Source organism: Metarhizium album (genome assembly GCF_000804445.1).
Source record: "Metarhizium album ARSEF 1941 chromosome Unknown scaffold_18, whole genome shotgun sequence".
In the NCBI taxonomy this organism is placed as follows: domain Eukaryota; kingdom Fungi; phylum Ascomycota; class Sordariomycetes; order Hypocreales; family Clavicipitaceae; genus Metarhizium; species Metarhizium album.
Window position 1 is genome coordinate 4,626 of NW_024467592.1, and position 237,381 is coordinate 242,006.

The window sequence follows — 237,381 nt, forward strand, 5'->3', positions numbered from 1 at the left end:
TACAGTAGGTCTGTTTCTTAGGAAGTAAGTTAAATTAAGTATTACTAAGTAATAATATAAGTATTATAATAAGGCTATTAAGAGTATAACTCTTAATAGTAAAACTATTACTTAAATTAATTAATAAAGAACTAGACTATTTACTATAGTAAAATACTTTCTTCTTAAGTACTTATCTATCTCTTTATTATAAACTAAATTAACTAGCTTATTTATTAATCTCTTTAAGCCTTAATTAAATAGCTTAAGGTTTAATTAGTTTAATTCTCCTTAGTTAATATATTTAAATATTAACCTCTTTAATTACTTTCTAAGTTATATAGCTAGTTATATGCCTCTGCCTTCTTCTTGTGCCTATAGGTTATGCCTGTCCTTACCAGTGCGGTCCCGTCCCGTGTCTCGTGCAGTAACGTTCGTAACACTATAGTTGTTTCTCTTGTTTTTGTATGTGTTTTTGTAGTGGGCAGTATCTGCCGCTGACAGCTAAACTACTTTATAGAAGGAAATAGCTATTAGAGTTATTTAAGCTATAAGCTATACTTAATTAAGTAGCTTTACTATAGAATTTACTTATAAATAACTCTTCTTCTCTTTAACTAAATAGAGAGGAAATTAAGCCTTTATAACTATACTTCTTAATATATACTATAATATATAACTTTATACTATACTATAAGTTACTTCTATTATATATTAAGAATCTCTATTATTTATTGCTTAGTAATTAACTAGATTACTTAAGTCTTCTTTTATTATACCTAAAGAGTCCCTCAATCGGCCAACACTGTGACCCACTTGTTACGAACGTCACCAAACGCGGGAAGGACTGGGCTGCACTAGGGAAGGCACAGCTATGACAAGGGAGAACTAAGACGTTACGTGCCGGGTCACGTAATCACAAAGTGATCGATGAATTACCTATTAATTACTATAAGCTAAGTAATTGTTAGATTACTTATTAATTGCTATAAGTTAGGGATTAATAGATAGATAAATAATTAAGGTAATTATTAGTCTATAATAGAGAGATAGATAAGTACTTAAGGAGGAGGTATTCTGCTGTAGTAGATAGTTTAGTTCTCTATTAATTAATCTAAGCAATAGTTTTACTATTAAGAGTTATACTCTTAATAGCCTTATTATAATACTTATATTATTACTTAGTAATACTTAATTTAACTTACTTTCTAAGAAATAGACTTACTATAACTTAGAACTTAAGCTACTATTATATTTTAATTAATTCTATACCTTAAACTACAAGCAGTAACCTTTACAATATTAATAGCAAGCGGAAATACTACTAACCCTGCCCAAGCTATTATGCAGATAGAACAATAAATTATAGATCTTACTGCGTAGATTTAAGCTATACAATTTAAATAGAAAGGAGCACTTACTCTCCTTAAATTTCCTAAACCTAAACTATTTAATAGAATTAAGGGAAATATATACACCTTTCTTACCTAGGCAAAAGCTTACCTCTAAGTTAATACTACTATTGCTAACCCTGCGGCAAAGATACTTTACATTAGAAATCTTCTCACTAGAAAAGCTATAGAATAGTAGGAGCTAACTCTTAGGGACTACCTTAACAATAATCCACCTAAGAACAAAACTGCTTAGATTTTTAACTGCTATATAAATTTTAAAAAGGAACTTAAGACAGCCTTTAGAGACTCTAATAAGGTCCAGACAGTAATATGCAAAATTAAAACTCTTAGACAGATAGAATCCGCTTAGCACTTTATTAGAGAATTTCAACGCATTTTAGCATCTCTTAACTAGGATAACAATAGTATAATAGAGCTACTCTATAACGCTCTACATAAAGACGTAAAGGATAAAGTCGCAAAAGAAGACTAACCTAGCTCTTTTAACAAATTTACTAGCAAGATTATTAAAATCAACAATTAACTCTATGCTAGACAACTTAAACGTAGAGGAAGAAGCGCAGGAAATCGCGCAAGTCTACTACAGAAATATTAGCTAAATACTAGACGCTGTCGTTATAGATCTACAGCTTATAGAACACACCTAGGCCTAATAGAACTTAACGCTGCAAATAAGGAAAAGGGGAAGACTTATTATAATTATAGCAAGACTAGACACTTTGCAAATAAGTGCTAAAGCCCTAAGAAGCTATAGAAGCTAGTTCCTAAAGATAGAAAGCTCTATGCCGCAAATTAAGAATACTTGCCTATATAAAACTTAAGTATAGCAAGCAATAAAAGAAACTATATAATAGCAAACTATACTAGTTTAGATAAAGATTAGGAATTTAGAACCTAACTAGTACTTAACGACATTTAGAAACACTAGACGCTATTACTAAGGAGCGAACCTTTACTAGAACTAATCTATAAAGAGTATATTTATCTAACTAAGAAAGATAAACTTAAAATTAAATATAGACTTCTTAATTAAACCTTCTGTTATAATAACAACTGCTACACACACTTTAGCAGCAAGTAAGGTAGTAGATAGTTTCCACAAAAACAAAAAGAGAAAAGAAGAACTACTCTTATAATACAACTTAAATTATAAAGAACTAACTTAAAGATATTAAACAGAAAATTATACTGTGCTATAGACAATATATACACTACTTAAACTATGCTCTTATAATGCAAGGAAGACAGAAACTATATAACTGCAAGCAACTTGCTTAGCCTAAGTTTAATTAATATAGATAGTAGATTAAGTAATTACTAAGAAAGCTCTAACAAACTGTTAGAAGATAATTAATAAAGATAGCAGCTAATATAGCGCGCTAAACAATATAAAGGAGGAATTAATAAATTAGGAAACAATAATTATTATTGCAATTAAGACTAATTCCTTAATAGAGATCTAATAGGTCTCTATATACTGCAAATATTAGCAGCACAGCACACTTTATAATTAATATAATAATAATAGAAAGAAAGATCTAGGCAATAATTAATAGCAGAGCTTAAGGAAATTTTATCTTGCTTAATCTTATTAACAAATTATAATTGCCTTAAACACTTAAAGACAAGCCCTACTAACTTATAACTATAGAAGGGACTGCAGTAAAGTATAGCTAAGAAGTAGTTAACATAGAAATTGCAAATCTCCCTATTAATATATAAAGCACAAAACACTAGGTTATATTAGATATTATAGTAATCTTAAAACATAATGTTATATTAGGAATACCCTAGTTGCAAGCAAGCAATCTACAAGTTAATTAGAGAACTAGCTAACTTTAATAGGATTTACTAGGATGTAGTTATAAAATAGAGAGCAGCCTATAAAAGGCACCTTATTTAAACTATAATAAGCCTCTAGAAATATATATAATTGCTAGAGAGCTAAAAGCTAATATAATAGAGATTCCTAAGAAATACTTACAGTACAGCAAGCTGTTTAGCAGAGAGCTAGAAATAGAACTACTAGAGTATATATGCTAGAACTATAAGATTAAAGTCTAGCCTAGTACTAAACTAACGTTCAGCAGAATTTATCTGCAGAACTCTAAGCAAGACTAAGCGCTTAAGAAGTATCTAGAGAATATATTACAAAAGAAATATATATAACTATTAAAGTCCCTAGCAGAATACCTAATTCTATAGGTACTAAAGAAGAATAGAAAACTATAACTATATATTAATTACTAATACTTAAACAAGATTATAATTAAAGATTAATACTTATTACTGCTTATAACAGAAATATAAGATAAAGTTAGAAAAGCTAAATAGTTTACTACTCTTAACTTAAAAGAAGCCTATAATTTTATATAAATAAAGAAAGGCTATAAATAGATAACAGCATTTAGAACTAGCAGAGAACACTATAAATATTTAGTAATGCCTTTTAGGCTTACTAACGCACTAGCAACCTTTTAAAGAATAATTAATATAATACTATAGAAACAACTAGGAGTATTTATAGTTATATATCTTAACAATATCCTTATTTATTTAAATACTCTTAAGAAATACAAACAATATATACATAAGATACTATAAACTCTATAAGACAATAAACTCTTAGTTAAAGCATTAAAATGCTAGTTTTACTAGAATACTATATACTTTCTAGAATATATACTTATATATAGTAAGATATAAATAAGTCTAGATAAAATTAAAACTATTAAGGAATAGCTAATACTAATAAACCTAAAAGAAGTTAGAGGATTTATAGTATTTATAAACTTTTACTAGAAATTCCTAAGTAGATATAGAGATATATTATAACTTCTTACAAACTTAATAAAGAAAGAAATTAGATTTTAATAGACTAATAAAGAAGCTAAAGCATTCTAGAAAATAAAAGAGTTAGTTATATTAGAACCTATGCTAAAAGCACTTAATTAGAACAAACCTTATAAGCTTAAAACAAACGCCTTAGACTTTACACTAAGCGGACAGCTTAGACAATAAGACAACTAAAAAAGATTACATCTAGTTATATTCTTCTTAAAGAAACTCTACAGACTAGAATTAAATTATAGAATTTACAATAAAGAACTTATAGCTATTATTAAGTGCTTTAAAGAATAGAGACATTATCTTATAGAAGTAAAGCATTAAATTAAGGTCTATACTAATTACAAGAATCTTATATTATTCTTAACTATAAAGGATCTAAATAAATAACAAATTAAATAGTATAAAACCCTTATAGATTATAACTTTAAGATTATATACTATAAAGAATCTAAAAACAGAAGAGCAGACGCACTTAGCTAAAGAGAGAATTTAAAATCAGAAGAGTAAGTAAGTAATGCACTCTTACTATACGCTACTAAGAATAGAAACTTTATATTAAGCACCTAAGAAGTTAGCATAATATAGCAAGTTAAGCTAGACAAAATATAAATATAGAAGATCGCATTATGCATTAAGAATAACAGCTACTTAGATAATTAGGAAACAAAAACGCATTTATCTAAGAAAGGAGAGACTTTCTTATACAATAAACGCTAGTATATTTCTAGTATACTTTAAGAGCAGCTTATTAAAGAGATATATAAACACCTACTATATAGATATTAAAGTGTAGAGAAGACACTTAATAGATTAAGAAGATTATATAATTTCCTAGAAAGCAGAAAAATAGTGCAAGAAGTTATTAGAAAATGTAATATATACAATAAAGCAAAATCAGCGCAATACGCACTATATAGAGAATTACAACTAATATTACTACTAGATAGAGTATAGCAAACTGTTATAATAGACTTTATTGTTAAACTACTAAAGTCAAAAGAACTAATAATAGAAGTAGCTTATAATAGCATTCTAGTTATTATAGACAAACTTATAAAGTATGCTTACTATATTTCTTATATAGAATTAAGTAACACTAAAGACTTAGCATATATATTCTTTAAAATAGTTATTATATAATACAAATTACTAATAAAGCTTATATTAAATTAAGACAAATTATTCACGTTAAACTTTTAGAAATACCTTATAGAAACTATAAGAGTTAAATAGAGCTTATTAATAGCATTCTACCTACAATTAGACAGACAAATAGAAATACTAAACTAAATACTTAAATAATACCTATAAAGCTATATAAACTACTAATAGAATAATTAGGTAGAATAGCTACTACTAGCATAATAGGCTTACAATAGCTCTAAGATTAATAACATAAAGATGTTACTATTTAGGGCAAATTACAGATATAACTCTATTATTAAAACATATACAGCACGCAGTGTGCACACACTAGCAGCTATAGTGCATGCAGTAAAGATTATAGAAACGCAGAAATACTTACAATAGAAATAGATATTTTTGCAGAACTAAATAAAGCACTATGCAGACAAAAAGAGATTGCTAGCGCTAATCTTAGAGGAGAGACATAAAGCATACCTTATTTGCAAAAACATTAAAATAAAACAACCTAGCAACAAACTTAACTAGAAGAAAATTAGACTATTCCTTATTAAACAGAAAATATTAGAAACTAACTATAAATTATTATTGCTAGATAGAATAAGAATCTATTTAATATTTTATATATTATTGCTAGAGAAAGCACTAGATAAATTTATAATTACTATAAATATTACAACAGAAAATAACAGCAAATATAAAGTTAAATAAATACTTAGAGCTAAAGAAGATAAAAAGAATTATCATTATCTTATTAAATAAAAGAAATATTTAAACTTAGAAAACACATAGAAACTAGCTAACAACCTTACAAACTACTTAATATTGCTTTAATAGTTTTAGTCCTAAGAAGCGCATTCTAATTAATTGCCTAAGTACTACCTAACAACTTAATATTAAACTTAGCATTTAAGAAATAAACTAACGTAGAATCTAAATTATCTAAAGAAGTAGAAAGAACACTAGTATTCTTTTAAAACTATTTAGCTTCCTTATGCTCTATACATTCTAACTCTTTAATATTACTAATACTATATGCAACTATATATATTATTTTCTTAAACTACAATTTCTTTTATTTTTAAAGACAGAGAACCTTCTCTTCTGCCTCTTCTAGCTTATGCTCTAACTTAATATATTAAGACGCAATATTTTGCAACTAAGCAGGAAACACTCCCTAAATGTTACACTATAATAAGTTTAAATAAACATACTCTATATATTAAGAGGAGTTAGAAGGAGAAACTTAACATTTAAGAATACTATAGCTCTCGCAAGCAGAATAAAACAGTATAGTTAGAAGAAAAGAACTCGCAAGAATAGCCGCTAGAAGATTGTTGCAATAAAGAACTAATGCCTTAGAAGCCTTTAACTTTTGCTTAACAATATAATTAGCAGGCATAATAGCACATAATAATAGAAGAAGAAAGTTACCCTAGGACCTTAGACAGCCTGCTTTAATAGCCTTAAGGACAAGACTAATAGAGGAGGGGCATAATATTACAAACGTTACTAAACGCAGGAAGGACTAGGCCGCACTAGGGAAGGCACAGCTATAACAAGGGAGAACTAAGACGTTACATACTAAGTTACATAATTACAAAGTAATTAATAAATTACCTATTAATTACTGTAAGCTAAGTAATTATTAAATTACTTATTAATTGCTATAAGTTAGGGATTAATAGATAGACAAATAATTAAGGTAATTATTAGTTTACAATAGAGAGATAGATAAGTACTTAAGAAGAAGGTATTCTGCTGTAGTAGATAGTTTAGTTCTCTATTAATTAATCTAAGCAATAGTTTTACTATTAAGAGTTATACTCTTAACAGCCTTATTAATACTGCTTAATAGCTACTCTTAATAGCTACTCTATAGCGTTTAACCTAACTTACTTCCTAAGAAATAGACCTACTGTGTCTTAGAACCTAAGCCACTGTTACACCACTGTCTACTCTGCTTAGAACACCCACCTTAATATATATATAGGGTTTTTAGGCGCTAGTTTAATGCTATTTTAGTAGCTGCCATACTATTATAGATAGCTGTTATGCTGTTGTGTTAAGTTAAATTAAGAGTGAGTGTGCCCCACAGGCCTCTAAACGCTTAGGCGAGCATTAGGTCTCTGACTTTATCGTGTTGGACTTTGTCGGCGGAAAATCGCCAGGTCAACTGCACTACGCAAAAGTGGAACGCGCTCCAGCAATTAGAGACGCAAATTGACCTTTTATACTGCGCAATTACACACACAGTTGCATGCACCCTTTTTTTTTTTCTGCTGACAGACTTGACTCATGAAGCCTAGTAGGCGCATTGATACTGTGAAGGCAAAGAGTTTAGAGTAAACCAGGCCCCTTAATATAAAGATCCAAGCAGACTACAGAGTATTGTCATTAAATATACCTAACTAAACACCAGCACCACAACCTGTTATGGTAGACCTGACTCATTATATATAGTGCAGTCAATGCAATAGACGAAGCAATAGACGAAGTCACTGCTTTTTAGACTTTATCGTGTTGGACTTGACTCGTTACACACTTCTTGTAGCTATGACATTAATTCCTGGTCTCATGGGTGGATAAAATCTGTGAATATATAAGTCGAAGCTAATGATCGGAGTTTTGAGAATGGCAGCCTCGCGCTATAGTCCAACACACCATTCATCATCAGCTATGCGTTGGGAAATCGTCAAGGCAGCAACCCTCGTTGCGCTAATTGAATCAACCGCAGCCGCACCGTCGGCCGATAAGAAGGCTGAGCTGAACATTGTCAAAACCACCAAAGAGAATGGAATCACCATAGACTGGGTCACTCGCGAGTCCCAGGGTAAAGTTTTCACGCCCCCCTTAGAACCGCACGCGGGAGCGGACAAGGAGAAATTTGGACGAAATGTTACCCTCGGCCTTGGAGCACAGGGTCCTGACGGAACCGTTCCAATTGTGCGAGTCGAAAACAATGTTCCAATGAAGCAACCAGCTCCTCTTTACCGAGACGACAACTTCAACGCGACTGAGCTTCATGCTCGTGCTGTTAGTGTCCGCGGCAAGCATTGGTACGCCCATTCTTCCTCATATGATTGGAACCTCGGCGGCGGCGCCTACATCTCTACCCACAGACCGTTTGTCAAGCAAGACGGAGACCAGTCCCTTTTGCAAATTGCTGCCATGTACGTGGAATTCGACCACTCTAATAACACAGTTAAATGGCAACAGACGGTCGAAGCTGGCTGGAGATACTATCCTGCTGCGGACAAGGGAGGACCTGTTCTATTTACTTACTATACCACTGATGGATATGAGACAGGTGTCGACGAAAATTACGAGAGGGGATGGTTCCAGTACGACAAGGAAATCTCCCCAGGCATGCCCATCGCTGCCTTCTCCGTCCAAGGAGGGAGACAGGAGGAAATCGAACTCAGATACAGGCTTCACAACGGTTGCTGGTGGCTCTACACCATGGGTCGTTATATTGGTTGTTACCCTGCCTCACTATTCGCTCTCGAAGGCGTAAATCCAAGAAACACGCTGGCCACTAGATCAAGCAATTTCTCATTTCACGGAGAGGTTTACAGCATTGACGGGCTGCCTACAGCCACTGAAATGGGCAGTGGCCGTCCGGCCAGGGATGGTTGGAAATACGCCGCGTACATGAGGGACATGAAGTGGATTGATATCAACGGCCAGGAGCATGATTGGGATGGCTACTCTTGGGCAGATGATGATGCTGGTTATTCGATTGAAACCGAATTCCTATCGGGCACGGCGGGCTGGAATAGCTATATGTTTCTGGGAGGTCGAGGAACTGGTAGAGGGAGAGTTTACTAGGAGTCAAGTTCGGGAGTCGCGAAGTTGCGTTGAGGTACGGAGTAATGTCAGCCCATCCGTCCCCTGTACGGAGTACCTACCGCATATACTCGAACATACCAGCCTTATTTTTTATTTTCGTGCACTGAAGTGGTGTCCCAAGCCACCCGGGATATCGGCTGGTCATTGGTGGTGGGTTTCTACAGCCGCCACGGCGATCAGCTGCTGTCTGCTGCTACCCGCCTCCTTATTTCAAACTCGAATTCTGGTCTTGGCGTGCTCGGTCGGCACTCTCGCTCGCGGAGTTTGGTGACGGACGAAAGACGGAGCACGAGGACCGGTATTGATTGTTCGGATTTGGTGCCAGTGCAGACCAATATTGCATTGCGCTCCCGCGGACAGCAAACCGGCAGCATGCTAGACTCCTGGACCTGAACGGCAGACTGGCAGGATGCTCCACCGAACCTTCCCAGTCTGACCACGGCCCCGGCCCGCGTACTCTCTTCCGCCCCACCCCCTCTCTCCGCGTTGCCTGCCTGCCGTCCGCCAGAGTTCCAAAGTGCAGCTTCCAAAATTTTCATCTCTCTCGCTCAATTGGCCGCCGGCTCTTTCCCATCTGCCGGCGACCTTGGCGGCATGGAGCATGGACTGCGGAACAGAGCCTTCGCAAATTTCTCGCTTCTGTCCCAGATGCCAGATGCCAGATGCCAGATGCCAGATGCCAGATGCCAGATGCCCATCAATTGGGCAATCACGGAGTCCTGCCTGCTGTTGTATACCGTCGCTTCGATGTTGGCTCCTTCCTTTCTGTACGACTAATGACAGCCTGCAAGGGACCCCAGGCCATGTTGTGAGCCACGCTCATCAGCCGAACATTGAAATACGGAGACATCACATCATTCGGGTTCCTGGTTGGCAGCGACACGAGACGGGCGACCCTGACGCCGGCGCCATCATCTGGTCTTGTTAGGATAACTCACTAGTTACTTCGTAGTTCTACGGAGTAGTCGTAATTTCATCATTGCGCGGTAGCTCCTTTCCTTCTCATATCATTCCCGTCATTCTCATCATTCTCATCGCTCTTTTTTAGGTCCCAGGCTGGCCTGCCCTCTTGTCATCACTGGCGTTCGAATCCGCGAGATCGAGACTGGACGTTGTGCCGCCGTGGTACTCCGTACTGCGTACTGTTTCTGATCATCCCCCCCCCCCGTCACCTCTCATGGCGGCACAGCAGCGACACTGGGGCCATCTCCCTGCTTCGCACGGTTCGCAGGGGCCGAGGGACGACGAGTACGACGAGTGCACGCACACGTACCCGACGCATGAGCACCGCCGCTCGCTTGATGCCCAACCTCCGCGCTGGTCCAGGTCGAATCGTGCTTCAGTCAACACCGATGCGCTTACAGAGTCCACCTTCAGCCCCCACTCGCCCACGGCTTCGAGCTTTGTTGGAGCGGCCCAAGGCCTGGCTCCTAGACCGCCTTCTTATCAGCGCCAAGATTTCGTAGCTAACGGTGCCCTGGGTGTCGGCGTGGGCATGGTTGCGGGTGCTGACACTGTTGGCAACGACGTAAATATTACTGTTGCTGATGCTACTATTCCACAAGAACCTGTCTTGCACATGTCTGAAGAAACGTTCTGCAGACCCCATCGACAGTCTTCAGAACAATACCGAGAGCCATCCTTCGAATCAGCTCCTCGGTCACCTCAGCCTTCTCTCACTGCGCCCGAGTATCCTCGACGCCCGCCTGTAAGCCATCATCAGCCGTATGCGACTTCAGAACCCTCTTACATCAGGTTCAAATCCAACCCGGACCAAGTCTTGCCGACCTCTTTACAACCGCAGCCTTTGTCATCAGGCTGGTTTGCTCGTGTGGACGACGGCATGGAGCCCGAAGGTCACTACACGACTCGCGGCGAAGAACATCCAGACGACCCAAGGTATCATATACACGATGTGACTGGCGGCAGAAGCGTCGTTGCGCCATCCATGGCGCCTCGAGATGTTGCTGCGGGAGGATCTCGAAGACCGTCCGTCACTGTGCCGTCGGAGCGCCGCAAGAAGTTTGCAAACGACCATTCGCCCCTCCAACGGCTTGAGCTGACGCTCGATAGCATGACCAAGGAGGAAAAGAGAGCCAGAGTCCAAGCCGCGGAGCAGCGAGCTAGGGAACGTGCCGCAAAACGAGCTGCTGATGCCTCCACAGCCCAATCGACTGAATCACACGCTCGCCGAATACCCATTGACACGCCGAGCGATTCTCCAGAAGCCACTGCACCAAATGTCACAGCAAGCAAGCTTCAAATGGACCCCGCGGAAACTGGAGCTCGAGGGCAACCATACCCGCAACATCAGCTTCTAGTTGCCAGGGGCCATCGTAGCGAAACTGGAGATCTGAATCGTGCCGTTGGTCCGCCACCACCAACCCACGTGCCCAAGCAACAGGAAGATGGAGAGCCAAGGGCTGGGCTATCAAGACAAAATCTGAGCTTCAGTGAGCGCGCTTCGCGGAATGAGAAAGATCACACGGCTGAGCAAACAAGTCCGGTCAGACAAACAACGGCTTTCTTCAGCGGTGGCGTGAGCAGTGGAATGAATGTTACAAGGAATGGAAGTAACAGGTTACGCAAAGACCCTCCCGCGGATCAATGGACCTCATTCAGGCCAAGTAAGGCGAGGGAAGTGCCTGACTCTGCTATTACTCAACCTAGTCCAGCTCAAGCAAATGGAGCAGCTAGCAGGCTCCCTCGTGCGGTTAGAGACAAAGCACTGCCTCCCGTTCTAACAGCACAAGAGCATCTTCAAGGACTACAACGTCGAGCAACTGAACCCATCTATGGAGAGGAGTGTAGACCTGACGAAGCGTATGTTCTCCATGCGGGCCGCGGGAACGCCAATATCAGTACTATGCAAAACCTCGGTCCCGAGTATCAAGATCCAGACGTCGCCGGAAAGCGCCCTGAACGGCAAGACAAGGACCATTCTGTCGAGAGCCTCCCCGAACGTCGAGTTTCGAACATGGTTTTCAAGGACCCGGAAAACTTGCGTCCCGGCGAAGGGCTGTATCAGCCGCCAGTGTGGCTGAATGAGTATCAAAATGCAACTGTTGGGTTTCTCGGTGGGACCTTACTGGACCTCGCAGAAGTTCACGAAGCCCTCGGCGACAAGAATAAGGCTTGGTGGGAGAACACTGGTGGCCGCAAAAATAATGCCTACTCATCCAGGCCACGGAAAGCCGAAGCGTTCGACGGCGAGTATGATGATACAAACGGTAAGCGAGTCTAAAACAGCAAGTCTCTACCGACGATGTGTGCTCATTCGTTTCAGCCCCAACTCGGTTCAAGCCACCCTTGTATCTTAAATGCGGACCCCTTTTGAGATATTGCGGAATTCGTCAGGAGAAGGTACCCCCGCGATCTCAGAACAGTGCTGTGTCAGACCGCGAGATCTGGAGAGGGAGCGTCATGATCGTGACACAAGATTCAGAGTCGTCCTACGACATTGCACCTATGCTTCGCCTGTTTGTACAGGAGATTCAACTTCTACCCCCTCCGCCACTCCAAGTGAATGGAGACTTACCACCTGAATACGTGGATCCGATTGCGGGACACCCCAAGCTCGGTCGTAGAGGAGAAACTCTCTACGTACGCCCGGTGGAGCATCTTGAAGAAGCCAGAGACCTGTCTTATATGGAAACAGATGAAGGCCTGTACGAAAAGACACGCAGTCCGCCCGATATGCCCCCTCCAAATTGCGCAATTGAATTACCTCAATCCTTCGCTGGTCGCCAAAAGCGCATTCAGAATGATGGCGAAAAGCTTCAAAAGTACAAGGATGTGAGAGGATTTCGTCTTCACGCAGAGCGAGGCTGCACCTTTTGGAGGTTTAACATCGAAGTTGAACTGCGAGAGAAACAGCAACGCATCGCCTATCGTATCAACCGTGGCCCTTGTATGGCGTTCTGGGTGCCGTCTCGGGGACAAGCTATGAATATCATGTTCCATAGCTGCAACGGATTTAGTGCCAGTGTCAACCCTGACGACCTTAGCGGCCCTGATCCTATGTGGCGTGATGTTCTGAACACGCACCAGTCGCAGCCATTCCATGTCATGATTGGAGGCGGAGACCAAATTTACAATGACTCTATTGCTCATGAATGCAGCCTGTTGCGTGAGTGGCTTGAGATCCGGCATCCGCAGCAGAAACACGGGGCTGCATTCACTGCGAGCATGCAGGATGAAATGGAAGAATTCTATCTACAGCGCTATTGCGTGTGGTTCTCTCAGGGTCTTTTCGGCCTGGCAGCATCACAGATTCCCATGGTCAACATGTATGATGACCACGACATCTTCGACGGATATGGTTCTTATCCTGACAATTACATGAGATCACCGGTATTTGCCGGCCTGGGAGCGGTTGCTTTCAAGTACTACATGCTCTTCCAGCACCAAAGCGTTCTGACTGAGACAGAAAACACAGAACCCAGCTGGATTCTTGGTCAAGAACCTGGACCGTACATCAAGGAGCTGAGTCGTAGTGTTTATGTTTCCATGGGAGGCAAAGCTGCCCTGCTTGCAGTAGACTGCCGCACCGAGAGAACAGAGTATGATGTGGTTAATAGTCAGACATGGGAGAAGATCATTAACAGAATGTATGCCGAGGTACGACGTGGCCACGTCGAGCATTTACTAGTGTTGTTGGGCGTCCCAATCGCATATCCCAGGATGGTCTGGTTGGAAAATATGTGAGTGCTTTATTTTATTTCCTGGAATAAAGTTCTTCTTTGCCCGGTCTTGACTGACACTGTGTCAAGTTTAACCTCCAGGTTGATGGATCCCGTGAAGGCTCTTGGTCGAACTGGCATGTTTGGCAAAGTCCTCAATAATATCGATGGTGGTGTGGAGGTCTTGGACGACTTGAATAACCACTGGACTGCCAAGAACCATAAACACGAGAGAAGCATAATTATGGAGGATCTGCAGGATCTAGCGATTGATAAATCATTGCGAATCACGATTCTAAGGTAAAGATTCCTTTTGCAACGAACACCACCAGAAAGTATGACAATCTGACGTTCACTGTAGTGGTGATGTTCACTTGGCTGCGGTTGGTCAGTTCTACTCGAACTCGAAGCTCGGCTTGCCAAAGCACAAGGACCCAAGGTACATGATCAACGTTGTATCGTCAGCTATTGCAAATGCTCCGCCCTCGGATTTGCTGGCAGATTTACTCAACAAGCGAAACAAGGTTCATCATTTCGACAGGCAAACGGAGGAAGGCATGGCCCCTCTATTCCACCATGGTGTAGATGGGAAACCTCGAAACAACAAGCACCTTCTGCCACACAGAAACTGGTGTTCTATTCGTCCCTGGTCGCCTGGCAGAACGCCGCCCCCGACGCCACCATTGTCGTCCTATGATAGGAGCCCAAGCCCACCGAATAGCAACGGCGGCGGAGGCCTGTTTCGCCGACTCTCTTTGGGGAGCAGAACTCGATCGGTGTCAAATCGATTGGACGGATCGCGTACTTCAGTTCGGGGTGACAGACCCCCTGTCTCTGGAGGCGTGAGTGGTTTATTCCGCAGTTTGTCGCGGAGAAACTCGACTGATGGTCCTCGGCCGATAAAGCTCACCCGCACCATGTCGCTTGGAAGCGGCGAGAGCAAGAAGAAGGGGCTCTTCAGCCACGGTCGACGTGGGAGCAAAAGGCGGCCTGATGATGGGGGCATCAACGGACAATGGGGTGGTGAAAGCGAGGACGGGGACGGCTACTTCGTCGACAGCCACCCTTCTCATGCTGTCCAACCATCAGGGCTGCGCGGCGGTGGTACATATGAACACTCGGAGTTCTCAGATGAGGATGAGCTGCATTTTACAGCTGAACTTCCGCAGCATTCCCGGACTGTCGGGGGCCAGCCGGCAGAGACGACCAGGCGCGATGACGGGTCGGATGCTATGATGCGGCCATTCCATCGCACGCCAACGGGGCTGTCGGTGAAGCAGATGCGCAAAGCCGAGAAGTTCATCGTTGACCTTGAGGGCGGCCTCGACATATGTCTGAATGTGGAGGTTAATCCCAAGGACCCAACGGGTATTACCGTACCGTACCGACTGTTGGTGCCTCGATTGCAGTATGAGTATAACCCAGCAGATGATGAGCTGCAACAGCCTACCGAGGAGCTACGGCAGCCGACGGGCTTGAAGAGGTTTTTGAGCCTTCGTAAGAGGCCCGAGAGGCCCAAGCTGCAACAACAAGACGAGGAAGACGGCGGGGGAAGCGAAGGCAAGGACAATGATGATGATGTGAGCGATGAAAGCTCCGACGTCCCGCCAAGGCGGTAAGCGCCGATTTTCAAGAGAAGGGAAGATGAGCATGGCGGTAACTTGTGATGTGCATCACTCATATACGAAGTGTGACGGCATGGATGATATTGGAATAGGTGCAATATGAACTACAGAGAATTGGGCGGCATACGATGCAGTAGGGGCACAGCAGGACGTTTTTTTTTTTTTTTTGGAACTGTCGGGAACTGTTGAGGGAGTCGAAAAACAGATATTGGATCAAGGGCATAAAGAAAAGTCGTATTTGTGGGAGGGATGTCGGCTGGTTGTGCATCATGGGCCATGGCTCGGGTGACATGCATGAGACAGCTTTGGACGGTAAGTACTCCGTACCTTGGTGTGTGCCGGCCCCCACAGACTTGGTCAAGATGGTCGTCCACTTGAGCAGTCGACACGTGTATTTCAACATAGTCTTGGTGAACTGAACACTGGAGCCACGGCAGACAGACTGTACGGAGTAGCAGCAAACATAAGTAGGCAATGGTTGAGGCGTAGATGATATTTGACGCCGAATTGAAGGATTCAAGTGAAGTACTAGGCACCTAGTAAGTCTGGTTAGACCTTGGCTAAGCCACTTACTAGCCCCGGCGGTTGTGTGTCCCGCGCTCATCGCTGGCTGCTCCTTCCCTCTGTCCAGCGTCCAACGTCCAACCAGCAGCCAGCATCTGAGACTAGTTGACATGTAACAAAAAGTCTCCGTCCTCGAATCAGTTTCACGCCTTCTTTCCCTTTGTCATTTTTCCTTACAACGGGCAGATTTGACGGCTTTTTTGTGTTCATTTTCGTTCCATTTTGTTTAATTTATTGGCGACGACCTTCACTCGTTTCTACTCCACTGCCTACGTCTTATGTGACTCGCACATAAACAACTCCGTCCGGTCTACTACTCTTCTCTGTCCTTGTGCATCGGATCGTGAAAGGCCTAGCCAGCTCGGCTCAACTCTGACTCGCAAACGACAAAAAACTAAAGACAGCCCACCGAGTGGCTCACGCCAAGCTCCCTGCCCACCCCTTGAACATCTCGTCCCGCTGCTCGAGGCCCATTTACTTTGCCGTCTGCAACTTTCCATTCACAACGGCTTGACAGTCGCCACCCAGCTTGTTTGGCGAAGAAGTAATGGCGTCAGTATGTTCAGCCGTCTAGCCATGCTCAAACCCGTGAAGGAAGGGCGTCCGCGCGTCTTATCCCAGGTCATCCTCGCCTGGATATGCGGCCCAGGGAGTCGCATGCTCACGACAGCCACCCTGCGTGTCGCGCATCTGATGAGGGTTAATTTAACCCCAAGGCGTCTCCTGAGCTTTCCGCATTTTTTGTTCCTGTTTTGGATGGTGATTTTGCTCTGGGGCGAAAGATGGGTGTTCGACTCCAAGGTCACAAGGTGCGATTGGGAGAACTGGGAGAAATGGGTACGTTGCCATGTTGCATAAATGAAATATCACGTCTTGTTCGGTGGATCATGCTGATGCATCATGATGCAGCCCAAAGAAGCAAATCCTCATCATCTCATTCTCATCGCCGACCCCCAACTTATCGACGCCCATTCGTATCCCGGTCGACCCTGGCCTCTATCGTCCCTGACTGTACTGGTGACAGATAACTATATGCGACGAGGATATACTTCGTTACAGCGCCAATTAAAGCCCGACAGTGTCTTCTTCCTCGGCGATCTGTTCGACGGCGGCCGAGAGTGGAAGACGCGGCGCGGCGACACGTTTGTCGATCCAAAATGGGGTGTTGAGCGGTCTGCCACCGAGAAGAAGTGGGTGAGGGCGTGGCATCGCAAATATGGTGAAGACTATTGGATCCGGGAGTATCAGAGATTCTGCGACATCTTCGTCGGCCCATTTAACGAGGGAAGCAGTGTTCCCGGGCCATACCAGAGGGGTAAGAAACTGGTTGCCAGCTTACCCGGAAATCACGATCTCGGCTTTGGTGCTCAAATTCAGGTGCCTGTTCGTGACAGGTTCAGTGCCTTCTTCGGCGAAACCAATCGCGTGGATGTGGTGGGAAACCATACTATTGTGTCGGTAGACACGGTATCCCTGAGTGCCGATACCTCACGGTACAAGGATGAACATGACTTGAAGCCCATCTACGGGCCAGTCCATGAATTTCTGGACCAAGTTCAGGCAAGCAAGCGAAAGGCCGCTCAACAAGAGTTGGCCGTTTGGCATGGAGTGGACCGAGGGTTGAAGCTACGACACGAGGTCGAGGATATCAACGAGGCAGATTTATCACGCTCGCCAATGGACCCGGGAGAGGGTGCGCCTGACTTTCCTACGATTCTACTCAGTCATGTCCCCCTTTACCGAGACCCTGGCACGCCTTGCGGTCCCAACCGCGAACACTGGCCACCGAGCAAGTCGACGATGAAAAAGGATGGATCTGTCGATCCCGCCGCCCGCGATGAGCGCAATGCCATCAGCGTCAGTGGCGGCTACCAGTATCAGAACGTTTTGAACGACGAAGATTCAGTCCGGCTGATCAAGAAGATTGGCAATGTCGTACACGCGTTTTCAGGTGATGACCACGACTACTGCGAGCTGGTGCACTCTGCTGCTCAAGAAAACGTGCCCGAGATTACCGTCAAGAGTATCAGCATGGCCATGGGGGTGCCAACGCCAGGATTCGTCATGGTCAGTCTGTTCAACCCCGTCGACGCCCACGGCAAACCTATCCCCAACTCGCCCGAGAAGACAATTCAAACCCATCTCTGCTTGCTTCCGAATCAATACCACACGTACATCAAGTACATTACTTTTGTTATCATTTCCCTCGCTCTACTATTTACCCGAGCGATTCTTGTTCCTGTCCTCCACCTCACCCCATTTGCCCTCGAACCTGAGACTCACGCAGCTCCCGCGCTCCCCATGTACAAGGACAAGGTGAAGACGGAATCACCTGAGTACGGCGCTCTCCGCTCGTCAGTGGTGGCGACATCCGGCGCTAGGAGCCAGGCAGACGGCGGCAACGCAAGATGGACACCCAAGAGGAGTAAACCCCGTCAACAATGGGGGTGGGGCAGTGAGAATGGAGGCCCTCGCATTACACTCGAAGACCATTTCTACGACGGCGGCAAAGCCAACAGGGGAAGGAGGAAGTTGCGCATACTAGCAAGGGAGCTGTGGACGACGTCATGGCGCTTGGCGTGGTTGACGGTGTTATACTGGGCATACCTGGCATGGAAGGGCTAGAACGACTGGGTTGTCACGGCGGCACCGTGTACTATAGACGTAGCTGTGTTTGTTACTCATTGGATGGTATATTCAGAGCTTCGGCATAGATGCGCACTGTGAGCGCATGTCTTGCGTCGACCCTTTGCACATAAGCGCCCGAGCACTCGACAGTACCCGCACCCTGTCACGGTCCTCGCCTTGCCTCTTTGTGTGCCGTTTCCCAAATTCAGTTCCCCGATGCCGTCCCCCACGGCCTGACGATGCCGCGCTTGTCGTCACCTCCTCCGGGTGATGCCTAGCCTCTCCTCGCGCGCTCTCCTCCCCACGGCGGCGGGGCTCTCTTGCACGCCCTCCATTTGAGCTTGTGACTGCGCGTACGACTGTGCTTCGACGCGCGCCTGTTGCGCCGCGGCGAGGGCCTCGTTTGCGCGCCGGTCTTCGTAGGCGGCGACGTCCTCGGCGGTGATGTGGAGGGTTGTAGGGGGCCGGCGGAGCATGGTGGCCGCGAGGGCGGATTTCGTTCTCGGGATGGAGATGGTGGTGCGGTGTGAAGTTGCTCGCTTGGAGGGGGGGGTGCAGACGTGACGCGCTGTAGAGTGATGGACGGTTCGTGATGGACAGTGGAAGTGTTTGTTGTTGTTGGAGGTGGCATCCGTGGTTGCTCTGGAGTCTGGAGGGAGGCAGCGTGTGCATGCGGGCGGGGCGGGGCCTGCAGGCTGCAGCGGCGTCCCGGGTCGTGCCGAGTGGATGGACGGGGACGGGGACGGATTCTCGTCTACATACTCCATGACACACGCCCACGCTCCTGATACTCGGTGCAACCTGTCGAGGGTCCGGTATCGCAGACTGACATCACGCACCGCGCTGCCGCGTGCACCGCTCATGGGCAACGACGGCATTAGTCGCCGCCCGCGGCCATCCATCTCAAAAGCGCCGCAATGTCCTGCTTCATACTGACGCTCAAGTCGGCCGACTCGGCTACCTGCTCGGACACGCAGTCTCTCTCGCCGTCGCCTACCACCAGCGGGGCCGACCTCAGCCTGAACGGCTGCCCCTGGGCGTCTCGCAAGGTGTAGTGCTTGGGCGAGCCCTCCTCTGGCGTCCACTTCCTCGGCGGCGCATGGCTTCGGAAGAAGCGAATGGGCTCTGTGAACGTGTCGCCGTCCTCGGGACGGGCGGGGACGGGCGCCTCCGCGTCCCCGTTGACGGTGGATGGGGATGTAGATACGACGCTGCGGGAGGAGAGGCTCAACGGCGAGGCCGTGCCGTCCGGGATGAGTTCGCCGTGCGTCTCGAAGCCAAAGGTCAAGAACCAGGCTGTCATGTCATCAGCCAGGTCGTTCTCATCATCGTCGTACGAGACCGTTTGCGAGCCGTCCCCGCCTGAGACGCCCTGGATAGCTATCTGGTAGGCGCTGCTGTCGATCGTGTCGTCCGTCTCCTCGTCCGAGTGGACATGTGGATCTGCGATCTGGCAGGCAATGCGACCGTGCGTGAACGAAGCGTTCGCGGCAGACAGCTGCGTGCCGGGGACATGGATGAAGTCGCCGCTGTCTTGAGATGGGAGGCTGTGGTCCACGCTCGGCCGGCTAACCGGCTCCTCGGGCTCGTCGCCGGATTCGGACTCGACCTCTGGTATAGTCGGAAGTCGTGCCTTGGTGTTTGTGAAGACGAATCTCTGCGGGTTCTTGGGAGGGGGCTGCAAGTCGCAAACGTTGGTTGTAGGAATAACCATGTCGCTGTTGCTCCGCGGTCGCTGTAGAGCAGCTTGTTGCGTCGGCGTGCTGGGCATGGAAAAGTCTGCATGGATTACAGCTTCGTCGAGGGGCAATACTGAAGGCTTTCCCGCTTTGATGTTGCTCTTGGTACTCCTGGTGGAACTTGTTGTTGTTGTCTCTTGCGACCCGTTACTATCAGACGAATCACTAGAGTCTCGCCCCTTCAGCGCCTCCTGTTGCTGGCCCTTATTGAGGATCTTGGCTCGAGTCTGCTCAGTCTTGTCCGAGGACGGCATCTCCTGGGCTTGCGCGCGCTTGAGGCGCGTGCCAGAGAAGAACTGAGCAACGCCGTTTGACACCGCCCATCTTGCCGGCTTGCTCGGCTGCGAAGCACGGGACGGGAGGGCTTTTTTCAGTTCCTTTTTCAGCACATTCATGGTCTGCGTCTTGGGGCATGAGGGAAGGGGCTTGTCTGTAGATGATTTGGGGCTCTTGGAGAGAGCAGGTCGGTCACCTGTGATATCCTCTCGCTCTTGGTGATGGTGAGTAGTGGTTTGAGGAATGAAGCTGGCTGGCACCTCTGGGCCCTTTGCCATTTGCCCTGACGCGTGTGGCAAATCAAGAAGCCACGACGTCAAAACCGCATCGTCCATCGTCTTGTGAACTGCTTGGAAAGCGTCTGCGGTCTCCTTTATCATGAGCTGCACTGACTGCGTCCAGGCGTCATGATAGCCCAGCGAGGGAGTCACAACCAGACGCTCCGGGCGGCTCTCCAGCATCACAGCGGCGGCAGAGTCAGACAATGGGGAAAGGGGCCGCTCAGAGGGCTCTCGGCTTTTGTCCATGTTTTGTTCATATTGTCCGGCGATACGCTGTGAACTTCGTCTCACTCGCCCTCGACTCTGTCCCGGCGGCGGCGGCTCGGACCAACGTGTGTTGGCGACGGAGCCTGCATCCAAGGAGCGCATACCAACTACATCATGACGGGGTCGCCCATCATCAGCATGGGCTGGTCTCGCTGGCCAGGCTTTGGGGACTCCGGACTTGACGGGAGGGAGCGGAGACGAGGCTCGGACGTTGTCATCATCGCTCCGGATCACCACGGGAGAGACGGATCGCTGCCGCCTGGTACTTGGCAGCCACAACGGTGACGGTGAGGATTTGTTCGGGCCCATTCGGTGCGAGAGATTCTCGTCAAGTGAATGAGCTCTTCGGTGATGTAGTCGAGAGGGAGACGAACTAAACGGCGAGCTTGATGACGCACGTCCCGCTGTGCCAACCGCCAGGCTCTCCATGTTGCTGTGACGGGCCTGCTGCTTGTGTGGCCGGAAACAACCAACAAAACCACAGACAGCACCACAGGATATTGGTGCTGTTATTTAAAAGAGGACTGGGCGCACAAACAGCCCAAGTGCCAGAGCATCAACGTATGCCAACCGTTTGACTGAAGAGTTGGCGACAAAGGGTCATATGACATGGTGAGACGGCTCCAGTGTCAAAGGGAACAAAACGACGACAGCACAGCAAATCGGTCAGATAGTCGAGGCGCAAAACACTTGATACTGGTTCGGACGGCCCCTGGAGATGGACAAAACAGTCAAGACAAAGAATGATTCCACCGCAGTGCACAGCGAGTGGGCAATGCTCCCGGTAAGGGAGCGACTCCAACCAAGCCAACAGTGGCTTATAAGAGAATGGCAACCTTCTCAGATTTCAGGTTGGTGGTGTTACGCCAAACATGGGGTTCCCAACCCACACCTGGCCGCAAACAGGCAGGTGTCCGAGTTGTTCTGACGAAAGGTGAATTGTTTCCCTTGTTCTGACTTGCGTCGTAGTGCTGAACTAAGACTGGTTCCATTGTGGCTGCGGCCCAGCCCAGGTGAAGCCAATGCGCAACCCGGCCGGACCCCAGCTCGCAGGATGCCGGGGTTGGGGTTGCTGGCTGGTGCTTTCTCTCAAGAGAGCCTCGAATTTGTCCGTAGAGCGGGCTCCAGCGCTGACTGTTTCTCGTGGATCTTGTTGCGTTCGTTCAATCGATTCACCATGTGCCCGAGGTGAAAGCCTGCAACCGGCGACAAAGTCCCGCTCACAACGCCTCTGAAGTCTGCCACCCTACTCTTCGTTCGCTCGCTACTCATCGGCGGGTATCCGAGATCCTTCCCAGTGCCATTTTGGTCATTGACGAAAACCAGCGGCGAGTCAGATGGGTACTTGTTGTGTTAGTAGTCAGAAAGCCACGCATTACGAGAGGTTTACGGCATGCTACTGCCGTGACACAATGTGAGGGGGTGTCTGAAGACACGGGAAGAGGCACGATACAGCTGAGAAGCGAGGTGTTCCGCGGCGTCATTGGTTAGTGTGACGGCGCAAACGTCCAGCGAGCGACACAAGCCCAACGCGTGGTGATGGACAGATGCTTGTATGCAGACCGGCAATGGGCCCCTCTAGTTGGGCCAGAGGACAAGAAGAACACGCTGACGAGCCAATACGCCAATACCGAGACTCTCACACATAGCGGCGAGTCACCGGATACCTCTCCAGGCCGCGACGACGACCTCGTGGTCCACGGGTGGCGTCCGCTCCCCTTTCCGGCACGACGCCAAACCACCGGACAGGTTCAGGCGCACACGCCGCTCAGTGATCCCTTCGTCGTTTGTGGCAGGAGAAAGAGACGAAGTTCTACCTTGCACTTCACTTGGCGCTGGCACTCGCGCGCTCCTGAAGCAGAGGCGGCAAAAGCACGTGCAACATTTCGTCGCCTCGCCCAGCAGGCGCCACGGTCAAGTCGTAATGACCTCGGGCGAGGTTGAACACAACCTATGTCGCGATCAGCCGTGTGTCTTTTTTTTTTTATATATAGTATGTATCTGGCCTAGAATATCAACGTACTCCGCCTGGGGTGGGAGTACGGGCGTGACGCACCTGTCCAGGAATCCGCATGGACGCATCACGCCGCTTTTGTGAGAGGTCGAATCCATCACATCCAGCATTCACCTCTCGGATCCCCTCATTCAGCCCCGACTCTCCAGATTCCAGCTTGACCTAGTGGCATCTTGCGGCGTTTCAGAAGAGGCAAGTGCCAGGCATCTTGTGCAAACTCACTGCCAGCACTGGGGTCGCGGACTTGACGTCTTTGAGGACCCGTGACAGGGGGCCCGCAATTCAGGCACTGTATCCTGATGGTGTAGAAGAGAAATGTGACCAATGGCCCCGATGTCGATGAAATGGACGCAAGGCATCTGAAGATGTGGATTTGGACGGGGAGGAGCAACAACATCCCAAGTGTCAAGATGCAACAACAGCGTGTGGGTGGGCAGGCCGGAGTGGCAGGCGAATGTGGGGCGGGAACCGCTGAGGAGCAAATGTGAGTGGTGGGATCATCAGGCAGCCTCTCTTGACATGCTGGTTGTAGCTTGTACGGAGTCACGGGGTGAATAGGCCTCTTGTTCTTACGAGCTCGATGGAACAACAGCCAGCAAAAATTTGGCCCTTTCCTTTCATACAAACATTCCAAGCCTCCTTCGCCGCCACCACGTAAACCGATAAGTTAATCATGGTCACCCGTTGACTGCCATGGCCACCGCTGGCAACTCGTCACACTTGGCGGTTGGCACCCAATCGAACTGATCCTGTGCAGCCATGATGTCGTGGCTTACTATGCACATTCGGGCACAGGCCTCATGACAATGCCGAACTCCGGATTTCGAACGGGACGGGCCCCAAGGCACGGCGGCTCGGTCCCTGCCTGCAGCGCGATCCCGATGGCGTTGGCCAACATAGACCCGACCTCGATAGACCCCATTCGCACTCGATCCGGCTCCGGCAGTGTCCACTCGAAAGAGAAAATTGTTGCTTCATTGCGATTGATTACTTTACTGAGCGCCTGGTATGCCAAAAAGAGGTTGGTTGTTCTCCCTGTAAACTCCAAAAGCGCCTCGAGCTCTGCATCTCCTCCATCCCCACGCAGGCCCAATGAGGAGGACCTCTCGGCCGTAGCACTGCATCATCTGCATCGTCTTTCCCCAGATGCGACTGAAACCCAGGCCCAGAGCACTGGACCGCCGGATGCGATGCCGAGAATAGCAGCTCGCCCTCCTCCCCCTCCCCGGCAAACGCCTCACTGACTCCAAGGCCCATGGTCTGTGTGGCGCACCTTTTATAACAAAAATAGCACAGAGTATGCAAAAAATGGGTGTGTTTCTGTCTCTGTATCCGCGAATAGAAACGGCTCCCGGGGGCCCCAAGAAAAGGAAAGCCAATGTTTCGGAGCTGCCCCTTTTGTTGGCAAGCGCACACGTTTATCGCTCTTCAACTTCCGTCGATGCCAATGCCTCGCCCCCTTCCCATTACAGAATCTCATTGGCCTCTCGCATCTTTCTCGGTGTTCCGGTCCGAAGAAACGACGAAGCCGCGTGCTTCGGAAATGGCAAGATTTCCCCGCCGAGCAGCGTCTCGCAATCATCCTCTGTCTTGTTGTCCGGGTGCCTCGTGCAGCTGCAGCTGCAGCATGATGCGAAAAACCTGCCAATCGACGCCATCACCAAGCCGGGAAACGCGGCAACAGCCCTCAGACGTCGGCCCTGGCTGCTGCTGCTGCTGCTGCTGGCCTTTTCGTCTTGTAGTCTGACTGCCTGGGAGGAGAGCATGGTAGCAGCCTCAGGTAGGTGAGTTGACGGTGGACGGTGGGCGTGTCTGTCGACAAGACGTCGTCTGTACTTTTTCGCTTCGGCACCTGGCAAAGTAGCGAGCGACCTGCTGGTTGAAGCGATCCAGAGCCAGGACCAAGGGTGCAGGAGCACTTTTTTAAATGCATTGCACGAGATTGCGTCGTCGCCCTCGCGCGCCTCCCTTTTACACGGCTGCATTCTGGCCTCCATTCCAGCGTGGCAGAGCCATCCATGCCACGCCGCACGACGGCATGCCATCAAGTCGCGGCAAACCGTGCCCCGTCTCAAAACTGCATTGCGTGGCGCCGCTCGCATGAATCAAGCCACTTTCCGAGTCCAGGGAATTGAGCTGGCTGTCGCATTCTTCTGCTCGACCGGCGACCCTACCGCGTTTGCATGACGCCACCGCGGGCGCGCCCTGCGATGGATGACCTCACGTCTACAGAGCATCAGCTCAGCGCTCGCCCGCACCGCGCATGTCTTTGGCAGTTGCAGTTTCACTTTCCTAGCCACGGGCGCTCACGAGGATGCTTGCACCTGCTTCCCTGCCCGTCTAGGCTACGTGGCCCATTTGTCGGCCAGGCGACTCATGTGCAGGTGCAGGCGGGCAAGGAAAAGGCTGCCACCAGACCATTGATCAATGCTGGCAATCTCGGCAAAACACCCAGGGCAGGGTAGGGATCGCACAATGATCCAAATACATACGAACATCGGACAAGGCCATTGTCGGATTCTTTGCCGAGAAAGAAACAGCCTTTAATGCAGAGGCGGCACTTACACCAAGACAAGTGATAGACGGGCAAACCTACACGAGACAAGCGTCGGTCCGTACACACAATGAACAAATATACGAGTTGGAATAGACACACACGCACACACACACATCCATCCATCAGTCTCTGGCTGTATCATGACACAGGTTCTGCTTGCTTTCTCCACTTTGATAAATAGAGTCTGAGCTCCGAGGCGAACCCCATCAACCCTGCGGAGGAGTCGTTCAAATGTCTCTAATTTTCTTCAAACCCAATACCTGTCTCGCCCTCGCCCTCGCCCTCGTCCTCATCCTCCTTGTCGTATATGACAAATGGAACGAACCGAAAATCCAGAAAACTTCGCTTCCCGCCTTCCATCTCCACCATGAACTGAAGACTCAAAACGCCTTGAGCGTCACCTCGGAGGCTGACTTTGTTCGCGATGCGCATGGCCTCGGTTGAATTTCTGATCAAGTCGAACTTGTATGTCTGAGCCCAGCGGTCGGTAATTGTGAACGTCTCCAGGAGGTCTCTGCCCCTAGCAAAATCCACGGCTGAACTTCCCAAGTCGCCACTGCCCGCAAGTGACAAAAAGGGCGACACCTTGGACGCGATGATAGCAAGCTTTTCGGGGGCTATGGGAGATACTTCTGCCAAAGAATCCAGTAAAGACCGTGATGGCATGATTATTTTGAACGCCACCTCCTCCCGATTGAATGGAATATCGTCTGGCAATTCCGGTACATACGTCGTCAATCCAGCCGTCGTCTTCACTCCCGCTTCTTCGATTGTGACCTGAAATGCATCTCCTGCTTCGCCGTAGAGTAATGTACAGGTGCCAGATATTCCCAGCGCTTGATTACTGAATGCGTCTGGCCTGTAATTTCTGAGGTTACTCCGATATGGGTCTTGCTCTGCCTTCTGTGCCCGAGTCGCAACATCCACAGCCCCAAAGATTTGAAGGACCTCAAGAAATGACGCCAATGAGATTTGGAAATTGGGCAGATCGGCTGCTTCTTCCTCGTTGGTCTGAGGTAGATTGAGGCTATACGCTGAAAACAATGCTTTGTCGAGAAAGGCAACGCCTATATTTGACAGTTAGCCATGTGACAATCAGGCGGCCCTAAATCTGCTGATATAAGAGGTACCTTGCATTACCCTCGAATGGTCAGCAGCAAATCGAATGCCTTCCTCAGTGATCTGGACATGGACTCTCGGAGAAAAGTTAATACACCGAAGCAGCTGATACAACGGTCTTGTAGAGGTAGCCACAGCCCGGAAGATTGGGGTCCCCTCAGGCGCCATGGTCGTTCATGGGCAAAGATACTGGTCGTTGCGGGCGATGAATACGAATCGTGTGAAACTTTTTCTCTTTCTAGAATAACAAAAAAAGAAATAACGTAAAAGAAAAAAAAACTCAGATCAGTTTGTTCAGCGGGCTTTCTACGCCTCTTCTGCCCTTCCTCTTCCAATAAAAGTACAGTAGAGGCCGGCCGGTTCGTCAATCAATCGACAGTGAGGGTTTTTCCGGGGCGTTTCTTCTCAAAGATACACTCCAACTGCACAGAACATGTATACAACTCCGAAGCTGCAGATTTATGTGAGCGTCGAAGAGAGAGCTCGTAACTGTAGATGTATACATACGCGAGTGCCAGAGAAGCTGGAATTCCGAGTGTCGTGAGGTTAATGAGAGACCGGTCTGTATGCTGGTTAGCACCATGAAACGACGGACGAGGGAGATTATAGACATACTCAAGGCAAATACACCAGTGATAGCCAATCCCAACAGCATCAGGATGAATGCAACGAGAAACTGGCTGTCTTTGCCGACGGTGGGAAGGAATGGACTGCCAGCAGCAGCTTGCCAAACCTCATGCAATGAGGAATCCATGTGCCAGGTGTCTCAAGTCGGAGCAGTGTATTCCGAAGCAGCTTGAGTGCGTCGAATCGGTAGTGCCCGCGCGTTGTCGCTGGCACAATGGTTGATGATGGGGGTTGGACGCAAACTGCGATGCGTCGAATAGGTTCACGAGTACAAGCTGTCCTGACATCGACATCGTGTCCATACTTCAAATAGGCTTAGCGTAGCGGAGCTCGCCTTGGAACTCGAGTGCCTACGTAAGCAGTGCACGGACCAGGAATGACCATTATTTGTGAGCGGTCTCCACAGTGATTGAGCCCTCACAACGCATTTCTACATCAGTATCGCCAGCGGTGGAATATCAGCGTCTTGACGCCCGTCGTTTCCATCATGGGAGACATGGTCAAGGAGGAAAATGGTGAGCTGGAAGCCTTCGAGTGCTTTCATTTTGGGTGATATCTTGAACTAACAACTCTGGAGGCTCGAAGCGCAAGGCTTCAGAAGACCCCGCCTCGCCGTCTGCATCGAAACGAGTTAAGCACGACGAGCCTGTCGACGCAACCGAGGGAAAGAAGCCCCTACCCATGAAACCAATTCCCTTTCCTGAGAAGGTGAACTTGAAGCCTCTGTTTCAGCTTTCAAACGTTCGATCCGCATCAGCTAACCGCGGTCATGTCAGCCTGCTGTTGTCGAAGAGCGCAATGGCGAGATCGAATTCCGAGTCGTGAACAACGATAACGAGCGCGAGTCCCTCATCATCCTTACCGGGCTGAAATGCATATTTCAAAAACAACTCCCCAAGATGCCAAAAGACTACATTGCACGTCTAGTATACGATCGTACCCACTTGTCGATCGCCATAGTCAAGAACCCATTAGAGGTCGTTGGCGGAATTACGTACCGACCATTCAAGGGTAGACAATTTGCAGAGATTGTGTTTTGCGCTATTAGCTCCGACCAACAAGTCAAGGGGTACGGCGCACATCTAATGTCCCATCTGAAGGACTACGTCAAAGCAACGAGCGACGTCATGCACTTCCTAACTTATGCCGATAACTACGCCATTGGGTACTTCAAGAAACAGGGATTCACCAAGGAAATCACTCTTGATAAGAGCGTCTGGATGGGATATATCAAGGACTACGAAGGAGGCACCATTATGCAGTGCTCCATGCTGCCCCGGATTCGATACCTCGAAATGGGCCGCATGCTTCTCAAACAGAAGGAGTGCGTGCAGGCCAAAATACGCGCCTACTCGCGATCACACACTGTCCATGCACCACCGAAGGAGTGGAGGAACGGGGTCAAGGAAATCAACCCTCTGGATATCCCTGCCATTCGCGCTTCCGGCTGGTCCCCCGACATGGACGAACTGGCTCGCCAGCCCCGGCACGGCCCCAACTACAACCAACTCCTCCATCTGCTCAACGACCTCCAAAACCACCAGTCTGCGTGGCCGTTCCTCGTTCCCGTCAACCGTGACGACGTAGCCGACTACTACGAGGTCATCAAGGAGCCCATGGACCTCAGCACCATGGAGAACAAGCTCGAGGCGGACCAATACGCCACCCCAGAAGACTTCACCAGAGACGCCAAGCTGATATTTGACAACTGCCGCAAGTACAATAACGAAAACACGCCGTACGCCAAGTCAGCGAACAAGCTTGAGAAGTACATGTGGCAGCAGATCAAGGCCATCCCGGAGTGGTCGCACCTTGAGCCGGAGAAATAGAATTCTGCCCCTGCCTCAAGGCGCAAGGTCCGCTCAGCAACATCGTCCCGAAAGGAGGATGACGGTGCAGCAGAGCCTGCGAACCTGCCGTAAAGACTTGGTGTGGAACTTGCGAATTATCGATTAGCGCGGCGTCGGGGGTAGGTCTGGCCTTGGTGTTTCAACAAGAATGGCGGTTGCTTCGTAAATTGGATGAGAATGGGTACCCAGGCACCATTTAGTCGATAATATAAGCGCTGTCATCCAACCGTGCCCATGTGCCACCCATGTGTTTGCACCGCATCATGGTTAGTATCCGGCGGAACGCATCCAGCTTCAACCGATTACCCAATCCCTTGCCGTGACCATGAAGCAGAACCCACGCACGGACAAGAAAAGTAGAAAAAACATTCTTGTATTCTGACCCATATGATACATGAAAAGACTTTCAACGCCACAGCAATCTTTGTCGCTTTATCGACAGGCAAAACAAAACAAAAAACCCACACTGAATCGCAACAACAGAACCACTCAAGCAAACCAACGTCGAGTCTCCTCTATTAGATGCGTTGTCATCAAGATACAACGGCGTGATGCGGAAAGCTTCGCAAAAGACACTGTGACCATCTAAACAGACATGCTTCATCTCTGAATGGTTGACTGGTATCTCGACAAGTCGAAAGGCAAAATAAAGAAACGAGAAGGGCACATCGTCAAATTCATAAATGTAGCATGTCCGTTTTCTACCCATTTTATCAAACGTAGGCCCTTTTTTTTTTGAACTTCCCTTTTGACTGAGCTTCGTATTGTCTTGTATTCTTCAACTTATATCTAGAATGCATTCTGTGTATTCGGAAGACGAATTGTCGCGCGACTTGCTCGGGGGAGAGAGGAGCGAGGTGCCGTTTCTGCAGCACTAGCGCGGGATCTTCGAGATTCCGCGCGGAGGCTAGAGAGTTCGGCTTCAATAGTTCGGAGGACAATGGGGTGCAGGACTTCGGGGATCTCAGACCATTGGCCGAGTCGGGCAGCGGCGAGCATGCGTGTCGGGATGAGGGCGGCGGGAATGGCGGACGTGGTGGGTGCTCTGCGCATCATGTGCTCCGTCATTTGCTCGGTGAGAAGGGCCAGCTCTCCCGAGTCAATGGCGTTCTTGAACCACTGCTCCCACTCTTCGTCGAGGACGACGGATGTGTCTCCGGCCTCGCGGCGGGTTGCGCGGTCACGAAGCCGCTCGTTCAGGTGCACGCCGACGCTCTCAAACTCGCCATTACTTTCATCTTCCCGATTGGCGTCGTCTTCATGGTCCAGCACGCCGAGGTTGCGGGTCGACGCGGCGATTTGCTCCTGCGAGGATCCGGCCAGTGTGGTGCGCGAGGTCTCGGGCAGCTCGACCTCTGGCGGCGGTGCCCAGTCGGATACCTCGTCCGCGGTTGTGTCTCTAATGGCGACTCCCTGTTCCGTCTCGAATTTTTCCTTTGCCCACTTCGTGCCCTCCCATTTGGTAAGGCGGCAGATTTCACCTTTGGTAAGGCGCAGGACGTCAAAGGCTCGGAAGAGGCGTCTGTGGCACGGCCATCGGCAGAGGCGAATTTTATGGGTTGGGTGAGTGTAGTCGAGGCCGGGATATTTGGCCTCCTGGGTTTCGAGGTGTCCGTAAAAGGCATGCGTCTCCTGGCGGACTTCGGGGATGAGACTGCGCTGCAGAAACGCCTGGAAATTCTGCGGATCGCTGGCTTTGGGCCTGGGGAAGAGCTGTTCGTGCACCAAGTCTTCGACTGGGCGGCCCTTCATGGTGTCTGTTTGCGACTGGATTGATTGCTGAGGGTAAATTCCTGGTATGTTTTATGCGGTGTGTGTGGTTTCCAGCGACGACGTCGAAGAAGGGGCGGCGGTTGGCTTTCCTAATGATGGTGGCGCAAGGAATATGCTGTCAGCGAAAGAGAAATGACGACGAGGCCGGGGCTCGCTCACCTGGCTTTGACAAGCAAGGTTTTCGAGGCGAAGAAGGCGGGAGAGGCTAAGATGGCAGGATGAGACCGACAAAGCCAGCGCCGTTGCCTCGACAAAAACCAAAACTGGTGCGCCTCTGTGTACCACCGGTGGCTGCGGGCACAAGCAAAGCGAAAGGCGCATCCGCACGCTGCTCGAGTTGGAAGACTGAAGCCTTTGATACAGCAGCGGAGGAAGACGAGCAAGACGGCGGTCGTGGGTCAGGGTCAGGGGAAGGGGAAGGAGAGTGAGTGGTTCGCCTCGGTCAAGGAGAGACGTTGGGTTCGGTCGGTGCCTTGTCACAGAGTCGGCGCCAGTCAACGGGCCGGGCTGCTGTCGACGAGTTGCTTGTGGTACCGCACAAAAGGCCGGGAGCGAAGACGACCATGTCTAGATGTTGCCCAGACGTTGCCGGATGTTGCCAGATGCTGTCCACTTGAGCAGATAAGGCACTTGGGTAAACGTAACGTGCCGCCCCACAGCTTCGCCAGCCCCCCCAAGATCGCCACAGCTTTAAAAAGAGGCCATGATGACAGTTGGATGACCATTCAATGTGCTGGAGAGCAAACTGATTATGCTTATTTTTATTTGAAATACTTTCGCAACACTTGTTGTCGTGATATCGACATTTACACTACAACCCCAACTCTGGTCGGTGCTTCCAGTGGGGCCACCCTTGCATGTCTGAAAACGTCCGGTGGAGCTGCGGATTTGCAACGCCTCGTTCTCCCACAATGTCTGTCGTCCAGACCTGAGTTCGCGGTGGCGTAAATAGGTAAGCGTTTAGCATTCAACCTAACTATTATTCCCGAAAAGGGGATTTCATGTCCCTGGCCGGGTAACCTGCAATGCAGCTTAGCGGGCAGCTGCGTCTCCGCAAGTTGAGAGCACCAATTAGACGCGGCAAAATTCCTTCACGAGCGGCAAGATGCTAGCTTCATACAGGGTCATGGTTGGAGTGTTGACAACCTGACTACAAACTGGCCCGAGCAAAATCTCTCCTTCAGTCGGCTGACCTTGGGCAACTGCCACTTGGACTATCCACGGCCGGCTCCAACACCCAGTACAAGTTTGACGTTTCCAGAATCTCAGAGCCGACAGCCCGTCTCTTCATCCGCAGCCGCAATGCTGCGCCTGGTTCAGGTCGGTCGCAGGCCATTTTTCCTGGGTGTCGTTCGCCTTGCTCCGCGATTTCACGCTGGTCAATCTTCAAAAACGCCAACTCTGGCAAAAATGACAAAAGGACTCAAGGACTCGATGGCGTTGGGTGGTTCAGTCTACGGCGTGGAACCGGAACGCTTCAGATTGGCGTCGAGTTTGTGGAGAACTAAGCCAGTAAGCTCAGCATCGACGACTTTGAGTTATTTAACGTCGTTGGAAAAGAAGTTTCGGAAAAGTTACACCAGTAAGGAAAATGGATACAAATCGCATCTACGCCCTACAAACGACACGGAAAGCCAAAACCATTTCCCGCTCCGAGGTGACCCATACCCTTGCTGAACGATCTGTTTTATTGTCCCTCTCAAGTTTACTTTCCGGTCCCCAGAGAAGCTTTACTTTATTTCAGCTTTTACAAACAGCAGGGAATTAGTCCATCACCTTACAATGAATAGAAATTTGATACAAGTTGCGCCCGTTTCTATACAGCCGAGCTTGTCTACACGCTAGAGCGTCTTCATGGCTTGAATGGAATCTGTCAAGATCTAAAGCCAGAGAACATCCTCCTTGACTACCAAGGCCATTTTGCACTTTGCGACTTTAGTCTGTAAGCTCGAGATGAGAGACGAAGATCGTACTGATACATTCTGCGGCGCACCTAGATATCTCGCACCGGAACTTTACTCGGCCGTGGCCATAACAGACCTGTGGATCGGTGGACGCTTGAGATGCTGCGTGACTGAACAGGCTGGCTGACATGGTCGGCCAATGCCCTCGACACTACCAACTTCGACCCCGAGTTCACGGCACAAGCACCTCGAGATTCCTACGTTGAGGGTCCTGGCCTCTGCCAGACCTTGCAGGATCAGTTTGCTGGTTCTAGTTATGACCGCCCTGTCGCCGGACCAAACGACGTAGGGGGGAGTATCAATGCATGGCGCTGAGGGTCGACGATAAACACTGATAGTGCCTACAAACGTTGGCAGAAGAAATAAATGTTCGGAGTGGGCCAGGACATGGCCGCAACGCGCAGGAGCAGGTGATGTCTTTTCATGTCAGTACGCACCTAGAACACAGGGCTTCATAGTACAATCTTCAGGGAACAAGCTGTTTGTGCGGAGAAGGCGATGTGCGATGTGCGGGAAGGCCTATGTGATGCCGTCGTCATTTAGATCATCAGGATTGGATAAGCGTGTAGAGTCGATTCGACGTGACCAGATCACCGACGTCGCGGACCTCTTCATTTCTCTGAAAACTCTCACGAGCAAGAGGCTGTTGGGGAAGTCGACCACGCCTCTATTGCCTCATAGCAAGTACGATTTGGCCAGTGGGCTAGCTTCTGCGAATCAGTCAAGTCAACCGTGGTGTTCCACGCCGTACCCAACGAGTCAATCAGCTCGTTGTTGTGACGTCAACCCGCGACGAGTGGCCCCGGTTTGACCAAAATATCGCCAAGTTTCAAGTCTCAACAGTGCGTGCGGCGGCGATCTGTTTCCTGGACTTGGCACCGCCCTGCATCGACGGGTCCAGGGTGTTTGCGTGCTTCGACTTGCCTCGCATCTCGGAGAGTTTTCTGCCGTGATTAGCGGCAATTGTCCGAGTCGTGCCCCTGGTGAGGACAACCTCTTGAGAGTACGGCGTGCGTACCCGTCGAGACTCGGCGACACGTTGGCTGACTCGCGGGCTCGACTGGATGACGCAACAGGCAGCCGTGATTAACCGGACCGTCTGGTCACTTCGATGAGCAATGGTCGGGCCGTTTGCACTCTCGCAATGATTCGAGTCTCACAGTACGCATGATTATCTGGCGTCCTTGTCGCAGGATAATGCTCGTGGCTCCATCGAGTCGAATAGAACCACTGGACTCGGAGACCGTCCTGACCGAGCAACTCGCAATCTACGTCATCGCCATGATGGAAGAAGATTCCCAGGCTCGCTGGCAGCTGTGTCAAGTATATATGGAGTTGTAATCGCGGGTATTTGGTATCGTCGACATTGTACCGTCGACAATTCTACTCACCAACTTCTCTGTCTATCGAGTCTTTGCTAGGCCAGAACCAAGCATCAGCCCCCAACAATGAATCTCCCCGTTGCCTTTGCCGCTTTGCTTGTTGGACTGGCTGCGGCTCAGCCGCTGGCCGTCCGTGATCCACAGGACTTTGGCGATCTGGCTGAAGCAAATCCTGGCTTCCTGCCTTCTGGCGATGTTGAAAGCAACGTCCTGGACGCTGACTTTGCCCAGCCGGCTCCTTCGGGCCAGAGCCTCAACGGCATCCTGGATCCTGACTTTGCTCAACCGGCTCCTGCGGATGAGAGCTCCGGCAACGTCCTGGACGCTGACTTTGCCCAGCCGGTTCCTTCGGACCAGAGCCCTGGCGGCGTCCAGCCGGCTCCTTCACGCAAGCGCCCCGGCGGCGTCCTGGATCCTGAATTTGCTCAGCCGGCCCCTTCACGCAATCGTCCCGGCAGCATCCTAGATGCCGAATCCGCTCAAGCGGTTCCGCCCTCGGACCAACTCCCAAACAGTCAAGGCTTCACCCAAACAGCCTGCGACAACATTCGCAAAAATTATAGCCAGAAATTCGCCGAGTCCAATTTCGACGTATGTGTCCTCGTCCTCGTGGAAGCGCAGTGGCTAACTAGTTTCACAGTGCCAGTTTACCTAGTCTTGTTCATTAGCCTGGGAGGAATGCAGAGGGCGCGAGACTCCGAATCTTGTCACGGTCTCATTCGCACCTGGATGGACGGGAACTGGGCATCCGCTCTGAGGGCCATGTAATGTCGATGCTTGTCCTGTACTTTTGATCCTCACACCGCTGCACGCATCTACTGTCGCTACCAGACGAGTTTGTCAACGAAAAAAGGGCAGAATGGCCGTTCTTCGCACCGTCGCGTGCAGTTTGACGAGCCGACTCTTGCCTTGATATGTCGCCCTTGATGTGCCTTGGCTTCCTTTCCTCGTGTCCCTTTGTGTTTTGGGCGTGCTGAACCTGCACGTGTCCTGTCAAGTCGCCAGTCGAGTGTAGGCTGTCGTCTGTCTCCCTCCCCCTTGGCGTACTCTGCAGTCGACAAGAGTGTTCCTAATGAAGCAATTCGTAGGTCCACATCCACACTACCTACCCTGGTGGGATGGTACACAGTGTTTTCATGTACGGACTACGGAGTATACCTCATCCGCTTGCTTACACACGCCCGACTTGCCCGACGCTCTTCAACCACCGCCATCGAATTCTCCAACCGCCCATCGCGGCCGCAGCCTTCATCCCAGCGCCGACCAGTCAGTCCTGGTTTGGCCCTTCTCTCATGCCGCCCTAGAGTCCCTGCCGTGCAGCTATGAGCCCACGTATTCAGCCGTGCAGATGATAAGAGCATTCATGTTTTTCTGCAAAGCAACAGCTCAACTCGTGTAAATATCTCCACGCGTACGCATCTCCATCGTATGGAGATGCCACTGGCGCCGTCTTGCTTGATATCACGTTATTGAGACTAGATACTTGGGAGCTGATGGGTCTATTGTGCTACGAGAGTTGGCTAGCTCATGCTGGGCCATGCCGTGCTATACACCCATCGATTTCATAAACGTGGCATGAGGTGTCGTGAACATCATGAGTGCGTTCCGCACATCCTGTGGACGTGATCCGTTGCGGCAGCGTAAAAAAAATAATCTTCATCCATCACCTCACGGTTCCAGTGTCGTGTTCTTGGCACGGCGTAGTGGGCAGCATCCCGACCTTTTCACCCGACATTCATTCAGCTATACGCGGGTTCAGGATGCGTACGCCTGGCCGCCATTGCCGCCGCGGGGCCCGTGAAATCCTCTTCTGGAGAGATCCGTCTCTCCCACTTCCTTCTCTCGTCTCTCAGGCGATCCCTGTCTCTATCTCGGTCCCTATCGCGAGGGTCCCATTCTGGTGGGTCTCGCTTTCTATCAATGTCGGCATGGCTGCTTGTCCTTCGCTGTGTCTCCGGTCGTCGCAAGTAGACCTTGTCTCTCCTCAAATCTACGTCCCTGTCTTCTTCCCAGTCGCGGTCGTGGTGACGGAGCCGGCCCCTTTGATGTCGCTCCCGGTCTCGTTCTCTTTCTCTCTCGCGCTCCTCGCGCGGTCTTCGCCTCCTCCGACCATCGCTTTCTATCACCGCATTGTCTTCAGACTCATCTGTGTCCATGTCGGAATAGCTTCGACTCAAGCGTGAAGAGTGAACCTGCTCCCGACTCCTCCTCATTCGAATAGATTCCGTCCCGGAATTTTGTCTCGAGCCGGACCGCGGACGGTCGGAGGTGAGGCCGTTGGGGAGAATACTGCTGACCGTCTCCGTGAACCTATCGCGAAGGGAGCCCAATGGGCTTGGTCCGGTGCGTCTCTTTGCTTCGTCTGGTCGACCGTCCGGCCGGAGCGGGCGGAGGTTGCTGGACCCATTGGCGGATCCCTGCGACTGTGAAGAAGCGCCCGCACGTACAAATCTGCGGACCGACGGAGGGGGTGGGGGACTTGGGTGACGACGTCGCTTCTCTCGAGGATCCCCAACCGGCTCGTCGTCTGATGGATCAGCCATCTCGTGTCTTGGGTGGCTATGCCTCCTGCCGGCACCTGATTTTTTCATGTTGGCATCAAAATATGTCGGCGAATACCCCCTTGTCAACGGGGGTTCTGTGTCAGGTTGGCCAGAGCCATAGTCGGAAAAGCTCCTCCTTCTCCTTTCTCTATCATCCGGCGGCGTGTCACCGCGACGTGGCCTGTCTGGAGACCGTTCTGGCTCGCGTTGAGTGGCGTATCGGCGTGGTACGTGAGAATACGACATGGGCCGCCCATAATAATCTCCATCACTTGGCCTCGATCGCGGTGAAGAGGTGGACGAGAAGGGCTCCTGGAAGTGGGCGTAAGTGAACTTTGGAGGGGGAGGCTGCTCGTTTGCAGGCGATGGCTTCGGCGTCGCCCCATCATCGTTAGAGGCTGCCATCCACAACTTGTCTGCGCAACTTTTGTGCCATCGATCGATGTCTTGGTCAGCTCTCTCGGGGAAGCAAGTCCAAGGTAAATCGACGGGAAAATCTGCACCGGTTTCGGGGTGTTTCAGGTTCCACCTCTTGACGGCGAATTGTAGAAACGGAACATGCTCCTCAGGTCCAAGCAAAATTTCCAACGACTCCCATCTGGAAAACCCGCGGTAGGTAAGGGCTGGTATTGATGGGGGATCGAAGTCATTCCCCGTAGGTTGGAGGCTGTGCTGGCAGCCAGTAATCTGCCACAGGTAGGAGATAGTTGAGTGAGGTGTGTCCACGAAGAGAGCTTGACGTGGCGAAGAAGGTTAGCATGGACCAATTTCTCGGGCGAGCAGGCAAGGTGTTTCTGGCCTGCCGCTGAAGGCAACGCACCATCATAGTCGCCGCCAACAGCCTTGTAAAAGGCAGCCAGCTTACTTGGTGTGAGATGGTTGTCCGTTTTCTCGCCAATCTCCAGCATCTACAACAGCCTGTGTCAGCTTGCAGGTCTTGTGACGTCAAATCCAGCTCGACGGCAGACTTGTTGGGAGCAAAAGCAGCGTTGCATGGTGCCTTACGACGTGACGGGCAATAGCCCTCAACAGGGCATCGAGTTGCTTTGTAGGGCCCTTATTCTTCTCAAACATGTAAGCATACTGAACCGCCGAGTCGGGCGACGCATCAGAGGAAGGCGACGTCATGGCAAGCCGGCGCGCCGCTCACATGCAACGTAACTGTTTTATCGAGACGAGGGTAGAGGATTCGTGGGGGCAACGGAAGATATGCAGCTGGTGAAGGCTGGAAATGATGGACTGGTCGTGGGAGCGGGACAGTACATTCGGAACAGAGCGACGAGAGAGGCGGTGGCAGGCCAGATGACGATGCACAAAGGCTGCCGCAGACAAAGGACTGATAGGATAGGGTCAAGAATGGTCTGGACGGCTGAACGTCGTCGTGATGCGGCGGCGGCGGGCGCAATCGTCTGGCCAAGTGGTGTCCGCTCTGGTCTGGTCTGATGTTGTACTGATGTATGATGTGATTGGAGATTTTGACCGGTCTTGGTCGCTTGCTTAGACGCAGCCTAACAGCATGCAAAAGTCACACCGTCAGTCAAGGACACAAGACTGGCTGAAAGCGTGCCGTGTGCGCAGAGGGCATAGGGATTCGATTCGATGCGGAATGTCAACTAGGCTTCTCCGCAACGCTGATGCCCAATGTGGCCTGACGGGGCCATGATGATCTGGGATGAGAGATTGACGAGTGATGAATGGCTCCAGATGTCGTCCATAATGCCGCAATGACAAGCAGCCGAGAGTGGGCGGTGGGCGGCGGGCGGCGGGCGGTGAGCAGGCAGTAAGCAGGCAGCGAAAACACCAGACCCGATACAACACATCGAAGCATCTGAGGGCGCCCATGTCATCTATCTGTCCCCTCTGTCTGCATCGTCGCTTCCGTCGTCTCCTTGGTGCTCTCATGGCCCAGGGTTAGGTGCCCTTCCAGGTGCCTCATGCGCTGGTGGGCTGACAAGCGCCATCATCTGCGTCATCCATGTCCCGTGTCGGTCCCGTGTCGGTCGACGGTGAATCGGTAATGCACCGAATTGGCCTAGCGGCACGGGAAAAGACCACCATCGCCACGATACTCCGTACAAATCAGCGCCGAGCGGTCAAGACCAATCAGTTGACCAGACCATACCGCAGCCAGTCGCCCATGGATAACTTCAGTGGCGTGGCCGCCTCGGTCTTTTAGGCCAACCACCGCGTGCAATACTTCTGGATGGTTACTTGGATGTAGAAACATGTCAGTCATTGTGCCGGATTCCACAGTTACATACTGGGAAACAGCTGTCGCTGAGGATCCGCATCTCACCAACGAGCATTTCCATGCCCGACTGCGGCCTGCCTCTTGTTTCCGGACAGCACGCCTCACAGATCGCGCACGGGTGCCTGCTCCCTACTTGGTCAAGCCTTTATTGAATAGGGCAGAATGCTATGTCAGGAGATGCGCAAGGTCACTGCAAGCACAAACAAACGGCACCAAACGGATCCTCGCGGAAACATGTCTAGGGTAGGCAACCGCCCGGAACGTGCGTCGGACACCATGTGAAGCTCCGGCTCCCGTCATCGGCTGCAAGCTTCTCTGATCCACAGCCGCACACAGCTGCATTCGCCGTTGGTCACGGCTTCTTCAGTCTTCGGCATCCGTCATCCAGCGTCCTGGTAATTATAGCCGCATCCTAAATGTCGCTTCACCTCTATTCACCCACGAGCTAACGGCAAAAATCTCACGCAGCACTCCCGACATCTCTCTGCTTTCCTTTCTCTCCCCTTTGCCCGCAAATCGCGGTCCCCCGTCCACGTCGGCATCGCCAATCTCGGCAGTCAAACCACCACCATGGACCTACTCCGAACGGCTATACAACCCATCACTCACAACCTCCCCCCTCCCATCCGCGACCTCGGCGTCTCCATCATCGGCGACCAGTGCTATAAAGCCCTTCTCCTCGACGTCGACCTCGAAAACACAGAGTGTCTCAAGCTCGCCGTGTCCAAGGGCCTTGGCATCGGCATCATCGCCGCCTCCTCCATCGTCAAGGTGCCCCAGATCCTCAAGCTCGTCAGCTCCAAGTCCGCAGAGGGCGTTTCCTTCCTGTCGTACCTCCTTGAGACGACCGCGTACCTCATCACCCTCGCCTACAATGTCCGCAACGGCTTCCCCTTCAGCACCTTTGGCGAGACGGCGCTGATTCTGGGCCAAAACGTCATCATCTCCGTCCTGGTGCTGAACTATAGCGGGAGGGCAAGCATGGCCGCCGTCTTGGTTGCCGCCTTGGCTGGCAGTGTTGCGGCCTTGTTCGCCGAGAATGTGCTGGATATGAAGGCCCTCAGTTATTTGCAGGCCGGCGCAGGTGTCCTCGGTGTTGCAAGCAAGGTCCCCCAGATCTTGGCCATTTGGCACGAGGGCGGTACCGGCCAGCTCAGCGCCTTTGCTGTATGTACCTGCCCGCCCCGTTGCTCTCCTCATGCTTTCTTGTCCGTCTGCTCAACCGCTGATGCGCTTCAGGTCTTCAACTACCTCGCTGGATCTCTTTCGCGAATCTTCACTACCCTCCAGGAGGTAGACGACAAGCTGATTCTCTATGGCTTCATCTCTGGCTTTGCCCTGAACCTCGTTCTGGCTTTGCAAATGATGTACTACTGGAACGCGCCCTCGCCAAAGGCCAAGGGCAAGCGAAAGGCGGCGCCCATTGAGGCCAAGCCAAAGGCTAGTTCAACAGGAACTCCTAAAAGGGGGCCGACTACTCGCCGTCGTGGTTAGCCTCTCTAGTTGCTATTTTATACCGTCAATTTTTTTAAAATTACGTCTGGTGCAATGATTTCACCAGTATAATATAATGTACAATCTCACTGTGGTCATTCCACTGCTGGGCGGAAGCATTGCTGCTACGTACATTGTAGCGGCTGGCCATTTCGAGCCATTCTTCCCGTGTCAATGCACGCAATGGGATACGACCGCATAAGCCCAATTCTGTCGGCGGCGAATAAACCCACAAATAAATTTCACGCCTGCCCATCCATCATTGATGTAACCTGCACCCATTTGCTCGACACCCTGATTGTCCCATTCCCATTCCAAAACGCCAAAGCTAACCCATAAATCAAGGAGATGAGGGCCGTTTCCCAAATGCTGACGCCACCCCAATCTGGACTCGCTTGCTTTTTTAAAACACCATCTTTAGCACAACGTTACTTCCATGTTGGACCAGCCAACGCTGTCGAATGCCTTCCGGCCCGCACACCGGAGACAGCGCTTCTCCTCGCCCAGATTGCTCACGGAGCAGCTGAAGCAGACGTGCCTCCCGCAGGCGCCACAAGCCGAATTCCGCGCCGTGGCATCATCCGCATCCACGTAATGGCTGTTGCCGCTGGTCCCAAGGCCGGCGTCACAGTCCTCGCAGCTCGACGGTGCAAGGGCGGGCTGCTGAACCGTCGATTCAATGACCGGTGTGGGCGCGGAACTGATGCTCCAGAAGCGATGGAGAGACTGCTGCCTCCTTTCCTGAGGTGCAGGTCCTGTCTGGGGCGACGGATGACGGCCGGCTACTTGGGCAGTCGGCGCGTGTTGCTGCTGGGCGGAGTAGAGTAAATTCAATGTATGCTCTGCGGTGCGTTGGTAAGCGGATTGGACTGTGCTACGACAACGGACGGTTACGTACGGTGGACGACTTCCTCCGACGGCCTGTTGTCCCTGAATCGTTTATAGGTCCGGCTGTTCAGGTGGGCGGTTGGCAAGTCGTGAAAGAGATGGGGGTCGACGTCGCGTGTGGAGTTGCTGGGTGGCGAGCTGAAGATTGAGGAGGATGAGGAGGATGAGGAGGGTGATGAGCAGAGTTCGGAGTCGGACCGCTTGCGCTTGAGTGTCATGGTGACGGGACGTAGGATGAGAGGACAGCGGATTGCTGAATTGGTTGTTAGAAAGAGTTGTCTGGTCCACGAGGTGTGATAACTTGGACGCGGTCGAGGCTGCAAGTTCCAAGTTCGCGTTGGCGCGTTAAATGGACACATGTGGGGCAGTCCGAGCTAATCACATGCAACGGAGCAGTTCAGGGTTGGGGTTGACGGACCATGAAACCCATGTCACTACCCCGTACTCCGAATGTCAGTCAGCCTCTGCTGACCGCCTTCTCCATTCTCCACAGGGCCTCTTCCAACCCGCCTTTGGCTGGCACCGCCCAACCTCAGATCTCTTCCTCCCGGCGGCCTCGATACTAAGTTTTACCATGATATAATGATGAGGTGGGCTGTGCATGGCCCTACACTGCTGCTCGACTCAAATCGACACCTCCCGAGCCCGTTGCCTGACACGCCGGCGACCGAAATTCTTCGGTGGCAACCTCCACCCCGGGCGTCGAGAGTAAATCATAAACCATACGGGAGCCGCGCAAGAGTCAATTTCGCCTCAACCACCTCCCTGATACGAGCGGTCAGAATGCCCGCGGAGGAAGTTTATTTCGCGCCACGATTCCAAGTGATTCATGGACCGATTGACAAGCTCTCCAGCTGGCCCGACGACTGACGACATTGAACGCGATTGACATCGTTGGCCTCGACAGAGACACACCACATGCGACGCAACATATAAAAGCTCCTCGCTCTCACCATGGACGTGTGCAGGGATTTTATCGGTTTTCGAATCTCGCACACCGGAAGGCTGTCTCGGCTGCTTTACTCACATCTCTCTGCAGACTGATCGATTTACCCAAGGTCGATACTGATTTGACCCTACTTGCTGCCCATTCGCAATGCTCTTCAACGTTTTCCTCTCTGCCGCCACCGTCGCCGTGGCGTTCGCCGCGCCTCCCTTGCAGAATCGTGACGGCACCAAAGTCCCGACGGTTAAAGCAGCCTCTGCAAAATGCGGCAACGGCCAGGTAATTTCTTGCTGTAATGGCGGCCTGGCTCTCGTGGGCGGAAACTGCAGCCCTATCCCGCTGCTTTGTAAGCGTCATTTAGTAAACTCTTCCCATTTGTGATGGACGACTTTAGTAACAATCCAACACAGCTCTCCTTCCAATTTCCACGGCTTGCAATAACCAGGTTGCTTGCTGCACTGGCGACCAGGCCGTAAGATGATGACTACATATGTAGACCAGGACACTCTTAACTTTGCTAATATAACGCCTAGGGCCTTGTTAACCTTCAATGCACTCTCATCTCACTGTAAATCTCTGGGTGTGTCAAATAAGGCCTCATACCCTACAAGTCTACAGATAAACAAGGACGGGCGTGTTGCCATCTTCGCCCTCGGTCTCTTCATTGGCAGTGGAATGCTACCACTCAGCTCACAGGCTGCTGCTGGCGGCAGGTTATCGAAAAGCAAAACGTCATCATCGGTAGTACACGGACACGCCGATTTCCCTGCTCTTTAGATTATCTTTAGCTTTTAATAGGTGCTGCAGTTATAGACTTGGTCCCTGCCACGTGGCCGGCGCCCCTGCCTCGTTTCCGAAACGAGTTGAACGCAGTGTCTCTGCTTCGTGAGCCAGTCGCCATGCACTTCCTGCCTTTGGCAAGTGGCTGCCGTAGACTGTCGACCTTTTTGCCCTGCCTTGGCTTCCTCAGGACACGGGAACAACTGGCAAGCCAGGTTGCTCATCCATCAAACCGTGTTCTTCAAGTACACTGGGGCATCCACCGCACGTCGTGTTCCTCCGCAACACGCTTCAATTAGACCGAGACCCTCGTGTCGCCGGGCATCAAAGGCCGAAGCGAGTGTCAGGATGAAGCGTATAATGACGGGCGCCGCACGCGTCGACGTCTATTGTTGGGTTACGGGTGGTTGCGTCCGCTTGCACCCTCGTAGAGATTGTCGCCGACATCGCATCCGCCCACCACTGTAGCACAAACTCACACATATTGTTCCCTCTGCCTTGGGTTGTCCAGACATCATCGTCGTCATAGCCATAGTAACGATCAAGTGAATAATCGTCAATCCTTTCATACCAAGGGACTCTCCTCCTGCCGTGCCCATAGTTACTCCATCCCGAGTAGGAGCTGCGGCCCAGGAAAATATAAGACGCATCGGTTAGTGGCAAGCTTAAAGCGAAGGCGATTCGAAACACAAACCAGGTACGGTCGCATACCTCTGTTGGGGTCGATACCGAGTTGATCAACAACGTTGACATAGCCTTCGTTCGACACGCTTCCACTCGTAACCAATTTCGAAACGGGCTTCAGAACCGCCTTCCCACCTGCTGCGGCAAAAGGGGCAAGGCAAGTATCGTTGTTCCTCTTGGTCCCGGCCCACCTCTCGAAGCACACCTGATGGATATTTTGTCCACACGCTGCCCTACACCAGACGATGGACTCGGGGCTTTTGGTGTCAAATGCGCAGAAGCAAATGGGGCAGTCGCCCTCGACATCCTTGCGCTTGCCGCTCTCAGAGGACTTTGCAGGGCCGACCGACGGCGCATTTGCAAAGATGGGGCCGCAGCTCGCCGCTCAGGTTGAAGCACCCTGGGAAGAATCTGGCAAATAGTCAGTACCGCCGTGATACAGTCCCCCAACAATGCTGGTGTGTTTCAGCCATACATAAGTAACGTGTTTGCATTGGATCTCCTTCAAAGCATTGGGGGCAGTCGCATGTTGGCTGCTGCTTAATGTAAACAGTATAGATATTGCCAGTGGAACCTGTCGTCTTGAATGTTTCCTCGGGACACTCTTCTGTTCCGCGTCGAGTTCTTTCAAAACCGTCAAGGCAGAAAATGTTAGACCGAGCACTTTTTGTATTCGCCATCTATTGCTATGCAGTAAATCGCAGATCCCATTCTTGTTGAACCTAATCAGCTTCAGGTTCTCCTCCACTCCATCTTTTTGCCCTCACGTCCGACTCCAGGAAATGAGAATAATAAAAGTCGCACTTCAACACCGCCAGGGGGGGGGGCAATAGCTGAATTTTAAATCAAATATCCACGACAGAGACAACTGTCCTTTCCCGTCCGAGATGCGCCGTCCATTAACCACCCCTATATGTATCCAAGGACGAAAGAAACTTGAAGAAAGACATGGTGCGACAAAATGTCCACATGTTAAACTAAGGTACAGGCCGCCGTGACTTGTCAAATGCTCAAACTGTAAGGTATGGCAAAATGTATGTGACAATACGGCGGGATTTCAAGAAGATGTTAGAAAAGACATAATAAATTAGACCCGAGGGAAAAGAAATAGTGAAAGATTAGTGGCGCGAGATCGTCGCGTCTCTTCCACACGGGTTCAGGGTCATCATATAGCTTCAGTACCACGTGGCTAACGTAAGCCGTGTAAGAGGTCGTCGATGTATTCGTCACAGGTCGTGGCGGCCAACCATCTCGCGTAGCAATAAATTGGTCACTTTAGCAATACGAGCTGGCAGAAAGCCCAATAGACGGACTTCTGTAAACAAATGTTGCTGCAGGCTACACTGAGCGTTGCGCCGTTCTTTCGGTCTTACTGCTGTCGAGGGTCACGAGGGGGTTGAAATTGTTGATTCCGTGCTTGCTGCTGAGCCATTAACCAAGCAGCGCTGCCGGTCTGCTGTACGAGTTGCTCGGCTGGGAGCTTGACGTCTTGTCGACGACTGGGCACAGTGCGGCTGGTGCTTGCTGATGATGAGCTCGGGGCGCCAGGAACAAGATCGGTGACGGCCTGTGCAATTGAAGCCACCACGTAGCCGCGAAGTTCCTTGTCCTCGCGTTGGTCTTCCTTTTCGAGACGAAAGCGTTCGTCCTTGTTCATGTTGCCTCGGCGAATGTTCTTGATCTCTTGTGCGATGTAAAGCATAACCTCCTCGGGGCAACGGTTGCGCTCCGCGGCGTACTCGTTGTTTCGGACATATCGTCGTGTCACGTCGGTCGCTCCATCGATAGAGAAGGCGATGCAGTATGACATTTTCTTGCCCCATCCTTCCGTGTAAAGACGAGGGCTATCCCAAGCCTCCTCACACGCATCGACATGGATCCATCTTCGCTGATGTTCTGAGTAGACCTCGGTCCACACATGGTCCTCAGCGTTCCATACCCACCTAACTCTGCCACCTACGGCGCGGCAAAGCATGCTAAAGCAGTTCGCCCATTCACCAACGCGCCCTCGTCTGGTCTGAAGAAGTCGCCACACGTCACCATACCGAGGAAATCGCTCGTAGGCCCCGCAGTTCTGAGCAGAGCATCGGTACAGTTCTACACGAAGCGCACCGCAAGCGCTTTCCTCGGGGGTGGGGGCTGTCATGCCCTGCGCAATAGTTGGGGACAGGCATACTGGGCAAGGAGGATTGTTGACCCAAGTGAAGAACGACCGCTTGAACCATCTAAAAATTCACACAAAGTTAGTCAACTGGTCGGGGTACTGGTAGATGTGAGCTTCTTGGCATACCGGAGGAGTGCACGAATTACACAATCCTGATATCCCCATTCCGGTCGACGACCGTCACCCATACTCTCTGCTTCAGCTTGCAGAACTTGGCACTCCTCTTCGGCCTCGCTGTAGATTCGATCGAGAGGAATAGTTTGCAGAGCCTCATCCAGCAAGCCTGGATTCTCGTACTTTGTCGGAGTCAGCGATAAGCTGATCATAAGGTTTCGGAACTTTTGCGAGTCTCGATCTCCTGCGGCTGGTGCTGTTGGGATTTTGGGGAGGTGGCGGATACACGAGTACGCCGGAGGCGTTGATGGAGTTTCAATGCCGCGAGTAGTTGCAGGCGTATTGTCGGCGAGCGAGGCATGGGAATTCAGGTTAGCGTTAGAGGCACGCCCTGATAAACCGGGGGATTGACGCCGCGGTGAATGACTTCGAGTGCAAGAGCGCAAGTCATTCATGCGCTTATCCCTCAAAAGGCCCTCAAACTTGAGGCGGAGATCGCGTGCCCATTCCTCTCCATATTGGCCATCCGAGGACGACGAAGCGTTGGGACTTAATGGGCTGCCTCTACCCTCCATGGCGGAAAAGCTGCAGCTCGGCGTGATCACCGCCGCCAAGTCGTCAATGAGGATGTCGTTGAGGACAATTGTGTTGTGTGTTGCGGAGGGACAAGTCGTTCCGGGGTAGATGGGAGCGGAAAATCAAGGTCAAAACGAGATGTGCGAGGAAGAGATGAGACGTCGGTAAAGAGTGTTGTCGCAACTAGGCAAGCAAAGTGTAGACGTGGTCGTGGTCGTCGTCGTCGTCGTCGTCAGCTGAATGGATTCGTGGACCTCGCAAGTCGCCACTTAGCAGCGAAACCACCCTGGACGCACCAGAGAGGGCCGATATATGATCGCGACGGCGACAAAGTCCACGCAATCAATCCGGATAGCCAAAACAATGGATCGAATCCTGTACAAAACCGAGGATGCGAATCTGCGGCCACAAAGACAATGCAGTCCTTGTGAAGTGAGTGTACGGTCGATACGCAGCCGTTAGGTGGCGACGCTGAGGAAGTCAACCCAGGCGAAGACTGGATGGGGGAGACCACGGAAGTGGACAGAGGGACCGAAGACAGGGAGGGCGAAAAAGGAAAAGAGCCAGTCGACCACTTGGCTCGACGTGGATTCAATGTCTCGGGCGGCGGGTTTGCGTCGTCGTCGTCGTCCCTCATTTTTCGTCGAGGCCCTCACAGGCGGTTTACGCGTCAGCCTGTGTGTCATGGCCAATGAAAGGCTGTCTCATGCCTCGTTGTGGAGATGAGCCGGGAGTGATGGGTGCTGCCCAGGAGGAGAATTGACCATCGAAGTACCGGTACCTGTGGGAGCCGCGCAGACGGTCTCGCCCACAGCATCACCCGCGCGCAAAAATTGAATTGTCCATGATCTTGCTAGGTACAGTGCGGAGAACGGAGTGTCCAGCTGCCAGTTGCAGCAGCGGATGGTACACAGCCGCGTACTTAAGTAGCTGTGATGATGCCTTTGATTAAAAACTGTGCGCACATAGCTACCGTTCAAGTTCCTGGCTACTTGAGTACTTTGAGGGTATACGTCTGTACGTTTCGTCGGCGTCAAATGCGCGCTGCACGGTGCACGATTCCCATCGTAAATGAAGGCGACCAGTGATTACGACACTATCTCCTACCATTTTGGTAGAGCATCCGGCGCAGGTACCTGTACCTTGGCGAGGCTTGAACCTCCCCACCTGCCTGGCAGGGGTCCAAGAGGCGATGACGAGGCACGCAACCCGCGTGCTTGCTCCAACGAGAACTGTTGACGACCCGGCTTTCAGAAGGACTCTCCTCCGCGCGGAATCCTGGGTGCGGAAGCACTGACCAATCACGACAGGTCACCACGGGGAAAGCGGCCCAGAGACACTCCAGGCCAGGCCTACGATGCAGCAAGACAGCCAAGATGGTGCCAAGTACAATAAGTTACTTAAGGAGACAGGAGACTCCAAGGAGACGCGCTTTTATTTTTGTACATGTTCGGTCTCATGGGAACTAGACAAGAAAAATTCGAAGGCGGCATGGCATGCCTTTCGACTGACAAACAGGGGGCATCATCTTGGTTGACGCCTCACTAGCCTCATGCAGCTGTGGCGCATGCTCCATCACACTTTCAACCTCCGCGCTTGCTGAACTCAACTCCGTAGAGTTAATTGTGTGCGTGGTCTTTACTCGTTTTTGCCTTCCTACTTACACTGCATCACTACCTCATGGTGGCAGAGAAACACCTGTCATAGTATTAACCAATGCTGTGACGCCTCACTCATACCAACCGGGGGAGAGTCAATGCGGCCCACTGCCGCTCCAGCTTCTCCTTTTCTCTCTAACCTTCTCTCTTCGCCGCCGCACGATCTCTTTTTTGCTGTCAAGGACATCATGACTTACGCCGACACGGAATACAGATGATGAGCGAAAGTCGAGTCTTCTTGAACCTGGTGTCTTTGTTCTCCAACCCTGCTCTGGAGCCAGTCATCCCGATAAGGTTTACGCGGCATAAAGCACACGCATTGGCTTGAAGCTCGGGGACGCGCGTCATCTTGCCAGTACGGAGTAGTCTGCGTCAAATCCAGAGCTCCACTCCATCTCGCGACCACGGACACCGCCTGACGTTGAAATTCTACACAAATCAGGACTCGGTTGAATAAAACTGTTCACCTGGAGCCGTCTCTTGGACCGTAGCATGGACATGTGCCAAAGTACGGACCGTAGCGAAGACCTATATTGGCCGTCGACATCACCAGGGTTTAAGGTTGTTTTGGGCTCTTCTTGATACCGACGGTCATGCAACCGCATCCAGGGCTCAGTCGATCCAGTCAGTGCCAAATCCCCCTTCGGCTTGCCCAACACTCGTCACCATCTACGACGCAGGACGCAGGACGGCGCAGAACAACGCTGCCGATTCTCCCCTGCTGATCTCTTTACAATGCCCTCCAAGCCGTCCGCTAGCCTTGGAATCGACAGCCTACGTGAATCCCTCAGAAACAACGTTGGAACTTGCACGGTGGGTCGGTGTAATGCCTGAGCCTACCTGCGCCAAGTTCTATCATACCAGCTCTACCGTCCTAAACCGCAGAAAAGCATGAGCCCGTCTGGAGAGCCATCACGATACGTCCTTGTCTCCGTTCGCAGTTCTATAAGTTTATTGAAACTACCCAAACGTCACACGTCTTTCATCTGATATACACCTGCCTCACCAATATCCACATCAGCTTGCATGCAACCACGAGTCCCCACAGCCCTTTCTCTATTAAACCGAGGACGTGTCCCACGCATTATATGGGATCCCTACAAGCACCCAATTGACTCGGAAAAATGATCGTGACAGGCGTCAAAGACACTAAGCGTATGGGCCGCGCGAAGCGTATGGGCCACGCGTAGCATATCCACGAATTACTAGTAAAGAAACCGCATATGACCAAGTGCATTTTTCTTCCAAGACCGCCTCACTGGCAGGTGAGAGGCTCCCAAGGAACACCAGAGTTGGTGGTTTCCAAAACAAGCAACGACGATTTCTCGCGTGGCCACCACCTGTCAGACACCATACCGAGCAGCCGCGGATTGCAAAAGGGAAAAAAACAGATGCTGTATGTCCTGTATGATAAATCACTATGGTATTCTACCCTTAATGGAACCATCTTTTACATCTTCCCAATAGATACAAAACGTAGCTAGCTGTACAGGCTACAGACTTCAGACGTCATCTACTTTGCACCCCTCTTGCAGGAACAAAGATATCTCGCCAAGCCTGCAAGCTCCGCTCTCAGTCGTCATCCAATACGTAAATCGCCAAGTACAGCCCCTTCTGGTACAGCATCGGGCGATGTAGGCTACTCGTCCGCGTCGACGCCGTTCACGAGAGTAGCTCGATGTTGCGAAAGAGACCCGTTTCATGGATACCGACTGGGACGCCTCCCATCGAACCAAACATCAAAATTGCGGTGTAAATTAGTTCGTCCGATCCCATTCTTCCTCCGCAAAGTACCTCTCGGGCAGTTCCATGTCCCAAGTAGGTCTCTCAATCAAAGCAACCTCTAGGTTCTGGCCGGGCGTGTCTATAGGCACCACACCGAGAATAGGGCGATACTTGTATGTTATCCACCACTTCTTGGGTTCGTCTGTGGTTGATGCCATGGTTCGAAGAGCAGTCTTGCTGCTGGTCGTGGTGGAGCAAAGCTTAGACGATTCACCATCGGCATCCGCCATGTCGACATCGCTGTCACTGTCATCAACTTCAGGTGCTTCAACCACATCGACATCTTCCCACTCTTCGTCGGCGCCGTGCTTTCGAACTTGATGCGGGGCGAGGTTCTCCCGTTCCATTTTGCCGCCAGCACCAGTGGTACGACCAACTCTCTTGCGCTTCGTTCCATGCGTGAGCTGCGAAACATTCCCCTCAACTTCGGGGGACCTATGAAGGTCCTGTCCCATATCAAGCATGAGCAAGAATGACACGCCGTACAGCCACATCCGTGAACCCTGCCATAAGACACCCTTTGGCAAATCCAAAAGGTCTCGAACTGGTCCGGGCAAGGCCTTACGAGGGTGCCGACGGGACCATGGGCTGAGCGCGCCGTGACGAGGATTGAAGGCAAAGATGTTCCATGATGAGGTTACCGCGGCCAGGATGTAATCATCGACTCCGTAGGCTTTGGCTTCAGCTTCTGGAGACAGTTTCGATTCAGGCACGTAGTCCGAGAAGGAAAAAACAACCGGTGACGATGGTAGTTTGGGTAATAGCTTCGCATTGGGGTTGCGAACCCACTGGTTTTGCGAGTCAGTGACGACTTCATCCTCTGCATCAGATGTGTCATTGTCAGAGGAGGCAGATGCCGCGTCATCAGGTGTCTCCATTTCTTCACCGGTCGACAAACTCTGCTCGTGGCTGCGCAATACCCATGTGTCAATGTATCCAGCCAAATCAGCCACTGCAACCATTTTCGAGTCAGCACTGAACGTGATTTGCGTAATGCTCCGGTCGTAGTTGCCCAGACCGCCGTTCAGGATGTATCTTGGAATCTGGCGGCGAAGTCGTGAAAGCCGCTGAAGCCTGACAGGGGCTCGCATAGTTTCTGTAGAAGTATGTTCGGTTTGGATCTCAGCCATGAGAATCCGGGATCCTTCTTGGACTGCGAGCAACCACCGCCCATCGGGAGAGAGTCTGACTTGTGTGGCACCGAGCCGTGAAAGCTTGACTGGCAGTTCAATGCTCGACATCTTCACGTCTGAGGGCTTGGTAGGCTCTTCATGGTCAAGCCTGAAAGCTTTAACGTCGGTGGCAGTAGACACAAAGAGTAAGGTGCCCTCCGGGTTGATTGAGGCCGAAGCAATATTTGAATCTCCCTTGACAACGATAGTCTTGAGCAGTTTCCGATTCTGGTTGACATCAACAAATTCCTCTCCAGAGTCCAGCAAATCGGCAGCTGACTTGCGCAAGACCCAAATATGAACCTCCCTCTCCCACCAGCTGGCGATAAATCGTACTCTCGGTGCGCTGGTGATTGGCGGTTGTTGTGGCAGGTTGCTCATCATCCTGTGGTTTTCTCGACCCATTTCTTTCAACGGGACAACCATCAAGCTTGCGTCGGGGCCTGCTACCATGTTAGTCGACTTCGCCTTCTGAAAAGGGATCACTATCTCTCCTACCTCCTGAAACCACAACGCTAATGCGTCCGTGTTCAAAAGCGGCCATTGCTTTGACATCATGGTCGTGGTAGCGCCGACCCCAAACCTTGCTCCATCGCTGACCAGCACCAGAATTCTGCTTGTAGAGCATTGTCCTGCGGTCCATGCCTCCGCTCATGATGGCGGTTCCGTCTGCGCTTGTGGCAAGACTGAGAACATCTGATTTGTGGCTCTGAATTCTTTGTGACTGAGTATACGTCTTCCCGTCCCAAATGCATATCTGGCCTGTTGAGTCGCCAGAGACAATGTTGCCATTTGGCAGGCATTTGACAGACCAAACAATGATATCCTTGGAGCCACCGAGGAGATCCGACCCTAGCGTCATTCTTCGCAGCATATGACCCCTTGTAATGTCGTAGGCCCTAATAGTGCTGTCGGAGCATCCAACAATGACGACTTTGCGGGATTGGAAGGTGATGCTGACCATCTGAGCCTTTTTGGTGGGCGATTTGACGAGGACTCGCTGGAATCTCAGATCGTCGTCTTCGAGGGAGTACATGACCAGCTCTCCATCAATGGTTCCGGCAATGAGCTTGTTGGAATGTTGGGTCACCTGTACACCGCCAGCAATCTGAGGTTTGTCGCCTTGAATTTGCGCAGCGATGCACCAAATATCACCATGCTGGCCGCTGGCATGTCGCCTTGGTTTGCCCTTTTCGAGATCCCATTCTGTAACTGTAGATGTGTAGCCAATGCTGAAGAGGCGTGACTTTCCAAAGACAGTACGACCCTCGCCTAGATCCTGATCGGGCTCATTTACCCAGACCAATCCATCAACGCTCCTATCCTTTCCGCCTCGAATAACGAGCTCCTGGAGCCAGGTCCCGCTGGAGGGATTCCATATTTCAATGTCGCCGTTGGCACGTCCGATGGCTAGCCTCGCTACAGCGTTCTGCTTGGCTGATCTCGTCTTGGGATGCGAGAAGGCGACAGCGTTAATGGCGGAGGGCCGATACGGCACGAACCGACATCGATGCACGTCCATTGCGTCGGCTCGTTTATGGCTCGTCCGATGCACACAAAGTTCGTAAAGTCGATGGCCGAGCACAGCAGATTCCAAGCCACGATTCCCGACCGCCGAAGAATGTAGAGTGCTATGTTTCGGGGTGTTTGGGCTGGGAGTTGTCTGGCTGGTGTTCCACCGACGAGGCAGAAAAATAAAAAAGGATGCAGCCTCGCCTGATTTTTTTTTTTCCCTTGGCCTGTACAACCAAAACGGCGATTTAAGGTGTGGTCAGTGCGCGAAATGCCCCTCCACCCCACCATGTCCTCTGTCTTTGGCTTCTGGCCTTTGCTCAAGCACTTCATCTCTTTTCTAGACTCATTTTTGCTTGGTCATCTCCGAGCTTCAGTGCGGTAAGTACGACTTCTGCTCTATCCCACGGAGAGTCTGTCCTCCTATTTGCCGCTTGATTTCAACCTCAACGCATTTAATGTTTTTTTCTACATCCGTCCCGGTCGACGGCGGCACAATTCGTATTGGCGTGTCATTAACTTGCTTGTTTGGTCAGCGACGAACTACGAACACGGCCTACACGAAACATACCTCCGGTTCCGAGTGTCATCGAGTCGTCAGCAGCTGCGGCCTAGATTCTCCCACTCTACTACTCTTCCCCATGTTGTCGGAAAGTCCTTTCATAGTCTTCTAGTTGCGGCGTGCTCTGCGCTCGAGACACACAAGCATGGATTTTAACAGTTCCTCGCCCTTCCCCGAGGGCGCCATCTCATTTCTCGACACCGATTTGTACAAGTTGACAATGCAATGTGCCGTCTTCAAGTTTTTCAAAGACATACCTGTGACATATGCCCTCACCAACCGTACGCCAGACAAGAAGCTTTCAAGAGTTGCCTTTAAATGGCTTGACGAACAAATCCGAAGTATGTGCGAAACTTCGCAACCCGCAATCAACCATGCTAAAAATAGTCAATAGAGCTTGGAAACATTTCACTATCCAATGGAGAATATCAATTTCTACAAACACACTGCAAGTACTTAACCGATGACTATCTCAATTATCTGCGCGATTTTCAACTGCGACCCAGAGAGCAAGTTGCCGTTACCTTCACAACGTTTGGCGCAGACACAGGTGCCGACTCAGACATTGGTGATATTGATATCAAGATTCAAGGAACATGGTCCGACACTATCCTGTACGAGATTCCCATCCTGGCCTTGACATCCGAAGCATATTTTCGATTTATGGATACCGACTGGAACTACGACGGCCAGGAAGAACTTGCTTTTAACAAAGGCATGCAACTCTTGAAAGCCGGTTGCGTAACTTCAGAATTCGGAACTCGAAGGAGACGTGACTATCACACCCAGGCCTTGGTGTTTCGCGGATTGGTCAAGGCATCCAAGGTTGCTGCGGAGAAGGGCTTCCCTGGTAAGCTGTCTGGGACTTCCAACGTACACTTGGCCATGAGATTCGGTATTCCTCCTGTAGGAACCGTTGCCCACGAATGGTTTATGGGTACAGCCGCCATCTTCAATGACTACAAAAAAGCCACAGAACTAGCACTTCGCCACTGGGTCGCCTGTTTCGGCTCTAATCTAGCCATTGCCTTGACAGACACATTCGGCACCTCTGAGTTTCTCAAGTCCTTTAGCCTCCCCGTGCAGACAGTTGAAGGCGGTATATCGAGTGATTGTTTCAAGAATGAAGACGGCTCTACAAAGACCTATGCCGAGTTATTCACCGGTGTGCGACAAGATTCCGGCGATCCCGCAGAATATGCTAAATTGATGCGGAAGTATTACGACCAACAGGGCATCAAAGAAAGAAAGGTTATTGTGTTCTCGGACTCACTCAACATCGAACGCTGCTTGGAGTACAAGGAGGTTTCAGAGGCGCTTGGGTTCCAGCCGACATTTGGAGTTGGCACATTTCTAACCAACGACTTCACCCACATAAAGACTGGAACCAAGTCGGTGCCTCTGAATATTGTTATCAAGCTTAGCTCGGCAGCAGGACGACCCGCCATCAAGATTAGGTTCGTGTCACTACGCTCAGCATCAGAAAAATATTTCAGTTGGCTCATTGACATTAGCGATAATGTTGGCAAAAATACCGGCGACAAGGACCTCGTTGAAAAGGTTAAAAGAGAGCTCGGATACGTGGAGCGCGACTGGAAAGAGGGCGACGAGACCGCACGATGGGGTAAAGGATAAAAAGCGCAAGCATAGGCGACCAAATTACTAGAGCAGGTGGCGGCATTTTGACGGATTTGAATGTTTGATGAAATAGAATCGATCAGTCCCAGTCTTAGATAGGTTTTCAATCTACTGTGCGGTGGATATAGGCCATTGCGGATTTTCATGGCAAATTGGGGAGAAGGGCAGGGCCGCTGATGCCGCCAGTGAAGGCTATCCAAATTGTTACAGATACAGAACATTTGAAGTCACTCGAACCGATATTTGATGCAGATCGTTGTCCTGGCTACATTGTCTGGACAAGGTAAGTGCTGCCCGTCTTAGAGTTTGACTTCTTGCCAAAAATGCCATAGGGAAGTAGCAGATCGAATGCGCACACGTTCCCTGGACCTCGACAGCCAACATTTCTTTGAACGTCCACCTCTCAAGCACTTTCGATCCCATCAGTCGTCAAACCCAACCGATAACCCCTCCTTTTTTGGACGTCTTTTTGGAATCAATTTTGGAACTGTTTGTCTTGGAGCGTATTCTTTCCCAATTCGTGGCATCTAACTTCAAGCATTTTCCAGCCCTTTTTCCGGGAAAATGTCCGCCTCATTCTGCTCAAACATGCTGAAAGACTGGAGGAGGAGCCTCTCTCTTCCGCAAAATAGACGCACGCTGGCTTGCACTGTTGTAATATTCTTCGGATCACTCATAGTCGGAACTGTCCACGTTGTCACAGCGCCTGTCCCACCAAGAAAACAGGCATTGGATGCTCGACAGTTTCAGCTCGGAAGCATACTAGGTGCAAATGCGCTTCAGGTAAGAGATTGGAATCGTTTGATAGTACGACGTTCGACTTACTTATGTAGGCCATGAGACCAAGCAATATGAAAGAAGGGACCCATACCACCGAATCACAGCGGAATATTGATGCCAAGATCTCCAAACACCCTGCATCATTGTCCTCATCAGTTGCAATCCCAACTCAAAAATCCGCAGCTGGGAGCAACGTTCGACTAGATGATATCATGGATGTGGAGGCTGTCCTCCCGCTTCCTGCATTCGACTTTCTTGTGGCGCTGACCCAGGTCTTCAAACCACTGATAAACGCCTCTCGGGTCTCGATTAAATCGGCTTCAGAGGAAAGTACGTGGTCTCTGGCAGCCAGCCCATCGCTCAGCAAGTCACCACTGAAGCGTGATACTCCAACCGGCACAGGTTCAGCCTCGACCTTTGATGGTTTTGAAGCAGGCGGGTTATCGTCAGCGTCATCCCCACCAGGAGTTCAACACATTGTGTCTTTATCCAAGAAAATTGAAGAGCTGGGAAGACGCGAACTTGATCTCAATAATGCAGAGTCAGCTCTGGCCCTCTCCTTGCTCAGTACTGTGTCCGGTTTGGTTGCGAATATTGCTGGAATCAATATGGAACGCGCTGTAACGTTGACCGACGCTATGCTAGCTGTGCTTCCAGTAGACCCTCAGGCAATTGCCTCTGCTGTTTTCGACGTGGCAGAACAGGCGTCTGCTTCAATTGAAGCTGCTATCCCCTTCATCCTTCCAGCCGTCGGAAAAGCCTTGGGTAGCCCCGAAGAAGGACTAGTTTCAAAGGGTAATCCAGAAAACCTGAACGGCACATGCAAAGACATTATCGCACAAGGATCAATGGTCATCAATAGGATTACAACGTCCACAATACTAATCAAAGCCCCCATCATGCAAGACGTTTTGAAGCAGGTTCTTGATGTTGTATACTTGGTGGCAAATCATTTGGATCAAATTCTATGCGCCATTGACCGAGATGTCGCAGGTTTACAGCTGGATACTCTCGTTGCATGCGACTCAGATACCATTGCGTCTGCTTGGGCGAACATTTTGACGTTCAATCCAACATCGTCGACGGTTGCTTGCTCTTCACTAGCAACCGAAGCACGGAGCATTATACCCACCGCGAACTCTAAAGCTTATGACAGGCTATCTGAAATAGTGCCTGGCCCTTATTCAATCTCGCCCGCTTCCAGTTCAGATGAAGCCGTTCCAACTCGGTGTTCAACTTCACCGGAATTACCTGTGGCAGGCCAAAGTGTTGGCTGTACCGCAGGGACATCCTCAAGCTCACACACAACCTCTGGTCTGATGCCTTGTCCAACTTCGGTGCTTACCTCGACGCCAGGGCTCGGCCCTACGTCACTACCTTGTCCAGAGAGCGGTTTTCGATGCAACGAGTGCCTCGATGGATGGTTTTGTCCACCGGTAGAAACTCCTGCTCAAGTAGTACCCTGTGGATTAGGATGGCCGTGTTTTCACTGCGAAGACGGATACTTCTGCTCCTCAACTGCCGCCTTGGATCCAACAGCATACGTTCCGGATAGCTCGAGTGTTTCATTACCTCGAACAAGTACCGAGGCAGTGGAAACCAACAGCCCAGCGTTGCCTCCAGCTCCTGGATCTAGTTACGATTTTGGCGTCGCGGTTCCTGGCTGGACATATTTAGGATGCTTTCAGGATGCAATCTCGCGCATTCTTGTAGGATCCAAACCTTTAGACTATTTGCGGGGTCCAATGTCCAACTATACATGTATCAACCACTGCGCGGCCAACAACTACTCCTTTGCTGGTACTGAGCATGGATTCGAATGTTGGTGTGGTCAGTCTATCCGAGACGATGCCATTCGACTCCCTAAAAGCTCTTGCAGTGTGCCATGTCAAGGCTCAGAAAACGAGTTTTGCGGTGGATCTTGGGTGATTTCTGTGTTCAGATGCTCGGAATTTGACGCTCAGCCTGGCGTAGAGGGCCGTAACTCATCGACATCAATTCAATTGCCGGGGTCATCGCCGACGGTCAGTGAGGCACGGTCATATCAACAAACCTCACAATCTGCAGAGTCAGTGACAAGTAATAATTCGCTGCCGTACGCCAGCGAGAGTGAAAGCAGGCGAAGATCGTCTTCGGCGCAGCAGGGCCCAGTCGCCAAACTACTGGCAAACGCAAGACATTCTCAATAGACTGACGGAGCTTTTACGGAGTACGGAGTAGCATAGTTGGCCATGGATTTGAGACGTTGGCGACAAATTTGTACGCAGCTCCATTTACTTGTCGTAGGGGTTCACGAAAAGTAGGGATATCAGCCGGGGGTAGGCATGGCCGACATAGGTTCTTTCTTTTTGCTTTTTGGGGCGTTTTATTTCGTTTCTGCAGGTTATGGCTATAATAAGCACATGCGGTCTCTTACGAATCGGGACGTGGAGCACACTGATACATGAATACATGCCATTGTCGTTCAAATGCTGGGCTCAGGGTGATAGAATGAATGATTCGCACAGACGTCTGTTTTGTCTGGCTGGCAAGACAAGTAAGTGGTCTGCGACCGTGATGGACTCGTCTCACTCGACATGACAGAGGATGTCTCGGACGGATTGAGCTGTCAAGCCAAGAGAAAACCACAGCGGCAAATCAATCTCCGGAGCCCTCCGTACCTGGGTACCTCTTTCGTGCATAAGTACTTTAGTGAGGTTGGTGAAGACTGGGTATCGTTGTCCTCAGGCACTCAAGCCAAGCCCTGGTCCAGGGCCTCTCTCCCCATGGGTTCGTTTGTAAAGTACGGAGTACGGCGTGAAGCACGGAGTAGAGTGCACCAACGGCCGGGGTTGGGACAGGCGCGGGCGGGCTGAAGACCAGGCAAGGTCAACTGGTTGGCTGCACTTCTCGTCGTAGTTGGTCTTTGTCAGCTCCAAACTTCAAAATATCACGGCACGCGGAGTGTTGGTTTGGTCGGTGGCTGGTTGGGATGAACGATTTTGACGGCTGAGTGCATCGCCAGAGGTGAAGGTGAATGGTGGTCACAGCTCAAAGCCAATCGGAGCGATGGAGAGGGAGAGTAAACTTGGACGTACGTACTCACTCCGCGGCGGCAGAGTTGACGGTTGCATTGCGGAGTCGCCTAGAGCGAATGCTGACGGCACGCCGTTTGGATCTGCATCCGCATCCGCATCATCGATCCCTGCTGTGTAACGCTATTGTACCGGCGCCAGGTGCTAAGGACAGGGAAAGGGCAGAGGTGCCATGTGGACTTTCTGGCTGGGTTTGCACCTCGTCGCTTGGCGATTGGCCAGGCGGGTCGGGGGCCCCCGCGGATCCGAAAGCGGCTACGTCCCCACTTGATTGCTACGGCAGCAGCCAGGCAAGGACGGCAGGGAAAAGAAACACATGGCTGGGTTGGGTGGTGATATACACACTACGGAGTACACACGCACCGGTTCGACACGGAGGGGCTGGTTGGCAATCTCGTTGCAGGCCATGATTTCTCTTGCTCCGTGTCCACTGTCTTCCCGGGCATTGGAGATGCATGGCGTAGACGAGACCGGCAGGAACACACGGAGACTGGGGCCAAGTAGTCATGCCGGGCTCCTCAGCTTCCTGCGACTTTACATTTCTGGTGGCCGGTGGAGTGAATGGTCAAGTGCCGGGCTTCGTTGGAACCTCGACGAGGGGCGGCTCGTCCTGCGACCCTACCCTGTAGCATCTGAAACGAGCAGGCGTCTAAGCGTTTGTGAAGAGGCTGAAGTTGATGAACTGTGTTTGTTTCTTGGCGAATAGAGTTGCTGCGCCTGGAGTGTGCTCACGTGTGCTTGGCTACCTGGTCCGTCTAGATTGGATTGTGCATTCGTTAGATTCCTCTGCGCTGCGTCGATTGCCGAGGGTTCGTGGCAATCCCAACTGGGCACATGGGGAGCTGAAGATGCTGGCTCGATTGTGCGACTTTGACAAGGTTGGTGAGGGAGAATAGCGGACCTTTGAGCCGGTCGCTCAAAGCATATGATGGCATATGATACTGTTTGTGCGGAGGATCAAATCAATGTGGTCCTGGGGTGCGTGATTGCGCGCGTCTTGATTATTCATGGCGAACCGCAGTTGGGCCAAGTGTCCGGAGTAATGTCGGTTAGCTGGCTGTACGACGGTTGGGCCGACGACTTCATATCCATCCATGTCAACGACAACGTACGCAACGGCCGAGGTCGCGACAGAACCGCCGCGACAGCCTCCCGTCCCCTCTCAACAAAGGGAAACCGCCACATCGTGGTCAGGATTAGCCGTCGTGTGTCGTGTTGTCGAGACGCCACCCGCCATTCACTGGCGGGAATACGGTGGGAAGGAGAGGAGGGCGGAAGCGAGACCCTCGGATTTGTAAAAGGCAAAACTCAGATTCTAGATCCCCCACTGCTTTCGAAATCGAGATGAGCCATTTTTGTCTCGGCTCAAAGGAGCAGTTTCCTAAACCGACCTGGCTGTTGTGGTCTTGTCCGCGTTGGTGTCGACCCCAGACGCCACCATCGGCTTTGGCGGTGGGCTGTCTGAGACCCTGATGCGGCGGATTCTCGGCGATGACGGAAAGGAAAAAAAAAAAGGACACAGAACGACACCTATAATCCGATGCGATGGCTCGAGTCCGCGTACACAAGCGAAATAAAAGCTGCAATTTGATCTTGTCGCCAACACCATCACGGCGCCTGAGACATGTTCTCACTGCTTAGATTGAGCGTCTTGGTGGTTGTGATTTTCTTTTTCCCTTTCCCCTTTCCTTTTGGCTGGCTCGCCGTTTTGGCGAGTGACGGTTTTTGTCAACAGTACGGAGTACGGAGTAGTAGTAGTTTCATGTCCTGTGTTACCATGGTGGCCACCATTGGACTCGCCGACGGACGTTTATCCCGCTCAAGAGGTTGCATTCGGATCGACCCCGCCTCGAGATGGCGAGCAATTGCGCGGTCTTGGTGTTGCATGGCCGCGATCGACAAACGTCCTCAACAACGACGTCATGGTGTTCTCTGTCCAGACGCTGACTACCCCGACCTGCCCGGCCAACGAAACTTGGACTTTGTGTGTAGGAAACGCGGTGGCAGGTGTTTTTGTGGGGTTTTCGGCGTCGTCTACCGGTTCTCCGCATTGACTTGTTCCCCGGAAACATGCTAGTGACCCTGGCCTCGCTCGAGCGGATGGCGTTTTGGGACGGACTCTTTGTTTAACGTCGTGGACTAGAGGATACTAGTGTGGACGAGCGAAAGTCAGTCGCCATGGTTGTAAGAGTCCAGCCAGCCTGCTGTGACAGGGAATCCAGTCTGTGCGGAGACGACTACGCCGAGTCGCTCCAGACAAAACTAGCTCGGCCGTCCCTCACATGAGCGTGGAGCTGCGACTCCCAGCATGGGGTAAGTGAGTTAACTAGGTAAGTTACTGGGTACACTGTACAGGAAGGATACACATCTCCACTGTTAGTACAGATGAGCAGCGGGCCACGGCTAGGCGAACCCGCAGAATGATCCTCCGGGAGCTGTCAGACGACTTGGCAGGTTTAGTGGTCCAACCATCTGGATGTGACGATACACGGTCTGGTTCGAGGATGTCATCGCCAAGATGCTCGTTGGCAACGGCATTTGGCCTCGATGGCATCGCCGACAGATTGTCTGCCATGGCCCACGGGGCAGTGTGGTGTGCCAAGTCGTGTGGTGTGTGGTGGCTGCCAACGACGTTTAACCTTTGGCCATGTTGCTGCGCCCGGCATGTGTGCCTGTCCTGCAATCAATTAATTAGAGGTACTCCGACCCCCACAACACCACCGTACTGGTTTCACATCCCGCGTCGCAGCGTGCTGCCTCGACAGAGTTCAATGTTGTATCAGCTTAGCTCGACTTGAAGTTTACATCACAGATGATGCAGTTGAGGTGCCAACTAGTCAAAGCCCGAATCATGCAGAGGCCGTATACAACGCCGCCTCCAAATCTAGTTGAAGAGGGTGCGGCTACATACAGTAGCGTGGACGCCACAACACACCCGAACCTTTCCAGCTTTTGTCGGCAAACACACGAGGCTGTAAGTATTCAAGGTGCGAGTGAGGAGGCCCAGTTGTTTTCAACGGAAGTAGACTGAGCGTCAATGGAGGAAGAGTTCGAATCCAGAGCTCCGCACAAAAGCCCGGTGATTTCCCACCTACGCTTGCGGCCAAACGATGGGCGTTCTGACGTGGCCATGACCTGACCTAACCTATGCTGCGGAAGCTGATACGGCCGTTTGAGGTTCAATGCGAGGCTTTGCCTCTTGTCCCGAGTCGCAGATCCGCCCGCCACCAAGTAGGGAGAATCACAGCCAAACGGAAAAAACGACAATCAACACCTCGGCCGATTACAAAGGAAGCTTTCGAAATGCTGGTTGTTGTAGGATTGGCCACCACTCGATCTGGGGCGCCTTGCAGATGTTGTCCCAGCTGACGATGTTGCAATGGCAGGGATATTGGAGCCAACGCCGAGGACACTTCACGTGGCGTATTAGATATTCCCAATGGATTGTGCAGCACTCCGGTAGTTACCAGGTGAATACTCCGTCTGGTACCCGGAACCTTTGGGATAGCATGTTTGTCCTCCTCCCCTCTTCAGTTGGGGGTTGTAACATGCGGTCAGAACGCCGAGAGCAGAGCTGTGCCGCAACGTCTCGCCCCGTCGGCGATATGGCGGATTTTCGGGCGACGAGTCTGCGCGCGCATGAGAGGCACCGAGGAGTACTCCCGTAGTTGACAGGTATGGCGTTGAACAAGGGACCGGTAGTAGTAATATGTCATCGATCGATATAATACATGGCAGGCCCAAGCATGCTCTGCCAAGCATGTGCCAAGCGCTGCGAGAAAACGTTGGAAATTGTTTATGCACCACATGTGGCCATGGTGGCGCCATTGTGACGGCGGCAGTCGGGTTTGGCGCTGGTCTACGGAGCACCGAGTCTGTACGGAGTACTCGGTAGTCAATGAATGGGCAGGCAGGCCGAGGACTCTCTTGCGCTGCCGTTCAATGCTCCGAAGGCGTTGGTGACGGATGCCCTGGACGTGGACGGCTCGATTGTGCGAGAAAACAGCCAACGGGGGGGGCTGGTTGGTGATGCCGTCCCGACTCCTCCGCGACACGACCGCTGCCCGCTGCCCGCTGCTCGCTGCCCCCTTGACCGCGAGTCGACTGCTTGCTCCTCCGAGGTGCCGGGCCTGTTCAGAGTGGGTTCTAACTTTTGACAAACGAAATTTGCTGGTCTGGGTCTTGGAGCGGGGAGAATTGATGATTGACACCGTACGGCTCAATAACGGCAAGCAAGACCATGACGACGAGTCCATGACACGGCCAGACAGACTTGTCTCATTGCTGCTTACTCGAGCAGCTTAGACCAGCGGACTGGCAACGGTCCAGTGGCACGTAGAGACAGGCCGACCGATACGCGAGGCCAGGGCCGGGTACTGCTACTTGGAGCTAGTCGTAGTACTCGTACTGGCGGTACTTCGCACGACAACGAGGACAACTTGGCAAGTACGGAGAACGCGCTGCTCCGCAACTTTTTTACCTCCAACTTTCAAAGACGAAGAAAGCCCCGGCCGGGTGGCAACCAACATGCCTTTCGCCCAGGCCGGGCCTAGATTCTGACGACCAGGAAGACGATGGCCACCCGCTGCGACGTCGACAGGGGATGCCTGGCATTTCAAGGGAGCCTTGAGCAGTTGCACTCCAAACAAACCAGTCGACCGTTCTGCTAGCTCTGTTCCGCCCCAATCCTGACAGCTCCCCGCTCGTCCCAGTCCGTGAAGGTACCTAGGAACTCGAGTACGTACGTATGTGTAAATGTACTTACCAAGTAGGTACTCAAGTAGGACGATGATTGATGGGTGTGCTCACCAGCGGGCCCACTAGTTGCCGTGAGCTTCCCTGGAGCCGGGCAGGCAGGGGGTCCATGGTTCATGGCTATACGAAGCATGCACTATGAGTACATGGCTGCGTCTGAGCATTCCGGGCTTGAGTACTTGGGCTTGGCTACGTGAGTGCCTGAGTGCCCAGGTACTTGAGTACCTAGACTCGATAACATACTTCTTAAGTAAGTAAACTTCACCTAGCTCTGGCTGGCCCCTCCACTTCGTACCGGCCAATGCAGTCCCGCGTCGCATGTCCTTGTCCACGGCCTCCGCCATGCTCCAGGTCTGTCGTCTTTGAGAACGAACGAAGGAACCATGATTGTATCAGACGCTCACACCACGTGGACCCTGAGCCGTGGTAGCTCATGTCGAGCAATTGCACCCTCCTCGGCACGACCGTTCCTTCGTTAACTAGCCTGCTTATCGTCAGTGAGTGAGCTTATAAAAGCGTGACCCTCCCCTCCCTCCCCGCCTCTGCCGCCTCTGCGCCTGGTGTCTTTATACTTTGAGCTCTTCAGCCTGTCGTCAGGTGGCAGTTCTCTACCTATCCAGAAGAAACCTCGCTACCCAGGCTGACTAGTTGATCAGCGTCTCTCGCACAGCAATGGCCACCGAGAACATACACCCCCCAGCTACTTCCATCGAGAAGGACCCGAACGGTGTCAATGGCGTTCAGCAACGCCACCACCATGATATCTCGCAGGTGAACTCTGGCTATGCCGCGGCAACAGGAGGCTCACTGAACCCTGGGCTGTGGAAGCCTTACGAGCACCGCAAATTCGCCAACCCAGCGCCGCTCGGGCTCTCCGCCTTCGCCCTGACTACTTTCGTGCTCTCCGCCATTAATACCCACACTCGCGGCGTCAAGGAGCCCAATATTGTCGTTCCCTTGGCCTTTGGTTACGGCGGCCTGGTCCAGCTGCTCGCGGGCATGTGGTGAGTTTGGTGCTGGTGTACTCGAAGATGAAAACTGGCTTGTTCAAGTCTGACCAACTGTGCCAGGGAGATTGCCTGTGGTAATACTTTTGGCGCCACTGCCCTGTCCTCTTACGGTGGCTTCTGGATTTCGTATGCCATCCTGTTGACGCCCAACTGGGGAATCACCGCGCCTGCCGGGCCGTACGAGGGAAATGTTTCCAGTCCACTGGGATTTTTCTTGACCGGCTGGTTCATCTTTACCACGATACTCCTTCTCTGCACCCTCAGATCGACCGTCATGTTCTTCCTGCTCTTCTTTACTCTTGATCTGGCCTTCCTGTTCCTTGCTTGCGAGCAGTACGCCAATGACATGGGTAACGCCGCCGCCGCCGTCGCCCTGCAGAAGACTGGCGGCGTGTTCGGCTTCCTCGCCGCCTTTCTTGCCTGGTACTGTGCTCTGGCTGGCATGCAAGACAGCAGGTTTGTTCCCGTCCTATCACGGCCGAGACCGACGACAGAAGAAGGTTACACCCTGTACTGACTACCGCGTAGCAACTCCTTCTTCCAGGTCCCCGTCTTTCACTTCCCCTGGTCTGACAAGGCTCGCGAGGATCGCCAGAAGACGGACCGTGAACAGGCTTGAGAGCGCCACCCTCGTTTTGCGACTCGTTTTCAACGCAGCAGTCGACGTAGGAAGAAAAATGATACCACGTGGGATGGAAACGTATTTGTTGGGACATTGCTTTTTGGGCCGCGGCGCCTGGGTCTCGTTTGACATGGTGTATATGGCAGCGATGTACAAGTCTGTTTTGCGCTTCCCTGGCGAATGGCTGCTTTCTGCGTGCGACGGTCTTTGGAGCTATGTTAATGATGCCCGCCTGCAATGCCGTACTACGGCTTACTTTGACACGGCAGCTTTGAGTGCGCTTTGGAACATCAACAGGGGTTGATCAAGTAGACATTGCTGAATACCCCAGAATATATCTTGCCAACAGAGATTACACCAGTCCAAAAGTGAAAGCTCCGCTCTAAAGGGAGGATTATCTCGGGGTACAAATATGTGCGTGCGACACATCTCCAACTAGCACCGTCGTCTCTAGAGGGAGATTGTTCCAGCCCGCGTGCTGAGATCCAGGTGTGTTTGGTGTTTTCATGGCTGGCCAGCTGGGAGCACCGCTGTCGTTCGTCCGGCAGCATGACCATTCCAGATAGTTTCCCACCTACTCCATACTTAGGTTACAGATGCTGTCACGGGCTCGAATATTTTGGTCAGAGTCCAGAAACGACCGAGGCATCGCAATGTCCGCTCTGATTTGTGGAGCCGCCACCACCACCACCACGGGAATAGTTGAGTGGGGCGTGTCCCTATTTCCGGGGCCGCTCCACCACGGAGTAAACGCGCATCAACGAGATGCTCATCCTGCATAAACGCTGGTGCTGTGGAAATTCAATAAGTTGTTTTCTATTGACCTTTTTTTTTGGGCCAAGATGCAAGCAGGAGTCTCTTCTAGCTGCATTACCTGCGGCTGCAAGGCTGAGATTGACCCGATCAAGATGACCAGCCACGCAATACCACAAAGTTCCCTCTTTATGTCGTCGATTTCTGTCGCTACTCCGTACTGAAGTACTCCAGAGGCCGGCGGGGGATACATGACTGCCGAATCTGGTGTGACACATGATGTAAAATAAACGCACACACACACACTTGTAAATGCGGGCACCAACAAGGCTGTGAAATTGATATTTCTACGCGTGGTTTGTCCATCCGAATTCTTACTGGCGTCTACGGAGTATGCACAATTGTTATGCGTGTTTAGCCGCCCCTATTTACGGCCCATAGTTATCTCCGTCATACACCCCGAAGTGGCGGTTTAAAAGAAGTGGTTCCGCTACAGCTTCCAGCGGCGGATTCAAATGGCTGATAAAAACCAGCTGCATCGCCCTCTGAAGCGCCTAGCCATGTGGTTTTAGCTCTTCTTCCTCTCCTTTGGGCTGGGCGCAGTGTGTCGTGCCCGCTCCTGGTTCCTCGTCGTATTTGCCCAGCTTTCTTGCGACGACAACGAAGGCGTGTGTCGCTGATATAAGCGGACAACAGAGCGGAATCGTGGTTCGCCATGGACCTGGCCGACCAGTCGCCGGCTAAGCAACTGCCTCTTGACCGAGACGTTTCGGCACGACGGACTGATGACTACGAGCCGCGAGGGATTTCGAATACAGAGATGCACAACTCGCCATTGTCAACAGGTGGGCGGAACAACGCCGACGCTTCACACGCCTCGCCACCGCCACCGAATGGAGGCTATGGATGGGTTTGCACAGCCTGCGTGGCTCTCGTCAATGCCCATACTTGGGGCCTGAACTCCAGCTATGGCGTCTTCCTCGCCCATTTTCTGGCAAACGACACGTTCCCAGGGGCCACTCCGCTGCAGTATGCCTTTGTGGGCTCACTGAGCATCAGCTGTGCGCTCTTGATCTCTCCAGTGGCAACAATATGTGTGCGGGAATTCGGAACCAAGCCAACAATGTTTGCCGGTGCTATTATGGAGGCCGCAAGTCTTGCCTGTGCCGGCTTAGCGAGCAAGATCTGGCATCTCTTCCTGACGCAAGGTCTTCTCTTCAGTCTCGGCATGGGATTCTTGTTCATACCATCAGTTGCAATAGTGCCCCAGTGGTTCACCACGAAGCGATCTCTAGCCAATGGAATTTCCGCCTGTGGCTCTGGTCTGGGGGGCCTACTATACTCGCTCGCTGCTGGTGCTATGATCCGGAGTGTGGGCCTAGGCTGGGCGTTTCGGATCCTCGGGATGTTGGCATTTGTCGTCAACACGAGTTGCATCTTGCTCATCGAGGACCGGAACGACATCATTGGATCGAGCCAATCGGCATTCGATACGGCGCTCCTCAAACGACCGGAATTTTTGCTGCTTCTCGGGTTCGGCTGGTTCAGTATGCTTGGTTACGTCGTGCTCATCTTTAGCCTGGCCAACTACGCGAACAACATCGGACTTGACAGCTCGCAAGCTGCGCTCATTTCTGCATTCTTCAACCTCGGTCAAGGAGTCGGCCGTCCCTTTGTGGGGTACTTCAGTGATCGAACTGGACGCATCAACATGTCCGGCTTCATGACATTTCTGACTGGCGTGTTTGCGCTGGTTATCTGGGTCAACGCCAAACAATACGGCGTGCTGATCTTCTTTGCCATCGTCTGCGGCGCTGTCGCTGGTACCTTCTGGACCACTGTTGGCCCAGTGACGGCCGAAGTGGTTGGTTTGAGGAACGTCCCTTCGGCGCTGTGCTTGACTTGGCTCGTCATCTCGCTGCCTTGCCTGTTTAGCGAGCCCATTGCTCTTCAAATCGTCCAAAACACGGGGACATATCTCGGAACACAGTTGTTCACCGGCTTGATGTATGTTGCTGCAGCAGTCGTTCTCGTTGCAGTCAGAAGCTGGAAGATCGGCGAAGTAGAAGAGATCGCCAAGATGCTCGATGAGTCTCCCGATAACATTGACCGAGTCAAGATTGAGAACAACGAACAGCTGTGTCGAGAAGGCAGAAAAGCGGGCAGGAAGAAAATTCTGACCGGAATTTGTCGACTGGGAAAGGTTTAAACGAAAACATGGCGATAGATGTAATGCCAACTTATATGCTATGCGACAGCATCGCGTCTGCAGGAAACTTCCAGAGTTAATTGCATTGGCAGCAGGTATACCTGCAAGGTTGTACAAAGGTTCAAGTATGTAAAGAAGAAGCACTGGTTTTATCATTTCCATACGGCGGCATTGCGTTGAATCAAATTCAAAGTAGAGCGAGTAGTCATGTGTCAACCAACGATAGTAGATATTTTATGTTTGACGTTGACAAAAGCCCTGGGCACGTGCGGGCACGTGAATTGGCGCTTAAAAATTGGCAGACGCCGCTGCCGCTGCCGCGCCACCAACGCGCTCCTCCAGACGTCACCCCGCCCGAAAAGATCACGTCCTCGATCAACGATACTGGTGCGAACAGCATTTCGCGATTGCTCAGAGACATGCCCGCTTTACTATCAAGCCCCGAAAATGTGGCTGTTAGAAAGCAAAGATGCGTTCGACGGTACGCTGATGTGGGCTAATTGCTGCATACTGGCCCAACTGACTGTTTCGCAGGACGACGCTTGTGGCTCCGTCCTGGGAAGACGTATCTGTTCGGACGGACGGCATCTGAACGTACGTTCTCCCGCTACTCGGCTCTTATTACTGGGATCCTGACATTTGGTTGAATCAGCCGGGCAGCTGGCAATATCCCACACAACTATTTCGCGCAAGCACTTGACGATTACCGTGGAAACAGTCACCGCCGGCGTCGCACAACATTTGACTGGTCGGTCGAAGCTGACGGTCGAGGATTTGGGCACAAAGATGGGTACAATTGTCAATGGCCGGAAAATACGGGGCGAAAAGTACGCTGCTGCTTCAGCGGAGCTCGAGATCACAATGGGCAAATGCCCTAGCAAGTTCAGGTATGATAGGGAGTCAGATGCTGTTGGCCTCCCACAACGCTCATGGTAATACAGGATAACTTGGTTCCCGGTGGTCTTTACTTTCTCGTTTACGAGTAAAGAGCTACAAACAGATCCGCTTACTACTCTACGAGAACGATTTGAGCAACTCGACGTCAAGCTTTTGACAGATTATAGTATCGAACACACAACCCACGTAGTGTCCAGGAAACGCAATACAGCAAAAGGACTTCAAGCCCTCATCAACGGGAAATACATTGTGACTGAAACCTTTTTGGAGGCCGTAACGCAAGCCGCACAAATAAACGACGCTTGCGAGCCCAGCTCTTTGGAGCAAGAGTTTGACAGATGTTGGCCAGCTGCAATCCAGCACTTGCCACCGCGTGGAGGGGAGCCCGTACAGCATCCAGACTCGATTTATGAACCAGACTCCGACCGAAGAGACGTTTTCGAAGGTTATACCTTCATCTTCTACGACAAGACGCAGTACAACAATCTCATGGCTCCAATCACAAACGGCGGCGGTAAGGCTGTCTTCCAAGTCATCACACCCGGTGAGACTCACACAGACGAATTTGTGCGGCATGTGAAACAAGTTGCGGGAGAAAAGGGCCTCGGCTCCTTTGAGGATGGAAGCGAAGGTAAGGGTGCTGTTGTTGTGAGGTTTTTGCCAGCCAAAGGTGAATACGTCGAGTGGTACACAGAATTCATTACCGCCGTATCACTACGGCTCGACCACAGACCCATAGAACAAAACGAGTTCTTGGAGGCCATTTTGACCAAAGACGCCACCAAACTACGGCGACCGTTGGAGGTTGAGTCAGCACCAGCTAGTCAGGCAGCAGAAAACAATGACATTGGACCTTCTTCGACGGCCGATACTAGCGGCATGCAGCCACAGCCGCCTGCTGAAGAACAACCACAACCAACAAGGACTCGGACTAGGAGGCCAGTAAAGCGACGTTTTGCGGGATTTGACCATGATGCCGATATTGACATGGACGACCCAATTACGGCTTCCTTACCTCGCGACTCTGGACTGGGTCAGATGCAAGGAGAGGACGCGGGCGGACTGTTCGTTTCGCAGGAGCCCGACTTGGCCGGGTCGCAACCGCCTCTTGGCGTGGATGATAGTCAGGCGAGGAAGAGAAGAGCCTCAATCGAAGATGACCTCATGGACGGTGTGGCACCGGCAGCAGCTAGATTCAAGCGACAACGGATAGAAAGAGGCCAAGACTTTGCTCCGCCTTCGCCTTCACCGGACCCACAGCCTCCCGCAGCCCCAGCGAAGAAGAGAAAGGAAGAGCTCGACGTTCTTGCCATGGCTGCACGTCACCGTGAAGAGGAAGAGGCCCGAGCTCGTGCTGAGCGTGAAGACCTGGCCAATTTGCCCGAGGGCATTGACCTTGCTGAGATACGCCGTCTGAACATAGTGGAGGAGATGGAGATTCGCATACCGGCCCGAGAAGCCAGAACCAGAGAAAAAGACGTTGCCGATGGCCGTTGGAATCCGAAGTGGAATGGGGTGAAAAATTTCAAGAAGTTCCGTTCACGAGGCGAAGCGACTGGCAGACAGCCCGTCAGAGCCATCGTTACTTTACAAGAGGTCAAGAATAAGGAGTTCGGCATAGGGGATAATTATTGGCTAGAAGATGAGGGCGTTGAGCGGACGAGGTCGCTCACCGTGGTGCGCTCCGCTCATGGTACGCAAAACTCGAAAGCCTCCGCACCAGAGGCGTCGCCTCGATACCGCGCCACGCATGTTGTCGTTTCGGAGAGTGAAGAGGAAGACGACGCACACAACAGTGCACGGAGCGGAAATCGGAGAGGCCCTGCCGGAACAAGCAGCACGAAGATCACGGCCACACAGTCGCAAATCACATCGACTGGGCCATCCGGACAGGCGAGAGCAACGCAGGAGAAGCGGTCTGCAGTGGAGCCGCTGTCGGGCCAGCGGGCCAAAAGGCCACGACCAGCTTTACGAGCCATCGAAGTTGCCGATAGTGACGATAGCGAGGATGAACTGAAGTTCAGATTTGGCAAGCGGCGATAGTTGTGGCCCATACTGGGGCACATGCGATGCTCGGATTTTGTGTACTCTAATATTTTCCAGCCCAGGGGTATCTACTCTCTAAAGAACCATACAAGTGTGTTGTGGCGGGTCTATCCCGAGCCAGACAGTAAAGGCCGTATCAAAGTTGAAAGCGAACAATGTTCAGCACCGAGTTGCAAGTCTAGTCCATCTCGTCCATCTCACTCCCCTGCGAACCAGCCTCTGGTTCTTCCACCAGCAATCCAACCAAGCACGCGGCCAGCATGGTTTCGTAATTGACCCAGGGGTGGATCTCACCGAACAGCTTGGTGCCATCTCTGGCGGCTCCCTTCATCAATTCCTCCACACCACCAGGATGGAACTTGGCATATGGCGTCACGTTGTACACTTTGCCGTTCAACGCCATCCAAGCATCCTTGCCCTTGCGGCCCGTCTGCTTCTTCAACAAGGACGGCGTCACGCGGAGATATGGCGTTGAGGGCTCGACGCCGCGCAGGTCAGCATCAGGCCCGGATATACGCGCCCAGTCCAGCGGCGAACGGCCCGGGTCAAGCATTACTTTGCGGCTAGGTTTTTGAGGCTTGGTCGAGTGCGTCGGCGGGGGTGCGAGACCGGCGCCGGGAACAGATAGCCCTGCCGCTCCACGATTTGGAACGGGGCCGCGAGCACGCTGGGCCGAGTTGGGAGCCGGAAATTGGGGCAGCGTCGGGATGCGTCGTGCGGACATGCGTCCCGGCAGGGGGGGATACGGCGGGCGGTTCGGATGATAGCGAGAAGCCGGGTACTGGGCTGGATGGAGTGGCTGCCGCTGCCTTTGGCGTCGTTGACCCCTCGGGCTCGTTATCCGTGGGCGTGAGAGCATGGATGAGGGGCGGCGGCGGCGGCGGAGGCACGGCGGCGGCGTCTTTCAACGGCTTGGGGTCTGGCGGCGACGGTTCCCTTGCGCGACTGTCGACGGAGGAGAGCGATTTCTCGGTGCAGAGGCCGTGTCCCTGCGTCCTCGGTGCCGTGTCATCCGGCGTGCGCTTTTGTCTTGTTGGAGAGACGGCGATTGCCCCTCCGAAGCCGCGGATTCGGAGGAGCCTGTGCGCCAGCCAGTTTGGCGGTCGGATAATCACGTAGACGACGGAAGTGACTAAAAGGGAGATGGCGAGGAGACCCATGGTCGTGGTCGTGAGGGACGGTCGATGGGACGGATGAGACGAGACGGAGTTGAGGAGTCCACCACTGGCAAGGCAAACCAGCAAGTAACTATGTAACTTGAGTAGCGGCCACGGGCGGAGGCGCGGCTCAGCCACACACGTTTGGAGCGAGCACCTGCCCCGCGTGCTCCAAGTGCCAGCGGCGGGGCGGGGCGGCGGCGGGGACAGCTGCAACATCATGTATGTACTCGAACGTGTTGATAAAGACGACAGAGGTCGTAAACCCTCGTTATTTTCTCCCATCAATCTACTCCTAGGCCGCAATCATCTTCGGCCCAGCATCCATGGCCCGATGCACATCCTAAGTCTCGTTCCTCCCGGCCCAAACGCCTTCGTTCTCCGGCTGGGCATCAAAGACCGAACTGTGGAGGTGGCTCGAGGCGCGTGTACAAACAAATCCCCAGACGATGTACTCGGTCCGCAGCAGCATGTTTCGTTTTGCAGTGTTTTTGAAGTGAAACATTCAAGCGCACGCGACGGACGGGGAAGCCTGCCAACACTACGTCTCGAAACGTGCAAAGCAGGGGGAAGTGGTTGTGAGCTGCTAATTACTCCGTAATGTGACGGTAAATCCTTTTCCGGCCACGATCCCCATGGCCCCATGGCATGGCGTCTTGTTGTTTTGGCCCCTAGTTCCCAGGTAAAGCTACTCCGTAATGAAAATAAATCTGACTGCGTTGTCACGAAAGTTTATGCATCATGTCAGTTATTGAGCTGCATGCGGCCAGCGGCATGCAGGGTCGCCGAGCTTTTTTCCCTCCTTCTTTTCTCTTCTTCTTTCCTGAGCTTGCTTTCTGACCTCTGTCACATCCTCATCCTCCTCACGCTCATGTGCGCGCCCCGCCAAGCTGATGCGCCCCTTGTTATTATTATTATGAGCATTTCCATCTGCCGTCTCGACATATGACGGAGGGGACGGACCCGTCTTCTCTTCCAACCCGCCAGATGCGTCCGAGTCACTCACTGCTGTGCAGTTGCGCTTGAACTCTGACAGGCCAGGAAATGCGACGCCTCGACCGTGCTCCTGGCTGTCAAACCCAAACCCGAACCGAGACCAAAACCAAACCTGCCGCGCGTCCCAAGCCGCCGCGACCGTCGACATGTTCCATTGCCCGCAACACAGCGACGGCTCGCCGGATTGTCTCTGCCCCTTCCGGTTCCTCGCCGCCACCCCGCCCGGCTCTGACTTGGAAGCCCAGGCCTGCAGGTGGCGCGCGCGCACCCACGCAGCCGCACCAGCCACTGTTGTCGCACCACTGTGCCCGCCCCCGGCTCTCCGCTGGCGGGCTGCGCTTGCGTGCGCCGAATGCTGCTGCCGTCATCGCTAGCGCTGCTGCTAGTCCTGCCACCGCCGGTGCGTCCCGCGCGTCGTTGCCCTCGTCCTCCCAACTCCAGAAACAACATGTCGTTCCGCTGGCCGTCAAGACGCGCTCTCCTCTAGCGAGCCTCGCCAATATGCCTCCTGGCGAGAGGCCTCGACAGCCCCAGCTGAGTGCTGCTGCGGCAAGATCTGTCAACCGAACCCCTCTGACTCCCAAGATTGCCGCCAAGGGACCTCCTGTGACCCCTCTGGCCAGACGACCTCCCTCTTCGACGCCCACGCTTGCTGCTTCTCACAACCCGCGAGACGATGTTTCCACTCCTGTGGTCGCCTTTCTGGCCCAGAACATAACCCCTCGCTCCGGCCCCAGGCAAAGTCGTGTCGACAGTGCTAATTCCACCCCGAGCGGCACCCCGAACCCGGAGAGGACGAGCGACGGCTTTGAAAACAACAACACCAACACCACCGCCGCCTCCAGGCTTGCACCGGGCGTATCCCCCCCCGCGAATGACCTCCCTAGACAGGCAGCATCTCAGTTGGATCCTGCCAGTGATGCCAACGACTCCAGCAAGTTCTTTTATGCCAGCGACGCCAGATCCATCCAGCAGGGAGGCTCGCAAAGACCGCTGTCCGTTCCGCAAAAGCCCGCCAACACCTTCTTCTATGCCAATGGGACCACGGCCGATGGATGCCGCAACGTTAGCCCGCCTTCCAACGCTACGCCCATTCTCCCCCCAAGTTCCAATCCCGAGCCTGCCGCAACCAAGTTCTTCTACGCGAACGGGACCCCTGGCATGTCCTCCAGGCCCGGTATGCTGCAGTCCACCTCGGCTTCTGCCGCATCCTCGTTTTCTCGAATAACTCCCTCACGACCACCTACGAGTAACTGCGGCTCTACCTTTAGCGTTCCGCCGGCCCAGCGGCCAGCGTCACCAGTCAAGGCAGTATCAACACCCGTGACACAAACCTTGAAAAACAATGTCGCCTCGCCGCCTTCTCCAAAACGGAATTCTCTCGTCGCGTCATCCTCGCCGTCGTTGACGCAGCAAATGTCTTCTGTTTCCCAGAAAAGAGTAAGCATCGACACAGCCCCAAAGGAGACGGGCGGGCACAGGAGAGCAGGAAGCATGCCTGGGTTCGAGCCCCTGACAGTTGCCCGCTTCAATTTGTCCCCGAATCCATCCGAGTCCGCTTCAGCGTCCCCACCGTTGAGCCCAGGCTTCTCACAGCCTGCCATGACGATGGCTTCTCTTCTGCAAATCGCCGACGACCTACAAGACGACGCCGAACCCGGACAAGGGGACGCTCGGTCTGATGTGCCTCCTCCAGCACCCCAGAGCCCTACCAAGTCTGCAAATCTCAGCGGCTCTGTCAGCGAACTCGTAGCCAATGCCCGCCGCGAACGCAAGGTGCAGGACCTGGAGATTACCAATGCGTCTCTGGAAGCCATCAACAGGACACTGGAGCGGCAGCTTCGCAAGCAAAGCGCCGAGTTGCGACGGTACCGCCGGCTTTCTAGGTCGGGTGCCTTCTCGGCGGCATCTAGCCGAGTAACTTCTTTAGCTCTAACCGAGCCACCCACGGACATGTCTGATGTTGATGAAGAGGACGAGACGGAGCTGGAAGAGGATGCAGACTCGTTTGATGAATCCGACCTGTCGAGCAATGACACCGTGGACACAGAAGACATCATGTCATCCAGTGCGAAGCTGGATGCCCGACGAAGACGAGACGAGAAGCGGCTTCAGCTGGACCTAACCAAGCACCAAGAACTGCTTGTTGACAGTCAGAGGATGAACCAAAGCTTGAAACGATGCCTCGGCTTTACCGAGACACTGATCAGAGAGGGCCAAAAGGCGCTCCAGTATCACGTTCGAGTGTCTGACATTCAACTCGGAGGACGGGTGTTGGCCCCATCAGATGACTGAGGAAGACGTCTCGTATCAGGAGGAAGATACCATACAAGGTGACAACCTCGTCCTGGAGCCGCCATGGCCGAAGAGTTCCCAGGATCGGGACAGCGGGATAGAGCTTCCAACGGACGGTGGCTAACATGCTCCTCATTCACCACGTATCACGACCAGACTGACGTGCGCAATGGACGCTTGCAGTCAATTTCAACCCGGACCATCGCCGCTCACCGAATACCTTCATTGCACATTTTATTTTCAACTATACCGTTCAGAGCCGTGTTTTTGCAAATATCCCACTGCGCGCAAACGGTCGCAGCAGACACCAGGAACCAAAAATTGGGCAAGGGCATACACGAAGCACATCGTAAAGACCGGGTATCTCGGCGTCTCGAGAACTGTCGCGTCCTCACATTTCCAACTCTTGATGCACGCACTTTTTACCCTACAAACCCCACGCACGTATGTATGCACGCATGCACGCAGTCCGTGCCGAAACAGGGAATTTCAATCCATGGAGCCTCGTTATTTCAGCTTTCGACGTCATTTTTGCTCACCGATACCCCCGCTCGCCAATTACTGCGATGCGTCCACATGCCCGTGGAAGCTGGATTTACATCAATCGTTGTCTAAATTGTTCTCTTTTTTGCCTCCCTTTTCCTTTGTCGCCCCCAAGTTTTATCGTGCAGAAACACCAGATACCCCAGATGGATTGACAGCGTAGGGACAGGGAGGCGCCATGTGGTCCGTGACAGGGCAGCATTGTGCACCTCTTGCCTTTTTTTTTTTTTTTTATTTGGGATAGAATTGAATTTGGGGCTTGATGTACCCTAGAAGGGGGCGATCTAGCAGGCAGGATAGGTGGTCAATTGATAATTCGACAAGAGTCCGTCTCGTGCCTGTTTCTTCTTCTTTCCAAAAAGTACGCGGCAAGACCGCATGGAGCTCCGAAACAAAACAGCGTCGAAAGAAAGATGGGAGGTTGCATATTAGATGACTCCTTTGCCCGTCTTGGTCCAAACACCCCCCGCATTGCAAGTCGGTCTATGTAGATGCTCTGCCGGCCTATTCGCAACAAGTGCTTCACACATGTCCATCACCCAGATTACACTCTAACTGGTATCTACCTGGCCCCTGGAGTCCCCATGGCGGTCCTCAAACCCACGGTCCCCTCACGACACTGAATGGCTTTACGACTTTGCTTGCGCCTTGGGGACATTCGGCGCGTCGCCGGCAACTTCCTCCGCCTGGCGGTGCTGTCTGCTCTTCTTGTCCTTTTTCCGCTTCTCCTCATCCTTGTCCTTCTTGATGGCGGCCTCGGCCACGAGCTGCTCGAAGACGAGGTAGTCGCCTTCTTCCTCGGGGGATCTCTGGGCCTGCAGCGCACGACGCGTGGTCAGACAGACTTGGCTCTTTTGAGGGTGCCCGGCCCGGCGGCAAACGCGTCCGCGGGAAAGGGCGGGACGCGGAGAGGAAAGGCAAAGCAGGACATACCTTGAGGAAGACGTCTCCGATGAGGACGAGCGCCTGCGCACGTTCCAGCCGCTTGGGAAGAGGCACCTTCTTGTTGTACAGCACGCCGTCGCAGACCTCGCGCAGGACGCTCTGGATCTCAAACTTGCTGCCGCGCCACGCGGCGGTGAGGATCTTGCCCGTGACGTGGCGCTCGTACTCGACGCGCTTCTCGTCGGTCCAGTCGTCGCCGCCCTTGGCCTCCAGCTTGGCCATGTCCTCGACGGATTGCTTCGCGTCGAGGGCGCTGCTGATCGTGTTCCAGGTGTCCTTTACCAGGGTGCCCTTGTCCTTGAGGCGGCTGAAGAAGCCGCCGATGCCGAGGAACTTCTGGCTGCGCAGGAGCCCTGATGCCTTGGTGACGTACGTATGGCCGATGGCGTGGAGGATGTCGATGCCGAACGATTCCATCTTGAGGTTCTCCACCTCGAGGCGCATCTTCTCCTGGAACGCCCTGGTGACGTCGTCGCCCTTGTCCGTCTCGGTCCACACGCTCACGCGGTCGAGCAGCTTTTCTACCAGTGTGTCGACTCGTTTCTGGCGGATGGCGGCGCGCTCCCGTTCGTAGGCGGCCAGCTGCTCGCGCTGTTCCTTGGTGAGGCCCCCCTTCTTCTTCTCTTTTTGGCGGAGTTCTTCTTCGGCGGCCTGGATGGACGCTTCGTCGTGGGGTCGGTCGGTGAGGGCCGGTCGGATGGGTATTTGCGTTCGGTTGCGTGAAGACGAGGACGGTGCGGGAGAGGTGGCATCGGATCGAGGGGGGAGCGCAGGCCCGGCTCCGGCTCCGGCTCCGGCCGCGGCCGCGGCAGGGGAAGCGCCGGACTTTTCGTCCTCGACGACGACGGCTGGCGGAGGAGGAGGAGGAGCGGCAGCGTTGGGAGCACCCTGGGCTTGGGCTTGGGCTTGGGCGGCGGCCTCCCTCTCCGCGAATTCCTGTGCGCTCTGCTTCTTGGCCTCGTCGGTGCCGGGAAATTCAACGTTGGCGGCGGCCTCTTGCTGCTCCTCGTCCTCGGCCATGGTGATGTCCATGGTGGCGGTGAGGTCCTTCATCAGGCTGATCTCGCCGATCCAGTCCACAAAGGCCTCGCCGCCAAAGATGGACGTGAAGAACTCGGCTGGGTCAGTGAAGCCTTCCTGCGGCTTCGCATGGTCCTTGCCGAACTTGTCGTATGCCTTGCGGAGATCTGCATCGGAGAGAACTTGGTACGCTTCGCCTATCTCTTGGAACTTTGCGTGGGCGGCGGGATCGTTGGGATTCTTGTCTGCGGCGGGTCAGTGGTCGGCTGCGATACGGTTGGGGCGCGAGGACCGGAGCAGAGCAGAGTCGAGGACTTGGGCGTGTCTCTCGTGGTACGTATGCGTACATGCGCACATGCACAGCACCGGGAGGGCGGCCTTACCCGGATGGTGAACAATGGCCAGCTTGCGATAGGCCTTTTTGATCTGAAGCTCAGTGGCGGCAGGCTGCACGCCCAGGATATCGTAGTAGGCGGTGTCGACAACCATGACGGGCGAAGGGGGCCGGGACGTCGCCGACTGCCCGAGTGTGAAGAGAAATGGAGGAGGCGGCGTACGCAGCGTCCCGGTGGTAGGGGCCGTGGGAATACAAGGAAAAGCAGAGGGCTCTCTGGCCTGACGACGAAGTTTTAGCCCAGGAGGCGAGATGACGAACACACTGCGGTTCGTAGGTGCTGCACATGTGCAGTGCACATGGGGTTTCTTGGCGTCCGCTGCAAAGGCAAAGGGGGCCCGACGCCACGAAGGCTGCTACGTAATGGCGGGGCGCTGCCCCAGTTTTATTTTATCTTTTAATTTTATTTTTTAATCTTCTTCTTTTCCTTTTCCAGCTCGAATCAGCCTGCAGCCTGCAGCCTGCAACCTGCAGCCTGCAGACGAGGGAGCGGCCCGACGTGTCTTGGGCGGGCCAGCAGGCTACTAGTTTCATCACTGAGGTGTGTGTCTCATGTGATGAATGACAACTTGACATCAACCGTCGTGCCATCTGCAAGCACGCATTTAAGAAGCCATCACGAGCAGTGCGTAGATGCGAGGCCCAGCACCACCACCCACCAGGGAGACCGACGGAGCCCTCCTCGTACCATCTCAGCTGCTCATCGTCGCGTTCCGCTCCTCCCGACCCGACTTGGCGTGGCGGGATTCGTATCGCGGCCGGGTATACGGAGTATGTGGTGTTTTGACGAGACCGAAACCAGCAAAGGAACGCGCAAGGCGTCGACCGATGCTTCCATTGTCGTTGACTTTGCAGCAACTTTACAGCCCGGACGAGGACGTCCAAATAAGCTCAACGGCGATCCGCATTCACAACATGTGCAGGAGTCCGTCACGAGACTTGTGTGTGCTGAGGCGCTTTCACGTCAACCCGTCAAGCTCCAACGGGTGACGCCACAAAATGCTCTGACAGTTTGGGCATTATCACGGCTGGTCAGTCTCAGGCTGTGGATGCGTACGACCTTTCGCGTGACGCACAGCCAGGCTGGACGCCACGTTGGTGCGTGCCAAGGGCGCACCGACTTCATCACCCCAATTACCGAGGGCACGAAGTCACTGTTTGCGCCCGTTGTTAGCGCTTACTTGGCCTCTGGAGCAGTCGACGAGCGCGCGCCGGCCGACGGATGCTTGGCGACTTGGCCATACTATTGGTGGTGGCGCCAGCACATGGCCACAGCGGCTGAAGGGCCTCGCACCAGCAGTTGACCATTGACCCTCGTCTCGTCCCCGTGGACTCCCCACCCCGGTACCCTTAAGTACCTGGGCACCTAACCTGGTACGCAGGTACGTTCCATCATTGCTTTGTACTTGGGTTAGTTGGTTGCTAGTCACGGTGCTCCCTCTCTCATCTCCTCAATTTTCGCAACCGCCAAGGAGAATTAACCCCCTCGTTCGCTCGCCTCGTTGGCCGACTCCATGTCGTCTGTGACATTTGAGGCTTGTCTCGAGGCGGCCGGCTTTGTGCGCCTCCCTCCTCTGGCGTCCTTTTCTGATCTCCCGGGCTGAAGGCTCGTTGATGAATAAATACCTTGATCTCCTCCTCCGCCCCTTCGACCAACTGGCGCCCTCGACCATCATCCTCTCGAGCTCGCCATCGAGGTCCGGCCGTCAGTCCAAGCCGTCGCCATAGTTTGAGGTGCTGCCGAGCTTCTGCTGCAGCCTTGCAGCTCTACGCTCGCCGTCATGTCGGCTGCCGTCTCGTCCATCGTCTCGGCCGCTGCCACGACGCTGTCTTCGCCCGCAGCGACTTCCACCACCCGCGCATCGAGTCAAGGTGGCATCATCGATGGAGCAAACCCCACGAAATACAACCCCAAGGACCCCATCATTCTATTTATTGTCCAGGTCCGTCTCTGCGATGCGCATGTCCCCCCCGCATACTCTGTGCTCTGGCCGAGCGCCCCAAACCCAGCAGCTCGACCCACCATGACTGACCTGGCCGCAGGCGGTGCTGATCGTCAGTGTCTGTCACATCCTGCATTGGCCCTTGTCCAAGATTCGACAACCCCGTGTCATTGCTGAGGTCGTTGGCGGAATTCTCCTCGGTCCCTCGGTCATGGGACGTGTTCCTGGCTTCCGACAAACCATCTTTCCCGACGCCTCATTACCCAACCTTTCCACTGTCGCAAACCTGGGCTTGATCTTGTACTTGTTCCTCATTGGACTCGAGACCGATGTGCGATTCTTGATCAGCAATTGGCGAGTCGCAACTTCTGTTGCTGTCGCCGGCCTGGCTATTCCTTTTGGCGTTGGCTGTGCCTTGGCATACGGCGTATATCGGGCATTTCATGATGACCAGGGCTTGGTCCCCATCAAATTTGAAGTCTACATGCTCTTCATCGGTATTGCAGTTGCCATCACGGTAGGTGCACCTTGATGGTTACGTATTCACGTGCCCCCCCTTTTTTCCCCCCTTTCTTCGCTTCACTGACCGTGTGCTGACCGTGTGCGTCGCCCTCAAGGCTTTCCCGGTCCTGTGTCGTATCTTGACGGAGCTCAAGCTTCTTGATACCAACGTCGGCGTCATCACCCTCTCGGCTGGTGTTGCAAATGATGTTGTCGGTGAGCTTTGCCCATCATCTGCCTGCCCCCCCAGTTTGTGAGCTAACTCCAATGGACAGGGTGGATTCTCCTTGCCCTGTGTGTGGCGCTTGTCAACGCTGGTTCAGGTCTCAATTCCCTTTGGATCTTGCTCACAGCCTCTGGGTTCATGCTTCTCCTTCTCATCGTCGTGAAACCGGCTCTGTTCTGGCTGCTGCGCCGCAATGGAAGCCTCGAGCATGGCCCATCGCAGAGCATCATCTCGCTCATTCTGCTGATTGCCCTTGCATCCGCCTTTTTTACTGGCATCATTGGTATTCACCCCATTTTCGGAGGCTTCATGACCGGACTTGTCATTCCTCGCCAAGATCGATTCAACATTCGTGTTACCGAGAAGCTTGAGGATCTTATTGGTGCCTTGTTCTTGCCCCTTTACTTCACCCTCTCCGGGCTGAATACGAATTTAGGACTGCTTGATTCCGGAGCGGCCTGGGGATATGTCTTCGCCACCACATTTGCCGCATTCTTTTCCAAAATCATCGGCGCCTCCCTGGCAGCTCGATTTAGTGGACTAGTTTGGAGGGAATCCTTCACCATTGGTGTGCTCATGAGTTGCAAGGGTCTTGTTGAACTCATTGTGCTGGTCCGTCTTGCTTTCCAAACTAGACGGCTTACAATCATATGCTGAGACTGACATGTGGTGTGTAGAATATTGGATTACAAGCCAACATTTTGAGCACCAGAACATTCACCATCTTCGTCGTCATGGCTCTTCTCACCACGTTTGCCACAACGCCCATAGTATCCGTGCTGTACCCGCCTTGGTACCAGCGCAAGATTGCCGCATGGAGACGGGGAGAGATCGACTGGGACAGTGGTGCGCCCGTTTCCTCCGCATCCAGCTCCGAAGGCTCCAAGGGTGAAGGCGGCCCAGGCCTTGAGAGAGTCAGCCGCCTACTGGTCTACCTCCGTCTCGACAACATGCCTTCTCTGCTGCGTCTTCTTTCCATGTTTGGCGACCCCTCGACACCAAGCCACACCGCTGCACCGTCAGATACGGGAACCGACGGAATTCGTGACGCTCCTACTACATCCGTCCCCCGGGACAAGGCTGTCTGGGCCCATGGTATCCGACTCCTTCAGCTCACTGATCGTGACTCCTCGGTCATGACAGTGGCCCAAGTTGACGATTATAGCCGTCACGACCCTGTAGTCAACACTTTCCGGACCGTGGGACAGCTGCACAACCTCTCGGCATCCGGTGAAGTCGCCATCATGCCCGAAACCCGATTCGCAGAGGCTCTCATCGCCAAGTCTTACAAGATGGCCTCGGATCTTCTCCTTGTTCCTTGGACCGAAACCGGGGACATGAGCGATTCACAAATTGTATCATCTACCAGTATCAACGACAAGATCAGTTCCTCGTACGGATCATTTGTGAAGTCGGTATTAGAATCACACGACCGCAACGTGGCCGTCTTTTTCTCCCGCAGCGACCCCGTCGCTGTAGACAAAGCTAAGAGCGAAGAGCGTGCCAGACTCATGCGCCAGTGCTCATCTGGCGCATTGAAGGAAGATTTACAGGTTGCTCCGGGATCCAACGAACCATATCACATATTCCTCGTCTACTTGGGCGATGAAGACGACAGGCTCGCTCTCCGTCTTGTCATTCAGTTGTGCGAGAAGTCCAAGGCAACAGCCACTATTCTCCGCGCCCGTTCCTCGGTAGGAGCGTCCAACGCAGTCGGGGACGCTCTGTTCGAAGGAGTCCTGTCTCAATTACCCGAGTCGGTGGCATCTCGAGTAAGTTTCAGGACAGAAGCGGGTTCATCTAGCGTCGAAGAGCTCCTCCAGTACGCAACGGCAGAAACCAAATCCGGCGTTGCCGAGTCCAAAGCTGGTCCGAAGCTGGTCGTCCTTGGCCGCAGGGTGACCGCCCGGCTGGACGAGGGTAAGCTGACGCACAGATCGAGAGAGGATCTGGTGCTTTGCTTGGGGAGTCTTGCAGGAAACTTTGTCGCAGGAGGCGTGAGGGCCGATTTGTTGGTTGTGCAAGCCAAGGCTGCCGAGAATACGTCGTAACGATCTGTGACATGTTCGCATTGCATCTTTTGACATATGTATGTACACTGAGTTGGATCCTGTCAGAAGATGGGCCAATGTCAGCACGGTATTCTCGTGTCCCTCGAATGAGGAAATAACTCGCCGTGCAGCAAATCGTAAAACTGCTCCAGGACATGCCATGTGCCGCCCCACGACCTAGCAGCGTCATCAAAGTTGGGGTCTTGGCATGTTCCAAGCTCGATCCCAAGGGTGGTCGGTGCCCGTGCTTGTCAATCCGTCTTTCAATCTCACCGCGAGGATGCGATTGCGTGGGTCAAAAGCTGTCTCATTAAATGAGTGATTTTCTATACATGGTATCTACGATAATGCTGGATGCTGGCGCCACCCCTCCATACGACGGTCCTTGCTCGGTCGTGCCCGTGTCACATCAAGATACGAAACGTAAATTGGTCAGGATGCTCTGGCACACATGTTAATCCATTAGGTGCCCCATAGAACACGGAATACAGATCCAATTTTCGTCCAAAAAAAAAAAAATAGACTGCATGAAGCTGTTCGTTGCCCGCAAGGCTCAATCAAAAAGTCTAGATGGGCTTGTCACCGTTGGGGCCGTGAGTATCGTTGGGGGCACGACTGGCGTGGGTGGCGGCGTAGTCGTCCTCACCGCAGAGCTCTTCGAGAGTCTTGCGAGCAGTCTCGGGAATGAGGAGGGTGGTAAAGCAGCCGAGCAACATGAAGAGGGCGTAAATCTCCAAGACGTGGTCCATCCAGTTTTGGCCATTGTGCGTCTTCAAGGTAGAAATGGCGCCCTGTCCGATAATGGAACCAACCTTTCCAGAGGCGGCAGAGATGCCGTGGGAGGTGGAACGGTATCGGGTGGGGAAAACCTCACCGGGAACGATGAAGGTCGTGGCGTTGGGGCCTGGCCAGATGTCAGTCTTCCTGCCGGGGGGCCAGAGTCAAAAACAAGAGATGAATTCGGCTCACCAAAGTTGAAGAAGAACTGAGCGAGAACGTAAATAGCCAGTAAGCCGCTTGAGGAGATGCTGTTGTAAGCAAAACCCATGACAATGAACAGAATGGTGAGGATGATGAAGCCTCCGAGCTGGATAGTCTTGCGGCCAAGAGTGTCGATGGTGGCAACAGAAACCCAGTATCCGGGAACAGCACCGGCCAAAACAATAATCAGATTACCAATGGCGGTGTTGTACAGAAACTGGTAGACGTTGGCGACGGACTTGCCGCTGGTGGCGAAACCAATGGTCTGGAGAATCTGGGCATTGTTCAATGAGAGACCGCAGAAGGCGACATCGAGACAGAACCAAGAGCCAGCCGTTCCGAGCAGGAGAAGCAAGTTCTTGGGCTTGGCGTAGTGGCGTCCGAAGTCACTCCAGCTGGCCTTGGGGACCTCGAGGCTGTCTTTGGCCTGCTGGGCCATGTGGGCGCGAGCGACCTCATCAGGCGCGCCCTCATGCTTTCCGGTCATGTAAGCCTTGACGTCGTCGTCGGCCTTTTCAACATCGCGGGCGACATCGAAGGTATAACGAGGGGTTTCAGGAATGGTGAGACGGACTGTCGAAGGCGAGTGGTGAGCTTGGTACCACGGGTAGCGGAGGCTTGTTTTCCACACGGACTCACAGTAAAGGGCAACACAGGCAGGGACGGCACCGAAGCCGATCAGGGTACGCCACATCTTGTCAACGGCAACCCGACAGTCGCCAGTGCAGTGCGCCTTGTCTCTGGCGCTCGACAGGGAGCCCTTGAAGCCAAGGGTAACAAAGAGCATAACAAAGGCAGCGCAAAGCTGGCCGAGACCCTGCATCGCAAACACAGCAGCCATCATGGCACCCCTCCACTTGGTGGTAGCGAACCTAGGCTATTGAATTAACTGCCTTGATCATTTATGAGGGTTCGCTTGCGCCGCAATAGGGGGGCCACATACTCGGAGGTGATGATGGAAGAAAGAGGATAATCACCACCAATGCCAATGCCCATGATGACACGCCAGAAAATGACGAGACCAATGATATCACATGCAGGAGAGCCAGAGGTCAGAGCCTGACCAATTGTAGCAAATATAATGACGATGAGTTCCAGACCGTACATCTTCTTTCGACCGACTATGTCGGCCAACATTCCGAAGCCAAGCTGCCCGGCGACAGTACCAGCAGAGGTAGCCAGCTTGATGGCGTTGTCAGAGCTGGTAGGCATAGCTCCGACACCTGGAAAGTAGACGATTCCCAACATGGTGGTCAAGAGAGAGGCCGTGAAGATGTCGTAGGAGTCGGTGAAGAAACCGACACCGGCGACAACAAAGGAACGGACGTGGTACCAGCCGAAAGGGGCTCTGTCGACCTCGGCTAGAGCAAGACGACGACGCTCGTTGAGATCGGAGACGTGCAAGAAATCATTGTGAAAGTTGTGGTAGGCACTATTGCCTCCAGACGTCTTGGCTACAACTGCCGCACGGTTACGGGAAATTATGGCCACGTAGCCGTCACAACGTTTGATGTGCAGGAAGGGAATGCGCGAAGCCAGCCACGATGCTATACGTTTCCACTCGTTTTTGATCAGGCGAGGCCCGGGAGAATGATGAGTTTCTGGCAAGAAAAGAAGAAGAACAGATTCAGTACTTGGCAGAGGACAGGCAAGGGATGGACATGGCTTGCGAGCCAGCGGAGCTCACAAGTTATACCGAGATGTGAAGTCATCCTTTGAACACGGACGGAGGATGGACGTGTTGACTAGTAAATGTTGGGCCAAGACGACCGCTTGGCGAGAGCACATGGGTTGGCTCGGTGGACGAAAGTTGCGACGCCATGTCAATCGATAACCTGTCGTTGTCCAGGCCGGCCACTGCATCAAACGCCTCGACTTGACCGAGCACGACGAGTCGATGGAATGGTGCTTCGGCCTCGACCGCTTATTATTCCGTCTGGGTGGACGGAGTTTACGCGATGACGTTGGACGTTGAACCAACCAGAGAGCGGGGCTCAACCACGTTCTCACGCACCGCCAGGCGACGGCTTGGCGATTGGCCCCAGGGAGGTGTTGTCAGTCGAAATGGCGTGCTGTCATAGCCATACCCGGTACAGACGTAGCCGTAGAGTTTGCGCCTGGGGGTGGAGGAGATGGATGAGGATCAAGATGAAGATGGGGGTGACGCGGCGTCGGTGCTGGGGCCGTGGGAAAAAGTTGCCGTCTTGGCGCTGTGTGCTTTTGCAGGCGCACGACGATTCCAATTAGGCGGCCGAAGGCAGGCCGGGCAGAGGTGCCGGATCCCAATCCACGGTGCAGTACTCCCCAACGTGAGTGCTTACCTCATGGTCCGGTAATCTGAAGTGTAAATACTAACGACGAACGTGACGATCAAATTCGTCTCTTGGCTGCCGTTTTCTCCTTTCTCGGCAAGAGGCGCGCACAGAAGGGCGGGTGGACCCTGGGCTGTCTGCCAATCAGCTGGCTGTCAGCTTGGAACCTGCGTCTCTCGTTGCATTCTGCCACCGAGCACCAAAGAGTCAAATCAAGACTGGTGGTGGCCGACAACCTCACTGCTCACTGCTTCACTGAGGCTCAGCTTGATGGACGTGCCTGGTCTCAGGTTGTGTCGCGTGGGAAGCCGATCTACCCGAGCAGTCACTCACTCCCGCGGCCACCTGCATCTGAGACATGACTGAGTCTGATCTTTTTTCCTTCTACAAACCTCCCGAGGCCTGCTTATTCCCGAGCCCGGCCGCGTCGTCGACATGTCCTCCACCACGGCGGTGCCAACTCCCGCGAACCCATCAGTTGCAGCAAACAACGCCAGCAACCGCGATCATCTCCCCCTCCCCCCATTGACCTTTAGCGTCGTCACCAGGGAAGTCGACAAACAAGACGCCATGAGGCTCGTCGCCGACAGCATTGCCCAGCAGCGGCAAACCGCCTCCCTGGCCATCATCTTCCATCCCGCATGCTTCGCGGGCTTGGCTGCAGCCTGCGCAGCCGTCTACCGGCACAATGCACGCGGCGACTTTGGCACCGCGCTCGTCACGCTCTGCGGGCTCGTGCTCGCCTACCTGGCGGGCGTGCGGCTCCTGACCGCAGACTACATCCGTCTCGCCGAAGGCCTCAGGTGGAAGGAATGGATCGCCGGCCCCGACGGCAGGGAGGACCATGTCCTCGCTGCCCGGTTCGGCGACGAACTCATTGCCACTGCCGTCCTGCGGCTTGTCGCGGCGGCCGGTCCGAACAAGAAGACGAGGCCGTCCTCGCTCCGGCGCGGCGGTAGCGGAGTCATCCGCGCCTGGACCACCAAGTATAGATGTCGGGGCAAGGGCGTCGGAGGGGACATGCTGCGTCTTGCCATCCTGACGACCCGGAGCATATGCGGCGAGGGTGCGCAGGTGACGTTTGACCCGGATCACGCGAATAGCGCCCGTCCCCTTCACAACATGTTCAACCGACCCTTTGTCAGGCGGGACGAGAGAGCAAAGGAGGCGTTGGCTCATGCGCTGGAAGCTTGCGATCGGGGACAAAGCAGTTTTCAGATGGAGTAGTCTTCAAGTTGTGTCGCCTACTTCATTTCATGCCCAGTCAGCTACGTCTGTCCACGACCACTGCCTTGATTCGAACAGCACGTGCCATCTGTAATCTTTAAGTCATCAGCGGGATACGTGTCCATCACTCGCATTCCATCTTTCCTCTCATCCTCCAGAACAGACCGCCCTACAGGTCAGCCTTCTCCGCCTCCTCCTTGCCCTTGGCCTCCCTCAGCGCCCTCGGAGCAAACAGCTCCCTCGGCCGCCCCGCAGCATCGCAGCTCGAAAACCTCCACCGCGGGCCGTGTCTCATCCCGACCAGATTCACCAAGCTCCACCTCACGACGGCGGGTATGCGCGGCCAATTCCTCCACACGCCGCCCTCGAACGTCCGGTCCGTGTTCAAGAGGAAAAACGGCACCACGTCCACGTACCCCGCCTTGGTGACGGTGCTCTTCCCCCACGCCCGGAGCATGTCGCCTGCCAGGGCGCCCCTGAGAGACTGCCGCGCCGGGGCATTCTCGTGCGCCGACATGTCCGCCATGACGGCGACCTCGTTGTGCAGATGCGCCGACAAGTCGGCCGCAAACGAGTCCATCACCCCCCGGAGAGCGGAGGCGTCGTAGGTCGCGGCGTCGGTGCCGTTGAGGAGCGCCTGGAAGGCAGCCAGGCCGGGGAGCAAAGATCCTGGCCAAGGTCAATCCGCAGGGACACGTCGTGTTTCGACAAGCGCAAGCAAGGGGGAAGGGAGGCTGCGTACCGTGCTCCTGCTTCGTGTTGGCCCACACGCCGTCGTCCCTCAGTATCTCGACAACGTCCGGAAACAGCCTGGCCTCCTCGTCGTCGTGGTGCGACACCAGGAACTTGTGCCAGGTGAGGGCGTAGGCGGCAAAGTCGGACACGTCGCCGGCGCGGACGTGCGGCGCCTGCAGATAGATGGAGTTGTAGCCGCGGATGAGGGCGTTGTGCAGGAGCGCCATGTGCGTGGCCGCCGTGGTGAAGAGGTCGTCCTGACGCGAGGCCGTTCACGTCAGTCGCGCTGGGCTCGGCTCGGCCCGGCCTCGGCCCCCTCGCCCGCCCGCCCGCCCGCCGGCGAGCTTGCCGCTCAGAAGGAAAACGAACCTTTTGACGCAGCGTCCACGGCGTGTCGACGAGCTTCAGCGGCCCGTCGGCCCACTCGCCCGCCGGCGGTGCGCCCGTGTCGTGGAAAAACGGCGACCGGCGTGAAAACAGGTTCGCGCCGAGGAAGGCGTAGAATACTACCGCTGTGAACCCGGCCGACCACATGGTTGGGGAAGACGACGGGCAACTCTTCACGCCTTGTCGAGAGGAAGGGAGCTGGCTGCGTCGGCAGATGCAGCGTGGAGGCTCGCCCTGGCCCGAGTACCGAGTGCCGAGCACCGAGTACCGGTGTTCGGCTAATAGGGGACTTGCGATTGGCGCTTGCCCCGGATCTGCGCCTGGGAGGGGCGCCCTCCAGTGGTTCAAATAAGCCTGCAGGGCGTTCCCAGTATTGACATCAGAGTTTGAGCTCAGAAAAACGCTTGATTGGGCCGGGGTCAAAAGCTAGTACTAGTATTTCGTCATGACAGGTCGACCAAGGTACGTATGTATGTAAGCAACTCAGACCCTGAAAGTTTAAGCCTGGAGCGACACAGACATGGCGACGGGGGGTTTAGAGCCAATAAGAGACGACTTTTCTCAGAGAGCATTAGGGACAAGGAGGTACTTTCACTTTCTGATAAAATCTCCCATCAAGACAAGTCACTACTTACTTGCCTGTCATTAGACCTACATTTGTCGTTTCCAACTCGTCAGTCTGTGTCTCGGCTTGAGTAATGTTCCCGGCTTACAACGAAATCTGTGTCGGATCGTGTTTTGCAGTCTCAAGGAAATTGTTTCACCGAAGCAACCGATACGAATAAATGCATTGCTGTAATTTTCCACATCTGCCTCTAGTGTACTCACGCAGCTCTGACACTCCTTACGCTTTCACCAAATCCCGTCGCAAGTCTATGTAAACGCCACGTAGTGCTTTTTTAAAAAAAAAAATGGGAAGCAGACCGCTCGGCACACGTGTCCAACTTGGCATCTGGTTACTATGCAAATGCACCCACAACGGCCATCAGAAGAGAACCAGCAACCACGGCCAGATACGCCTGAAGGCGCTTCTTTCCCTTGAGAATGCGATAGCTCTTCTCTGTCAAGAAATCCTCCGCCAGCAGCTGCACCAGGCCAGCGTATAACAGGAGTCCCGACGAGATGGCGTTCATGAATCCCACCACCAAAAGGCCGCCCATGGACGCAGGGTCGTACATCTTGTGGACAATGAGACCGATAGCCTGGCCAAGGGGGGTTGTGATGCCGTAAGCCAAAACCATGAGCCAGGGTCGGATCGAGTTCTTGGAAAACGGTATGGCGGCAATGCGGCCGCCCAGGGCAAGACCTTCAAAGGACTGGTGGAAGCTGATGGCGATGAGGAAGACGACAAATGCCGGCCCTGTGGCCACAGAAATAGCCATGCCGATAAAAACGCTGTGAAACAAAATGCCGGCCTCAAGCAAAAGACACTGCAGAAGCTGTCGCCTCATCTCCTCCGGTGATTTCGGGTGCAGGGTCGGATCCGAGGCGTCCGTCCGCGGCGCTCCGGGCTTCGTCAGCGAGGCAAACGCCCCGTTGCCATTGTGACTGTGATTGACGGGTGCAGGGTCCAGCTCATCCACGTCGAGTTCCAAATCGGAATCTCCTTCATTGAAACCGTCTTCTGCAGATGCGCGTCGGTGAGTGGCTGTCGTGGGCGTGGATTCGGGCACCGGCGACACGCCGGCCACAAGGCCCTGCGTAGCCTCAGCGTCGTCCCGGGCTGAAAGATCCTGCGGTCTGTGACTTTTCGTCCGTCCCCCGGCTAGGCCATGGTGGTCGTGAAGCGGTATCTCTTGAAACTCGCCGCTGCCATCGCTTTCGTCGCCGTCGAAATAGTCGTGCGCGTGGGTGTGCGAATGGCCAGCACCGCGTGCTGTCAGGTAGGATTCGACGCCGACAACCATGATGGCCGATGCCATGGCCACGAAGCCAGGGAGTGGCGTATAACCTTGGCTGAAGAAGTAGGGCAGGCACGGATCGGTCAAAGATTCGAACGCCATGGGCAACAGATGCACAAATGCCGTAGCGAGCAGTACTCCGGTTCCGACATGTTGGCAGTAGAATATAATGGTTTTCTGTCGTTTGCCCGTCGTTGCGCGTCGTGATATCAATGGAAATCCACACGCTTTGGCACCATCCATCAGGTCAGTCATTCATTCAAAACTCTTCCACTTCATGACGGTCCGGACTCATACCTAGTGTGCTCAGCACCAAGATCAACAGCAACGCAAAGATGTGCGCCACAGTGTCATACCACCCAGATTCCTTGCCACCGCAGGCCGGTCTCACGCCGTCTTCTTTGCGTCGTTGCAGCTCCGCGAGCAGCAGGTTCGTGGGGATCGTTGACCATTGCCGATCTAAAGAGGCAGCACGTTAGTCTGGGGCGAGTTCGGAATCTGTATGTGGTTCGGGCGGATTAAATCAGATCCTGTGAGCTCACCGCCAGTGGCAGCTTCAGTACCATCGCCCATTGTGCCAAAGCCGATATGGTCGCTGAACTGACTACTACTTCTCCGTCGCGGATCTGCAGTTCATCTCATGGCGTATCGAGGAAACAGAGGAAGCGGCAAAGGAGGAGGGCGTGGAAGCTCAACTTGGGGAGGCCAGGTGCACTATTCTCATTCATTGTTTGACTACTGCTAAAGTTTCCCCGTACCGAGCACGACTACGGGAGGCTGAGCAGGGAGTACTTGAACCCCCATTGTATTAAGCAGAGTGCAAGGGGCAACCTGCCAGCCGGGTGCGGCCTGTCAACCCTGTCAGGTGGCCTGGCAGCACACGGGCGGTGCTTCCAAGTTCTAGCGGGGACCCGCCGCGCGTAATCGTCGGGGATTCCAGTCATGCATAAAGTACTTAGGTACTTGTGCGTGTCCTCGTCCACGTCCACGTCCACTTGAGCAAGCCCAAGTTACGGAGTGCTCCGTATTTTATTAAATGAGCAAGTTTTTCCCATGCTGTGCCACACCAAGAGCGTTGCCATCAATGATCAATAATGTGCCACAGACCACACACTCATCAATGCCAGCCGACCTGTTCGTTCCGCTCAAGCTAGCCCGGTATGAATTAACTACTCCGTAGCAGTACTCGTACAAGTGACAGATCCTTCGAGCGACCAGGAAGCCGATGAGCCGATTGTGGAAACACGCCATCTCACACCCACGGGATGGCAGGATCTTTACCGTACTGGACCATGATAGGGACCAAACCTCCCGCCGGCCGGCCTGAAATTGCCGCGTAGACCATTGGGCTGTAGCCAACAGCAAACCGTCATGCAATGCGAAGCAAGGCCCCCGTTTTCAACGCCCGAATAAAGCCAGCCAACCAACCAACCAACATCCAACATGACTCGGGGGCAATGGTGAAAGCGAGGGGCACGTGAGTAAACTTTTTTTATCATTAACTTCATAAAGCTTTCCGACAACTGGTATCTTTACAAATCTCCCCGGCGCGCCCTCCGATTATCGACCAACTCGAATAACACCAGCAGCCATGAGCTTCTGGATCTTCGACCGGACACCCGGATTCTTCATGTGTTCCTGGAGAGCCATGGGATTGGATTGAGCCTGCTGCAGGATGGACTGCATGACGGGGTCCTGCATGATGCCCATGATCTATTCCAAAACGTCAGCATGACCAACACAAATCACAGAGATAACGTAGGGATACGAGGAGGGACTGGCTTCAGGTGCTTACATCAGGGTCCTTCATCAACCTCTCGCGAGTCTGCTCTTCAGTCTCGTTATCCCGGGCAGAATACATGGCGCTCAGTGCCTTCTGCTGCTGCTGCTCGATTTCACGCGCATGGGCATTGTTGTGGTACTCCTGGTCGACCTGCATAGCTTCAGTGCAAGCATCCACGCAGTCCGAGTACTTGCGCATGCCGAAGAAGGCCTGCGCCTTGCGGATATATGCTCGGATGAACTTGGGGTCCTTCTTGATGGCCATGTTGCAGTCATCCACGGCACTAGGAAACTCGAACAACTTGACAAAAGCCGCGGCTCGGTTGCTGTACCCCCGAGCATCGTCGGGGGCACGCTTAATCATCTCCGTGTACGCTTGGACAGCCCCAGGAAAGTCATTCTGCTTAAATTTTTTGTTGCCCTCCTCACGAGCCTCCTCAGCTAGAGCCGGGTCGATGTATGCTTTCTTTTCAGCCTCAATCTTTGCTCTTTCCGCAGCCCGCAGCTTATTCAAAACGTCGGGGGCTCGGTGCTCAGTCAAGGATTTGCCGTAGTACTCAATAGCGCGGGCCATGTCGCCCTTTTTCTCGTAAGCAGAACCGATACGGGCGTAGCTCTTGGCGATGAGTTTGTATTCGGCATAGACGGCGCGGCCCTCCTCAACGGCCTTGGTGCAGGTTTCAATGCACTTGTCGTAGTCACCCTTTTCAAAGTAGGCAGCACCCAGGTTGTTGAGGTACGTGATATCCTGGAAGATGTCCCAAGCCTTGGAGTAGTGCTCAATGGCTTCGTCAAACTTGCGTTTCTTGTAGTTTTCGGTGCCGAGAGACTTTTCCTTTTCAGCCTCCTCCTTTCTCTTCTTCTTCTCAAGCGCCTCCTCGTCGAGCTCCTCGGGCTCGGGTTCAGGTTCGGGGGCCTTGGCGGGCTCAGGCTTCTTCGGCTCCGGAGCATCGGGCATGTTGGTATCTCCTCGGGGTTCCGTATCACGCACGTCCATATCGACTCCCATCAAAACGCCGAGGACCTGGATCATTCTGGGGTCACTGAAAAGATCCTGGGGGTTGCCAGGGTTCTTCTGCATCTGCTGCAACTTGGCCATGAAGGAAGGGTCGGCGAGAAACCCACTGGTCTTGGGGTTTTTGGCAAGCTTTTGAATGAGGTTTGGGTCGTTGAACATCTGTCCGAGGCCTCCGGTAGGATCTGCTCCAAAACCACCGGCTCCGCCTGACGAGCAACAAGTCAGTCGCGGTCCCGCAGACAACCAGAGGTGGATGCGCGAGTTTGTTGCACATACCTGCTTCATTTTGCATAGCCTTCTCCACGGAAGCCAAACCACTCTTCAGCTGAGCATTGCTGCCATCTAGCTTCAGACCCTCGCTGTAGGCATCGTTGGCGCCGAGGAGATCGCCCTTTCCATGCAGTGCGGCACCTTTTCGGCCCCAGCCCTTGGCCCAGTCAGGTTTGATTTGGGTGGTTTTCTCGGCGTCGGCCAAAGCATTGTCCCATTCTTTTTTGGATGCGTAGGCAGCAGATCGGTTGCTGTACAAGATGTGGTTCTCAGGTTGGAGTGCAATGGCTTGTGTGAACTTGTCTCTTTGGTGGCACAAAGTGAGTCAGCCTTGATCACCGAAAAATCTCTACGATGGAGGAATACAACAAGCAGGCTGGTTTGGGGGCTATGAGGTAGTACATACATGGCGTCGTCAAAGTTCTTTTCGGCAATGGCCTTGTTGCCGAGAGCTTTAAGCTCGTCTGCGGAAGCCATGATATGATGTGCTGGGAAAAAAATTCGCTTCAATTGAAGATGAGATGCTGGATTTCTGCAGAGCCAACAGTTCCGACCAGTCCTCGAAACAGTCAGATGTGTCGATGGTTGGTTGAAGGACAGAGTTGGCAGTCGAGATTGTAGTTGCTGGTGTGGGGAATAGTCAGTAGAAAACGATCGAAGAGTTCAGCCACGTTCAACAGCCAGCTTCACAGCCTTCTAGCTGTTTCGATGGCGGGCCATGAGCTGCCTGGCCCATTGGCTGGCACTGTCAGTCAACAGCTGGTGTGGGGAGCCCAGATTGGGGCGACGACACGCTGTGGCACGCGGGTACACGGGTGGCACATGGTCTAGAATCCGTGCGAGATGTCATAACGTCAAGTGCTAAGTTAGGTACTTAAGTACTTGGGTAACTTAAGTACTGTTAAGCAACTCAGGTACCTCGCTACCTTGTAAAGTTCCCGATAACCTACCCTGAAGCCTGCAAGATGGGAAGCCAGCTGGCCGAAAACACCAAACAAGAGTCGACCGATCACCTCAATCCACGTGGTGCAACACAATGGCGCACGCATAGTCGTGGATAGTCACCGTGTTCAAAGACGCCCGAGCACGCACATCGACAAGCTGCAAAAGAGTCCGGACGTCGGTGTGAGGTCGCAAACCGCCGTCATCGTCCCTTTTCATGCCGCCCCCAACAACCACCTGCGTTTCCTTCTCGTGCCACGCACGCCGGCACCGCCATTGAACATGTCAGAAATAGCGGAACGTCACGACCTCGTCATCCTCGGGGCCGGCCTGTCAGGCATAAACACCGCACACATCCTACGCCAACAGCTCCCCCGTCGCCGCTTCACCATCCTCGAAGCCCGCTCCGTCATCGGCGGCACATGGAGCTTTTTCAAATTCCCCGGCTTCAGGTCCGACTCGTACATGACCACCTTTGGATTCAGATGGCACCCCTGGCCGCACGCGCACAAGATTGCTTCGGCCAAAGAAATCGCCGCCTACGTCGAGGACGCCGCCAGGCAGGACGGCACGTACGACCAGATCCGCTTCAACCACCGAGTCATCGACGCGGAATGGCGCGACGAGGACGCCTTCTGGCGCCTGACCGTCGAGCATGACGGCGAGGCCAAGATCCTGGCCGCAAACTTTGTCATCGGGTGCACCGGCTACTACGCCTACGACCGGGCCATGCCGGCGGCGATACCTGGCATCGAGAGCTTCGCGGGCACCGTGGCCCACCCGCAGTGGTGGCCAGAGCATCTCGACTGCTCCGACAAGCGCGTCGTGCTCGTCGGGTCCGGCGCGACGGCCTACACCATTGCGCCCGCGCTGGCGGACAAGGTCGCCCGGCTGACCATGGTCCAGAGGAGTCCCAGCTACGCGGCTGCGATTCCGACCACGTCGTGGCTGGACACGCTGCTGCGGACCGTCCTGCCCGCCAGCCTTGCCCACAACATCTGCTGGTGGAAGGACATGGCCTACGAAATCTTCATCACACAGTTCATGGTGCACTTCCCCCGTGTCGCAAAGTTCGTCCTGCGGCTCAACGCAAAGAGCGCCCTGCCCGAGGACTGCGACGTGGACCTTCACTTCAGCCCGCGCTACGAGCCCCTGCAGCAGCGGCTGTGTCTCTGCCCGGACGGCGATTTCTTCCAGGCTTTGCACCGGCCCAACGTCGAGCTTGTCACGGATGTCATTGACAGGGTTCTGCCAGACGGCGTCTTGCTGGACTCGGGCCGCAAGCTCGACGCTGATGTCATCATCACCGCGACGGGGCTTTACTTCCAAATCATGAGTGGTATCGCTGCCAAAGTGAATGGCGCTCGAATCGGGCCGGGTTCCCTCTACACTTGGCGAGGCACCATGCTGGAGTCTCTGCCCAATATGGGCTACGTCCTTGGTTATGTGTTGCAGTCATGGACCCCCGGGGCCGAGGCAATCGCGAAGCTGCTTGTGCGCGTCATCAAGGCCATGGAGGACAAACAGGCTACCAAGGTCATGCCAGTTTTGGAACGCAGGAAAGGTATGCCGAGGAGATTGGCGGTTGATCTGAACAGCAATTACTTCGTCAAGGCGGCAGATAGAATTCCCAAGGTTACCGGGGAGGATCCGTGGTATGGACGCACACACTGGATTCGGGACATGTGGAGCGTCTTGTTTGGAGACATTGATAAAGCCTTGGAGTTTAGCGGAGTCGAGGAGAACAAGAAGGGCATGTAAGATAGTTCTAGACTAGATTACGCCACGAGTATAAAAGGTTCATCAATTATGAGAGAACGAACTGTCACGATCCTGCATCTAGTTCAGACCGAGCCGGCCGTCTAGGTGTGGTTCCAAGACTATCCAGGCCGCGTTCCCCTGCTAATTCAATACTTGGCCCTGTGGCACTCGCGGCATCAGCATCTATTTTTCCTTTTGCCAGAGCCTCTTGGTATTTTCTCCCGGTTTCGTCCAGCAATCCCTGCACCTCCGCTTCCCGCTTGACGATATCCTCCCTCTCCTTCCTGAGTTGATCCAAGCGGGCATTTTTCGTCTTGAGGTCGCTTTCCATTGCTCTCAGTGTGGCTTGAAGCCGCGTCAAGCACTCCGACAAGCTGGGTAGGGGCGTAATCTTGGGAGGAATTCGGAGCATACTGTCAGATGGGTTCTTTCGCGGCTTTTTCAACCCATCAAGCCCTGCCTTGCTTTGCGAGGCCTCGTACGCCATCCTCCTCTCGGCATCGCTGTCTGAGGAATCGTCCGAGCTGTGACCTTCAGCAGCTGTGATCATTTCTGCCATTTGCTTCCTCTCTTTTTTTCTACGCTCCCTTTCGGCGCGTTTGCCCAATGAGAGGCCACCGTCTTCAACATAATCATCAAATCCCTCCCCGAGATCTTCGTCTTCTGCAACTAATCGGCCGGCATCTTTCTTCCTACGCCCAAAGGCATCCGTCTCGTCATCATCGTCGACCGACAAAAAGCCTTGCTCCTGGGCTAGTCTGGCGCGGCGTTCCTTTCGTTCACGTATTTCAGCCTCTGAAAGTATCTGTGTGCCTTGACTTGTTGAAGAAGCCTCCGGATATTCGACTACTAAGGCGCCGTCAAGCTCCGCTGGGTCCAATGCCATCTCGTCAGCATCGCTAATGTGCAACGTAGAGATATCTTGCGGTGTGCTTGGCGTTGACGACTGTAGCTCATCCAAGTACTCCTTGCTGTATCTCGGTTGGTCCTCTTCTTCTTCTTGTGTAAACCTTGTTGGCAGAGTTCGTACAGCAATGCCGCGCTTCACAGCACTGTTCTCAACCGCTCTTTGCCCGAGAGACATCTGCTTTGGCGTGGGTGAATCTTCAGAGTCGTCATTTTCGGCATCTCCACCAAAGGACAATCTAGACTTGGGACCTTTCTTCTTTTGTCTCCCGGCGCCGGGTCGATTGGGCCGTACGACAACTGGCCCGTCGTCCTCTGCATCTTCGTTTGGTGTGCTTCCCACTGCGTCGAGGGTCTCTCCCTCTCCTGGATTAAAGGATTTTCGTAACGCCGACTGTCTGAATGGTTTTCGACTCGACTTGGAGCCAAACAAGGGCTTGGATGCTTCTGTCGCCGTGCATGGTCAGCCTTGAGACATCATCAGCAAAAAAAAAAAAATGGCATAGCGAACGGGAGTCTTCACCTTCTTTGGAGCCAGCTGTACCCAAGCCCGACGGCGAGCTGCTGTCTGATCTCTCCTCGTCATCGACCTTGATCACTCTAGCTTTGCGCTTGGCCGCAAAGGTACTCATCTTGCGATCATTTTCAGATTGTGGACATGTCGAGATTGTCGCGATGTCCAGATGGCCCATGACGCAGCCAACAGCTATCTAATCATCACGTGACAGGACTCTCTATTCCTGCGCGCCAGCGGTTGCAACTAGGCAATCGCGACGCATCCAAGAGCTTTCAACAGCATCTTATACCCAGATTATTTCACCACTAAAGATGGCTCCCGCGCAACCTGAGCTCAAAAAGGTACTCACATTTTTTCCCTCATGGCCGCCGCTGTCTATACCCCCATCAAGCAAAGGGCTGCCTCTCCGACAAGGAAGCGGGCCCTGCAAGCGATTGAACCCAATTTGACATTGTCCCAGTATCTCGAGAAGAGACTATTTGTGCAACTGAACGGCAGTCGCAAGGTTATCGGAGTTTTGCGCGGCTACGATGTACTAATCCCCTTGAGCCCCTACGCCGCGTGCCCCCCCTTGGATCCCGCTAATCGCGCCAAAAGGTCTTCCTGAACATTGTCCTAGATGAAGCGGTGGAAGAAAAAGAGGGCGGAGATAAAATCAAGCTTGGCATGGTCGTACGTCGATGCAAAACACCGCCCTTAAAAAAATCCCACCATTCCTATCCGTGCGGGACATGAATCTGACTCCATGACTAGGTTATTCGAGGAAATTCAGTCGTGATGATGGAGGCCCTAGACAGAATCGGCGGCGACGACCGACAACACCATCGGTAATTCATCATCAGAAATGATGCGGCACATGGAACCATAAAAAAACATGTTTCGGCGTTCTCGGATGATATTTGTGACGCGAAACCGGGCGGGTTTTGGCGCAGGAACAGTGTTTTCTGGTCTCTGGCTCTCCTTCCCATAGACGAATGACAAAGAACATGCCCTATGAACTCTGCTTCCGAGTCCAAAACTTGTCGTCGTACCAGTCCATTAACTCACCCCCATACTTGCTGTGCCAGCCTTCAATGCCGCCCTTGAGAATGACGGCCGAAATGCTCGCCTCGCCAACTTGGTTGAGATAATCCTGCATCCAGCCTGCGCACAGGGGACCCCGGCCTTTCGAGGTTCCTGTTTGGGCGGTGTCAGTCTCGCCGAGGGTTGGCGAACTACGTGATCAGGTGGAGCGGAGCGGCTCACCGCAGTAGAAGATGATAGTTTTGACATTGGCCTGTTTACACAGTTGATAAATGGTCGGCCGGGTCTGATATAAAGTCTGGGCGGGGAGATTGAGGGATGTGGTAACTGTGCCGCCCTCCCACTGTGTTCGACGGACGTCCACGAGGAGAAAGCTCTTGGTGCTATTTGGCCCGGCCGAGGCATGGCTCTCCAGGAGCTGTGCGACGTCTTCCGCTTCGAGGGCATGAATGGGAGCCTTCGGCTCGGGCAATGATGACCACCATGGCGGGGTATCTTGGCCTTGGGTTTGGGTGACTGCCGCCATTGAGATGATGCGACGAAGGAAGCGCAGTAGAGGGGCCAGGTCTGATTTTCTTTGTGCGTACAACGCCGCTTGTGGCTGGAAGAAAGAACCAAGGAAGCCACAGGACTGTTATCGAGAGATGCAGACGTGGGGAATCTTTTATGCTGGAGTAAATTTGGACGTCTTTACCCCGCCTCGTGCTTTTCCTGTGGCGGATAAAAACTGGCAGCTGAGGCATCTCTACAAGCCGTTGTCCAAGTGGCTCATGTAGCGTGAGATATTATTGTAAATAGCAGGATTTCCGCTCGAGGGATCACTTCTACACTCTATAATCAACCCACAGACCATGCCCAAAAACGCCACCCATATCATCCGTGGTAATATTGCTTCATATTCATGGCTGCTGTTGCCCTACCGGTCCTTGTCCCATAGAATTTACAAGCAGAGTTCCCCAGTCCAGATATCCGTCAAACCAAACGGTAGGATCGACTCCATCCAAAAGATCCGAGGTCCAAGGAGTGCTGTCCAGGAAATTTTGAATCCGAGTTTGATCTTGTGCAATGCCGTTATTGGCCATACTGTTTGGCGGTGGTCCCATGTTCCCGGATTGCGTTTGCGGATATGAACCTCGCCAGCCCTGAGAATGTCCAGCCTTGTCTAACCGCTCATGACCCTCAGCTGCAGCGGCTACGAGCTCTGCCCACCGTTCTAGCTTGACGCGCGTGACGCGTACTTTGAGTGCGCTAAAGGTCCACAAGTTGTTGTCCATCTTCTCCTCGTCTGGGGCTGTTTGCTGGAAAATATTGCTGATTTGCTCGCATCTGGCGCACAATGTGGACAGTATTTCTGGAATGTTTACTGTCAACCCTGGTTGGGACTGGAGTTGCAATTGCAAGCCGGCAAGAGCCGCGATGAGGCCTTGATCCACGGACTCAGTACACCTTGTTCTCTGGTCGGCCTGAGTACATCCCTGGGACGACTTGGATTCAGATAACTCATTGGCAGCCCTTTGTGAATCTGCATTGTACGCTGAGCCACCCTCCCCAAGGGGCATTGGTGTTCCTCCTTCGTATACTGTCCTGGGTGTCGCCATCTGTGCCCACCGTCCCAGCATCGTGATGGCATATATCGTTTGCGAGGTGAGAGTGGTAGGGTGTTTGAAGTAAGAAGAAGCAGGCACCGAAAGCCAGCTATCGAACCAGTTTCGGAGCGCCGCACTTGATTGATATAGCTTATCCAGCGAAGTGCCTCGACCAAGCGGTCCGGTTGTGAGAGACTCCGAGAGCGAGTTGACGAATGCTAAGTCGACTGCAGGAGGCTCATAGAGTCTGAGCATTGCCGTGTTGAGGTATGACAAGAAGAGGTCTTCAAGCTGTCATTACATGTATTTTGCAACCTCGGCTGCGAGGACAAGTGAGAGAAGACAAGGAGTAGAACGGCATACCATCATGTTGCAGCTTTGGGGGCAGGCTACTGCGCAGTGTCTCAATTTCATTTTGAAATGCAGCAATGTAAGCCGACATAGGCGCGGACAGAAGTCCTGGAATGTCCTCGACAGCCTTGTCCCTGGAGTTAAGTTCAAAAATTCGTTCTGTCAATCGCTGCACCCGGACTAGGTAAAGAAGGGTAATGTCGGACTCGTATTCTCCAGAATTTTCAAGCACCCTCATACAATCTTGAATGTACGCCGTATATCTCAGAGACTCGACCCTGTTGAAACTGACCGAGATACTAGGCCTGATCAGCATGAACCTCAAACGTACAGCCGACGCATACACTTACTTGCAAGTCAAAAACCATACGCCAAGGAGAGCTCTTCTCTCTTCGTTTGTTCGCCTAGCAGGCTCGTCGGGTCTTGCTACCATCAGTCTTGTCTGCTCTCGCAAACCAGGCGCGCAGTTCAGACCTAGATCAGCAACAAGGCTCATCGCCAACGCGATGAGATTGTTCATCTGCCCGTGGACCAAACAGTGATATTGGTGCCAAGCTATCATGATCATCACGCCCTGCAACAATTCCAATGTCCTAGCTGAGCGGATGAGAACATAATCAGCAATGTGACTCATAAGACGGCACATCTGGGCTCGCATTGACCTCAGACTACGAAATGATGTGACCATCCTGACTGCAGACATCAAGAAGGGTCGGCTAGACCGTAGATCAGAGGCGGAGACCGACGGTGGAATGATGACGAACGGGAACACAGGCTGCATCTGAGTTCGGTAGATCTCCAACAGCACGTCGTCAGAGTCTGGCGGAGGAGGCGCATCACGAGATGCATCACCAGGTTCAGGGCGGCAAACACATGCTGGAATTGAAAAACAATTGTATGTCTCAGGAATCCTCCAGAAATTGGAATGAGACGCAAAGGATGTTGAAGAATTGGCCGACGGCGTGCCATGCGTTCTGGCGGAGTGCTCTCTGGCAGCAGCATCGCTGAGAGCACCCAATGACGACTGATTACTGTTCAATTCACCTGAAGCCTGTAGGAGATTGACCAGACCATTGAGTCTCTCTTCAATCTGGGCGGTTCGACTGTTGCGCGGCAATCAGTACGTTGTGCAAAGACCATGGCACTTACACGCCGGGTCTCCCATGGCCAGGGAAATTCGGCGTGCGGCGGTCAATGAGAACCGAACCGGAAAACGGGGATAACAAATTACTCACGACGGCTTTGCTTGACGCTTCTTGCGTGGCCGATGAACTTGTCCGGTGCATTCTTTCAAAAGTCTTTGGCATCTAAGTGACGGAGAGAATAGGAACAGGTAGTATCAGCCGAGACGCTCACATACATGAACAACTTTCGGAGCCGAGGAAAATTGATTCGGGCAGGCAGACTCCTGCCTCATCAAGCCACTCACCGGTCACACTTTGCGCTAGGATCGTTGTTTGATCTGATGCATTTTGCTTTGGCCGTTGCGCACGCCGAGCAGGCCGCACCCCATTTCGCCGTTGGGAGCTTGTTGTCGTCGGGCTTATCATCACCGTCTTGGTTCGCCATGCTGGACAGTGGACAGTGTCATCACATGACCAGACAACCGTTGTCGAAACCCGCTGATGTGATACGTTGAAAAGGGGCCTTTCAGCCTTTTCGGACATACTACCAGGTCAACCCTGGTGACGGTTTCGCTTGGAGCGGGAACAAAAGCATTGTGACGAAGAAATGGAGATGGTACGGTGTGGACGGAAAAGTCCGCCCCTGGCTTATGAAGCCAGACTGACGCATGCGATTGGCCAGCGGAGAACTACCCCGGAGAATACGAATATGGCCGCGCGCTGCTCATGGCCCGAGTTGAATCTCAGGTGGGCGACAATAAACTATTAGTTGCAACTGTCATGGGGCGGCGACAACACCATCATCATCATTGATATTCGATTTATCCGGATCCACCACAACCCTCCAGCAGCAAGCAAAAGAGACACAGCTGGACGCTCATTGCGACTTCAACGCCATCTATCGATACACCCTATGTTACATATCCTTTCCAGCACATGTAGGATAGAAGCTCGTAAGTATACGTACAAGTTCAACATGTCGCACCAATCCCCGTTGCAATTTAGTCTATTTGGACCGCGAAACGCCAGCACCAATGACACCAGGAAGCTTCTCTTCACCAACACGAAACAAAATGCTGATGGCTAGATAGAGAATGCCGACCAAGGCAAGAGTGACACCAGCAAATAGCCAGAACGCAACACTGATATCCTTCTTTGCGCATGTTGGACCGGCCCAGGTAGTCAAACTTCCCGACTTGCTGCGGGTACTCTGGCAGTGGCAGGCGAAGCATGCAATTGTATTATTAGACCCATCGGCTTTGGCGTACTTGTCTTGACACTCGCCATGCGAGGAACAGTTGAGGGTTCTGGCCATGCACGCATCCTTTGTTTCATAACAGGCTTTAATTCGCTCGTTCGGATCAAAGATGGGGTCTGGCTTGGGTGATGAGGTTGGCTCAGCGTTTACTACAGGCCTCTCGAAGGAGGAAATGACCTGTTCGGCTTGGCGGCGGCGTAGCTCCTGTTGCTGCTCATCTAGCCAGTTGCTAGAGCTCTTAGTTGAAGGAAGGGCGACGATAGTTGTCTGAAGTTCTCCAGATCTGGCAAGTCCGCGAAGTTGCTCGATTTGTTTTGGTAGCTCGGCAAGAAGCTCAGGATTCTAGAGCATCATTAGCACCCCGCACTCGCATTCTTTCAAGTCGCAACCGATCGAAAATCGTGATACTCATACCTCCCTAACATTAAATTTGGCGGCAGCAGAGCGCTTGCCCGCCCAGCAGCTCTCCAAAGGGTTAGCCACCTGTCGAATAGAACACTTGCTTCCATCAGTAACACCAGACCTGAAGAAGTCCAGCTCCATCAGATCCCGGTGCGCCTTGTCAGGAGGCGGGTCTGCGATGGTGAATGATGGACTCATGTCCAGTGCTTTTCGCAGGTCTCTCATCTGCCTGTCATTCATGCTCTCCAGCATCAAGACTAACTGGCTGGGTTCGCCGGTTTGGCCGTCCGAAAACAAAGGAGGAATCTCCTTGCCGAAGTGGTTGATGAGGGAAGCAACTGTGTCGTAGCCGATGCCATTCGGGATATCGTGAAACGACACGTCCCGACCACTGGGGGCAAGTCGTTGCAAAAGTAGTAACCGAGCGAGACTGGGGGTGACGGAGGGCGGCGACGACACGTCGCTAGTGGGCACAATGAACACTTCGGCAGATTGCTGCGCAGCAGCAACGTACCCCGCGAAGGCGATGATGAGCCCGATCGTAAGCTTCATGATGTGTTTTGTGATTTGTGAAGCTGCTCGATGTTGGCGGGCTGGAGAGCTCGGGACGTCACCAGCGGAACGTGGGCGGGCTCCGCGCAATGAATGATGGCAGGTGGTTTTCGGAAACCGGCGCTCAGATACTCCGGACTTGGGCACTCGCTGCCGACAGCGGGCTGGAATGCGATGCAGCCAGCACCCAGCGAATATCTCCGAGCTGCCCACACTTGGCTTGTCGTTTGTTTCCCGTGTCAGTGTCTATCCATCGAGCGGAATTCTTCTTCTTCTTCTTATTCCAGTTTAGCGATCCGTTTCTGAACAGAATTATTCGCCATCCCCATTATATTGAGACGAAGCCTGCTTTCTGCCAATCCAAGCGACCGCGGCATGCCAATCCGAGCGGTGGCCGCCTTTGGGCGTGCCGCAACAGCCTCGAGCTTGTTTATAAGACCGAACATTGTTCGCCGAGTGCCACAGTCGACTCGACCACTTTCACTATGGCCCTTGAAAAGAAGCAAAGTTGCACATGATTTACCAGTGTACTTTCCTCAAACGCCAACAGCTCCGAAATCACATGCATTTCGAAGGCGATTAGGGTACGGTCCCGCTCTCATTTTACCCAAACAATCAGATTTACGCTGACCCGAGTTCTGAAAGCCGGTTCATGTTTACTACGATTACATTATATGCGTGCTGGCAGATATTTGCGACCGTCGTCTTCGATCCACTTCTTGATTGGGCCGATCGTGAATGGGAAAATTTGTCCGACAAGGAAAAACGAGAAATGGAGGAGATGGCGGACAGAGGAGACGAACCCATCCTGTTTCTTCCTTTCCCATTTACCACCAAGGAAGTGAAGCAACCCCCATACAAAGGCTCCGATCCCGAGTGGCTCGCTTTCATGGCCGTGAACAAGGATCAACAAGTTCAAAAAGACATCAAGTGTAGGTGAGAAGCGTGTCACTAGCTGCGCTCGCTGAACTAACATGACGAATAGTCGGGCTTGCAGAAATTATCCGGCGCGGCGTGGAAAAGAATCCGGGCTACGTGAGGCTTCTGGGAGGAAAAGACATCAAACTCAAGAAACTATGGCTGGACATCTTGTACCCGCCAGCACCGCCGCCAAAGCACTATGTATCTGGGTAAGTTGTGTCTAGCGCATCATGTCCATGCCACAAAATGCCGTCGCTAATAGACGAGGAGGATCATTATTGACGACGATGGCATCTTCTGGGGCGACAGACCAATCGACCCCGTCGCCGCGGGCCACCTCAACATGGCGATATACCCCAAGGCCGTGGCCTTGACTGTCTGGACGTTTGTCAACTCACTCTGCAAACAAGCCGCCCAGGATGTGGCCAAAGCCTTGGGGTTCAACACAGAGCCCCCTCAAGACACATCGTGGCAAACCGTCGCTATGGACCGCATGAAGGAGCAAGGAACAATAGGCTCAGGGGGCAAGCAAGCCGTCAAGGTCCCCGTCCCAACCGACAAGCCCGTAAACATCCCCGTTCCTGCCGCCAATGGGGACGTTCTCGGACCTTCCGCCGGTAGCGACAGCAACCAGCTCGACCCTCGAATCCAGGGTGCTCTCCACGCGGCTTCCATGACTTTTGCTAAGAACTGGCAGTCTGTGAAACAGCCCCCGAACCGTGGGTGCATCCGTGTAGACGGCCTGGTGGAATTACAAGGGAAGAATGCTGTCATGGTGGTGTATGTTTTTGGGTGGTATGATCCCAAGCAGAAGAATTATATGGCTATTCAAACAGGTCTGAAGCATCTGGTACAGCTGAAGCAGCGACCAGCCGCAGGTTGAAGTGGGCAACTGGCTGGCCATCTTGTAAATTAGTCTCGGCGGTGTGTGCTGAGAGGCTTCCGGGCCTGGGACCGGCGCCGGATAGCGGGATTCGTTTTTTTTTTTTTTTAAAATGATACCATAGACCGTCCATTCCGTATAAGCAAACAAAGAGTCATGCATCTCTGCACCATTCACGGCTGTACATGGTCCACCGAACTGCTACAAGTTGGTATTTCGTACACTGCGATTTCATGCGTACACCATGCACGAATACCTAGAACGTTGTTGATTCTCCCCAAAGCTTCGAGACCAAAAGCTAGATTCCTTCCTCAGAATACCTACAACTCCATGTGACCCAAGTCCGTACCTCGCCTAGCATTTACCAATGAATAAAAGACCACACTCGCGTCCGAAATGGCTCAACTTCGCAGCACGTTAACATTAGCTGTAAGCACCTCCAGTTCAACCTCCAATCCGCCCGGGACTCGCTCATGCCGAGGAATGGCAGCAATGAGATGTGCCTCAATGACATTGACGCCCGGATGGAGAATGACGTCAAACGCGCGCTCCTGGGGCAGTTGATGAGGGATGGGCTGATGGCATGGTTTGAGAGGCTGTTTGTCGATGAGGACCCAGAGACTGTACTGACGGTCTTGGAGGAGGTCTGGAAGCATTGGCACGATGAAAATACGGTTGATGTGGTGAGGAACGTTGACGGTGCCGGATTGATGCATTTCATGAGGAAGAGGGAGGACGTCGAGGAGGACAGGGTCTCCCGGTTGCATGTTGGGATGGAGTTGGATCCGAAGTCTGGAAATGAGCGCGTCGTTGATGCCTGGGGGGGCCTCGTTAGCGCATTGGCGCGAATGGGTTACGGGATAAATCAGCCTACCCTTTCCTGGAGCACGGAGTCGTTTTGGCTCTACATAGCCGTTTGCCATTGGATTCGAGGACTGTATTTGCGGAGGTCCGGGGGGCGGCGGAGGCGGCGGTGCTTCAACGACAGGTGTTGGCGGTCCCGGAGGCGCCGGCCCAGGAGTTTGAGCGAGCACCGAGGGGGACATTTGCACGCTCTCCTCTGCCTTGAGACCAACATGTGTTGATGGGCTGGGCGAGGGCATCGAGACTGAGGCGCTTCGTGCTGTGTCGAGAGCAGGCTGTCGCGCGGTACCATTGACGTGAGAGCCACCAGCGGGGGATTCGATAGACTGCGCTGTCTGTGGCGTTGGTGAGTCAACAGAACTTCCTCGGCCACCAACACGGATGGTAATTCTGTTTGATGAAGATGGGGTATCGACGGATTGTCCAACCTTCAACTTGATCTTGGGCTGCGCGGGTTCCTGGACCACTGCTTTTGCTTTCTTCAATTGCTCGTTGAACGCTTTCTAGATTCGTGCGGTCAGTGGATTAAGTAGACTACAGCTTGCGGGACCCGAGAGTACGTACTTCAAGTTCTCGGGCCAAGTCATAAATTTCACTGCCCTCTTCATTGTAGAAATATGCATTGTTCCATAGCAGTTTAGCCCTCTCTGCTAAGGCGTTCCAGCTCTTGAAATCGCTGACGCCTGTGGGATCACCACGACCTTGAATGCCCATTACTTCCTTTTGAAGCTTCTTGAGCGACAAAGGATCGGATATGACTCGGTAGTAATCTCTCAACGCACGGGGGGGCAGATTGACGAATGGTTCAAAGTATCCTTCGTACCTAATTCATGATTAGTAAACCGGGAATCATGCGGTGTCTTTAGTATGCATACTCTGGCTCCTTATAACGCAGTAGTTCTTCGACAATCTTTTCCTGCGCCTGCTGGAAGCTCAACCCTTTGAAAGGAACATTCTTGAACTCTTGATCCGGTCGGCCTGCCGGCCGAGCTCGGCGCGGACTGTCTGAATACGACCTTGAGTTTCGCAAAGACCGGCCTCTAGACCGTTTCAGGATGATGGATTTGCGTCTGGAAGCCGGTTCCTCTTCGTCCTCGTCCTCTTTGTCTTCATCTTCGCCATCCTCATCATTTTGCGCCTCCGCCGGCTCTTCTTCGCCTTCGGCATCTTCATCTCCCTCCTCTCCTTCCTCTCCTTCCTCCTCTTCCTCCTCACCATCTTCAGGTGGCAGCGGAGTTGGCACTGCCTGATAGGTCCGCGTTTGATAAGCCGGATTTGTCTTGGTCATGTAATTACTCAATGCTTTTCTGACGCGCTCTGCATCCTCGAAGACGGCCGACGAGCGAGGATAAAACTCTTTCGCGTTTGCAATCATGCGTTTGAAATAGCTTTCTAGTTCTGCGAGATTTTTAAAGTCTCCTTGATTAAGCTTTTCTTCAATAGATGTCAAACAGATAGGCATCCGAGTCTGCTTATAATATTCTGCATTTCCTTCCCGGGGAAGCAGGTGCTCAAAATATGTCGCAACGAGCCGTCCACTGTGAGGCGACGCTCCTAATTAGTCTTGCTTTTCGAAACTCTTGATATTTGCATCACAAGCGCTGCACCTACCTTTTGTCGGCAGTGCGACGTATTTGCTCGAGAAAGGCAAGCCCGTAGGCTGTCGTTGATTCACGGGACTCGCCCTTGGAGAGATCGAACTCCTAGGTGCAACAAGTTCTGTTAGGAGACCCGTAATACTGTCCCATAACTCGAATGGCAAACATTGACTTACTGCTAACTTGCGACGTTTGGCGGACCGGTCATCTGTTTCTGTGGCCGAGTGGCCGTTTGCCTTGCGCTTGCTATCCGTCATGTCGAAAATCACCGATGCCGCGGTCGGGTCATCACACGCAAGCCGAAATTCAATTTGATATCTTCAGGTTCTCAGATTGGACCGGCCTGAGGTACCTTGGTGAGCTGTTACTGGAGCTTGCGAAGACAGTTCAGATTGCACTCGACGCGTGAGTGTGATGTCGCGTTGTATTTGGGGTGCATGAGCGGCGCAAAAGGCTGTGCGAAAGAAAAGATAAATTGAACAACGCGCGATTAATCGTCGCTAGATTATCTCGCAGACTAGCAATGATGTACTGGCGTCCAAGCAGCCCAGAGGAAGCTTAGGATCTCGAATCTGTCCATGACCAGGGCAACGGGTTTGGGGAAGACAAAACGCACGTACCATGCTGGGGCGCACTAGTCCAACCTTGGTAATAAGGCAACAAGGCAGAGAGAGATGCGCTCGGGGTTTGCAAAACGGACACTCTTTGTGCATGAAACATTCAAGTGCAAGGGCATGGGAGACTCCGACTCCGTTGCTGCTAATTCATTCAAATTACTATTCTGTAAATGGAATGTTTTTCAAATGTCGACTACAGCTTTCCTTCTCGCGCTTGAATGGCGAGGTGTGTACAGACCCCCCACCTCCGTTGGCGCACGTGTTGAAGGCAAAAGAACCCGTTATTCACGGCAGCTTTCCCGTCCAATACAGGGCGTCTTTGCAAGTACTCAAGTTTGAATAGATTAATGAGCATACGTTGCTGCAGCCCTATGCTTGCACTGGGACCGTCTTCGGCAGGGAAAATGGATGACCTGGGATCCCAGATAGTGATCTTGCCTATATGATGAGTCAGGTACGCCATGTTAGCATTGATCAAGAGCAGATAACTGCCCTAATCCTCTTCTAGGTGCGTCAGCGACACGATCGTACTGCAAATCCCACCGCGTAGGGCGGGAACGAAAGACGATACTCTCCCCCAAACCGTTGATGCAATTGATCTCGGATCTTTCTGATCAATTATGAGTCTGTCTACCGCCCTACCTGCCCAGCTCGCGGTCTGAACCCAGAGACACCCTCGATACTCGACCTCAATTGCGTGTTGTTCATACGACCGACGCCAATCTCACCGATACTTTTCGATCTGCACAATTGATTGCTTCTGACAAATCTCTACCCTGACTCGGTTGGGTCAGGATTGAAGGATATATAAGTATGAGCCGTCGATGAGGCTAATGAGTGATCTAGGATCAATGTTTGCGTCGATCACACGACAGGAGGGTAGAGCACCGAGTCGAAGCTCTCCGAAGGTTGAGCTAGCTGAGGAGATGCCCTATATGAATGCAGTTGCTACCACACAGAAAGTGATCGAACTACACGTCGCCCCAGGCTCCACACGCTGCGGGCGTTTGTCCGCTAACCAACTCCTGATAGTGATTGTGTCGATAAAAAACGCGTGGCCATTCAAGATATTGAATATGCTAAAGCACACGTAGGCGCTCATGCAACTCAATCATTTTTGGCGTAGCCGCAGCCGCACCTGCGAATAAAACCACATGATTTGTCGGCAACGGACGCGCTCTTTCTTGGCTCTGTAGTGCCTCTTCAGCGACAGTCAATTCTGGTACAATGTCATAGCAAACTGCACCCGTGATGAAGGGTATCTGCAGCGATGGCAACACCGTCTCAGTGTCTACTCCAATTTCTGCCAATATTGCCGCGCCAAACGCTTGGTGGATGAAATATACATTAGAAGCTCTTCTTCAGACTTGACGGGCAGACGATAGCTCTCTGATGGCGACAGATGCCGTGGTTATATCGCATCCAACCTCAAAAATACTGCCAGGGGCCTCGGTAATCCGTACATCTGCGACAATCCGATCGAGCGGCATGTCGAGTACGGTAAGCCAATCCGAGCCGTTCTTCTGTTAGGACAACAGCCGGCATTTTCCTCGCAGAAGAGCCAAGTGGGACCGACGCGCGCGTACCGACCGACCACCGCCCCCAGTGGCAGGTTCTAATGCTCCTCGTCGCAGGCTGGCCAATATCAAGAATCGGGGTCTTGCATTAATTCTCGCCGTTCACAATGACAGATTCCAAGATTCCCGAGGGACCGCCACCCGACTATGATCAGACGGCGTCAGAAGGCAGGGGAGGTTCTCGATCTGCCGGGCCGCTCCGTAGACCTGTTCAGCCCCTCAATTTGCCCATCATCAAGTACCTGAACACCAAGAGAGTCGTGCTCGCATCCGCCTCGCCTCGGCGCAAAGCGCTGCTTCAGCAGGTATAGTCTATGACTGCACTGCTTCAAATTCCCAAGAACTCACACAGGGAACAGCTTGGCCTGAACAACCTAGAAATCACGCCATCCACTAAACCCGAGGACGTGGACAAAGCTGTCTACGGACCCTACGAATATGTTGCTGAAACAGCTCGCCGGAAATGCCTCGACGTCTACACCACGTGCTTAGAGACGCACCTAAAGTCGATACCAGATCCTGATGTCGTTATTGCGGCCGACACAATCATTGTTACTCGAGACGGCCGCATCCTAGAAAAGCCCCGTAGCGAGGCAGAACACATCAGAATGCTGAAGCACATGCGCGACACAGAGATGCATCGTGTCCTGACGGCTGTAACGGTGCTGGCACCTCGGGAAGACGCACAGCATCCCGGCTACTGCATCACGACTCACACGGAGGAGACAAAAGTGTACTTCTTCAGTGAAGCGAACGGCCTACCCGACGACGTCATCGAGGCCTACGTCAAAACCCGCGAGGGTGCAGACAAAGCTGGCGGCTATGCCATCCAAGGCATTGGCGGCATGATACTAGCCGAGAAGATTGATGGCAGTGTGGACAACGTGGTGGGACTACCGGTCAGGAGATGCTTGGCCATGGCCGAGAAGGTGGTGTTTCAACAGGATGCGGATGAGTTTGACGACGGGAGTACCGACGAGGATGATTGATGCAATACAAGACGAAATGCATGGCTCGTACTTTGTCTTTTACAGCATGGTCTATGATGTCGGATAGTGGGTGCACAATAGGGAAGATGCTGATGCTACGCTTGGTCGTGCCAGTTGGCAGCAGGGGAAAATACGGAGTAGATCAGATCGAATCATGAGGGAAGATCCGTAGATTCGTCATGAATGCGACGCTGAGGTTTCTGTTTCTACTCCCGATGAGTTGTTTGAATAATGGCACACTGACCCATAAGCATCCAAGTGCGCTAAAACGTTCCTACTAGAAAGAGGGGTTACCCCTGGCTCAATAGAGATGCCCGACATAATCCGTGCGCAAGATGGGCCGTTTCCTCCCCCGCATTCTCTTAGATGCTTCGTCTTCTTGATTTTCACTCATCCTTGGACGTAGCCGTGATGCACCCACTGTAGGCGCTTTCTCTGGCTGGCTGGGCCAGCAGAGATCAAGCTCCAAGGCCATGGTAGTAATGATAACTACTCAAGTAGTTATTATACACCTGCCCAAATAGACAACAGCGCACGGGCACGAGTAGAGGTCGAGGGTGGACGCTGCAATGTTCCATTATCCATTAAACAGTCGGCGCTAGCACAAAACGCGGTGCGACTAGTCAACGCATTGTGCATGTGATTTTGTATGGAGACATGTTGCCCAAAGCCTCCTGGTAACAACTTCCGTACACTGCCTGCCAACTACTAACTAGGTAGTTGACCCGAGTTGCTCCTTCCTCTGCCCGTAGGTCAAAAACGTCAAATACTCGTTCGAGATCGTTCGTGGCCGGTCCCAACCCACTTCTGTTCCACATCTCGCCACGAAACAAATAGTCGACTTGGTTCTCGTTTGTCGCTCCTTGTTCTCTATAGACCCCCTCCACGTCAAACCGAGCCGGCACGTGGCAAACAATTTCGTCTTGACCGTCGTCATACCCGTCCCGCTGACGCTCGCCCACGCTGAACGAGCCATGTCGTCGCCGAATAATACATCAACATCGTCCAAGGAGAATGCCGCTGTCGGAGCTGACGAGAAGCCTCGCCTGACCGAAGAGGAGAAGAAGCAGAATCATATTGCTTCAGGTATGGTGCCACCCGACTGACCTTGTCTCTCCACCCGCCAGCATCCAGCGCCGAGCATCCCAGTATTCTCTGCTCGGGGCGAATCAAAGCTTTCCCCCTCATCGTGCATGCCTCCAACTTGATTTGTCAATCGATGAGCCTTTTCGTCTCCTGCTTGCTTTTGTTTCCTATCACTGACATGTCTTGCTCGAATAGAACAAAAGCGCAGGCAGGCCATTCGCGAAGGCTTCGACCGCCTAACTGAACTTGTTCCCGGTCTGGAAGGCCAAGGCCGCTCCGAGGGTCTTGTGCTGAAGCGCACCGTCGAATACATGCGCCAACAAATGCAAGAACGCCGCGCCCTCATTGCGCGCATTGAGCAGTCGGGCGGCCATGTAGACGACGAGCTCAAGAAGTTGATTTAATCCCAGGTGCCTGCCCGCCCCCTTACGACATCCATCCCCCCCCCGGGCGGCCGACCGTTTGCCCCCAAGCAAAAATTATCGCCCCCAGGAGCCCCTTGGTGTTTTCTTACCCGCCGCCATTTGCCATCTAACCAGCTGTCAACCAGGGTCTTGAACGATCAGACCGACGGTCGGTTGAACGGTTGAATCCCACCTACGCGCGTCCCGACGGAATCGAGTCAACGTAAAATGCGCCCATGGGCCGCGCTACAACTACCACTTCCCTTTGCTTTGTGGGCACCAGAGGGGGAAACCACATTTCACAATCAAGCATTGCCATCAACCCGTTGGCGGGCTTTGTGTTGAGAATACCGTGCACTAGCCATGTGCCTGTGCTTCGCATGCCTGTACGATTCTAAAGAACGAGTCATGGGGATACTCTGCATAATCCCAGCTTTTTGAACGAGGCATGAGCCGAACGTCGTTGCGGGTCAACGCACAACCATCCTTCATTGCCATTATCGTGCCAGCCTGGTGTTTTGAAAGGGCCGGCGGAGTCAGTACTGCGCTGGGCCAAGGAGTGGCTTTTCCCCCCTCTCATGGCATGAATTTCTGTTTGGGTCAGCGATGTAGATATGCGACTGGTATACTGGAAGAGCAGGCTGGTCACAACACAAGTTTTTTTTGCGCCCATGTCTTGTGGAGTTTCGCGACGGATATTACATTGTACAATCCGTGACGCTACATAGTCTACAATGTACAAATACGTGTTATGCTCTACACTATTCGAACGCGTCGGCCATGTTGCGCATCTTGTCACGCATCTCCATGGGACTCATTCTCTCCTTGCCCAAGCTTACTTGGCCATTCTTGACGTCCTCTTCGCCCACGACGAGGATCTGGCTGTACCCGTTAGTCCGCGCTTCTCGGATCTTGGAGCCGAGGGAGCGAGCGCTGTGGTCGACATCAACCGCCAGGCCGGTCGGGTTCACTGGTCCGTCGGGTTTTGTCTGGCCTGCTTCCTCCTTCAACCCGAGGAGGACGTCCTTGACCTCGTCTGCCCAGTCCAAGACAGGTTGTGATGTATTGACCGTGAGAATGATGGCTTGCCGTGGGTTGAGCCAAAAGGGCCATTTGCCGTTGTAAGACTCTATGAGAAGTGCCATGAGCCGTTCCACCGAGCCCAGCACCGCTCGATGAATCATGACTGGTCGCACGGGGCCGTATTCCGCCAACAGGGCGAGGTCGTTCGTTGTCTCCCCCCGCGCTTCGTATTCCGGTGCGGGCGCCTGGTACTCAAGCGCGAAGCGCTTTGGGAGCTGGAAATCCAACTGGATCGTAGCAGTTTGATGCTCTTTCCCGTCCGAATCCCTAATGACAATGTCAATCTTGGGCCCATAGAAGGCACCGTCTCCCTCGTTGAGGCTCCACTCCATGCCCGACGAGTCCAATGCCACCTTCAATCGATCCTCGGCTCTATCCCACTCGTCCTCGGTGCCGATGAAGTGGTCCTTTGGCCGCGTAGATAGGGCAAGTCTGTAACTGACGCCAAGGCGAAGAACGCCATATACAACCTTGACGAATTCCAGTGTTTTCCTGATCTCTTGTTCGACCTGCGAGGGGCGGCAGAAAATATGGCCATCGTCCTGGTGGAACCGTCGTACACGGGTCAGCCCAGATAGAGCGCCTGAGATCTCATTTCTGTGCAGAGGGCTGAAGTCGGCATATCTAACTGGCAGTTCGCGATAGCTGCGGACTTTGGAGGCGAATATGAGACAGTGCCCCGGGCAATTCATTGGCTTCAAGCCGTACTCGTTGCCAGCTTCCGAGTCGGGCTCGGCCGGGCCGTGATGGCTTCCGCAGCACCCGCCTGGATCATTCTCAGGTGTGCTCGTGTTGCCGATGACGGTGTACATGTCGTCTGCGTAGTTCTCCAAGTGGCCCGACCTGGCCCAGAGGGCTTTTTTGTACATCGTTGGCGTGATGACTTCCTGGAAGCCATAGCGGACGTACTGCTTTCGGATGAAGTCGAATAGTCGGTTGAAGATTTTGGCTCCGTTTGGCAGGAAGATTGGCGATCCGGGGCTGTAGGTGGAGGTGATGAAGAGTTCTTGCTGCAGTCCTAGTTTTCTATGATCGGGAGGCTGGAGCTTCTCGGGCTCTTGTGAGTACTGCCGTCGACAGAGACAGGCGGGACAGGTCCATCGCGCGCGCGACAGGCCCAGAGCCGCCTTTCCGGCAGCCCCTGAGCGTATCATGGCGGCGATCGCTGTCAATGGCGGTCGCGGGCCACTGTCGACGCGCCTGGAGTTTCGGCGACTTGTGTCTGTCGAGAGGTGATGATAGAAATTGTTTGGCGAGGTGAGCTCATTACTGGAAATGGCAATTGAAATGGATCCACTGGCATCGCTGGCTGGTTCCCCGTTTTAGGGGTCCACCACAACGCAAGTCGCTCGAGTCCGGCTTTTCCCTCGCTTCCCTCTTGCAGTCAGTCACCCCCTTATCGAATGCAGATCAGCAAGGCCGTGCTTGCTCAAGCGAGTTGTCCGTGTTCAAATGGTTTGACCGTCACCCCTCCATGTCAACCCCACCAGATTTGCCCGCGGGACTTTGCATCCGCGTGTCGGTCAACAAGTCAGCTGCAACCCCACGGCCGTTGTTGGAACCACGCCGAGTTTTTTTTATGTGATTGCCCCCCCTGACTTTTCCCTTTTTTTGGTTTCTGTAGAAGCCTACAGTAGGGAGTAGCGGCTGGTTGTTTCTTCGTCCGAGCAAAGACATCATGAGCTTTGCCATCGAGGTTCCTGGCGAGGCGAATCCCCTGTCCCTCGAAACGCTTTGCCACGCGTTGCAAGCTGCCACCTCGAACGACTTCGCCCAAAGGCAGACTGCCGGGCAGCAGCTTGCATCTTGGGAACACACACCGGGATACTACTCATCCTTGCAGGCAAGGCATTTACATTTGCAAATGCCAAATGGCTGCTGACCAGACTCCAGACCGTATTCCTCGACAAGTCTACCCCGATCGGTGCGCGGCTCCTCGCCGTCATTCAACTCAAGAATGGAATCGATAAATACTGGAGGATGTATGCTCAGGTCAAGAATGGAATACAGCCGGACGAAAAGACCTTGATCCGATCTCGGCTCTTTCAGGGAACCATTGACGAGGACGAGCGAGGCCTGGCGCTGCACAATGCCCTTGTCGTGGCAAAAGTTGTGAGGATAGAATACCCCACAGACTGGCCCGATGCCTTGTCCAGTATCATTGGTCTCCTACGATCCAGCAAGGATGGGAATCAGAAACACCTGCACGGAATCCTGCAAATTCTTCTTCGAGTGGTCAAGGAGCTGGGAACCGCTCGCTTGAGAAAGTCTCAGACAGCGTTGCAATCCGTCACCCCCGAGATCGTCTACGTCTTGAATGAAATTTACACCGAAAAGACTGCCCTCTGGTTGTCATTCGTGTCCAATTGCCAAGGCTCAGGAGAGGACGCCAATGTTGCGATGCACAACAGTCTGTTGTCTCTCAAGGTTATCAGACGGCTTATTATCCTAGGCTATGAGAGACCGCACACTGACGAATCAGTCGAGAGGTTTTGGACAGTCTCTCAAAACCAGTTTGGCCAATTGCTCAACCTCGCAGGCCAGGAATCCACCATACCTCCCACCTCCCAAGACCTTGTTGGCAGGCATCTTCTTCAATTTACAAAATTGCATATAGACATGGCCGAACAACACGCGGCGAGTTTCTCCATTTTACCCAACTCCCTCCACCTCGCGCGCGCGTACTGGGACTTGGTGTCCAAGTTTGCAGAAGTCTTTGATTCGTCAGACGGCATTCGTCAGGGCACGGGGGATGCTGGTTCATCCAAGTCCAAGATGGAGGGACCTCTGCAAGAACGGCTGGCGCTCAAGGGTCTACTCCTGATCCGTGCTTGTGTGAGAATTGCGTTTCAGCCGGTTCAAACCTTCAAATACCGAACGCCTGAGACCAAGGCAGAGCAAGAACAAGCCAGAAACATTATCAAAACCGAGCTTCTGAAAGACGATGTGGTCATTCAAATGGTCAACTCTATCATTACACACTTGTTTGTCTTTCGACTCTCGGATCTTGAGGCGTGGGAGGAAGATCCCGAAGAGTGGGAACGGCAGGAACAAAGTGAGGGCAATGCCTTCGAATGGGAGGTCCGGCCATGCGCAGAAAAGCTCTTTTTGGATTTGCTCACAAACTTCAAACAACTCATTATACCGCCATTGCTGTCATATTTCCAGTCTGCGCAATCGCCACAGGCCGATATCGCCACGAAAGAGGCTGTATATACCGCAATGGGCTTGGCTGCTGCCCATGTTGTCAACGTGTTCGACTTTGACGCCGTTTTGTCGTCAACGATTGTGAACGATGCCCAGCAACAAGGTGGCTTGCACAAGGTCTTGCGGAGGCGCATTGCCATTCTAATTAGCCAATGGGCACCTGTTAAGCTGGCAGGTGCTAGCAGACCATTGGTGTATCGTATCTTCCAGCATTTTCTCAATCCCAACGACGAAATGAATGATTTGGTAGTGCGAATCACGGCAGCAAGGCAGCTGAGGTGGATTGCAGACGAGCTCGACTTCAGCGCCGAGGCTTTCTTGCCGTACACTGCCGACGTCCTCTCTCAACTGGTACAGCTCATCCAGTATGTGGAGGTTGACGAAACCAAGCTGGCCATTTTAGAGTCCGTTCGGATCTTGGTAACGCGCATGGAAGATCAAGTTTCACAATTCGGCGACCAGTTAATGTCTGCCCTTCCAGGCGTGTGGGAGAACTGCGGCACCGAAGAATACATGATCAAGCAGGCGGTCATTGCTATCTTCGCCGCTCTTGTGATGAGCATGGGGAACACTTCGCAACGTTATCAGAACTTGATGATTCCTCTGATATCCGAGGCTGCGCGACCGGGGTCTGACATTCATGTCCATCTCATCGACGAGTCACTCGAACTTTGGAACGCAATTCTGATGCAGAGCAAAGCGCCCCCTGCACCGGAAGTCATTAACCTTGCGGAATTGGCTCTTCCCTTGATAGAGTACCAATCAGACACAGCACTCCAGGCGCTTACTGCCATAGAGTCGTACGTCCTGATAGCTCCGTCTGCGATGTTGGAGGACAAGCTTCGCAGGCCAACCCTGACTGCCCTCTCTGGCACACTCAATTCCAAGAGCCGGGAGCTAGTTCGTCTGGGGACCATCTGCATCGAGTATCTTGTCCGAGCCGCAACGCAGATTGGCGGATCGACGGGAATTTCAGTAATTGTTCAAGACATGCTGGAGATAGGCTTCGTGAACCAAATCTTGACAAATCTCCACGATGCATGGGAAGCACACCAAACGACGGGTCCTAACAGGAAGATTTCCAAACTCAACACCATTACGGAAGGAGACTACCTGGCCATACTGGCACGGATTGCCCTAGCCGAACCCAGTATGTTTATACAAATGCTCACTGCACTCGGAACCCTCGAGCAAGTGTGGTCTTGGCTTTCTGCAGAGTGGTTCTCCTACCTCTCCAGCATGGATCACCTAGAGCGGCAAAAGCTGTACCTCCTGGGCCTCACGAGACTGATTGAACTGCCATCTCCCATGCAAGAGCTCACATTGGACAAGCTACAGGACTACCTGGAGATGTGGACAAACGTCATTGTTGAAGTCCAGGAAGGCGAGCTGGGTGGCCATGACACACTTGTATGGGGCGGGTTGGAAACGTCGGAATATGATACCCCCAAGATGATGATAGAACAACACACTATGGCTAAGGACCCGGTCCATTCCGTGCCGGCATTCGCATTTGTGAGTGCCAGGTTGCAGGATCTAGTAGCTAGGGTTGGTGGCGAGGCGGCGTTTGAAGAGAAGTGGGCGGTAAACGTCGACAAGGATGTTCTTGAAAGATTTAGACAATTGGCAAACGCGGCAAGATAGGGAAATATGGGCCTACGATGACAAGACGTAGGATGACACACCAGGTCACCAGATGTGATAGGAAGGGCGCAATTGGCTCGTTGTTCATCATGATGCGCGAATTGGGGACACTTGTCCCTTGTACCTAGTTTCAATGCTAGACGTGCGAGAGAGCAGTATTTTCCGATCAGGAGGTTGCGATACACCGCCAACGAACAAGACGGGACGGAGCTGCTCAAGATCATCATCGCTCACAGCCTAATTCTGAGCCGACACAACAGCATATCTCACCAAGCCCAGTACAGCCCCGAGCACAATAGCAAGCGCGGCCGGGACCCCAAAATGCCTCCCACCGACATATGCGGTGGCCGTGATGACAACCCACCACGGATCGTCGCCGAGACCTTTTCCTGATTGAAAGCCTTGATCGATATAGCCTACCTGCCATATCCGATACACGGCCGTGTATATCAGCCCAACAGCACCAGCATTCACCCCCCTCAGTCCGGACTTGACCCACGGCTTGCTGCGCACGGCGCTCCAGAGGCCCATGGTCCCATGGACAAGTATGATGCCAGGGAGAAAGATGCCCAAGAATGCCAGGATGGCGCCTCCCACGGAAGAATGCTTGCCGTTGATGGCGGCCAGGCTGCCCAGGAAAACGGCAAAGTTGAAGTTTGGTCCCGGGAAAGCCTGCGTGATGGCGAGGCCGATGAGAAAGTCGCGAGGGCTCACCCAGCCTTCTGCGACGACGTACTCTCTCAGGAGGGGGATGACGACCGGCCCGCCGCCAAAGATGATGGTGCCCGCGAGATACAAGTTTGCAAAGAGCTTGAACAGCATGGGCGGCTCGCGCAAAAGGCCGCGAAGGACCATGACGACGACCAAGGTGAGGAAGAAGGCCGTGATGACTGCCGTCCCGGCCTTCCAGGAGAAGTCGAGGCGGTATTCCTGCGGGATGGCACGAGGCTCGGGGTTCTCGGGAGCAGCAAGGCGGCCTTGGCCTCGCTCACTGGCGACGCGTCCCGCCTCCCCCGGCGCGGCCCGCCGCATTGTCATTCTCATTCTTATTCCCATTCTCGCCCACCGGCCGCTCAGGACGCGAGCTGGGCGGTGGAGCCAGCGGTGGTCGAAGGCGACGGTCGCGCAGCCGCACAGCATCATGAGCGCCGGGAAGTACCACAATGCCTTGTACAGCATTCCGGCCGTGGCCGCTGAGAAGACCAGGATCCGGGTGAGGCGGTCGGTGACGGCCTTGCCGGAGAGCTCTACCGCTGCCAGCGCGATGACGCCGACGGTGGCGGCGTTGAGGCCGGACAAGAGCGCGTATGCCGCACGCGGCAGAGTCTCCTGGATGTTTGACACGCCAATGGACAGACTGAACATTCCTAGTGCGCCAGGTAGGCTGGAGGGGGGACAGGACGCAACGCCCTCAGTGTCGCTTCTCGTGTAGTCCACCTAGTCTGGCTGCGTATCGGGACTCACCTACCTCCACGTGAGAAATGCGACGACGGCGGCAAGCAAACCCCCGTGGATGAGGTTGATGCAGTAGAGCATCTTGGTGCTTGCCGGACCGCATAGCGCCTGCGAGATGCTGAACAGCTCTTGATACTGTCACGGCTCGCGTGCCGCTCAACCTCAGTGTCGTTGGCTCGAAGCAGAGACGGGGAGGGGGGCGTACCATTTGCTCGTCTATCCATCCTAGCTTCGAGACGAACCTGTCGTGAAACTAGGTGTGCCCGTCGTCGGTCAGTCCTGGCCCCGACTCCTGGGAAACCGACACGGCTGGTTATCTTGGGCACGTACAATCTTGAAATGCACTGGCGGTCCGCCGAAAGCAGAGAAACCCAGGTACCAGTTGAACCTCGTCGCTTCCCAGGCACGGCCGAGGCCCCTTGGCCGCGAGGGATCGCGGCTATTTGTGGACATGGCGCGCATCAAGTATGTAGTTGATGTCGCGGGCGTCTTGGGGACAGTTTGCAGTCCAACGACTCGGTACGAACTACACGTGTAGCATCAGATGCGGCTATTGCGTCGCCTCGCCGCGGTTTTTGTTGTTTTCTCTCCCTTGTCCCCCCTCTCTCTCCCTGCCTCTCCCGAGGCCCCATTCAATAATCCCTGATCCCTGATCCCCGGGGCATGTGGTGTGCTCCAAGAACCGGTATTGGCCAAGTAGAGACAGCCACACGTTGCGCCATCGCTGGCGACCCTCACAACTTTGAACTGTTTTTGCATGTACATTGTATCACGACATCACGCTCCGTGACGAGCCTCTTTGGGGAGCGGGAGCCTGTCGGCCGCCGCAAAGACCAGACTAACATATCGGACATCTACATCTAGGGTCGATCCGGTCAGTAAGCAGCCTCACCAAGTACCCAGGTAGTCATGACTTACACGTCTCTTACTGTAGCCAGGGCACCTAATGTTATTTGTACAGCTACAGGGAGAGTATGTGCTTGACAGGTCGGTCTTGAATAATCAGTGACAACGCGCAAATAGTGCTCAGGATACCAGTCAGCGGATGGCCGGGTGTGATTACTACTTCACAACCAGAATTGGTGCAGTCGGTGCTGTACTATTCTGAACCTGACTGCTAGAACTGACAACTCCTCGCGGCTGACATGGGCGAAAAGAGTGCGCCCAAGAGGCCCCAAGACGGCGTGCATCTATCTACAACCGGCCACTCCCTTCCGGTGGTATCTTGACAACAACCTTCCCCCAAGTGCCGCGGCGCGACAAGGCGACCAGGGCGTCCTTGACCCTCTCCAAGCCGACAAACTCGTCATCCGTATATTCGGTCCCCCGCAGCTTGCGCTCCTCGACCAGCCTCGTGATGCCCTGCCACACGACGGGGATGGTTTCCCTCTCGTTGATGCTGTACGCGCCCCAGTGGATGCCCACGAGGGAGATGTTCTTGAGGAGGACCTTGTTCATGGCAACCTTTTCGATGGCGCCGCCGGCGAAACCAACAATCAGGATCCGGCCGTTCCACGCGGTGCACTTGGTGGATTTGTCCACCAGGCCGACCGGGTCGAAGACGATGTCCACGCCGCGCCCCCGGGGCGTCAGCTTCTTGACCTCGGCCGGCCACTCGGGGTCCTTGTAGTCGAGGACGTGGTCTGCACCAAAGGACTTTGCAACCTGCAGTTTCCGGGGGGTGGAAGCCGTGGCAATGACTCTGGCGCCAAACGCCTTGGCGACTGCGCGAGCGACGTCAGCGTACGACGGCGCCTCGCCGGAGCGAAGAGCGGGCGAGCTGGGGGGGGGGGGGGGGGGCCGCCAGCGGCAGCATGCACCAGCACATGGTCGCCCTGCCTCACGCGTGCCCGGACGACCAGGGCGCCGTAGCTGGTGGGCGCCGTGATGAACAGGCCGGCGGCCTCGGCGAACGACCAGCCCTCGGGCACCGGCAGCATCGACGCCTCCTTGGCGACGCACCTCGTGGCATAGGCTCCCTGCGACGCGCCAAAAACCCGATCTCCAACGCGGTACTTGGCCTTGCCGGAGCGCCGTGGCGTGGAGACGACCAGGCCGGCGAACTCGGCGCCAGCGATCCACGGGAAAGCTGCGTGCTCGGTGAGCGAGGCGTCACTGTCACTGCTCCTGGGTCCCCCGTCTCGGCGGGCGTCTGGGGAGTGGGCGGCATACGTGGCTGGCTCTGGTACTTGCCGGCAATCTGGAGGACATCGAAGAAGTTGGTCGCCGCGGCGCGAACCTCGATCACGTATTCGTCGTCTTTGGGCACCGGGTCCGGCAGCTGGGACACCCTGAGCTCCGTCGGAGACTGCACGGCAAGCAGACTGGTCAGTTTGTGGCTGGCGAATGGGTGACTGAGTGCGCTTACCTTGACGTATTCCGCAATCTGTATGCCTTTCATGTCGAGTCGATGCGCTTCGAATCGTATATGCTGTCAACGAAAATTGATATCGGACCGGGTATCGACTGGGACGATGGGGACTGGAGTTCAGATCGAGTCGGCTCGCGGACGAGGCCCGGGTTGATGAAGGGCGTTGCGGGGAGCCGAGGCATCTTGGGCTGTCGCCGCCAGAAAACGGCTGCCGAAACCGCACCGAGTGGGGGTTTCGTTCGGGTTATCATTGTCGTTGCCTTTGCATGCTTGTGTTGCATCGCATGGCAGTTGTCATGCCTCGCTTTTCCGGGTCCCTGGGAGTCGACATTTATACACTTTGCAATGATTAGAGCGTACTAGGCATTGCCAATGATGCCTAGCCTTTGGCTACTCGTAATATCTGGTTGCTGTACTTACTATTCGATCACTACTAGCCTTTAGGCAAACCATCTCGAGTGATTGCTATAGGGTAGACCCTCGCCGAGTGCCCACTGGCAGGGTACCTACGTCAGGTACGTACCACTTGATCAAACGGATCCATGCGGCTTCCAAGATTGTCGTCTGCCATCGCCTCTTGCGTGCACATTCGTCTGCCTCGTCGTATGCCTCGTCTTCTACGTACTGTCAATCCAAGTTGTCGTATTCCCCCATCATCTCTCATCTAACCCGCTAGATTGCACATCGGGCGCAGCACCAGACTTGACCCTTGCGCACTTTCGAGTAATCCAACTGTCCTCGGAAAAAAGACGAGGGCCCCGTGCTACCTAATGTTGGGCAGAGGACCATCTAAACCTCGCCTGGACTTGGACGAGGCACTTCAAGGCTGGGCGCTTCGCGGACTCTGCCCCAAGAACAAGAACCCTGTTCCTGTTCGGACGGGTCGGGCAGCTGGGGCTATCCTGAATCTTGATGATCCTCCCTCAATCACACCTTTCCATGTTCCCCAAGGAACGGGCATCGCCCCCAAAGACGTCACGTCAAAACAAGCTGTCTGCCTTGCTGCGCCGGTGGCTTGACCTCGACGCTCGTATGTTGCTCGCATCATGCCAGGGTCTGGCCAATAAGTCAATGCCCGCCCCGGATCTCACAGCCACCCAACTTTGTGGCCGAGCGGCTTTCCCGCACAACCATCGTCAATGTCGACACTGTCACAGGCCTGGCTGCCCTTGTGGCATCTGTTCCTGGGCCTTGTCTTCACGCAGGTCGACCGGGCTGTGTGGCTCGAGTCCTACGGCTTTGGTCCTACGGCTCTGCTGCAGTAGTCCTAGTCCTCCTGCATATGCAAGCGACAAGAGCTGGATCAGGGCCGAGGACAGGTCCAGTCGACAGTCGACGCCTGGTGGTTTCCCTGCAGCCTCACTGTACCCCATTCCAAGGAATATGGACCCGTGTCAAACACCTGGGGCTTCGACTTCGTGGCCAGTGTTTCTCTCTTCTCCTTTCAACTTTGGAATCACTATTTCCAAGTTGTGTGGCTGAGTGCGATCTACTCTTCGTTACCTTCTCCTCAGAGCAGCTGCTGCCACCATGGACAGCGGTAGACCGTCTTCGCTTGACGAGATCAGCATCACGGCTTCAGCCTTGCGAAGATTTGCTCGGACCCCTACCGGCCATCGACTAGGCCTCAGGCGCTCAACCACCGAGTCGACATCTTCATCGTCAACCAGCTCCTTTGAGCCAGATCAACCGCCGCCCTGTGTGTATGAGACGTTCGTAGGCTGTCCTCTGAAACCAGCCCGGTGCAATGCGAAGACCACATGCTGATTGTTTGAAGCTCTAGCACGCGTGGCACCCTGTCGGATGAATGTGCTCTGCATAGATTCATTGTATGGGCTGCGGTCAAGCGAAATGCTTGTCCCAAGATGACCTCCGAAGAGCGCCGGGAATGCCCCTTGTTCGGCTGCCGCGAGCGCTTCCCCGACCATGAGGGCTTGCTGCAGCATCTCTACGATTGCAAGTACCTCGAGCATGGAAAGTACTGGTGCTATGACTGTGGCAGGGTCGAGACGTTCCATGACATAAACAAGTGCCGACGCAGCCATCCTTCCAAACGGAAAAGGTTGATCTCTGTGGCCAAGTCCTTTCTCTCCTCCTTGGGGAGACCCAAGACGCCTACGCCTTCGCTCCTGGACCTTGAAGTTGAAGACAATCCGTATAGCTACGTGTACCCTGTTGAGGACGAGTGCTCGATAGGGGCACATCCAGGGTTCGAGCTGCAGTCCAATGAGATTCACGAGATCGCTTCAAGTGAGGTCACGCTTCCTACGATTCCTGAAGACAGGCAGCAAGATCACTTGAGCCGATCATCTTCTGCGCCTTCCACATATACCGCCCATACACAACCTCTTTCTATTCATTCTCGAAAGTCCATGGCTGAGAGCAGCTACAGAGCTTATTTGAATCGGTCTTGGTCGCCACATGTTGAGACTGTTTCCCCAGCAGATCTTGTGAAGCCGGACTCGGTGAATGCAGCCGCAAAGCCAGCATTGCAGCTCAACACAAGAGCCGCCTTTGATATTTCTCAAGCTCAATCGAGACGTCGAACTAGCCACCTGCAGCCGACTTCATCTGTCAGGTCAACCAGTAGCACGACGAGCACGAATAGCACGAACAGCACGAACAGTACCTCGAGCACGGCCAGTTACACCATTTCTCCCACGTCAGTATGGTCTGGATCTTGGGGGATTGGGACTTGTATCGAGTCCAACCTTACTTCTCCTGCCGACGATGTGCCGAACTCCGATGATGTCTTGCCATGCTCGCACCCTTTACCTCCTCATCCGCATGCCGACGACGTGAACATGGCCTTTTCAAAATTCGCGGACGAATCCACTGGCTCAATGGGCTTGACAGAGCTCTCTGCTGATGTCCCAACGGTGCTGCATCTCATGGATGCCAAGCAGTCAACTGCATCTACCGTCGACCCTCCTGTGCTTTCTTCAACGGAGATCTTGCAGCCGGAAAGCTTTCGAAGTGAGAGCCAGCAACCACAGCAACTGATTGATGACCTCAAGCGACGTAATAAGGGACAGGCCAGCCCACATGAACTTGTACATTCAGCGCGAGATACATGGGATCTTCACGTGTCGGACTCACAAGCCAAGTTGCGACAGTTACGCCGCCCTGGGGAGAACCATGTGGCCTCAAACTTTTGCGGCATGACGGCGAATTTTGTTGCTTTTACTGGTTTGAAGACAATGTCAGACATGCTTCGAGGCAAGCAGCCGCAATCGCCGTCGGACGTCTTATGCTTCCTGCACATCGCATACTCACTTTGCTTCGTGATACATGGACAAGATGCTACAAGGTGGTCGACGGAATTTTTCAACCAGGCTGCAATCTATTGCTCCTGGATGACGCTTGAGAACAGGTTTGCGTACTGGCAAGTTCTCGACTTTCTTTGGACACCTGGCGATATGACCGGCGAAGACTTTACGAGCATTCAGCAGCGATGCCTGTCTCGGCCTTCATCTACCGCAAATGCCAGGAACAACAAAGAACCCGCTTACCACAACAGCGTCAGTGACCCGTTACTTTTCATTTCGCAATACTTCTTAGACGGTATGGTTGTTGGATGTTATGATATGAACTTGTAGGCGCAGGCTGACACACCTTGCAGAATTGGAATATGCCGCGCTTCAAAACACGACAAGGCCAGAAATTCAAACATCCAGCCTCTGCGTACAACATCTGGAAACTGATAAACTTGCCACGATACCGAATTCTCCGTTTGTAAATGCAGCAAGGAATCTGATTTTATCTTCGGCTCAACAGTATCACAATGCGGGTGGCTTTTTCTCTAGCATGGAGGAACTTTTGGATAGACTCGAGTCCAACCACATCTCTACAGTCCGCCAACTTGAGCTTGAATTGCTGCATCTTGGGAAAGTAAGAACGATTCGAGGTTCCAGCTGCTGACATGCAACATGTAAAGGCTGACCATGTCCACAGACCCAACTACCGCCGGACTTGTGTGATGTTTATGTTCAGCACGTTTGGGAACACATCGAATCGCTTCGGATTCAAGATGGCCTTCGATTACCTTGCAGACGACGATATAACGAGCTTGCTATTGAGCTAGTGGTATTTATCATGCACGCCTCTGATAGCCGAGCCCTAGATTCCAGCAAGGTCGAGGCGCAACCCGAGACACCGGACCATTGCATGTCCGGCCTGCACGTGCCTACTAGTTTTGCTTTCAACGACTTGGTTTCGTTGCAGCCCTGTTTTCCATCCAGTGAGGCGTCTTTGGGTTCCATATATGACACTGAACAGACAGCGGTGAACCAACAGCAGCCGCTGTCTGCTCCCACCACGCCATCTACCATCATGTCGGCGCCTTCTCAACCCCCCACGTCAGGAGACACAACATTGCCGTACAAGGAGAATTCCGACATGTGCTGTGAAATTTGCGGCTACAGACCAAGGGGAAACCCCCAATGGTTCCGTGGCAGCATGGCCAAGCACAAGAAGCTAATGCATGCCAAAACACCTCCCAAGATCTATCCGTGCCCATTTCCGGGGTGCAAGAGTCAGTATAAAAATCGTTACGACAATTTGCAACAACACCAAAACGAAAAGGGGCATTTTGTGGCCGGACAGGAGAGTTCCGCAAAGAGCCGAAAGAGAAGAAGGCTGGAATAGGGCAAGTTGAGGATGACGCAGATTTTGGTGCTTCTTTATGAACCCACCCCTGTCTTTTTTTTTTTTTCCTTTTCCATGACATATAGAATGGCAGGCTGGTTTGGGAGGGATCAAGGATGCAATGTTTCACCGTCTGCAAGACTCAGCAGGCTCTGGGTTCATGCACGGTGAAAAGGGTATTTAAGTAGGTGGGAGTCGTAGAACAATTTTTGGATCAATTAGGTACTCCGTACGGGGCCAACTGGTCATTGGCTATTGGTGCCAAATAGAAAGGGACGGAACAATCCATAACATGGTTTCCTTGACTTGGCGGGGCGGAATGCCTATGGCATGAGGGAATGCCGGACTGACGAGTTGCATGTCAAAAGCTAAAGCCCCTGGAGATGCCGACCGCAACAATAGTTAGACAGCGCACGTCATTATGTGGATGACAATGGACAAAGACTTGGAATGCGAAGTGAAATATATTGTTGCGTGGTTAAGAAGCGTGCATAATCCGATAAGACGCAAGCCTTCGGTACGGAAGGTACGTAGCACGGGAGGCGCTTATCATACGGCCATTGGTGCGCGACACTGTTTCGAAACTTGACGATTGGCCAACCAGCCCTCACGTCAGACTTGGCCAAAACGTGGAAGTCACGGAGTAGGTACGGAGTAACTACAGCGATTGGCGCACGTCACGTGGTGGGGGAGTTCTGGGGTTTGGCATATCCATTCCTGGCCGACGCCGCGGGAGAGGGAGGGGGCGTCGGCGGGAGAAGGGTAGGGGAAACCGGAGGCTGGCCCAAGATTCGACCCGAGGCCGGCTGGATGTCTGTTTCGCTCGCGGGCCTGCAGAGCACAAGACTTGTTGTAACTGATGCTTGGCGTGACGCGGAGCTGGTCGATGACGGTGGAAGCGGGCAGCAGGCAGCAGGCAGCGGGCAGCGGGCAGACGGACTGGCGCACGTCGATTCCCATCAGTCAGTCCCTTGGCCCACCACATGCACCATGTCGTCCGATGCAGCGCTAGAGATGTAGCCACACGTCTGGTCAAGGCTGCATCCCCCCAATCTGTCGAGTATATATATAGTGAGGTCCGGACAGATGCCATTCTGGCTCACGAGGCCGCGCATGTTTTGCGACCAGAAAGCCGGCGGAAGGCGGACGGGCGTGTGACGGGGGACGGGACAGGCGACGGTTTGTCATGGAGAGGCCCTTGCTGGGCCTTGCTGGGTCTTGGTCTTGCTGGGCCACGCTGGGCCACACTCCAGTGGCCCATGCCGCGCCATGCCAGGCCTCGATGGCCCTTGATGACCCCCGGGGAGCTGCCGACATGGAATGCCAATTTGTCCCGCCGGGCAATGCCAAAACCTCTCCCGTCGAGGGCAATATGGCGAAGATCGATGCAAAAAGCATCTGAACCTTGTCGGGCTGGAACTCGTACGCCTCGCTCCCATTCGACCACACAATCGCCTCAGTCTCCACCTCTCGAGCGTCAGCCAACGAGCATTCGGCCTCGAGCTTACGCTTCTTTCTGCCCTTGCCACCTCCGCTGCGGCCACCAAGCGTTGAATGAGCGTCGAGTTGATGGGAAGCGCAAAGTGCTCCAATCCCCCCAGCTCCTCCCTTCCCTCTGCCCACACCTCTCCGGGCGCGCACCTCCACGCACCTCCACGCACCTCCACGCCTCCTCCCAGCCCATTTATCGACACCCCCGAACCAGGTCCAGGGTTTCCATTGCGCAGTCCAGTTTCTTTTCAACGTCCATCAACAACCCAGCGGTTGACGAGGTCTTCAAGACGGCCGAGATCACGACGAAACGACCGCCGACAATAACCCGCGACTGCGCTCGAACGCCGCCTGAGAGAGGGGAGCGGATGCGGGAGCATCATCGACGACGCGTTTCCGGCCTGCCCTCAACCACGGCTCGCCCCTCGACGCTCTCCGTTTGGCGACGTTGAGCCAGGTGTCGTTCGCTTGTTCTTTTTTTTTTTTTTTTTTTTTTTTTTTTTTTTCTATTTGTCATCGACCATTTCCACAGAAGCTTTGCGTTCCACGCGCCGTTACGACGACTCGGTGCCACTGCCTCTCCTGCGGACAGACGCATCATGTCGAGTCTGGGACCGTCCGGCTCCAATGCCCACGGGTTGAACTTCTCGCAAGCTGGCCTCCGGCGAAGTGCTGGATTTCCTCCAACCCACGCAAATCAGCATCAGCATCAACCTACCAAGCAATCTCCGGCTCCCCACGCCGCGTCGCCATACCAACCCCAGGGCTACACGCCTCAGCAGCCTCCCCAAGGCACATATCCGCCGCATCTCTTTGCACCACAGGTCAATCCTAACATTCCCAACGGCCATCCACCTTCGCGAACTCCAAACTCACACATACCGCAAAATGCCCTCGGTGTTCAGCGGCAGAGGGCGGCGCCGCCGAGGCAGCAGATGCCGCCTCAGCCCAATCCGCCACCCATGATGTTCCCGACGTCCATGAGTCAGTCGGTCCAGCATGATCCAATTCTATCCCATCAACACCAGCAGCAACATCCTTCCCATCAAGGCCACCCTGCGCATCCCAGCCATCAGCAACACGCATCTCATCACCAACAGCAAGGGCATCAACAACACCCAGGACAACACCCAGGACACCAACCTCATCAACAGCAGCAACAGCAGCAGCAGCAGCAGCATCAACAACATCAGCAGCACCAACAACATCAGCACCAACAGCATCCAGCACATCCGACACACCCGGCACACCCGGCACACCCGGCGCATCCTGCCCATCAAGCTCACCAGACTCATCCAGGCCATCCAGGCCACCAGGGACGCCAAAGTGTCCAGTCTCACCAGACTCATGGCCGCTCGCAACAGTCAACGCCGCAGCAGCAGCAGCAGCCGCAGCCGCAACAGCCGCAACAACAACCGCAACAACCGCCTCAGCAGCAACAGCAACAACAACAACAACAGCAGCAGCAGCAGCAGCAGCAGCAGCAGCAGCAGCCACCGCAAGCTCAGGTAACGCCTCAGCCTACTCCACAGCAGTCAACGCCTCAGCCGCCTCAGCAACAAATTCCACCACAGCAAATACCACAGCAGCAGCAACAACCGCCTCCTCCTCAGCAGCAACAAGTCCAGCAGGTCCAGCAAGTCAACCAGGTACAGGCATCCCCCCAGCAGCCCGCTGCTCAGGTTCCCCAACAGCAGGGAAATCATGCGGGCAGTGAGATGGATGTGGACGGTCAAGATGGAGACACGTCAGAAGTCAACGGTCTCGACTCAAAGCTCCTAAACGACCCTTCCTACGTTCCCACACAGCCTATGGGAGAAATGATGTCTCCCCCGCCCGAAGGAGGTAGCTTTCCAACACTAGAAGCTGTGCAAAAGGCCGTCCTGCGTTATTGTACATCTGTTGGCTACGCGATTGTTATTGGTCGCTCCAAGAAAACGGTGCCCGGTCTCAAGAAGGTCCTGTTTGTTTGCGACCGCGCTGGCAAGCCACCCAGTAGGGTGAGTCCGGAATTCCGCAAGCGCAAGACATCATCGAGGAAATGCGACTGTCCCTTTGGCTTTTTCGCCATTGAACAGCGTACCCAGTGGACGATCCGCTACCGCCCCGACCCGACGCATCTGCAGCACAATCACGGGCCGAGTGAGAGTCCTTCCAACCATCCCGCCGCCCGAAAACTCGATAGCAAGATGGTGGCGGCTGTCAAGCAGCTGAAGGAAAACGGTACGCGAAAGCCGTCAAACGGCTCGAAATCCACCAAAAGTACTTCTGCTGACCATATCGCAGGGGCAGGCGTATCCGAAACACTCCAGATTCTGCAAACCGAAAACCCGGACTGTCATTTGCTGCCGAGGGACATATACAATGCAAGAGCAGCCATAAATCGAAACCCACAAAAGGTGGCGACGGGACTTGCGGAGAACAGGCCGGCGATATACACAAAACCTCAGCAATCGCCAGAGGACAGGATTCGTGCAGACCTTCGCAGAGAGCTGGCAAAGGCACGAGAGGATTTGCAGAAGATTGAAGAGGAGAAACAAAAGGAAATCGACGCGCTCAAGAGCCAACTGGAAGCAAAAGAGAAGCTCATCAAGAGATTCGAGATGTTTATTGACATATGTAACGAGCGGGTCATGGTTCAACGAGAGAGACTGGCAGGGCCAGATGGCAACTTGGCAATTGGCGGAAACTCGGTGGTGTGACGTCTGTCTGGGCCACGCCCACTGTTTTGCTGCCACTGGTTGTTGTGCTCTTGTCATACTTTTTGTCTCGGAAGGGAGGTCAGGTCGTTTTATGGATCACGGAGCCATCGGTCCGGCTGGTTGGGCGGCGTTTTATGTCGGGACGACTCTGCCTTTGGTGTGGGAATGCGAGCTAGTGATTTCTTTTCTTTGCTCTTCTCGACGGAAGCTTTGGAGCCCACATTTCTCAAGGTGTGGAAAACAAGACAGGAGCGAAGAGGAGAGGGCAGAGGGCCGAGGGAAAGACGGGGAGGACGGGGCGGCAAGTGGAAATAAAAACGTGGGATTGCTTGGAGTCTTGTTGATTTTGGTCGTGTCCCCCCCCCTTTTTTTTATTTTTTTTTTCCCCTGGGAGTCTGAGAGTTGACAATCATACTTGGTACATATTTGTTCATCTTGTTGCCTGGGAGTCCACGACCCTCCAGAAGTATTTGACTAGATGACACGGATGTGACTGGCCACGAAAGCGACGAGAAGATGAGGACTTGGGACGGCAGCAGTAAGGGCAAGGGGCGGACGAGATGTCGCGGTGTGAAGACTACGTCGGCTGCCGTGTGCTTGGTTGGTCGACAACTACTACCTGCGCGAGTACTTGGCATCTAGAGGTACTCGACTACGGAGTAGCTGCGACACAATGCGGCCCCAGAGCAAAGAGCATACGCGGGAGCATATAAATCAATACCGGCGGCGCGGTGTTGGTGTCGACGTGCGTAGCGGACCTGGCGGTCGGGACGGTGGCGCCAGGGGGTTCCGGGATCTCCCACGGCGGCAGAGGCACGGCCGGGGGCACGGCGGAGGTGTGCGGATGAGCGTTCGTCGAGGCGCCCGGCGCCCGGCGCCCGTGATGCCCGTGATGGAGGGGACCGGGACGTCCCAGGTCTTGTCTTGTGTGTCCGGGGCCTGGCCTTGGACACATGGCCGGCCTCGCACGGGGACACGATGCAGTGCGGTGCGGTGCGGTGCGGTGCGCACACACGTGCATGGCAAGCGGTGCTGTGGTGCGCACCGCGGGCATCGCTGCGTCCTTGAGCACTCGAGTACCTTTGTAGAAGTGGCATGCAGAGAGTCGGGACGGTACACGCCTTGCACGCCTACACCTTCCGCCGAGACGTGAAGTAGAATGCGGACGCGCACGGGTTGGCCGTCGCAGGCGCGCGGCACGTAGACGCGGCGCAGCCGCTGTCTGGATCTGGCATTGGCGAGGGAAATGTCGTCATGACAGACGACCGACGCCAGACTCGCTCGCGCTGGAAGACATGGCTCCGGCAACACTACAGCACATGTGAAGCATGTACCGAGTAGGAAAAAACACTGTTACAACTTGTTGCCCGCCAAACACGCTATCCCGACGAGTGGCAGCAGGCTTGTTCGCAAGCGGGCGGTCCAATGGGAAAGTCAAATCTACGACACTGCCTCTAAACATGTGATTATCCATGCTCTTGCCGTCTTGTCGCACAAGTCTTGTCCATTCGCACAACATCACTGCCAAGATGCAACATGGGCCGGAGGGCCGCGGCCTTTTCGGCCGCACTCTGCGCTTGCTTCATGGTCTTTTCCACCAAGTCCGATCCCGTGACTCCCGCCAGAATCCATCTTCTTTTTGATGACGAAAAGCTACGTAAAGCGCAGATGCGGTAGACACGGAGACGGGTGAGCAGGCGGCTATATCCAGGCTTTAGGGTTTGCATCGCCCCATGTAGCGCGGATAGAGGCAGCAGTCTCTAACGGTGTGCTGCTTGCACAGCCAGGCGAGGAGGCGCTCGAGACCAATGCCGTAGCCGCCGTGGGGGGAGCTCCCGTATCTGTTTCGACTCCGTTAGTGTGTCTTGAGCATGGTAAGCGTCGTCAACCCAGTCAACTCACTTGCGCTGGTCCAAATACCAGTAATACGGCTCGGGGTCAAGTCCCTCGCGCTTGCATGCGGCAAGCAGCTCGTCGTAGTCGTCTATCCTCATGGAACCACCAACGATTTCGCCGACGCCAGGCATGAGACAGTCGACACTCTCGGTGACTCTGTCGTCCGCGGGGTCCCTCTTCATGTAGAAAGCTTTGATGTGCGCGGGGAAGTGGGTGAGGAAAATGGGCTTGTTGATGATGTCGGTCATCTTGCGCTCCGCGGCCTCGGCAATGTCGTCACCAAAGTTGTGGGGATTACCCTCTTCGTTGGGAATGTCATGGTCAATGAGCCATTGGATGGCGTCCGAGTATCTCATGCGCATAAAAGGTCGCTCGGGCACCTTGAACTCAGGATTGAGCGTCTTGATGTATCCAGCGACCGTGGGGTCGGCCAGGACAAGTTCCAGGACCCGGCAGATGAGGAACTCAAGGTGAGACAGGAGGTCGTCGAATTCGATAAAGTCGAGCTCGCCCTCGATGTGGGTGAATTCGGACAAGTGCCTCCGAGTCAGGGACTTTTCAGCACGGAAAGACTTCTCGATACAGTAGACGCTGCCCATGGAAGGCAGGCACGTCTCCAGATACAGCTGCGAGGATTGCGTCAGGAACGCATCGGCTCCGTAGTAGTCAAACTTGAACAGGGTGGAGCCGCCTTCGACCTGTGTCTGTACCAGCGCAGGAGGGCTGACCTTTCGAATCCTGGCTTCGTGGTAAGCCTGGTTGAAGGCGTACTCCATTGCGTCGCGGACAAGAAGAACCGATGAGGCGTTCTCACCACGGAGAGTGAGGTGGCGGAGGTCCAGCAGAGTGGCGTGCTCGGTAGAGGCCGTGACTCTGTTGGTGATGGCGTCGTCGCCCCCGGCAGCCCTCCAGTGCTTGGGGATCTTGTAAAAGTCGGCGTGGAGTTCTCGGTTGAGAGGGGCGCGGGCTCCCGCGGGGACCTCGCGCATCTCACCAAAGATCTCCATCGAGGTCTCACGGGTCAGGGTGAGCGCCTCATACGTCTTGGCAAGCTTGCCAGAGATGACCACCTGCATGAAGCCATAGCCATCACGCAGGGTGACGAACAGAACATCCTTTTGCTTCCTTTCACGATGGACGCGGCCGAGCACGCGGACTCGCGTGCCTCTGCTCTCGGCCTCACCAGCCCTGCGAAGAGTGATATGCTCGCCAACTTCGTCAAGTTTAATAGTGACGGGTTTGGGAAGGCTGCAATCTTCCTCAAGAACAACCTTCTTGGCCTCCTCGAGAACCTTGTGGCGCTCCTCATCCTCCTTCTTGCGATGGATGGCGAGTTCCTGCTCACGGACAGCCTTCTTCTTTTGTTGCTCGAAGTAGTTGACGACTTTTTTCATGGCAGACTTGGCCGCAGGCTTCCATTCTCGAGCCGCTTCATCGTCGGCGCTCGCGGATTTTCGTGTCAGGTACTGTGCCTGAGCGGGGTGCTGGAGATAAGCGAATTGAAGCGTCTTGAAGGGAGACTTCTCGGTGCCCTGCTGCGTGGGCTCGTCCTTGCCAGTGTCCTCATCAATATAGATGGTCGCCATGATAAGCGGGTTGCTCGTCTTGCGACAAGTGTTTGGTCAACGGCGGGAAAAGTGTCAATCTGGCGCGAGACAACAGTTTGTAGCTTGAGTCACAGACGCTCATCCTATCGGACCAGCTCACCCCGCGGGTGGCTAGAGGCGTGTGGCGGTGAACAGCCACAAGCGTGGCAAGCCAGGAACCGTTGTGGCTGGTGAGTTCGACAGTCAGGGTCGACATCCTCCAGATCGCCGTCCGTCGCACGCATCTCTGCTATTGCTGCCACCACTCGTCCGTCTCGCCTGTATACCATTGACGACATCCTCAAATCGCAGTGGCCAAGGCTACCTTGAGTCCCTTGTCTGTACAACACAGGTGCCTTCCTGCCTAGAGTACCGCCTAGAGCACCGCGCCTTGTGCAAGCTCAAAGAACGACGGGGTCAAATTCCGTCCTTGGACAAGGTCAACAAGTTTTCCAAGTCGTCTGTGCCACCTAATTTTGACCGCCACGTTTGTCTTTGTATGACCTAACGTTTCGCGTGATAGGAAGTGGAAGCTATTCCAAATGCCTTTCGGTCTTGGGTAGTTTGTACCCCATGCTTTTGCAGGCCCACTGAGGTGGTAGATGACTCCAAAGTCCTTATTCGATTCCTTCCTCGATACCGAGTCGCGTGCATGTTAGAGCTGTTTGTACATTTGACGGCAAAGCGGGCACCACTTCGAGGACGACGTGGCGCCTACCCGCCGAGAAAACTTGCGATGGCATCAGTCAATGTTTTTATTCCTAGTCTCCCGTCACTGCTGGTCAAGCTACGCGGTATCCTTTCTCCACAAAGGGTACACATACACCGGCAAGATCGGCATATGGCGTCCCTTCATTATGCACCAGGCTGACTGTGCAGCTATGCGCACCATTTCTTCCGGAATTCATTGGCGATGGCTGTCGCAGCTTCTCAAGGCGGCTCAGCCCCGCTGAACGGGCTTCCTTGTGACCTGAACATCAGAGCTCAGCTTCGATGACATAAAATTTGCTGGCAAACCCATTACAAACATGGCCGAGGGCGGTATTTTGTGTCTCTGCTGTCACATTCCAACGAAGTCTCGACACCAGCGAAAACACAATGTCGGCACCACCAAATGCTGCGCTAAATCAGGTCGCCGCCGCGCTCATAGCCCTTCCTCCAAGAATCAGAACCTTGCTTGTCATCGGCGCTCTCGGTGTGAAAGCGGGGTTCTTTGCACTCAAGGACACTTTAATTTCCAAGGGTTGTGCTGTGGTACTGTCAAGCATTGGCCTATATGGATACCATGTTCCTGAGACCACAGTTTTCATGTTCGTGCACGTGTACCTCTTTTTCGTCGGCCAAACGTCATGGCTGTCGACTGCCCTCACTCTCCGACGGTTAGCTAGCCGCGATGACGCTGACGATGATCTTACTGCAAAACTCTTCGCCCAAGCGACTGAATTGTCATTTTACGTTTTCCTGTCGCTCCTGTTCCGTAATGTCAGAACTATTTGGAGTTTTGGTGGTTGGGCTTTTTCCGTTTTGTCTCAAGTTTTGGCCTTCATCTGCGTGCCTAGCATGATGTGGCTGGTCATGGTCGACAACCCCATACAAACTTTCAACAGTGAGGTGTCCAGAATCTGGAACTTTGCCTGGCCAATGTTCTTGAATCGTCTTTTGAGAGTCGGGGGACTTCTTGCTGCCGCGGTTCGACATTGTCTTGGAGTCATCGTTCAAATAAGTGCGTTTTTGGTTACTTACAGAGACAACAAGACGGCCGCCCGTATCACAACACTCAAATCTTACAAATATTCTACTCTTTCTCCTGGAGAAGTTCGTCTTCTGAAACTCTCCAAGTCTACGCCATGGAGTCCTGTTCAGTGCGAATTGATCCAAGTACGTTTGGACGAGGCAACCAAATTTGAAACAATTTCCTACACTTGGGGCGATCAAAAAAACCGGAAAGGACTAATTCTCGATGGAAGTAGACTGGACGTCTCTGAAAGAGTCTACGAGATCGTGCACGACAGAGCCTCGTTTCTTATGACTAGGCACATATGGATAGACTCCATTTGTATCAATCAACAAGACAATGGGGAGAAGAGCGCCCAGGTTCAGTTAATGAGGAAGATATATGGCTCCTCATACCACACAGTTATCTGGCTTGGTCACGAGCCTGACGCCAACGACGCCATATGGTTTCTCTCCCATCTTCGGCGCCGTATGGATTCTGAAGAGACGGTCAAACGACAGACGATGTCACTCATGGAACTGAACATTGAGAGCCCCGGATGGAGAGCCCTAGCCCGGCTTGTCGGTCATGGATACTGGACTAGATGCTGGGTCATTCAAGAGATTGCAGTCTCGAAAAAGGTCATCATCTCGTACGGAGGGGAACTCATTACCTGGGACTACTTTTCGTCGTTGATGACGACTGTCTTCACAGGGGATCCGAACCATGTATGGCACATATCTAAAATCTACTGGCGGAGCCTTGATCCGCTTCCCATGGATGCAGGAGTACAAATAGCATCTCTTGGCCGTCTTCGCGAAATTATTCAGGCCAACCACTCTACAAACCTCTTTGATCTTCTAATATCCAGCATCAACTCCACTGCTACCGATCCGCGAGACAATATATTTTCGGTACAAGGAATAAGTGCAGCGGCAACAACCGGCGATATCATGCCTGACTACAACTCGCCAATCGAGCGCCCTTTTTTGAGGACGGCTGAGTATCTACTATCGCAGGAGCACCCTTCGCGCATTCTTCATCTAGCAGGTATTGGATTTCATCGCAGTAACGACTTGCAACTGTCTTGGGTCCCAGACTGGAGTAGCAAGCGATTGTCGGGAATGTTTTGGCGTCGTTCCGACTCGAACCCGTATTGTGCCTCAGGCGTTGCGGACGAAGCACTGGTGATGAAGTTGGATGGCGATGGACTTACTCTTATTACCGAGGGTATCCGAGTGGACTGTATCCAGGAACTGGGGCCCCAATTTTTCGGCGTGTCTGAGAACGGGATCCCCAAGACGGAGAAGTTTCCGGGCAACTTCAAGAACCTTGCCGATAGTCGAGAGGTGGCTTTGAACGGATCGCTCAGCGAGCCCTATGTTACTGGTATTACTCTCACCGAAGCCTTTTGGAGAACACTACTCGGCGACAGAACACCCAGCGGCACTCGGCCGGCCGATCCGATTTTCTCCGCGTACTATCAAGCAGTCGAGGGATTCATCAGGACGCTGCTCAAGTGTGGACCAGATATGAACCCGCTAAACCCAAGCCTCAGTACCGAGGAACAGGAGAGACTCGGCAGTGACATGACATACTACGCCTTGGACGCTGGTAGGTTTGCCAACGTGGCGGGCCCGCATACGCGAGAACGCATGTTTGCCACGACAGCACGAGGATACATGGGCATGATACCGCCGTACTCTCAAATTGGTGATGTAGTTTTCATCATTCCCGGCGCACAGGTACCCTTCTTGCTCCGACCTCAACGGACGGCGGATGGTGATGTGAGCGACTTGGACGGTGGGAAGTGGCAGCTTGTCGGCGAAAGTTACTTTCACGGTATGATGGACGGGGAACTGCTATCGGAAAGCAGTGCGAGAGATACGATAGCAATATACTAGCGGAATCTGCGGGTCGAATATCCGATATCGTCGAGGACGAACAACGAGCGTTGGCCTCTCGTCGTCGCTGCTGTAGCCTGTACACCACCACCGTTCAGTGGCGCCCAGCTGAAAGGTCAAGCTTCAACAGGTTGCACTAAACCATGGACCACGAAAACGAACCGGACATTGAGCAGCGGCTATTATTAGGCAGCTCTCTCGAGTCTCGACAGCCTGACAACGGGCGACCACAGGACCCAAGGACCCCACAGAGACCATTCAGTTGCCCGCACAATCACGAATCGCCACCGTTGTGGCGGACCGGTTTTGTGGCAGTGATTGGGCACCTACTCCCTCGACGTGGTCTAGACTCGAGGCAGGATGAGGGAAGTAGATGGGATCGCAAGAAGAAAAAAGTTTTCTTGTCGAGAAACGGTACGAAACGCAAGTCAAGGCGAGGCGGGCCAAGGTTCGTTGCTCGCCGGTATCGGCCGTGCGCGGCCCCGGTTTCTCATCCGTACTCAGTCTTTCCGTCCAATGATTTTTACACGTGATAACTGACTCTTGCTTTTCAACCGACTCCAGCCCCAGCACCCACCCCCGACCGCTTCGATTGCCCACGAAGCCGGGGTTGGGCGGGAAGAGGCATGGCAGGGCACCATTTCAACGGGAAAAAAACTTGGCACGACGGAAGGCGGGCTGGGCGTTGATCGCAAAATGGCATCCCGATGTGTGTGTCAGGCAATGGCTTGGGACATGATGGCATGGAGACAAGCTGAAGGCGATGCTAAACGACGCTAGGCTTGCGCTGCAGTGGAAGAGGCGAAGCATTGGAATGCCTCTGATTGGAAAGGCCGTCTGCAGCTAACAACACCCGGCTGTCGCACAGCAGTACTTGTGCTGTAAACACGTGCGGCGAACAATAAGACCGGATCGTGGGTTGTACATACGCGCCAAACGCCACGCATGGATTTGCCCGTGTCTGCGACAAGATACAACTCGCCCTGAGACAACGACTGAGAACAACCATCTTTATAACTACTCCGTACCGCTTGGCTCAAAGTCGGCGGGCTTACGTGTCGCTTATCTCTTCAAGGCTGTTGCGTCTTGTGGGTGGTAGCTCCGATGCAAGGTCATGACCATTGCAAAACAGACCACCTAATATCGGCGAAGCAATTCAGCCCTCACCTCCTGCTTCCTTGTCCGTTTACCTTGTTATGCGGTTGTGGCAAGTCGACTCCGCAGCTGAAAGAAGATGCTGGCTGCAAACGGCAAAACCGCCAGTCTGGATGATTTCAATGTTTGACAAAAACTAAGCCAACAACAACAGGTATGTGACTTGTCCAAGCCAGACCCGTCCAGAATTGGATCAGCTCCAAGAATTGTGAAAAAATAAGTGACCGTCAGATAGCACAGAATAGGTTCTAAAAAAAAGTCGCCCATGTGACAATAGACCCTCGCCATGCCGACCATCTCCACCGCACCTATTTTCCGGCCATGTATGGAGTCAAACCATCTCTTGGGACGACAAGACTAGGAGACTAGCCCGACAGGAGAAAAAGCTGACGCTGACGGCGGCCACCTGAAGGTAAGCGCGGCACGGCTGCGTTTCTTTCCTTACCGATTCAGGCAAGATGAGCATAACGATCGCTATAACCCAGTGACCAAACTGGTGTTGTTTGTGGCTGAGGATTTGTTCCTCGATACCGTCAGCGTCGCTCCCCGGTATGCGTCATTTGTTACTCGCGTTCTTCCTACGCAGCTGTGCCCACCACGGGAAGTCTTTACCGTCGACGGGCGCCACACGAGCCGGTAGATGACACGGATGGCTTCAAGTTGAGGGTCCCCATTCCTGTTGGCGTAGAGCAGAGCCTTCTGCCGGTTCTGGGCTCGGATTCCTCTCTTTCCTTTCAGCCTGTCACGCTAGAGGCGCGAAAAATCGCCGTCTCCAGGCCGCTTGGCTGCTGAGAGCAGCTCCCGTCGCCACCTTGACATGGCTGGCCGGTTTGTCCATACAAGGAACAAAGCAAGGACCGGGTTGCAAATTCTTTAGGATTCGCGTGTACTTTGTGATAACTCATGGTTATTTGAGGGACTTGCTGTGCCACCCATCCTGCAGTCTTGACTCTGTTTCTGCATTCACGCGTCACGGAAAAAGGCGAGGCAGGTCGAGTAGCATCGCGGCAGGCTCCTTGCAGAAAGCTGGAAAGATTTCCCGCCTTGAGCCTGTTATTGGATCTTTGCTGTTTCTCTTCTTTACCCGTACTGTAGACACATATCATCCTTCACAATGCCTGAAGACACCACCAGTTCGGCTGGTGAAGCCCTCGAAAAGGAAGCCGAACGCGACCTTCGCATTGCGTTCGATGATGCAGCTCATCCCAGGGGCAGAGCTGAAGACCGGGGAAATCACAGAGACTCTCGCTCCCTGTCTCGTCGCAGATCCATGAGCCGTGATGGCATCACCACGGCTCCCTATTCTGGCCTTCCGATTACATATCGAACCCTTTCTATCCAGGTCGCAGAGTCTCGCAAGGCCGAAAGCGACTCTGCGGACATCAAGGCAAGCAAAAAAGACGACGAGGACTACTTTGCCAACTTGAGCTTTCATCAACTGCAGGCCGGCCAGCTGTGCCAGCAACTCAATGTTTCCGAGTCACTGGGCCTTTCAGAGAGCTCTGCTGCCAACAGACTCCAGCGAGACGGCGGCAATACCTTGCCAAGGCCAAAGACCAATTATGTCAGGAAATTACTCTTGTATGTCTTTGGCGGCTTTTGTTCCGTGCTCTGGGTTGGTGTTGTAATCTTCTTCATCTGTTGGAGACCGCTGAGCAACCCTCCTTCCCCTACCAATCTCGCCCTCGCCATCCTCGTCATCTTGGTCATCATGCTTCAGGCTGGCTTTTCCGCCTTCCAAGACTGGTCGACGTCGAGAACCATGAAGTCCATCACCGACCTGCTGCCAGCAGAGGCGCTGGTCCTGAGAGACGGGCAGTTGAAAAAGATGCCAGCCACTCAACTTGTCAGCGGAGACATTGTCCATCTGAAGATTGGCAACAAGGTCCCTGCCGACATGCGCCTCATCAGTCACTCGGGGGATATTCGATTCGACCGGGCGGTTCTCACGGGCGAATCCGACGAGATCCAGGGTGCCGTTGACATGACGGACCAAAACTTCCTGGAAAGCCGCAACATTGCCCTGATGGGCACGCTGGTCGTGAACGGCAGCGGTGTGGGCGTCGTCATCTTGACTGGTCCTCGATCCGTCATGGGCCGTATCGCCAAGGCGACGGCTTCCACCGAAGAACGTGCTACTCTTATTCAAAAAGAAATCTGGCGCTTTGTTTACATCATCGTGGCGCTGACGGTTACTCTGGCACTTTTGATTCTCTTCACCTGGCTCGGCTGGCTGCGTCGGGACCACCCTGGCTTCATGGATGTTGTGGCCATGCTGAACAATGTCATGGGCTGTGTGGTGGCTTTCATCCCCGAAGGCATGCCTGTGGCCGTCGCTCTGACTCTGATGATGGTGGCCCGGAAGATGAAGGCCGTCAATATCCTGCCCAAGGGCCTTTCCACGGTCGAAACGCTGGGATGTGTCAATGTCATCTGCTCAGACAAGACGGGCACGCTGACCCAGAACCAAATGCATGTCAACTCGGCGTCCTTTATCGATGGACCGATCGATCTCGACGAATTCTACCGAACCGCAGACGGCGACAAGGCCGAGGCAAGCCATGCCAGATTACTTGCGGCTGCCTCTCACTGCAACGATGCCACATTCGACCCTACAACCATGAAGGCGCCGGTCCGCAGCCGGGAGGTCCAAGGAAATGCCACCGACGCCGCCGTCCTTCGGTTTGCAGCCACGGCCAGCGGCAACGACTTTGGCACTGCAACAGCGCCCCGCCTGTTCCAAATCGCCTTCAACTCCAAGAACAAGTGGATGCTCACACTGCACCGCAAGGAACCGCGCGGCGATGGTGATGGCTCGTTGGACGACTACCAGGTTTTCGTCAAGGGCGCGCCCGACGTGCTGCTGCCAACCTGCACCAAGTACTGGTCCAGAAGGACAAACTCGGTGCAGCCCATGGATGAGACGGCCCGGGCCACCTTCAAGAATTACCAGGACAAGCTGTCGAGAAACGCGGAACGTGTCATTGTGCTCTGCGAGAAGACGTTTCGCGCAAAGAACGCCGTGGGCACCAATGCCTTTAGCGACGAGGTTGCCCTGTCTGCCACCGAGGACCTCACCATTGTTGGAATCCTGGGCATCATCGATCCCGCTCGACCCGAAACCGCATACACGGTTGCCGAATGCCGACGTGCCGGTGCGCGCTTCTTCATGGTGACGGGCGACTACGGCCTTACCGCGGCGGCCATTGCTCGCAACACGGGTATTTTCAGCAGTGAGCACGACCCCGACACCATCGACACCATCAAAGGCGGCAAGGCCATGTCGGCCGCACTGCTCGCCGCCGCTCGGAAGGCTGGCGAGCGACACAGCCTGCTGCTCGAGGGTCAGAGCCTGGGCGGGCTGGTGCAGGAAGACTGGGACAGGATCTGCGAGTACGGAGAGATTGTGTTTGCCAGAACGACGCCCGAGCAAAAGCTGCGCATCGTGGAAGAGTTCCGGAGACGCGACAACGTGGTTGCCGTGACGGGAGACGGCGTCAACGACGCCCCTGCCCTGCGAGCGGCGGACGTGGGCGTGGCCATGGTGACGGGCAGCGACGTTGCCATCGAGGCTGCCGACCTCGTCCTGCTGGACAGATTCGACTCCATCATCGAAGCCATACGATGGGGCAGACTGGTGTTCCAGAACCTCCAAAAGGTGATTGCGTACCTGCTGCCGGCGGGCTCGTGGTCGGAAATATGGCCTGTGCTGGTCAACGTCTTCTTTGGCGTGCCGCTGCCGCTGAGCTCGTTCCTCATGATCATCATCTGCGTCTTCACGGACCTGTTCCTCTCGCTGTCGCTCATCATGGAGCGGGAGGAGTTCGACCTGCTCTCCCTGCCGCCGCGGAACCACAAACGCGACCACCTCATCACGGCCAGGATCTACGTCCAAGCCTACCTCTTCACGGGCTTCATGGAGACGGTCACGGCGCACGCCATGTTCTTCTTCTACTACTGGAGGGCGGCGGGCATCCCCATCAGAAGCCTCTTCTTTGCGTTTGAAAAGTACGCCGACGGCTTCTACGGCTACAGCGAGGAGCAGCTGAAGCACTTCAACGCCGTGGGCCAGAGCGTCTACTTTGTCACGCTGGTGATCCTGCAGTGGGGGAACATTCTGGCGGTCCGCAACCGGCGGCTGAGCATCGTCCAGGCCGATCCCGTCACGGAGAAGAGGCGCAACCCCTGGCTCATGCTCAGCATGACCATCTCCCTCGTCATTGCAGTTTTCGTGACCGAGGTCCCGGGCATCCAGTCGCTGTTTGGCACGGCAAGCGTTCCCATCGAGTTTTGGCTCATCCCCCTCCCGTTGGCCGTGGGCATTCTTTGCATGGACGAGATTAGAAAAGTGGCGGTCAGACTGTTCCCCAATGGTCCGGTGGCCAAGATTGCATGGTAGAAGCAAGCGCGTTGGACAAGTCAAGTCGCGGGGCGGGCATGGCTGGCTACCGTCTTGGATGTATGCATGGAGGAGCAACTACAATAGATAGCGCAGAGCGAGTCATGGCGTACAAGATGTTTTTTTTCCATGTCCGTGGGCTGCTTGGCGTGCGATAACTGGCGACTGGACACGGCGTCGCGGCCGTCCCGACTGCTGCGTGAGCGGCGAGCACATGTCAGGACGCACGAGGATGCGTGGACATGTGATGATGGCTGAAGTGGCTCGGGCGTTTTGACAACGACGCCAGCCTTCCCGCTGCGGATGGCGCCCAGGGACCGTTGGCAGAGGGCGCCACGGCCCACGGCCCACGGCGCAAAAGTCAGACTGCAAGGCTCGAGCCAAGACGCGGAGCCTCCCTCGACCCGTGGCCGGTCTGGACTGTAGCGCCGGCACCCAAACCTTGTTTCGATTTCGATTTCCATGTCGACGTGGGCCAAGGACGGGGCCTCGCCGTCCCTGGAGCCGCCGATCTGCGCTCGATTAGGCGCCTACCGAGGCTTCTTGTTTGCATCTGATGCCGGTTCAAGGTTCGAATAATAACAAACAGCCACACCTGGGACCTGGGACCCGGGACCTGGGCAAGACGAAGGAGACAAGTCGTCCAGAGAAGAGGCGACGGGAAAGACGGCAGCCGTGCCCGTCCATGTGTACACGTACATAACGTCGACTCTGCGGCAACGTAGTCCATCCATCCCAACCACCCGCCACGCGTAAAGAAGCATCACATCGCGTCGCATCGCGTCGCATCGCATCGCATCGCATCGCATCGCGTCGCATCGCACACATCACACCGCACCACACCGCACCGCACCGCCGCCCCTCGCAATGACAGCCGCCAAACCAAGCGCATTCGACGAGCCGTCCTCGCCCCTCGCCGGGCTCTGCGGCTTCCGCAACATGGACCTGGCGCTGCGCATCCTCAACGTCGTCATTTGCATCGCCGTCCTGGTCGTCGGCGCCGTGGCCACCTCCCGGTCGGGCGTCCTGCTGATAGGCATCCTCGGGCCGCCGGTGCGTTCCTCATGCTCCCCATCCCCCCGTTTCCCCCTGCAAGCTGCCCGACTGACCGAGCTCCTCTGTCTGTCTAGGCGGCCGCCACGATCCTCTGGTCCTTGCTCCAGTTCGGCCTCTCGCTAAGTAAATGGGAGTACTTGAACTTCCGGTCGCGCTTCCGCATGGCCGTCGGCATCATCATCACGCTCGGATGGGTCATTGCCGTCGTCTGCCTCGCGCTCTTCAGGGACTGGTGGGGCGACGGCCGCATCTTTAGCTACACGACGAGCCCCGAGTCGGACAGCTCGAGGGGGAGGCTCGTGGCCAGGCTGACGGCCGCTGGGCTGGGTCTCGGCTGTGCTGCGGCGTGAGTCTTGTCTTTTCCCCTTTGCCTTTGCCTTTGCCTTTGCCTTTGCCTTTGCCTTTGCCTTTGCCTTTGCCTTTGCCTCTTTGCCTCTTGTTCGCTCCACGACTGACGCCCCTGGCCCTGGCCCTGCAGGTTGATCCATATCGTCATCTGCTGGGTGTCGGTTCGCAGAATGACCCTCCGTCCGCAATAGCCGCCTTGACGCTACGTGAGGACGGGGTTGGCGACTCACGGGGGTAGGGGGTAGCAGCTTGCTTGCACGCGGCGGGTTTCGCAGGCTACGAGACCTCGTGTGAGCCGAGTCTATGGCGTCTGGACGTCTTGTTTGCTGGGCATCACGTCACGGGCTTGTCTGACGTATAGACGGATTCATGTGTAATGTATAATCCGACCGTCTGGTCGCCTCGCTTTTCAAGGCACAGTGTGGTGGTTTGAACGGCATTGTAAGTGATTAGAATAACATGTAATGTGTAATCAACCTAGTCGTCTGTAATCAACCTCGTCGTCTGTAATCAACCCAGTCGTCTCCCGGGTCCTGCGAGTGGTTGGGACCGCATTCTGGGCGATGAGAACAACACGTCGTGTGTCACCAACCAGCCATGTCTACCAAGGCACGGCAAGTAGTTTCGACGATGCAAAATTCTCAGGGATGCAACAAGACGGCATCGCATCCCGCCCAAGCTAGCTCGTGCCGACATGCCCCGGGTCTGGCTCAGCACGGACCGCTGCAGTCCTGGCCCTGTGCCCAACGTCAGCTTCACGCGGTGAAAACGCTTCTCTCTCGAGGACGGGCACCGCGCACGGGAACCTCAAAATCGGAGCACTGCGAAGACGACCCGCTGTTGCAGCAGAACTGCTCGAGGCAGTCGCACGCCGACGTGCACTAGTTTTCGTCAACACCACTCCCCCCCAAAACAGCCGGGTATCAATGATGCTCACGGTATCAGCTGCGGCGGTGCCGGTCAAGGCGAGGCCCGCGAGCAGCGTCAGGACAGGCGAGACAAACTTCATGTCGATGGCGGGTGAGGTTCGTGTGTTTGTTCCGGCGTCGAGTCGCGGGCGGGTCTGATGGAGAGAGGCGGCGGACAATGCTGGGGGATGGGGTCCGGGGAGCACTTGTAGACAGAACTTGGGTCGTCGTATCTCGTATCCCCAACGGCGTCGGCGGGTGGTGGCTCGCCGTCTCCGCCTCAGCCCGTGCTGGGCTCCTGCGTCGCGGACTCACGGTGCTTCCAATGATTTCCGAGACTGGGGCCGGCAACCGTCCTCCGTGGCCAGGGTCGTGCCGGCTGAAGACACCATGTCTGATGGGCCAAAAGCAGGGACAGGCGGCTCAGGGCGCCTCGGATCATTGCCGCTCGTGCGTCCATCTTTTGTCTCGCCGTCTTCGTGTCTCGCGGGTGTCGAAGCAGCAGGCGGCCGCGTCTCACGAGTCACGACAGGTCCAAGAATAAGCCGCAGGAGGGAAGCGAGACAGAACAAAGGTAATTTAACCCGCAAAGTTACTATGTAGTACTATCGAGTCGGTCGGTGGCTTGTTCCGAGATGTTCGATATTCCTATCAATAATTATTATGCATTGCATAGTATTAGTATTATATTGCCTGCAACGGCCGCGTTCTCTTACGCCTTGGACATCGAGGTTTCGCGTAGTAAGGCTCCGTACTTGATGCAAGGCGCGCGCGTTTCCGCCTTGGCCTCGTTACTCCGACAAGTTTGATGTTTTATCGTTTATCATATGCGACGGCAGCAATGCAGTCTGCATGGCGGAGCAGATGCAGTTATAAAGTGGGGCAAGCGATGTCATGGTGTCTCGAGTTTCGAGTCGAGTCTCGTCCGTCGGTCCCTTCAACCCTCAGCTTACCCCGGCCGCCATCAGTCTGCTCGAGAAGCCTCCGACTCGCCATGGCGCCATCCTCTCAATCAGTCGGCCGCGTGGGCTGGGACATGCTCAGGAAGCCGTGTGGCGATGCCGACGCCGCTCCGCAGACCGTCGTGCTGTCACCACTGTCCATCACGATTGCCCTGGGAATGCTTGCCGGCGCCGCAGACGACTCCAAGAAACGGGACTTGTGCACAAAGCTTGGTCTCCAGAGCGCAAACGACCTGGATTCGGTCCTCCGCCCGTTGCACAGCGCTCTCTGCGGAGGCGCCAAGGACGGCCCACTGGCCCTCGCAAACGCCGTCTTCACCGACGACACCGTCGCCCTGTATCCGGCTTACCGAGACTTTCTCAGGGGCTTCAACGCCGAATCAACACGGTACCCAGACCTTGCGCGGGCCGCAGAGGATATGAACACGTGGATCTCGGACAACACGCGCGGCTTGATTCGACGCATGCTGTCCCCGGCGGCCCTGCAACATAGTCACTTGGCGCTCGTGAATGCCATCGGATTCAAGGGGACCTGGCAAATGCAGTTTGAGCGGGGCGACACGCGCAAGGAGAAGTTTTGCATCGCCCGAGATGAACAGACCGAGGTGGACATGATGTTTCAACGCAAGCAAAAGATTGCGTCCTTGGAAACGCCAAGTTACAAAGCCGTCCGCCTGCCCTACACGCTGCCCGAGTCGTACCCTTCGACCTCGCTATTTGCCTATCTGCCAGCCGAGGGAACATTGCTCAGCACTGTCCTGGACGAGATTGCCACGAGTAGTGGCAACCCCGTCGGCCAGTTCGCCGAGGTCAAGTATGACGAGTTTGGCTTCCCCAGGTTTGATATTGACTCCAAGTTTTCGCTGGTCGATACGCTCGAGGAGCTCGGCTATCCCGTCGGAGGAGCATATGCGCACATGGCAGAGGGCCAGAACCAGGTGCAAACCATGCTTCACCAAGCCTATGTCAAAGTCGATGAGGAGGGCACAGAAGCTGCGGCCGCCACGGCCGTCATCATGGCCAGGAGCATGATTCTCGACCCCAAGGTCTTGCTGTTCAACAGGCCCTTCATCTTTGCCATTGCCAGTGACAAGCCCGATGCCATCCTGTTTGCGGGCATCTACTCGGGCAAATAGTCTAGCGTCTCTCAATCCAAGTCATTTGCGTCGTGGTGCTGTCTCGCGGTTCAATCTGTCTGGTCTGCCCTTGTCGTGGTCGTAAGAATTCGCGCCACAGCAATTCCAAGTATGAAGTATCTTTGTGCCCCAACTCTGTCCAGGCCAGATCGAGACGCCGGTAGGCAAGCTGAGGCCGGCAAAACGGCACTTGTACAGCCCGACGCCCGGTGTGACAGCTGGGAACTTGGCCACCCTCAAACGAAGCATCGACTTCCACGGCAAGTACTTGATGGAGACCAGCAAGATGGACTGGCAGACAACTTGTTTGGCGGCAGCAAAGTTGCTGCCGCTGCTCCAACCAGAGGTTCTCCATCCCGAGTAGGGAATGCGAAGCATACAAAGCACCCTTCAGCCCTCCGGGTAGCCAGTCTACCACCAGTAGGCAAGGCGTAGGGAAGATGCAAGGCCCTGCTGACGCTGCTGGAGTGACAATTCGCTCCTTTCTCGCTCTGGGGATGTAATCAAGATGAAGGACTCTGTGCCTTGGATGGCTCGCCTTTCGACGTTGTTGGCAGAAGCGTCCGCGGCTGCAAAAAGACCCGGACGGAAGTGGTGCCTGCTTTTTTGCTGGAGCACATTTTGCAAGACGAGCACGATTTCGCCGAGTCGACTAATAGGAAGAGCACCGTAGGAAGCGCAGCTCCGACGTTGTTTGCTATCGTGGTTGATTTGAAGTCCACGAGCACCTCATCCAACCTGCAGCTTATCACCTTTTTAACAACATCGAATACTTGTACGACTTTAGCACCATCTCATTTCATAAGAAATGTGTTGCACGGGATTATCGGTCCAAGACCTCAACCACATGACTAGCTGCAACGCACAAAGTTTGCAGCTATCGTGATGCCCTCACAGGCCACTGTTGGGCTCGGGTCCCAAGGCACAAGGGCACGAGGCATCAGGCCCTTAGCTGCCTAGTCAGGTTACACAGACAGGGACCATCTTGTGTGTATAGCCCTCGTTGGTCGGGTCGGTCAGATGGAAGAACGAAGGACCTTTGAGACCATACGTCATTATATGTGAATATGAGCCATCTGCTCCGAGCCCTGATCTCTAGGATAAGCCCTGATTGCAAAATGAGACCTAGTCTAGGTCCATCCTAACCATCGAGTCAGTCGTTCTAGATCTATTCCTCGTTCGTGCTGTTCCTGGCGTTGCCGCTGTAGTAGCCTTTGTTGCTCTTCGGCCTTTTCGCGATCTGACTGGTGTCACGACGGCAGATGGGATTCCAGGGATATGATATATGCGAGACGGGTATATGAGCTTTGTGCTTGTTGGGCATCTACCCAATGTGGCGCCTGTGCTGTACAAGTATCGATAGGAAACCAACAAAATGCTTTCAACCTGTTGTCCGAGCAACATTGAACGAGCGTGGAAACACAATGTACCACCAACGCCGGGTCCATCGGTTTTATAGTTGCCTGGATAGTGCTCCAGTAAATGGGGAATCGATCCACCACGACGGGCGACAGGACTGTCTTCCTCCCCGTCCCGCTGCTGGAGGACGGCAATCTTCTCAGAATCTCCCAAGGCGACTGAACAGGGGTGAGGAGTGGAGCGCTATCGAGTCCCAGTTTCTCCTTCCTGTCAGGGCAGTCTCTGGTGGCAAAGTCCATCAGCGACGGGACTGTTGCGGCTGTCTGCGAGGGCAGTCCTCACTGCCCATGATAGCATTCTCGCTCCAAGGCAGGCCACGTCGCCAGCGATACGCCCGGACCTCGAGCCCCAGCTTGCCATTGATGAAGAAACCATCCCGCTGATTAGAGATGTACTTGGGTGCCTGGTCATGGTCGCCTTCGTTGAAGTACTGGTACAGCCTTCTGGACCATGTAGGCGCCCATCTTGCGGCCGTGAAAAATCTCGTGCAGGATCTCGTACTAATTACTCCTATATCACTCAAATACGCAATCATGAGAGGAGCAATGATGCTCGGTCCCATGTCGACGAGGTCGCAATGCTCGTTGCCAGAGGCACACGGGGCAGAATTGGCGAGGACGCTGTTCAGCTCACAGTGCTCTCATGGTCAGTGGAATGGCGTGCAAAACAGGAATGACCGTCGAGGTGTACACAAAACACCCCATACGAGTTCTTGCCGGTGTCCACTGCGAGCTTGAAAACCTCAAGCGGGATAATCTTGGGACCAAGTCCCTCGTAATTGTCGAACTCGTCTGTTTGGGCACACAAACAAAGACTATAGAAAGGTAAGCACAAACAGATGAATTCAAGAGGAAAGAGGTATGTATGGATGATAGTTATACCTGGCCTAAGTTGCATGCCAAGCACAACCATCGAAATCTGTCACAGCCTCAGGGACGGCGTCTCGGACGGCGTCATAGCGCATCTTGGCCGAGTCGATGGCATCCTGGTGCAGCGTGGTGATGTGACTGTTGGTCTCCATTTTACGGATCTACACAGAGCGCTGGTGGACGTAGTGAGGACTGAACAGTAGAAGCAAAGAATCTGAGCATAGACCGGGATAGAGGCGGCGGCGAGGCCCGCAAGCTGGCCAGCCTGGCACTGCAGAAAGGAAACAGTTGACCGCTACGGAGTGCAAAGGAAAGGCGGCGATACCGTCGAACAGCCAAGGAATACGTCTGCCTTTGTGGGCCATGGCACGCATTGGCCGGCTGGCAGGCACCTGGCAGGCACCTGGCGGGAGTGTACGGTCGCCGGCGGAACCTCGCGGCCACCGCGGCCGCTCCCGCACCCCCGAGTCCTGCGCGAACTCATAAAACTCTAGCTTCGCCAGTTGTGTCCCCGGCCCCGCAACTGCCTGCGAGCGGTGCCGTGAGACCCAAAAGAGATGCGCCTAGGAGATGCATCTCTACGCCTCGAACCTGAACCTAAAGCTGCGCCGACGATAGAAGAAGGTGCGGAAGATCGCGGCTGCCGGCGGACATATTATGTCCGCCACGCGCAAGAAATCAGGTGACGGCCCTAGCGCGCGCGCCAAGTTTTCCACGCGGTTCAATTCCGCGACGAAAAAGTTCAACATGCTGTTGGAGCGGGCTCGCATCGCCCCCAGCCCGGTCCGCCCCCTGTACGCGCCCGCGGCGTCTCCCGCCAATGCCACGAGCGCACTCACGCCCGTCCGCCGCCTCTTGGTAGGCAAATTAATACGATCATGCTGGACTATAAAGCGTGATAGGTATTCAAGTGGAGCAGGTGGGAGCTTGGTGCATACACATTCCACTACACTCCCTATATTATATCAGTGTATGTGCTACCATGGGCAAATAGAATGTGCTTTAGCCTAACATTATCCATCATGAGCAGCAACTCTACTGCTGTGTGCTACACTGTACTGCACTGTGGTACATCTCGTGCATGTGTTCCTGTGGGCAACGTCACACGGGTGTTAGTCACGAGATCTAGGGCAAAAGCCTGCTGCATAAATGGGAGCCGGGCTCCAAGCACTCTTGCTACACTGCCCTCAGACGAGCCTTTGCCACAGATATCGGCAATTTCCATGGCCGTCGCACCAAAAAATTGTAACCCGGCCGTGTAAGCACAAGACGAGATAAGGAATATTGCGCACCTGGAAACACAAAACTCCAAGAGTACACACGTCGCACCGTCGACTGATGGAAATATCAAGATGCAAGGACAGTGTTCCGATAGTTGTCAATTCCTAACCTCCAGCTCTCAGAGGACAAGGTCGGGAGACGGCCTCACTTTAAATACACGCTTAGCCCCTGTATTCCTCGTCCACAACGCTATCCACACGTGAGCAACTCGCTTTTTCCAACAAGCAAAACCAAGCGGCCCGCCGCGCCCAACGCCGTGAAAATGACGTCTCATCGATGCCCACGTCACCAGACTAAACGCCCAGAAAGACGTGCTGCAAACGCCACAAAAAAAAAAAAGGGAAAAAAAAAAAGCCCACCCAACACCAGATACTCTCACTCCCAATCCCACCACAGCTCAACGACCTCGTCCCTAGGGTCGTGCGGCGCGCCGGGCACGGCATCCGACGCCCGGTGGACGTATAGCTGTCGCAGGCTGGGCCCGACGACCTCGGCGTCGAGCAGACGGTAGCTCTTCTTGCCGGCGGCGGGCACCCTTTCGCGCAGCGGCCCCAGGCTCCATTCCCAGTCGTCGTCCCGGGGGTCCCAGGTGGCCTCGGTGCGGTGCAGGGCGAGGCCGGCGGTGCCGCCGGGGTAGACGGCGATGCTGTAGCCGTTGGACAGGACGGTGTCGCGGGCGAAGCGCCAGCGCTGCAGCAGGCAGCTGCCGCAGAAGCGCACGGCGGCGGACATCTTGTCGACGGGGGCGCGGTGCCACGTCTTCCAGTGGTGCAGGCTGAGCGGCATGCGGCCCGACTCGTAGAAGCCGCTCAGGTCGCCGGCGAGGTCGAGCTGGTGCAGGCCGCGGACCTGGGTGAAGTTGACGGCCGTCTTGTGCTCGACGCAGTAGCGCAGCATGCCGTCGCCCTCGCGGACGCTGCTCTCGCGCAGGCAGGCGTCGACCTGGGGCTCGAGCAGGCGCAGCAGCGGGAGCGACAGGAAGATGCCGCCGCCGCCGTAGGCCATGCGGCCGTGGAAGCTGACGGCGTGGCTGCTCTCCGAGAGGCCGCCGACGTAGGCCGGCACCGCGGCGTCGTGGCGGCCGAGCGCCTGCGCGACGGGCCAGAGCGACGGGAAGAAGGTGTCGTCGTCGATGATGACGGCCCAGCGAGTGGCCGCGTCGGCGTGCCGCGCGAGGTCGCAGACGGCCGCGAAGTGCTGCTCGTTGACGCCGATGGACGCGTTGGCCGGCCGCACGCCGATGAAGCGGATGCCGGCCTGGCGGTACTGCGCAGTCAGCCGCCGCATCTGCGCGTCTGAGAAGCGCGCGTCTACGACGATAGCGAGCAGCCGCGCGTCCGTGTCGCCCAGCCAGTGCGCAAAGTGCGCGATGGAGTCGACGAGCCGCTCTGACGACGACGCCACGCCGAACAGGAACTCGGAGTAGTCGCGCCGCGGATACGGCGGCGGCACGTGGACGGGCACCGCGTCGCAGGGCTCGTCGTCGGGCGCCGCGCCGCGGCAGCCGTGGTTCAGTTGGAGCACGCCGCCGCCGCCGGGCTCGATCAGGGGCTGCGCAACGTCTGAGACGACGTGCCTGGCGGTTTCGTCGCTGCGCAGCCCCCGCAGGCACCGCTTGTGGTAGACGATTTGCTGCGTGAGCTCATAGCTGCTCCGTCTCAGATGGTCGAGATCGGGCCGACACGGTTTGGAGACGCGCAGCTGCTCGGGCAGCGCCGAGTCTGCAAACGCCCCCAGATAGAGCAGCAGCAGCAGTGAGAACGTGGCCGCCGTGAGAACAAGCGCCGGCCTCCTTTTGCCCATCGGCACCTTGAATGGTCGTACTGCGACGCCCATGGTGAGCGAGGGCGAGCGAATGGGCGCCTCGGGGGTTGCCCGCGTTGCGAGTCGTCTGCGGAGTGGTGTTGCAGTAATCTTTCGTCGTCTCCGGCCTGTTCAGTGTTGACGAGGTCGACAAGTTGATCGCAACAGGGCAAACGGCGCAAATCATTCGGGGAGAGGAGGGGGGGAGTCCTCAAGCAGAGCCATTGATTCAGGATGCGCTTGAGTCGTCGTGAGGTCTGGGCGGAACAATGCCCTCGTGGCGACGCAGCTCGTGGACGACAATAGATATGCCAAGAAGCGCAAAAACAGGTTCGGGAAGACAGCAAGCCGGATGATTTTTGTCCAAAATCCACGCAAACGGATACGAAGTGCCGTGAAGCACGGCAGAGGAAGCCGTGAAACACGGCAGAGGAAGAACCACCGCGGCCACGCCACTACACCTTTACACCGCAGGAACAGCGGCAGTGGCGTCATTATTTCATAGCAACTTCCGGGTCGGCAAGTCAGGGGGATTGGGCGCCACCGAAAGCCGGCCAAAGTTCAATGTGACAGGAGGCACCTATTGTCTGGGAACTGATACTCCGTACAACAAGCCATGTTGCCCAACATGGATGGATAGGCCTGTAGCTAGGGCGAAGATCGGCACGGGGCAGTCAGGAGAAGCCGGAAAATATAACAATGGGCCGTGGCGGTTGCTTGATTGCATCCTTGATCCTTGCTGGCCACCCACTCTCCACAAATCGTTCAGCTCCTTGCAAACCGGCAAGGAAAAAAGATGCCGCAGACGATCGACGGGATGGGGTGGTAGCTCAACAGCTCACGCTCTCGAGGTGCCGAAGGCAAGGAACAGGCCATATCTACGGCAGTCGATTCCATCTCGCTCAGGGACATGGCCTTGGTTTGTAAAAAGAAGTCTCGGGTAATGCGACAAGGTTTGCAGCGATACTACTCCGTACTTCTCACCCCGAAACCGACGCAGCATCAGAATTCCAGACTGTTCGTGGCCGCCATTGCCAAGACGTTATGTCAACCTTTATTAGTTGTGTACCGGGGGGGCCCTGAGAGGTGTGTGCGCATCCCTCATGTTGGTTTTGTGGCTTCTCCGTTGGTTCCGTCTTTTTTCTTTTCCTGGCAAACCGTGGACGGCATGATGTACGTCCCTCTTGATGGCCAACCTCAAAGTATGGAACAACACGACGGCCAACTCACTCGGTGCATGGTTATTGCAGTGGGTGATGTATTGCTATTATTATTCCATGTTCGACTCTGCCCCTGTCCACCAACTGCGTCCACCACCCCGGTTCCATGGCGAAGCTGGTATCCCCTACATGAACGGTAACCACCGGAGTTTATTGCCTCCCTGCCGGGTGATTATTATATTAAGGCCCCGCCGCCTCACAGAAAAGTCGACCCACGTGGGGCAAGGTGAAACATCACTCTGTGGATGTCTCTCTTGACTCTGAAATATGTCGCATATAACCAGTCGAATGTCGCGTCGAGCGCCTAGCGGTTGACGGTACGCACTGCTCCGAGTCGCGACGCCCACAATGCCGGCATAGTTTGGCGTCTTTAAAGAACCACAGCACCATGACGGCTGTCAGTCTTGCGATTGCCGACGGGAAAATCGGCATGCGGCGTGACGAGAGGCGCGGTGCCATGACCAGGCGGTGGAACAGAGTCCACACGCAGAATTAAGGCAGGGCAGCAATAGATATGACGTCCAAGCCTTGTCTACCCAGCCTGAAGTTACAGCATGGCCCGATGAGGGCACCTCTGGTCTGTCTCCCGTGATGACGCGCTTGTCGTGCATACCACCGTCCTGCGACGAGTTGGTTGGACGTACCAGCACACTACAAAATGTACCCCAAGCATGGCAAAGTTGGAAAATTCCACTCGTGCTCATGGCCGTGTACCGATGAGGTGATGCGACCTGGCGTCGTAGACATTCCCACCTGCTTCAGACGAGCCATGCTGCGCCCTCCAGACACTCAGACCATGTTTCTTGCTGCCTCACACACTTTTGCACGCACACAACGTCTTGGGCGCCGAAATCTCCGTACAGGTGCACGCACCCATGACCGTGCCATTCGATACGGTGCGTGGCGAGCGTGGCGAGCGTGTCGACTTGGATCTTCACAATCCACAGCTCCGACACGTGGCCGAAGAACATGTCTGCAGTCGAGGGCACCTACAACCGGGAATTAGTAGTCAAGTCCGACAGGGTTCCGACTTGTAGACTGTTTCTGTGCGTCCCTGAGCTGCCGTGCTAAGATGTATGAACCCGTCGGCTTGGTCCAACTCTGAAGGCGGGTAAACGACGGGCAAGGGATTCGGTGGCGCAGAGGCGGTGATTTTGTAGACGTGCTTGGGTTTGTTCCCCACGGCCGGTTCCGACGCCATCCTGTATGGCTGTTTGCTGCGACGGCACGTAAATGAGGTCAACAATGGAAAAATTGTGAAGAGCGAGGGCGGGGGGAGGCCGGGGGAGAGGTTTGAGGTTTCGGCCCCTGCATGCTCGTTGCTCTGCTCTCAGGAGCTGATTGATCCAGCAATCTCCACATCCATGGCCGCTCACCCCACTTGGTTTTGGTCGTGGCCTCCGAGTCCACCCTCGGCCGCCTAGTTGAGTGAAGGCGTCGCCAAAGAACAGCACGGGGGAACGCAAAAGAGGTTATTGAAATTTGACCCGGCTCTGGCAAGCATAAAGAGGACGTAAGCGCCAGGGCCGTTGTTGTCACTGGTTGATTGGCCGACGGCTGTAGACCGGGTTTTGCTGGTTATGATGAGGTGGGCCCATCACACCCTTCCAAGGAGTTAAAAAAAAGAAGAAAAAAGAAGAAAAAAAAAAGCTTACATTACGGAGTACATACCCCGTATGGTAGTTTTAGACGTCGGCATAATCGACATGGCTGATGCTAAGTACTCCGTACAACCAAAAGAGTCAACCGCCCTCTTGTGATTTTTGATGTAGCTTCTTAGGAGTATCCGCGTACTTTTCTTTCTCTCACGCATATGCCCTGGAAAGAAGTCGATGTTGTATGTGCAGATTATTCGCGTCACCAAACCACTCTACGGAGTATCTTGGGACTTGTATGGGCTCGAGGTACGGAGTGGGTGTAACTGGCAATAATTAAAGGTACTCGAGCAAGTCAACATCTAAGACGCTAAATCTTTTGTCGCAGAGAATTAATTTTCTCCTCTAGCGATTGGAAAGAACAGTTTGCCTTTGAACCCCGAGTTCGCAAAACTGCCAAAGTCGTAATTATTAGGGGAATAGCTTTGCCGTTAGAATTAGGAAGGACGCTGGAGGTCTCGGTCGAGCTATCAGTTCTAACGCGTTGCAGTAATAGCCGGCAAACTACTCCGTACACTCGCATGTTTTCGTTCCAGCTTTGACCCTAGCTAATTAAAGAAAGCTGGTTCCCTTCTAACTCTGCAGCGGTGACCACGTTTTGTCATGGCGACCGGACCAATTTATCGTATCCTAGCAGGCGAGCAGCGGCGTTACGAACGTACGATTGCGCTGCCTTATCCGAGTGGTTATGCTGCTCTTTCACAGAAACCACAAAGACAAACCAGTCGTCGTGCGGCATCCCCGACGAACCCGCCTTGGTACTCGGACACAAATCTGTTGTCGTATTGCAACTTGCGCCCTGGATTGTTTGAGAAGGTACGCATAATCCGGCTTTTTCGGCAGGCTGAAGTGACCCAGTGTACGTTGGGTACGTGGCAAACTCATCAAACAGCCCTTCGCAAAGATCCATCGCTGTTGTATATGTTTTCTTTCGCTCGGTTAGCTCTGTTCGCACCTTATCAGCCGGTGCCCTCAAGCCTTGCCACAGTAGCGAGCTACAGGCGAAGTACACAAGGACATATCCCAAAGATTCGAGATCATCGCCGAGACTAAGCTATATCTGTCAATTTTATGCACATCGTCATTGCTGGATGTAACGTACTGAGAGCCCTGGTTATTGAGGCTGGCATACCAAGCAGTGCCTTCAACAGGGCGAACTTCCCATATCCCACGCCCTCAGCTGCATCCATATTTCTTGCGAGGCTGAAGTCAACCGTGTCAAATATGTTGCCATCATTTCCAACTCCTAGCACGAGATTACCCAGTATGATGTCATAGTGTAGAAAGCCCTTGTTATGAATGCGTTTGGCTCAGCGAATCGCCTGATCGGCAACAGGAAGAACTGTCTTAAGAGAGAATTTTGGGTCTCAGTAATCGACGAGGTCTTCTAGAGGTAGTCGTAGAAGCTCGTGCGTGATAACAAAAAAGACACCTTCCGGGCCGAACCACTAGACCTGTGGTATACTGACACCGCCGGATAATGCGCCATATGTCTCTGCTTCATATTGAAGAGCCGCAGGGCCGTCCCGGGTTGGAGTGAGATTTATTGCGACCTCTTCCTTCGTCTCGATATCGATCCCGATCAAGCATATAGAGAAACAATAGGATAGTAAAACGAACCGACGTAGACGATGCCAAAGCCTCCCTCTCCGATCCTGCGGTGAATTTTGTGTCCCTAATCACGACAAGATGATGACATGGCAAGGCAAATGGACTGGAGACTGGGATCGGATGAGAAGCGGGCTGGTAGAAAGAAGGGGAATTGACCGAAATAGGTTAGCGCGACATGACGGACGTTAGGGTAAATCGCCACCAAACATTTTGTCTTCATGCTGTCCATTGTGCTCCGCGTTTCAATTGCATTCGCGCTCCTGCACGCATGATATCTTGCACATTCCCGCCAGGCGGCTAACGGTCGGCCAACCGTCTTGCTTCTGCAAAACCGCTTTCCCCGCATTGAAACGCGATGCAATCTCACCGAACCGTGCTGCGTGCAGATGACTCCCCTGGCGCGTCTCAAGGCGGCCGCCGAGCACGACCTTGGCCATGTCTCCCATCCGTCACTCTTTCACGTCGCCATCACCTATGGCGAGTGAGAAAATTCGCAAACGAGCGATCGGACACGACTTCCTGCAAAAAGATCACCTCACAAAGAAGCGTAAATCGACAAGTGCTCAAGCTCTCGCTCCCAAATCCCCCCCAGCTTTCTACGACGATCTATCTAAGGTACCCCTAACGCTTAACGTCCTGCTTGAGTTGGATCGGAGGAACGACGCACTATCAAATACCGAGACGCGAACCAGCTCTATAGGTCCAGTGCCCAAGAATCTCTCTCGATATTCAAGGCGGGGTGGCCCCGATATGCGGCACCTTAGAGACGTATGACAGCATGGACGGCTCTATTTTACGACTAACTGACGTGCCTTAGTTTTCGAGCAAGACACGAATTCATCCAACGATGGAAAACACCCAGTCTAGTTCAAGAAGTCGACAAACACACTTCACGAAAGCGACAAGTGTAATTTCTAGAAGCGGCTCATCGAGGTATGGGAAGGAGTTTGATCAGCACCTTCGAGACTATGGTGTATACATGAACAATCGCAAATCCAAAGCGTTAAACATGGACGAAACAAGGATCAGTTTGGAACAAAGCCGCGCATCCTTGTCTCCGTCACAATTCACAGAAGAACAGTTTGAGACATTTCAGAGGAAAAATGAAGATGTTGTATTTGAATCTGATGTCATGGCCGATGTCATTCCCATTATTAGTGGAAGTTCTCGCATTCCTAGCAAGCAGAATGCTCTCTTCACCGAGCTTGAACCTCTTACTAGTAGAAACGTCGTCAGACCAAAGCCAGATCATTTTGACGGCGCTGATCTTGCAGATCTTTGCGTTGAGGTAAGAAAGGACGATAAAGTCAGGCAAAGAGTCATTCCTACAAAGCACCCAAGTGTTCCAGTGGCGGCCAATTTCTTCATAGAGGCCAAGGGACCTAACGGGAACGCCTCAGTCGCACAAAGACAGGCATGCTACAGCGGAGCATATGGTGCCCGGGCTATGCACACGCTGCAGAATTATGGCAAGCCTAGTGATAGTTATGACGGCAATGCCTATACTTACAGCTCAACATACCATCCTGCTACCGGAACGCTTCAGCTCTACGCTCACCATACCACAGCTCCAACTGGCCCAGGGGCTCGGCCAGAGTATCATATGACGCAGATAGATACTTGGGGAATGACAGGCAATATTCACACTTATCGGCGTGGAGCCACTGCCTTTCGAAACGCTAGAGATCTAGCGCAGCGCTATCGGGATCAGTTCATTCACGCCGCGAATCCGCGTCACGCGAGTCAAGATGGTCAACAGGACGATGAAGATGGGCCTAGTGCGCAGAATTTCCTCAAGGAACAAACCGCCAAGGCCTGCGACGAAAGTGTTGGAGAAAATGTAGAGGTACTCGACGCATCGCAGTCTTGCGTCCCTCCAAACTCTAGCCAAGCATCGACCATATTGGCTGCAGCAGAAGACCAAGATTTGAGTTTCGTGACCAGCTTCACATCTAGCTCTGGCAATGGACTGCCGGTTGGATCCAAGCGAACCAGGCAACTAGTCTCGCCGCATGACTCCTTGGGACGCAGTTCATACAAGAGTCAAACCCGGACCAACATAAGTGAGCTTGAAGAGCTGTCAAAAAGGAACAAGAGAGGGTAGGCCCGCCAACACCGAATTACATGTCCAACAAGAGTAAGAGGACTAGACTGCCAGCAAGTGACGAAGGAAATGGCAAAGGTATTGGCGAGTAGGATGTGCAGTTGCGCAAGTGCAAGCTTCTACCGTTTAAGCAAGGAGGACCTCCTTGATGGAACGTGAGCCAAAGCCATTGAACTTGAGTGACAAGAGTTTTTACAGGTCGGTGAGAAACAAATGTTGAAGGAGCAAATAATACTCAATAGTGAATCCAACCACAGTAGTTCCTGATTTTCCCGTATTTGGTCATACAGTGGCGGCATCGGCGAACGTCGTCGATGTGTTGGCAGTCAAAACTCACTCGTGGATGCCCGTGGTATTAGGATCTTTTCGAAAACCAAGGACCAGCACCAAAGTGTTTGATATGCGAATCGGGCCGAAGTGCTCTAAAGAAGTGCCTGTTTAGTGAAGCGGCAGCGTTAGCAGAGGCGGATAGGCAGCGAAAGGCTGTGTTCGAAGAAGAGTGCAAAGAAGCTTGGACTATGTCGAGACATCTACGTCGTATGCCTTCCGTGCTATATGCCAGCACATTATTTAGCATGAAAGGGGTCAGACAGGGGATTGCCTGTGCTGGTTGGTGTGGAACACGCCGTATCTGTGAATGGCAAGAAAACAGCCAAGCCTTTATGATATGAAACTTCCACTCTATTCTCGTGTTAGTGGGGTGGCTCGATTTCCATTTCGTAATGCCTACGGGCGACCCATTGCCAGGCGGCGGACGCAATGTCCCGTGGGCGTCGTAGAACGAAGCGATGATACTTGAAAACTGAACATGTCCGTGTGAGCGAGCGGGCACAGGCCACGGGCTAGCTTGGCAAAATATCACCATGGAATAGAAGAGTTTGTGGAAAAATTAGTCAAAGCAGCCGTAGACCAGATGGAGGGTGTCCGAAAAGCCCACAAAGAACTAGAATCAGTTCGCAAGCAGCTAGATGGTGGAGAGCAGGAGGAATTCATCGAGCTCCTGGTGAAGAACCCTCGGGCGGTATGGGCCATACTCCAGGAGTCCTTTGCGATGATGGGAGGAAAAGAAGAAGCATCGCCCGATGCCGCTATAACAGACGAGGCAAACATCGCCCAAGCAGAATACTCCATCTTTTAGGAGGGCGTCGACGAGGCCAAGGCTATAGCTACCGAGATTGAGGAGTGGGCGACAGCATACCGGCTAGCGGTAGGAGATCCCAAGAACCCCTGCCGACGAGACACTGGTCCCTGCGATTACGGCACAGTAGAAAAGGATCGCCCGACGGCCGAGAAAGCCGTCGAGGAGGGGCCCGTCGAGGAGGCGGAGCTGATTGCGGTAGCCGAGCAGAAATCCAAAGAGAGTTTCGACAATCTCCTGACGGAATTCAACTACAAAAGCGTGGTCAGGTTGACCAGCTATACGAGGAGCTAAATGAACGACTGCCCAAGTTTGATGGCATGTCCCGGACTGAAAGAATCACAGGGCTGTCCGCCAAGCTCGGAGAGGGCGCGTTGGCTGTTGTCGGAGTCGCCCTTTACAGCAAAGCCGTGGCGGATGTATTTTCACGCGACTTTACCGTCTTGGAGAAGGCCGCAGTCGTGACGTCCATCCTGCCCGGCATCGGCTGCGCTTTACAGCTTGCAAATGATGTAGAACGGGGACATGTTGACGTGGCCAACACCGAGTTATGCTTTGTTGAAGATGCTCTACTGATCACTGGGTTCTGGGAAATCGCCCTAGCACTTCAGATGGCAGAAGGGGTCAAGGATTGGTTTGAAGCAGAGCATGAGCGGATGAAACTCTACAACGTGGATTTCCTGATGATGAAGCTAAGAGCTGGATGGCGTCTCCAAATAGAACGACTAATTCAGCATCTCAAATCGGACGACTTTTTCTCAACGGCCACAACCTATCTGTCAACATACAAAATCCTTACGCTACATCAAGCGTCGCAGCTCACGGGCGATCTGCACGCCGCTCACAAGGTCTTGCGAAACGCCACAATCGCGGGAGGAAGAATATATGCCGGCAGCGTGCAGTCCATGGAAACGGCACAGAAGATGGGCCTGACAGAAGATTGCCAGGCCCTCTTCACCACGTGCCTGGTTCCAAGCGGGAAGGGCGACGTTGGTAGGCCTCTGTGGTGCCAATAATGTGCACCCGGCTGACGGTGAAATGAAAAAGGCTCCTCAAGGTGCTATTGTTAACGACTAATCCGGGAGAATCAGTGCCAGGCTCAAACATAAGGCGTTTGATGCCATGTGCTGAGACTTGACCGCTTGAGCTCGTGGATTTGAAAAGACAAACACCACGAGGAGCAAGGAGTACCCAGCCGCCAGAGATATTCTCAGAGTCAGACCGTTGCGAATAAAAAAGTGACCAACAATAAACATCTTTCAGCACGTCGCCACGCCGCTTGTCAGGAAAACAGTGCCAGGGCTCTGGTCCATTGGTTTCCCTGCAGATTGCTGGTAACCGCCGTGGCTCACTTGTTTATTTATTCGTCTGCAGACTCTTGTCTGGGCTGCAAGACAAAGTCAAGCTTGTAGTGTGGCAGAGGGCGTCGAAGCTAGATGCCACGTAGATGATACGAAAAGCCTTGTTATAAAGCTGCAAAAGAGAGAATTACATAAGCCTCTTGAAAAAGAAGTACTAAGCGCTACAGTTCCTACATGTACTATTTTTTTTCCATGTATATCACATGGCTAGATATTCAATCCACCTGATATGGACGGGGCTAAAGCCCGACCTAGCGCACCTCTTCGTGGACCGCCTACTCAAGTATAAAGTGCCAATTAAGCGAGCAAAGAACAGCCGGCTTGTTCATTACGCACCCTTTTGACCCAACGGCCGGGGTCCGGGAGCCCGCCGTGATGACTACGGCTGGCACCCGCGGTGGCTCGTTGAGCTAGTCCATGACCATATCTTTGCAAGTACTTTGGAGTGCACACATTTACAACAAGCTGGGGACTGATGAAAAACTCCAGGTGCGTAATCATGTAAGCGGTTTTTGCCGTCGGTCAGCCTTGATGTGCTTTGCAGGGTCCCAGGCTCCAGCCCCTCTCGGGCAACCTTGACATGCTTTTGTAAACAAGATCAGACCATGCTTCGAAAAGATACACATTACTGTATAATCTTCCTGTACTTATGCCTCAAAACAGGCCAAGTATCATGGCAAGGGTCATAGTTAATAGCGGTGTGAGGCCATCTGAGAGCCGGCCCGTCAGCGTGCTGCTCTTGAGGGGGGTTCTTTGTATTGAAACCGCGTCTCGAGAGCTCACCAGCATGGGAAATATAAAGCCGGCTCTATATCACCTTGAAATTTCGAGACGCCAGACCTCGCAGGACTCCCATCATATTGACAGCAGATATTGATACTACATTTCATTGCCTTCAACATGCGTGTTCTCAAGGGAGCCTTGTCAATCGTGGCATTCTCGGCCCTGTTTGCTCAGGTCGTCGGTGCTCCTGCTGACGCAACAAAAAATGTCGCTTAGAAAGATGGTAAGACTTGGCCAGCTTCCATCTTGGAACAGCCAAGCCGGATAGATACTACATGAAACTTGACATGAAGCTCTTGCTAACGCAAGAATACGAGCAGATGTGCTAGCCCGACGTGATCAGGCCTTGCCTCCGTCGAGCGAAACCCCTTCAGCGATACAAAGTCCTGTCGACAGGAAATATAGCGTTGGACATGCAATCTATGCCAGGCACAGGACAGACTCCCACCACAACAGTCCTCAGCACCGTAGCAAGTCGAATTTGCCAACCGAGCGAGACCCCCGTGAACTCTCATCTTGGAACTAAGCCTTCTCTTGAAGTCGACTTCATAAATCAGTTTATACGTCTCGAGGGACAGCCGGGATACGAGAATCTTCGCGAGAGAATGGTGTTCTGGTCTGATATATCACCAGCTGATGCTGAAGAACATGCCAGAGGAAAACAATCGATTCACTGTAGAGATGTTGATTGTCAAGATGGACTTGCCGAATTCTGAAAAAGACTTGCTGTACTGGAATACAGTTTCGAGGGCAGCAGCCGGATTAGCTAGAGGTAAAGTGCACGTCTACTTTGGCGAGGAACGCTTTGTGGAGCAAAAGGAACCAGATTGCAAAGCTATCTGGTGTACAACCGAAAAGAGGATTCTGGTTGCAGAATTAGTTGCCAAGAAGGTCGAGGAAATCAAGGCATTTGTCGCGGAGAAGAACGGATATTTAAGGGGAGAGGGTTCGATAAGATCAACGGCAGATTAAAGCGACGCAGCGGATAGGAGTAACCTAGGCTGTTTGTAGCGGGGTGACTATCGCGTTATTCTTCCTTCTCCTTCTTCAGCTTCGGATGTTGGTTGGAATCATCCAGTCAGTCGCCAGTATACTCGCTAGACTGTCACACGGACAACACCTTTCATCTGTCTAACGAGTCAGTTGTCACCTCTGTCAGGCCATACGTACCCTCGAGATCCCTCTCTTTCTCTGGGAAGGAGTAAGTTGGTCACGATCTTCAGCGGTATCCTGTTAACAGGAGCAGCACAAGACTTTGCAAACACCTCGTTGACACTAGCGCCGTGCTCTGGGAGCACCTCTGCGTTTTGAAGTCGCATGGTGCATGGCGCAAGGCGCGTACATGTGGGCTCAAGTTTATTATCTGCCGAGTAGCTTAATTGTGCCACGCCCCCACGGGCTCCGGAGTCCCGAGCGGCTCTCGGCCCCACTCCGAGAAACTCGAGGGGCCCCCGGCTGTCACACGGCCTCATCATATATGATATGATATATCTGCCCGTCATTAGTGACGCGGGTCGCGGTTCGCGCATCAAAGCCTTGAGGAGCGAAGTCTGCCAAAAGAGACATCTGCGGGCGGGAAATGGGCGCTGCAATTGCACAAATATCTGCGTGGTAGGTGGCTTTGTAGCCACGCGGCGTTGCGTGGGCCGAATACAGGCCAGTCCAGCTTCATACGCAAGTAGCCAGATGTTGAAAGTGCGGGTGTGCCGAAGCTATAAATGTCGCGTACGACTGCCTCTGTTGATGGAACAAGCAGACTTGGCGCATCACGCCGGTTATCGTGACTAATCTTGGCCGAAAACCAGAATGGGACGGGATAAAGTTTTCCGACATTGCAAGTATGGGTCGCAAAATCCCGCATCATGTGCCGCGATTCTGGGGGCGACCTTCTGACATGTCACAGGAGGATGGAGCCTGACGGCTGCTACGACTCGTTTCTCCCTGCGTTCAAGTCTGTCTGCCTATGTCACAGCTACTGACCTGAACTGAGGCATGTTACTGAATGACACAGGACGATAGCTTGAAGTCTCGCCCGTTTTGCCACTGCTAGTCCCTTGTATATTTATGAGCGATTGCTTGCGTCATCGCTTTCGCATATCAGAGGGCACATTTGGCGATATACATGAGATGAGAACCCCTCTGTGTTTTGTACGTTGTAACAAGATGTCGTTGGAACGAGAGAAAGTGGGGACAAGATGCGTCGACGGAAGGTTGCTGATTTTTGAAGCACATCCCCTTTCAGGGCACTACGCGGATCGAGCCTTGACTGACAGTAGCACCAGCTTCCCCGAATCTGGCATGCCATGGTGAGCTCATTCTCAACTGCGGTCATAAACTATGTGTGGTGAACTAGTACCCTCGTTTCCAACGCTTTAGCACGGCCCAACGCAGCGGCCAAAATTCAACTTTGAGATATTTGCAACGCAACTCTAGACTCCAAGAGTTTGTGCTTCAGTATAACGGAAGTAAAAATATACTGGCTCATTAGCATATTCTCTTTGTGAACACATGCGTGCCTGTGTTTGGAGTATACCTCGTGTTCTCGTATTCAGAACGCCACGTCAATCTTGCTGTGCCGGAGACGCAACTCGAGTCGGGCAGAATTATTGGGTCGTGTAAACAAGCACCCACTGAGCATTAATGCGAAGGCCGAGACGCTGGACCTGTTCTCAGAGTCCCTGGAACTCTCTTCTAAGCTGTCGAGGCTCCTCAAGGACTTTTCAAGTTGCTGTTGGAAACGCGTGATATCGGCAGCGGCTGTCAAGTTCTCCGTGGTGTTTTCAGGATGTGCTCCGCCCCGAAAACAGTGTCAAAAAAGAGCCCCGTCGCTTTGCTTTGTATGCGGGCACACCAGGAGTCGGGGATTCCGTGTCGTGGTGTGCTCAGAGTGGGTGATGAGCAAAGTTGAACTCCTGGTCTGCCGAGGGGGAGATGTTCTACTTTAGCCCTCGCAGCTCGCGCGGTCCTGGCAGGCGGGCTCCGCCTTGCCGATGTTGCGTGCTTGGTTAGTCGTCGAAATGAGAAATAAAATTACAATTAATGATTTGCAAACGCCTTGCGTCACCTACGGCTGCGATACGTGCGAGATCAACGGGTCAACGGGTCAACAGGCCAACGGCTCATGTCAACACGGCCTGGTGTGTTTCCTTTTTCCTTCTGTTACGGAGTACTACCTACACTGCAAGGATTCAGCAAACGGTCATCCACACCGCCATACACACCAGGCATTACAGGCAGGAGCCTACGAAGTACGGAGTACGGCCCAACCAGGCACGCACGAGGTATCAACCCCTTGATGCCAGTCATCATGGGCAGGTTCAACATACAGGCATGTTCTTGTATATATACAGAGTAGCTCTCGCGGGTAGGAGGAGTAAAGGGCTCGTCATGCCTCGCGGGCACAGTTACGTATTAACTGCGGCAACCCCAGCACAGCAATACCGTTGCTGGCAACCACGGCATAACGATAGCTCCTCACACATGTAGGCATCTTTCAATACACACTTTAATATCGAACTACACTTCATGCCATACCTTGTGCTGCTATGCGTCACTAATATCATGTAGTACCATTTACGCATAATCCTGTCTGTTTGTAGTATTAATTGTATCATGCACTTGGCGATGTGTGATCGAATTCAGAACCCGTCAGCCAAGGATGTAGAGCGTCAGGTAACGCTAAAGTTGATCCCTTGTGCCCGTCTACTCGTATACAGATAAGCCAGCGTTGGTCCCTCTAGCAAAGACCGGCGCGTCAAAGGAACCAAGGGGGTTGATGACTGGTGCTTCCGCCACCGCACCACCGATAGATCGCCAGTCACCCCATGAGTTTCCGTTAAACTGCTTCAGGTACACAGCGTTGTTGGTGCCTTGTGCAGCAACCGTGATATACCTGCCCCCCCAAGTTGTTGCCGATGGTCGGGACATCACGACTCCGCCGAGGTTGATCCAGTCACTCCAAGCTGCCCCATTCCAGTTCTTCTGGTACAGCGCATTATCTGCTCCCCGAGCAAACAGGTCTAGTCTGTCTGGAGCCTTGGAAACAACCGTGATATCTTCCAGCACCACCGCACCATGGTTGTACCAGGCTGACCACAACGATCCGTTCCAGGCTATATGATATACCTGATTGTTCGTGCCTCTCGCAAGCACATCAAGTCGGTTCACGCCCCAGGAAACAGCCCTTGGACTGCCCACAATCACGCCCCCGAGGCTCTCCCATCCACTCCATCCGGACCCGTCCCAGGCCCTGTGCCAGAGTGCGTTATCCAAACCACGGCCGAACAAGTCCAATCTGCCATTTCCCCATGCCACGGCACTTATATCGCCGCCAAAGGCACCACCCAAAGTTCCCCATGAGCTCCAGTAGCTTCCATTCCACCACCCGTGGTAGCAAGCGTTATCGGCGCCAATAACAAAGGCGTCAAGCATGTTATAACCGCGAGATACGACCGTCACGTCGCTAATGATGGAACCACCAAGGGCCTGGTAGCCTGCGTCACTGGGCCACCATGCTGTGCCGGGAGGGCCAGTTTGCGCTTTGTGGTATACGGCGTTGTCACTTCCTCTGACGAAGACATCTGTCCGATCAGGTGCCCATGACACAACACCAGGGTGACCTATCCATGTCAGACCAAGTCCTGGGTATTCCATGGCATAAGGGTGGCTGTCAGACAGGACCTACCTACGATTGAACCACCTAATGCCTTCCAAGCCAGAGCCGCCGAGGCGCGCTTCTCTCTCTCAACCACTCTGGCGTCACACACTTGAGGTGTGATGGCGAGGAGAGAAACGCAACACAGGAGTGAATTCTTCAACATGATGAGCGTCAGGAAGTGCATGTTGATCAGGCCCAGAGCTGGACGCAAAGTGTCCAACCTTGCCTATTTATAGACGTAGAAGTGTTGGCGTCCCGAGTTTTCAAAATGAACTATTCTAGGACCTGGTCACTGGCATTTTCTTTTCTGCCCAAGCATATTCCATTCCATTTGCATCTTCAGAAGCCGATGAGCTGAGACAGACATACAGTCGAGGTTTGGATCATGTGGTGCCCCGCTGCGTCACGCTTCTCGCATGCCTTGATGCTACCCATTGGAGATTACCCGCATCAAGTCAGAGAATCATGACTGTACAAAGTCCCATTCGACTCTTACATCGGCCAGGGCTACTAACAGTTGCTTCGCCCATCCAATGTGACAAGCAAACCACTGGTGTCATGTACCATGCGACTTCCATTTGCGGCTGCTTGCTTTTCGGTCTACAGCCAGCATCATGTCCATTTCTGACCTTGACTGCACGGGCTGTCTGCCAATGTATCCGTAAAAGCAACAGATAACAATATATCCTGGGGTGAACCTGTCTTTTGTCCCTCCAAGCATGAAACAAGGCAACTGTGAGTCCCTTTGCGGCCATCCGCCACAGTCGCCATGCAGAGGGATTCAGAACAATCGCCAATCGGCGCTGCATATGCCCAAGCAAGCTTACGTATGGGAGAATCAATATTGCGACGCTGACAATCATAAACACAAAGATGACGCTCTATACGTTCTGACGGGTAGATATCACGCCGGACACGAATCGCAGGCATTCATGTCACGTCGTCACGTAGCACGTCTCGTTTCATTGCGTCCACCGTCCTGTTGTCCTCTCGTACCGGTTGGCTGGAGATGTAGCCCGAACTATTTTGGCCCGAATATGCAGGCCACGGGAGACCCCTCTCCGTTCCTCACAGCCTCATTTTCCCCGCGTGTCTTGTCGGGTTACCCAAGGACGCCTGCACACTTGGACCCATGTTTCGACATACAATACTCCGTAGCGCTCAGTTGATCTGCGTGCGCCGTTTGGAATGATTGTGATGACGAGATGAGATGTGCTGTAGTCGTTATGCGCTGTTTGTCTTTGCGGGCGCGTTGCAAGCTCGACAATCTCGCCTGGTAACGGAACGTCGCCGTGGCCGCGGGGACGCGGTGTAACTCTGGTGATATTCTGGACCTTCCACTTTTTCACGCATCTGGTCTCGTAAATGCCGAATCTTTTGTGACGTGTCGCTTATATCGTGGAATTTTCGACGAGGTTCAAGACTGTGCTCACTGAGACATGCCTCTCGGAAGCCGATGTTGCCAGTTCCGTGTTGTATTGACAGTTGCATACAACACGACAGCGTTGGGAGATGTGATTTATGCTCATGCAATGAATATTATTCAAAGAGAAAGGACAAGAAATATACCATGCCGAGGTAGCCTGCTCAGATGCATGGCCACTTTTCGCCCAGTTGACGCGTCTAGAGACCCAACGCCGTCCTGTTGAGGTCGAGACGAGGCACATCCAATCACAGTCTGGAGCTACACGGAGAAATTTCAATTACTTTTGGAAAGGCAAGCGACTGCACAATCAAGTAGTGAGTCTGTCGACGGACATTGTATGCGCCGAATCGTACGTTGCCAACGCGTTGTCAAACCAGCATGAGACTTGATCCAGCTGTAGTAATGCGCATGGTGTCACGATCACACAAGGGCCATGACCACGAGACCTGGAGCAGAAGGATTCTGCGTGAAGAAAAGCCTGTGGGCACGACAACCTTGCACAATACTACGGGCAGTTGATCACAAGGCGTGTTATTGCAGTTTGAATTGAGTTGCCGCCCCAAGTCCTCTTTTGAGCCCTTGTCACATGTCGCCAATAGAGATTCGTTCTCTACAGGATCAACCTGCTCGTACAGCCTGAACCCTGAATGATGGGCCAGGGGAGACATTACGGGGGTTCGAGAGCATGAATAGCTATCGCAGTACCTACCTCTCTTCTCAGGGGGGCAAGCTACTTCTACTCGAAGACTTGCTGCGCCTCCACTCACCAAGTGTAATAGACGAAATGGAGAGGCATATGATTAGCAAAGAGTCCCCTGCCAGTAGCCACCGCCAAAGTCCTTGCAAGATTACCACTAGCTCATCTAACAGGGACGACATCATACCGGCTGCTAACGACATACTGTACTGATACAGCATGTGGAGGAATGACGATGCGAAAAACGCAATGCAGACACGCTCTCACAACCACAAGTCCCTAGTAGCTTCTTGCAATTATGTTTGAATTGGGCAGCGGGCTTGCCGAGATCCGTCACCCGGCTCGCATTTGCCCGGTATTCCTAAAACAGTAATGTTGGACCGGCCCAAAGCGGGCTAATTTGTGTGGTTCATGTCGGAGGTCGGGCTCCACCTGTCGCCGACGGTTCCGAGTCTCCGATCTACATCAGGTCAACGTGTTCAACGCGGATTGCTTGCACCCTCCCGGCCCAATCGTTTTCCCCGGCCTTGCGGCGCTGCACGCTACTTTTCGCGTACAAAGGGAGGAGAGTCGGCAAAATTAAAGTCCGTGTCGCCGGGGGCATCACGAGCCGGGTCATCCGGCATCCGGCGAGACAACAAACAGGTCTCGCCTTTTGTTCAGACTCTGGATCATGTGAAATTCGTGGGTTCTCGCCAGTGTTATCCTGTGCTGGTGATTTACAAGGGAACAAAGAAGACTATTCCGGAACATCACCGCCGCACATACATACAGCCTACGTCAATAATAGGACGGCCATGCCGACGCACGACTCTGCCGGCAGCGTCCTTGTCGTCGGCGCCGGGCCAACGGGTCTTGTCCTTGCCCTTTGGCTTTCAAAATTTGGCGTCAAAGTCCGACTCATCGACAAGGCCGCACACGCGGCAACGTCGACCCGCGCGCTCGCCGTGCAGGCGCGCATCCTCGAACTCTACGCCCAGTTCGACCCGGAGCTTGCAGACGACGTCATCAAGACAGGCCACACAGTAGTCGGGGTTAATGCCTGGGTCAAGGGTCGTCGCGCTTTTCGGGTGCCGCTTGCCCAGATCGGGGAGGATCTGACGTCTCATCCTTTTATCCAAATCTATCCGCAGGACCAACATGAGCAAATGCTGACGGAGAGGCTGCACAAAGACTTTGGCACAAGTGTCGAATGGCAAACGGAGTTGGTTTCGTTCAAAGACGAGGGCGCCGATGCACAGATAGTGGCGTCGTTGAAGAAAGCAGATGGAAAGGAAGAGGTAGTCAGGGCAGGATACTTGGCCGGCTGCGACGGATCGCACTCTGTCGTGCGCAAGACTCTCGGCATATCCTTTCCCGGCGGCATCTACGATCAAATGTTTTATGTTGCCGACATTGCCGGCGCGGGCCTGGCCATGGACGGCGAGCTACATGTATGTCTCGACGAGGCCGACTTCTTGGCCATCTTTCCTCTCGCAACTCGGGGTCGCGCGCGGCTCATTGGCACGGTCCGGCACTCCAAGTCCTCCGCCGCATCGCAGCACCTGTCCTTTGACCATGTGAGCGGCCGCGCCATCGAGCAGATGAAGCTCCAAGTAGGCAAGGTCAACTGGTTCTCCACGTACCGCGTGCACCACCGAGTCGCGGACCACTTCCGCAAAGGGCGCGCGTTTCTGCTCGGAGACGCCGCTCACGTCCACAGCCCAGCCGGCGGCCAAGGAATGAACACGGGCATCGGCGACTCCATCAATCTGGCGTGGAAAATGGCCGCTGTGCTCGCGGGCGATGCGGAAGATGGCTTGTTGGATACATACCAAGAGGAAAGGGCTCGCTTTGCCAATCGCCTGGTTTCTACAACGGACCGCGCCTTCACCTTGGCCACGGCAGAAGGAACGGTTGCGCGATTCATCCGCACCAAGGGCATACCGGTACTGGTCCCGATGCTGCTTTCATGCCGGGCTGTGCGCCGGTTCATGTTCAGAACGTTATCACAGATCACACTGAACTACTGTGGAATGTCACTTGCTTCAGGCCGTGTGGGCAGGCTGGAGGGCGGGCAACGTTTGCCATGGGTTGTGGTGGATGGAATCAGCAACTACGAGTCTCTTGCCTCGATGAAATGGCAGGTCCACGTCTATGGAACTGCGACAGACACCCTGTTGACTTGGTGTCATGACCACGGCTTGGGGTTGACCGCATTTGAATGGACCCCCGAGTATGCTTCTGCAGGATTGACTCGCGATGTAGTCTGCATTCTACGTCCCGATGGCTACGTGGCAATGATTCAGAGTGGGGTGGATGTCAGTGCTATAGAGCGGTACTTTGAACGTCGTCAGATCCGATTGCGTTCTTTTGGGGGATAAGGCGAGAAGATGCTGATCTATTCCCCTGGACCGATCCCGTCGTCACCCTAAGATATCTTTTCATGTCTTTTCATCTACGCTACATAGCTTCGCAATGCCAGAACACTTTCACTAGACTGCTCGATGTGGAGATTTTGGATACCATGACGACTGGATGCTCCTCCAACGGCGGTCTAGACATGACTGGGTACACTTACAGCTTGGTGGGTTATGATTCTTTTAAAATTTGAATCTCTAGGGGGCAATTGAATTCTCGGTGTCGCTTTGGCGCCAGTCTTCTTTCTTCCCGCGGATTATCGAACATGTGCACTTGGCCTACCGTCTCGAGATTCGCGGCAAGACCGCAGCCGACTCATTCAGGTGGAACAACAAGACCCCTCTTGTTGATGTTGCCCGCGATTGAGACCAAGTATGGTTCCATCAAAATCCATTACATTGTCCAGCTCCCGACTCTAGGCTGATTCGACCTAGCTACGAAGCTTTGAACCCCCGTCGGACGCCGGAAGCGGTCATGTCTCACCTTGGCGTGTCAGTCAACGTCGGCCAACACCACAAGCCGGATGTCGTCAAGTCTTGCAGACTACAACCGAGTGCAGTTGACCCCCAAGGCCACGGTAAGTCTTTCCCACGATGTCGAGATCCAACTCTACCAATCTGTTTCAGGACCCAGCAGACCAGCTCGTCGGAGGCTGTGGTCCCAGTTGCGCGGCGCGGCGATCGATGACGCCCAACGGCAGATGGGCGATTTTTACGTCCCTCCCACATTCCACTTGCATTCCACCGGTCCTGTTCCTCAACGGCGTCCCGAAGCTAGTCTCGACATTGGCTGGGCGCTGGTCAAGATATGCAACGGCGTAAACCTTGCCTTTGCAGTTACATCTCGGCCGCCCCATTGTTGACTAAACCACGACTCCGACGGACTAAAATCGCCATCCAACTCCTGATTCGGAATCAAATAGGTCAAAATGACGTCTTCATCCGCACGAGTTCAAATTTCACTGATGCTGACGGATCGATTCACCATGCAAGGACGAGTATCGTCATCGCTGTAAAGGGAAATCTCAGCTCGGGCGAACATGAGCTGTGACATCAATTTTCAAAGAACTCGTAGGGTCTAGCCGAGAAGACGTTGCTTCTGACGTAATTCTATCAGCGGCTCCCTATGCTCGAATCCTAGCTAGCGCCAGCATGCGCCCTTGACAGTATGACATTGACGTATATAATCGTGAGCTTTTCCTGTCAAGACTTATTTATCACCCCCTCATCAGAAATACTACAAAAAATTCCAACTACAACCCATCAGCACAAAACAATGGAGAAAGCAAAGAAGGCAGTTTCTAACTTCCTCTCTCAGGACGGCAAGCACAAGACTACGGTCGACGAGGATGTTCGAGAAGCTGTTACCGAGGAACACGTGTATCCCGAGCAGCATGAGCAAATAGTCACTGCTGTGAATCGCGAGGTCCACCAAGACCACCACCAGACGGTGATCCAGCCCATCAAAGCAAAGGAAACAGTGTACGTCACAAAACTTGAGCAACTTGCTATTTTTTCCTTCTTCAAAACTCTTACCTTTTGAATCGTCTCCAGGCCCGAGAAGCACACCTACAACGCCGTTCCTGTCGAGCACAAGACCGTTGAGCACGGAAACAAGGAGGACGTCCAAGCTGCTCTGCAAAAAGACGCCGCAAATTACGTCAACAGCTCGACTACACATGACACCAAACGCACGGCCACGGCCGCTCCCGCGGTCCAAGGAGAGCACACGCAGCACCATGTCCATCATCACATTCAGCACGTCATCGAGAAAGAGACGATCCAGCCAGAGTACATCCACACCACGGTCCCGGTCCATGAAACACATCACGCCAAGCCCATCCACCACGAAGCCACTGTTCTGCCGGCCAAGTCTCTGGAAGAGTACACTGCTAGCCGTGGAGACTTGCAGGCTCATCCTACCAACAAGGTGAAAGAGTTCCCAGGCTGCCCAACGTTGAAGGACAAGTCTCTTGAATCAAAGTCGCAGGGCCAACAGGCCATTCATGGACATTAATGCTTGAGCGGATTGTCTGGGTCACGTGTGTTGAGGGTGGGCTATGCCGGCTACCTTTGATTCTGTCAGTCGCTTCCTATGCCATAGATAGGAATCCGAGGAGATTTTTCTCAATCAGTCCTGTGTGAGGTGGATGCGAGAAGAACAAACACTAGCAGAGTGATCGATCAAACTCCGCCATCTCTCTAGGGTTTGTACATGACCATGTTGACTGAGAAGCGTCTAGTGTAATAAATCGATTTCATTTCTATAAATCAAGTTGAGAGTGTGATAATATTGCCGGACTAGTGCGAAAAAGACGGAGAGAGTTGTATAGCTTAAATCTAACACACTACAATAATTTATTGTTCCAGCTATTATTTCCCTCTAAAACATCGCATCTCAAGTTCGATGCAAGAATTGCGCTACTGCAACAACGCCTAGTCCCCGTCGTCTGGCCCCCGGGGGGCTCGGAATAATTGCTGGATAATAGTTGTGTCGAGAGTAAATAAAGGGAATTGCTACACGGGCATGACACTTTGGCTACACGGGCATGACTCTTACACGGGCATGACTTTTACCACTTCTGATTGGTCGCATTGTCTCTGTTAACGACGCTGGATTCTGCCACCTCAGCCGCAAGTACCTGGGCCATTTTAACCTTGCTTCTGTGTAAATTACTTCATTTCGGCTAAGCTACTACGCAGCAACCCAGTGGTCGCGCAGTCGGGGCGACCCCCTCGAGCTTGCTTTCTTCATTTTCGTAGCTTTTAATAAACCATAATACGGCACCCTATGCTGTAGAGATAGCGACCAATTCTTTCACTACAATCTTGTTCTCTTCTCAAGACGTCAATGTCTTTGCCTCGCACACCTCCTCGCAGGTCGCGGAGCCCTAGTCCCAGTGATCAATCACAAAGAGGAAAGCGACACAAATCCAGTCGGCGACGCAGATCTAGTCCTTCCACAGTTGAAGACCGACCACAATCCGCGAGTAGCTCTGCTACGAGTATCGGTCAGTTCTACGGCCTCGGGGACGAAAATGCACTCGATAACCTGTTCGCCTCTTTCCCGCAAACACTTTCAAGTCTCCCACACCCCCATGGTTCACAGGGCCGCCATGAGCCTGCATGGGGCCTTCGATCTGACTATGAGATATATCTTCAAAATGACTTCTTCCGTGGAAAAAGATGGAGCCAGCGAGTCAGAGCGCTTATACCAGGCCCAGAATTTGATCCATTCGCCTCTGAACCTCCCGAATCACCCCCATCCGCCCAGCATCTCCCAACAAGGACAAGAGCCGAGTTCGAGTCCGCAATGCGCATAGTACGAGAGGTTACCGGCGAAGGTCGAAGGCTAACTGTAGACCTTGCTCGATCATACGAACGTGTACAAGCTTGGCGAGAGAGATGGGGATGGTCACCATTAAGTTTCGAAGCATATGACTCTCCTCCACCGTACTCTCCACCTCGTAGGTCACCCACACAACCTCCTCGAATATCACCGACGCCCGAAAATATTAGTTCCTCGCCTATGCGACAGTCTCTATCTCCCGCCCCGGAGCCAATTCCGAACCCAATAATCCCTGGCGACCCAGCGCCCTCGGCCGAAGTTCTTTTTAAAACAACCAACGCATTTGCAAAGGAGAACGGATTTGGTATTATTCGGCGGAATAAATATTCCTATAAGGGACGGTTGATTAGGTACTCCATTCAATGCGACCGGTTTGGACAATCTCGGGCCTCGGGGGGTTCTGGTCTTCGAACCCGAAGGTCTCGGAAGTGTGATTGCAAATGGATGATAATTGCTGAAGCCCTAGAGGAAGGCAAGTGGCTTCTTCGACAACATAGAGACCCGAAACATCACCAGCATAACCATGAACGGAGTATTACGCCATCTGCGCATGTTTCCCACCGCCGCCTTACTACACCAGTTAAAGCAACCATCGAGTCAGCAAGCCGTCGCGCGGGTATTCGAGCCAGTGATGTAGCTGCTATGGTTGAGGAGCAATTCCCCGATACAACACTCCTGCGGAAGGATATCTATAATGCCCGTTCGTTCATTAACCGAGAGAAGCTAAATGGCTATACACCTACTGCGGCATTGATCAAACTCTTTGATGAGAAGAAGATCCCATACATCGCGAAATGGGCCGATGATGATCCAGATAGACTGCTTGGTCTTGTCTGGACCTTTCCGTACTGTCTACAGATGTGGAAGCGCTTCCCCGAGGTTATTAGCTTTGATAACACATATAACACTAATCGCTTCAAGCTTCCTTTATTCCAGGCTACTGGCCAAACCTGTCTTGGAACTGTGTTCAATGCTGCATTTGGCTTAATAGATAACGAGAGGAGGGAGGGGTTCCAATTCCTTGCAGAGAGTGTTCGCAAGCTCATTACAAAACACTCACTCAGGGAACCAGATGTCATCATCACAGACTTCGACAAGGCTATGAAAGCTGCCGTTAATGATCAGTTTCCAAATGCACAGCAACAGCTTTGTATTCATCATATCCTTTCAAACGTTTTGCTTAAATCGAAGACTAGGTGGACGGGCCAACGTGAGGACAGTACTACTAGCCCTAGCGCTAGTGACAGTGAAGACATTCCCTCACAGGCGGATGGCGGGTTGAGCACTACAGATAAGCATCTGATCGAAGATCGGTCGAGTAGTGATAAGATTCCTCATACTTACCAAGGCGTTGTTTTAATGTGGAAAAAGGTTCTCTATGCCGAGACTGAGGAAGCGTTTGAGCAGGCATGGAGAGATCTTTGTAAAGAGTTCGACGACCAACGAGCGATCTTACAATACCTCTACTCGACTTATATGCCTGTTAGTGCTCAATGGGCACGTTGCTTTATCCGTCGTTATCGTAACTTCGGAATCCGAGTTACGTCCGGCACAGAAGCAAGCAACAATAATATCAAAAGCTATCTATTAAATGGCATGAGCCACCTCTACCGACTCGTCGAGGCAATGCAGGATATGATACATGACCAAGAACGTGCCTTTAAGGATGCCTGTGGACAGGATGATGTCCTGACTGCTCCACAATACCTAGGTTCGATGGGAAACTATCTTGGTGAACTACGAACAACCATGTCATCGAAAGGACTTGGGTTAATCAACAAGCAATACTGTATTGCTCGCAAATTTCTGCCGACGGGGAAGAATCCCTTCCCCGACTCTATTGGACTTTGCGACGACGACTGTACGGTCTCTATTGAGCTGGGAATCCCATGCTATCATAAAGTCTACGCAAAGCTAGATTCTGACACACGTTTCACTAAATGGGAGGTCCACCCACGCTGGCGACTACGGGAATCGGCATCTCAAGATCCATACCGACGAATTCTTGACCCGAAAGTTGCCACTGCACTACGTGGAAGGCCAAAGAATACAGCGCAGGTTATCCCAGAAAGCCTAGCTATTACATCAAGTAGCCGATCTGATAATCAACCAAGTGGGCGACGAGGTCGACCGCCAGGAAGTCTCAATAAGCCAACTCTTGCTAGGAGAGTGCATAAAGCTACTCGAGAAACCATCACACAAACTGGTGGCCAAATTGGCATCTCAGCCCAGCAAGGGCCAGGTAGACCTTCTAAAGTCCTAAATGCTGGGAATACGACAGGCGTGCGGTACAGTGGACGGAGGACGCAACGAAACATTCGCAGGACAAGGAGTCAATGGGAACTGGCTAAGAGTGATGACGAAGATCCAGATTGTATCGTTGTGAGGCAATAAATTAAGTAGACCACATCACGTCTTTTGCCAGTATTTGACAGTTACTGGCTAACAGTACAAGGACGGTAGTTTAATCCGAAATGCAGGCTTGCAAGATAGCAGAAGACCAATCGCGCCCACAACGATAAGTGACACTGCAATTCATGGTGATGTAGGAGCTTGTTAGTGAAGTTGGCTACACCGCCTTTCCGAGGAAGTATCTGTGGGGCCAAGAAAGTATGCGACCAATCAGAAGTGGTAAAAGTCATGCCCGTGTAAGAGTCATGCCCGTGTAGCCAAAGTGTCATGCCCGTGTAGCAATTCCCTAAATAAAAGTCTACTGTATTGGTAATGACAACAAGACCGAGGAGCCTGCTACGTATGTGTATCTGGATCCTTTACAGATTTCTTCATCTAGTCTACGTCCTGAAAAAAGCTCATCGAGTCGTGTCCATTCTTTCGGCGCTTTATACGCATAGATATATCTGGATAGTTTCCTGTCAGCATTCCCAATCCGCATTGATTTATGTGCATTGACTTGCTTAGCCTCAAACAAATGTTCCGTCTACCTACCACCAGACAAGGTACTACAAGGGCTTACCAGTCCGTCCACTTGAGCACCTTCTAAGCCCTGTTAGCACGGCGATTTTGCCGTTTAGACCATAGACCTGTCGACTTGGTCTCATACCGTGACAAGCGTTCGTCCGAGGGCTTGGAGCATTGTGCCTCAATTCAACGTGGACATTTTGGGTAAAGGTCCTTGGTTTTCCAGGGCCGTGCGGCCGCAGGCTACGATGAACGCAGCAGCCTTCTGCCTGAGTTTTGTGACTATAGATAGCCCTTGTGTCACCACCATCCGTGTGACATTTACTGGAATTTCGGCTGATTTAGTACTTGCTTCGATTTGTCGCTCACAGTGTCATTATATGTTTTTGAATGCTTTGTCATATCTAGATATGTGCGGGGCTATCTTGAATTTAGATTATAACTCAATATCTACTCAAGTCTCTTAAATGACTGAACAGTCAAGGCGTGGTCACGGTGCAGTACAGTATTGCCGGATAATGAATGCATCTCTAGACTGAAGTCAGCGCTTGACGTCACCTCTTGTTGTCATGGAGTCGGTTCAAAGGGTAGGTTCAGACGAAAAGGAGTTTCTTGTTACTTCAAAGATGGCTGCCGACGCTACCTGCAGTAGGATCAGCAAGGAGTAAGACTGATTTTCCCTCAAAGATCGTGGTTGACAAGTTGACAACAAGCAGTATTATGATTTGACGATTACAGCATCTTTCTACTACCATTCTTGCAAAGAGGGCCCTAGCTAGACTTGTACATGACTCTAGGTATCCTAGGTCTAGCCAAGGGAGCCTTTATCCCAAGTATCTGGACTATAGTGATATGTGAGATTATTGACACCGTTCCCCTTGACGAATTACACCTATTCCCAGCTAATCGACCTCCAGAGAGGAGCCAGCGTTATGGTCAAAGCTTCGCCACTAGATGAGATTTTCACCTCCGTCTGCTGGCGCAACAACGCCGTTGCAGATTGGTGTCCGTCGAGAATTCCTGACAAGACTGCTGTTCGCCTCCGACTCCTTCCGACGCCTGACGCGCGTCTTGTGGCACCTCATCCATCGTCATTCTCCGCCTCACTAGACTGCACACGTCATGCTAAAGAGTCCAAATGCAGCGTCGGAAGACTTGTCAACACGTCAAAACTACCAGTGCCTAGCTTCCCTAGTCGTCCCATGACGAGGCGGCCGCTGGGTGTCGCCAGCTCGTCCCAGTCCCCGTCCAACACCGCGTCCTTCAGGAATGCCAGTGTCGTCTCAAAGCTCATCTTGGTAAAGGGGCTGACGTTGCCCCTTAGACCCATGCGGCTGAAAGCTGTAAAGTCACCATTCCTCGTCATATAATCCGCGATGAGGTTCAAGTGCCGGTAATCAACTTTGATGCCATGGGAACTGAACACGCCAGCAAGCTCCTGGACGATATTGCTCCTGCATGCCTCGACACCGTACATGGATAGCACAGCGGCGATATCGTTGGTCTGAATCCTGTTCGGGTCGATGTAATCTCTGTACTTTTGAATTGCCTGGATATTGACCCCAGTGACGTGAATGACCCGCTCCTTTGCCCCCGTGCTGCTCTCATCTTCCATTCTGCAAGCCCCGATGCCAGGAATTTCCCTGACCATCGTCTTCTTGACAGCTTTTTGGACGACATTGAGCATGAGAAACTTCGGCACTGTCACATCGAACTCGAGCGTCACACTGCACCGGTCCCCGACTTTTTCGTCATACTCAAAACTTGTCACCTCTGCAAAGCTTTCCAGGACGCGCTCCGCTCGGGGCTTTGTTGATTCGGTCTCATCGCGCTCCGCATTTTCGTCCCAATTCTCGTTTGCCGTCGGTGAGCTCTCGTCCAAATTTTCCGAGTCCGACTCGTCGGCCGCCTCACCTTCATCCATTGCCTGCTGAATTTCATCATCGGCGTCATCATTTGGCCCGTATGACACAGCTTCGAGGCGATTAGCCCGTTGCTTGACTGAGGTAAAATCGTCGTCGCCACCATTATCATCATCATTGACAGTTCCAGCTGGTGCAGCAGCCATCTCCACTACTCCGACCTTGACTCCAATATCGGGTGTAGCTGCTGTGGCATCATTGGCTCTCTTCTTCACTTCGGCCTTCGAGAATTTAACAATGGAGCGCAGCAGTCTTTTCTCCACGGCATCCAGAACATCAGATATGCTGGCATGGTAAGTTTCGAAATAATCCTGTGGAGGGAAAAACTTGAATTTGATATGGTAGATCTTGGCCAGATCAAAATTTTTGCCACGGCCAACCTTCTCTTCCACGACAACGCTATCCAAAATGTACGATAGAGGAAGAGCACTGATTGAATTGGTAAACGTCTCGGCTTCGCGGGCGGAAAGACTCTGATTAGGATAAAGAGACATGGCTGGTGTAGAAATGTCCTTGGAGGCTGTCATCAAAATCTCTCTCAGACGAGGTATACCTGCTGTGACGTTCTTGGCCGCATGTCCCGCCAAGTGGAACGTATTGAGGGTCATTTGTGTCGATGGCTCGCCCACGGATTGGCCTGCGACAATACCAACTGCCTCGCCGGGCTCTACCAGTGACTGCAAGTACTTCATGGCAAACAGAACCTCGGCATTCTTCCTGTTCAGTGAGTAAGACGAATCTGACGCTGACTTGTCACCCTTTTCGCGAACGAGGCCATCTGCATTCGCCTTCAAATAAGATGACATGGCACTGTAGAAGGCCTCAGACAAAACGAATGCATTCGTTGCCGGGTTAAACGCGCTTAAAAGCGGGTCTCTTCCCTTTGGATCGCCGGGTTTCGAGTGTTTCACTGCGCTTTTCATGTACTTTGTAAATGACTCTCGATTAACACCGAGACGTCTGACCACTTGGGCGTCATATCTGAGCTGGGCCACTTCGGACGTGACATTCCGCAGAATAAAGCCGAAATCTTTGAGATAGGTTTGTTTTGTGACATCCAAGCCGTCCTCGCCGTACAGAAACTGGATGATAGAGCCGTCTGCATCACGCACGGTTGTGTCGTATGCTACCATAAGACCCTCCAAGCCCTTGATGACGCATCTCTGTAAATACCCAGAACGCGATGTTTTCACGGCTGTATCAATAAGCCCTTCTCGCCCCGCCATGTGATGAAAGTAGTATTCCTGCGGACGGATGCCTGTAAGAAATCGGCTGCCGATATAGCCGTTGGCCGTAATGTTGGTCTCGAATGGCTTGAAACAAGGCAGCGATTTACCGCTCACCATAATAGGCACTCGCCTGCTCTCCAGGACCTGCTGCCCCAGGTTACATGAAATGAGCGACGCGTTGACCCTGGACCCTTTGGCTCCAGATGTTGTCATTGCCTGCATCTGATTTCGCGGGAACGGCTTCTCCAGGCCGTTAGGAATGCAGACTTTCTGGACCTTGTCTGTGATGTCTCTTGTCGTATGATTCATCAAGAGATCCAGACCTTCTAGCTTCGTGTCATCGCGGAGAACCTCCTCAAGACGCTCCAAAAGTACCGGGTTTTGACCGTCAGAAACGTCCTTGAGCGAGACATACTTCGAGGCAACTTCAAGACCGACTCGGTTAATAGCTTGGAGCTCTTGCCGCCGGGCTTCCTCGCCCTTGGCAGTGAGTTTCAGGTCATCAACACCACACGAGAAGGCCCGCATGTTAAGATATCGAGTGAGAAGTCGACCAAGGGCGCTGAGAAGCTTGCTCGCGATCGCGGGGCCGTGAATTTCATGAATGGCGTGGATCAAACCACCCGAGCTTTGGCCGATTTGGGACTTGTCGAGAATTCCAGTCACGAATTCACCGTCTTGGATCAGCACAGTGCCCTGTTCAGACTTGGATCCCCATTGGTCTGCCTTGATCTGCGATTCTCCTCGTAGATTGAGGGCGCCATAGTTTATCGGCTGCGTGTTTTTTAGTATCGTCGAGATGACCTGTTTCCCAGTCCATCGCGGTACGGGCTTAACAACGGCTGGCGGGACTAGCTGAATCCTCTCCCCGGAGATATGACCGCTTTCTGGCCTAACTGCACTGTAGACCAGCGAATGATAGTCGCCGCGGCTGAAAAAGGTATCGCAACTACATAGGGCAATAGATATCGAGATGTGATCTTGGATGAGACCCCGTAGCGGCTTTCCTTGCGTTCCGGATAAATACTGATGGTCGGTGTCCGCGATGTGTAGCGCCTCGGCCCGAGCAATTTCGTTTTGGGGGAAATGCATATTCATCTCGTCTCCGTCAAAGTCAGCATTGTATGTGTTGCAATTAGCATAATGCATGCGGATTGTCTTTTCGCCTGGCAAAACCCGAACTCGATGTCCCATAATGGAGGGCTTATGCAACGTGGGCTGACGATTCATCAACACGACGTCGCCATTTGTTATATGGCGATATACTTTCTTGTTCCTTATCTTTACTGCGCCGGGATTTGTTGGGGCAAGCAACTGGTTAGCTAGCGATATGCGCTCATCGACGGACTTGTTTTTAAGCATTTGCACTTGACCATTCTCGTTCTCAATGGCAACAGCACCAGGCCACGTATTGGCACCATTGACGACGGCCTGTTGCATGTCTCTGAAATTATGACTTGTGACGGGCTCCGGGAAGGTGAGTTTCTGGGCGAAAACTGGCGGGACACCAATCTCATTTGTCTCGATATTTGGATCAGGGGAGATGACACTTCTGGCGGCGTAGTTGACACGCTTCCCCATCATATTCTTTCGGAAAAGACCCTCTTTCTTTTCCAGTTTCTGTTTGATTCCATCTTCGTTGCGTTTCGCTGCCGCGCCCTGTACAGGATTCTTGTTCTTATCAATGAGTGAATTGACCGCCTCTTGAAGCTCTGCCCAGGCCTGATGCAATTGGGTAATGTCGGCGTGCTCTTCGGCTTTCAAAACAGAGTACACTCGAGCTATCTTGGAGCAGCCTCGCAGAATCAACTTGTAAAGCGAATTCTGCTCCGCTTCGGTTACTTGGGAGTCTCCCATGCGGGCTTCAGGTCGATAACGATTCGGCGGCACCAGAATGGTGGTGATGAAGAACATGTCTGGGGTGACCTCAGGGGAGCTTCTAGTGCGCGGTTTCGAGTTGTACAACAAGCAAACAAGGCCTTGCTCCTTTTTGAACAACTCGCTGAGACGAGCCCGCACCTCCATAGGACTAATGTATCTCTGTGACTCTGCGCCACCATCATCTGCTTCTCCCATTTCTTCATCGCTTGGTGTATCAACAATTTCTTCGGCCTCGGAGTCTTCAGCATCCCTTCTCGTCTCCAATTTGGCATCGTAACGGCGGGTCATTGCATCCTTCCGTTCCAACCTCCTCTGGGCCATTTTTGCTCGCTCCTTGGGTGACAGCGACTTCTCGAAAATCTTGACGAATCGATCTTTTCGGTACGGCGGTGAAATTCCTGTGCATGAAGCGCATTCCCTTCTTTTAGTTATTTCAGAGAGAAATTGTTTGATGACTTCTCGGCGAGCTTGGGCCATGCCCTCATGTTTCCCCTTCCTAGCGTCACCTCGTCGACGCGCACCTCCTCGGAGGCACTGTTGGACGTACTGTTCCCTTTTTCGTGTGATGGCGTCAATCGAGGAATTTTCTTCCTCAGCCTCGCTCTCATCTAGGCCAAGTGCTTCGCCCATCTCGGCCCAATCCGTCTCGCCAAGAGCATCGATGATATATGCTTCGCGAATGAGGCCGTGCTGTAAGAGGCGAAGTTTGCACATGTACTTGTGCAGGTCTTTGGCTGGCAGTCGGAAACCTCGACAGTATACACAAGCTGCTCGAAGCAAGTGGTATGCCTGGTCCATGAAGACGGGGTGGTAGACTGGCGCTGGTAACTGGATGTGCCCTGGATGACCCGGGCAGCTCGATGAAACTAGGCTACATGTCGCGCACCTTGAGAATGCCGTCAGTAAGGTCTAGGCTATGGCAATTGAGACAGATGGGACTCACGGTTCGTCCCCCCATGATCCGAGGGCGGGATCATAGAGACCTCCGTGTACGGGATTGAGCAAGCTGTCAAAGGTGCTGTCATTTTCGATGCGCTTGACTGAGATGGCTTGGATCTCCTTTGAAGAAAGGAAAGTAAAGTCGACAGCATCGACCTCGGAAGAAATGGGTTGCGCAATGTTCATCTTGGCGATGGGCCAGAGGCTATTGCCGTTAACATCCCAGCTTCAGGAAGAAACAGTGCCCATGCGGTTCGACTCGTTAAAGTCATCTCGTCCAGAACCCTGATTTTTTTTTTTGGGCGGTGGTATCCGGCAGAATCTCGATTTCGCATGTGTCTCCAAAGGCGCCAGGCAATCAAACGCGAAGCACCTTGCTGACCGACTGCCAACCTCGCATAACCATGTCAATTTTGATGCCTGGCTTTTGAAGCCATTTCTCCACGAAATCTCCGAAGCTTGATAGTGCGCAAATACTTCTCCTAGCGAAAGATTCTCATCTCGAGCTCCGTACGGACGGCGTATTGCCAAGGTTGATTGCCCCACACGGTGTTTCATATTCCACGTACACTGTCTAACGATCCGTCGAGCACGTTCTTCGCCGTGTACGTTACCTACTACCTACCACCTACTAAGAATCTATTGAATAGGCAAGGTTACCTGTTTCGCATATGTTCTCCAAGCTATAATCACCTTGGATTTTGCTCCTCACGCAGTGTTGTATTCGCCATGCCACTTCTTCGCGTTCAACTCATCCGTGCCGCCTCGCAAAAACATCAGACAAGTGGCAATTCTCCGGCTTCTAGCCAGCTGTATTTCTTGCCTCTGCTTCCGCACATGCTGTATGCCAGTCAATTGTGAGCAAGTAGCCGTACTCAACAAGAGCTACACTAAATCAACAGTCAGCAACATCTATTGGTAGCATTCGATCCAACTCACATGAGGAGCCCAGCTGCTATGCCAGCCCAGAGACCATCCAACTTCCAGGAACAGTGGAATCCCAGAATCAGACAGACAGGAAGCGAGACGAGGTAATGCCCAATGAGGTTCACAGGTCCGCCGATCGATTGCTTGCCAACTCCGCGTAGCAGCCCATGAGCACCGGCACAGAGACTATCAAAGACTTGTTCCAGGGCCACAAATGGCATAGCTTGAGCAGTGAGCATGATGACGGCGGGGTCACTGGTCAACAGGAGTGGTATCCGGAATCGCATTATGATATACGTCGAGAAGTTCAGAGCGCAGATAATGAATGCCGCAACAGTGGCCTAAGTCCAGTTAGCCGTCAACGACAAGGTTTGCTGCAGCCTGCAGGACAGCCGTGTAGAGGAGACTTGGACTTGGGCATACCACCTTGGCTGCAGCCTTCGCAGCATCGACAAGGCCGGCTCCTATTAAATTAGCTACTCTAGTGGACGCCGCAACTGACACCGCGAAAGGGATATGGTAGAGCAGGGTTGTCACGGAGACCAAAATGCTCTGTGCCGCGAGATAGTCCGTTCCAAGTCGACTGGAGAGGAAGGTTATGATGTCAAAGATGAACCATTCCGCCGCCACCATGATCATGCCGGGCAAGGCTAAATAGACCATGGGCCACCAATTCGAAAAGGCTTTCATGCTGAGACCTCCCCAGCACTGAGAGCCGTTGACCAGCTTCACGTAAAGCACAAGCAGAACGGCCAAAAGAGTCCTGGAGAAAGCCACAGCGATCGGTGCACCCACGAAGCCCAGTTCAAGTTTCCAGACGAGCAGCCAGTTTAAGAGCACATTGACAGGGGCCGTTACGAGGAGAACATAGGTCGTCTCTTTGAATAAGCCCTGTGCCTGCAGCAGTCTCTTCCCAGCTTCGAAAACGATGATACCTGGCAAGGCGAATATCATGACCCTGAGATACAGACTAGCTAGGCGGGCCGACTCGGCATTGCTAATAGCTCGTACGAGTATTTCTTCGGAATAAGCCCACAAGACTGCCACGGGCACGGAAAGGAGCGAGAGAAAGACAACCATACGTTGGCATTGGATGCCAACAAGATGACCGCGTCCGTCTCCATATGCTTGGGCGCACAAAGTATCCAAACTCGTCGCCAGCCCCATGAATGGGGCCAAGCAAGTCACGCCAGTCGTCATGTTTGCCACTGGCACCAAACGTTATCAAATTGCAATACCAAAAGCGTGGGTAAAGGGCAAAGGCGGGCAACTCACATGCCACGGCGCCCAACTCCACCTTGCCAATTCGGCCCGCAGCAAATACGCTGACGACGTTTATCGAGTATTGCAGAACGTAGGTGACGAGCAAAGATGCAGAAGATGATGCCAGGTGCTTGGCCTCGCTCTGCCAGGTGACGCACACCCCCCCAGACGACGTTGTCGCCACGACCATTGCGTCGGGCTGGACGTCGTCGTCAGGCTCCGAGGCCACTGCTTCGTAACTCTCGATACTATCAGCCTTGTTTAAGAGCGGAGACGACTCGGAAAGAAAACGACAAGACGCAGTTTCGCCATGGTGCCTGTTTGGAAGGCAAGCAGCAACTTGGCTGGAGCGTGGAGAGCCGTTTGCTTGTCCCATTTTCTGCCCATCAGCCATGCCGTCAGGGGCATGAAAGGGGTCGTCGGATTTTGTCATGGTCAAAAGCACCATGTTGGAGTGTTGCAGCAGTGAGGATCGGAAACCAGGAGTCGGCCTCGTCTGGTTGCCTCTGGCCTCGACTCCCGGCTTTTGAACTGGGAGGATGTCCCCCACCGCTCCGCTTACCGGAGGAGTAAGCTGCAAGGCGATCGGGACCAGAGAGCCAGGATGGGGTATATCTGTGGCATTAATCGCTTGACTATTCGATCCCTACGCGCCCTCGAATAATGAACTATATGATGCCGCAGCCGCACAAGTTACGAAAGTGGCACATTGCAGATTGCATATGTCCGACAATGCAACCACTTCTCTCCAGACACTCCGTCTGCCAATCAGAAGTGCTCCCTTCTTGGAACAACTTATCCCGAGAGCTGCGACAGTCGCACAGAACGGCTGCTTCTGGATCCTTTCTTTCGGGCCAACATCAGAACTGGCACGCCGCCAGGTCCAATGCGAAGCTGCCACGTTGTGGAAGATCGGGCTTTTGGATCAGTCAGTCGGCGGAGTATTGGAATAATCTCAAGTCAAGCTCAAACGAGGAACAGATGACTGAGTAGCAGACATATTTTTTTTCAAGGCCGCTAATAAAAGTCTGGGTCGCCGCTGAAATGTGCGAGAAGCGATGCGCAAGCCGCACGTCTTTGAGAATTGTCATTGTCTACTTTCAAATTTCATTCATAACGCTATCAATAGTGGTAGCAAGTATTCAGATTCCTCTCGAATCAAGTGCATAAACGGCGCCATGGGAATGTGCGCCAGGACAATGCATTCAAATACCGACGGGCACCGTGATTGCCTGCGGGCTGTGAGGGGAGGAGAAATTGTAAGCAGGGCTTTGGCGAGGCACTCTTTTTGCAGCGCGTGGAAGGGACTCTGGCTCATCGTTCGGGCAAGCCTGCATTTCCCGTAGCATCCTCGACTACAAGGGCTCATCAACCCCAGCGACGTCATGTTGCATTGCTACCAAGGTTGAAGGATACCCCTTTGTTCGGAGTCGCTGCTATGAATAACCATGATGGGACAGCTTGAGCAAGAAGCATTCTCGGTAACGTATCAACTTATCCCGGAGGCACCGGATACTCCGCAATGTACGGCCAGATTGGGTGTGAGGTGCAGCGGACCGACGCGGTTACGCAGCAGGACAATGTGATCGCTGGCGGGATGAAGCACCAATTGCTCTCGCCCAATTCGACGGCTGGCTATGCAGCCGCGGCCCGAAGCAAGTCGGCTGATGTAGTATTGTTTCCCTTTCGAAGTACGGCTGAGCCGTGGGCAGCTTGTCACACCCTTCGCGGTAAGAGGCATGGGAACGACGTGTTCAAAGCACAAAAGTCCAATGTCTCGGCGTCCACGTTAGGTTTTATGTGCCGCTCTCCGGCTTCGGCCATATTCATGATGTTGAGTCGCCGTCAAACACATGGTATCTTGGGCAATAATCGCATATTTGGAGGCGAATCTGAGCAAAGTGTAAGAGAGCAAAGCAGCATCACTCACGGCCAGGGCATTCTCGCCGAGTTAAATTGATCTGGCTGCCAGACTGGCTCAGCAAGTTGGAGCTCTATTTTATACTATTGCGATTATGTATATGATTGTTATTTTATTACATCAACTTGAAACAATTTTTACTAGTAAAGGAATGGTAACGACTCGGCCCGTTCCAAGAGCCAAGTGGCAAGAACAAGCCTGCATAGGGCCGATGGCAAAATACACTTTACGTACATCAAGGCCACAGATTAAGCATCACGTGGCCATTCCGCACATTGACCTGGCCCCCAGCTTAGAGATGCCCAAGATGCTTTTGCGTAATAGTAGAATTTATTTTCGAATTCGAATGCGCGGCGTCATGCCGAACTGGCGGGCCCAGTGATTTACGGCTGTGCGGGCCCGCACTTAAATTATAGTGCCGAATCGAATTGCTGTTTATGGTAATTAAAAGAGTTTCGTACAATTTGCTGGCGTCAAGTCAAGAGGCGTGGCGTGGCGTGGCGTGGTCGGTCATTTTACGGACTTTGCTTTTTTTCTTTCGCCAAGGTCTCTTTTTTTTTCCCTTTCAACTTCATAGCTGACTTGCGTAGAGTAGAAAGCTGGTAGTCGGGCAATCGACAAATCACGGCTCGAGGAAAGAGCCTCTCACGCCCCTTCCCTGTGCTCCCGGTGCCTGCCACCCGGCTGCCGCGCTTGATTCGGCCTTACTTGACCATCTTCGTTGGACTGGGCGTTTTTTAAAACTGAAACCAAGCCTTCAGTCAGTCAATATGCGCTTCCCTCGTCCATGATTAAAAATAGTCCGCCAAACTTTGTGTGTGCCTGGCCACCTTACCAAGATAGGGTTAAATTCTACATCTCTCAAGGGCTTTCTTTCCTGCTGTCTCCTCTTCTCCTCCTTGATCTCCATCACCTTCTTTCTTTCCCAGTTCTTGTGTTGCCGGGCCAGTTCGAAATCACCAAGGCCAAAAACACGGCGATACCTTGCTCCTTTCCCGTCTGCGACCGCAAGCCCCTGTCATGGATACTTACAGGAGAAGATTTCGTGTTCTGTTGATTGGCTCCGGGGCGCGCGAGCATGCTTTGGCATGGCGAATGTCCTATGCGCCGTCGGTAGAGCACGTCTTCGTCTGCCCCGGAAACGGGGGCACGATGCAATCGAGAAAGATTACCAACATTGTCCAAACGCACGAAATTAAGGATTGCGACTATTCATCTCTGGTTTCTCTCGCCGAAAAGCTCAGAATCGGCTTGGTCGTCGTCGGCTCCGACAACCCAGCCGTCGACGACATGGAGGCATACTTCCGAGAGAGTAGGTTTACACGGTTCGAATCACTGCTCCCTGCAAAGTCGCTTACACTCTGGCAGAGGGGATCCCGTGCTTCTCTCCTTCAAAAGAAGCTGCAAGAATTGGGGGAGACAAGACGTACGCCAAGAATTTCATGGGAAAGTACCGTATCCCGACGGCTCCCTGGCGGAGTTTTGACTTGAGCACCCCCCAAGGCTTCGAATCAGCTGTGCTATACATTGAAAAGACCGAGCACGATGTCGTTCTCAAAGCCAACGGGCCGACGGAAGGCAAAGGCGTCATGCTCCCCGCCTGCCGGCAGGAGGCGCATCGGATGCTGAATATCTTTGCCCAAGGCAAATTCGGCCCCGCCGGACGGACTGTCGTTGTTGAAAGGTGTCTCGAGGGCGAAGAAGTAAGTGTCTCGACATTCAGCGACGGCACGACATTCCGCACTCTCCCGCCAGGTCAAGACCATAAACGGCTCTGCGATGGCAACGTCGGCCCCAACACCCGTGGAATGGGCGTCTGTGCTCCGACCCCAATTGTGACCCCGAGGATCATGTCTGAAATTGAAAAGTTCATCTTGAAGCCTACATTTGACGGCTTGCGTGCTGAAGGTTTGTCATTGCAAGATTCCATGTCTCCTGAATTTCCTTTTAGCCCGCCAACGTGCCGCCCACGGTTGCCACAAAACAACGCACAAGACCGACGTAATTTCTCAAAGGCTCCAACTCTTCCCGGCTGACTTATTCGTGCAAGGTCGTACATTTCGAGGTCTCCTTTCTACGAGGATCATGATTACTCCGCTGGGCCCGCATGTTCTCGGATACAATGCTCGATTCGAAGATCCAGAAACACAGAGTCTGATGCTTTTACTATCAAATGAAACAGATCTTGCGGAAGTATTTTTCGCATGTACGCAAGGGTCCCTGCACACGACTGAAATGAATATCAGCCCTGGTTACGCTTGCAGCGTTGTCATATCCGCTTTGGGATACCCTGGGTCATACTTGACGGACAACGTGATACGAATTGGCGCGGTTCGTTCTCCACACATTTATATATTCCATGGGGATACAAAGAGTGCGGAAGGTGACGTCCTCAAGTCAACAGGCGGCAGGGTTATCTCTGTTGCAGCAGTTGGTGATACATTGGAGCAGGCAGTCAAACTTGCATACGAGGGGGTGGCGAGCGTAAGATTCGAGGAAATGCATTTCCGCACTGACATTGCTAGCCGGTAGGTCCAGTCCAGTTCTACAAATGACCAAAATCTACTCCGTACCTGCCTACTGAACCTGCATGACAGTCTCTTGCGAAGACGTTAATCGTGCGGCATTCTCTTGTAAAATAGCGCTACACTACCATCCAAGTCTGCTTTTGCAAGATGATGATGCAGATGTAGCGTTAAACGAGAACGACCTGCTGCATAGAGCCCGTGTACTCGCGGTAGAGGGGGCGAAATCAAAGGTTGCTTCGGCAAAGCGTGCGGATACTCGGTGGCAAGAGGTCAGGCAGGTCCGGATTCCCGAAATTACTTTGAATAATTATATTTACGGGCGACGGAGATCGCATTCTTCATGAAACAATTGCGAGAACCCAACCTTGGTATAGCTGTCAGATGCAGGTGGTATGCAAGCCCAGGCTCTTGGGGAGCCGGAAGGTGTGGAAGAATTTACGGAGAAGGAGAAGGGAGCCTCTTTCCCCCCCTCAGTTTAGCAGCACCGCCATTGCGACTATTCCCTGCAATAAAATAGCTTGAGGTTATCTCGGTCTCGGTGCTGTGTCCTGCCGTGCGGGCGGTCCGGCGATTTCTTATACATTCAGACCAAGTGTTCCAGTTTCGTCCCCCGAACTCGGCGACCTTTACGGCGCAATTAACTATCAATTGATGTACAATGAAGCTAACTAGGTACAAGTCTTGTACAGTGACAATAACACTTGGCCAGGCCAAGCGAGTGCAATTGGTTCTGCCCACGCGGGAGAAGACGGCGCAGCGCCACGGCCATGGGAGCGCCGAAATACGGCAGAGCCGTCCATGGCCTGGCCTTCCATGAACCGGTGCCTTCGCAATACTACTCCCCCTTGCCAACGGTGTAGGACCAGGCTTAATATCTCGTATCTCGCCTGACGATCTCACATGTTCCAATTTGCTGGCCTCCAGTCGACCTGTTTTTTTCCGCATTGTTAGATGAGATGCAGCCGGCAAAGAAGTGTGCCGTACTACGAGGAGGAGAGAGAGGCAGTTAAGGGAGAAGTAGGGGCGCGGCTCACATATTCGGACGTGATTTCCCTCAAGTTGGCAATGCCGAGGTTTCCGGCGTCGATTGCGATTTCGCGCTTCATCAAGTCGATGACCCTCTTGGGGCCCGCTTCGCCGTACATGTTGGCGTACATGAATGGGCGGCCTATGCCGACGGCCTTGACGCCGAGGGAGAGGAGCATGATGGCGTCGACGCCGTAGCGGACGCCGCCGTCGGCCCAGATCTCCATCTCCTTGTTGAACAGGTCCTTGTCCTCGTTGAAGATTTCGAGAGCGGCCTCGAGGGACGACGAGGACCTGTCGAGCTGCCGGCCGCCGTGGTTGGAGAGAATAATGGCCGGGGCGTGGTGCTCGTAGGCCAGCTTGGCGTCCTCGTAGGTCATGATGCCCTTGATGATGATGGGGAGCTTGGTCCACTCTCTGATTTTGTCGTAGTAATCCCACTGGAGGAGAAGGGGGGGGGATTATGGTCAGCTTTTGTTTTGTTTCTTGGTTGTTTTTGCATAAACGGACGTCGTACTTACGGTAAAGGATGAAAAGCCCGCGTCGCTGTTGGGTGCGCAAAGGTCAGAGACGTGTCCGTGGTGGGATGGGATGCGGTGGGCGCCGCGGCAGTTGCTTCACTCACGCAGACGTGACGCCGTATCTCGCCGCACGGTGGCGGTTTCCGTCGGCTGCGGAGTCGACGGTGAAGACGATGGCCTTGGACCCGGCTTCTTCGATGGCCTTGAATAATTCCTTGGTCAGGGTGTCGTTGGAGTCGAGGTACACCTGGGGGGCAGAGGGTGAGAGAGCATGGTCAGCACCAGACTGGCTGGAGAGTCGAGACGTGGATTTGGGAAACACACCTGCTGGAACAAGACCTGGCCTTCTTTCTTGGCTGCGGCGATTTCTGACATTTTTTTTCCCGAGAACTGGGCCGGCTATTTAGAGAGGGAGCAGCAGAACGAGTTAGGATGCTTTCTTCGGCAAGATACGGTGGGCAAAGTTTGTGCGTACCATGTAAAGGATGTCGCCGGCGGCGGCGGCCTTGACGAAGTTGAGCTCAGCGTCGGGATGGGCATAATCTGCTCGTGCGCAAGCGCTGATGTAGAAGGGTGCGGAAAAGTTGTGTCCCAGGAGAGACGTCCTAGCCCACATTAGCATCGAGTGTCAGGTGGTCTCGGGCTTGGGTTGGGTGGTCAGTCTGCGGCACGGAGGAATGGGCTACGTACGGGAGAGAGTCCTCGATTTTGGAAATGTCCCTCATTACACGCGGGCGAAGGCGGTAACGATTATAGACCTCGAGGTTGTTGCGGTACGAATACTCTCCTGCGGCTCCGTTCCGGTAGTAGGCAAAGTTCTTGGGGGACAGGAACTTTCTGGCAATTTCTTCCAAGTCGGGCAGGCCGACGGTGACGTTGATGTGTGGCAGTTGGTCGATGGGCAGGTTGGGCTGGTCGACCATCTCTGTGAAGTCCGGCACCGGCTCGTTGGGCCAGTTGCCAAGTATGGTTTGAAGGCCGGTGTCTGGCTCGTTCAGAAATGGACGGGCGGCAAGCACGCTGGATGCCAGAGCAGAGAGGATTCCGGCTGAGGAGCGCATGTTGACGAGGTTGGGGGCGAGGGTGAAGATGAGAGTGACAGCCGAGGATGGGAGTTGAGGTTTCGGGGCAGGACCGGTAACAACATTACTTATTATTTTCTCGACCCGTGTACGCCTGCGGAATGGATGAAGAGAGACGCGGTGCGTCCCGAGTCATGCGTAAGGCGCTTGATTATCAATGCGATGCTGCGATTTGGACGGGTGACGTATTGTTGTCGATTGGGATTTAGTCAGCCCCGGTCCAGGCCAGCGGAGAGAGTGTCACCGACCCGCCGCGATTAGTGGCCATGTCTATGTCCAGTGACAAAGAGAAAGGACTGCGTCAAGAGTCAAGAGTCGAGGCTGGCTCAAGAAGCAAAGAAGCAAAGTAGCACGACGCAAGAGAACGAACCACCACGTGCCGGTTTGGGCAGTTGCAGGCTAACGGTCCAACCAATCAGGAGCAGCGGGGCTGGGGGTTGCCTTGCAGCCCGGCTCCGCTAATCTGGGATCGAAGTTTCAATCGAACTTGACGAACTACGTACTACTACTAACGTTAGTACTACGTAGTATGTAGGTTAGGTACTTGTTAGTTACTTGCAGACCCGAGTAGTACGTAGAATTTGACGCCACGCAAAGTTTATTCCCGACCCCGTGCAACGCCCCACTGTCAAAAGGCTCGCCAATAATGGCGTACGTAATAAGTTAACTACTGTCGCGTCTGGCTTCGCCGACAACCTTTTCTCGTCACATTGCAGACCTGGCTGTTCATGTGCGCTGGACAAGATTCTGTCAAGAACCTGTGCGGCCTTGCTTGCCGCCGTGTCTTGGCACGAGCCCGGGGGAAAGGGAAAACAAAGTTTGATACTCCGTAAATAAATGAAGTCGAGCGGTCGGGCCGGGGTGCCGAGCGGGATCAAGAGGGGCGCCCTCTCCAGGTCTTGTCCATGTAATGATGGCGTGGCGTTCGTTTCGTCCCGTCTCGAAGCCGCGAGGAATGCCGCGTCATGGCATGTCTGCAGGGGGCTTGCATTGTCTTTGTGCCCGCTGCTGACGACTGCATCTTGGCGACGCCCCGTGCCAAGGCCCGCGATGCATTTGGACAAATGTACAGCGCGTCGAGTTCCGCTGCGCCTGGCTGGAGAGAGAGGCTCGCGGATCCGTGCGAAAAGTCCGTGTCCATCTCCAGGTCGACGTCGTGTCACCGGCGGAGGCAGCGCCACTCCTTGTCCAGGAGCAATAGAATAGAGACACAAACCTGGCGCTACTTCTCGCGCCGTCGATGGGACAGGGCAGACGCGAGACCCACGCAAGCGCGTTGCTCGCCCAGGGCCACGGCCCAGCGTTTCAGCCCGCAAGACTCCCTCATCTATGGAGTAAACGGCCAGAGTTTCACAAAGCACTGCCTGGACAATCTGCTGCTGCCGAACTTGTGCGGTTGCCAACCAATCCGTCTCAGTGGTGTCCCTTCTCAGTGGTGTCCCTTGGACCATCCCCGGCCTAACTCGCTCGCTTACGCTGGCCACATGTGTAGTCTTGGGGCATGTAACTTGCGTGATCGAGTCACAAACACCGGCAGAGCCATGACGGAGCTAGTGTTTGAGCTGTAGATGCTCGATATTGGCTTCGGGACGACCCTCGCAGAGAGTCCACTGTTCAAGTGCCGAGAAAGTCAATTCCTCGTCGTGGTCGGGCCAACCGTCCGTCCATGAAGGCGCCTGGAAAGCCGAGGACTCTGCCATGCGCACGGTTGTCGGCTGGGAGCCAAGCACATGGGTTGTTGTTTTTTTTGTACACGATGCAGCCCAAGATGGGGAGGGTTGAAACGTTGAAAGCGGCCGCCTTCTGGGCAGCTTCAATGGCGAAACCACGCCAAGCAATGATGGGAACTTGGGCGGCGCCTGGCAAACCTGAATTTTGAGGCGCCAAGCGGTCCGAGTTTCGTAGAATAGCGCCGGAACCATGGCGGCTCTTGTCGAGCTTCCAAGTCGAGCAACTCGATTAGTTGCCCAAGCACTCGAAGCATTGTCCGTGTCATTATACACTGGCGACTGCTTGTCGATGCTGAAGAAGCCCACGGCGCCATCAGCCACAGCCAACTTGCCATCGCCAACTTCCTCCGTCCTCGGTCCCGATATCCCTCCGTCTCGCGCCATCCACAAAGCAGGCCCGGACCGCCTTCCGCTTCCCGTCGTCGCCTTCGACCCCGGTTTCGCCAGGATTTTCACTTGTTCGCCCGCAAAGGGTGGCGACAGTCGGGCTCCTGGGCAGCACTTCTTGAGCAAACTGGCCACCGACGGCCGACGAGTCACCAGTCTCTCCCTTTTGATGCAGGAGCACGTGTCTTTCCGCATACAGCTCATACATGTGGTAAAACTAGCACCGCAGGGCCTACTTGATGATTGGACCTTCCGAGCCCAGAATGAGAATGAGAGAAACCAAATGACTCAGCGCAGCATCACCCAGTGTCTTGGTTGACATGTTCCATAACGCGTACATGATGGGTTCCCTGCGTCGCAGCATCACACTTTGGACCCGATCCCTTGGCCTTGGTTCTTTATCCTGACGCCCTGGTCTCCCGCCACGCCCTCCTTGGGGCTGTTCTGACCATCGTGCCTGTAAACGCCTGGCTCTGCGGAGATGGGGACCTCTCGAGCACCGTCGTCCTTGTAGACGCCCGGCTCTGCGGACAGCGGAACGCGACTGTCGCCGGCGTCGTTGCCCGTTTGTTGTGGGTTCTGTAGCGGCACGCCGCCTTTGCTGTGTGCTGCGGTCGACGAGCCTGTCTCGGGCATCTTGATCCTTGACTGTAGAAGGATACTTTGCCACGCGAGCGAGGGCTTTGGAATACAAGAGTTATCGGGGGGGAGGGGGGTTCAAATCTTCACCCACACTTTTACATTGACACAGACGGCACGAGGGGAGAGGTGGTTATTTATTTCAATGGCCAACGCCCAGCAGCAGCGGGCAAACGTCAAAATGCCGTCATCCGGGCAGAGTGTTGATGAGATCATCGATCGCGGCTCTGGGTGTCGAGTGGCGCACCGATTGATTGGTCCGACATTGCCCACTCGTAGGTCTAGAGACGGCGCAAATCGTCCGGTCGCGTCAACCATTTGTTCCGAAATGGATTGCCTGCATTCGCATTCGCGGTCGAAGTCGCCCCGGGCCGCCGCCAACTAGGTCTGCCGTGGTCCAGGAGTTCCATCGCGGACCTTGGTCTATTTCTACGCCCATTTTACCCGTTCCCAACCCGCAAGATTTTGTCTCCAGCTCTCCACCACTTCCTTCAGTGTGCCGTCCTCCACCAAATCATTTAGTTCTCTGCCACCGTCTTCAAATGCCCAGGTCCGTAATTTTTCGACGAGCCCGCTTCCGGTGCCCAGTTCCTGCTTTAGTTTAGTAATGTGCGATTTGCCCTCCTTTAGCGCCGCCTCTGAACCGGCTTGTAGGTCTTTGACTCGCGATACTACCTCCCTCGGCAGGTTGCTGCTCCCTGATCGGTCGCGTTCCTTTTCTCTCTCGTTGAGTGACAAAATCCACTGCGCGGCCAACTTGGCAGCCATGGCGGTGTCGCGAAGCATGGTTACCTCGTGGAGCGACCGGAGCCCGGACACAGTTTGTGCCACGGTTCCGTCAAGCTCGGGTAGCTCATCGAGCTGGGTTGTGATTGCAGCTGTGACGGCCTCGGTGATTTGACCAAAGACGTCTGGAAGCGGGACCGACTTGTCAATGCTCACGCACAGGGGAATCAAGGCGGCCAGGAGGTTGACAGCCTCGAAGTAGAACATCTCGCTTGTGGTGCAGTAGCCAGAGGCCTTGTGCACAAACTTGGACATGGAATTGCCGATTCGGGCCATCATTTCAACGACAAACGTCTTGTCAATGCCCGTTACCGCCGCCGCCGCCGCTTTGTAGACTGTCGGAGGCCGGTAAGACAGGATATCCTGAAGGGCTTCGCCCAAGAGTGATAGATGGGATCGGGTATTCTGCACCGTTAGCAACTGGCAGGCATGTATGTCGGTCTCTACTCACAGAAGGGCCGGGGCCAAGGCGGAGTCGCTCGTGAACTGGTCGCGATGAGCCACAGTCCCACGACGGGAATGATCCGTGACCAAGAACATTTCTCAGTACCAGGTCATCGGAAACCTCGTCTGTGGGTGTCAAAAAAAGACATTAGCGCAGCCCGGGGCGAAGTCGCATCTAAGACTTACTGAATCGAGCGTCATTCAAAAACTCGCCGCAGGGCTCACCAAGCAGTCTGTTTGCCCGAGCTTCCTCAACAAGACTCATTGCTCTCGTGCATCCGAATCTCAAATTTTCAATGTATTTCGGCATGTCAATGATGCTTCCATAGCTAGCTGCTTCAAAAGCATCGATTAACCGCCTAGGCATCTTTAGCTTTAGTGAATTAGCATAATGAGACCTCAGCGTCTCAACAAGTTCCCAGCCCCAGCCATCAGACGAGTCCAACATGATTGGCGATACAGTCGACAAGCGATCGTAGAATATGGGCGCAAGCGAGTCCACAATGGTTCTCTTGACTGCCAGACCATGCCAGGCTTCGCGGGCCCTGTGTGCCGACCCCACGAGAAGGTGTAGCTGCACCAACAGAAGAGAGATTTGGCTGTGTTTAGGCGTGAGGAAAGCCTGGTGCTCGAGAATGAAGAGAGCCCGCAAGAGATACTGAGAGACGGGTGGGGATGAGTGAATGTACCCAGGTCGACTCCGGAAAGCCAATTTGATGTTGCAAAATGCAACAACCACGGAGAGCTCTGGTAGGATTTCGTTCTGGGTGACGGCATCCTCGCCAACGTCTTTGCTTGTAGCCCGATGCGAGGCCAACGCCTCCTCGGATATTCTTGTCAAACATGTCGGACAAGACTCTGATTCAAACTTGGCGCTGCACACCAAGCATTTTGAACTGGGTTTCTCTCCCGCAATTGACATTCGTCCAATGGGACAAGTGGACAGAAAGTACTGTGTTTTCAGCGAGAGCAGAAGGACTCTGGCCCGTTCCACCGGGTCATCCACAGATTGTGCCAATTGAGCAATGTATCTATACGCGACATGTTTCAGGCCCGAGATGTCCAGCTGTTCCAAGAATTCCTTGACGTCGTCGAAACAAGCAGCGCTTGACTTCTGATCTTGAATATAGTTGATCAGCTCCCTCAATCGCAACGAAGAGGGCTGGTCGTCTTCAATGTCGTCGTCGTCATTCGTTTTCAGACTGAACGCGGCGGAAACACGAGCCAAAAGGACGTTTCGCTTGTAAATGGGTTTCAGGCTCTTGGACCGCGCCAGCTCAAGCAACAAGCTTTGCAACCTTTCCACGATTCTGCTCAATGTCAGCCTGCCGTGTCGACAGGTGGCAGCATGACATACTTACTCTGTGTTGGAATTCCTAAGATGGGCTGCGCCTTGAATAAAATTCTTCCACACCAGCCAGTCGCAGGCCAACAGCGATAACTCCCCATTCTTGTCTTTGTGTGACAGGCATGATTCGCAAATATTGCACAGTGCCTCCCAATCCTTTTGCTTACGATAAATCGCCGCCGTACGCTGAAACAGCTCCTTTCTGCCGAGTCGGAATTGGGCAACGGGGGAGAACAGGGGGCTTTCAATGAGCTTCTTCACGTCGTCGGCCGTACCATGCGTTTCAACAATGTCGTACATTAGTAGAATCTCCTCTTCAGTTTTGATGCCTCGCACAGGCGCTTCTTCCGACTCTGAGGTAAGAGCCTGCTCGGCAAGTTGCGCCGCACGCTCTATTTGCTTCTTAGCGAGCATTCCGTACAAATTCTGCTGATTCGGAGAGCATTGGCTGCTCGTCTGCAGCCAGAGTCAGTAATGGTAATGAGCGCCAGTGATGCCATCAACCTACGGCCAGCATGTGCGTAATGACAATGTTCCAAAACATAAAGTCCCTCTCCTGAGCAAAAGACCTGTCAACAATGGCAGCAATCTAGCCCGTCAGCTTCGCGCCGTAACAAGAATCCTCATGGCCACGTCATACTTGCTGAGCGCTAACCAGGTCCCAATGCAGCAAACACGATTGCAAACACCTCGTGGCGGCACTTTTGTCCTTTGGCGCCGCCTTGACGGCCCTGACCCTCAAAGGGCCGAGTGTCTCTGAGAAAGCATCTTCCGGAAGGAGTTCTGACGTCGCCCACTCCAGCAAGTCAATGCCATCCACATCCTTTACAACCGTCCCATCCTTGACGAATTTGTCAACGGCGGCAACGGCGGCAAACTTGGCGTTGGGGTCGTCCAGCTGGCTTTCAGCGCAAACTTTTACAATCTCCAATCCAAGTTAGTTCTAGAGAGTCAGGCACAAAGCCCACTTCATGTTGTCATGCATTCTTCTGGAGCTCTTACATCAAAGTACTGGTCGTTGAAAGTGCGAGCTCGTTGCGAGGCCAGTCTCATGGCCACGGACCAGTTGCCATCCTGAAAAGCAGACTGAAGCTGGATGTCGACCCCGTTTCTCAAACTAGGGCGTTGGCGACTCATGACATACGCGAAGACGTGTGCTTGTCGGGCACGAGCGCGACGAGGATCCAAAGGTGCTTGTTTCAACGGCTGTCGTTCACACAAAATTTGGCGGGGCAGCTTTGGAGGGGCTGAAGAAGTTTTGAGGACAGTACAGACACTGTGCGTACATCCTTGGCATCAGATGCCTCCGGAGACGTGAAGTTTAATAAAGAAGAACCCAAGCATTGAGTTTTTGACCGGTTCGGTTCCCGTCAGTGGTCTTACGGAACTTGGTATCTAATTTCTTCCACAAAATTCGTTACACAGCCATGCAACGCCGTTGCCCCTATATCTTAGTCCGCCAGCTCCCTCGCTAATCACTACAGTAATATACAAGTACGACAACACTATTCCAGCATGGCTCAAGAAATAGGCGGCGAGCTCCCTGTGTAATTGGTAGCCTTGCTGAGCCGGGCCCTCATAACTCAGATGTCAGAGATGGTCAATGTCCAGCAGTCACATCCAGATGTCGTCCATGGCCAGATCATCCCAAGAAGCCCCCTCGTTCTTTCTTTCGCCGCTCAGTCTGCTCGACATCAGTTCGGCGTCCTTTATAGCCCCGTTGCGCAGCAAATCCGTGCTCTCATCCAAAACTCGTACGTACCCAAGCAGCCTTGCAGTCCCGATACGCCCTACACTCGTCAGCAGGCATCGATCCCATTTCGCCCCGACAGCACATACTGGAAATACTCTCCACACATCGATTTGTCCCCTCCGTTCCGATACAAACACTTGTAACTTCGCTGGGCGGCCTCTTGGCACGGATCGTAGAACTCGGACTTGGATTTCCTGCTCTTCATTAGCCAGCGTCGCGTCAGGTCGTGTCGGCTTGTGCAGCGTACGTCTCGAATTTTTCCTTGCTTTTGGTATTCCACGGCTCCTTTTCGGACGCCAGAGGTGCTGAGTCTGACATGTTGAACGACGTGATTTGGGAGAGTTCCCAGCGTACGAGGTTTGGCAGTGAAGTCATTCATGCATTCATGCTGTCGGCAAAATGTCGGCAGCCCCGTTTTATTGTTGGAGCTTGGCATCGTCCCAATTTCGCACAGTACAGTTACCGGGTATATGCCGTGCAGGTCAGACGAGAGTGACACACAATCGTGTCCCGAGATGATTCTACTACTACCTTTGAAGCGCATTAAACCACCCTGTTGATGCTCTCCCAAAATCCATCGTCGCCAAACCCACTCGTCTTGGCCCCGAGTAACCCGGCCCTTGCCAGCTCAATCTTTCGCACCGTCTCCTTACTACAACACAGGCCAACATCAAACTCCTTCAAGCCTGCCTCGCCCATCAGCGCCAGCGCCGCTAGGCCCAGGTATGAATGATATAAATCAGGTGGCCCACCAGCATGTTTCGAGAAGCCGCCTATTCTATGTTGGCTGACATCCAGGAGATACTGCCTGGAAGGGGCAATGTTGACGGCGTGAATACTATCCACCATCTGCTCAGCATTAGTAAAGCTCAAGGCTACCGTTGGATACCAACCACCATCTACTTACCGCCAGGGTCCCGGAAACCCACCAGCAATAGCAAGTATCCGCCTTTTTATTCCAGCGCCCATTGAAACCCACATGGGGACCACGATCTGTCAAGCTCAGATCGCCCAGTCTGGCCTGCACGTAGTTCGCATCTCCGTCGTCAGACTCTTCCTCCTCTTGCTTAGCGAGGTAATTGAACTGTCTGTGAACAAGAAAATGAATCAACGCATCCCGATCTGGCACACCCTCATGGGCGGCTTCGCTCCTATGTGGCACCGTGGATGACGCCGGGCGGTCGAGCATGTATAACGCTGCAACGGCACAGTACGCATAGCCAGCTGCTTTCATTAGCCTTTGTTCGGGATCTAGCAAGGCGCTGTCTTGCATACCGTGAGACTCGTGTTCCGACACCTCTGCGGCACCCCCATCGTACGTCTCGTTGCAGTCAGCCACGAAAGCCAAGTCAGATGCGGTGTGAGACTTACCTGCGTGTGCCGTATGTGATCAACCATGCTCTCAACGTCAATATCCTCCGTATCCTCGCGCGCCCATAGCATCCATCGAATCGCACTCGCCAGGTAGCTATGGCGGGTGTCCCTTCCACCCACAGCCTCGTGCTCCCACAGGACCTGGCCAAAACTCCCATCCTGTCTCTGCAGCTTCTTCACCCACCGGAGCAGCTTGCGCCGCTGTACGCCTGCAAAGGCGGCGCTCGCCTCATTGTCTGTTCCGGCGGCAACAGCTAACAAGAGCAGGGCGAAGAAGGTTGTGGCCAGATTTGCCGACCCCTTTGTCGCATCTTGTCCAGACAAGCCGTGTGTCGGGCTGCCGCAGAAGCCGCCGTCGGGATGTTGCAGGCTCAGGACCCACGAACGAACAGCTGAGCGGTCCTCGGGAGTGAATGGCACGGCAAGCAAATCGAGCGCCGAGACAATGAAGAATGCGAATGTGAGGCGGGTGGAGTCGTTGGCTGTGTATGCCGAGGGGAGATGGCTGGTGAAGCAGCGCCGCCAGTACTTGACATGGCGCGGCTTGTCGAAGGACGCCATGGTGGTGAGCGCGAGGGGCACTTGCGTGGCCTGAGTATCTTGACGACTATCCCCTGTGTTGTCCAGCACGTGGATGCATGATGCCGGTCATTCTGCGCCCGACATGGCCGACGTGGGATGAACAAAGCTCAGGTCCGAGAATGCAGCCTCGACCAGCACACAGCTCAGCTCGGATTCCCCACCCTCACCGCAGCCCGGCTAGGTCATCGGTGTCCAAACAAGCCTCCCAGTGCCACCAGTTGACTTGACTGTTTGCCCCTCGACGACTCCACCACAGCACGGCATTCATTACGGAGTCGAGTACGGAGTACGTACTTCGTAGTATCACAAGACATTCATCAACGCCCGAAACAAGCTCAATGCCAGCGCCACAGCGTTTCTTGTGCTGCCACGTCCAGGACGCCCCCTGCATTGCAGTCCACCTCCAGAGCCGGCGACGGTGACGCTCGTCGCAAAGCCAGCCGCATCTGAAGCGCGTGTGACTCTACCGACGCCCAAGGCGCCATCATCCGACAAGTCGACCGATTTTTCGAAAGCCTCCGAGGACAACATCTACCTCCATCTACTCCGTACGCTGCACATGGTCGCCTCTTCCAGCCTCCATTTCCCATTCCGCCACTCGGAAACCACCAAAGCGTTTCCTCATCGACCATTCTTTATCCGCCAGCCAGCCAGCAAACCCAAAACCAACAACCAACAACCAACAAGCCGCCCCCGCGCCGCCATGGCTCTCATCACGTCCAAAACCCTCATCACGTCCATATCACTCTTCCACATAACCCTGGGCTTCTTCTTCCTCACGGATCCCAGCACCATCAACGACCAAATCCTCGTCCAAGTCCTCGGCCAAAGCATGGGAATCGTAAGCAACCTCAACCTACCTGCAAAAGATCCGAAACAAAAAGAGACCCACCAGCTAACAACAACAGCCCTTCGCGCGCGGCTTCGACACCCAATCCCACACCCTCAGCTTCCTCGCCGTCGTCCTCGCCTTCTTCGGCCTCAGCGACCTCCTGTCGCTAGGCATGCCCGAAGAACTAGGCTCTCTGTACTACTGGGGGACCCAAGGTACGTCGGGACGCTCCCGCCGCTGACGGCACATGACCGAGTTGCTGACGGATCCCCCCAGCGCCCTTGCGAGCCTTCCTCTCCATGGCACTCACGTTCTACACGTACGCGTTCGGCCCGTCATCCCCCCTCTACGGCGGCGCGACACACCGCACCCGCGGCGGCTACAACGCCTCGTATTCGGCCGCCTCGTGGGGCGGCGATGGTCTCAAGAACCGCGTCTTCTTCACCTTTGTCTTCATTGAGATGATTGCCTGGTTTTGGGTGTGGGTTACGCTGAGGGAGGAGAAGCCCGCAGTGGTGGAGAGGATGAGGACCAGCGCTGCGGCCAAGAGACATCCGCACGAGGCGTGATGTGCCCGTCTCTTTGGTCGGCGAGGATGACGTCGAGGCCGAGGCGGCATGGCATCCCTGTCTTAGCATTTCCCTGCCACGGGTAGAAAGATGGTATTGTTGGATACGGCCCATGGCTGGCGCATAATTATACCCAATTCACGACGTGTTTGTAAGTACATATTTTAGGGTCCTGTGACGACTTTCTGAAAGCATACGGAATTCGACGCATCCCATTGACAAGTGCCAATCGGTCTGGCAAAGCAGGTCTGGCAAAGCACGTGTACACTGGCGCCAGACGTTGTTTTGACGCACTACGGATAAGAATGCCCCTCAGCCGGCAGACAAATAAAGAAGCAGTCCATGACAAAGTTGGTATGATCTTGAAATGAAATACATTAATGGTATCCACAGCCATACATGGGTATATTCCTCCAAGCTACATGCACAATCCTCCATCCCAAATGCAGCATCAGCAAAAACAAAATGCGGACGTCGAATGTATTTGAGAAGCAGCGCAAATGCCTCGCAATGAATATGTATAGCCGGGGGGTGGAAATTCGGTAAAATCAGGACAGCCGCCCGCTTCTGTCCAATTACTTGGCCATGCGTCTCTCGTCATGACTTTGCTGCATCTACGACTACCATTGTGGTTGTGGTTTCGGTTGTGGGACTCTCGACTTCAGACGTTTGCAATGGCTCATTCTCGAGAATCTGCTCTTCGATAATCTCGCCTGGCCTCCCGATAATAGGCTGGAAAGACTCGACTTCCTCATACTCGTCCTCGTCTTCTTCTTCCTCCTCTTCCTCAACGACCGACTCCTCGTCTTCTTCCTGGATGGTAATTTCTCCAGATCGCCGGCGTAGTGCCGAACCGCTTCCGCTGCGCGAATGTGATCCTGAGTTTACGTTGCGGCCAGCGTTGCCAAAGTTCAAAGAGGGGCCCTTGAATATACTTCTCTTTCGCTTGGCAAACAGCACCCCGGAAGAAAAGGGATTTGGCGAGCCAGGAGCCAACTGCTGATTGCCACTCGGCATTTCTTCGTCGTAAATACGCAACGGAGGCGGAGCTGGAGACCCTCGGACAAGTCGAATGTTGGGGGGCAACGAGCTGGCTGTTGGTGTAGCCGGTAACACCTTGATGGAGTGGTGAGGCGACTGTCCGCGTCCAAGGGGAGTCTTCGACGTGGAGACCGAGCCGGCTGAGCTGGTTGATGAAGCCTTGGAATGCGAATGGCGGTGGTGATGCATAGATCGAATGGAAGAGACCGACGACGAGGTGGACTTTCTTCCCCGCAACCCGGCAGAAGGTCGGCGCATAGCAGACCGCGGAGTCACAGGAGCAGGAGATAACGACTGGCGCTTGTAGGCGGACGATCTCGCTACCCGTGGTCGGAGAGGCTGTATGTAAGCCGACGGCGGTACGAAGGAGCTCGAAGGAGACCGGGCGGGAGGACTGGCTTGATCATTGACTGGCCCTCCTTTGGCCAAACCGTTTGCCACGACGCCCCTTGGCAGGGGCATCGTTGGGTGGCCGTTGTCGACATAACCTGTAGCCGGGTACTTGCTTGTCTGAGGCCTCGGACTGACATCTTGGCCCCCGCTGTTACCGGAACTATCCTTCAGATGCAAGTTGGGTGTACTTCGACTCGTTCGTCTTTCGTGGCCCTTTCTTCGCTTTGTCGTATTCTCAATAAACCAATGCGACAGGGTTTTCCAGTGGGCAATGATGGCTTGGCTGTGCTTCTTCTTCGTCTTTTGCGGTCCATTTTGCCGGGCATGTTGCACCGTGCTACCATTGGTTCCGACGCCAAGAATGTCCGAGGTCGTTACCAAATGCAACGTAGATCCCCGGGACCTGGCGCTGCGAATCACACCTTCCTTTGGTGGCGGGATGGGTCGACGGTGCCGTGACGTGGATACAGACCGAATGGAGTCCTTGTCAATTGGGGTTGGCGGAAGGTCATCGTGAGGCCGGCCAGACTCTGGAAGAAATGGCAAGTCTGCCGCTGTACAGTCGCCATGGTAGTGTGCGCTTCTTCGTTCTGACCTCCCTCTCCTGGAGCCGTGTCTGATAAACTGGCTCGTCAGGCCACCGTCTTCATCCACATCCTGCAAAATCGGCGTCATGCGGTCAAGTCGGCTTGAGGCAGCAGATAGCCTCCACACGCTCTTCTCCAACTCCCTTTCTTGTCGTTTTCTATCTCTCCTCATCATCTTCCGTTGTTCCTTCTCCAACAGCAATGTCCACCAGCCGGCCAATGCATCGCATTTTTGCGCCGTAACACTTTCGATCACCGCGTCAATGTCGACCCCGGCACTTCGCATACGTTGGAGACAATCCTTTTCTAGGGTCGTGGAAAAGGGGGAGTGTGCCTCGACGTCGAGAATTGCTTGTTGTGCAGGAGAATGCTCGGCTAGGAATGGGTGCGCTAGAATGGCAGGAAATGACGGTCGAGGAAGAGGTCTTTTTGAAAGGAGGAGCTTGAGCAAAGAAACAGCATCGGGCGTAAGATGGTCCGGGTACGTCGGTTCCTCGGACAGAATTCTCGTTCGTGTAATGTTATCGTCGTCGTCGTCGAACGGCAGCTCCCCGCAGAGGAGGGCATATAATATGATTCCCAAACTCCAAACATCTACTTTTTCGCCGGCATATTTCTCGCCCTTGAGCATCTCGGGTGCCGCGTAGCACACTGTGCCGCAAAACGTTTGCAAGTAGTTGGTGCGGCCTTCGTACTCTCGCGTGAAGCCAAAATCGACGAGTTTCACGTTTTCGTGTTTATCGAGCAGGATATTTTCGAGTTTCAAATCGCGGTGGACGCATGACTGTGAGTGGACATATGACACAGCGCCGACAAGTTGGCAAAATATCTTTTGTGCTTTGGCCACAGGGAGTGGTCCATGTTCGAGGAGGTGGTTGTACAGCTCATCGCCTAGCCAAGTCAGTCGAGATTTGTTGACTGCTTCCCCTCTACCGGCCCGACGGGTTACATACCGGAGCAATATTCCAGGACGAGCCAGACCAAGTTTTCCGTCACAATCACCTCGTACAGCCGGGCGATGTGCGGGTGAACAAATTGTCGGTGGTGGTGAATTTCGCGGGCAAGATTGGCATCATCCTTGTGAGCAGATTTCAAAACGACCTGTGACAGCGAGCAGAGACAGTCAGTTTCAGTCCAACCTAGCACAGGGACGGTGCGCCGTGGCATGCGGCACAAGGCACTGTGGCACCGGCCTCGTCATACCTTTGAGCCGTTGGTGAGCTTATGTGTCGCAAGATAAACTTTTCCAAATGATCCCTTTCCTATCAACCGGCCGAGGGTATAATTTCCGACGGATTTCAACTCGCTACTGGAGAATTCGCTAGACAGAGCAGGCATGTCAGCAGTGCAGTGCACCGGTGAATGACGACTATCAAGCATAGTAGGCTTGGTCGCACAAAGGAGGGGGCCAGCCGGGAAAGATTGGTGGCTACTTACTCCAACAATTGTTGATATGAATTGGCAAGCTGTGCAAACAAGCCAAGGTTAGCCTAGCTTCTCATGACTCTCGTGGAGGGCAGTCGATGGTCGGTAGGGCGGCATCGCAGGTGTAATCGCAATGGCATCAACAGGCACAGGCCCGACGAAACATGACGATTCCGCGTGGTGCCAGTCGTGACTCGTCCGTACCTTGGCCTTGCGCCCCTGCACGTCAGCCTTGGCCTTGGCTGATTGCATGCCTTGATGACGCGTCAACCCTGCGCGACAAGAGCACCAGGGCTGGAATCGAGGTGATGTGTTCGGTCGCGTGGAAGAGCTGAGATGAAATGCACAAGAAAAGAAAGGAGAACAAGAGCCTAGCGCCAGTATAGTGTGTCTGAGCCGTATCGAGGGTGGTTGTGAAAGCGTGTTGGGCAATTGACCGGTGTGCCACTTCTGCTTCTGGCCTGGCCAACTGGTCAGGTCTGCCCAGCTGCGGCTGGCGCGCAGCGAACACTGACTGACGTGCTGAAGTGCTTGGCTGGCTGGCCTTGTTTGGGAACCAGGGGGCCTGGAACATGTGGAGACTGCAGCTTGATCAGAATGACCCTCTCTTGGCTTCCGTCATCCGGGGGAGCAGAACATTGAAGACTGCCCGGGTAAGTTGCGGGACGGCGTAGCACGGAGTAGTAGGAGCACCTACTGTAAGTAGGTGGGAGCACGTAAGTCGGGAGCAAGTACGGAGTAGGTCGGGCCTGGAATGGACCCTGGACCTCGTGGGATCACCACCAGCTCGACCCTCCCGGTGGCATGATTCCAGATGAAGCATCCACAGCCGTCGCTGTTGAGTCGAGGCCTCAACGTTTGGGCGCGCACGATGCTGCGGCTGCAGGCGTGGTGGGCCGAGGTGGGGCTCGAGCCCGGACGAGGGAGATGGGATTAAAAAAAAATTAAAAAACAAGTCACCGTTCGGATGCTTCGAATGGTAATGCACAATTTTGAACCGTTCAATGGTTGACTCGACTCCCGGATGGTGCACAAGCGAGAGGGCGCTGCTGACTGATGACACTGACAAAGAAAGGAAGGACTGTTTATTTGATTGGAAGCTTTCAAGTCGGAAATGCGGGCACCGGTGATTTGCCCGTACTACCAGTATCAGCGACCAACCCCAACTGAATTACTCCGTACTGTTTCCGGGAATAAGCAGGGCTGCTAAATTATTCCCCGAGTACTCCGTACAATGGACAACGGGCCGAGCTCGATGCCAGTTCATGGAGAACCGACCGACATCTCGTCGTGGATGGCCTGACAGACCATGTCTCCGGCCGGCGTTAGTTTCGGCAACAAAGGAGTCGAGGCTGGCTTCAAAGCATCGTGACGTGGACGACGCGTGCAACGATCCATGGCACCACTAAATGTCTCGGTAGATGCTTCTCCTTGGTGCGGGGCAGCAACAGCAACAGCAACAGCAACAGCAACGCGACAGAGTAACAGCCCTGTAAATGAATATCTGCATGCGTGTTTCACTTGCAAATTTGCTGCACCGGCCCTGCTTGCGGCGAATGCTCGCTGTCTACCTTGGAAAGCGCATCGTTTACAGAGAGGATGCGGGCATAGGGTAGCTTAACCACGAGAGGAATGAAGCAATTATTATCCAGCCCCCCACCACACGTCTGCTTAATCCATCCCATCCCCATCCTGTAACGTTATGTACTCCTTTATGCTCCCTTCACCGTTGTCACCCATCATACATGTGAGCAACGCTTTTGATTTCGCTTCCAAACCAAACAGGTATCAAACTCCCCTCCATGCAAAAGTCCAAAAACCACGAGCCGCCTCGGCCGCAATAGAATCGTCCTGCTTTACGAGCGTGGTAGCCCTACCCAAAAACATCCCCGTCCTGTCTGGGCCGCACGCCTCGTAGCCGTGGTTATCAATATAGTACAATATACCGAAAAGAACAGTTCAACTCAAAGCCCTCCAACGGGCGCGCTTCGGCTACAAGAAGAAACCATCACTCCCCTTCGTCCCGGCTCAGCGCTTTCTCGTGTCTCGGCCCTTCTTTTTGCTCTTTTTCTTGTCCTTTGGCAATTCCAACTTCGTATGTTTCAGCTCCTCTGCCATGACCTTGAGCATGTATTGATCGATATTGCCCATCACATCACCAGATGCATTGTACTGCATTTCGCTTTTACCAATCTGTGCCATCTCCTCCAGGTCCAAGCCGCCGTCCATGACCGACTTCCCAGCCGGCGTGCCTTGCCGGGCCGTCGACGTGCCTGAGGCCGGACCAATGGTCTTTTCGGTAAAGTCGGCATCGTCCGCTTGGATTTCCCTTTCAGCCACCCGCGCTGCTGCAATGTCTTCCCTGTCTTCAGCTTGCTCAAGAGCTCTGCCTACAGTTCGTTGGTCTCTGCTTGTATCAGGGCCGCCCAGGACTCTCTCCAGCGCGGCGTCAGCAGCGGCAACGCCTTCACTGGTGAAATCTACCTTGTCCTCCAACACTTCTCTGACAGACATCTTGTTGAAATAGTCCGTGGTGAATTCTCCCTCTTGTATCACCACGTCGTCCAGCATTTGCTTTTGTGACGCCTTTCGTAGAATGTTTGCTTCAATAGTGTGCTCGCTAACAAGCCGGTATATGTGCACATCTCGTGTCTGGCCGATACGGTGGCATCTGTCCTGGCACTGCTTGTCCATGGCGGGATTCCAGTCTTGGTCATAAAAGATGACAGTGTCAGCACCAGTTAGATTGATACCTAGACCGCCTGATCTCGTCGACAAAATGAAGCACAAAATGCGAGAGTCATTGTTGAATCGATCTGTCAAGATCTGCCGCTGCTCTACCTTGGTCGCGCCATCGAGACGAAGATACTTGTGACCGTGAATATTGAGAAACTGCTCCAAGATATCCAGAACTTTGGTCATCTGTGTAAATATCAACGCTCGATGGCCTCCGGCTTGCAGTTTGCGGAGTAGCTTATCCAGGACTTGCAACTTTCCACAGTCGTATTGAAGCAGTCTTTTATCCGGAAACTGAATGCTGTGTCTCATTCGAGATTCATGCCAAGGGTCAGGTGGTACTTCCTTGGGCAGAAAAGGAGCCCATCGCACAGGAGCCGAGAGCCTGAGATCTTCATCCGTAAAAGCTTGCACAGCTTTGTGACCCAACAATACCTGCTCCAAATCTCGGGTTACAATCGGGGGTGTAACGCACGAGAACTTGGAAATTGTAGATTTTAGGGTATCGGTGCGTTGGCCGAGGGTTGGCGTCAAAGCACGGACAGAGGCGAGGTCGCCCTCGAACCAGGACATTATCTTTTGAGGAATCTTGGGCTTGGGCCTACAAGGCCGCTTGTACGCGTTTATCGACACGAGATCAATGACATCTTTACCATATATTGGTCGCTGCTGCCGGCGGAGAGCATTGAGGTACACGCAATGCTGAAGTTCTTCGAACCGACCCCATCGTGCTCCGCTCTCTAGATAGGAAATGCTGGAGCCTACCGTGGAGGGATCAATAATCGTGTATGCGGCCTGAGCCCTGGCTTTTTGTGCCTCGCGCAAGTCCATCAAGGCTCGATGCGAACTAAGCTGAGCGATCCGATCCGCGTTCGCGCTGGCTAAATGCTCGTGCTGGGTGGGCACCAGATTCAAGAATCCCAGATTGACTGTGCTCATAGGTGTGTTCCCCAGAAGTGATCGAATCTTGCGTTCCGTAGTGGTGTATTCAGCGGGGACCGATTTAGACATGCGGAAAGACGTCATGATTGGCCGGTCGATGAACAAATCTGGGTGGTTGCAAACCTTGCGCAGCTGCATCAGACAGTTGATAATAGATAAATAATTTCCAGATGACAGAGTTTCTTTGGTATCTGATCTTGAAAGAAACCCGTCATAAAGTTCACGCTGCCGTTTTGACAGGCGACAAAACTCAACGTGCTCATACTTGGCCGGCATTTGCTTCTCAACGTCCGCTTTCAGGCGGCGCAGCAAGTACGGACGAAGGACTTTGTGAAGCTTGGAAATGATGGCCCTTGCCTCTTCATCCATTTGGTCTCTGCCGCTTTCTAAAATTTGGGATTCGGGCTTGCGGAACCAATCTTGAAATTCTTGCAGGTCTGCAAAGCCGCCCACTCCATTTTCGGCCGGCATGAGGAAAAAGAGAAGTGACCACAACTCTGTAAGATTGTTCTGTAAGGGTGTGCCTGTGAGTAGAAGGCGAGCCTGGGTGTTGAAGCCGAGTAGTGTCTGCCATCTTTGGGATTTGAAATTCTTGATATTGTGGGCCTCGTCCAGGACCAAGTAGTGCCATCTTCGACGTTTGAATACTTGCTGGTCCTGGAGTACCAACTGATATGATGTGATACAAACGTTCCAAACGTCGTCATTATTCCAACCTTGGCGCTTCCGCTTCCGCTCGTCCTGGGATCCATAATAAGCAAGGATTTTGAATCCTGGACACCATTTCTTGAATTCCATCTCCCAGTTAAGCATGACACTAGTGGGAACGACTACCAGATGCGGGCCCCAGATTTCGTGATAACAAGCCAAGTGTGCCAGGAGCGCAATAGTTTGGATAGTTTTACCTAGACCCATTTCGTCTGCAAGAATGCCGTTGGTATTGTTGGCGTAGAGACCAGCAAGCCAATCCAGACCGTCATGTTGATATTCACGCAGAGTTCCGCGGAGGAGAAATGGAATTTCAGTTTTATGAGGAGACGGCGTGTGAGGGGTTGTTGATCGCCTTCCTGGCTGATTTGCAAGACCAAGTTCTGCTGATGAGGCGTCGACTTCAGAGGGCCTTGTGTCCGACGTGGGCGGCGACTGGCTACGTCGAGGACTGGTGGGAGTAGTGACCGGTTCTGTTTCTGGGCTGGTGGGTTTATCCAGGTTCGAAATCAGCGGAGTACCATGTGGCTGGACACTATGCTCTGCTTGAGTGTCGGACATTGTCGCATCTTCTTTTGGTGACAAGGACTGAGGAACCACCACCCCACCAGCTGTCTTTGGGTCAGAATATTTAATTTTTGGACCTTCCCGTACTTTGCTCACGACTGTGGAGGGCTCGCCATTCGCATAACCCTCCTTCAGAGATTCTCCTGGGGGGTCGTGAACATTTAGTAACGGCTTGGCATCTGCGATTGGCGGTGATACTGGGGACACATTCTCGTCGAGTTCCTGTTTCAAGGAGAAATTATCGCCTTCTACCTCATCATGACCAAGGCCAAAAGAAGCAGCAGTAGAATCGGTGTCATCGCTCCGTTGCTTTGTAGCCGCTTGCCTCATCTGTTTGAGGTCTGATTCGCCAAATAAGAGGCTAAGCAAACCACCGGCATCCTCGTCTCCTTCCTCATGGCTACTGTCATCCTCATCGCCACCATTGTCGCCATCGTCACTAGCCATGTCGCTTGAGCCCAAATCATCATCCATATCAACTGACTCGTCACTGGTTTCGCTGTCGACGTCCGTGACGTCAGTCAGGGCATCGCTTGCTGCAGCAACTGTGCTTGTCTGCTTCTCTGGCAGCTTGAGGTCGGGTAGATTGGCGTACTTTGCTCTCAGCTGCTCCTGCGTAAGACCTTCATCTCCGACATCCTTGTTAATCCCGTCCACGCCTTCTTCCTCTTCCTCAGATGTTGACATATTGTTACTATCGAGATCTTCCTCGTCGCCGTCACTGTCCGATGCTAGATTCGATTCATTGATGCCATCATCGTCCATTGTGCTAGGATCGTCACTGAGGCCATCAAAACCATCGTCATCATCCGATATCTGTTCAGAGTCCAACCCACGGCGAGCCTGCAGCTTTTGCTCTGAGAGGTTCACTGCCTCGTTGAGAGCAGCCTTGACACGCTTCTGCTCCTCTGCCTCCCATTGTTCAAGGCGACGGCGGTTCACTTGAGCGCGGACATTTTCCCAAGTACCAAGCATAGCGCGGACTACATTTCGATAATGAACAATCCATTTCTGTCGTGCTTCAGCTTCGAGCTGTTCTGCTGACTTGGGTTGTCTACTTATCCATGCATCACGGCACGCTTCTGCAAGTTTCTTTGCTATGGCACGGTGACGCTGTTGTTCCAGAAGCAAGAGCTTACGAAAATTTGCCATAGCTTTGATGATATGATCTTGACGAGCGTATTGTCGAGTGGGTTCCTCTTCCTCTTCGGGTATGAATGCTGAACAGCGACCGAGTGAGAGGATGCCGTCTCCCTGGACCTCTTCCTCAATTCGCGCTATCAAACGAGCGTCTCTTGCGGCGGCCTCATCAGTATAGATTGGTCCATCTTCAGAAGCGAAAAGCCCACCGTCCTCCACTGGGATGGCTCCGGCCCGTGCCCAAAAATCTTCGAAGCTGGCGCCAATTTTGGGCCGCTTGCGAACCTGATCTGCGTGAACCAGCGGAATAAAGCCAGCGCGCCCAACTAGCAGTTTTATTCGAGGAGATCGTCCGCTGCCATCGTGGAAATGGCAAGGGGGGTCATAGGCTGGAGTAGAGACTTCCCCTTCGGCATCTGAAACATTAGCAGCGCGAGAGCTCCGTCTAGTCCTTGTGGATTTTCTGGTAGGATGAGCTGGTGGAGATGGTGTGCGGCGCCGAAGAGACCGAGAGGAGGCTCTGGAAGTTGGCGGCTCGGGCCTTTTCAATGTCGATTTGGGCGTCCCTACACGTTTCTTCTGCGAACTCACTTTGTTGTTAGGCGGTCTGACAGGTGTTGTATCTGCCTTTTTTGCTTGCGTTGCAGAACTTTTGGAGCCTAGCGAGTGCCTAGTCAATCTCTTTTTGCCTTGCGGTTGAAGTTCTAGTGGTAAAGTATTGATTCGACCTGATTTGCGACGGCCGTTCTCAGTGAAACTGGTAGGCCCTTCGGCGCCAATCTTCTTCCACGGGGGTGATATGGGTTTAGGCTTTTTTAAAGACGACGGTAGAGGAGGAGGGGTACTGTTCAGGGTCCTTCGTCTCTTCGCCGGTCTGCCATCCCCTTCATGGTTCCCTCCATGGCCATTTATGAGCGCCGGCGCGTCCGCGCTCGCCTGCACACTCGTGCCGGCTTCATAAGAAACGTCGACCGCCTCCAAATCAACCGGTATCACGTCGTCCTTGTGCAAGCTATTGAAGTCGGTGCTTGTTTCGTGGGCTTGGGGATCCGCGATGGGCACGTCGTTGTCGGGAGACGCGGTCTCAGGCATCATCGCAATGTGGAGCCTGGAGACGCAGTGGGCGTGATCTCGTTGAGGCGAGCATTTGCAGGGTAGAAAATGTGATCTAGAGATTGGTAGCGTCTCAAAAAATATTCATACAAAACTTGAACATGATCAGAGGCCTGTGGCGTGTGTTGCGGCGGAAAATGTGAGCAAAACCCGGCCTCCAAGCAAAAAACTTTTTGGGGATTGAGAGAAACTGGAGACGTGGATGACATGCCCATTCTGTTGTCTTGTTGCTGACTGTGTGCATCCTCGCTGGACGCTTCGTCACCCCGTGCTCGTCAGTTGGAGACCCACATCGGGGAAATGGTAGGTTGCAGTTGGCCAGCCATATGTCGCGAGACAGCCATAGAGTTTGATGCCCCAGGCAGCAACATGCAACCCTCGATTTCGTTTCAAGCACGACTTCAATTGATCAGAGAGCATACCCACAGAGACATCACGTTGCAGAAGAACGAGTGGGCGCCAACGACGTTACCATCGGCCCAAGGTACGATGAAACATCAATTCCTAACCTTGAAAAGAGTGCCTGTTGATTTGCGGCGTTCCGTGGACAATCATCGCTAAGTACATCTTGGACAGATGCTTCTCCGAAGCGTTGTGCGGTCATCCGCCATCCGCACCAACCTTGTGGCCAGTCGATGCTTGCCAGTGGCCCAGCGACGAGGATTTTTGCCGGCTTCTCTCTCTGACCGCAAGATTCTTGATGCCAAGTACCCCGACCGCCCGACGATATCAGAGGCCGAGGACCCTGGCATGGTTCGTTCAGACGGCCCCTCCCGCGAGACCATGTTCTATCTACGATGACAGCGTGTGACTGATGAAATAAACCCGACCAGAATGGCGGCTACATCAACCCTCCTAGAATTAAGCGGCAGTTCCGTGATCCGTACGCCAATTGGTGGGACCCTCAGGAACGACGAAATTTTGGCGAGCCTATTCACGAAGACAACGATGTCCTCGGTATATTCTCACCCTATGAGTACACTTGGACCACGCCGGGCGCTGGGCTAGTAATGATTGGCAGCTTCGTTGCTGTATTCCTAGGCCTTTCAGGTCTTGTGTATTCGAGGTACCCTGATCAGCCCACATATCCGCGAGAATTTGAGGATGGATTGGAACGAGAATTGGGCGGACCAGGTGCTGTACGGGTAAGTGGGATGGCTTGACTTGTTGAAGAATAAGTCGCAATGGGAACGATGTGATGAGAGGACTAACGCAATGCTTTTTACCCTCCAGGCACGAAAGGAAGGTGATGAGGATCCTTGAAGATCTGGAAATAACCGACACGCAGGCTTGTTGTACATATACTAGGTGGAAATACAGGGATTCACATGAACAAAATCACTCTCTGTACACCCTGAGTAGTAGTTCAAACACCCGACGTGTTGTCATGTTTCGACCAGGCGGTCGATTGCGGTAAAATTACCATCTCCTTTGCTCTTGAAGATGTAAGCACTGGACAGATGGACCATTTCCAATCCGACGCAAAATTACCAAATTCAGCATTCGATGGCAGTCGGTGGCGGCGAATGCCAGCTGCGTCGTGTCCCGCCAGCGTACATGTGTAGCATGACGGCTACAGCTGAGCACTGAGTTTAAATCTAGCAAGTGAAGGTGAGTAAAGCAGACATCTGAAAGCGACGGCGCCTGGCAGTTGTCGGGCCGCCGCAGCCCACTTTCATACAGTAGACTCAGATGTACCTACTCAATAGGTGGCCTGCACATGTGTTTATTCGAGTTGGCATCCGATACATTTCAAATGCTCGCTTACCATTGCTGCTTTGAGCGACCCTGCGAGGCTGCAGTGGCAGGAACGTGTAGTATTCTTGACATCCTCGCGGCCAGGTATATTCGCTTTGTTTCTTTCTCCCATAACCACCACGGTTTTCTCGCCACCCGTCGGCCTTTTTGATTTGCCTGCTCCCTATCTCGATGCTCAGCTCGTCTGTCGGCGGGAGGCCCTTTGTTTGACTACGACGAGCAGCGTGGCTTGCTTTTCTTGACGTTTCCGCTTCCGCCTTGGACCGCAGAGATATGGCACCGGCAATCACTGTGTCAACCATCTGAATTTACAACAACGCGCCCTTGCAACTAGAGGCGAGGCCAGGGGTTTGCCCTAGTCAGCCACAACAATGCGTTACGAAGATTGGGACATTCTTCTGTTCCCGCAGAACTCCAAGGTACCAGTCAAGGAGTTCAAGGTAGCTTGCCATGTTGTTCATGATCCAGGTATGGTGCCGTTATGATGCTTCTGGTGTAAATCCCCACCAAGGCTATATGTTGGCTCACAATTGACTTTAGAATCTCCTCACCTTGGAGGCACGTTTGGCCTGCCAACGGTCTGCTGCTTTGTTCCAAGTCTCCCGACGGGGACCCCTTTTCGGGTGTCCATCCACTCCTGGACTGCGCCGTCTGTGAGTAAATTCACCAACTCATATAGTAAATTCCCGGAGAATGTGAAATTTGAGGCTCGACTTTTCATTGATGGAAGACTCGTAGCGTATGTCGCCCGAAGACCTATCCCCCAGCCCCATGTCTGCATTGTGCTGATTGCTATGAGATCTACAGCGCTGGACAGAGAGAGTATTTGGCCGCACATTGTAGCGCACAGCTTTGGTAAGGAACAGCAGATATTTGATATTGCACCATATTTTGTGAACTGACACTGCCAGATTTCTCGAAAAGTGGTGATCTCGAACCCCTAAGCTTCCCTGGATTTCGAGAAGAGCTTCTCCAACAAAACTACTGGAGCCCGGCTGACGACCTCGGCCGTATAAAATTAGTGTTGAGCGAAGGATTTCCTCGTGATTCTATCACGACACCAATTGAACGCGTGAAAAACATTGTGGCTTTTTCGTTCCAGCACGCCCCATTAGGTATTTGGGCTCTGCTTCCAGCTTTGTTGCGAACAGTCGAACCGTTGCTGACCAATACTCCAGAGGTTTTGGAGAGCTCTTCTATTGCCTGGCCGAACCCTTCCATGTGGCGAAGAGCGCCATTTGCTGCTTCTATGCAAGTCCCTACGCTTCAGCCGGACGACTCTGAGTCCCATGCCCATTCACCCCAACGTCGAGTGAGCGGTTCTGACAAGTTGAACCGTGCCATGAATTCATTCCAAGCGACTGGAGCGAGCTCTGCGCTTGTGTCTGGGGGAAGACGAGTAACGCATCCTGTGTACGGACCCTGTTTTCATTCAGCACAACATGGGTTGGATGCATTCGGCAACGCCGGCTCATATTTTGAATGGCTGAATGGTATGGATGTGAGCATGAGCGCGGGCGTAGGAGACCATCACTGCAACAACCTGACGCGCACCTCCGTTGCACAGAGAAGCAAAAGGAGAACTAGCACTGATGTCAGCATGCCGGACTATATCCCCGTCAAGTCCGACAGCCAATGCGCCGAACAGCAAATGGCACCAGAAACTTTTCCCTGTGAGGATGGGAGACAGAATGCCCAACACAAGGTTCCGGCCAATACTTCGACGGCCTCTGACATTGGCTACAAAAGAGAGGGTAGGATATTTTAACCATTGCTCAGATTTCTGGAGGCGAGGCTTGCTGACTCGAGAGCACCTAGGGGCTCCGTTCCCGATCCTCACAAATAACACGTCTTTTCCGCCCGAATTGGCTGACTCTTTGACAAATTCGTTGCTGAATCAACCGTTGCCCATGAATTTGCAGCATTATGCATGTTACACACCTGCTACGGAAGTAATATCTCGAAAAGAACACGGCGACCGGCAACATCTTGGTCTCTCTCCCACGACAACCAGAAGCGGACCAGTCGTTAGCCAAGAACACGCAGAAACCCGGCATGTGTCGCAGCAACTGTACATACCATCGGGATCGAGCATTCCTATTGGAAAGGCTGATGTGAAAGAGAACAGCCCCAATCACAATGACTATTGCGCCTCGGCCGCCATACACGGCAACACTTTACAGGCGGGCTGTCCAGGCGGTAAGCCTTTGACTGAAGTCCACGAGGAAGAAAGCAAGCATGGCGCGGAAAAGGGCGCAAAAAGAATGCGTAACTTTACGCCAGCGTCTTGCAGAGCCATGGACGAAGAAGACGAGGCACGCAGACCCAGCCCTCGAGTGCGTCTGACGCCATACTTGGAGGGTTCCCCAGCCGATACCACAGCATAGTGAGAACGACTGACGGTTATGCATCAGATGGCATTCAAGCAGCACTTCCTTTCACCACACATTTTCTCCCGGCATACTCGAGCATCTGTCTACAGATAACTGGCGGAAAGGTATTGGTATCTATTACTATGTCGCCTTGGGGGCTGTCGAGCGGATCCATACAGATCGGTCATTTGGGACAGAGCAAGCGCACCAACTTTATGGTGTTGGACCAGAGGGTCATTCCGCCAATGGACCGTGAGGGATGGTTCCTGGATCCTCCTCCGTGTCAGACGGCGCAAGGTCCGTCCTAGCGAGGGGTTGAATATATTGACACCAGTGATGCTGCAGGGTACCCGACGTATCTCGTCGTGGAGTATGTGTTGTAAAAGTCACTGTATAATTATGGGCTTGTCCTTGCCGCCGCACGTATCCAATAGGTTAATACAATCGAGTCTGACTGTGCAGCACAATGGCACTCAAGTTCCATTGACATGGATTCCGGAATGGTCAACGATTTTCGCCGTGTCCTCCAGTGCCGAAGTGGATCTCCGTCGTTGGACGGCGGGTGGAGCCGACGCTTCCTGCCATGAAGTGGCAACTTGGTGGACTAACTTGATGTAGAGGAATGGTGCGAAGAGCAATTGTCTCACTTGGAGGGACATGTTTGTCAATACGTGGCTCGAAGACAATGGTTATTGGAATTCGGAACGCCGCCGCTCGGCCCTGGTCGCCACGCGAACCAAACCAAAGGCGAGGAGCGAGGCGTGTACGGAGACGGAGACCCGCCAGTTGAAACCATCAGATCGGTCTGTCTTAGTTGGACAGACAAATCTACCTGGTCACATTGGAAGGTATTCAGCGCAGAAGCAAGTACAAACGGGGGCGCGAGGATGAGCAGGATTAGGATCACGCGAAGAACTGGCCCTTGCTGGGTTCATGGCAGGCCGCGCGAAACGAACAAAAACGAGGAAGAAAAAAACTGTCACCACCTCTGGTTTGAGGTTGACGCAGCAGTCCACAACTTTCGTGTTGGACTCGACATGGTCAGACTTGGATGGGAACCCCCCGGGCTTGACACGTCTGCTACATCTACGACGGCAATGGCCATTTGCCCACGGGAACGGATCCATGTCTTGTCTTGCATGAACTGGTCTGCGAGGCCTATAAGCCGGCATGCCTTTGCTCCGAGTCGCTGGCAGCCATGGCAGGTCGCGTTCAAGCCAAGCCAATGAATGGGCCGTCCACGCCAGTTTTATATCAAAGGCAGAGGGACAGCTAATTGCAGCCAAGGCCGCCGGGGCACATGGCCCGGGGCACCCGCATCCCGGCCGTTCTGGAGGTTAAGAGTCCTTTGCGAGGCGGAAGTACGCCGAATGCCCTCCGGACCCTGGGCCACTGGGTGTCGGAGGCTGACATTGCCGCAAAGAGACATGCCTCTTCCCTAGATGGTGCTTTATATTGTAAATTCATGTCGCTCTGTGCTTTTCTTTTCCATTTTCCCTGGCTCTGGTGCTTCGCACCTACATCTGGCAAAGCTGATCCTTTCCTATCATCTGCCCCAAAACGGCTGTCATTTCATCACCATGGCTTCCGACTCCATGGCTGCGGCTGCCCAGCGGCGGCCAAAGGCTCTAGATTTGGAGCCTTTACGTGTAAAGCTTTCTCGAGAGACTCTACAGTCATCTTTGGAGAATGAATCGCAGTATTTTGTCGACGACCGTAGAGCTCGCACCATGGCCCCCAGCATCACGTCGTGGCTATCCGAGGACGGGACTCAAATACCGACAAGAGGACAAACAAGTTTCAGTTCAGATCTCGAATCCTTGGAAAAGAGTTTCGAGACTGATCTTAGGGCCCTAGGAAAGGTGATTACGCGACCTAGAGCCAATTCGACCGTTCGCCAGTCGATACGACACACAGTACGAGGAAGCCTTCTGTTTGGTGCGGTACGATACGAGGATGTGATTCCCAGGGTCGCTGCAAGGGAAGGCAAGGAATCAGAGAAGCTTCAGCAACGCCAGTCGCGGTTCTCAGAAAATGAAGCTGACGGTATCGACGCGGCGTCAATACGGGAGGACGGCATGGAGTATGCGACAGGTATGAAACTCGTACTGATCATCACCGCATTATGCTTCGGCGTATTTCTCATGGCTCTGGGTAAGAATAGATATGCACCGTGGACAAGCACGGCGAATCTGCTGACAAAACGCTAGACAACTCCATCATTGCAACTGCTATTCCAAGAATAACAGACGAGTTTCACAGTCTATCAGACGTCGGCTGGTACGGTTCCGGATACATGCTCACCGGGTCATCGTTCCAACTGCTCTTTGGCAAGTTCTACACTTTCTGGAGCGTCAAATGGGTGTTTCTAAGCACCATCGGCGTCTTCGAGCTCGGCAGCCTTGTCTGCGGCGTCGCACCCAACAGCATGACTCTGATCATCGGACGAGCCGTGGCGGGCATGGGATCGGCCGGCATCTTCGCCGGGGCGCTCACTATTCTAGCTTACAGCGTGCCCTTGGGAAAACGACCGGTCTACAGCGCTATTATTGGCAGTATGTGGGGGATTTCGTCGGTCGCTGGGCCGCTTCTCGGTGGTGTCTTTACAGACAAGCTGTCCTGGAGGTGGTGTTTCTACATCAACCTGCCAATCGGGCTGGTCACAGTCGTCGTCATCACAATCTTCTTCCCTGATCCCAAGAGGAAGAAACTCCCGACGACGTGGAAGCAGCGCATTTGGCAGATGGATCCGATTGGTACCGCTGCTTTCCTGCCGGCCGTCGTGTGTCTTCTGTTGGCTCTGCATTGGGGAGGATCTCAGTATTCCTGGGACAACCCGAGAATCACGTCTCTCCTCATGCTGGCCGCCGTTCTCATCTTGGTGTTTCTCTACGTCCAGTGGCGAATGCAGGACAACGCGACGGTACCACCGCGAATCATGAAGAAACAAACAGTCTGGGCCTCATCGCTGTTCGAGTTCTTCATTGGCGCCTGCTTCTTGCTCGCAACGTACTTCCTGCCCATCTGGTTCCAGGCCGTCAAGGGCGCGACGCCTGTCAAGTCGGGCATCATGAACATCCCCATGTTGCTGACCGTCGTCATTTCCAGCGTCGCCAGCGGCGCAGTCGTCTCGTCATGGGGCTACTACACTCCCTTCATCATCGGGGGAGCCGTTGTCATGCCCATCGGCTACGGACTCATGTCCACGCTTGCGGCTGACTCTCCGGCCGGCGCGTGGATAGGATACCAAGTGATCGCCGGCGTGGGCGTGGGCATCGGCATGCAACAGCCGCTCATCGCGGTCCAAGTCGTCCTCGACATGGTGGATGTGCCCACCGGCACGTCAATCATCATATTCATGCAGTCGCTCGGCGGCGCGCTCTTTGTGTCTGCCGGCCAGACCGTTTTTACCAATCGGCTCGAGTACTTTGTGCGCGAGTTTGCTCCCAAGGCCGATCCCAAGGCTGTGCTTGCCGCAGGCGCGACGGGCATTCGTGGCGTCTTCGCGGATGACGTCTTGAGTGGCATTGTGACCGCCTTTAACTCTGCGCTTGCGAACTGCTTTTGGGTGTCGGCGGCGACGGCGGCGACGGCCATTGTCGGTGCCGTTTTCGTGGAGTGGAAGAGCGTCAAGGGGAAAAACGTCGACATGGCGGCTGCTTGATGAGTCAATGTATTGTTTGATTGTGTTTTTCGTCTGCTGGCGTTGGCATGGATAGGAGGCGTTTGGCGATGATGTGTTGCTCCATCTTGGCGGCTCATGACTGCTTTGTTGCTTTGCTGTGTCCATGTGTTGAGCTGCCGCTCACGTACATGAGAGGGATGATGAGGCCAAGGAAAGTCTAGCCGTAATACATGTCCTGCTTTATCCGAGAACGTAACCAGTCTGTATGTTCTCGCGTGGGCGGACAGCTTCTTGCAACGGCGAGCATCGTAGCTCACTTTTATTCGCCGCCTATGTATTTTTGTTGGTGAAATTTCAGTACATGTTGGAGTGGGCAAATAATATCTCATGATGAAGCATCAAATGGTATGTGGTCAACGTATTTCACTAGAGCGTACAGGCCATAGCTTGTATTTTGCTTTCAATATATCTCCTGGTACTTTTCCAACCGTTTCGCCATTCAATATCTTCTTAGCTACTGGGAAGACCTCGACGAGGCACCTGGCTTTTCATTGAGAACCTGCAGGCACTCGAAACAAGACCAAGACGGTTGGGCGTTTTATGCTGTAGAGAAAAGGATCAAGCAAAGCATCAGCGTCGTCGGAATCTGGGACCATGACCGTCCAACGGTTGAGATTGCCGCAGAAGTTCCTAGAATTGATTTTCATGATCCACGTCCTTAGACCTTGACCATGTGACGTGGCATTCGGCGAACAGTTGGGAATATTGAATATTGAATGGCTGCAGCAACCGTACTTCCCCGCCACAAGGCTACACATGTCGTGTTCCTGCCGTGGTGGCAAAGCAGAAAAAATGCGGAGTATTGCATTCACTGTTCAAGAAAATAGGGTCTTGGTTCCTTGGAATGTCGTGACAAGACGCCAGACACGGGATATTTGGTGGTAGCACTGCATCGGCTGAACATGCTGATGCCGACTGCTCCTCCAAGGCACAGCGTTGGAGAATCACGCCAGACGGATGCCGAGTATTGGAAGTCACCCAAGGCAATGTTGACCAAACGCGGCGTGAATGACAATAGTTTGCCACAAGTGATAGATTCAACCCTGTCGCACATGGTGCAACGCTGAAGAATATCAAGTCCAGTACTCGACAACCAACTGCATGCAGGATTATCAGAGGGACCGTATTGGACAAGACGGACCCGTCAGAGGGCAACGGATGGTGCGGAAAGTGGGAGAAGTGTCACCGCCGGCAGCCATTTCACGACGCGAGGACTGAGCAATATTTGCGCCTTGGTCCTACTTGATATGTATATTGGTCATGCGCTCTCCGACCTGCCAGCCAACAGCCGTCCAATCTGCGTCGAACCTGGGGTCTGCAACAGATAAGCGTGAGAAACGGAGAGGCGACGAGAAAGAATTGACTACCAAGAAGACCGTACTGTGGTTCCTGGTTCCTCTCGAACCAGAGATATAAAGGCGTGTAAGCCGCCGCCGATGTGCTCTGGCATGACAACTCGACTCACCCAGCTCGTGTAGAAAAAAGAACAAAGTGTCTATCCCAACAAGCGAGTGACTCGGACTACACAAGATGCAAGCCAAGCTTCTTGCTCTCGGCCTCTTGACACACTGTCTTGTCCTGGGTGCGCCTGCACCCGAGGCCAAAGACGGCTTGAAAGGTATCCTGACGACTCTGTGACGGCGTGGCGGGCTGGCTGGACGTCACTAATGGTTTTCTCGACTCAGAATTCACCACCATTCCATCTGACACCGCGTTGCAGGCGGCTTCACACGCCGACGGCAAGGCTGAAAGCAGCGACGGTACGTGCTGGTCCGATACCACGGTGTTTTGACCACGGCAACTGACGAGCACCTGCACGCAGCTTGCAATTACTGTGGCTGGCCCTGCCAGGGATATATGTGCTGCAATTCGGCGTACCCGTTTTGCGGATATTATGTCAATCCGTTCCTCTGCGTCTGCTACCGCTGAAGTTGACGTGGTAGGGGGCTGATGCGGTCTCAAGTGGGAGAGCTTCAGTGCCCTGCGCGGAATGGGCGTCGTCCTTGGGCTGTTGGCCGCTGGGGAAGTATTGGTAAACTATGGCTATCACGAAATTGAACACCATTTTTGCACACTTGACCGGCTCGAATTTGTCTGTGCTAGAACTTTGCAATCTAAAAGTGAGACTGCCTTCCCAGGGCACTCGCCCAGCTGCCGGCCGGCCCAGACATCCAGAGTAATTCGGCGGCAGACAGAGCAGGAGGAGCAGAAATGTGACTGGCATGTTTACGGCCTAGCGATGCGGTCCGTTTTGATTCTGATATTGCTTCAGGTGAACACGATGGGTTGTCAGGGTTCTAGTGAAACGCCGGGGTACATGCATATTTTGGCTGGTTGCACAAGGTTTGTGTAGTGCTGCAGGCGTGGAACACTACGCAAAGACTAATTGACGCCGACTGAGACAGTTGACGGTATTTTGGCGCGATGTCAGTATATCCCTTGAGGGTGAGTGAGCCGGTAACCGGCTTTCAGGGTTGCCCCTTGGGACGTACGTTGACGACGAAAAGGATGTGTATTTGCAGACATTAACAGAGCCCAGGCCGATGGACGCGGGACACAAGTCGTAACTTGTCTACTGCACGTCACAGCCTTTGGAAAGGCGACAACTCATGTCCAGACGGAATAGGGAATCACGGGGTAAACACGCAGCTGCAACTTTGTCATAAATAACGGGGTAATACACAACTGGCTCGAGACAGATAAGTGTTTTGAAAATTTTATTGCTGGGACGTCGTTTGCTAGTATGAATTGAGGCTCAAAGGTTCCTCTACTCAGGCAATATTTGACAGTTCGCCTGAGCTTGTGCCGGCGGATCATCTATCCCACAGTAGGACTCGAGTGGCAGTCGCCGTAATAGTCAATAATGACATTCCAGTTATCCGTAGTAAACAGCTATCGGGCATGTCAGAACGACTCCCCAACAATCACGTCTTGTGCTGATGCGGTGAGAGGCTATGCGAGCTTACCTGGCCTTGTACCTGGGTATCGCCACCCTCTTGCTGTTTCCACGTGTTAGCCAGAGTTCTGCAGGCAGCCATGGGCGTCAGGGCAGGGTGCTCTGGCGAGGCACCGGGTGACTCACGACAAAGTAGCAGACATTGCTCAGCTCGAGCAGAGCAGAGGCAACCTCGGTGCAAGGGAGGTCCAAGTGGTAGTCGTTGTCGTTGCACAACCACATCTGCGATCCCCAGCTGCAGCTGACTCTGGAGCAACCGCCGAGTCCGGGTCCTCGCCTCGGAGGCGCACCGCACAAGGCCGTGCCGCCGTGCTTGGCCTTGAGTTCTGCGTGGGTGACGGCTCCGTCAGCGGCGGCAACCTCGGCAAGGGCCAGCCAGTGCATTGCTTACCGTTGATGAACCGCACAGCGTAGATGCGGCGCATGTAATGGCCGTAGCTGCAGTCCGGGGGCTGCTTCTCCGTCTGGAACAAATGTCAGTCATGAGCCTGCACCGAGCGGCAGCTGGACCGGGACGCGTCGGGCGACGACAACTTACCCATCGCCTTTCGAGATGGGTCTCGGGCTCACTGTCGGTGACGTTGACATACTGGTCGAAGTAGCTGGGGTTCTGGGCCAGGATTTGTGCCTGGACCTCCTGGATGGTGCCGCTGAAGGTGAAGTTCTTGCCGGGGAGAACCTCGCCCGTCCAGGTGACTCCGCCTCTGGCGTGGAGAGATTCCAGCTCGCGTGGCACGGCACTAGGAAGGCCCTGTTGCGCGCGCGTCGTTGTTAGCCTCGGTCTTGTGCGTGGTGCCGTCTCCTTGTGCGTGTGCGTGCTCTGCTTACATGGGCCACGGCCAACATGGCGGCCACAGCTGAGGCGACGGAGAACTTCATCTCGTGGAGATGCTTGGTGGAGGTGGAGGTGAGTTGTAAGTGATGAACGGGAGACAAAAACCTGACCGATGGATGCTGGTTTTTTGAAATGCATTCCGGCCCGCGAGGCGACGGTTGCTCTTATATCCGTCCAACTACGCGGGTTCCGGACCGTCTTTTGCGGACGAGAATCATCTGCGTGGAGGCCATCTGCGGCACACGCTTGCAGGGAAAGAACCTGGGGACGAGACTGGGGTAAATCCCGCATGAAGCCATCGTGAAATGGAACGGGGCCCGGCTCCATTGTGACAATAGAAGCCGGAGCCCTGTCGCAGGGCTGGGCCGTGGCCAGGGCGGCTTATAAGCAGCCCCCGTGATAGCTCGCCCCATCGAGAACAATAGAAGCCGGGGCCAGCGGCTGTGGACCGCTGCTGTGGTTCACGGCATGGCCATACATACACCGCTGCGGTGGCGTGCGTGCTATCTCCATGGGGCCGGTTCCTGAGAGTGGGTTTCCCCAGGTTTCCTGGTTTCCTGGTTCCGGTTGAGATGGGCTGTGGGAGGTTGTCGAGGAATGTCGCGTCCTTTCCCTACAGCCACGTGGTCGGGCTTTTCTGTTCTATATTAAGACTCTCGTATACTCGGCCCTGTTCGTGCCCGCCACCGGAAGCTGCTGCAGGGTCAAATGCTCTAGTAGGGTTGACATGGCAGCCCCTTGCGATGCATGCCACGGACGACCCAAGCCGAAGGAGAAATGTACAATGCTGACGGGGATGAGTGGAGAAGGTCATTACGGTGCCCAGCAAGTTCCATATATCCAAGCCTCGAGTTGGGTTGAAAATATAGTGGGCTGTCTCTCGTTTGTACCCTCCCTTTGCGCCTGGCTCTTCGACATGTTTCGGTGAGCTGCACCACGCACAAGGGCCGAGGGTTACTGAACTGGCTGGGGACGAACCTTGCCATCGGATAGTCCGTGACCGTCAGCATGGCGTTAGATGAAGGCAGTCATGGCATCGGGTGAATCCGTTTTCTTGGAGTAATCTCCGAAAGTGCGAGTGGGCGATTGCCTCACGAGGAACGGCCATCGGACGAGCCTTTCTTGTCAATTGGTCTGTGAACGGCCACGGTTCGTCCTTGGCACTGCCTGTTACTAACAGTAGACTGCTTGGAGAAGACATGGACCGGCGCCATCTTCTCATCTGGGCGCTTCTAGACCAATGCCCCGGGGGATCAAGTCTCAGAGACGGGCTCGCCACAACATTGAACATGTCAACAGTCAAGTTGCCAACGGGCTGTACGTCATGATGAGCCTGACCCCTGACCCAGGAGAGTCAGTCAACTAGGTCGACGCCAGCCCGGTTTGAACCGGCGCCATTCGTCCGGCCTGCAATCCAACGAGACTTTTGTCAGCGGCGGCAATCCAGTGAGACCCCCTTTGTCAGCGGCCAACAGATGCTCCCTCACTCACGCTGAAACAAATGGCTGCAGAGATTCTGGGGAACTTGCGGGCACGAGCCGGTGTGAGCCACGCGCCGACACCAAGCTGCATATGCATGCAGCGTTGTCCTGCATTGCCATGGACCCTCTCGACCCCAGGGCTGACGCCATGATGCACTAGAATCTGGAAGAAACCATCCTTGGAAGGTAGTCTTATTGGTCAGCATCAGAGCCATGCGGGCACCACCGGAAGGTCTGCGGTGGCGGAGGCACAAAAGCACCAAGCGTCCCTGACGAGCTCTGGTTTAACCTCTTTTATGCCCTGTGCCAATAAACAAACTCGGGTTTGGCCTCTTGGTGATCAAAGAGGAGCCGCAAGTCCCCGATATTGATGCGGCCTCCCCGACTTCGGCCCTCCGTCTAGAAAATGCAACACACCGCGAGTCTCGTAGCTGGCAGCGAGGGCTTACAAGACCCGAGGACGGCTTGGCTTTTCTAAACATTGTATTTGTAGCAGTTCTCGCGAATGAGCTGTGCTGGCGCAGCACTACTTTGTGGAAATGTCCGCATCGGGGCTTGCTGATACCAGAGTCTAAAAGCCATGTGGCCACGCAAACGCCACCGCGGCGGTTTTGAGGGAACTCGTTGCTAGAACGACAGGCGAGACACAGGAACAAACTGATGCAGATGTGGATACATCGTGTTGAGTGCTCGGATACACGTCTTGTCCGAGACATTGCAACGACATCGATAGACCTTCCGCTGGTTGGAGTGCGCGTTCTACGTCCCTTGCGAGCTCATGCAACAAACATGGGGTATCATGACACTTCGTCTGCCAACCATCCTCTGCGCCAAAGGCCGGTGTGTAATCTTGCCGCTGGCATCAACGTGTCGTCGGGTTTGAGGTCGACCAAGACCACCGGATGCTCGTCATCTGGCTCACCAAGCTCGACCCGTTTGTTGCTGCCCCAAATGCACTGGGCCCGGCCCGTCTCGGGGTTGAAATCGGTCAGTGCTGTGAAGAAGTTGAGCATGCCCTCAGGCGCCCCTGGGCCTTACTTGACCGAGCCGCAGTCGGGCTGGCCCCTGTGCCACTTTTGCTCGCTCGTTCCTGGGCCGTTCTCGATGACGGCTACGTAGCGCAGCCAATAGTCGCCCGACGCCAGCAATGTCTGACGACATATCTCATGCATGAACTCGTGCTTCGGAATCTCGTGGCGGAAAACGTGGCTGAAGCCGACCAAGTTGTGTGCGCGGGAGACGTGCTCAGACACGAAGTCGGCCATCCATGGTCGTTTTGCATCCGGCGCCGCCGACTTTGGCTGCTTGCAAAAGGCATCCAAGGGCGCGGTGACGTCTCCGTTGAGCTTTTGCACCTGTCCTGGCGAAAGAAACCCTTCGACGACAGCGACGCCCTCCTCGACAGTGGCCCTGTGCACAGCCGCAGGGTCTGAGTTGACGGCAAACCGCTGAGGGCCAGGGTGGGATTGTTGTTGGGACTCTACTGAAGAAATTGAGACGCTTCAAGTGATCACCAAGACGATTGGGCAGGCTGGTGTTGGAATTGACCGACATACTCAGTTGTGTATATATTATGTCATGTGTGCGCCATGTTTCTGTTGCAAAGTAATGGTATCGTGATGACGCGAAACGCCACAAACTAATATGTGACCGTGATATGCCGGTCTTGTCTGTGACTGCTTGACCGCAAGTCACCAAGTTGAGTCAACTCTACTGCGCAGGTCAATTCTCATGCCGCATCCCCTTTTCGCTGACACGAGTATCCTGGAAGGTATTTATACGGTAGCCTTTGTGGATAAAAATCAATAGGTAAATGACATGATCGAATGTTGGCCCATCTTGAATTTTCGTCAATATTACTGCGGACCATCGGCACGGCAAAGCCGTCAGCCGTGCCATGAACCGAGAAAGGAAAAATTTACCAATACAGCCACATTTACAGAGTACGGCAACTAGAACGTAAAGTAGGTAACGCAAACTGAATGAAACAATCTGTCGTTTGCTTTAAACTTGGTCTGATCTTAACTGTCAAGCCTGAATCTGACTTGTTCACGTCTCGAGTTCTCTTCCCAGACAGTGCTCGATAGAAGCGTCACCATTCATTCACGTTTTACATGTCTCCTATGGCTGTAAACCCAGCCCTTCCTCTCGGCCACGAAAGAAGGATCGCGAATCTGGCTCGAGGCGAGAAACGCCCAACCGAGATGTGGCGGTCGATCTTGAAGGGTCCCAGTTGCCGACGAATGAGCCCTGTATCTTGGATTTAAGCCATTTGCACCACTCTCCTGCCGCCCAAAAATCCGGTCAACCAGAGTCAACTGCTAATCGCTTGTACCCAGATTCAAACATGTTGTCGAAGAGCATGGCATCTCTCTGGAGGGCATCTACAAAGTGGTTTGGAGTATGGTCCTCCCGACCTACCGAGCAGCATCTCACGTCTCCTTCGACTACGCGGTTGTTGCATGCAGCGCCTTTATCTCTTAGACGCCGTCTGAGGCTCACAGAATTATCGAAACTGTTTCGTGCAAGATTCCGCTCAAAGCTAGCGACTCATTATTGGACATGATTCGTCAAAACTTGACTTGCATGAGCAGCCAGTTATGTCGGGAGTCTTTGGTCTCTTCAATCCGGAATGACAATCTGTGCAATAATTGCGTGATTGAATGGCCTGGAGAAGGCATTTCCGACCTTGTACGACCCAACGCGTTGACGGGATTCTTGATGCAAGCCGAGAGGTTGGAAAATGTGAGGGGATCTGTCAGAGACCCGACGCCCGACCGAGTGATTAAGGGCATGTGGGGCGAGCTCACCCCCAATTCACTCTGACACAATGGTGCGGCAGCCACTAAATTAGCTGCGAGATAGCAGCTAGTAGCCTATGTGTATATAAAGAAGGGGAGTTTGTGCTGAGAGAAGAGGAGGTTTAGAGATTAATACAGTCATTGCCACCAACCTAACTATCTACAGAGTCGCAGCGAGTGCCCTGTGTGATCCCTTTGTCTACTCTGCTTGGAACCCCAATCCTGACAGGATCACTATAGACTATCTTGGTGTCTTGATCAACTTGTCTTCTGTTGAACTTCGGGTGCTGATCCCAGTGGAATAGTACGACCGTATAGTGAGTTCTCCCTCGGAGATGCATGTACAGTTTCATACAAAGACGATTTCGTGTCGGCGGACCAGGCTGGTCATCTCCCCGCTACGTTGCAAGTTGCCTTGAGTTGCGTCGCAGATGCACCTCAGCAGCCCTTGGCAAACACGGACATGTTTAGCCCTTTGGACCAGCAGAAACTGTCGCCATGGAACAAAGAGGCCCCTGTGGCGTCTGGAGTATGCGTTCATCATCTTATGGGACGGCACTGCCACCCTCAGCAGGATTCCCAAGCCGCAGTCTCCTGGAATGGTTCTCTCACATACGACGAGATTGCACGGCTTTTGCCTATATTGCTTACAAGCTTTAAGATGCTGGCGTTAAACTAGGCCTACTTGTCGCTATATGTATGGACTAATGCAAGTAGATGCCGGTTGGCATGCTAGGCGTCATGAAAGCTGGTGGCGCCTTTGCTGCTTGTGATCCTCCCTATCCAGTAAATTGATTGGTGGACATGTGTCAGACGTTGAAGGCACCTATTATTTTGACGACGCAAAGGAATGTGGAAAATTGCCGGCACAGTCTTGGTATTTGATCATGACTTGGGCGAGGCAAATATTTGCACAGGCCCAGAGCAGCCTGTTCTCGCAACAAACGTGTCTCCCAATGATCCTCTATATGTCGTCTTCACATCTGGCTCTACTGGAAAGCTAAAGGGAATCATTGTAGAGCAACGGTCGTTATCCTCGTGCGCACTCAGCTCCATGGTACCTCTACCCCCCTGCCGCAGGATCGTATCCTACACTCTTCATCTTACGCTTTTGACCTGAGAATTTTTGAAGTTCCAACAGTACTTGTGGCTGAAGCTTCAGTTGAAATACCGTCAGAGAAAGCTCGACGGGAGAACCTGCCCGCGCCATAACAGAACTGAGGCCAACTTGGACTTTCCTTACAGCTACAGTAGCCCGCATGTACCGGCCAATGCAGGTACCAGCATTAAAGACTTTATGTCTAGGAGGCAAAGCTGTCAGTGCTTCAGATATCAAGCTATGGTCATCTAAACGTCTTATATCTGGGTACAATCCTGCTGATTGAGTCCACTCGGCATATCTGGTCCGGCGAACCTGCGAATGTCTAGTGATTTGGGGTCAAATTTTTCGTCCCAAGCGGCCTGGATCGTGGACCCTGACGACCTCAAGAAACCGCTTCCAGTAGGTGCTAGAGCTTGTCATTGAAGGACCGAGTGTTGCAAGGGGCTACCTCCACCATCTAACGTGTTCATTTCCAGACCCCCCCCTTCTCATCTTTCCACCCCCTTGGCTGTCCCGCTTCCGGACTGACTTGAATCACGGCAACCGACTCTATCGGGCGCGTTACGGTGAAGACGGAGTTGTCTATTTCAGGGGCCGAAAGGATTCCAAGTGAAAATCCACAGCCAGAGGGTCGAGCTTGCTGAAATCGAATACCACCTTGACGAGTACTTTCGATTGTTCGCAGCTAAAGTGGTTGAAGAAACAGTGCAGGTCTTGGAGCGCACTATGTTGGCTGCATTTTTATTGTCCGGACAGCAGCCTGGCAACGACGACGAGCCGCAGGCACCTTTACTCATGGAGTTGAAGGGGGTTAATGAAGATTTCCAGGGAAAAATAGACGGCGCGGCCTTGGGATTGCATCGCGCGCTACCAAAGCACATGGTCCCCAGCTTATATTTCCCCATAAAACAAGTTCCATCTCTCGAAGCGGCAAGATTGACCTGACCGTATCTGGTTCGCGTCATCCAAGGCTCCGGTCCTGCCGAGGGCAGCGTCATCAGCACTGTGACCGAGCCGCTGACCAAGTCTGACGACCCAAGATATATAGGACAGCCCAACGGATGCGTGGCCTGGGTCGAGAACCGCGACAACCATGATCTGCTGGCACTGCCCGGCGCAATTGGAGAATTGATGTTGGAAGGACCAATCGTGGGCCGAGGGTATGTTGGAGATCCGGAGCGATCGGCCGCCGCTTTTGTGGGGCCCCCGGCTTGGTTCCGGGCCCTCCGACGACTGCACAAGGCTGGAGACTTGGTCCGACAAGATGTGAGCAGCGGCCAGCTTGCATTCCTACGTCGCAAACACGACAAAGTCAAAGTGAGGGGACAGCGGATCGAGCCAGGTGAGGTAGAGGTCAAAGTTCGCAAGTCTTGCCTGGATCCCAAGTGACTGCCCAAGTAGTGAAGAGATTGGACACGGCGCCTCTGGTCGCTCTCGCCTTGCAACAAGATGCGGCTGGCTCTCCCTAGTACTTACGGAAGCTAGAGAATTACTTTTTAGGTATCATCCCATATGTTGCTAGTAGCAAAACAGCGATTTGAGGAGGTTCGCAACACGGACAAAGGCTGCATTTTCGCCACTCCAAACTACAGCATCTTCCAACAGCTCAATTTGCCTAAAATCAGTCTCGTCCCATGCAATTTTCTAATTCTTCGCAAACAGAAAAATCCGAGGAGGCGGCAAGTGCTTTTGCGTACTGATACCGTTAATATTAATACTACAACTGAACACACCACAACAAGGGCCATGCCAGCAACCTCCACCAGCACTATGACGATCGTCCTACGGGTCAGTGGCTAAGTTCATTTGTCGCTCGTGGGCACGCTCAACAACTCCAGCCCTTGGGCTCTCTAGTTTAGTTCGATTAGAAATTCGCAAGGTTATTGACTACCGCTCCACATCAGGCACCTCCAGCATAATCTGAAGTCTCTGTTAACCGTCTGCACCGGGAAGATGGCCGTACCCAATTTCTGGGGCAGCCCAAAGATCTGCCATGCCTGGCCAAACAACGGCTGCCTTCTCGTTCTTCATCGACGAGTCCGGCTTTCCCGCAGCTTCAGTTGCCTCTATAAACTCGAGGCTCACCTCGTCAGTGACATAGCAATGACACGCTACATGAACATCGCGATTGAGCTGGTCTTGATCCTTGTAGCAGAAAGTGACATGCAATCGTCGCAGATCGTCCTAACGAATGCCGTTGATGGTTGTCGTGCGATGTACTTCCGAGCTTTTGGGGGGTATTTTGTCAGTCTTGGCAGGCTCTGAGGTATCCATCAAACGCAAGTCTTTGATGGGGGAAGAAGATGCTGAGGGACTACTTACCGGATTAGCACTGCCTTGGGATAGAGTTTCTTGTCTCATGCAGTCTGATATGCCAAGGCAATGAGTTTACGCATCCTATAAATTGCAGGCAACATCTGGTGTCGCCGGTGTCATCTCCTTACATTTCCCCTTCGCCGTGGCAATCTTTGTACAATCATTCTTTGGTCACCGCTTGTTTGCCTCTTTTCCCCGTTAATTTCTTCTTCATCTGTCTTAGACGTGGCAGCGCCTTCTCCAAAACAAAAGTTGCGTACTCCCCATGACCCTCCATTTCTTGGCTTGCGCGCCGCTTGATACCCATGTAGACCCTCCTCTCCTCGTCCTGTTCTCCAATGGGGACTATGACCCCAGCGTAGCGGCAAAGAATAGCATTAAGTATCATTCTGCACATTCGTCCGTTGCCGTCTTGGAACGGATGGATCATAACAAACTCCATCGAGTATTTGGAGGCGATGGAGAATGGGTCTATTCCTTTCCTGTCCTCGGCAATCTCCAGTTCGTCTTTGAGGGCATCGCACATCTCCTCCATCTTCTTTGGTACAAATTCGGGGACGGTGAAGTTAGTTGTGCCCGCGCCAACGACAACTTTTCTGTAAACTCCTCCATACTCGTCTGGGCTAACGTCTGGGTACCCCTCCTCGACAATTGGGACACCTTTGACAAGTATTCGGTGCGTTTCCTTGATAAGATCTTCTGAGAGATCTTTTTTGTCAACGACAAAGGCGTGAATAATGTGCTGGAATGCCCGGGCATGTTGAACAACTTCGTTCCGGCTTCGCAAAATGTATTTGGCTGGCATGTTTTTTAGGCCAGACTGCTTGGAGTAGAGCTCCAACAGTTGACTCTGGTATGTCGGATCTCGCTCAGAAAGTTCGCCTACTTATTCGCCAGCAAGGATTTTGCGGCACAGCTGAGTGGTGAGGTCGAGGTTCAGCCCTGCTCGTTCAATCTGATTACTGCCAAAGATTGCGCGGATCATGGCCCCGTGTAGCTCTGCAAGAATGAGTTCGTCTTTCACTTCATCACGCTCCATGTCTTGGATGGAAGTCATCCAGCTCTTGGCTTTCTCAAACAGTTGCTGTGGGTGTTGGACAGCTCCAACCTGGCGATAAACATCGTCGGCACTGATGGTCATGAAAACATCACCCTGGCGCTGTGAAGCAGAGGGCCATCCTCGGGAGATGGTATTTCGGAGATTGTGTTTCATCATGACTCTTTTGACGACTTGATTCTCTGCTAGATGACGATGCTGCAGGAGTGATATTTATAGAGAAGGTGCCCAGGAAGCTGGACATGCTAAGCAGTATAGAGTGGTGTGGTCCCACCAGCAGGCCCGGGGAGACGACATCACTTTGGAGCTATCCAAAATTCTGGTCACTAGAAGTACGCTAAATTCCCAGCTCTACCCAACTCGGAATCTTATATTTGCTAACCTTTAGCCTCTAATTAGGGTTTCCACTAAAACTCCCTCGCGAGACTATTAATCGTGCCCGCCCCACTTTATGTAGTTCGGCTAGCAAAAGCTCTCACTACTAAAGGTGGTGCTCGACACTAAGGCAGGCTAAACACTAAGGCAGGCTAAAAAGGCTATAAAATTAATAAGTATTAGAATAAAATAATAAAATAAAATATTTAATATTTAATAAATAAATAAAAATATATTTTAAATTAAAATAGTTATAAATTAATTTTAAATATTTTATTTATATAATTATTTTAATTTCTAAGTTTTTATAAAAATTATTATTAATTTTAAAAAATTAATAAATAATATAAATAAATTAATATTATAATATATTTTTTTATATTATACTTAATATATAAAGTAATATTT

General features: G+C 53.3%; 74 protein-coding genes across 74 annotated transcripts; 37 read left to right on the forward strand and 37 right to left on the reverse strand.

Annotated features, from left to right (window-relative positions):
• Positions 1-8,066: 8,066 nt before the first annotated feature.
• On the forward strand, positions 8,067-9,218 carry MAM_06060 (putative Glucoamylase; the record flags this gene model as incomplete). The annotated part of the gene is made up of 1 exon (XM_040824858.1): positions 8,067-9,218. One exon carries the CDS (start codon positions 8,067-8,069, stop codon positions 9,216-9,218), a length of 1,152 nt encoding a protein of 383 aa, XP_040677021.1.
• A 1,198-nt stretch (positions 9,219-10,416) lies between these two features.
• On the forward strand, positions 10,417-15,540 carry MAM_06061 (uncharacterized protein; the record flags this gene model as incomplete). Its single annotated transcript, XM_040824859.1, has 5 exons — positions 10,417-11,866; positions 11,993-12,469; positions 12,526-13,942; positions 14,012-14,221; positions 14,283-15,540. The coding sequence occupies 5 exons, from the start codon at positions 10,417-10,419 to the stop codon at positions 15,538-15,540; spliced, it is 4,812 nt and encodes a 1,603-aa protein (XP_040677022.1).
• Positions 15,541-17,142: 1,602 nt separating this feature from the next.
• Positions 17,143-18,735, forward strand: MAM_06062 (cdc1-like protein; the record flags this gene model as incomplete). Its single annotated transcript, XM_040824860.1, has 1 exon — positions 17,143-18,735. One exon carries the CDS (start codon positions 17,143-17,145, stop codon positions 18,733-18,735), a length of 1,593 nt encoding a protein of 530 aa, XP_040677023.1.
• A 257-nt stretch (positions 18,736-18,992) lies between these two features.
• Positions 18,993-19,505, reverse strand: MAM_06063 (Anaphase-promoting complex, subunit CDC26; the record flags this gene model as incomplete). The annotated part of the gene is made up of 1 exon (XM_040824861.1): positions 18,993-19,505. The coding sequence occupies one exon, from the start codon at positions 19,503-19,505 to the stop codon at positions 18,993-18,995; it is 513 nt and encodes a 170-aa protein (XP_040677024.1).
• Positions 19,506-19,615: 110 nt separating this feature from the next.
• On the reverse strand, positions 19,616-21,280 carry MAM_06064 (uncharacterized protein; the record flags this gene model as incomplete). The annotated part of the gene is made up of 1 exon (XM_040824862.1): positions 19,616-21,280. The coding sequence occupies one exon, from the start codon at positions 21,278-21,280 to the stop codon at positions 19,616-19,618; it is 1,665 nt and encodes a 554-aa protein (XP_040677025.1).
• A 4,829-nt stretch (positions 21,281-26,109) lies between these two features.
• MAM_06065 (DNA repair exonuclease rad1) lies at positions 26,110-27,159 on the reverse strand (the record flags this gene model as incomplete). Its single annotated transcript, XM_040824863.1, has 2 exons — positions 26,110-26,939; positions 27,003-27,159. 2 exons carry the CDS (start codon positions 27,157-27,159, stop codon positions 26,110-26,112), a joined length of 987 nt encoding a protein of 328 aa, XP_040677026.1.
• A 946-nt stretch (positions 27,160-28,105) lies between these two features.
• MAM_06066 (histone acetyltransferase GCN5) lies at positions 28,106-29,447 on the forward strand (the record flags this gene model as incomplete). The annotated part of the gene is made up of 3 exons (XM_040824864.1): positions 28,106-28,133; positions 28,196-28,326; positions 28,395-29,447. 3 exons carry the CDS (start codon positions 28,106-28,108, stop codon positions 29,445-29,447), a joined length of 1,212 nt encoding a protein of 403 aa, XP_040677027.1.
• Positions 29,448-30,257: 810 nt separating this feature from the next.
• On the reverse strand, positions 30,258-31,220 carry MAM_06067 (uncharacterized protein; the record flags this gene model as incomplete). The annotated part of the gene is made up of 1 exon (XM_040824865.1): positions 30,258-31,220. The coding sequence occupies one exon, from the start codon at positions 31,218-31,220 to the stop codon at positions 30,258-30,260; it is 963 nt and encodes a 320-aa protein (XP_040677028.1).
• Positions 31,221-34,653: 3,433 nt separating this feature from the next.
• MAM_06068 (uncharacterized protein) lies at positions 34,654-35,242 on the forward strand (the record flags this gene model as incomplete). The annotated part of the gene is made up of 2 exons (XM_040824866.1): positions 34,654-35,178; positions 35,228-35,242. 2 exons carry the CDS (start codon positions 34,654-34,656, stop codon positions 35,240-35,242), a joined length of 540 nt encoding a protein of 179 aa, XP_040677029.1.
• Positions 35,243-36,326: 1,084 nt separating this feature from the next.
• On the reverse strand, positions 36,327-38,258 carry MAM_06069 (uncharacterized protein; the record flags this gene model as incomplete). Its single annotated transcript, XM_040824867.1, has 3 exons — positions 36,327-37,864; positions 37,951-38,038; positions 38,136-38,258. The coding sequence occupies 3 exons, from the start codon at positions 38,256-38,258 to the stop codon at positions 36,327-36,329; spliced, it is 1,749 nt and encodes a 582-aa protein (XP_040677030.1).
• Positions 38,259-39,951: 1,693 nt separating this feature from the next.
• MAM_06070 (polyketide synthase) lies at positions 39,952-40,875 on the forward strand (the record flags this gene model as incomplete). The annotated part of the gene is made up of 2 exons (XM_040824868.1): positions 39,952-40,548; positions 40,621-40,875. 2 exons carry the CDS (start codon positions 39,952-39,954, stop codon positions 40,873-40,875), a joined length of 852 nt encoding a protein of 283 aa, XP_040677031.1.
• A 417-nt stretch (positions 40,876-41,292) lies between these two features.
• Positions 41,293-41,981, reverse strand: MAM_06071 (uncharacterized protein; the record flags this gene model as incomplete). Its single annotated transcript, XM_040824869.1, has 2 exons — positions 41,293-41,717; positions 41,774-41,981. 2 exons carry the CDS (start codon positions 41,979-41,981, stop codon positions 41,293-41,295), a joined length of 633 nt encoding a protein of 210 aa, XP_040677032.1.
• Positions 41,982-42,859: 878 nt separating this feature from the next.
• Positions 42,860-43,281, forward strand: MAM_06072 (uncharacterized protein; the record flags this gene model as incomplete). The annotated part of the gene is made up of 3 exons (XM_040824870.1): positions 42,860-43,055; positions 43,120-43,181; positions 43,243-43,281. The coding sequence occupies 3 exons, from the start codon at positions 42,860-42,862 to the stop codon at positions 43,279-43,281; spliced, it is 297 nt and encodes a 98-aa protein (XP_040677033.1).
• Positions 43,282-45,542: 2,261 nt separating this feature from the next.
• On the reverse strand, positions 45,543-47,026 carry MAM_06073 (PNGase family; the record flags this gene model as incomplete). Its single annotated transcript, XM_040824871.1, has 2 exons — positions 45,543-46,398; positions 46,464-47,026. 2 exons carry the CDS (start codon positions 47,024-47,026, stop codon positions 45,543-45,545), a joined length of 1,419 nt encoding a protein of 472 aa, XP_040677034.1.
• Positions 47,027-50,442: 3,416 nt separating this feature from the next.
• Positions 50,443-53,164, reverse strand: MAM_06074 (Wdr1p; the record flags this gene model as incomplete). The annotated part of the gene is made up of 2 exons (XM_040824872.1): positions 50,443-52,085; positions 52,141-53,164. The coding sequence occupies 2 exons, from the start codon at positions 53,162-53,164 to the stop codon at positions 50,443-50,445; spliced, it is 2,667 nt and encodes an 888-aa protein (XP_040677035.1).
• A 697-nt stretch (positions 53,165-53,861) lies between these two features.
• Positions 53,862-55,351, forward strand: MAM_06075 (polyketide synthase; the record flags this gene model as incomplete). The annotated part of the gene is made up of 2 exons (XM_040824873.1): positions 53,862-54,057; positions 54,111-55,351. 2 exons carry the CDS (start codon positions 53,862-53,864, stop codon positions 55,349-55,351), a joined length of 1,437 nt encoding a protein of 478 aa, XP_040677036.1.
• Positions 55,352-55,942: 591 nt separating this feature from the next.
• MAM_06076 (WSC domain & Core-2/I-Branching protein) lies at positions 55,943-57,299 on the forward strand (the record flags this gene model as incomplete). Its single annotated transcript, XM_040824874.1, has 3 exons — positions 55,943-56,137; positions 56,188-57,219; positions 57,291-57,299. 3 exons carry the CDS (start codon positions 55,943-55,945, stop codon positions 57,297-57,299), a joined length of 1,236 nt encoding a protein of 411 aa, XP_040677037.1.
• A 7,336-nt stretch (positions 57,300-64,635) lies between these two features.
• Positions 64,636-65,592, forward strand: MAM_06077 (GPR/FUN34 family protein; the record flags this gene model as incomplete). Its single annotated transcript, XM_040824875.1, has 3 exons — positions 64,636-64,967; positions 65,016-65,429; positions 65,502-65,592. 3 exons carry the CDS (start codon positions 64,636-64,638, stop codon positions 65,590-65,592), a joined length of 837 nt encoding a protein of 278 aa, XP_040677038.1.
• A 1,471-nt stretch (positions 65,593-67,063) lies between these two features.
• MAM_06078 (Major facilitator superfamily domain, general substrate transporter) lies at positions 67,064-68,557 on the forward strand (the record flags this gene model as incomplete). The annotated part of the gene is made up of 1 exon (XM_040824876.1): positions 67,064-68,557. One exon carries the CDS (start codon positions 67,064-67,066, stop codon positions 68,555-68,557), a length of 1,494 nt encoding a protein of 497 aa, XP_040677039.1.
• Positions 68,558-69,026: 469 nt separating this feature from the next.
• MAM_06079 (DNA damage response protein RcaA) lies at positions 69,027-71,497 on the forward strand (the record flags this gene model as incomplete). The annotated part of the gene is made up of 4 exons (XM_040824877.1): positions 69,027-69,038; positions 69,092-69,151; positions 69,251-69,444; positions 69,499-71,497. The coding sequence occupies 4 exons, from the start codon at positions 69,027-69,029 to the stop codon at positions 71,495-71,497; spliced, it is 2,265 nt and encodes a 754-aa protein (XP_040677040.1).
• A 181-nt stretch (positions 71,498-71,678) lies between these two features.
• On the reverse strand, positions 71,679-72,660 carry MAM_06080 (Cytochrome b5; the record flags this gene model as incomplete). Its single annotated transcript, XM_040824878.1, has 2 exons — positions 71,679-72,167; positions 72,223-72,660. The coding sequence occupies 2 exons, from the start codon at positions 72,658-72,660 to the stop codon at positions 71,679-71,681; spliced, it is 927 nt and encodes a 308-aa protein (XP_040677041.1).
• A 1,041-nt stretch (positions 72,661-73,701) lies between these two features.
• Positions 73,702-75,948, forward strand: MAM_06081 (uncharacterized protein; the record flags this gene model as incomplete). The annotated part of the gene is made up of 1 exon (XM_040824879.1): positions 73,702-75,948. One exon carries the CDS (start codon positions 73,702-73,704, stop codon positions 75,946-75,948), a length of 2,247 nt encoding a protein of 748 aa, XP_040677042.1.
• A 1,172-nt stretch (positions 75,949-77,120) lies between these two features.
• On the reverse strand, positions 77,121-78,945 carry MAM_06082 (DNAJ domain containing protein; the record flags this gene model as incomplete). Its single annotated transcript, XM_040824880.1, has 3 exons — positions 77,121-77,306; positions 77,425-78,701; positions 78,804-78,945. 3 exons carry the CDS (start codon positions 78,943-78,945, stop codon positions 77,121-77,123), a joined length of 1,605 nt encoding a protein of 534 aa, XP_040677043.1.
• Positions 78,946-80,631: 1,686 nt separating this feature from the next.
• On the forward strand, positions 80,632-83,571 carry MAM_06083 (K(+)/H(+) antiporter 1; the record flags this gene model as incomplete). Its single annotated transcript, XM_040824881.1, has 5 exons — positions 80,632-80,793; positions 80,894-81,310; positions 81,411-81,510; positions 81,570-82,132; positions 82,198-83,571. 5 exons carry the CDS (start codon positions 80,632-80,634, stop codon positions 83,569-83,571), a joined length of 2,616 nt encoding a protein of 871 aa, XP_040677044.1.
• A 566-nt stretch (positions 83,572-84,137) lies between these two features.
• MAM_06084 (phosphate permease) lies at positions 84,138-86,264 on the reverse strand (the record flags this gene model as incomplete). The annotated part of the gene is made up of 4 exons (XM_040824882.1): positions 84,138-84,475; positions 84,541-85,424; positions 85,496-86,153; positions 86,249-86,264. The coding sequence occupies 4 exons, from the start codon at positions 86,262-86,264 to the stop codon at positions 84,138-84,140; spliced, it is 1,896 nt and encodes a 631-aa protein (XP_040677045.1).
• Positions 86,265-87,299: 1,035 nt separating this feature from the next.
• On the forward strand, positions 87,300-88,091 carry MAM_06085 (acetyltransferase, GNAT family; the record flags this gene model as incomplete). The annotated part of the gene is made up of 1 exon (XM_040824883.1): positions 87,300-88,091. One exon carries the CDS (start codon positions 87,300-87,302, stop codon positions 88,089-88,091), a length of 792 nt encoding a protein of 263 aa, XP_040677046.1.
• A 169-nt stretch (positions 88,092-88,260) lies between these two features.
• On the reverse strand, positions 88,261-89,360 carry MAM_06086 (hemerythrin HHE cation binding domain-containing protein; the record flags this gene model as incomplete). Its single annotated transcript, XM_040824884.1, has 3 exons — positions 88,261-88,760; positions 88,834-89,083; positions 89,196-89,360. 3 exons carry the CDS (start codon positions 89,358-89,360, stop codon positions 88,261-88,263), a joined length of 915 nt encoding a protein of 304 aa, XP_040677047.1.
• Positions 89,361-90,172: 812 nt separating this feature from the next.
• On the reverse strand, positions 90,173-91,687 carry MAM_06087 (ZIP family zinc transporter; the record flags this gene model as incomplete). The annotated part of the gene is made up of 3 exons (XM_040824885.1): positions 90,173-91,341; positions 91,412-91,573; positions 91,657-91,687. 3 exons carry the CDS (start codon positions 91,685-91,687, stop codon positions 90,173-90,175), a joined length of 1,362 nt encoding a protein of 453 aa, XP_040677048.1.
• Positions 91,688-92,674: 987 nt separating this feature from the next.
• Positions 92,675-94,661, reverse strand: MAM_06088 (heat shock protein STI1; the record flags this gene model as incomplete). The annotated part of the gene is made up of 4 exons (XM_040824886.1): positions 92,675-92,827; positions 92,910-94,120; positions 94,191-94,489; positions 94,591-94,661. 4 exons carry the CDS (start codon positions 94,659-94,661, stop codon positions 92,675-92,677), a joined length of 1,734 nt encoding a protein of 577 aa, XP_040677049.1.
• Positions 94,662-95,408: 747 nt separating this feature from the next.
• Positions 95,409-96,887, forward strand: MAM_06089 (Flavin monooxygenase-like protein; the record flags this gene model as incomplete). Its single annotated transcript, XM_040824887.1, has 1 exon — positions 95,409-96,887. The coding sequence occupies one exon, from the start codon at positions 95,409-95,411 to the stop codon at positions 96,885-96,887; it is 1,479 nt and encodes a 492-aa protein (XP_040677050.1).
• A 64-nt stretch (positions 96,888-96,951) lies between these two features.
• MAM_06090 (uncharacterized protein) lies at positions 96,952-98,485 on the reverse strand (the record flags this gene model as incomplete). Its single annotated transcript, XM_040824888.1, has 2 exons — positions 96,952-98,159; positions 98,317-98,485. 2 exons carry the CDS (start codon positions 98,483-98,485, stop codon positions 96,952-96,954), a joined length of 1,377 nt encoding a protein of 458 aa, XP_040677051.1.
• An 816-nt stretch (positions 98,486-99,301) lies between these two features.
• On the reverse strand, positions 99,302-99,859 carry MAM_06091 (Rhodanese-like protein; the record flags this gene model as incomplete). The annotated part of the gene is made up of 2 exons (XM_040824889.1): positions 99,302-99,486; positions 99,556-99,859. 2 exons carry the CDS (start codon positions 99,857-99,859, stop codon positions 99,302-99,304), a joined length of 489 nt encoding a protein of 162 aa, XP_040677052.1.
• A 373-nt stretch (positions 99,860-100,232) lies between these two features.
• Positions 100,233-102,839, reverse strand: MAM_06092 (uncharacterized protein; the record flags this gene model as incomplete). Its single annotated transcript, XM_040824890.1, has 5 exons — positions 100,233-101,203; positions 101,283-101,569; positions 101,621-102,373; positions 102,420-102,542; positions 102,700-102,839. 5 exons carry the CDS (start codon positions 102,837-102,839, stop codon positions 100,233-100,235), a joined length of 2,274 nt encoding a protein of 757 aa, XP_040677053.1.
• A 561-nt stretch (positions 102,840-103,400) lies between these two features.
• Positions 103,401-104,606, reverse strand: MAM_06093 (uncharacterized protein; the record flags this gene model as incomplete). The annotated part of the gene is made up of 2 exons (XM_040824891.1): positions 103,401-103,994; positions 104,067-104,606. 2 exons carry the CDS (start codon positions 104,604-104,606, stop codon positions 103,401-103,403), a joined length of 1,134 nt encoding a protein of 377 aa, XP_040677054.1.
• A 772-nt stretch (positions 104,607-105,378) lies between these two features.
• MAM_06094 (uncharacterized protein) lies at positions 105,379-106,410 on the forward strand (the record flags this gene model as incomplete). Its single annotated transcript, XM_040824892.1, has 3 exons — positions 105,379-105,538; positions 105,592-105,736; positions 105,798-106,410. The coding sequence occupies 3 exons, from the start codon at positions 105,379-105,381 to the stop codon at positions 106,408-106,410; spliced, it is 918 nt and encodes a 305-aa protein (XP_040677055.1).
• Positions 106,411-106,811: 401 nt separating this feature from the next.
• MAM_06095 (Bromodomain protein) lies at positions 106,812-109,129 on the reverse strand (the record flags this gene model as incomplete). Its single annotated transcript, XM_040824893.1, has 6 exons — positions 106,812-107,227; positions 107,285-107,777; positions 107,839-108,097; positions 108,150-108,812; positions 108,886-108,977; positions 109,049-109,129. The coding sequence occupies 6 exons, from the start codon at positions 109,127-109,129 to the stop codon at positions 106,812-106,814; spliced, it is 2,004 nt and encodes a 667-aa protein (XP_040677056.1).
• A 2,044-nt stretch (positions 109,130-111,173) lies between these two features.
• On the forward strand, positions 111,174-112,055 carry MAM_06096 (Maf-like protein; the record flags this gene model as incomplete). Its single annotated transcript, XM_040824894.1, has 2 exons — positions 111,174-111,371; positions 111,426-112,055. The coding sequence occupies 2 exons, from the start codon at positions 111,174-111,176 to the stop codon at positions 112,053-112,055; spliced, it is 828 nt and encodes a 275-aa protein (XP_040677057.1).
• A 974-nt stretch (positions 112,056-113,029) lies between these two features.
• On the forward strand, positions 113,030-113,545 carry MAM_06097 (Helix-loop-helix DNA-binding protein; the record flags this gene model as incomplete). Its single annotated transcript, XM_040824895.1, has 2 exons — positions 113,030-113,141; positions 113,337-113,545. The coding sequence occupies 2 exons, from the start codon at positions 113,030-113,032 to the stop codon at positions 113,543-113,545; spliced, it is 321 nt and encodes a 106-aa protein (XP_040677058.1).
• Positions 113,546-114,306: 761 nt separating this feature from the next.
• On the reverse strand, positions 114,307-115,782 carry MAM_06098 (Threonyl-tRNA synthetase, class IIa; the record flags this gene model as incomplete). Its single annotated transcript, XM_040824896.1, has 1 exon — positions 114,307-115,782. The coding sequence occupies one exon, from the start codon at positions 115,780-115,782 to the stop codon at positions 114,307-114,309; it is 1,476 nt and encodes a 491-aa protein (XP_040677059.1).
• A 524-nt stretch (positions 115,783-116,306) lies between these two features.
• MAM_06099 (Armadillo-type fold protein) lies at positions 116,307-119,479 on the forward strand (the record flags this gene model as incomplete). The annotated part of the gene is made up of 2 exons (XM_040824897.1): positions 116,307-116,324; positions 116,522-119,479. 2 exons carry the CDS (start codon positions 116,307-116,309, stop codon positions 119,477-119,479), a joined length of 2,976 nt encoding a protein of 991 aa, XP_040677060.1.
• Positions 119,480-119,716: 237 nt separating this feature from the next.
• MAM_06100 (Chromate transporter) lies at positions 119,717-121,387 on the reverse strand (the record flags this gene model as incomplete). The annotated part of the gene is made up of 4 exons (XM_040824898.1): positions 119,717-120,863; positions 120,948-121,069; positions 121,140-121,187; positions 121,265-121,387. 4 exons carry the CDS (start codon positions 121,385-121,387, stop codon positions 119,717-119,719), a joined length of 1,440 nt encoding a protein of 479 aa, XP_040677061.1.
• A 741-nt stretch (positions 121,388-122,128) lies between these two features.
• On the reverse strand, positions 122,129-123,335 carry MAM_06101 (Alcohol dehydrogenase superfamily, zinc-type; the record flags this gene model as incomplete). The annotated part of the gene is made up of 4 exons (XM_040824899.1): positions 122,129-122,650; positions 122,755-123,023; positions 123,107-123,242; positions 123,303-123,335. The coding sequence occupies 4 exons, from the start codon at positions 123,333-123,335 to the stop codon at positions 122,129-122,131; spliced, it is 960 nt and encodes a 319-aa protein (XP_040677062.1).
• Positions 123,336-124,835: 1,500 nt separating this feature from the next.
• MAM_06102 (uncharacterized protein) lies at positions 124,836-127,952 on the forward strand (the record flags this gene model as incomplete). Its single annotated transcript, XM_040824900.1, has 4 exons — positions 124,836-125,017; positions 125,089-126,869; positions 126,928-127,196; positions 127,260-127,952. The coding sequence occupies 4 exons, from the start codon at positions 124,836-124,838 to the stop codon at positions 127,950-127,952; spliced, it is 2,925 nt and encodes a 974-aa protein (XP_040677063.1).
• Positions 127,953-130,042: 2,090 nt separating this feature from the next.
• Positions 130,043-132,145, forward strand: MAM_06103 (Transcription factor, FAR1-related protein; the record flags this gene model as incomplete). The annotated part of the gene is made up of 2 exons (XM_040824901.1): positions 130,043-131,666; positions 131,730-132,145. The coding sequence occupies 2 exons, from the start codon at positions 130,043-130,045 to the stop codon at positions 132,143-132,145; spliced, it is 2,040 nt and encodes a 679-aa protein (XP_040677064.1).
• A 1,714-nt stretch (positions 132,146-133,859) lies between these two features.
• On the reverse strand, positions 133,860-135,627 carry MAM_06104 (asparaginyl-tRNA synthetase; the record flags this gene model as incomplete). Its single annotated transcript, XM_040824902.1, has 2 exons — positions 133,860-133,986; positions 134,048-135,627. 2 exons carry the CDS (start codon positions 135,625-135,627, stop codon positions 133,860-133,862), a joined length of 1,707 nt encoding a protein of 568 aa, XP_040677065.1.
• Positions 135,628-136,725: 1,098 nt separating this feature from the next.
• Positions 136,726-139,245, forward strand: MAM_06105 (Heterokaryon incompatibility; the record flags this gene model as incomplete). Its single annotated transcript, XM_040824903.1, has 1 exon — positions 136,726-139,245. The coding sequence occupies one exon, from the start codon at positions 136,726-136,728 to the stop codon at positions 139,243-139,245; it is 2,520 nt and encodes an 839-aa protein (XP_040677066.1).
• Positions 139,246-141,514: 2,269 nt separating this feature from the next.
• Positions 141,515-144,799, forward strand: MAM_06106 (cation-transporting ATPase pma1; the record flags this gene model as incomplete). The annotated part of the gene is made up of 1 exon (XM_040824904.1): positions 141,515-144,799. The coding sequence occupies one exon, from the start codon at positions 141,515-141,517 to the stop codon at positions 144,797-144,799; it is 3,285 nt and encodes a 1,094-aa protein (XP_040677067.1).
• An 867-nt stretch (positions 144,800-145,666) lies between these two features.
• Positions 145,667-146,205, forward strand: MAM_06107 (uncharacterized protein; the record flags this gene model as incomplete). The annotated part of the gene is made up of 2 exons (XM_040824905.1): positions 145,667-145,852; positions 145,930-146,205. The coding sequence occupies 2 exons, from the start codon at positions 145,667-145,669 to the stop codon at positions 146,203-146,205; spliced, it is 462 nt and encodes a 153-aa protein (XP_040677068.1).
• A 1,900-nt stretch (positions 146,206-148,105) lies between these two features.
• On the forward strand, positions 148,106-149,209 carry MAM_06108 (proteinase inhibitor I4; the record flags this gene model as incomplete). Its single annotated transcript, XM_040824906.1, has 1 exon — positions 148,106-149,209. One exon carries the CDS (start codon positions 148,106-148,108, stop codon positions 149,207-149,209), a length of 1,104 nt encoding a protein of 367 aa, XP_040677069.1.
• A 1,657-nt stretch (positions 149,210-150,866) lies between these two features.
• MAM_06109 (uncharacterized protein) lies at positions 150,867-151,649 on the reverse strand (the record flags this gene model as incomplete). Its single annotated transcript, XM_040824907.1, has 3 exons — positions 150,867-151,248; positions 151,335-151,419; positions 151,535-151,649. 3 exons carry the CDS (start codon positions 151,647-151,649, stop codon positions 150,867-150,869), a joined length of 582 nt encoding a protein of 193 aa, XP_040677070.1.
• Positions 151,650-153,153: 1,504 nt separating this feature from the next.
• On the reverse strand, positions 153,154-154,614 carry MAM_06110 (uncharacterized protein; the record flags this gene model as incomplete). Its single annotated transcript, XM_040824908.1, has 1 exon — positions 153,154-154,614. The coding sequence occupies one exon, from the start codon at positions 154,612-154,614 to the stop codon at positions 153,154-153,156; it is 1,461 nt and encodes a 486-aa protein (XP_040677071.1).
• A 4,888-nt stretch (positions 154,615-159,502) lies between these two features.
• On the forward strand, positions 159,503-161,171 carry MAM_06111 (uncharacterized protein; the record flags this gene model as incomplete). Its single annotated transcript, XM_040824909.1, has 2 exons — positions 159,503-159,835; positions 159,885-161,171. The coding sequence occupies 2 exons, from the start codon at positions 159,503-159,505 to the stop codon at positions 161,169-161,171; spliced, it is 1,620 nt and encodes a 539-aa protein (XP_040677072.1).
• Positions 161,172-162,629: 1,458 nt separating this feature from the next.
• Positions 162,630-163,325, forward strand: MAM_06112 (uncharacterized protein; the record flags this gene model as incomplete). The annotated part of the gene is made up of 2 exons (XM_040824910.1): positions 162,630-162,980; positions 163,128-163,325. 2 exons carry the CDS (start codon positions 162,630-162,632, stop codon positions 163,323-163,325), a joined length of 549 nt encoding a protein of 182 aa, XP_040677073.1.
• Positions 163,326-168,155: 4,830 nt separating this feature from the next.
• Positions 168,156-169,294, reverse strand: MAM_06113 (carbohydrate-binding protein; the record flags this gene model as incomplete). Its single annotated transcript, XM_040824911.1, has 2 exons — positions 168,156-169,072; positions 169,138-169,294. The coding sequence occupies 2 exons, from the start codon at positions 169,292-169,294 to the stop codon at positions 168,156-168,158; spliced, it is 1,074 nt and encodes a 357-aa protein (XP_040677074.1).
• A 2,736-nt stretch (positions 169,295-172,030) lies between these two features.
• On the forward strand, positions 172,031-173,596 carry MAM_06114 (monooxygenase, FAD-binding protein; the record flags this gene model as incomplete). The annotated part of the gene is made up of 1 exon (XM_040824912.1): positions 172,031-173,596. One exon carries the CDS (start codon positions 172,031-172,033, stop codon positions 173,594-173,596), a length of 1,566 nt encoding a protein of 521 aa, XP_040677075.1.
• Positions 173,597-174,107: 511 nt separating this feature from the next.
• Positions 174,108-175,649, forward strand: MAM_06115 (allergen; the record flags this gene model as incomplete). Its single annotated transcript, XM_040824913.1, has 4 exons — positions 174,108-174,210; positions 174,260-174,450; positions 174,900-175,114; positions 175,187-175,649. The coding sequence occupies 4 exons, from the start codon at positions 174,108-174,110 to the stop codon at positions 175,647-175,649; spliced, it is 972 nt and encodes a 323-aa protein (XP_040677076.1).
• A 1,974-nt stretch (positions 175,650-177,623) lies between these two features.
• On the forward strand, positions 177,624-179,244 carry MAM_06116 (uncharacterized protein; the record flags this gene model as incomplete). Its single annotated transcript, XM_040824914.1, has 2 exons — positions 177,624-178,842; positions 179,075-179,244. The coding sequence occupies 2 exons, from the start codon at positions 177,624-177,626 to the stop codon at positions 179,242-179,244; spliced, it is 1,389 nt and encodes a 462-aa protein (XP_040677077.1).
• A 1,776-nt stretch (positions 179,245-181,020) lies between these two features.
• MAM_06117 (DNA-directed RNA polymerase I subunit RPA1) lies at positions 181,021-186,057 on the reverse strand (the record flags this gene model as incomplete). Its single annotated transcript, XM_040824915.1, has 2 exons — positions 181,021-185,803; positions 185,876-186,057. 2 exons carry the CDS (start codon positions 186,055-186,057, stop codon positions 181,021-181,023), a joined length of 4,965 nt encoding a protein of 1,654 aa, XP_040677078.1.
• A 616-nt stretch (positions 186,058-186,673) lies between these two features.
• On the reverse strand, positions 186,674-188,509 carry MAM_06118 (MATE efflux family protein subfamily; the record flags this gene model as incomplete). Its single annotated transcript, XM_040824916.1, has 4 exons — positions 186,674-186,761; positions 186,811-187,139; positions 187,222-188,006; positions 188,074-188,509. 4 exons carry the CDS (start codon positions 188,507-188,509, stop codon positions 186,674-186,676), a joined length of 1,638 nt encoding a protein of 545 aa, XP_040677079.1.
• A 2,493-nt stretch (positions 188,510-191,002) lies between these two features.
• Positions 191,003-192,598, forward strand: MAM_06119 (Phosphoribosylglycinamide synthetase; the record flags this gene model as incomplete). The annotated part of the gene is made up of 4 exons (XM_040824917.1): positions 191,003-191,294; positions 191,351-191,890; positions 192,033-192,510; positions 192,580-192,598. 4 exons carry the CDS (start codon positions 191,003-191,005, stop codon positions 192,596-192,598), a joined length of 1,329 nt encoding a protein of 442 aa, XP_040677080.1.
• An 895-nt stretch (positions 192,599-193,493) lies between these two features.
• On the reverse strand, positions 193,494-195,118 carry MAM_06120 (Alpha-hydroxy acid dehydrogenase, FMN-dependent; the record flags this gene model as incomplete). The annotated part of the gene is made up of 5 exons (XM_040824918.1): positions 193,494-193,953; positions 194,162-194,304; positions 194,382-194,456; positions 194,533-194,662; positions 194,748-195,118. The coding sequence occupies 5 exons, from the start codon at positions 195,116-195,118 to the stop codon at positions 193,494-193,496; spliced, it is 1,179 nt and encodes a 392-aa protein (XP_040677081.1).
• A 1,941-nt stretch (positions 195,119-197,059) lies between these two features.
• MAM_06121 (uncharacterized protein) lies at positions 197,060-197,575 on the forward strand (the record flags this gene model as incomplete). The annotated part of the gene is made up of 1 exon (XM_040824919.1): positions 197,060-197,575. The coding sequence occupies one exon, from the start codon at positions 197,060-197,062 to the stop codon at positions 197,573-197,575; it is 516 nt and encodes a 171-aa protein (XP_040677082.1).
• A 44-nt stretch (positions 197,576-197,619) lies between these two features.
• On the reverse strand, positions 197,620-201,610 carry MAM_06122 (N-acetyltransferase B complex, non-catalytic subunit; the record flags this gene model as incomplete). Its single annotated transcript, XM_040824920.1, has 8 exons — positions 197,620-197,937; positions 198,340-199,086; positions 199,133-199,251; positions 199,312-200,435; positions 200,487-200,929; positions 200,982-201,042; positions 201,163-201,371; positions 201,476-201,610. 8 exons carry the CDS (start codon positions 201,608-201,610, stop codon positions 197,620-197,622), a joined length of 3,156 nt encoding a protein of 1,051 aa, XP_040677083.1.
• Positions 201,611-202,087: 477 nt separating this feature from the next.
• Positions 202,088-202,544, reverse strand: MAM_06123 (uncharacterized protein; the record flags this gene model as incomplete). The annotated part of the gene is made up of 3 exons (XM_040824921.1): positions 202,088-202,263; positions 202,362-202,420; positions 202,474-202,544. 3 exons carry the CDS (start codon positions 202,542-202,544, stop codon positions 202,088-202,090), a joined length of 306 nt encoding a protein of 101 aa, XP_040677084.1.
• A 225-nt stretch (positions 202,545-202,769) lies between these two features.
• MAM_06124 (geranylgeranyl transferase type I beta subunit) lies at positions 202,770-204,161 on the reverse strand (the record flags this gene model as incomplete). Its single annotated transcript, XM_040824922.1, has 3 exons — positions 202,770-203,075; positions 203,134-203,547; positions 203,598-204,161. 3 exons carry the CDS (start codon positions 204,159-204,161, stop codon positions 202,770-202,772), a joined length of 1,284 nt encoding a protein of 427 aa, XP_040677085.1.
• A 724-nt stretch (positions 204,162-204,885) lies between these two features.
• MAM_06125 (Increased loss of mitochondrial DNA protein 1) lies at positions 204,886-205,583 on the forward strand (the record flags this gene model as incomplete). The annotated part of the gene is made up of 3 exons (XM_040824923.1): positions 204,886-205,023; positions 205,091-205,229; positions 205,291-205,583. 3 exons carry the CDS (start codon positions 204,886-204,888, stop codon positions 205,581-205,583), a joined length of 570 nt encoding a protein of 189 aa, XP_040677086.1.
• A 597-nt stretch (positions 205,584-206,180) lies between these two features.
• Positions 206,181-208,942, reverse strand: MAM_06126 (Protein kinase domain containing protein; the record flags this gene model as incomplete). The annotated part of the gene is made up of 3 exons (XM_040824924.1): positions 206,181-208,495; positions 208,558-208,705; positions 208,808-208,942. The coding sequence occupies 3 exons, from the start codon at positions 208,940-208,942 to the stop codon at positions 206,181-206,183; spliced, it is 2,598 nt and encodes an 865-aa protein (XP_040677087.1).
• Positions 208,943-211,057: 2,115 nt separating this feature from the next.
• MAM_06127 (helicase SWR1) lies at positions 211,058-216,214 on the reverse strand (the record flags this gene model as incomplete). The annotated part of the gene is made up of 1 exon (XM_040824925.1): positions 211,058-216,214. The coding sequence occupies one exon, from the start codon at positions 216,212-216,214 to the stop codon at positions 211,058-211,060; it is 5,157 nt and encodes a 1,718-aa protein (XP_040677088.1).
• A 597-nt stretch (positions 216,215-216,811) lies between these two features.
• Positions 216,812-217,498, forward strand: MAM_06128 (NADH:ubiquinone oxidoreductase 20.1kD subunit; the record flags this gene model as incomplete). Its single annotated transcript, XM_040824926.1, has 3 exons — positions 216,812-216,988; positions 217,069-217,380; positions 217,469-217,498. 3 exons carry the CDS (start codon positions 216,812-216,814, stop codon positions 217,496-217,498), a joined length of 519 nt encoding a protein of 172 aa, XP_040677089.1.
• An 866-nt stretch (positions 217,499-218,364) lies between these two features.
• On the forward strand, positions 218,365-219,761 carry MAM_06129 (uncharacterized protein; the record flags this gene model as incomplete). The annotated part of the gene is made up of 4 exons (XM_040824927.1): positions 218,365-218,461; positions 218,801-218,848; positions 218,905-219,108; positions 219,172-219,761. 4 exons carry the CDS (start codon positions 218,365-218,367, stop codon positions 219,759-219,761), a joined length of 939 nt encoding a protein of 312 aa, XP_040677090.1.
• A 2,184-nt stretch (positions 219,762-221,945) lies between these two features.
• MAM_06130 (Major facilitator superfamily domain, general substrate transporter) lies at positions 221,946-224,029 on the forward strand (the record flags this gene model as incomplete). Its single annotated transcript, XM_040824928.1, has 2 exons — positions 221,946-222,519; positions 222,576-224,029. The coding sequence occupies 2 exons, from the start codon at positions 221,946-221,948 to the stop codon at positions 224,027-224,029; spliced, it is 2,028 nt and encodes a 675-aa protein (XP_040677091.1).
• A 2,838-nt stretch (positions 224,030-226,867) lies between these two features.
• On the reverse strand, positions 226,868-227,885 carry MAM_06131 (uncharacterized protein; the record flags this gene model as incomplete). Its single annotated transcript, XM_040824929.1, has 6 exons — positions 226,868-226,942; positions 227,017-227,049; positions 227,133-227,366; positions 227,414-227,470; positions 227,545-227,757; positions 227,835-227,885. 6 exons carry the CDS (start codon positions 227,883-227,885, stop codon positions 226,868-226,870), a joined length of 663 nt encoding a protein of 220 aa, XP_040677092.1.
• A 2,471-nt stretch (positions 227,886-230,356) lies between these two features.
• MAM_06132 (uncharacterized protein) lies at positions 230,357-230,876 on the reverse strand (the record flags this gene model as incomplete). Its single annotated transcript, XM_040824930.1, has 2 exons — positions 230,357-230,805; positions 230,837-230,876. The coding sequence occupies 2 exons, from the start codon at positions 230,874-230,876 to the stop codon at positions 230,357-230,359; spliced, it is 489 nt and encodes a 162-aa protein (XP_040677093.1).
• A 4,281-nt stretch (positions 230,877-235,157) lies between these two features.
• On the reverse strand, positions 235,158-236,754 carry MAM_06133 (Filamentation induced by cAMP/death on curing-related protein; the record flags this gene model as incomplete). The annotated part of the gene is made up of 4 exons (XM_040824931.1): positions 235,158-235,409; positions 235,548-235,557; positions 235,802-236,423; positions 236,505-236,754. 4 exons carry the CDS (start codon positions 236,752-236,754, stop codon positions 235,158-235,160), a joined length of 1,134 nt encoding a protein of 377 aa, XP_040677094.1.
• Positions 236,755-237,381: the final 627 nt, after the last annotated feature.